The sequence below is a fragment of the Serinus canaria genome, chromosome 13 (assembly GCF_022539315.1).
Source record: "Serinus canaria isolate serCan28SL12 chromosome 13, serCan2020, whole genome shotgun sequence".
NCBI classification, from domain to species: Eukaryota; Metazoa; Chordata; class Aves; order Passeriformes; family Fringillidae; genus Serinus; species Serinus canaria.
This window is the reverse complement of record NC_066327.1, coordinates 7,638,587-7,893,926: the sequence shown is the minus strand read 5'-3', so window position 1 is coordinate 7,893,926 and position 255,340 is coordinate 7,638,587. Positions and strand designations below refer to the sequence as shown.

Here is a 255,340-nt window from a genome sequence, read left to right as displayed (position 1 = left end):
GGGCGGGGCTGTGGCGGGCTCCGCCCCCACGCGCCGCGGAGTTCGCAGGGGGCAGGGCTGGCGGGCGGCGCGGGGCGAAGGCTCGCGAGTGTTGGGAGGGGCCGGGCGCGTGCGCGGTGCGGCCGTGCCGGGCCCTCAAGAGGCCGCGAGTCTCTGGTGAAAGTTGCTTTGTGCTGCCTGGGCACCCGACACGAGGCGTGTTCTTCAGCAATTACAGCCGAAAGCAAGCGTTTTCTGCATCACTTGGGAGCAGAGTGCCCGTGAGCAGGCATCACGCCAGGCATGGTGTCGTGGCATCACTCCCCCGGAGTTTGCGTGCGTTCCCCCTTTCCCTCACGCTGCGGTTCATCGAATGCTGATTCTCCTCCGTGACTCCTGAGCTGCTCCAAACCTTTGCCTTAGGTCGCCTCTGCAGGACCGGCCCCATCCTGGCGGTGCCCAGTGAGGAAGGACTGCAGAGCCCGGCCGGGTTCGATCCCGCTGCCCCGCCCGGCCTCGCGGGAGACAGCTCGGCATTAAATACAAATAAGGAATACGTTAGTAAGGAAAGCGCTACCACAGCTCGGGGGTCCTGTGGGGATTTACAAACTCCTTCCCAGCCCTGCATTGCCTGTCCTGACGGCCGCTCGGGGACAACAGGAAGCAGCCACATACCAAACACGCATCGCAAGATTTTCCTTCCTATTACAAGTCCGATTCTGTAAATTTATGAGATCAAAGCTTTGCAGGCATACAACTTGTGTTTACCCTTTTGCTTTTTCTTCTTTCCTTCCTAATAACCAAGAGTGTTTTTGTTCCTGCCCTTTCTCCAGCTGCCCCTTCCCGTCCTCTTCCACTTGCCCTTTATGGCACAATTACCTTTGTTGTGCTCAAGGACTCGATTGTCCCTTCCACGTTGTTTTATAATATTCCTACTGTTTTCTTCCAAACAAAAATATCTCAGGAAATACAACGTTTCCTCCAGTGTAGACTGTTCTGATGATGTGCCTGGTATCACTGCAGGCTCAACAACCATGGGAGAGACAGCCAGGATCTAAAGAAAAGCTACTCTTAACATCCCAGTCGTTAAACCTCATGCACAACAGAGAGAATATGAGATGCTCCCAAAACTGACAGGAAAGACACAGGTTTCAGTCTCATGAAGTCTATCAAAACTCATTTTCTTTGAGTTTTTTTTTTTTTCTGTTCTCTTTGAACTTCTGTTGTAAATGTAAGACTTCCAAATATCAGGTCTATTATTCTTCCAGAGGTCAGAAGTTTGTACTAGTTATTTGGCAGAACATGTTATCCTCTTTCAACTTTAATACATCAAATACCATTTCCAGTGGTGTGGGAATCTTCAGATTCCCTGCCAGGAACCAAATGGAAAAGATAGAGAGAAAAAGTCATCCTGAGTAACTAAGGAGAAGAAAAGAAGAAAATAACTGAAACATTAATCCTTTTCTGTTAGGAGATTTTTTTAATCAGAGATGTAATAGCAAATCAAGAGCTTTACCAGCTCAGTTCATTTTTAAAGATCATGTAAAAATTAATCAATACTCTCCAGTTGCAGGTGGCTGGAAAAAAAAGCTAATTAACAACTAGCAAGACAATCCCAGATTTTGGTGAGATCTATGCAGTCACAGTTTTCATGGATCTGAAATAATTTAAGCCCTATTAGCTTTTAGAAGGGAACTCATTTTATCACCTATTCCAGCTGTTCAGCATTCCTGCAACAAACATAACACAGAACTGGACACTCACAGTGGAAATAAAGCGAGTAGCCTAAAAATTCCTTTAGCACACAAATTCCCATCCTGAACACCAGCCTCGGCACAGGAGCAGTGAGGGAGCCAGCAGTATTCCATGGGAATCAAAGCTGCCATTCCAATTTAATTGCTTGGCTCACCTGACCTTCCTTCACTCCAAAAGCACCTGAATTTGGGTAGGTAATGGGTCTAATAGCTGCAGTTATTTGGGGAGCTATTTCAACCCATACAGTTTATTTTCCCAGCTATCTGGAGAACAATGGAAACCAGTGTCATGAACCTCACTGCTTAGTGGTGTTGCAGCCAATGTCTCCACGTGGTGAAGCTGACATGGTTAAACACAATTAAAAGGCTTTCACAAGTGAGTAATTTCAGGGCTGGGATTAAGGGAAGTGGCCAAGCAGCACACCTGTTGTCCATGCAGAGGGCAAAATTTGCTTCCTCTTTATCTGGATTGTATCCCTGAACAAGTAAAGCATCAATCACTTACTGCAAAGTTTTAAATTGAAAACTAACAGTATCTGTATCATGTAAGAATCAGAGGTGCTTTGCTATTAATACAGATGAGTTGCAGTCTCAGGAGATTAAATGTTTCTACTTCAAGCATCTGTGAATTTGGGAAGAGCAGCTGAGTTACAGAGTACATCTCCTCCTCCCAGTATGTTCCCTCAATTGTTCTGCTTTGCTGACACTCCCAAAGATGCCTTTTAATGTAATGCCTTTTACCACTGTGTGCACATCCCAGATTCCTCAGGGTAAAACTCAACTTCCTCACCTCTCCCACTGGGAGAGATTCATAATCATCATGCCCTGAAATATTTTAATGTATTCTATGTATTTAGTGTCCTGTGAGTTCTATTACAGCCTGGCAATTTCCTTCCTCTCGTTCTCCAATCCGGCTGTTAGTCTATTGGTTTTAATTTCTTAGCTTTGGGAAAAAAAATCCCTTTGGACATTCATGCACATCTTTGGCAACAACTACTAGCTAAGTACATGGTTAACATACCATGAGGAGGATACACAAATTAATTCCCTGCCTAACTAGAGGAACACAAAATATTCTGGGATGCCCAATGGAAAGAACCTCTTCAGACAGAGGTATCATGTATACTTATTCTGATGATAAACTTCCTGAAAAACTGGGGAGGCAAAGGGATCATTAGGAATTTTCTAAGAGCTCACCTTTTGCAGGAAAGTTACATTTTTGAAAATGGTACAACACTGCTCAGGTAGCTACATAAGAATGTTGACCTCTTGGCTGTGACAGCATTTTGCAGCTCAAAATTTCAATTTCTGAAATTAAAAGTGAAAAACCAAATTATTTTTGAAAAATCAATAGCAAGAATGAAATTATCCAAATACTGGAGCTACTTTTCCCCTCTGTGCATATTTCCAGAGCTTCAGTTCAAAGGATAAAGGTAAAAGTAGAAAAGAAGAAACTGGACTGTGAGATCATTATCTTTCTGGTGTGTTACTGTATTATTAGTTTAACATTCAGTTTTTTAAAACTAAACCCTCATCTTTCTTCTTTTTAACTCAAGACTAACATGACTTTCCTTCTAAAAAAAAAAATCTAGAATAGATTTTTCCTGAAGGGCTTTCGTTCCATATGCAGATTTTTTTCCTGAAGAGTATAAGCCATGTACACATAAGCAATTGCAGATCTCCTTGTGACAAACCCTAATGTTTCAGCCATCAACAATACAGAAACAAATGGGGAGCCTGACACCTTTTAAATGTGAAGATGGAACACCTACCTTACTTATATTTTACCTTCAGTAGCAATTTTCCTTGCTTTTCATGTTCACTGTCACACATCTGTGATGGTCTCCAATGTGCTGAGTGCTGGTGTGAGTGGACTGGAAATTTAGGGAGCCTTAAGATTGAAAGATTTTATTATCATGTAAAGAGAGGGAATGACAAGCCCCAGCTGCTCCCAAGAGCAGCCTGAGCCATAGCTCGGAGGCAGTAACAATTTGTTAAGTCTTAGTCCCAATTGAAGGACACATCTCTCAGCTAAGGGCAATTTGTGGGGTGTCCACAGGAAAGGCTTCATGGACAACAGGTGGAAATTCTGAATTAACAAATATTTGACGCTTGAGGATGCACAGTGTGTTGGGAACATGTCACCCTGGCCTTTGTGTCATGTAATCCTTGGCCAGGGCTTATGGAGTTCTGGTTCCCAAGTCAGGAACAATCTGAAAAGGAAACAGTGAATTGGGTTATTTGCTATTCATTTACTAAGGTTTCTGTGAACACAAAGACAGGCATTGATGCACTCTCTGAAGGTTGCCAGTGAGGACAGTGAAAGCTGTTTGTGTTGAAAGAACACTGGCTGTCCCGTGACACTGACATGTATGTTCTCATCTTTCTCATTTCCCTTCCTTGTCTGTATGGGAAACAGCAGGTATGAAGGAGGGCATTCCTCTCCCATGCCACTGCTGAGTGACTTGCAAGGGTCCCTCCAGGGCCTGCCACCACCCTGATGGAGTTACCAAGCCCTGATGAATGTGAGTGAGTGGGATGAGGAAAAAAAGGACTCCTGCCAAATCACTGGAGCATCCAAACTGCCTCAGGCATGGTGTACTGTACAACATTATCAACAGCAAATAAGAACTGAAAAAAACCCATTCAAAATAGTTACAAAATAACATCTAAACCCCAGCTGCTTTGTTCCAAGCCACAAGTTGGTGGCTTGCTACACACCACACAATGGAACAACTCTGTCTGAAACAGGCCCTGGTATCAATTTTTTGTGTGTTTTTTGCCACTTTATTTTTACTACACACAGCCTACAGATATGTGATTCCAGTCCCAGCACTTTGTTGACAAAACCCAAAAGAGCATATGGACCTGTCTAGATATTGGAGGTATCCAGAAACAGTATACAGATGTCCATGCTCAAGCCTGAAAAAATGAAAGATGGGGGTGGCGGGGGAAAACCTGCCCTGACAGCAGGCAATCTGGAGTCTGGTGACTGCTTCATTTGCATGTTCTTTGTTGCTAAAATCAGGTTATAGCTTCAACTGAAAGATTTTCTTCATTTGTTGTCGGAAACATCATGCCAGAAACCATTACAAAGTGGAAGGTGGGTAAAAGAATGGGCTGGGCACAGATAAAGATGAAGACTTAAGTAACAAAAAGAAAGATCAATCTTGGCATGGGAAACTCCACCAGTAATTTGGTATCAGTTGCCAATTTAGCATATCTTATTCCCATTAATTTTTTAGGGATGTAAAAAGTTGTACAACTATAAGCTGCAAGAAGATTTCACAAACAGTGAGGATTTTGTGTCTGTGACCTGTTATAACCCAGAGAGAACATGCAGTGGGATTTGTATTTTTCTACTGAGTAGCTATTTTCAAAGGCAAAAAGCCAAGCACTTGCATAACTCAATGTGACCATTCTGTGTATCTGTGGCATTTGTTAGTGGACAACACTTTGACCAACAATGTTGAGCTGGTAAAAGAATGGGGCATGCCTACAGAGAGCAGCCAGTTTAAATATGATAAAAATAGAGTAAATAGGATCTCAGTCCTTCCCCATTTTTAAGTAAATTGAGTAATTCTCTGAGCATGTGAAAAAATAATAAAAAATTTCTCTTCTGCCAAAGAACAAGCCAACGGTCTAGACTTTCCCTTAACTGGAAATCATCTGGATTAAGAAACTGTGAATAAACGCCTGACAGGCAATTTCACTGCTTTATGCAATCAAATACACTCTACTTATTTGTGAAATCCTTCGAGAAACATTACAGCATTTGAGTCAAAACCAGGGCTGGGGAAGACTTTCATTTCTTACCGTTCTCTTGCTGCTGGTGTTAAGGTTCTTTGAAACCACAGGCTTTGCTATTGTAGTCTAGACCTCACTGACGATTCAGCCAGCATTAGATCAGCTTTCCATTGTTTGCAGACATTTGGTGCATTTGTGGGAAGATACAGGTCTCTTGTGTTTGTGTTTTTGTGCCTGTGTATAAACTATAATTTGATTATGAAGAAATGTTGCACAGTTTAGTAGACTCAGTCCAGGCCTGGGAGCCAGGAATGCTTGGTGAAGTCATTGCAAAGCTATGAAGGCCAAAATTCTCTGTATCATCCTCTGGTTTTAGTCACCTTTTAATGCTGTCAGTCTGATACTTTGATGAGGAGGAGATAAACAGCTCCTGCTGACATGAGTTAGCAAGAGCTCAGTTCCTCCATGCTCTTAAACTGGGCTCTCTTGCCTTGAAGTGCTCACTGTCAGGGGCAGTTGCTTTTATCATCTGTCTTTGCAGGATATCATGCATCCTTATGATTCCTTATGATCTCTTCTTCAACTTTTAGTGACCCTACAGAGCTAATTACATGTTTAGTTCCCCATCCAAGAACAACCATATGGATGAGATGATATCAGGAAACTCACTAAAACCATTACATCTCAGGCGTGCGGAATTTCCAGAAAGTTCCTGTTTTCAGCATTCAGTTTTAGTCTTCAAATGCAGAAGCATACAGCCTGCTCACATGATGACAGCAGCATAGCAGGACAAACTGTCTTCTTCAGACAAAATCCTCACTATTTTTAACTTTAGAAAGATCTGCAGATGACTTCCTCCACTCAATGTGGTTTTCCTCCCTTCCTTCTTGAGACCCTGCCCTTGGTAACATACAGTAATTCTGTGTCATGGGATATTGATTCCTAACAGTGTCCCAAGCCTGTGATGGCCTCTTCTAACCACCCAGAAGCTCTCCTGCCTCAGATAGCTGAGATGCTCCTGCTCAGAGACCACCAGACTCTCTTTTACCTTCATACTTCAGAAAGTTGGGACATCCAGGGAGATGGATGTCATTCCTCACCTGCAAGGGAGACACAGAAGTGTGTACCCAGAGGAACAGCCTCAGCAGGGCAGAGCAGGAGCTGAAGGTACAGCACCAGACAGAGCCAGCAAAGTTAGACTCCTCCTGGAAGACCTGCCGGCTTGTCCATACACTAAACTGGGAGGAACCCTCTTAGCAAACCCCATCATCCCACCCTGAGGGGCTGCAGCATCTCCCAGCTGGGATTTCACCAGGCTGTGTCCAAAGTACAGCAACTTCTGGAGTGTGTGTAGACTGCAGGGGGGTAAATGTGAGGGGAGAGAGACATGATACTTCATCCTGTGCTTTTTCAGTAGATGGCTGTACTGGTTGTCTTTTTAAATGCCAAAAGCACAACCAAACCTTGAATAAAAGGAAGCATTGTGTATGGAGCACAGGAAGAAGTTCCTTTACCATAACTCATAGGGAGAAAAGGAAATAAAAGCAAAGCAGCAGTTAGATGAAGGTCAGATGATTGTATGAATCAGAGGGTGATGCAAGTTATCAAGTGCACAGCTGAGTGCTCTGCCCAATAAAACAGATGTCACCCAAGTACACAAATACCACTTACCTATCACTGCTTACCCCTGTGGAAGTAGTCTTCTTCATCAGAGAGAGAGGACTGAGGGTTTTTAGGAAAATATTTATTAGGAAGGATGTCAGTGATGACATTAAGGCAGATGCAATTTCTTAAGAGTTCTAGGCATTTCACTCCATGTAGCTGAAAGCTGAGACACAAGCACTGCCCAGTCTAAAATACTGAAGAGGTGATAGAGGCTGCTGTTGGGGTATTTCCAGAGCTGTGCCTGGAAATGTATTTGCAATTTCCTTTGAGAAGGGAAACACAAAAATTCCTGCAGTGACCTGCTTGGCCCATAGGCAGCACAGTGACTTCCAGAAAAACCCTGACACCAAAACCAATCTTGTCAAGGAAATATAATTTTCAATAGCTGCATTTGAAGTGACTGCGCAAATGGAACCAGGAACCTTTGACTTTTCTAGAAAGCTGAGTGGAGTTGCCCTCCAAGTGCCCTTACCTCCCCTCTGTGTGTCAGGGATACTCTCAGTGCCATACCAGCACACTAAAAGCCATGGATGGTACCAGCAGATAACTCACTACTTTTTTGATTAAAAAGTGACTTACTTTTTTTTTTCCAGAGCTTTTGTCACTGACAAACATTTTCCATGGCAGTCCATTGCATTGGAACAGTTGGATTTCATTGCTATCTTTATCTAAGGCAAAATTGTCTTTGCAGTAGAAGTGTTTTCTTTTATATAAACTATTGCTGTAGTAGTTGCTACTTTGTGAACCATCCTTTGGTCTCATGCTAGGAGAGTATTACAAAAGTGCTGCACTTTTGAAGAAGGTACCAAGAGAAATGGAAACAGTTTGTGGGTTTGCAGTTAAGGAGACCCTGAGCGGGAACCAGCCCAGAGCTTTTTCCAGTTGTGGTCTCAAGAAGGATGTGCACACACATGGTAAGGAATCTGCAATCAAAATTGGCAAGAAGAGTATTGCAGTAAGAAACTAAGAGAGCAGAGCTCTGCAGCTCCTGGCCTGGGCCAGGGTGGGAATCATCAGTAAAGCCATGTCCTGGGGTATGGCAAGATTGTGAGTGGAGACAAGTGTCAGGGACACCCCAAACCTGGAGGTGCAGTGATGGTGGTCCAGCAGATGAAGCTGTCAGTAACTTATGCAATAACAAAATCACAGAATGGTTTATGTTAGAAGGAACCTTTAGAGGTCATCTTCTTCCAGCCCCCTGCCATGGGCAGGGATACCTTTCACTAGACCAGGTTGCTCAAAGCCCCATCCAACCTCACCTTGAACACTTCCAGGGATGGGGCAGACACAGCTTTTCTGGGCATCCTGTGCCAGGGCCTCACCACCTTCACTGCAGAAAACTTCTTCCTTGTATCTAACATAAATCAACTCTCTTTTCGTTTAAAACCATTTAGTTTAAACACCATGGGCAAGGAGGGGGTGAGGGTTCTGTTGCAGAGTGTTTCCCTTGCTGAAATAATGAGACCACCACATGCTCCAGCAATGCTGCTCTGCTGCCTCTTGAGCTGACAGGAAACAGCCAAATCACACCTAATGAGCTTTCATGCTTTGACTGTAAGTGATAAAGGCAGAGGATAGAACTTCTGATGGAAGACATTTCCTCCAAACCTGCCTCTGTTGTTCACATGCTGAAAAAGTGGGAATTCACCCCATATTTCTGAGACTAATCACTTGCACTGGACAAGCCCTGCATGGGCTCCAGCAGAGCCTGTGATTCCTTCACTGCAAGGATGAGCTGCTGTAGGAGCTTGTAATCCAGTGGGGTCAGCATCTTCCCAGCCAGCCAACTTGGGAAAAAAAACAGACAAGGAGGTGAAGGTCAACCTCAAAATATCTGAAAAGTTGTATTTAGGTTAAGGATTATTTTCCCCTGAAAAATGTGTGTCTGGATTCACAGCTGTGAAGAGCTGCAGTTGCCATGAGCAATGGGGATTCTTACCAGCCCAAGACAGAGCCCTTGATTTTAATACTAAATCAGATCAAGTCTACAGTTCTTAAAAAACTCTGTTTTCATGGGAAGGGCCTGCTTTTCACTAACCTATAATTTAAGAAATAGTTTGGAGAGTTAAGCTGTATTTTGAAAAATAAATTCTCCTTCAGGCTGATGGCTTTTACAGCCTCAGAACAATGTCATGTGAAATGACAGAGATCAAGACCTTTAGTTAAACTGTACAAGAAAAACAGCTTTGGAGAATAAAGTGCATGATCATTAATTATTGCAGCACAAGGAACACAGCTGTAATTTTTTTGTTTGCCCAGAATATCTCCCACAAATTTTATCAGTCTTATTGTTAATACATGAAAACAGGAGTTCTTATTTTTTCATGTCTTTTGGTAGTGATCAAAATTAAACAAGATTTCTAGTTACAGCTGCTATTAATAAATCTGCTCCTTGAAAACGTGGTAGTTAATGTCTTAGGATTCAGTGCACTCAATAAGCTATTGAAAACTATAATTGCTCATGGCTGTAATTTTGAATTAATTCTAGAAATAGCTGTAGAAGAAATGCTGAACATAGTCTTTCTAACACACTGAAGTTCTCCAAAGTGAATAGCATCCCTGTCAGGAAAATCAAGCACATAAACCCACTGGTACCCTCTGCTCTAAAGTCACCGTTTATGGACACCTTTGTAGCATAAGGACTTCTTGACATTGCCACTCCAAAGGCCCCAAATGAGCGTGTTTGCTCAGGAGACATCCCACCAGTGGCCCTGCGTCAGAATTGGGAGCTGGCCAAGGGACAGCTGGGGTCACCCCTACACAGACTTGGGCTTTGCTTCCAGGCGCCCTCACCACTGCACTCTCTGCTGGCTCCAGGCTGTTTATAAACCACTTTTCTTTTGGTGACATTACTGAAAATATTCTAAAAATTCATTTGATTAGTCAAGAAAACTAAATTAATGAGCCTTTGGAAAGTAAGATGCTCATTTCTCAAGGAAATGTTCTCACCCTTCTTCCTCAGCCCAGCTATGTGCACTTCCCTAAGAAACACTGCCTTCATTTTCAATGCCACTTAAGGAAAATACTTGTTTTCCATTAAGAACCTAGGACAAACTCCACCTTCAGCTCTCCCACCTGGCCCCAGCACTGCCAGTGACACATTCATGTGTCCCAGAGCTGCAGCTTCAGCCCATCCTGCTCATGCAGGAAATAACTATGAGAGCAGCATTGGCTGCGATTGCTCCAGCACAGCAGAGCCGCATGTGATCTGCATGACCCCCATCCCTCCTTAGTGCTCTCCCATAAGGAAAAAGCAGGGCCTGTCCAAACAGTGGAATCAAAGCTCATCTTAGGGAGTTAATGGAGAAGGAAAAGCAAGTTCCAGATTAAACAGACATTCTGGTTAGTGCTAGAAACTGAACAATGGAAGCAGGCAAAGGCACGGTCGGACAGAGTTCCACTCCCTCAACATTTCGGAAAGCACAGGAAATCTTTGGTTTGAAATCTTCAAACCAAAAGATACCAGCAATTAAACAATGTCTTTATGGGCTAAAAGGCAGAGTCATGGCCCTGGGATGGCCCTGACCTCTGGCACTGTGGCACCACCAGGCTCTCCCAGCCCGTACTCCCCTGTGACCTGCTCCAGAGGAAGGGGCTCCCTCCCACTCACAAGGTTTTGTTTTTTTAAAGTGAAAAAAGCTGAGCCAGAGTAGGACACTTCCATCCTGCCGCCCATGGCTCGTTCTTCTTTAAGATTTTTCTTGGTCTATAATTTCTTAGAAGCTTTATCCAAAGAAATATTGTTACCAAAGGGGCTGGGTTGCAGGTCCTTAAGGAAGTCAAGCACAAAAACTGAAAGCACGAAGGTGCAGTGAGAGGTGAATCACAGCAGAAGTCCCCACCAGCACTCGAACTGCATGCTCCTCTCGCAGATGGGGGCCTGGCCAAAGCTGGGGCATAGGAGAGCATCTGTGTCATAAAAAAAAGGCATCTGCTTATCGCCTGGGCAGCTTTGGAAATCTGGGACGCGCCTGCGGCCCAAATACTTCCTTTGGGATGTTGCAACAAGGGCTGCTGGCCGGGCCGGAATGGCTCCTCCGTGCGGCCCGGCAGCACAGCTCTGCCCCGCAGTCACGGCCACTCGCCCTCGCTGGTGTCTGGGCACCCAGACAGCTGCCTGGCTGTACTGCAGGGCTCCGAGATGGAGCTCTGGGGAAACCTGGCCTTGAAACAAAGCGAGTTCTACGCCCGAGTCAGTCCCAGCAGGAAGCAACCCCGCGGCCGAACTCGCCCCGCGAACCACCTGGGCCGGTTGTTCCGGCCGCAGCGCATCGCGGCACTCCCTGGCTGCCGATGGGATGCGGGGCACAAACTGCCCTGCCCACACAGCCAGGGCCAGCGCGGGCATTGCCCAACCCACGGGGCTTTGAGCAACAGCAGCGGACAGGGGCAGCGCCCAGCGCTGGCGTGCAGCTGACGTGCGCTGAGGGGAAGGACTCCTGTCACCGCCGCGGCCTCTGAGGTCATGCCGGACGTAGGAGGTGCTGCCTCAACACGAACCACTCCCGAGTGCTTCAGGTGGCCTTTCCTTATCACCGACATCCCAAACCGCCGGACCAGCTACTTGCTGCCACCTGCCTTTACTCCTGCACCTTCTCATACCGTAACCACCAGCGACCGGCGTGAAGGGCTCTCTGGGCCCTGCTGCAGCTGGTTCTCAGGAGCTCAGGCACTGATCCCCACCCTCCAAGCAGATGTCTTAAACTCTAGCTGGGAACAAACAGCTGGAACACACAGAGGTTTGGAGATCAAATTCTGCTGCTGTACAAATATTTTTTGTAATGAAAATAAACAAATACATGGGAGTAACATGCTGCTTCCTGCTACTATGCTGCTTCCAGGAGGAGACAAGCTGCCAGAGAGCCTGAGCAAGACCGGAGTGGGTGACATGTAGGTGATGGCTCACATGAAGCTGCTCCTTTCCAGAGGCCACACAACTGTCCAGCCTTGCAGGCCAGCAGGCATTGCTGTGGCAGAAAACACTGCCCAGCAGCAGCCCTTCAGTGGAAGGAGAATCACAGCACCTCTCCAACACAAAACCCCTCATGCCAGCTCTTCCACCAGGTTCCTGTGGGGACCCCAGCCCCATGGGATGCTCTGTGTTGGCACTTTCCATGCCAGTCAGGGCAGGAGCTCTCACTCCTGTTCCTTGGTGCTGAGCTGCCTGTCCTGTAATGTCTGTTCCTTCCCACTGACCACAGCAATGGGAAAATTAACCACCCCTTTGGGAAAGCTACCAGGCCCATTGGGCACAGATGATTTACCTTCCAGTTCCTCTGCCAGAGGACTCTCTAAGCAAAGCCACTGCTGCTGGGGAATCAGATTCTGCTCCAAAAGCCTGGACAGATCCCATAGGATTTGAACTTGTGGTTCTTTGGCAGTCATAACAGAAAAATGTTCTGTTCCAGTAAAGAAGCATCTCTAGCCAGCACCAGCAACACTTTCTAAAACCCTAAGCACTGGTGTATTTAGATCTGCCTGTAGCAACAGCAAAGATGATCTTGTACAGGGGGAAGACAAAAAGGCTGCAGGGGTGATGTGCAAAGCCTGTAACTGCTCCTGTACCAGAAAATAAATGAGGGGATTGGCTGGAACAGAATGTGCATGCTGCAGCACATAAACAGAAATGTTCCTTGCAGCACAGAGATTCAGAAGTCACGTGTATCTCCAGGCACTCTGCTTACTTTTACCTCCAACTACAAGGCCACTATTTTTTAATAAATGTTTAAGAGAGAAGAAAGCAACAGCAGCTCAGCAAAGAGCTGTTAAGAGCTCTGTGCTTTTGTGCAGCCAACACATCAAGCTGCTTCCCACCCCTGGATCCAGAAATTATCCTGTGGTTACTCTGCTCTAAGCCACACACAGAAAATAATCATATCCTCTTCTGCAGACCCCTGGGAATAATGTGGGAGATGAGAGACGCCATGGTACTCGGGTGCCTGTGGCTTCCTTCCTGTCTTTGCCTCAGCTAAGTGAATTAGCTTTTGCTTTTGTTTCAGGAAAATTAAGGGAATTACAGAAAAGCAGCAACAATACAGTAAAAATAATGCCTAGCAAGTGCTATGTCCCAGTCTAGCTGGAAAGTTTAAAAGGAAATCAATTCTGGGCATTAACATCAGCATTTTCTGGATGCTGCAGTGATTACACTGCTGAATTTACTGCTCACATCATTGCTGCCAAACACCCACACAGACACATGACTCCAGCTACTCTTGCCATCCCCATCAGGAGGACACCTCATGACCATCTACTCTGGTAACACAAAATTCTCTGCCCTCTGTCAGGTGCACTCAGCCCAAGAAGCTCTGCAGGAGGTCTGACAGTGCACAGTGCGCATCTCAGTGTTCCATGGCAGAACTCCCAGCTAAAACCGAGCATCTCCTGCTGCAGACTCTGCTGGAGCTGCTTGCTTGACACCTTCAGTGCTGCTGCAGGACTGCAGGCTCTGCCTTGTGAATCCATCATGGAACAGTACACCAGGCCAGCAAAACCCCCGTGTTATCAGTTTTAAAAGGCAAGGGATCCCATGTTAATTGCTTTTGTTGACTCACCCACACGGAGCACTGAGGCACTGACACAGTGTTACTTGGGATGCCAGCAGAGAAGGCAGGCAGAGCAATTCATCCCTGTGCATAGGGAAACCTCACGGTGGTGTCACAGGACCAGTTTAAGCACCCAAGAGTCAGTTGTTGTGGCCTTCATTCCTCTGAGAGAGGACAAATTCCATTCTTCCAAACACTCCCATCATGGGCATCCTTTTAAATGACTTGGCAGGTGCAAGTGGAAATCCTAGAAGGCTCCTGTGCTGTCTGTCTGTGCTGAATGTGAGACCCACAGTGTTCCCTGCCCCGCAGCTGGTCACTGCAAGACAGGGCTTGGGGACACCGACCTCAGCTCATCCCCTGGCTCATCCTGCACCTTGCATGTGGCAAGGGCACCTGGGGCAGGTATGAACCAGGGCAGGAAAGCATGTAGCATTTATCAAAAATAGAAGATGCAGCTGCTTCGGGCAAAGGTTTCCATCTTCTGCTTGTCCTTTTTCCATTCTTTGGGAACACAGGACCTTATTTAACCCAGATGCTTTAAAGCCTCATTTATTCACTCTGCTACATCTTCCCATTTGTTTTTCCTGTTGTATGATTATTACTTCACTTTTCTTGGCAGCACTGCTATCACAATTTGAAGTTGGATTTAATAAAACCTTACGACGACTCCTCAATAACCATTCCTGTGCAGCAGCCCAGAGAGACAGAGAAGGGATTGTACTCAGGCAGATGGGCACAAATGCAGTGACAAGCACAATGGCAAACACCTCTGTGACAGACTTCCTTGCAGGTCATTTCAGGAATGAATGTATGAACCAGTGGAAGACAATGGCTTTCTGCTTATGTTTGTTCACCTCACACAAAGTCAAGCATCGGTACAGAGCATCAGGACCTCCCTCCCATCTCACTGTTGCCTTCTGGGGGCCAACAACATCCACAGCTGAAGGGACAGCAAGTTCAATCACAAATTCCTATTTGAAACACTTAATTCCTTATAAGATCCCAAATCAAAATGGCTGCAGCACTGACCAAGTGCCAAAATCAATGCCCCAAAAAGGGGAGCTGAAAGGAGACAGGCATCGAATGTAAGATGGTTCACTCACCCACAGACTCATAGCACATGTCAAAAAAGGGACACATAAGGTACCAGAACTAAACTGACATACTGTATTTATTGCACAAATTTCCCCTAAAATTGGGAATGGTTATTATAATACAAGTGCACATCTTGGGAAATATATACAAAAACAGAAGAGATAACAAGTATGTACATTTTACCCAGCATTTTACAAGTACCACCATCTAAATAATTTAGAGAAAGCAAAAAATTGTCATAAAACATTTCTAAGAACTAATAGGGAAAACATATGCAAGGTGTAAAATCTGTTCTTTTAAACAGTTTTTTGTTCTTAGCAGCCCAGTGTTTGCCAATTGCAACAAAATCAAATTTGCTAATTTGTGTGCCTAGTATAATTAGGTTTCAGCCAGAAAATTAAGACATGTTAATAATGGAGATTGGGAGTAGTGGAAAAAAGAAATCAAAAATTAGTTTTCTATTCACACATAAGAATAGTGATATATTTTAAAAAGTCAGTTCTATATCCTGTAAAAATCCCTTTTCATATTTAACAAACAGACATATGTACCACATTGTTCACGTACCCAAAAAAGTTCACTCACAGGAAAACTTCCCATCTCACAAGGGTTTTGGTTGTGTTCTGGCCACAACACTGCTGAGAGGTGGAGAGGCTGCTGCCATGCCAGGAGGGACTGGCACTGTGGGAGGATGATGAGGAAGCTGCAACCGTGGCTGCTCTGTCTGGGACTGACTGAGCACTCCATAAATGCCATTACTGGCTGGTGCTGGGCAGAGGGCAGCAGAGAAGGTGCCACTCAACAGCCACCTCCTTCTCCTCTCACATCACTGCAGGCCGTGCAAGGGCCTTTCTGGAGAGTCAAACCCATTTCAAAGTGACCCCAACAATTTGCACAATAAAGGCTCAAATGAGGACCAGTATTCTCCTGTAAGGATCACTGTGAGCACAGTCCTGGGGGACACCAGGGTGAGGGTGCAGCTACCCAGCTCTATGGGCACATGCTGTGGATGAACTTACCCACAGAACCTCCCAAGGCACAGGAAGGAACCCTTCTCTGCCAGCCCCAGCAGCACAGACACTGCCAGGTCACCGCTGCCAGTCTGTGCACAACAATGGTATCCAACTACTGCCCTTGCCACATATCCTAGCGAAGAGTTAAACATCCACGTTCTGAGTGCAATCCTATATTTCATTAGAAACGTGTTTACACAACTGGGCCCCTGTTTTGTGCTCATTCCAAAAGCCAGATGTAATATAATTGTGTGGCAAGGAAAGAAAAATGGGAGAAACAAATCCTTGGATCACAGATTAAACACAAGGTTTTCCCCTGCAGCAGTCAGCATTAGATTTTATATACAAAAGAGTTTCCAATGACACTGTCTGTATGAATGTTGGGGTCACTTCCTGATGTAGACTCAGTCCTACATGGAAGGGAGGGGTGGGTTTGCCACGCAGATCTCCCTGGAACAGAGTTTTAGGTGACAGATTTTAAGTAGTACTGAAAAACTACTCCAGGTGAATCCTGGCCCCAGAGAAGGAAGGGAGGAGAGTTCTGTCACTGACAGAGGTGGGGCAGGGATCTCTCCTATTGTTTTCAAGTTTATCAAATTGCTAAAATAGATTTGTACTTAAAGTAACTCTGCAAACAACAATAGCAGGCGTGCTGTACTATTGAAAAGATGATTACAGAATGATGTATTTATAGAAATTTTACAGAGTTTAGCGACCAAGTGATTACGTGTCTCCTACTTGTGTGGATAATCCATGAATTTCAATATGCTAAACCTAAGAGATGAAAACAGAAGCTAAAAATCAGCAACATTAATTGGCTGCTAGGACAAATATGGAAAGCAAAGCCTAGAATGAAGTGTCCAGTTAAACTGAGGTAGTAGAGCCTTCGAAAACATAATCCACCTCCCACTGTCTATTTACATTACTTACACCACGTTGGGTCCATCAGCTACTCGTACAGCTATTGTATATACAATGACAAACCAGTGATGGCTGAGTAAAAGAGAAATGCTGAGAATAAAATAAACAACATTTCCTGCTGGTAATTACACAAGTGAGTAGAAAAGGGATTAGAGTCATCTGCAGCAAGGGTATATTTGTCAAAAAATAATTTGGATATTACTACACTATGGTGTAATCAATGTTCATTTTTTTTTTGTAGAACGGTTTTAAAAAATGTATCAATTTGTTACCTGAGCAATTAAGGGTAATAGTCTACTCGTTCTGTCCCCAGTGCTTTGGTACAATTATTTCTAGTTCATTATTTCAATAGCTGACTGCTGTAAAAAGAATATGATGGTCCAAGATTTTATATATCATAAAAAAGTTAGAGGTAATTGTCATGTCATTCTGGGGAACCCATGGGGAAATTTCAGCCAACGTTCTCTTTAGATTATTTTTGTTTTTAACATTTTGATTACGTTGACAAAGAAAAGCATCATTTAGTATAAAGCAACATTTAAACATTATAAACATTTAATACTGGTTACAGCATCCAGCCAAGAACCTCCATCGCTAGTTTGTCTGTTGGCCTCTTCCTCCATTCTCCCTGTCGCCCTCTGTCCCCCACTATTTCCTCTTCCCAGGAGAAAGATCTTACATAAATTCTGTAGCTGACTGTCATTAATAAGCTTCTTACAGAAAAAAAACAGGCCTCTGCCCCGTTCTTCCTCTGGGAAGTATTCAGAATTGGACTATGATGTGAAAAAGTAGAAGTTGTTTACAAATCATTGCAGCTTGAGATTACAGATCCTAATGTGATCCTCATCAGCTGCAGCCTGGCTGAAGGCAGCTGCTCTCTTGTTCAGTTTATAAGGGGTGATGGCATCACGTATTTCTCAGAGCAGTTCTTCCTCCATTCCCCAGTATAAGTCACAGCCAGCTATGTGGCAGAAACTGCTAAAAAAATGCATCTCTTCAGCTTTGCTAAAATCTCCACTTTTCTGTGGTGGAAATCTTGGGCTTACTCAGTCTTCCTTTCTCCTTTCTTTATCCTTTTTTATAAATCGCTAAGTGGGAGAGGAAAAGTCTCCAACTGTTTGCACACCATGCAGTCATATATGGAGGTGCTGCAAGCTCAACAATCAGTTTGTTTTACTTGCTGCAAAGAGAAAGGAGCCAGAACAAGTTGTCTTCCACTTTGTTTCCAGAGAAGCAAAAAGTCAAAGTCTGTGGCCTCTGGCATTTTAAAGTAGGATCTGGGCAACGTACGGAGAGTGAGTGCTCGCTACAGCTGCCAGCAAGGGGAGGTCGCTGGATTCAATCCTGAAAGGAAGCAGAAGAGTCATGTTTAATCCAGCCTGAAATGTCACTGGGCTGAACACGTGTCAGAACCCACACCGCCTGCTCGAGCCCCAGCACTTGCACTTGGGCCATGGGCTACGCACTAGAGCTGCCAGATTGTTCCTCCCACCCCTCCAGATGTGCCTGCTCCCACAGTGTCAGCACTGTCTGAGCTCCCACCTGTCTGGTGGGTTTTTAACAGGGCCAACAAACTGGTGAGGAAGCAGAAGGGGGAAGGAAAATTCCTGCCTAACTTCAGAGTAAAGGGAATAATAGTTAGGGGATACAGTACAGGAGCAGAGGACTGGCTAAAGCTGCCATGTCCAGCCCTACACATGCTCTGTGTGCCTTCCTGCTCATGCTGCACTCCTCTGCAGGAAAACATACTCAGAGCCTTCCTATAAACACTGCTTAAATAGCTCCTCTGCCCATGCCCCACACCCACAGAGAGCTATTATGTGCCTTACATGACACAGAGAGTGTTTCCTGCCATGTAGGGAAAGTCAACCTGGAGGAATCAGCTGCCCCATGCTGTTCAGTGACGACTGACCAACTAAGAAGGGAGTTTGATAAGCTCCGGAGTGCTGAGCCCATCTTCCTGCCCGCAGGGAAGACAGAAAGGCTGGGGGATCCTTGTGATTGAGCAATGCCTAAGGAGAAGCCTGAAGCCATGGGTAACTTAGGAGTTCCAGTCCCATTTAGGAATCCATTTCACCGTGCTTAGGAATAAGCCCAGGTGAAGGGTGTGGCACCAGGACACCCAGGGTAGCACTGCTGGGAGAACTTTGTGACCATACCCCAGCACCACGCCCAGCTCCTTGACATGGACTCTCATCTGGCCCTTGAGATACTCGGACAGCATCTTGCTTTTGAAGTAGAGCTCCTGCAGCCGATCTTCCAGGTGCATCACACACTAAAAAAAGCAAAAGGACTTGTGTCAGGGAGAAGACAGAACCAGACCAGAAAGCACAGATCCCATACCCCTGCTGACTGTTCTGTGGCCGTGTCTAGGTGAGATATTCACTGGCAGGACTTTCATTTTTGAGCAGAAGCCTTTGATTACATCTTAAATCAAAATAAATGAGGCAGCTGTTTTGATTAGAGTGGCATTTCAATAGGCATCACAAACAGCTACACCAGAAGTTGCACTGGCTAGGAATAGAAACACTAGGGAGAGCCTTACGTATCTCTACCCTGAGAAGTTAAAAGGTGCTTCAAAACCATTGTCCTCATGATTTCCATTTAGACTTACAAAGTTTGGAGATAAATTATGCTTGTAAAGCTGAAGAGTGGAATGAAGCAGGTTGGAGACGAGACTGGAGACTAACACTTCTTTTCCTAGTTTATTCTCAATCATTCGCCTCTGGCTACTGGCCACTTGCACCGTCCATTTGTCCGTGTCTGCAATAATGCAGACAGCTTCTGCAATGGGCTCGTCCAGAACAGGGTGCTAGGAACAAAAAATGAAGAGCAGAACCCCAAGAATGACAAATGACAGCAGTCTTTTCACAAAACTTTTCACAGAAATATCCATCCTGGATATTAGGAGAGCATTGCTAGATAGGAGGACAGCATCCCAGACACTGTTTCACCTAAAATACATCTGCCCAGATTGCATGCCATCCATTAAAACCAGCAGGGTTTTGTAAGCAAGGCACAGTGTTAGAAGGATAGTGGCTATTCTATCTTTTCTTACAGGCTTTAAAGCATGTCATTGGCTGACAGTTACATCTTTAGATATGTTAGATTTCTTTTTATCAAATACCAAAGTGTATTTTAAACTCCTAAAACCGAAAGCACCAGAAATCCAACTTGCTGTTTAGTGTGTTAATGAGGTCAGATTATTCCCAGCTGTCACAGGTTTCCCTTCATGGGAGGCCAGCAGAGGGAGTTATGAACCAAGCCTGTGCCTTGCCATTCCCCCCTGCTGGTGTTCCACCTTTCCAAAGCCATGAAAAAGGGTTCAAAAGGGGAGTATCTGGAAACCCACTGTCCTTCCCTAATAAATTTTCTGGGCTGAACTGTTAGCAATTATCTGCCTCCAAGGAGTCAGAAAGGGCATGCAGAGAAGGGCTGCAGGTCTAATGCACACTGTTGAAGTGAGAAGTAGGGGAAAAAGGGATTTTTTGGAAGGTCTCAGGAAAGTGGCTGCTCAGCAGTCTGTTTTTCCTTATTCTCTGGGGAGTAAACTAGATGGGAGCAGATGTCACACTTTCAGTGACAGCCCGCTTTCTAATTCTTTCCTGGTAAAAGAGGGAGGAAATACCACACTTCCTAGTCATGCCCCAGTTCATCTAGGGAAAAACTGCTGTGGAGGAGAGATGATCTCCAACACGTCAGAAACACCAGTTCCCTTCAGATGTTTCTCCTTTTCCAATGAGGACAGTGCTATTGGACACATGGACTACCATCCTAAAGAATGTCTCCAAAATACTGAGCATTTGTGATGGAGAACACATTCTGCTGCACAAGCAGCAGCACATTGGTCAGACGTGCAGGGACAGAGGAGGGAGCAATGAGAGCTTCTGCACCACTGCAGAAGGACTCTGTGCCCAGGGAGAGAGGCACAGCCTCAGAATATGGGCTTGTTTAACATCATTCCATCCTGTGGGGACACAACCATCAGCTGCCAAGCTACAGGAGACAGTGATACAGCTTAGCACTGAGATCCATCTTCCCAGGGCACAAGCCTCCCAAGCTGGTTTCAGTGGGAATCTCATCTTTCATGCTTCAGAATTGCAGTGAAATATCCACGTTTTCCAGATACATTAATTGAGAGAGGAGAAAAATTGGTGACCTGGGACTGGAGAAATCTGACAGGAGCTGTGACAGGAAATATTTCCACTTCCAGCAGGTTTGTACCTTCACAAACATTTATCTTTCCCTACTGTGAGAAATACATTTACCAAATATAGCTTAATTACCTGCACAGCATGAGACAAATCTGACACCAAACAGTGCCTCAGCTTTTCATCACTTCCTATTCCTTGCAAAACAAAGTCAGGGACGTAAGAGGAACAGTAGCCTCCTAGTAAGGATCTTCCAAAATTGGCAATACTGGGCTGGACAGAGTTGACTTCAACTAATTTTGACCTGCAAGAAAGGCATATCAAAGAGATGTACAACAGTAAACAACAAATTCACCTTACATAGGGTGCATTTTTATACTTTTTTCATTTCTCTTCTAACTTGAAGTCAAGCACTTTTAAAAAAGTTTACAGTCAGCTTTTGCAGTCAGCTTATCATGGAAGCAGAGAATACAAGCCAAGATCACAATACACCATTAGTATTTTTTTCCAGACAACTGATCTCTCAAAATTCCTCAACAACCAGCAAGCTCAAGAGACACTTTTCCAAACCCTGATGCCAAGTTAGGCTACAGTCCTCCAAATATGTGACATGAGAAGAGGCTCCATCTTTTTTAGGCTCTGTTAGTGCTGAACAGTACTTACCCAGGGAAGGGAATCTCATATTCCTCTGCCCAGTCTTCTTGCTCTCCTCCATAATAGTTACTGCCCAGTCTAGTTAGATCATGGCCTGTATCCTCACTCTCGCTGTCACCCAGGGCACTGTCTGAACTCTCATTTCTTGGAATGTCCCAATCAATTCCCGGGGCCACTTTTTTCTCTATGTTTTCCCTGTCCCCATGGGGGACACGAATAGAGATTTTCTCTCTTTGGTCCTGCTCATTAAAGCAGTTTTTGTAGGTCTCTTGTCGAACAGAGTCCATAAATTTACAATATTCACTAGGTGGTTTGCAAGTCTTTGTACACAGCTTTTTAGAAAATTCTAAACTACTGTTGTGAGCAAGAAGGTTCGCAGCTGCTTGCCCTGGAATATCATCAGTAGTCTGGGTTTCAACTGAACTGTCATCAGTGAAATATTCATCAAACAGACTCATGCTCTCAGCACTGTATGGGTTTGAGTTCCAGCTCTGATGCTCCCTAGCAACTTGAGGAAAGGGTTCAGCTGTCCCACAGTCTCTATTTTGGTCCTCAACAGTTTGTTTAGCTTCACAGTTCTGATCAGCAGACACTCCTGCCTCCGCTGCTGGCGGGCTGTGATGCCTGGTAATTTGTTCCACTACTGCCTGACTTCTCAGTTCAATGTCTGAGTCAGGTGACATGGAATCTCCGATGAGGAAAGTCACCTTTGTCTGAGCCTCGGCAGCGCTGCATGGGAACGTGTCCCTGAAGAGCTTATCAGGAGGCTTCTTCTCCACAGCAATGCCGGGTGTCCTTGTGCCCCCTCCCGCCTGGCTGCCCGCCTCCAGCGCATCCTCGCTCCTCCACGTGCTGCCTCCTGGCTCCAAACAAGATTCTGTCCCCACACATTTCTCGGGTGAAGCTGACCCCGTGCACACCACAGTCTCTAGTTTGGTATCCAGGCAAGGCCTCGGTTGTGCCGCATCCACGGCATCTTCCTGGCCATCCTCAGGAACGATGGTTCTGTTCTCATCTGAAGAAGATTCCAGCTCTACCTTAGGAGTGCTTTGCATGTCTTCTCTCTCTTGCTGTGCAACACCTTCTATGTTCTGTGCGAGGGAAATGGGACATTTGCAGTATTTACAGCTGCAGTTGGGAGCTCTCATCTCTTCAGACTCAGGGAGCAAGTTGCCCCTGTTCTTGTGCATCGTGACAAGCACGTACTCAGACTCTTCCACTTCTCCTTTCTCCAGCGTGGTAGTGATAACAGTGCCAGGCATTACGATGGCCTCATCTTCCCCGTTTTCCAGAAGGTGTGTCTCTTGGAGTTCAGAGCATCTGATGAAGTAAGTGAGGAAATAAAGCAACCTCTGCACCAGGTCATGTCTTTTGCCAACCACGACTGTTTTCGCTAATCTCACAGGTGATCCTATGGCCCCATACAGGTCACCTAGGACAGGAAATTAAACACACAATTATTTGGCATCTTTGCAATAATTTGTTCTTCTAACAGCCAGCTGTTGGGCTGGTTTTCAAAGAGCAGGTCTATAAGAGAGAAATACTAAAGCAGTAGAGTTAAAACAGCTATGCTGTATTTTGTTTTCAGAAAGAGAATCCCAAAGCTGCTGTTGGTATGATCTGTAAGGTGAGCCACTGGTCAGGGGGACATCTGATCTCACACATCAGGGAGCATTCACACCACCTCCAGCTGAGTCCAGCTGTGGAGGCTCATCTCCTGGGATCCTTATACAGCCATGGGAGAGAGGAAGCATCTCTGCCAAATTACCCTGGAGAGTCTACAAAGTGGGCTGGACTTTTACCCACAAAAGAAAGCTGTAAAAGAAACAAACCTATGCCAGGAATGAGGACAAAAAGTGACCATGACAGGTGCATGGCTGAAGCAAACCTCCTTCTCTTGCCCTCCTTGAGTTCTGCTGTGGTTGGATGGGGTGTTCTGGCTGTACTCGAGTCACCTGGGCAAGTGTGCTCAAGAGGCATTAGGGCACTGCATGACTGCAGGGCTGAGGGGACAAGGTCCCTTGAAGGCCACCCTCACCACAGTGGGTCCCTCAAGCCACATGAGGCCTGAAATCAAGTTTTCTTGCCAAGGCCCTGGCCATTCCTACCTGGACAATAATAGGACAAGCTCACTAAACCTTCCTTACCTTCCCTAATCAAATTCTATGACTGAGTTTTTGTGCAGAGCAGGACAATCTGACCTGCCCTGCTCTTCTCTACTGGGCAATTATCAGACAGCTACACCACTGACTGGGCTCTGAGACCCTCCCTGGGGATTGCCAAGCTTTGACTTCCTGTTCTGCTTCACTCTGTTGTGATCATTTCTGATCAAAAGATGAGATTTCTTGATTTTCTCATTCCAGAATGAGGTTTAGTGATAGGAGCATCCCAAAACATAGGAAAGAAAAGCAGATTTTCCTTACAGGAGGAGGAGGAAGAGGACCAGAGGACGCCTGGAATCCTCCACCAGCACCAGAGCAGGGGACCTTAAGGGACCCAAAACAGAAGACTAAAGAGGACTTTACTTTTTGGCCAACACTTTTTAATGGATAATGCCTTAAAAAGAGAATAAAAAACCACAGTGACCACCTCTAAGCTTGAAACACACTTTTGTCTCATTTTGTATTGAAAATAAATAACCTGGGAGGGGAGTAAGCAGCATCATAAACCCCACCTCATGCACTCCCATTCCTGTAAAGCTGCTGAGGGTTCAGAGATATTTGCCACCTACCAAGCTGAGCCCACAGTGGGTTGTAGGGATGAGTTTTGGCCAGCATGTCCACACTCTGGGAAGAATGCTTCTCCAGGAAGATTCTTATTGGTGGCTGGCCATTGGGCATGACAGTGGGGACCCAGGCCAGGTGGTTAGTCAGCACTGCAGTCAGCAAAGCTGGTAAAAACCTGAAAGCAAAATGTTCAACATGTTTTTTCTTTTTCCAGATATACACTCAAGATGTTAAACTGACAGCAGGTCTAGTCTATATGGATCAAGGAGTAAAGAAACAGCCTGACAAAATCAGCAGAGATCATCCCTTCAGTCTTGGTTCCTTGGGGAGAGAAAGGGTGGCTGGACCCTCCCTCTCAGCCTGGCAAAGCTCTTTTTTAGAACACACATTTGAAATAAAACGAAATATTTTAACTTTGTGGCATCTCACTTACTCTGTTTGGCAATAATTATATGACTTCCTATTTTGCAAGTTTTATGTTTTACAACATCTCAAAACCAATTTATTTCACTCACTGTAAGAAAGCAGTGCACTGTGTGGCCCCTGTACTCCAAGAAGATCCCAAACCCCTAAGCCTTGTGACAGTGGATGAGAAGGAAGACTATTGCCACTAAACCTGTAAAACAGCTGGGTGCTGTGTTCTTTCACCTAACTATTGTGCAATTTCAGCCCATATGGCTGTTCCTTTTCAAAAATAACCCCCACAAAGTTCTGTAGCTCAGCCAGAGAAGCTGTGTTCTTGTGCTGGCAAAGGAGTGTTCATTGGTTAAGCAATTAAGGTGGAAAAACTTCCTGAAAAACATGAACAATCTGATTTACTGCAATGGCAGGGCATGGTTTCTGCTCTGTGGAGTTTTCCCAGTTGGTTTTCCTGGCAGGAGCTTGGTCCAGGAGGCTCCACACACCAACACATGGTGCTGTTGGCCACAGTGGCTCATATGTGGGGAGGAAAAGAGCCAAATGTCTCAAAATAGTGTTATTTGAATAATTTACAAGCATCAGGAACCCTACAGCTTCCATACAGCCATGCTAGAGACAGCCAAAGGAGGAGAGATTTAAAACTAGATTGGGAAGGATAAAGGGCCTAATTTGTCTCTGGTTTCCCTCACTTAAAATCTTCTTATATTTAAAATAAAGAAAACAAACCCAAATAAATGACTACTTAAATGTAACCAACATGTACAGGACTCAGAATGGCAGGGATCAAAGGAGACAATCCCAGCAAAGAGCCTCCACTGAAGCAGGAACTGATCTTAAGAAAATACATCTGCACCCCTCACAACTCCCCGTGGTTTCTCCCATTGCCCTGGGGCAGGAGCAGGCAGACCACAGTGACCACTGTCACAGTGACCACTGTCACCTTCCCCTCAGGGAGAGAAGAGATGACAAGGTGGTGGCAGAGCTGGAGGATGGGAGCAGCAGCCCCTTCCCACCCTGCAGGGAGCAGTGCCCCTGAACAAACATCTGATCTGTTAGTGCCATCCCCACCCAAACTAGGTTTGTGCTCTCTTTAGGACTTTCATGGAGATAAACCCTTTAAAAATTTCCCCTGCTCACACCCTGGGGAAAGAGGATAAAGTACTGACAAAAGAGCACATTTATCAGATTTTTCCCAGTTTATCAGGAACTTTCTTTCTTTCTCGGTTTTCAGTATCTGCTCACAGCTGGGGCCTGAGGCCAGAGAGGTGAGTGAGCACTAAAGAGCACAGCAGTTCTTTAATGGCACTTTAAAAAGATATTTAAGGTTTGTGGTCTGACAGTATTACAGACACAGCTCTTCCTGAATGTATAATCCCTCATCATATGATAACTGATTCTGAAAGATAACTTAATGCATTTTGTAAGGTATCTTCACCCCTTTCCAGACATCCACACACATCACACACTTTCCATGGACATGTTTCAAATGTTCAGCCTCTATCAAGATTTAGAGGACTGTGAGGAAGCAGGAATTTGATGAGATAATTTCTTATTTGTTTCAAAAAGAAGGTATTTATGGATGGCCTTTTGATTCTTTGATTATCAGGATTTTAACAACCGATTTAAAAATTGGTTTGAAATAAAAAGGCACAATCACATATGTAATTTAGAAACTAAAATCCACCATACTGATTTTTAGAAGCATTTTCCATCAAGAAAGTGAACTCCTTCATGAAGCGATGGCACAGCTGGTTCTTCTCTGGTGTCCCTGACATCATGGTGAGCCAGACAGGCTCCCCAATCCGTGGCATTGTGTAGAGATTGCAAATAGTTGTTCTAGAAAACAAAACCAAAAAATCCAGGAGGTTGAAGAAAAAAAAAAAAAACCAAACAAAAAACCCAACAGCCCCCAAAAAACCCAACCAAACAAAAAACCCCAAACAACAACAATGAAAAGTAGAAATCCCAGCTTAAAAGAATTCTGTGCAACATTTAGATCCAGCTCTCATTTCTATCAGAAACAAAATTTCTCTCAGCAACCATTACCCAAACCAGGTTGTTCATTAAATAGCACAAATTCACCCTTTAACTCAGAGCTGAACCTCACAGGTTCCTCCTGCATCCACCTGACCTGATCCCAAACACAGCAACATTCCCTGGCACAAATCAAGAGCTGCCCTGCTCTTAATGAAGAAGGAATGGATCATTTCTTCTTATCTCCCTGCTTGTTCTTCATTTCATTTAAAACAAACTTCTGCTTTATTTATGACTAGGACAAGATTGTATGTATCTGACTTATAAAAATACCTTCACTTCCTCCTTGTTTCAAAAACTTGGTGAATCTCCAGGCCAAACCTATGAAGTGTGGGTGTGTAGAGCAGGGAACCAGTTCACATCTTTATCTTTAAATAGAGAGTATGACAGTAAAGGCACCCTGTGGCTGTACCTATTACACACTCACCACATCCTTTTTGACTCTACAGAGGACAGTAAATGTATGATTAAAAATTTGCTCTGCAGTAAAATACCAGATTAAAATCCCTCAGATTACTGTTGAACTTCTCTAAAATATAAACAAGTTATAGTTTAAAGTACAATGCCTAAATTATGACACTGTGGGAAGCTATATTTTTGACACAGTAAAAATCTAAGTGTGAAAAAACCCAAAAGGACATAGGAAATGACTGATCAATTCAGGTTTCTCCCTGCCTAATGCACTACTTTTTCTAAGCAAAGTATTTTTGTTTTAAAAGGCAAAGATATACATTACCCCATTATCCCTAGCACCACCTCTGATTTATAAGACCTTATATCTTCTTTTTTATAGACATAAAAACTCCTGAACTCCTCTTATATCTTATATATCTTCTCTGGATATCATGGTCTCAGAATTTACAGACACTTTCAGCAGCAAAGCTGTGCACAGCAGGCAGGCAAACACACTGGAGCAGCAGCTGCCAGATCTTCCATGGTTTAGTGGTTAAAGTGAAACTCCCAGGAAGTGAGAGCTGCACGTCAGCAGCAGCAGCTCAGCACATCCCACCCTGGGGAGGAGGGAGGCACCCCCAGTTCCTGGGCACAGAAGCAGCTGGGTGGTGACCCCAGAGCTGCTCCCCAAAGGGCAGCAAAGGTGACTGAGGTCACCAGGGCTGCTCCTGAAGGAAGAAGGTGAGGGGGCAGTGGCTTTCTCTGCTTTACTTTTCCTAACAATTTTCATCAAATACAAAATTCATTCTCTGTGTTCACAACAGCCAAAATCAACTCTGTCTTCTTCAAAGGTTACACCTTCAATCCTCCACTGCCTGATGAGAGTCAGTGTGCTGGAGAGGGCACAGCTGAGTTACCTCTGCACTCCCCAGCCCCCAGAGGCTCTGCTGTCTGCTGGGTCACTTTGGAGCCGCCTCACCAGCTGCTCCATGTTACCCTCTGCTGCTGGTCCCGTCCTGGGAGGGAAGCCCAGCCTGGTGACAGACCTGAGCACAAGTCCTGCTGCCTAGACAGGAGTGGGGCACGCAGCCAGGGACAGCAGCACTGCCTCTGGGGCACCAGAGGGTCTCCAGCAGCACAAACAGTCTTGGGGTACTTGGAGTTCATTCCTCTGCAGGGGCAAGCTGGGACTGGGGGGGTTTATTGGGGGAAAGCTTTCTGTTCACAGCCCATTAACTGGAGCAGATGTTAAAGATGCCAAAAAATAAAAAAGAAACCTCAAGTCCAAGGATCTCAAACTCAAGGAGTTTCAAAGCTCAAAACAAGTATGAAAACTTGCACCCCCCCAGACACAGCTGACCTGAGAAGCTGAAGATAAACAGCACAACTCAACGTAAAACACAGCTTATTTCTCCATCCTATGCAAACTAACCCAAGCCAAGCCTCTTGCAGCTTGGCTGTTTTGAAAAAAGAAACTACTTCTATACTAAAACCAACATATTAAAAGACTTGTTTTCGTTAAAAAAATAGCCCGAGTCTTGTGACTCGTTATTTACTATTCTGGTAACCCTGGCTGCATCTGCAGCTGATAGTGTTTCCTCCGAGCCAGATCAGATTGCCCTGGCCCCTGGCCAGCAGGCATGTGACTGCAGTACAGGGAACCCTCCACGCCAGCCAAGGCAGCAATGGCACAGAGACCAAGGGCAAGGATTAACTGCTTCCCAGCTCTTCAAACACCCAGGGAAGCTCTCCTGCCAGACAGCAAAGGGCAAAAATGAAAACAAAACAAAAAAAACGACACGAAGAAACCCTCCTCAAACACTACAGGGAAGTTAACTGGATTTTAAAAATAACAATCATTAAAAACTCACTTGGCCACTTTCCTCTTGGCCATCTGCAGCAGCACCCCCTCCCCTCCCTCCCCACACACACACCAGCATGTGAGGGAAAGCTCAGTTAATGAGAGACTCTGCTCTTTTGAGGGTTCCAGTACATTTAAATTGGTTTATATTTGGAAATGCCTCCAGGAGGCTGAACTCCAGCCTGGAGCTTCCAGGCACCTTGGCCCCAGCAGTGGAGCATCGAGCACAGGGGCCAGAGGAGCCCCTCAGGAAACACCTTCATATCTCACAGGGCTTGAGAGCCAGTGAAGCCCAGCCTGGCCAAGCGAAAAGAAATCCCCGAGCCAAGCCCAGCCCAATTCCTCTGGGGTCTGCCTGCCCTGCAGGTACAGGTGGCACCAAGGTGAGCAGCCCTGTTCCCACAGACACCACAGCACAGCTGCTCCCTGCTCCACCCTCATACACCCCCAACCACCCTCGGTTTCAGTACCAATTTTCAGTACCAATCAGAGACATCTTTGCCTGGTGCTGTACAAACCAAACAAGCCAGACAGCTCCTCATGATAAAAGCATCCTGCTGCAGCCCCCTCCCTCCCCAAGGAAAACACACTGACCCTCAGCACTGTGCCCCCAGAGCAGCTCTGCTATTTAGGAGCCACAACATAATGGCAAAGAAAGAAAATAATCAGTGGTTTATAAAGCTTAATTCACATACATTTGTTTCCTATCCTCATTCCATCCTTCCAAAGGTGATTTTTCCTTAAAAAGGAGCAGCAAAACGAAGGCAATCCCCACTGCAGGGAATGCAGGAGGGGGGCTCCCCCACAATCAGTGCTGGCACCACTGAGCACACTCAGTTCACAGCAGCATAAGCTGCTTAAAAATTACTGGCAGAAAATGGGATCAAATCTGTCTGCCAGAGAGCAGAGAGGTGTTTCCCCAGGCCCTGCACTCAGGGTTTCCTTGCCAGCCAGCATTTGTGCCACACAGGTATTAGTCACATGCATAATCTGTGTTATCAATGTGCTGCGCTGGCCTCAGGGACTGGGGGAGCCAAAATGTTTATGCAAGTACAGTAGCTTATTTCCTAAGTCATGTGTCTGCACAGCTGACAACCACAGAGAGTTCTAAGCCTCTAAGTCAAGTGTTAATAGCTAAACCCATCAGTGCTTTAGAAAATTAAAAATTGCTGTAAAGTGACTAATGATGCAAAGGTAGGCCTGGAGCTGGGCACCAAACTGATGGCAAATTTATCAACAGTCTCCATTTGCAGAAGCAGCCTGGGCCTTTGAGAGAAGGCAGCTTTGTTTTCCAGCTTTGACCCAGGTCCCTTTTTGCAGGCAGTGGAGTGACCTACAGCCACAGCTCCTTCCCTGCAGAGGGGACTCTGGGGTGACATGCTACCTTTCCTGATCAGTAGGGCAGCACACCCCCGTGCCCACTGATCTCAGGTTATTCTGATCACCAGATGAGTGCACATCAGCTACTCTTAAGCACCTCTGAAAATCTGGGGGGTTTAAAGAAAAAAAAAGGAAAAAACAAAAGAAAATTCTCCTTAAAACAACTGGAATGCAATGAGTTAAACCAGCAACAGGATTGCATTTTAGAATCACCAGCCCACTGAAGTCAGCACCCTTCTTCCCTCCAGCACAATTTGCTAAGAGGACAAGAATCAACACAAGTCTCAGGTTCACCAAAGGACTCATCTCCTGACTTCCCCGTGACTTCAGTGGGAAAGCAGACACCTAAAGAGATAATAGTGTCCTAAATGGGCTTGCTGAACCTGGGCCAAAGCATCTTTGCATCCAGCCTTTGGTATTTAAATATACCTCTCTCTTCTTACCAGACACATCCTGCATTGCTTTGAAAAGCAAGGGGGTCTTGCATGTCACAGAAATGAGGATGACATGCATATCACAGGGGCATAAGGACCCTGCCTAGACAGGGAGCACCAGCTGTTGCCCACCTCTGAATGCAATCCCTTAAAAAACCCCAGCAAAACCCAAAATTGCCAGAGGCTGCTGCCCCAGGAAATTCATTTCTATGAAATTAAACTGGATTTAATTAACTTCATTACACTATTAAAGAGCAATATTTATATCACCATGGAAACCTCTGCATAGAACTGGTGGTTCAGCTCCAAGTGCTGGTTATGCAATGGCCATGTCATGGGAATGATCCCAGCTCCTGGTGTGCAGTGAGTGCCAATCTGCCTGTGCCTGCTGGGACAGTGCTTTCTTCCTCAGCCTGACCACAGCAGCCTTCCTCACCCCATCCCAGCTCAGCACTGCTGAGCTCCCTCCAGGAGGAAAAGCCAGCACAGGGGATTTGGTCTGTGTTTTCAGGGCTTTTTTCCTGCTTTTGACTTGGGATAGGTGCCCCTCCCCAGCCCTCTGGAACTGTTTAACTTGGAAGGACAAAGGAGAACGGGCAAAGTCCACTGAGTATATCTTGAGGGGGAATGTTTTGGGGGAAAGGTTTGGAAAACAGCTGGGGAGCTGGTGTTAACAGAGGGTGGGAAGGCACAGAAGTGGCTCAGGGAGAGACCTGGGAGGAGAGACAGGGCAGAGCTGTGGGAGTGGAGGGATCACTGTGGCTGCTCTGAGTTGCTGAACTTGTCTCAGGCCCCTGGGCTGGATCAGTGGCTCCCAGCAGTCATGAGTTCCCTCTGCTCCCTCTCTTGGCACAGCTTATCCTATCCACAGGCCCACGTGCTCCCTCTGTTCTGCCTTCTGTCCCTACAGGACATATCCTCTGCCCTTCCTTGTGACTGCCTGGAGGTGAGCTTCTAAAAAACTTTAAAATACAGTGCGTCTTCGTCCTGCAGCACCACCTAATCTATGGCATTCAGGTAAGAAGTGGAATTGTGGAAAAATAAGTGAGTCCTCAGGATACTTCTCTGTTCAGTAAAATACATCCTGATGTCAGAAATTTCTTTTTATAACATCAGAGAGCTGTCTTCAATAATGTCTCTAAAAAGTAGCTCTACAGTGGTAGTAAAAGGAAGCACCCTGCCACTCCCATCTGAGAGGAGATGAATCACTCCAAACAGATGGATTTCATCTTAACTCCCTCCCCATGACTTCAACTATGGAAAGAAAATACAGCTAAATTCCAGGGATGTGCTTATCTGAGTTACTTTGTATAATAACTGTGGAACAGAGAGGCTCTTCAGGTACCAATAGCCAGAGATTACAGCACTGCATTTGACTATGGGAAAAGACAGCTCTCCCTCTTCCTAGCTGTTTTTCTGAAACACCTTTGGAGCACAGCTTAGAGAGGGGTGAGCTTTGCTCACAAATCACGACAATACACACTAGAGGAGGATTTCCCTAACAGGGCTTTGCAGTACTTTCCCCCCTCTCAACAGGCCACAAAAGACCATTTAAGAGGTCACTGGGAGCTTCCTTATCACCTAAAGCACACAGAACCCTGAACATCTGTGTCTTGTTCACACAGGACTAATGGACACACACACTTGGAAAAATCCAAAACCTCAGACACATTAGGAAGGCTTGGTATCACCAGTTCTTTGCTGTACTGACTTTTGCAGAAGACCTTGGACATTTTAAGTTACTTATCCTGCACTACAAGATCCTTCTAAAACAGGCTCAAGTGCTTTTGAAGAAAGAGCCAGAAAAGACAGAGACATGTGGCTCACCTGAACTCATTTAGGGCATCCACAATTCTGTTATATGCCAAACTCCGCTGGCTGGCATCAGCTGATCTCCGACTCATTTTCATGGCCTTGAAAACAATCATTAAACAGATAAGTAACACACAGCTACAGGAGCACAGAACATGGAAAACCAAGTCATGTGTTTGACTTTATCTTTTGTTCATCTGGTCATGCAAATAATTTTTTTAAGTGATAAAGTGACGGTCCAAGTGCCAACTTTCCCATCTGAGGGAAGACAGGTGAGGCACATTTGCAGCTTTTGCCTCTTTTGTGCTTTTCACTATTCAAAACATAAAAGGGGTCAAAGTTTTAACTGCAGTGATGCAATTCCCACACCCAACATCAAGTTGATCCCACTTTTGTAACTAGCAACAGGAGTTAGAAATTAATCTGACAGGACTGGGAGAACTCACACAAGTGCAAGAAGCCACAGGAACTCTGTTTACCTGTTCTATTGCACTCTTCAGTTTGTTCATGTGACTCTCAAAAAGAGGGAAGTGTGAAAAAAAGAACTCGTTAAATTTGTTGTTTTCATCTTCATCTCTTGAGAGTGAAAAAATAACCCCAATTGCTATCTTTTTCTTCCTAACAATTCCTGGGTTTGGACCAGAGCTGTCATCTGACAAGTTGAAGCTTTCATCCATGGACCTTGGAGCAGAAACAAAAGGGAAAGTTAATGTAATCCACTGCTTAAAGTTGTACCTTGGCTTCCTGTGTGATTCACTTCTTGAACATTTACCTTCAACAAATACCTTTTGCTTGAATATGTTGTCAAATCATCATCTTTGATAACAACCCCTTTGTGATTTTTTACAAACAACTATTAACTGATTCTGCAATCACAAAACTCTGGAACCAGATTCAAAGTGTTCGTAGGATCAGAATATTGGTATTCCAGTTCTCTCCCATTCTTGCCAAGAACTGGTGTTTTGAGTATGATTTTAGGGCTTCTTATCCTCAAAACTACAGCCTACAGATTTACATGTTGCTGAAGGCTTTCCAGTCAGTGAAAAAACAATGAAGGCCATGAGGAACACAGAGAGTATAAAACTTCAGCCTGACTTGCACCTCTGTAAATACCCCACTGAAAGCATCAGCAAGAGCAGATGCACATATGCAAGAGCAGAATCGGGCTGACAACGGTGCATGGGCAGCAGACAGCCCTCCCCTGCCCAGCTCACCATCGAGGGAAGACGCCGTTCTCCAGGCTGGTGGTCTGGCTGCGCCGCCAGCGCCGCTGGTAGCTGCTGGCACAGCTCTTGTTGAACGAGGAGCCCGGGGATGGAAACGGGGTGATGAGCAGACTGCTGAGAGATGCTGCAAGAACAAGAGGAATAAAAACCTCTCCCGAAAAAAGAGAATTCGGAATATAACACCAGCAACTAAACCAAGTCTCTCAAGAGATACCGATGTTGCATCTCAAGTGCCTTCTCTTTTGCTTATCTCTGTTTCTAATATAAAAACAACCAGTTTATAATGACATTAACAAGCCATGCAAGCATGACAAGGGTGGGACAGTCCTGCTGATTTACATAATAGGTAATGCACAGGATGCACCTTGCTCAGCAACCTGAGTATCAGGAAATAAATTCCTTGTGGAAAGGAGTAATGTTGATCACATCCTTTAAAAGCCTTTACAATCCTAGCCCAAGTGTCCAACATTCTGAATTTGGAGGGAGGAAAGGGGGGCTGTTGAGGCCAATTCATGTTCTAACATTACCATCTTAGGAACACAGAATCACAGAATGATTTGGGTTGGAAGGGATCTGAAAGCTCATCTCATTCCATCCCCTGCCATGGGCAGGGACACCTTTCACTAGACCAGATTGTTCCAAGCCCCATCCAACCTGGCCTCCTGGATTTGGAAAGGAGATTAACAGCAAGTATTGTTTAGAAATGCTGCAAGCTCATTTCAATATTAAATCTGCCTTGCTTGTTTGCAGCTTGTTTAATAAAAGATACTGCTGTCAGGTTACTGTGAGGTGCCCAACACACACCCTCAACACCAGCACCATCTGGACCTGTACAGAGAGGTGCCATTAATGTCACAGAGCAAACCAGAACAATCCCATTTCAGCACTACTTCATGATGTGCAGAGATCCCAAGACAAATGAATACTTTTGGAGTTTACAGGGTTAACAGATGGAACTGCCATTACCAGATCTCGCTATACCGCTGTCTCTGTCCTCATTCTGTTCCCTCCCAGGCATATCCATAGGGTTGCTGTGAACTGTAAAACAAGGAATACCAATTAGCAGGGGAATGTACAGTTCCTTTCTTGTTTGCAGATCTCCATGTAATTAATGAAACAAAAACATGCTCATTAATTCAGATCAACAGCACTGTACAAGGCCATCACCAAGAAAGGCTGCTTAGCTGAACAAACCAAAACACTTACCTGAGAAGCCTGTGTGTGTTTTTCTCAAGTCCATACACCTATTTTAGGACAAACTAAAACCAGGACTTTGTTACTGTCCACTGATAATTTTCAATAAAATTTTATTGTACCAAGAGGATGTTGGTCACATTTGTAGTACTCAATGTATAGGCAAAACCCAAAACTCAAAATAAACACAACTTCATTCTTATAACAGCTTTCTCAGGTATTAGGTATGTATTTTTAAAGGAATTTTGAATGCTGTCTTTAAGAAATTGAAACTTTTAAGTTGTGAGCAGTGCATTGGTTGTTCAACTAAGCTGTAAGCTGTCCAGATTCACAGTCTGCATATAGATCAAAGGTGTGTCAGGCTCAACAGTCTTTAAATGTGATATATTTTACAAATATTGTGTGAAATAAAGCTACTCAGCCATGGAAATAAGATCCACTAAAAGCAAGAAATGTCCATTTTGAATTAATCTAATTTAGCTCTAATTTTTACAGTTTGGTTGAAACCAATCCAGATCAAAATAGCTTGACCTCATTGTGAAATATTATCCCCATAAATATTAATTCCAAATTTAAATATTTAAGTTTCCAAAACAGAACAACACAGACAATCCCAAAGTGGACTATTAAATGCCTGCTGTCCTCTGGGGATTTAAGGAAAGTGTCCAGAAAGGTAAGAGAGCAAACACCACTGTCCTTTTTTTTTTTTTAAATATGAGATCTTATTTGCAGGGCTAAACTACAAATCCACAGAGTTTGTCACCCCAGCTAGACTAGCCCCACAGCACAGCACACAGCACACAGCAAACCTGCAAAGAAAGAGGCGCTCCGGATGAGGCGGAGCGGACCTTGCTCTGAGAATGCCCGCCTGGGGCTGCAAAGCTGGGAAAGACCTACATGGCAAAACGTAAAATACACATCAGAGAATGAGGTTAGTAAAGCAGAACAGTCCATAGGGAGGGGGCCAGGGCAGGGAGAGGTTTGAGCCAACATAAATGCAGAGTAACGCAGGCAGGAGAACAGCTCTGAGGCTTTACCAGAATGCTGATGTGAGGATGAGTCTCACAGCTGGGCTATACAGTATTTATAGATTACAATAATAGACCCAGCTTTCCACTGTCTCCCATACAAGGATGGGGTTTTTCAAAAGAGCTTTTTCTTTTTTTTAATTTTAAGGTTGAAAAATGATTAATTTATGCAGGCTCAAAGCCTAACTTGACCACAAACAGGAGATTCATCACAGAGAATAATGTTTGTTTTAACATCCACACTGGTGGGGTGCCTGGGAACACTGCTTCTGAAGACAAGGAGGAAGGAGGAGAGAGAAGGCAGGAATTCATCTTAGTAGAACCAACAGAAAATTATAGGCTGAAGTAGTTCTGAGAATAGTCAGTACATAAGTTGAGTGAAATGATCACATACAAAATAAACGTTAGCAGTCTCAGTAGTTAATTTTAAAAGTAATACTGGATTATAGCTATACCAGGAAAACAATGTATTTACTGTATACAAAGCCAGAAAAAACACATAAGTATTTTCAAAGACTTAATTGCCAGTCCCCCTCCTATATTTGAAGCCAATGCTCACTCAAAGTTTTCTGATTATACAAAACACAAAGGCTGCACCTCAAAGCTCCCCTCCATTCTCTTAGGCCTCCAGTCATTAAAGGGAACACATAACCAGGGCTGCTTTGTTTTTTTTAACCAGCACATGTGAAAAAAGCACCTTGTAAGTAGTTCCCAGCCAAAACACATAAACCCTCCTCCTGTCACAGGTGAGTCAGGAGCAGTCTCTGCTGCTGAGCAGAGTTGTTAGAAATGCTGCAGTTACAGATTAACTCCTCTCCCTGCTTTACCTAGGGTTCCCTCTGTGCTCAAACGGGAACTGTAAACAAACACTGTTGAAAACTTGTGCAGCTCAATCACAAAGAAAACTTCAGCATCCTCTTCTTGCTGGCACCCTTGTGCCTCTTGCCACACACCCTTGCCCCGAGGTGTCCATACCTCCTGCTCAGTTCTTGGGGCGGTCACCAGAGTCACCCCACAGCTGGACACAGGGAAACAGGTGGCACTGGCTACACCTGAATCACTCCATGCCTAAGATTTGCCTTATCTGAACTGGAACTTGCAGTTTAGATCACTCTAATGCTACAGCAAATTTCTGCCAGGCACAAGCCACAGCAAACCCTAACAGTAGATAATGGTGATCTGTCTCTCAGATCAGGCACCACATTCATGCAAAAATTTCAACTGAAGCCTGAAAGGACTGTGGGAAATGAATTTGTAGGTTGCAAGGTTCTTACAACCTTAACTGGTTTCCCTTACAAATGGACTACTGCAAATTATTTTAATGAGGTATACAGCTCATGAGCTTGAGAAGCAGTTAAGCCCATGCTTAGGCTCAGCCTTAGCAAAGTCAATGTGAAGGAAAGCAGTAAACACCCCTAAAATCTGGAACCACATCAAAGTCAGAAACCCATTTAAGAGTAACACAGTCATCAAAATACTCCTTACTTACAACCCTATAAAAGCACATTTTACACACAGCAATATCCTGGAAAGCAATTGTGAAAATAACCCCCTTATTCCACTTACAACAGACATTTGTTTGGAAAGTCAACAATCAAAATGAACAGAAAGGGGAGAGAGAGCCACGGATCAGGCTGCTACACTGGACAACCAAGCACTGAAGCCCAGTTTTATCAGCTCAACTGTTCCCAAGAGGAAAAGCCAAGACCTTGTTATCTAATGTTCATGGAGCCTCCACCCACAGCTCCTCCAGGGAAGCTGAGAACTGAGGACACCAGATGGTTTCTCAAGACTGCTTAGCTGCCATGGTCAGCCAGAGGAGAGAACACAAAGACTCTGTCTAATCTGATCCAAAGCTCCAGCACAGCTGTGCAAGGTTAACTGAGACTCATACAGGACACACAGCCACAAGTGCTCAGGTGGGCAGAGTACAGAGCAGAACAGGAATTATTAATGACAATAAAACCAGGGAACTGAGCCAGGCAGAATCAGTCCTGCCTGATCAGAGATATGCTGTTCAGGAATTTCTACAGAATTATTTTCCAACATTTTCTGTATTTGAACTTAAGTACATATAAATATTTCTATTATGTACTTTCTATACACATATGCAGCTGTGTATACTGAATGACTGCTAATTCCCTGAACAGTCCAAGTTATTCTCCTCCAAGCTCCATCAGCATTAATTTTCTGTTACATCTTTAGCTTTTTAAAAATTTGATTCTGTTTAAAATATTTGCATATTCTAGAATCTATGATTACTCAATTAAAGATATCAGCAAATAATATCTGTTTGCAATTACCTATATTCCCAAGAAGTCCATTCATAATTGTACTGTGGTCAGGCTTTAATGTATTGCTGTCTTGATTAATGAACTCAAGACTGTCCTGCAACCTATAACAAACATAAAACATATTAAAAAACCAGTGATTTGCATTTCAGTAGAATAGAGAGATAGTTCATTATAGCCAAAATGGAGCAGACAAGGTAAGAAAAAAGGCTTCTACCAGAAAAACCTTTCATAGCCTAAGCCACATCTTCAGGTGGGTCACCTAATAACAGAAAACAGATATTTTTGTAATATATTTTTATAATATTTTTGTATTTTGATATTTTTGTAGTTTTCTTCATCTTGGACTGAATCCCCAAGGTTGCAGGTAGGTACTTTTGTATCTTACAACATCAAGCTTCACCCTATCAGCATGGAAGGAATGGTTCACTCATTCCCTTAGAGCCAGCTGAGGTGGGAAGACAACTGTGAGGGAAAGATGAGGACACCACTGACAGGAGGTAGCAAGGAGTTATTTTTTCAGAGAAAGAATCTGGAGGGTCCAAAGAAAGTCCTGTGTGTCCTTACATTCACCTGCTTCTGTGCAACAGCTACAAAGGGCAGGGCACTCACGTGTTCAGGCTGCCGTAGATGCTGCTTCCCGTGCGAGCTGTGAACACCTTGCTGAGCATGAGCTGGGGAGGGGAGCTGGGGAAGAGGAGGGAAGATGTCAGTCACAAACAGGGCCAAGACAGGCTTTGCCTTCCATTTCACAGCCCTACACATTTTATTGACCTTAAGACGACACAACAGCCTTTTATTTCATAAATGACATCAGACTGACTTTGAAGCAAACACAGAGATCCATTTTACTCTGCACTGGTGCCATTCAATTCACTGGTTATCAGCACTGAGGAGTGAGTTTTCTGAAAACACCTGCAGCAAAACGTTATTCTTACCGGATCTGATGAATTTTCAATGTGGAGCCCTTGTAGCTCATGGCCACAGAGCCAAACATCATCTCTCCAAGCATGTTGGCATCTGAGGAGCACCGAGAACCCTGCAAAAAAATCAAACCCACCAACGTTCGGTTTTAAGAATTTTAGAGGCACATTTCTACTAAAGCAACACACAAGAGAAAAAATATTCCTTATTTAAAAGATAAATATGCAAAATATCTTGCTGGAACACTGTTGAACATGCAAAGTTGAACAGTTTAATCAAGATAATGCTAACAGAGAAAGTGATCTTCACAATGGCTATGAGCTCAACCACTAAAACCATACAACAAACCAAATCCACCTAGGTGAGAGGAAGCAGATTCCAACAGCACTGAGCCAGGGGACTGAACTTTTAAGAATGTGTTAACACACCTCACTGAATTAAGCCTAAACCTTGTTCCTGCTTGACAAGAAGAATCAGCAGTTCACTGGAGATGTTAGGCTGTGCAATAGAGCCAAAGGGACCAATGTTTACTTGACAAAGACTGATTCATAACAAATCCATGGATGATATTTTATATGGGATTAATCTCTCCCTGGTGCATCTGTGATGGCACCAGGAAAGAGATGCAGCATCATGATGCTGCACCTGATGCCAGGTGCAATTCCTGCTTCTCTGGTGGCAGGAGCTTGCTGTAAAAGGCACACAGGCTAAATACCAAGGAGCAAAGTCATTTTGCTGCATCACTAGCTAGGGCAAATTCTGCAAACAAAACCCTAAAATTAAAAAATTACTCAGGGCAATCAACTGGAGACAACTGCTCTGCAGACAGACTTCTTATTTGTTATGTTTTCAATGACTGTGATTACTGTCCCTTTGTCCAGGGCTGTTTCACCTCCAGGCCAGCAGAGTGTAAGTGCTGGGTCTCTACTTGTGCCTTGCCCTGAATAATTTAGAATGTGGTGATCACTCACTAACACAGCTCAGCCAGCTCTCAGGTGAGGAGGTTTGGCACTGGGCAAAAGAGCAACACGTTTCCTTCAAAGTGTGTGATAGTATGTAATTACTCCATTCCCTGGAGCAATCCTTCCAAAAGATCCCTTAAACCCCTCACAGAAACAACTCTGCTGGAAGATGCTCAGTGCATCTCCATATTCCTCATGCAAGCTCTGAACAACCAGAATCCTGCATAGCCATGTATTCTACACAGGACTGAAATACAGAATGTTAGAATGGTTTGGGCTGGAAGAGACCCTGAAGCTCTCTAGTCCCAGCCCCTGCCATAGGCAGGGACACCTCCCACTAGCCCAGGCTGCTCCAAGCCCAGTCCAGCCTGGCCTTGAACATTTCCAGGGGTAGGGCAGCCACAGCTTCTCTGGGCAACCTGTGCCAGTGTCAGACAGTGAGCCTGGAGCACAACCAAGGACAGGGTGTCCCCACCACAGACCCCTACAGGCAGCAAGAATAGCTGTGAACATCCCACTCAGTGTTCCTGCTCACACCAGCCCACAGAACAAGAGCAGGAACAAGGAAATCAGCCAAAAGGCAGCACACTTACAACATTTCTCAATTTTTAGTTCTTTTCAAGCACTCTCAATTAAGCTGATGACATTTTTAACAGCCATACTTTTAACCTCTGAAATCTATCCCTGCAAGGAGAGGGGATGACTGAAAGCAGAAACCACAGCTGTAAAAATGAAGGTACAACTCCAGGGTTTGTAAGTGTTCAGTGTCAGGAAAAAAGCTGATCATTAGCTGGGCCTCAGTGAAATTTGCATCTCTGCCTCCCAGGACATCCCACTGCTCAGGTGCACTGTAGGCAGTACTGGAAAAACTAGAATTGAAAACCAGTCAGTATGAACCAGCAGCTCCAAGGAAATCTCAGCATAGATGTTAAAGACTCCAGGAAATAACAGGTTTGCCAGCATCACAAAACCCTGTCTTAGGAACACAGCAAATTACTACAGCCTCACACTATGATTGTTATTTTTAAATCTGTTGCAGATCTCCAAATGAGGGACACAATTCTGATTAAATGTCAAGCCCTTGATGGTGGGTTTTGATTTCAACTTTCTGCTGTTGTGAAAATATCATTCTAAAGCTCAGTAAAAATACTTAAACTGAAAGTATCGATTTTCTTTATCATTCAGCCAAATTAAAGTGAAAATCAGCTGCTTTCAAATTTAATTATAGGGGTTTCCTTTTCCTCTGAAAGACAGACAAGCCCTGCTGAAGGCAAAGAGTGTGATAAGATGAGCCCATGGCCTGTTCAGTCTGGCATTTTCTCTACAATTAATAACAGTCATTTTACCATGCATAACCAAAGACACATATTTCATGCATTTAGTATGGAAACATCGTTACAGCTCAACTCTCTGGGCCTCTAATGCTGCAAAATACAGGTCACTCAAGACCAAAGCAGAGTACAACCAACTGGGGAAAGGGGTTAAACATTAAAAACTCAAACAAAAAGTAGCCAAGGAGCATCTGGCAAAAAGGGCACAGCCTGGGGCACTGACAGCCTGGACACAAACCAACTCCTCAGGTCACAGTTTAGAGCTCCCATAGAAACTGATCATAAAATACCCACAAGTGTTTGTGATTGCACATTAGCACATTAGAGGTAGTGACATTTGCATGATTTGGAAATTACATTTCTGAACATATTTACAGCTTTTAATACTCCCTTTACTGTACATATTGTCCTGTCAATAACTAAGTATATCTGTAAAATAAGAAGGCAATAAGGAAATAAGTGTTAAATGTGGGACATAATTACAAATATGGAACCCTGGAACAAATCCTATTTCACCTTGCAATTATAATTGCTCACATATAATCAAAGTGTATTTAAACAAGAAAACATAAAGCAGTATTTTTAAAATCCCAGAGTATTACATTATTTGAACTTCTATTTTATAGCCTTACAAAAAACAAACAGGAGAATTTATAAATACTGCAAATCCAGTAAGTAACCTCTGAGGCTACAGACACAGCAGTTAGAACATAGGAAATGCCAGGCTGAGTGAAGTCTGGACAAACTTACTCTGGCCCTTCTGCATACTCAATACTAAATTTTATTGCACATTAAAGAATTCTTAGATTTTTGTCCTTCTGCTCACTTGCTAGGGAAGCCTGGAAGGAGTGTGATGAATGCAGTAGATAGTTCACTATAAATATGCTGTGGAAGACCAACTTCAGCTGAAAGTGTGTGGCACAGTCACACAGCCACTGAGATTTCAGCTCAACTCAGAAACATTTTGAGAGAGTGATACACATGAGGAAATGGGAACTTCAAAAGGAAAACTTTCCACATCTTTAAAATACACCCTCATGCCAAACACTAAAATTCATTTTCTTTAGTAACATTGAGCATTGTTTGCAGAGAGCCTGCTCTGGAGCAGAGCCAGGCTCTGGGTAGTGGGGGGCATGGTTTTTCTTGGGCACACAGTGCACAAAGGAGGTTGCTTTGTGCTGGAAGGGAGCTGCTGACAGAAACATCTCTTCCTTTCATAACCACAGTAAATGCCCTGCCAGGAAGGGAGGAACGGAAAACAGATCTTCAGCCACCTTACCCAAGCTGTGGAAAAGAGTGTGATGAGACAGAGAAAACAAGAATACACAGCTTGCCAAATATAGCAGGAGTTAACGTGACAGTAGGAAAGTCAGTGCTGGAAGCTTCTTCATTTCTATCTACAGGAGATTAAGACATCAGTAGTATTGTACTCCAGAGCAGGTTGTGGAGATAGCAGCTTCCCTCAAACACACAATTACTTCATTACAAAGAGTGAAAAGGGCTTAGTTCTATTTTAGGGTGGCTTAATATAAAACACTTGTGATCTGTGGAAGGAGAGATGACAAAAATATATCCGTGTCAGATGACTCTAGCTACTCTCATGGCCAAAATCTCTTATATAAAATGGAACTCAAGTGCACCAAATCCCTTAAAAAGCTGTTACACAGACCATCCCTACAGACAATGTGCCTCTCCCTTATTTCCCTGGCATTTGACAATGAGATAGACTACTTCATCTACACCAAGATATTTGTGCCTAGCCTGATCACATCAAATGAGTGTTATCACCTGGGTCACAAAATGGAACAAATGCCCTGGAGAAGTTGCTGCCATTCAAGACATCCCAAGAGAACCAGCTGGTTGGTTTTAGACGTGGTAATACCCAAAGCTACAGTGCTAAACATTCCTGAGTCATACCCAAGGTCTTGGTTCTGACTGAAACCTGCTCTCCACTGCCAGCCTCTCATTTCAAGTACTTTATAACAGTTGTGCCTCACCTGCTGTTAGCATTTGACATGTGTTATAGAGGGGGAAAAAAGTGACTCACCTGGTATTTTGGGCATTGCTCTTTTGGATCAGAGAACGAGGAGGATGAATTGATGGAACTATCCAAGGAAGAAGAGCTGTCTCCTCCAGGCTTTAACTGGCAACATTTCCCAAAAACTCTCACCTGAGCATCACTGCAGAGTTTCTGAAATAAAGACAACACATGTGTGACACACTAAGCCCCACGACCTGAAACCACTGTTAATATCATTGCACTTACCTGTTTAAGTAAGATATTTAGCAGCTGAAAGGCTCATGCCCCAGGAAAAAGGTAATATACATATGTAACAAATTACATATATAACATTATAACATATAACCATATCTCCTGCAGCCTGGCTGTCCAAAGGAAAGCTGAGCTCTCTTACTGCCAATTAGCCAGAAGCCAACAGGTCACTACAACTCCATCTTCCTAAGTAGACTTTTTTAGACCCAGGATTAGGAGAGAGGATGGTACCAAAGCATTTAAAGGAAGGATGGCAATGTCCACCTTACTCCCTGTGCCTGTCAGAGTGGAGATGACACAGGAGTGTAAGCAGCAGCTCACCATTAATTATCAAGCAAGAATAACACAGAATTCAGGAGATTCATGTTACAAAGGCAAGTGGAGAGAAAAGATCCTGTTTTTCAGAGATCTCTCCCTAGCTGTGTCTAAGCCCCCTGGTCTTTCTCAAGAGTGGCACAGAGGTGACACATTCCTTACATTTTCTGTCTGAGGGAATTGTGAGGCTGAAATGCTAAAAAACACAGTGCTACAGAGAAGGCAGAAAAGATTTGCAAAATTATGCAGAATCAATCCAAAAGGTAAATTCTGATAGAGATTCAGACAGAAAGCAGAGCAGAGAGTTCAGAGGGCCCAGATGGAGCTGGAACTGATGTACAGGATGGGCAGGATCTGTGTTCACTCTACACACAGAGAATTATCAATCACTGGCATGGGAGATGCTTCACTATGTTTCATTCACTATTTAAAAGCATTTGTGATTTCCCTGGAGAATCCCAGCATCCCAAGCACAATCAGCATCCACCAAGTTAATGCAGTTTACACAGCACTGGCATTGTCAACCCTCTTCACCTAAAGATCTCAATGTATTTTTCACACACTCGTTACACTTCAGCACACCCCCGTAAGGTTGGCATTATTTACATCTGCTGGTAGGCAGCACTAGGAGACAGAAATAGTCTACACTGCTCAAAATTCCACACTAACTCTGCCCTAAGACTTCCTTAATTACCATTTCCTACACAATTACCAAACCAGTAAGAGCAAGCTGGAAGCAAACCCTGCTGAAAGCAAGGTTTAAGGACAGATGGGAACACAGAAATGCTGTTATGTGTCACAGCTTCATCTCTGGACTCATAGCTCCCTGCCACAAGCTTCCTCTTCATGCAAAAACATGGCCATGTCTCAACTTTTAAGGAAAAGGCACAAAGAAAAGTGTGAAATAGCCAGGGCACACATTAGTTACTCCATGACTGCTCAATAATCAGCAACAGCTGCTTGAAAAGATGACTGGCCTTACTGCTGTGGAGAGATGGGAGTCCCATGCCTCTGTCCTAGGTTGCCCAGGTTATTTTTTTAGGGACAGGTGACTTAAATTTGGCCTTAACTGTGGGTGAGGTTCAGCAAAGCAGCAGAAAATGGCCAGGATTATAAAACCCCACGTGGCAGCCTTCACTGCTGCTCCCTTAGAGAGCTGCTGCCACAGAAAGCCTCAAGGAAAAATGTGCAGAGGAGTTAGTAATTCTGTGGCAGAGGGGAGGGAAGTGTTCCCCCAGCCCTGTCAGCTCTCCTGACACAAAGCAGTGTCCTCTCCTTTCCACACAGTGGAGAGCTGGTTGAAATCCTGCAATATGTAGATTTGCTAATGGCTACTGAGGATCTGTGGCTTGAGCACAGTGCACAATGGCTGGAACATGTGAACCATCATCATATGACTTCAGTAGGAGCTCGTGAACTAGAATTGCATTTTATCTCTGACACAAACAACAATGTCCTAGGCTAGGCAAGCATCATGTGATAAAACCACATACAATCCACAGGGTTACAGCAGCTTTTGCAGGCAAACCACATTTCAGCTTGCATTTTCCATCAGATGTTGAAAGTTCCTTCTAAAATGTTACAATTATAACTAAGCTTCCTTGAGACTGTAGAAATGCATTTACTGACTTTACAAGAGAAAATAAAATTCTGTGCATTAAAAAGAACAGGCTGAGTTTGCAAATCAATTCCTTTTACATAATTTCTTCTCATTGTCACTGCATTTTTCTGCACAGCAGCTTTTCCCAGATCCACTGGGTGGTCAGGTAACTTGCAGTAATAGTTGCCTAATTTAAATAGCAAACCAGGAAAATGGCTGTTTGGTCCTTGCAGCAGAGTTTAATGAACCAAAACTCCTGCAAGGAGTCTTTAAATGAGGTCAGAATCTTTCAGCTCCCACTTTTCAGACTCTTGTGAACAGTAAATCCCTCCTAAAATGCAGACCACTGATGAATTTCAGTGTTTGCTCTTTCACAAACGTAGCATGTGTTTAAGATGAACTCCCTGCACAATGAAATCAAGTACTTGCAGTGACCCTCTCCTCTGCAATTTCTGACTTCAAATGTCAATGAAATTTTAGATGCTACAAATCTCAAGATATTATCCATCAAAGGAGTAGGATTACTTGCATTCTCACATAATATTCCAAAGAAATTCAAGCCAGGCTTCCAAAAATAAAAAAATAACCTCATTATTTAAGAACTATACAAGGGAATGTTTCAAAGCTGTGAATTTTCTTCCCAATTAGAGCGAGTTGCATCAAATCTGATCCCTGGGCAGGGTGGTGCTGGAGTGCTCTGAAATGCCCATTTTTGCTGGAGAGCAGAACATCTGCTGGAAGGATGCCTCTGCTCCTGGCTGCCACCCTGCTCTCCCTGCTGGGGTCACACTCTGTTCTCTCCCTGCCAGCTCACTGCAGATACCACCCAGCTCCAAAGACTTCTGGCAGTCCCAGTTCTGACATTAGAGGTCATCGTTGGCTGAAAGTCTTGGAGACCTATCAGGTAGATCTGAAGAAAACTTAAAGTAAAATGTCTTTATAGGGTACAGGGTACAAAGTCATTTTCTTCCTCAGTTCCTCCTCTGGAGTCTCTCTTCTCCACATCTGTCAGCAAAGCCTTTTAACTCTTTGACACAGACTCTCTATTCTCCTCAGCAAGTGGGAAAAACATGCCCAGTGCTGTGAATAGGAAGAGGAATTTCTGCTGGGCAGGTTTTGGTTTGGGGATAACAAGAAAGTTGAAAGGAGCCTGGTGTGTTGAACTAAATCAGAGTCTGTGTAGGTGTGTTAGGGCTGTGACTGAGTGACAGAAGGGAAAAGAAATGTCATCATATGCTTTACTCTTTTTTACCTCTCTGCAACAGCAGGTGCTCAAATACCACTGTGATGGCAGTGATAGAGAAATCTCTATTACCAAGCAAAGTTGCTACTCTTCAAGAGCTCTGTTCCTCGTTGTCAAAACAGGCTTTCCAGAATAAAAAATATTTCAAAACAGATAAATTAACTCTTTTGCTGTATTAATATGAGTTGGTCTGTATGTGTAATGAAATGTATGTATCCACCTAACACATGGGAATAACCTGAACAGGCACTCATTCCTCCCCTTCAAGTGCTCATGTAAAAATCCAGGTATCTTTCTTAAAATGCAGCTGCCAAGTGCCGCAATTTTCCTTTATTTCCAGAGTTGTTGAGTTCCTCTGTTACTCAGAGGTCAGTGACAGAAGTCAAGACAACCCTGTGCTCCCTTACTCCGCTAGTATTTTTCCATGTCTGTTTAGAGAGAACAGGCTGAGCTAAGAAGGTGGGACTTGATCTCTGTGCTTACAGCTTCATCCATCTGCTCCACTCTGCTCAGACAGAGTCCAGAGTCTCCATTTCACACAACTCACCTAAAAGCAAAAGGCTCACTATCCAATTACTAATCCCTCAAAGCAATTTGCTGTTCAACATTTATCCAGTGCTGAAGTCTATCACAACACGTGGCTAATCCTGGCTTGTTTCAAGCAGCGTGCCATTTCTCTACTTTGGGATAAATATGACATTCAGAGTAAAAGAAATTGACACTGAAAGAGATCAAGTATCATATGACCTTTTAGTGAAATTATTCAAAAATAAAGACAACTAGTGGAAAAGGTGAACTTTCCATTCTCCAAATTGAACTAAGGCACCTCTACATCTCAAATTCTGTACCCCAGGTTTCTCGTTTTTTCAGAAAACCAAAACAAATGCTATTTCTGAAAACCTTCTTCTGCCTCTGGGTCCTGGCAACAAGTCACTGTCCTTCTCTGATTCCTTGTCTTTCCCCCTTTCCTACCACATGCCCAAAACTCTAGATCTCTGCTCAGCACAGTGCAGTTTGGGTCCTTCCTTTTTTTTCCTCCCTTCTCTTCCTCATGGTCCCTTGACATCCCCCCTTCCTCCCTGTACTTCAAACCTTCCTCTAGGTTGATCTTCAAACTTAGGAGATCTTTTAACTCTTACCTATTCCATCAGCACCTCTCTCCAGCCAGATCCTCAATGTTAACCCCTCTACTGTCATAAATCCCCACTGGACAAAACAGAAAGGAAAATGAGCATTAGAATGAGACAGTTCATCCTGGTCTCATTTTGCCTGCTCCAAGGGAAGCTATGATCCAAGGGTCCCCTTTTCAGCTTCTTCTTTACCTCACTCCCCACTCCTCCCTCCTAGCACCATTCCTGTGGCATCCTTATCCCAATCAATTACCAGCCCTTGGAGACAAACTCCTGTGTTTCAGCTGGCCTTTGCACACTGGCACTTATGGGCCATAATTCCTGCACCACACAGTAAAACACAAGCCAGCCTTAGCAGGAGCTGAGTATGGGTACAGCGTCAAGGTTGGGAAGCCAACCAAGCACAGGGAAAGGCAGAGCTGAGGCTGACAGCCCAGCACTGCCTGGGCCACCTGGCTGCTGCACCTTAAGCAGGAGAAGGAGCTGCTTATGCTTATTTGAAATTCAAAGGAGGCCTGGTGCCACAGTTTTTTGAGGAGCACACCCGTGTTCACACACAGCTCCTGGCTCAGAAACTCAGTACATCCCAGGGCACAGGGAGGAGAGCAGGGCTGATGGCACCTGGGAGCAGAGAGCAGGAGAGGAGGTGTCAGAGCAAGAGGAGCAGATGAGCACAGAACAGAGTCTAACAGCAGAAACCAGTCATAGGTTGTAACATTATCACCTGCACATCAAGTAACACAGTCTCATTAGAAATGAGATACTTACTGCTATAAGGAACAAAAAAAGAAAACAAACTCTCAGAGGAGACAGTGGCTCAAACCCACAAGCTTGCCCATAGAAGTTCTCTGATGCCCAAAAATCCAAGGGATGTGGATGCTTGGGTGGGGACAGAGGCTGTTCAGCAAAGCCATCAGTAATGCCTCTTCCTCATACCACAGGCTGCCCTGGTACAGTCAGGGTGTAAATGGCTGTTCTGATGCATTTACTCATGACCTCGTGCCACAGGGCTGGAAGGGGCAGCCACTCTCTGTCTGGGATACCCTGGCAGAACTCACACACACAATTTTCTGATGCTCAGGAGACAGCAGCCTTTCCCCTCTGCTTCCAGAGCCCAGCTGGTCAATAGCCCATCCCCTGGAAAGCTGGGGAAGGACCTCTCCTGCTTAGCACCAAAAAAGGTATAGCACTCACAAAGGGGATCTCTCTGCCTCCCACTTGCAAAGTGCCCACAGCTGCCTGAGGCAGATCTGTGCCTGGCACAGCCTTGGGCCAACATTCCCGGTGTGGGGAATGGCCTCCAGCCCTCCTCCCTCACCAGGCTGCTGCTCAGCCTCCCTGGCACCTTTAACTCTAGCAAGGCTGGGGGAATCATCACTTCTCCTGAGCAATCAGAATATTGTAATGGCCAGTGCAAACTCCTGACTGCCTTCAGTGTCCTGCTGTGCAAAACCCTCCCCAAATTCTTGTCTACTTAATATTTACCTTTACTGAAGACATGAAGAGGCTGAATTAATATCCAATGAAAACAAGAGGGCCTTATTTGTGTTATAGCCACATTTCCCTCACAGGTAAGATGAACCTAGTAATGCTTTACTAAGGAGAGCCCAGCTTGGTGTGAGCACAAACTCAGCAGTTTTCACTGATCAAAAATCCAGAGCTTACCGTCTCATTTCTTGAAACATCTGTGTCTGCAAAGACTTTCTCTGATGCTCCTTAAATTTTATGACCACACCGTCCCTTACAGAATTCAAACACCTGAGCCACATTCAGCCTTGGCCCCCCACACACAACTTTTAACCTAAGTAGGGATTATACATATAAACCAGACCAAAATACATCTCACCTTGCAGGCATACAACTCTTAAATTATAATTGCTCTCATGTCTGATAAACAACAGAAAATGGGAACTGAAGAGCACAGCACCATAAAGCAAAGTGATTTTCTGTGCTGATTTTTCTGCTTTGACTTGAACCAGAACACTCTGGCCACTGCCAGGCACTCCTCCAAATGTCTCCCCCATGTTATTTGTAGATCCAGAGGTATAAGTCACATTAGAAAATGGGGGGTGAGGGGGAAGAGATGCAGAAAGCCTTGCACAAAAAGTGGGGTGCTGAACAGATACCCTTTTCAGAACAAAGAGTGCCCAGCCCACACATGGCTGGCTGCAAAAGGGCAAGAGTGCCTTGGAATGTGCTTAGAGCCAAGATCTGGCTTTGTATAGGCAGGGTGTGTCTTTGCTAGTGAAAATCATGATAAAGAGCAGAGAAAGAAACAATGCCATTCCTTGAAAATGGCCAGTACATCCTGCTCACTGCACAAACCCACACTGAGCTCACATCAAGCCCAGCTGAAGACTCTCCTGCATGTTTTTACCTGCAAACTTTTGTTTTATGAGAAAAGTTTTGCCTGAGATGACATTATCTGAATGCTGGAGAAAGCAGATATGTGCCAAGCAAATGTTTCAATATATCTAATACTATGAAAGACAAATGTATAAAGTTCCTAGAGATGACTTCTGGGTATTTCAAATGCCCTGGAAAGAGTTTTCCTCCACTAGTCTCATGTGGAGATGGTGAATACAGCTGTTTCCCTCCCCCTTAGCCAAAAAAAAAAAAAAAAAAAAAAAAAGGAACATTAATATGGAACTTTATCAGCTCCATTATCAGGCATTTATCCTGTGGCTGTTGAGATGCCACAGTCAATGAGCTTTCTGAAGTAACCCTAAGTGAAGTTTGCAAGTTCAGTGGGCAAGTACACATCTATCTTAAAGAGGTTTTAGACTCTCAAGAAATTAATTTAAATCTGGCAAGAGGATTTATACTGTAAGTTACTTTTATTAATGAAGTAATAGTGGTAAGTACAGCCAGCAATTCATACCAATAAACCACTTCTAAAGATCTCCTGTCTTTAAAAACCTGTTTTGCTGGCAAGAACATCAGGAAGAACAGGAACTAGTAGAACCATTCTTTCAAGTTTAAATAAAAAAGAAAGATGCTTTTTAACATTTTATGAAACTTAATTTATTTCACAAATTCTCTATAAAAATTAGGAAACTGGGATCTTGATTCATGGCTATAAAAGCACTGGAGTAAGCAATGGAGAAACCTGAAGTTTGTGCCTGGCAAGACACAAATTTCAGAGGTTTGGATATTGGACACAGCATTTGAGACCAGGGTTAAGAGCATCAGGCTGGCAACAGGCTGGAAGAGTTTGGAAAGCTGGATGAAAAATCTTCTTGCTCTTGAGCACTCCCATAGCCAGCAGGAAAACCAGGCCTGGGGGTAATGTGTTATTTTGTGTACTCCTGCTTACAGAAGGACCTCTGTAAGTCCTACAGGTAAAAGCAGCTGGAATCATTAATTTCAATTCACACCATGTTTTCTGATTGCAGAGCTTGAAATGATTTGGGAATGTTTTTAGAAATGGGGAAAAGGAAGTTCAAAGCAGCAAAGTAAGTTGTCCAGCCTCATACCACCACTTTCAACAGCACTGTGGCCAGAAATTAATCTTCTGTCCAGAGCCCTTAGAAGGAAGTATCCTCATTTGACCACATCCATTTCAGTTTCAATTAATAGATTACCGTGCAAATCATGGAAAAGGAAAAACAGAGTTTTCAAGTAAATTTGTGTGAAAAAACTGTCAGCAAAGCATACAAACAACAATTGATAGAAGTTAACCAAACAGCACCCCAGAGGACACAGGGCTGGGGGGACCTTCTGATTAAGAATGCAGACCCCACCATGGCACAAAACTAGATCAATAAATCCAAGTTCAGGCCCTGTCTCAACCCCCAGCACTGCTTACTGCAGCCCCAGGAAGAAATCCTTCTCACTGAAAGAGCAGTAAGTACATAAATACCAGAATAAAGAGCTCCCTATAGTATTTAAAGCTGGTAAGAGTGAAACCACTGAAGCCTGAATAATTTGCAACTTAACAGGCATTTAAATATAGCCCTGCATATAACCAACATTTAAATGTCAATGTGCATAAAGCAGAACATATGCAATTGATCAATTTGGCCATTTGAAAAAATACAACTATAAACATGTAAATCAGCAAAATACTCACCGACACTGAAACATCCTCTATTCTTCTTTTAGCACTGGAATCAAATAAAACATTCCGTCCTCTTCTTTCACAGTCCTGATACACGATCAGTCGGATCTGACTTGGGTCAAACTCCGGCAAAGGCCAGCTTTAATTGAAAAAGAAAAGAGCAGAAGGATCAATTACCACAACTCTTTATTACACTGCTCTTTTTACATTATCTGTATATACAACTTGATTAAAACACAGTCCAGAAAAGTCAATGCAATTTCATCAAACCCTTTGATCCTGTAGCCAGAACTACGTCCTTTGTTTTCTTTTCTTTCCTCTACATGTGCCAAATTACACTGTCATAAACTGCACCAATCCTCTACAACTGCACAAAATGATGTGTGCAGCATTAATAGATCTTGTGCTCTGTCTTGTGATGTTTTCTTCAAGTTCCAGCTATCTAGAATCAACGTCATAGAACTTAGCTCTTGTTTTTAAAGACACAAAAAACCCCAAGATGAATAATCACAGGGTGCTTTTAGAGAACCACTTTGCTCTCTTCACATAAGCCACTGTGACTCAAGGGCATGGTCAGCAAACCACACAAAGCAGTCCTAACACAACTATTCCCAAACTGGTTTCCAGGAGAAGGAGCTTTCCTGGTTCCTGGTTTCCTCAGAACCTTCCCTAGCACCACTACTCCAGAGGAGGTCTCAAAGGGAGAACGTGCAGGGATCTGGCTTGGAAACCATTCCATAATCTTCTCTTTAATGGTGCTTTGTAGTCACCACCTTAAATTTTCATTTTAAAAAGCCAGCCATCACTTTAAAGCCCAGCAAGCATTGTCATCCATTGGCTTGGGAATCCATTTTCACTGACATCATCTCAATTCTTGGAAGATCAGAAACAAGATACCTGCTGTATCCATGAAACCACCAGGGATCATCTTTCAGCTAGTTTACAAGCCATTTCCTAGATCAAGTGAAATTCTGTCTTCCTTATTCTTGGCTTTTAGACAAGCAGTGTTAGCATGAACTTCAAGAAGCCAAAAACAAGGCACTGGAACTTTCCAGCCATTAATGAAGGATAGAGATTCCCAATTTGCATGAAGCTGAACATGTATTTCTGCAAAAAGACACCCATAACATGGGTTAAACCTGGCACAATAGACTCCAAGACAGCAGTAAAACTTCCTCTAACTCAGCACCCAAAGGATTGCCTGCTCTGGACCCATGCTTTAGGTGACCAACAAGTTCTGTAACAGCAGAAAATCCATTTGATCACCAAAGCCATCATCACCTATCAGAAGCTTTTAAGGATGCTCCAGTATAGGTACACAAGTTTTACAGCTAGTGTAGTCTCAATGAGGTGAAACAGCATCAAGACATACAGTTAGACACTCTCCTGAGATGGAATCTATTTCCTAATCTGCCCATCCCCACCATTTAGCAACAAGAGAGAAAAACAGAAGCTGCAGAGAAGATGGTGTGCAACAAATGTCCAAATCAACTTATTACAAGAAAGAAAACCTTGAGCAACTTGAGCTGAAATAACTTCATGTCCAGATTTGGGGGCAAAGAGCCATGCCTACCCTCTCATTTGGGCACCTAAAGCCAAGTGTTACCCACAGCATGAAATGCCCACATGAAGTGCAGACTGAGCAAACTGTACCAAAACCCAAGCACAGTGACAAACTCAGAGCCAAGCTTACACTTACTGGAGGCTCTCCTGATTAACCCCATCTTGCATTTCAGAAAATGTAAGAAAACAAAGCCCCTACTTTGGCACATGCCTGGGGTGTTACCAACTGAGAGGCACAAAAGGCACTAGAACTGGGGACGATAAGTGCTAAGAGCATGACTTTGGCTAGAAGGGAGGAGGACCACTGGATAAACTGGCTTCCTGGAAGAACAACTCCATATATTAAAGTGGAATCAGTGGAAGTCCAGAAACAAACACTTCTTCCTGATAGGCCCCTGTGGTTCCTATAAAGAAACTGTGTGGCAATAACAATGAATTGCTTGCCAAAACGGTGCTATTGCTTGTTCCACCCTTGCAACGCGTTTGAATTTCCTTCACACTCAGACAAAAGCATGTCTTCCATTACCTAGTACTTTTGATATTTGACTTTGAAATTACTGGCAAAGAAGGCAGTAGCTGTTCCAGATCTTAGGAAAGTCTACTTATAAAAAGCTCTAAGAGCAGATTACACACTAAGAGGAGAGAAAGCTAAATATAAAACTCTTGCTGTATTCAGAAACATATCTGATGAAAGTAACAAGAGCTTGTTTACTTCTCAGCTTCTTCACATGACATTTTAACTTTCTCTAGACAAGCTTTTAGTAGCTATTATCCATCATAATTTGTGATAATTCCAAAGAAGCGCTATCTCTGTTACATAATAGCATCCTTAAGCACATTTCAGCCTTGCAAAAACATTCCCTGGCAATAGCAGGCCACTTCCCAAACCAGAAGAGCCTTTCAGAGAGCTGGGGGAAAGTTCATTCAGACAGACAGTAAACAGAAGGCAGCCTGGCACCTCCAACTCACCCCCACCAGTGAGGGGGAAGCAGGACACAGAGCTTTGCTTTTGTTGTTAGCAGATTTAAAATACCGTTAAGCTTGATATCTGAATAGATTATCCCCAGAAACATAAAATTCCTGCATGCAAGAGGCATTCTCAAAACAAACATAACAGGGCAGCACTCCAGCGCTCCTCTTCAGCAGATGAAAACTGACCTAGATCTTCTGAATATAATTAGTTCTGTTTATAAATGGAAACTAACTTTGACATTTAGCTGATGTTTTCTTGAGATTCCTACAGGAAAACCAGGAGATGTAGAATGAAATGTTCTAGCAATGATAAAGAAAGGTGAGCCTCCATTTCCCACACTGCTCTGGAAATGACAGTTTCTTAACAAGGACTTTTTCCTGCACGAACTATCTGCCACTCTTTGATCTTTCCTTGAAACTTAGTAGATCTAAAGAAAAAGAGCAAAACTAACTAGGGGGAAAAAAACCCATAAGAACCACTACCAAGAAAACCCCAAATACCATTCACCAGTAGAAGTGTTTGCAACTTTGCCACACAGTGCTGTGACTTCGGGCATGGAGCAAGAGAAAAAATTGGTGACAAACAAATTCCTTCTGAGTAGGACACTGCTCCTGTGGAGATCTCCACTGCACAAGTGGGGATTCCTCTAGAATGAGAAGTTCAAAAATACCTATATGGAGTGGAAATCCGTTGATGTATAAATGCCGTATGGGATGTTTTAGAAACAGTTCTCACACCATGACAGACTGGTTGAGGTTGGAAGGGTCTTCTGGGGGGCATCTGATCCAATGCCCCTGCACAGACACTTGTGCAAGTACAGAGTGCAAAAGAAAAGGAATTATTTGGGAGAGAATGGGAAAATCCCATATTATTAATGATGGAATTATTAGAAACTAGCAACAATGAGACCAAGATCTGAAAACTACTATTTTAATGCATATTCACACTTAAGCCCGACTGCTGTTCAGATCTTCCCTTTTTTCATCCTTTATGGTTTTCTGCCTTTTTTACCTTCAATCACAAGGAGTATCACCTGTAGCTTACACTTACAAATCCATTTCATGCTTCCTGACACCTCTACTATAGAGATTCATAGCAATCCAGAATTCCAGCTGCTCTCTAAGGATGAATTTTCTTGTGTTCCTGGAGTTTATTACCACCATCAACGTTTCTCAGCAAGAACTGAATGGCTGTAAATTGGTATTATTTCACTCTGTGCAAGTTTTAATAGATGACAAAACAGACACAAAAATCCTTTGTTACCACTCCAACAATTAAAATACAGGATTTTCCCCTGTAATTGAATCCCAGTACATTCCTTCCTCCTCATTCCCACCTAGAACATGAACACCACTTCTTCAATACATTAAAGGTTTAGCTTAGTATTATCTTCCCTCCTGGCTGAGACTACTTTTAAAACTGTTTATATTAACATGGCTTAGATTGTTTCTGGTTACTTTTAAATAAAAACAGATACTTTAGAAATCTTAAAGTAAAGCAACTGAAGCAAAATGATCAAGATATTAAGCAGGTAGGAACTGGAAAAGAGTTTTCTAAAAAGTAAGGTGGCTCAAAACCAGAATAGGGCTAAACATGTAAAAAGTAACTTGCAACTATCAGTCAAACTATTGTTTTCCTACATCATGTTACCCATAGTTATAAAAATTGCCTGGTGATGAATCACTTGGAACTATTTTTAAATGCATCTACGCAAATGATATTTATAGTTTATGCCAGCTTATCTGTTCTGCATGGTTTACATGTTAGCACCTTTTTAAAGGGTGACAGGAACAGCCCAGCAGAGCAGACAGGCCCACCTTGTCCCGTGCTCCCCTCACAGGCTCTGGCAGAAGGAAACATCTTCCTTCACTCCTGCTAGGTGAGCATCAGAACAGAGGCACAGGGATTTCAGAGCTTATCTCCAGCACCTGCAGATGATTCTCCAGGTATTATCCTTGTTGCAGTGGTGCTTAGACCCAGCCAACTTCTACTACACAAGCCTTTGACAGAGGCTGCACCTGTCATGAAGAGCTAACATTGTAAATATGAGACTGTTCCACTGAGTGCACTGGGATTTCAGATTATATCTGAAAATTTCTGATTATATCTGAATCTCACATTCCATGGAGATGTACATCCACATCAAAGCACATTCACCTGTACCTATACAGCCCAGCCTGCAGTTACTTTGCTACAGAGAAGAGTGATCAAGCCCAGAAGGAAAGATCCTTGCCTAGTCCAACCATCCTATCATACTCATTCAGCCCTGAGATGTCTTTTCCAACCAGGAATTGCCTTCTCCTGCCCACACACCTCTGCAGATTTCTACTGTCTGTTATTAGATTTTTTTCTTTTGGCTTTGAGAAGATACAACAAAAGTTCATTATACAGGATTAATGGGGAAGGTCTTCTAAATACTTTAATACATTCTTACTGTATTTCAGTAATTCACTTGTTATTTGACCATTATTGCACAAAACAGCTGCACAGACCATTCTGAAAGATCACAATTAATTTGGAAACAATGAAAATAGAACTGCAATGTGTATTAATGATGCTTGCAGCTTTGGAAGACCATCTCCTCTTAGAGGCATGGGCAGGTTATTTATTTCTTTACAACAGCACCTGAAACATAAATGAACTTTCTCAGGATTCAGAAGACAAGGATGATCCAGGCTGCTTGGCTGATTTGCAAAGCTGGCATTTCAAGAGAGAGATTCCGTTTAAGTGCTGGTGACATAACACAACCATAAGGCTGCAAGGAGGAAGAAAGTTCCCTGAAGGAGAGAAACTATGGGGCCTATACTTAGAAAAAATTTTGCAAGACATTTGTCTTTACAAGAGCTGAGGTCATGTCAGGGCTGTGTGACTGTGGTGGAGAGCACTTGCTGATTCTGCCCAGAAAAGCAGCGCTGGTGCCTCGGCCAGGGCAGGCAGGGAGCCCTGGAGGCTGGATTGCGAAGGAGCTCACCCACCCTGGGTGACTCTGCCCTCTGCCACGGTGACCTCAGCTGAGCTTTTACAGAAGTCACAGGACCTGGGTTCTGGGTAGCATGGAAGCATAGACAGATGGTGGATCATCTCAGGGACAGGCACCCTTGACTGCTTGCAGTGGTGACATGGGTTTATCCCATGGAAATAATGTTTCTTTAAAATACAAAAAAAGAAATCCAAGGCCCCTGCTTTTAATCTCTTGAAAGAGGGTGGCATGTCCAAAGGCACTCACTGCAGCACAGTGGAGGTCAGGTCCCTGCTCCATCTCTAAGTCAGTCTCATTATTTACCAGCTTAGCAATCCTCACCTGGAATAGATGCACTTCTTGAGCTCCACGAAACTCATGCTGCTTATACTAAGTACATATTGTACAGCAGGAACAAAGTACATCAGCCAGGTATTTCACAGGTACAACAAACTTGGACCTGAATATCAACTGCCTGCCAAGCTATTTGGCTCTGTCCAATTCTTTATCTGTATATGAAGTTGACTTTAGTTTGTTTTGATTTTTTTTCCCTTCTAATGAGAGTCACTTGACTCTCATTAAGATACCTAATTTATACTCTAAAGTCTAATACATGAGCCAGATGCTTTTCCACAGGCAAAAAGATGTAACATTGTCAGGTTAGGTGCAGCCTAGTCAACACAGTAATCATAATCTGGAGTGTTATACTGAAAATAAATTGGTGGGAAGATTTTGCTAAAGCTGTGTAATATGTTGAATAATCTAGCAATCCACATATCTTGCAAAATTTACAGTCAGTCTTAATAATTTCATAAAATATTTTTGGGACTACTTCACTTATGCCATTTCAAAAAGTACCTGTTCAGGTTTTAGCTGATTTAGGTACATGTATGCATGCAAAATATATGCACATGAGTTTCATGCTCTCTTGAGATATGTTTTAATTAAAACCACACACAAATGAGAAACAGCTCCTTTCAGGTAAATTCGCTAGCACTGAACAAAATTACATTATTCAAGCAGATTGCACTTCCATTTGCAAAGTTACAAGATAGAATCAATTCAGGCAAAAAAAAATTCATGTCCTTTAGCATAAAATTATAGTAAGAATCATAAAAAAATAAGTCTCTAGAAGATTCATATCTCTGGAAAATAAGTATTTTCATCACAGGGAAAATAATAAGCTTTCAAATAATTTAAATCATCTCAAGAACTGTGCAGTGACCATACCTGGGAAGCATCTTTGTCCCCCGAGCAGCTCCACTTTTGAAAATCCTTATAAACTCCTGTTGTGCCTGGCTGCCAACTCAGGTTAATAATAGCAATGAGCCATATTCATCCAAAACCACAAGACTGTCAGGTGACATATCAAGAGGTCTGAATTTAACTCAAACAAAAGACTCTCCATGCTGCAACGCAAAGCCTTAATCCTAGCAACAGGAGCACAGAAACCACCTTAAGGACAGCAGCGTCGGGGTTTGCACCCGCCTGCGTTTGCATTGCCCAGCAGTTTCATAACCCAAATCCTGCCCCGCAATTCTGCACAGCCTGGGATTTCTGCTCGAGGAAAGAGCGCCCGTCTTCTCCGCTCGTCCGTCTCTTCCAGGGCTTGCTGCAGAGAAAATCAGCGTAATTCAGGGGGAAGCCAAGCGCTGCCCTGGCAGCGCCGGCCCGGACCTGTCAGTGCCATCCATCCACCCGCCGTCCGCCGCCGCGCTCCCGGCTCCGTCTCATGACCGAGTCCCGGGCACCGGCGGGCACTCAGCCCGCTCGGCCAGGAACGGGGGGGCGCGGCACGGCGGCCTCCTGGCAGGCGGCACCCCCGGCCCGCACATTCCCGGCAGCGGCGGGACGCTCCCGGCGCAGGCCGGCCGCGCGGGTGGCCGAGCCCGCGCTGACAGCCATCATGTGACACGGCTGTCACCGCGGGCCACCTGCGGCCGCCAGCCCTCCCTGCACGGCGGCTTTGGAGCGCTGCTCCAGGCAGGGGCTCGGCGGGGAAGGGCAACGAGGACCCCGCGGCCGCCCCCGCTCGCTGCTGCCTCTGCGGCGCGACTCCCGCATCCCGCCCGGTGCCGCTCCCCCTCCCCGCTCCGAACAAAGAGCGCTCTGTGTGCTCAGCGAGGGCTCATTAATATTACACGGGGAGAAACGGACATATGCAAGACAATTGGATGGCTATAGACAGGAAAAAAATTAAATACGCAAAATAATGCGCTGAGAGAAAGCCCGACCGAGCCGGGTGGCTGTAAACAAGGTTTCCCGATTGTGCTCCGGGTCGTGCGAGGAAGGGTACCCAGACATCACAACTGCAAAGCGCGTTCTAACACACATTAAATAGCAAAGAACTATTTAACAAACTTTAACTCTAAACTGTGGGGGAGGAACGAGACAGATAGACGGGGAAGTGAAGAAGGAATTGGGCGTTCAAATATGCAATGCACATACATTAAAAGCCACCTAGTCTTGTGATAGGCGGGGCTAATCACTCATACTCTTAATTCTTTATGATCTTTGGATAACACTCAAGTAATACATGAAGGCAGAAGGCTACAGCATCATAGTTCCTACTTTATTTTTTTCTCCCAGTGTCTGAAAACCTACAGGTTTTGCCAATATTTTAAATACATAAGCAGCAAAAATAGATTTATCATCAGGATTTCCTGTTCCTTTGCATCCCACAACCCAATGCTGTTGATGGTTCCCCTGCATCACAGAGTGGGTGAACTGGTGCACCTGTTCATGGACTTTGGTTACAAGACCATACAATCCCAAGAGGTCAGATGTTGCTTGTCCTCTGAAATGGATTCCAAAGCAGAACACGTACCTCCCTGCTCTGCTACACATCTCATGGGTTAAGTTCAGGGAGAAATCCTTTACCTCTTGCCACTGCAATGGTTTTGTTGCTGTTTTATAGGATGGTAATATTTTTATATTTTATGCTGGACAAGTGTTTTGACACAAAAGCAGCAAAACTAAAGAGAGATAAAACCATTATCTTTTGTTACCACGCTTCACAGGAAGTTTCTCATTTGGAAATGAAGAATTGAGGCCCTGATGCCACAAACACATACATTACAGACTTGGCTTTTCATATAACTAGTGCGAGGGAATTTAATGGAATTACTCATATAAGCAAAACTGGGCATTTGCTGGTTATATAGGACCCATGCCTTAACCCCAAATCTTGCTTTTAAAGCTTAAAATGCCAAACTTTAGGAGACAAAAGCAGTAACATCTGACTACTCCTAGCTACCTTCTTGATCTAGTGAAGGAATGTGCAGTGCACAGTAACTTCCTTTACCTGTGTAGCAAAGGTATCACTCTCTAAAGGTTACTGATGTCAAAAGTGACCTTTTTTCTTAGACATGCAATGCTGAGAAGTGCCTCGTATTATGTAAACATTTATTTACAGGAGTAACATCTAAGGTTTCCATTTTACCTCAGGGAAACCTGATGCGTATCAAAAGAAGTGCTTTGAAAGCTGACCCAGCCTCCATCCAACAACTGACCAGGAAAAATACTGGAAGGAATTTCTCTGCAAATAGAGACAGACTTAAATTGTACAGAGAGTAAACAGTGCTTTAGCCAGATCAGTGAATATTTATTGCTTGAGGAAGGAATTCAGATATTCAATGTTTGTTTATACACACTGTCACCACTCCCATATCCAAGAAAACACTGGAGCATCTTTAACATGAGATATGCACCATCCTCTTCTCTAGGTGTATATCCAGGCCTCTCTTTGAAAGGGTGAAGGCTGTCCTTTTTTTTGTGTCTAAAATTTGAGCTTGAAAAACAAAGCTGGTAATATTACCCTGCTTTAGAAAAACATTCAAGTTCAAAAAAATTAAGCTATCAAAATCTCCTGTGATAGCCCATCACCTGCCAGGGAGATATTTCAGTATTCATGTGCACCCAGCCAGCTGCAGATGGGAAAGATGTGGGTGATGGTGTTCAACCACATCCAGCAGCCCAGAGCCCCATGGGCCCTCTGCAGACCCCCATGCCCAACTGGGGCTGGGGCATGTTCTGAAACAGACAGAACCCAAAACAACCATCCAAACCAAACAGCACCAAAAAAAACCACTTTCTTCACTCCAGCCAAAAGCATTTCTGAAAACACTTAAAACTAATGCAAAGGCTCATCTGCACCTTTTGGGTATAAATCATCTGATTTTAAACCAAACAGACAACAGAGTTTGCTCCAACCACAGGCTAAAGAGTAATGAAATAATTAATTTTTGGTCTTCACTGCCTTAACAAGTTTTTTCAGTCTTCCTTCTAAAGGGAGGCTTCCCTCACACACGTTGTAAACACACACAACAAAGAGCCAGTGAGTGAGCCAAGAAATATTTATTGCTTAGTAATGCACAAAGGTAGAAGCTGGAAGCCACACTAGACGAAAAGAGAGAAAACCAATTAGGATTTTATTTGAAATCTGCCTAGAAATACTTGGATACCATTCCTCAACAAAACACTTGCCTCACTAGGATTACCACTGAGTTAGACTTCTAAACAAATGTGCTTTCTGTGCATTTTTGTATCCCTCAAAAAAAAAAAAATTCTCACTGCTGGAGTAGAAAATTTGAGATGTTAAAGTGTGAACCTTCCATATATACTTGGAGCATACTCAAAGCTGCACACACAAATACAAGCCCAGCCAAAGGTCAGCAAGAGCCCAAGCAATAAGATCACTGCAAACAGCCCTCAGGAGTTTCAAAACTTGGGCCCTCAATTCTTTAAAGGAAAATAGATTGTTAAATGCTGAAAAGAGTGCTTTTGATATGAGATTAAAAAAAAAAAAAACAAAAAAAACAAGTTTATAAAGTCTCCATACACAGGCTTCTCACTACCAGCACAAGGTCTCATGACTGGAATAAACTGTCTCTACCAGCATTGTAAAGGAGCATCAGCAACTACAAATCTGCCTATGAGCATTCTTGGAGGGTAGGACATGAAACAATTATCTCTCTTTTAAGAACATGGAGACCTCAGCAGATTGACTATCCACTGCTGTAATTTTTCATGTCATGATAAAAATGCTGAAAATAAAAATAACTATCAAAGTAAAAATCTGATGCATGGTTAGGCTACTGAAACATTCTGGTGTTCATTTTGTATCACATTTCCAGTTGCAATCTACTATAAGACACCAAACAAACCTCCATAATACCAACTGGTACTGCAAGACAACAGGGCATTTTCCCCCTGCCAAACAGTTATTTAATTGTGCACACTGGGGTGTGCAGAGCAGACTCTTCTGCTGTAGCAAGGAAAAATGAAGTGTAAATAGCTCAGTGTTGTGTGCATTTAATGAAAAGTTGGGGAGAAAAAAGTTCCAATACAAATTGCTTTTGATGAACATAGTTGGAAATAGCATAGTTGTTGGAAATAAAGACTTTCCTAAATCACCCAGAATTATGTAATGCAGCACAGAAGGGCTCTGGGGGGCAGTCTGTGCTCCCTGCTTTGTGCTGTGCAGTTCTGGAGATGTCACAAGAGGTTCAACAACCCTTAAATCCACACACAAAACTAACTTGACAAAACAAAATCATGCTTACAAGCTTGGATTTATCAACTGCAAAGTTTGCTTACGGAACTTAATGGTGAATTGCTGCTTTTTATTTTGGAAACTGTGAATATTAATAGATGAGACAATGAAGAGAAAAGACAAATGAGAGTTGAGGTTGACTGCAAGACCTCTCCTGTCATGAAAATGAAGACATCTCAGAGGAATCACTAAGGCTCCACTATTGTTATCAACACCAATATTAATAACAATAATAAACTCTTGAAAGATTCCTGATGGAATAAGGGTACTTTGGCTCAATACTCCTAACATTTTCCTAAATTTTTAATAGACAAATATTGAATTCCCTGTATTTATCTTCAGCTTACAGTGTCTTTAAGGCTTTTATTTTCAAGTACTTGTCAGAAACCGTAAGGACTATGGCAGTTTTATTCTTTTTGCACTGCTGAAAACTGAGATTTTTAATATATTACTTCAGGAGACATTAAAAGAAAAGCTGCAAGGTGCATAACCAAACTGCCAGTGTGCTCTAGCTATGCCTGACATGTCAGCTGATTCTTGCAACAAGCAAACACATCTAAATAAGCTTTTTTTTTTTTAATCAGAGAGATACATCTAAAAATAAATACATTTTTAAAGCCTAAAAGACTAGAATGTAAACAGCTGCAATTTTTTAATGTCATGCTTTTTAACCTGTGAGCTGTACCAGGGTGGGTGATCCTGTGCCAAGGGTGCCAGGATATAGTGGGTCCCTGCCAGGGCTCCTGCCCAGAGCCTGCTTTTTCCACCTTGAAACCCCCTGGCTGCCTGGAGATTCCACTCCATGGAGTGCCCAAACCACTGGTACCTCCAGTGCCAGCCCATGACAGCCACCAAACCTCTGGCTGCAGCCACTGCACCTGCTGCACAGCCCTGCAGCGACCCACGAGCCTCTGCTGCGTCAGGGTGCAGGGAGACATCTGCTTCTGCTGATTAAAACATCCTGCAATACTTGTTTTGTGAGTTTTATAAGGGGAAAAAATATGGCCTTGGTGGTGAAAGTCATCCAGCACAGGCAAGGCAGCATGGGGCTTGGAGCATTCCTTGGCTGTAAGCCACGGTCCTGTAATTGATTAAGGTGGCTGTGCTTGTGACCAAGTGATAATTGAGAGCCTAATAAATCTCCACACAAGTATTTGTCACTCAGAATGGAAAGCAATTGTTATGGACCTTCATAACGAGCCACAAGTGGTAAAACTGCAGCTAATATTAAAAATACCAAGAAAGCCCACAGATCACTCCCAACTTCTTGCCCAGTGTTCACATTCTGTTAAATTTCCAGGAGTGTCAAATGCACAAGGACTATACTTTCAGGCTTTCAGCTAAATCATCCCCAGCACAAACTCAAATCCTTCAAATTCCTCAAGATTATGTTGAGAACTCCCTGGTCTTCCTTCCCCCTACCCCAGATCTCATTTATCTGCATATGCAGCATTGCTTTAGCTGAGGTCTACGTGCTATTCTTTTCTCTGGGCAAAAAAGAAAAAAGAAAAAAGGCTGAGCCACAGCTGTTCAGGGTTGCTTGGAAAAGGAGGAAGACAGAGGTAAGTAGTTATTCTCCAAAGATTCACAGGGATCAGTGCCTGCACAGCATTTTACTCTGTCCCTCATGTGACTTTAATTAGGTGTTGATTCACTCAGTCATGAGACACAAGGAAACAGGGCTGCAAGCCCCAACGTCAAAGTAATGCCTGTTCTGCCAGTTTCTGTATTAGCAAAGCACAAAGGGGACATCCAGTTCTGAGAAGCAAAACTTGTGTTTTCTTGCCCATAAACCAATCCATCACATCATTTCAACCTTTCCATATTGAAAAAAAAAGTAAAAAAAGACATATGAATTATTTCAGAGAAAGCTGCTTGTAGATTCCCTGATTATTCTTGCCTGTAAGAGCCAGGAGCAGCGCGAGTGTCCACAGGGTGAGCTCCCTGGCCAGGCTCTGAAGCCCTGAGAGCAGAGTGTCCCCTTCCATCTGGTAATCCAGGCCCAAGCTGCTTCAGGATATCAGGGTTTCTTCTGGGGTTTGTTTGTTTGCTTTTGGAAAAAGAATACAAGCTCTTTTTCCGTGGCTTTATTCCTGTTGTTAAGTGAATTTCTTGGCTCCTTAGCACCAAAAAGCTTTTCTGTTATGGGGTCTGGTTCCCATAGCAACAGGCTTTAAAAATATCAAAGAAATTTTCAGGACATGGTAAACCAATTTCACAAACTGTGTATATGTTTGTAATAGGAAAAGCTGGCGGACAATTATTTGTATGTACTCAGTTCAAACAAGGTTTGACGTAGGGATAATCCCAAGATGCTCTCAGCCCAAAGCCTGGGGTTGTAGAGGACTACAGTGAACTTTAGCTTGCAATGTTACCAGGTCATTTATCAAGACAGTCACATAAAACTAATAGATGACAGTCATTTTTCTGATGCAGGTGACATTTAAGCTCAGTATATCACTGGAAAGTATTAAATGCCAAAAGCTTTCTTCCTGAAGAATACAAGCCTCTAAACCTTTGATTTTAAACATTGTGTGTTTGTAGTCTCACCCTCCTCATTTGTGTAATTTTACAACTTATTTAAAACACATGCCTAGTGCTAAGCACATCAGTGGGTTCACTGGGAGCAGTCAAACTACATCCAGGCTTAGAGCACATGCCTAAAGCACAGTGCTGACTCAGCCTTATTGCCCCCACCAGCTTTCACCAAAACCCCATCTCAGTTACACAGGAACAACTGCAAACTGAAGACAGAGGATAATTATACAAGCAAGTAAAAGAAATTCATATCTATGGAATGAAATCCCAGGCTGCCCTATTTGTATGTGATGCTCATTAATTTCAACACCCCACAAGTCCTAATGATAGATACTCCCCAGGAATCAACAACTGCCTGACATGAGTGTTGATCACTGGCTATCTAAGCATCCTCCAACACCTTCAAATGTCTGATGTGGCTCAATTCTGCAACCTTTCTGCACACAGAGTGGTTACCTGCTGCCAGAAGACTTTAACGCATCCTTTTAGTTAACCCTCAAAACCCCTAAATGTCAAGTACATTGCATTTCAAAACTACTGCCAGGCTCTGAACCAGAAACAATAAGGAATGATTTCATAGATCTGTCAAATAACACTATTGAATATTTCAAATAACACTACTGAATATTTAGGTGGACTGGATCTATCCTACAGCTGCTTTTCAGGAGGGAAGACTTTTATAACTTGGCTCCAACCCGTGCACTGAACATCCCTCCCTTACTGGCTCTACGAGTCAAACAGGCCCCTGCTTAACTTGCAGAAGGGATGAGATCTTGATTTGTGCAGATATTGCAAGAGCCCCAAGACTACTGTGAGGAGCCCAGACTGCTTAATTCTCCAAGGCAAGAGTCATGCTGCTCAACTGTTTTCCAAATTAAGCATGTAAAGGTGACCTGAAACTATTTCAGGTAGGTTTATATAGAGCAGACACTAAAGACATTGGTTGACTTCACTTTTATGTAACTCATAAGGACATGAGGACAAATAAAAATCAGATGTTTGAACAAGCCACAACTTCATTCATATTAGAAAAAAAATAGAGACTATCAGAATATTGGAGCAGCCTGGCACCTTCAAACAAATGCACCTTAAGTGTGAGGTCCTAAATGCTTTGGTTCCCCAAAGCAGAAGAACATGTAAAAATGCACATGTAAAAAGGCCCATTCAACCTTTAAACCAAGCTTAACAAAGTGCTCTACTGGGTTTGCTCCATTGTGCTTTGCTCACTGCTGCAAGGAGCTCCCTCAGGCTTTCTGCCATCCCCTTCAGTGTTCTAAGTCTCACTACATGCTCACGGTTTTGGGTTTCCAAGAATGGTAGGAATGGAAAATACAGGGAAGGACTGGCCATTGGCCAAGCTCTCCAATACAACTATCCATCTAGAGGGATTTTCCACAGCAGAAAGACTGAGCTGGTCAAGTATTACTGAGAACCCCACATGACAGATACATGGCAGCTTCAAGCACCAGCTGAATGTAGCCCTTACATGCCCCAGAGCTTCTCTTACTGCTAAAATCTGTCTGTGATAAAGAAAACTGCAGGTTCAGCTCAACATGCCCTCCCTGGGTATCAGCACTGAAACTCACTCCAAACACACACCTTCCTTATCACAGAACTGAACTGGAACACACAGTCCAAACCAGCTCTGCCTGACAGAATCAACAGAATCCCTTGATAAAACCTACGTCGTTCTACTGGGAGAGGCTGTACTTAATCAAGATATATATGTATATTTAGTGTATGTTCAATAAACCCCTCTCTGCTAGTAGTAACCAAATTGATGCAAACATAATTCCAGACACTCCCAGCCACCACAGCTTGCCAGCAGAGCAGATTTCAGTCTGCCCACATGAGCATCCTTAAAATGTGGAACCCGAAGAAGCCTAGTGCTGCACATAACGTGCTGTGAACCAGCCACAGCAACACACAAAGCTATTTATTCCACTGCATCAAGAGAAAAGAAAGGTTCTCATGCTGGACAATAGCTGTCAAAGCCACCAGGACATTTTGGACTGGCTTGTTTTATCATGGTCTTTCTGAAGGAGCTGTTCAAAGTAATTGCTCCCTTTTCCTTTTTGTTTCCCTTTCTCCTTTTCCTGCTCATGCACATCAGTTGATGTGACACAACAGTAACCCCAAACAGGATGCATGCCACTGCTTGTGGAAGAGGAGGAAGGGACAGCACAGCACCCAGGGGAACACTTCAGAGAGGAGAGGCAGCACTTCAGGCCTCAGAAGACGCTAAGAAGAGAGCAGAAGAATAGAAGGGAAAGCAAGATGGGATTTAATTCTCTTCTTCTGTGTATGAGTGCATGTGAGTAAATACAAGTTCCCAAGGCAGAGCAGCTAACAGGGACAGTGAAAATGAGGGAGAACACTAGAAGGACAAAAAATCCTAAGCAAAATGAATCACAGTATCACTAAAGTAGGAGAAGTCCTCCAAGATCATCAAGTCCAACCTTTGGCCAAATACCACCATGCTGACAAAACCACTATATCCTGTAAATGGTATGTATGTAATCACAGCAGCATCACGCAACTGCTTCCAACTGCACTTGCACGTGTAACTTTATAACCTCCTGAACACAGGGCAACTCCAAAATGCTTATATTTATACAGCATCTATCAGCCCCCCAAAACACAAAAATCTTAGCACTGTGGTTCTGATCATGCAAAGGAGTCTGTCTGCCCAGTGTTACATTACAGCAATTTAGGCTTGTCTACACAGTGCACACAGGGAATGAATTTACCTGTCTCACTACTGGGGGAAACACCAAAGTCCTTCTCTCACAGAGAGCAGCTGAGCAAGGCAGGCAGGTTCCTGCTCTGTGGTATCCTGATTACTGTGAGCTGAGACAGGTGCTCGCACACTCAGAGCCATGATACCAAATGAAGACACCTGGGTGTATTTTCAAATGCACAGATATGTGTGTTCTGTCTGACACAGACAGATATATACAAACATGACACAGATCTAACAGGGAGGTCTTTCCTGCTCTTCTGATCTCTTTTCTCTCACCACGACTATCCTTCAGCAAAGCTCACGGCTTTGGCACTGAAAGCCTTCAAACCCTCGTGAGGATGCTGAGCAATTCACAGAACTGGGCCATTTGGTATTTGCTTTAATGTTTAAGTTTCTTTTTATTTTAATTTTTATATAAAAAACAATTTCTTGTCAAATGCCCCACTCCCTCTATATTTTCTTATCCTCCATCTTCTCTATCTATACAGATGAGAACAATTGCCATTATTGAATCTTACATTATCTTGCATGGGTTTTTTCTCCAGCATGGGCACAGACTAATGTCACCTCCTGAGTGCAATTCAGCTTATTTGTCCTGCTAGTTACTAATAGAAAAGACCAGTATTTAAATGAGCATATACTACACCCAGGTGGGGAAAACCCAACAAAATCCCAAACAAACAAACACACACGAACCCACAATACCTGGTGTCTTATCTCCTGACCCTAATGTGAGAAAAAACCTTACAAAAAACCACAAACATAAGCTACCTAGCAGTTTCTGAGCATGCTTCAATTGAAAAAGAAAATCTGATGACACATTTTAAAGTAGCTACATGTTCAGGCTAACCAAAATTATTCATTTGCTGATAACTGCAGAAAAGATACTATGGGAAAAAAAAAATACTAAATTTAAAGAAAGTGAAATAAATTAGTCTTATTACAAAGTGATATTTTTGCTTATCTGTTATAGTCTCAAAAGAAGTTAAAGTTGGTTTTTTTTTTTTTTTTTTACTTCTACACTTTTTAATTATGTCTGTTTTGGGAAAAAAAAAAAAAAAAAAAAAAAAGAGGTCAGCAGTTCATGATTAGCATCTCTTGTATGACCAGTAAATATACCCAGTTAAGAACCATCATGCTCCTTTTCAGAGTTTCTTAGTACTCCATGCTGTCAGTAGAACAATTTCCTTTTCTACTGAGCAAGTAGAGTAATTTCCAGTAACTCACAGCAGCTGAAATACGTTTAAGTACTGAAAAAACCAACCACTTTTTTCTGTCTGACTATTTAAGTTCTATGTCAGTTTGGGCTGCCTTTAAATAGAAACACAGTACTGTAAGCCAATTCACTGTCCTGACATTTGAGGCATTTCTTTAACTCTGTCTTAAGGGGTAATGCTGTTATTTTTCCTGTAGGAACAAGAAAATTCTGGCAGACTTCTTCCCTAGCAGCTTCTCAGATGTTCAGATAATGTCATTCAACTAGAACAAGCTTCTGAGAAGGAGCACATGCTCCCCCCAAGTTCCACAGCCTGTTCCCTGCACAGCCAACCACACAGCTTATCATCTGCACCCATTCTTCATTAACACCTGAACTAACACAGTTTTTCACTACAAATTTCTGGTATCAAGTTTCATAAAAAGGAGTAAACAAAGCATTCAGCCAACTCTCCAAATGGCAAGAACATTTTCTAGGTAAGGCTTCACGGGGGCAGAGCAGGTAGAGTGCAAAAATACTCGACAAGAATCTCATTCATTTCCCACTGAACTGCTCACACGTGATGTGCTTCCTTCTGCCCAACTGGAGTCTTCCACAATTACCCACAAACATGACAAACTAAGTGCTGAGCACACAGGCTTGAGAAGTCTGATTTTAACTTTGGACATGCATGAGACAAGAGAAACCTGGGTATGTAGCAGGCAGTGTGTACTTTAATACTCATCAGAAAACAAAATAATTTCGAGAACAGACGTTTTGATATTCTGGTATCCACAGTAGTCCAGGGCTGGCCTTTCTTGAGGTCACACTACAGCTGTTCCCTGCAAACTATGCAGGGCAAACTATGGAAGCACATGACTCCTGTCTTCCTCCAACATGCCCATACTCTGGCTGTCCCCAGGACACAGCCATTGGAAACTGGAATGGACAAAGTGCAGCCAGCTCAGAGCTGCACAGGTCCTCGCAGGCAGGAGACACCCAACAGCAGCCACAGCATTTTCATTGAAATTAGACAATCTCAACTCACTCAAACTGCTGTTCTCACATTCTCCACCAGACACGACAGAAATCAATCAAAAGGTTTAGAAATTACTGAGGGGAGTGCAAGGCCAAGCACTGCAATGTGTGAACCACCATCTCCACAGCTCCTGAGGCTAAAATAAAACAAAATAAGAAGGCATCTAGCAAAGTAACAGTTCCTTTGGGCAATGCTCAGACTATTTACCTTCTCCCTCTTTGAATGGGAAATGACACAAGAACTGTGGTGAAGATACTGCTATGGCTTAAACAGGCACAAGGCCAGGATCTAAAGTCAGTGCTGAACTGCATTCAAAGCTTCTTCATTTATCAACTAAAACAGATGGAAGAAAACTGTAATTTGGCTCCTGTTTCTTCCCAGCTCTATATCACACAACCGAAAGAGTAGAAGGTTTCTGGTACTATTACAAATTTTATGTTTTGCTGACATTTTAGCTGGAGAAAGGAGAAAAAAAACATTTGAAGGTGCTGAGAGTGAGGCACACACAGATCTGGAGGGGCATGAACACCATGAATGTGCAGGGCATGATCAATGCCCAGAGTAAAGGAAATGTGACTGTTTCTGTGATGCATTTTACTCATTTTAGACAAAAAAACTATGGGATGTTGTGGAACTATCCTGGAGAAATAGAGCAGGATCAGTGCTGTATGATGGATCACTCCCATGCCAGAAGCTCACTGCTGTCAGCAGGGGCTGTTGCAGATCCACACTTGGGTAGAGCCAACCACAGGGCACCATTGGGCTGTTGATGTGGGCAGGGGTACCTACAGCCAGGATTGCTGCTACTGACACTGGCACCAATGCAGAATCCTCCACCTGTATAACATGGGTTCCTTCAAGGCCAAAGTTCCAAAGACAGATAATATACAAGAGCTGGAAGATACCCTGATTATCAACATAAAAGCATCAGACAAGACTGTTAAAAATTTTTTACATACAGTTAAACTGTGTAAGTCCAAAGGCCTAATTGCTTGGTAAGAGCTATGAAATTAGAAAAGGCAAAAAACTTTATTACAAGGACATTTTACTTGCAGATGCATCTCCCATACATGCACTGTTAATACTCCATATGTAGTTCATGGAGTATCTAATGCTGCAATTCACAGGTTTGAACAAGTTTCTCTGCAATGCATTGTGTTCTGAATAATAGTATCTCCAGAAGCTATCAGTTTCAGAGAAGAAAAAGATTGTTTAGGCAAATGTGCAGAATCAACAAGTAAAAGCTTCAGTTGAGCACTAAGCAACATTGTTAACCATGCATTGTTGTAAAAATAAATAAATCCTTTTCAATACAAAGACTACATAATAACCACTCACATGTCTGTGAAGCAGAACATAATTGTATTGTGTGTATTGGGCAGGTATTGTTAGAAATTAATGATTGAACATAGTGCTTATGGTCACATTCCTTAGGCACAAAAGAATCACATGAATTTTGTGCAAATATATTTCCCATATTTGAATATTTCCCATATATGAATTCTGCTAATACTCACTGTAAGGTGGAACAGCCAGTGCATTAGCTAACTGATTACTGATTAATAAAATTATTTCCTGTTTTTAATGGGCATAACTTTTTTTCTCCAGCAGATATTTTACAGATTAGGGTTCTCTGTCTAACACCACAAATGCAAAATGTTTCAAGCACTCAGAGACAAATTCTGCTCTTGGCTGATTCTGGAAGCACAGCACAACCACACTGTGGATTCAGTGCTGCAACTGAGCTTTGCATTTTTCCTAACATTACTCACAAACATGTGATCCTGCAGACATCCAGCTCCAGATGTAGCACTGGGAGGGAACACAACCACTGAGCATGAAACCACTGCATGCATTAGCTTCCCCTTGTAAAACACACTGCTGAAGTGGTCACCTAGAGCATTCAGCCAAAATTACAAAACAAGTTGCAGGCTCCAAGTCACACTGGTCCAGTTTATTCCAGAACAGAAGCTTGGATTCATCCAAGCTGTCACCATGAGCATACGCTAACTCGAAGCATAACAGAGCATACACAGAGCAAGGGATAAGGCCCTTTGAAAATACAAGGACAATCTATCAATCAACCAGATGGGCTAATCATCCCAAGCCAGCAAGGTTTGGAACATGAGACACGTAAACACACCCTCAGCCACCTGAAAACAAATGGTGGAATTGTTTCAGAAGAGGAGAAGACATCACAGTGCACAAGCAGGTACATACACCCCATGCTCTTGGTACATCCTCATGCCTCGTGACCTCACCTGGAGTAGGAGAGTGAAGAAACAGAACCCAAGGGTTTGTAGAAACACCTTCTTACAGCACTTGCCAGTGTAACCCAAGTGTGAGGCACTTCCACTCATGTATATCTATATGTACATGATTCACCCACCCCAACCTCTCCTGAGAGATTTCTAATTTAGAGGAAGGAGTTGAAATGCAGGAAGGGGAACCAAGAAAGTGACTGTTCCAAGGGCTGCTCAGGGAGGCAGGAGACTGCAGCTATCCCCAGACAAGGCAGGCCATCCCACAGGGAGGAAGCGACAGGCTGGGAGGAAGCCGAGTGCGCGCTGACAGTGCTGACCTCGTGATGGCCAGGACAGGCAGGGCGGCCTCGTGATGCCAAATTCTCAAGACACCACGAGTTTTCCCAGCCACCACAGCATATGCCAGGAGGAAAGGCAATAAGGGTGACCCTTCACCTGTTAGCTACTTTTTTAATGTGCTTTACCTCCTTCTAACAAATGAGAGAAAAAACGAGCAGAGGCTTTTTCACTCCACCATTCCTGTTCCCCATTCCACTGGTGATGGGATGAAGCCAAGGTGAAGCAAGGGCTAGGCAGAGGTCCCACCAGGGCAGGGAAAAACTTTCCAAGGCACGAAGCCAGGCAGACACAGGCACCCCAACAGTTTTCAAATTATTTCATTTTTCTCTGCGCTCACATGCACCTAGCATGCTGGGAACATCAATCCAAGTTAATTCCTTCAGATCTGATGATGATATAAGTAAATAATCACTGGATGGACTGCCAACCCTCTGATTATCAGCTCCTTCAGTCACTGTACAGACCCAGCTTGCGGCATTGCTTTATTCAGAGCCAGCACCTAATTTTCAAGGACATGCTGGGTGTTTTAGGGGCATCACACTCCCACCTGGAGAAGCATTGAGAGACCTACAGAATGGTGGCAAGGAAGGCTTGCAGAGTGGATCTTTCAGAAGAAATTAACAAAACTATCTCCAAGATCCAGAGGTGCTCAGTGGAATCTTGTCGTTTGTATGTCTCTGTTTCCAAGATGAAAATTGACTTTAAGCACTGGAAGGTACATAAAAACTTACATGACAGGAAATGCAAAACAGATTTTGGCGAAAAGAAGTACTTTAGAAAACAATAATATATTTCAAAACACAAGCCAAAGTCATCATAGCATAGAGAAAACGGTACATAAATCAAAGTGAAGTATTTATTAAAACTTGGTGCACTCAAACTAATGAATGCAACCAAAAAGCCAAAGCCATACTCTTCCAGAGATTACAGAAGAGATGGATTTCGATAAAAAAGCAAAACCTAAAAGGACATTAAAGGGCAGAATTAGCTCAATAAAAGCACAGTAACATTGGAGATGGTTAAGAATTCAAGTAGTCTTAAAAATCATGGCAGGAAAGCTTTTTAAATTCATCTGATAACTGGAAAAGATAAAAAGCTGGATCTATTACAAAATGAGGTCCAGCTAATGCTCTTTTGGAACAAAGACTTTGAGGTGGTGAAATTCCAGGAGTTTTACAAATATTGACAAAAAACCTCGCAGAATGCCAGAAATGAACAAACATCAAAACATGCTGTTTCATTAACAACAGGTTTTAGTCAGGCTGGCCTGATGCACTGCTGAGGAACAACTTTAAAAAGCCTTGTGCAGAACTCCTAGGATCAGGAATTTGCTGGTTGTGTTGCTCCCAAGAACTGACACAATTTGGCAAGAGATCTGCTTTCCTGGGCTCAGCCAAGTTGTACACAAAGCTACCTGCTCCTGAGAAAGAAGTTCTCTGGGTAAAACTTTTGACTGGAAATACCAATATTAAGACAACTTTCATGTTCCTCCTTCACTGTACTCCAGCCTCCACTTTAAAAAGCTGCAGTAGTCTCTGGCTACACATTAATAAAAGTCTCTGAGTCTCTTTGCACTTTTTTCAAGAAATTAGCCTCTGGTTCAAGAAGCAATTATGCTTTTGTAAGAAAGCACGTACAGTTTTACTGTGCGAGAACAATAGCTCTGCAGAAGAACTGGCTCATGAAGCATCTTTGTATCAAGCTACCCATTTACAACTCTAGGTTTATTGTAATTCCCTTGATGAATGCCACTGCCAAAAATTATGTGAAAGGAAACAAATCTCAGGATACCATTTAAAGTCACTGCCACAGAGAACAGAAAGAGTCTGGGCTGATGGGGAATGCTTGCCTAGACAGATTTCAGGCTACTTTGCAGTCAGCCTGAGGCCAGTCCTATCTCAGGAACCTGGCAAACTATTCTCTCAATAAAGGAGCAGCACATATTACTAGAAGACCCCAAGAAAGCACATATTCAGGACAACAAAAAATGGCTTTCTCTATCCTAAAGAACTTTTAAAATTCTTTATTCCTGTATCTCCCAGCTTGAAAAACAGCACTCCTTCTCAAAAATACCTAGATAACCAAAGCAAAGCCCTGAAGGAAGAATGTACCCAAAGACACCCCACACCATTGGTAAGACCTGAAACTGGAAGGGGTTCTGTCAAGCTTGAACAATCTCCACACAGCTGTACCTCTACAACAGGTGCTTTAACAAGAGCAAAACAGAGTTTGCAAACATCAGTGGAATGCCCCTCGGGGTGAGATGGTTCTTTAGAGTTCCCTAGATTAAAATAAAAAAAGAGACACTGAAGCTTTTATTGAGTTGCAGTGTAAAAAGAACTCCTGATTAATAATCCCTCTATCCTCGAGCTAGGCAGGCTGGATGTCTAGAGACAGAAGGGAACAAGTATTTGAACTTTACACATGAGGTGGAAAAAATCCCCACTGAGCTCCCTCCTACATGGAGCCCCAACAAGACCCTTAGCTCAGTGTTACAAGCCAATCCCTCTCTCTCTGCCACATGCTAACAGTGCCCCAAATCCAATCAGGATCCCAGCACACTCTCCTGCAGAAACCCAGCTGCAGTCCTTGCAGCTGTATTTACCATTGGAAATACTGCCCACACATCCTGACAAGGATATAAAGCCTCAGCCCTCTTGGTAATTTACTGAGCTTTGGGCTCAATCTACTGAGCCCATCCTGAAGAACAAAAAGCTGGTTGAGTTTTCAGTGACTTACCAGCTTCCTTTTCTCTGGAGGGCTGAAGTGGATCCCTGGAAAGCCAGGAAAGACAAAGCAGATGAAATCACTGTCTATAGCAGTCAGTAATGTAAACGTGCAGTGGAATGTTTTGTGTGCCTATATAATATACAGCAGAAATGCATGGCTTCTTCTGCTTAATTTAAGGAAGTTTTTGTAAGATTATTTCCATCTTACTGGAGCAGGGTTCATTTATTTACTATTTTAAAGTGTATCTTCATTTTAGATACATACAGCTTACAGCTCATGTGAACACCTTTATGTATTTTTACAAAAGGAATGCTTTGATCATAAAATTCTAGAAAACTGATTACCTGAAATTTTATTTTCCTAATAACTGTAACAGCCCGAACCTGGGCTGAGCTCTCCTGTCACCAGCAGCAGTCTGTGCCAGATGCTACAATATGGCCAAGAGATCCTATTTATAGTAAGAATTACCCTCAGGGAAAATCCACTCACATGAGTATTATTTGCAGTAGACAGCAGGTACTCTACATCTTGGAATATAAGGGCTTAATTTTTTCCTTCTGGAATACTTGCAGGTGTTTCTGTGTTTCTTGTAAACAGATTTTACCACTAAAATTTGAATATTCTTGCTCACCATGTGAATGTCAAGCTGTAGCAAGAGATTTCAGTCTGAGGGCCAAATTGCCCTGAATTAAATGGAAGAGCTAAAAAACTAACAAGCAGTGGATCTACGGTGACTTCCTAAAGTTTCTTCTGTAAAATAAACTGCATATATATATATATTAAAAAATTATATACATGGCAAACTGGCACCTCAGCAGATATTTTACAGTTGCTACCTTACTGTTCCCATTACTAAACCTCTTAACTTCTCCAGCACCTAGTCCCAAAGGGTTTTACAGAGTTTGGCTAGACTAAGGCTCACAAAATTTCACACACCCACAGCACAGAGAAAGATTCTAGGCAGGAAATTTTAAAAAATTAAAAAAAAAAAAGGAAAAAAATTTAAAGCCCACCACAAACAAATCAACAACTAAACCAAACGTTTCCCCTGAAAAATGTTATTTTGTAAACAGTGTAAGGTCAGATAAATAGAAATGGTGAATTTTCACAATAAGCCTGATGGAAATGTAAAATATATTGATAGTAAAAAAAAATAAAAAAAATTGGCAAAATCATCCTTAAATGTTCTGCCGTAATAATGTCATTGCCAGAGTAATTGGGCTCTTCTCTCCAAATACATATTATTCACAAAATATAGTAAGAGAATTTATGCATTTTGATGGTTGTTCTACACAGATAGATACCTGTGTTTTCAAAGTGAAGACAGACAGAAATAACAGTGCTCAGAATATCTGGGAAATGCTCTGTTATTTAGACTGTAAACAGATATAATGTATCAATCCATAAAACATCACCTTGTCCCAATGGAATTGATGAGGTTGTTGCATGCAGGTTCGCTGGAACCAGCAACAGTCAGAAGTGCTTATTTCCAGTCTCCAAAGATTCAGCTGTCATAAATATCAGTCCTTACTTTGTGTATTATCTGAAAGTTTCACCAGGAATTGATTATCCTGACAAGTTGTGATCTTAGCTATAAACTTAGCCTCACTTGGAAAATGAATGCAGCCATCAGGTAATGTGCCTAGAGAGCATCTGTATTAATCTTCAAAAATACTACCTGGCTCTCCTAAGTCAGAGCTGGATCTCCCGCCCTCCCCAGAGCCTCATCAGCCTTTCCCTGCAAATTTTTACCTGTGGGTCCACCAAAAAAAAAAAAACCCAACTGCAAATTCACCAGTTACCAGTTGACAATTCTTATCACAAAGTGAAACAGCACTATCAGTTTCAGACCCAGTTTGGCACAGAATGATACAGGTGACGAGGAAAGCACAGTACTCACTCTCCTCCTTTCAACACGAGTGTGATTCCCACATTTCTGCCCCAGGTCTGCACTGCAGCTGTTGTCTGAACCACCAGTCTCTAGACAAACCCATCACAAGGCAGGGCAAAAGGCATGACAACAATACAGAGCAGTCCTAGTACCCCTTCCCCTCCTCACCAAGGGCTCTGGTCCAGTATTATTATATCATCCATTTTCCAGAGGATTTGGAAAATAAGATGACATTGACATCATTAAAACATTTTGTTTCTTAGAAAAGATCATTTAAAAAAAAGGACTCATTCCACAGTGAGTATCAGAGAGGTGTGAAAGCAGTTACGGATCAGTGTCTTCAAAAGTTTTGTGAGCTCCAGATAATGTCCAGGAGCATGTCTTGACTTCTTGAGGGCTCATACAGTCCAATCAATGTATTTTGAAAAACCTTATGCTTAGATAACTGCAGATACACTGTTATCCACTTAAACTGCTAAATACTGCAGCTAAAAGGAGTATCCCACCACAGAAAATTAAGCCCATCAGTCAGAGATGTCCCTTTACAGAGGAACCCAAGGGCCGATCATTTGTAGGCAGTGAATTTCAAGGCAGCGAGTGGGAGAGAGCTTCACCACACTGTTAGAAGTGCTTTAAGAAGCCCGTAACTCTTACTAATGAAGCAGATTTTATTTCCATCCAGGTAGCAAACCGCACTTTAAAACGATAGCGAAGGTTCTCTCTTTGCCAGGACGCAGACACGGCATCGCTTTCGAGCCTGACCATTATTCACGCGTGGAACAGCACAAAAGCTACCTGTTTCCAAGCAAACCAGCCCGGGGAAGCCCCGGGCCCCGCAGAGCACCGAACGCAGCCTCTGCCCGCCCCGGCCCACCGGCCCCGGCCCTGCCCGTGCGAGCCCCCCCGGCCCCTCGGGCTGCCCTGGGGCCCCTGCCCTGCTCCCCGCGCTGAGCTTGGCCCCGCTCGGCCGCTCCAGTGCTGCTGCTGCTGCGGTCAGAGCATGACGAATTTCGCTACAAGCCCCAGTCCTCTCTTCGCTAAAACTTCACGTTTTCTCCCCGTTCCTGGGGCTGCTCCCTGGGGACCTGCCCGCCTGTCGCCCTCCCCCGGCCCGCAGCATCCCCGGAGGGGCCCGCGAGGAGCGGGGCCTCATACACGCCGGGGAAGGGGAGGCAGCCGCGGGCCGGGGGCGAGGCACGGCCCGGCGCTGGGAGCGGCGGCCCCGGTGGGGAGGCAGCCGAGCGGAGGCACCGCAGCGGCCCCGACGTGGCGGTCCCGGGGGGCTCCCGCCCCGCGCCCGCCGGAGGGGCCCGGCCGGGGCGGCCCCGGGGCTCCCGCGGAGGACGGGGGACCGATCCCCCGGGGCTGGGGGGAGCGGGACACGTCGCCGAGGAGCTGCCGATGGGGCAGGGAAGGGTCTGCCAGCCCCCGCGTCCTCCGGGCGGCGGAGGGAGCGAGGAACTCGGAGCAGAAGTTTGGGGTATGGGAGGAGCGCGACCCCGTCCCGGTTACCTGAAGACACAGTCGTCGCGGGCGTCCCTGGCCGGGGAGATCAGGCCGTGCTTCTTGTTGAAGAGCTTCTGGAAGAGGGTGGGCGGCATTTTGGGGCGCTGCCGCTGCCCCCGCCGCCGAGGCGCTGGGCTCCGTGCAGCGCCGTCCCTTCGCCGCGGCTAGTTCCGCCCGCCCCGCTCCATTCGGTGTCACAGTCATATGACAGAAATTAGTCACCCGGCGCTGCCAGGAGGGGAGGAGGGAGCGAGGGGAGGGACGCAGGGAGCGGGGGCCGGCCGGCAGGCGGGGCAGGCCCCGTGGGGCGGCCCCAAGTGAACAGCGGAGCCCCGCAGAGCCCGCGGGAAGAGCCGAGCCTGGGAGGAATTCGGAGTTGCTCCCTTTCACCCGCCTCGGCCTTTCACGCTCCTCCGGCCGCAGCGTGTGCGTGTGCCCCCAGCCGGGGGCAGGGCCGAGGAATGCCCCGGGGGAGGCGATAACGCGCCGCTGTTGTGTTTTCCTTCTTCGGACGGAAGTTAAAGGCAGGAGGCCCAGGAAGGCGAGAAGAGGTCACGATCGAGGCATCAGATCCTTCCCGTGGCTGTACCCAGCGCCCTCGGGACCCAGCAGGGGTGTACCAGACAAAGGTCTTTTGCCCCAAACCTCGAAAAACCCAGCTCCTTCCCGCTCTCTTTCCAGGTACAAGAAGCACTTCTCCCACTGCTGTAGCAGAACAGCTCAGCTCAGATGCACTGGAGGTAAAACCTACAGGGAAGGTGGAACGCGTGTAGTTGATGGCAGAGGAAGCTATCATTACAGGTAAAAAAAAAAATCCATCCACAAAAAAAATATTTAGGACATAAAGCCCAGCAACTGACTCCAAAACAAATTCAAAATAATAAAAAAACCCTGTGTGATAGTTTTTTCAAAATCAAAAAGATCCATGCCTTTTTACAAAACTCTTTATTAGTAATACCTAAGTGAAATAGAAACACTGGTAACAGCAGTCTCCTTCAATGTCTCACTGTTCAGATACAACCCTGCTAGGAAGTTTAATTAAGGACTGACAAAACTGACTGACTCATCTGCTTTCCCTGGAAAATGGAATTAAACTAAAACAACGTATGATGTAAGATTAAATTAAGCATTATTGTTTTTAAGGCATAATTTAGCACATGTGTAATGTATCTACAGAATGATTCTTCACAATCACCCATCTGTAGGAACTTCGTTTGCCACCTACCAGAAGCTGTAGGCAATTCTGACACAAAACAGGAATTAATGTTTAGATGCATAATTTCCCCCTTGTTCTGTACAGAAGACACACGTGGCTGCCACACATTTACACATGACCAATCTTTACATCCTTTCACCATGTGGAAGCCTCCTGGCTTCAAGGGGAGCACATAAATACAGTCTCAAAGATAAAACGTCCTTAGGGAACAAAACAAAATGATAGAATTTTGGCCAGAGTGTGTAACTCAGCTTTCAGTAGTGTCACAACTTAAAGCAATGAAGATTTAGCTAAGTTCAAGTGCATTGCAATTCAAGCTGATGGAGTCCCTTTAAATATAAGTGAACTTACATGTACATTCAGCATATTTTGATCTGGACCCCAGACATCTCTTCTGTGTCTGAAGTTTATGAACCAAACCAGAACCATTTTCATGTAGGGCTTTACCCTCCAGTGAGCTGTACATGTACCCTTGTAGTGCTCCTGTACAAGACACATTTCCCACCATCTCTGAGTACTTGGAGTCAAAGTCTCCTAAAAGTGCACTTCAGATAACAAAGAATAACTGAACAGTGTTAATGAAAAACCTCTTACAGATTTATGTACAATACATTTACTCAACATGCATCTGCCATGCACAATTCCTGCTGATAAAGGATTATCAGAGTTCTTGCATGGACTGACTCGCTGGAAGCAATTCCATTCAAGCCATTAAGACTTCATCATGTCTGGGATGTGACAGAGCAGCCCTGGTGACACTGAACAGATTCTTCTCCTGAATCACTGCACAAATAACCTCCTCAGTCCTACCCATTAACTGGCCATGACCCATAACCTTTATCTACCAATATGGAAGAGCCAGTTTCCACTCTGAATGAAATTTTATGTAGTAATTTTTCAGCTGAAAACCAAACTATGGGAAAATGCCTTTCCTTTGAGAACAGCAGAACAAGAGTAGGGATTGTTGAAGCCTCAAAATGAATTTCCTTCCCTGGGGCAAAGAGCTGGCCTGGTAATTAATTACACTTTCTCTAAGAGTCAGACAAAAGATGATAAGAAGCAGTGCTTTCATAACTGAAGGGAAGGACAAGAGATTGTGGTTCATGATATTTGTCCTCCTAGACAGCCTCATCACATCAAGAAAAACAAAGACAAACCCCAGCAATATTCAGGCTGCTACAGCCAATTCCACAGTTACAGACCATGTTTTCCTCTCTTGTACTTTCCAATTAGTTTGCCAATATAAGTCTCTTTGTGTAACACTAACAAATGGCCTGGGGCAAAATAAGTGTTTTTTCCTATGACTTCCAGAATACCCTTACGATAAACATATCTTTATTGTGGACCATCCTTTACTTGAATAATCATCATAAGCATTATGATGATTAGTCAAATAAACTTACTAAATATGTAATTTTCAATTTTGCTTAAAGCTACAGCAAGGAGCTCACCTCTGTCTTCTAGGGGCTCTAGATTCTTGCATAATTACTAGTGACTTAGTGTTTGCAAGAACAAGGATATTGATAATTAGAAGCATACCCGACAGGACTCCAAGGATTTATTGGCAGAACTTGTTCTAGTAATGCTTAAAAGAAAAATAGCTTAATGGCATAATTTTTAACCTTGAGCCATTCAGAATGTTTATATAATACTTGTTCACAGACTAATGCAGCAGCAATTATTTGCACTTCCTTCTACCCCAGAGCAATAGGGAAAAGATCAGGGTTTGAACTTTTACAGGTATTTTCAAATGCAGTCAAACTACAGTTATGGATTTTGTATGTCTTGTTTTAATGCTCTTTTAGGAAATAGAGAACTATTTTCCAGGGTGATAACACTGGGAAACAAACTTGGACTTTTGAAAGCCATACTAGCATTTTTAAACACTGAAAAATTTCCTTTTTGTCCAGATAAAGTCTGAGTAAAGGATATTGTAGTGAGAACACTCTAGGGGTCCAAATTACTTTAATGCAATGAATTCAAGTGGAAAAAATTTGTTCTTGACAGTGTTTTCTGAGACATTCAGCACATTAAGAACAACATTTATTAATTAACAATCCACAACCTGAACTGGAAGCGCTGGGAATTCAACTTATGTGGGTACAGTGTGAGCAGTAACCTGAAAATCCAGAATGTCAATATCCATCTCTTCAAACAGTTTAGATATAAAAGGGTTCTTCCCACCATTGTGTTCATGTAAGGCATTTACTTTCTCTAAGTCTGAAGCCACTAGAAGAAACAATGACTGAGAGATGTGATATTACAAAATACCTGAGTCGAAGCAAGAAGGACTCTGAGATGGCAGTGGCTGGGCAGTGGATGTGCCCAGAATGGTGACAGTGCTGATCATTAAGAGCCAATTCTCAGTGATGATGGGGTGAAGATGACCTGTAGTCATGATCAGAAATCAAATTACAGCAGAACTCACAGTTCTGTACCTCCAAAGTTCTGAAGACCTAAGCATTCAAGGAGTTTATTGGTGGCATACTATTGACTTCTGGGTCTCCAAGAGTACATGAATGCTTTCATGGCCACTCCCAGGACATGCAGTTACCTTCACAGTCAATGTTAACACTTAAACAGAGGTCCCATCTTTAGATGCTAATGCAGCTAGAAAAAACTACAAATCTTGGCAGAGAGAGAGCCAAAAGTAATTCTATTAAAGGAATTGGTCTGCTGTTCTTCAGTCAAACTTTTTAAAAATCTAAACAAACTGAAGAATCATCTTTATGGAATCCTTACAGAATAATGCCCAAAACAGGATCTAGCTGCTGTACAAAATAATTTATTATAAAGTATTTGAGAATTTACTAGCTTACTGAAACATGTAATATTATTTCAAACAGCGTACAACCATTATTTACTACTTTGAAATTTACAAATTTCAAACAGCATACAACCATTATTAACTACTTAGGAGTTCTGTTTTACCACCCTGTCACAGCAGCAAGATGGTCATTTCTTCTGTTAACTCCTCTTGAGAGCCAAAAATCTCATCTCTGTTTACAGTAGTCCCAAATTTTGGTACTTGTTATAGTATCTGGGAGAAAAAAAAAAGTGATAATTATCAATAAAGTGGTATATTCTCACATGTAAAAGAAAGCTCAATTATCTGACCAGCTGTTCAGATGTTCACTAGATATATCCAATGCTAGCATTTGTCTGGAAAAATCTGGATCTTGCAGGTCTCATTTACCAGTGAGAAGAGAACAATGATTTTGAGTATATGTACATTCCTAATGGATACCAGCATCATCTGAAAGACTCCTTGAGCAGAGAATAAAACATCCATCAGAAAACCCCCACCACAGTGGGGTCTAATTCCTGACACCCTCTAGAAAAGGAGTAAGAAAACGAAACTTTTTTTCTGACAGCACTACTTGCTGATTTCTGATTCACTTGCCCACCAAGTACAACCTGTGTTCTGTATTACCACAACTGGCCTGGGCACATGAGCTAGCACAGTCCCAGTTCTTTGATCTGTACAGAAGCGTCAGATGAGTGTCATTAATTAATACATAATTAATACATACACACACACTTACAAGCACTTCCCTGCATTCTAGGTGCTGCATATAACTGGTAATAAAGTAGGAAGACATTTAAACCTAAGAGAGTGTAAATGAATATTTTTGTGTATTCAGTATTTTTGAAAGCTGCCGCATTAAGAAGTATAAAGTGTGGCAGTATTGAATTAAACCAGAATAAATGACAAACAACTTGCAGGAAACTTGGAGAAGAATTACTTTAAACTTTGGAAGACACGTGCCATCCAGTGGCACACCGAGAAACTTCATGAGAGATGGGAAAGGGAGAGGCTTTTAGCTCTGTGTTAAGTGATGAGACAGTTTTGTTCACAGTTCTCATTTTTGTTCAACAAAAACCAAGGAAGTGAATAAAGGAGCTTTCCCTATGTTAAGGGTCACAGGAAAAAAGAACAGAAACCTTATGAGAAACTGGTAATTTTTGAAGAAAAATATTACTGATAACTTGAATTACTTTGGTGGAGGGGTGGTGGTGAATACCAAAGTTCAACTCAGGCTTACTCTACCTAGAAATAAAGCACAGAATAATAGGAAGGCCCTTATTCTGAAGTAGCCCATGATTGTATTAATTCCTATGTTAAAGATGCTTGGAGGAGAAAACATTAATGCAATTTTAATAAAGTACTGTTGCACAAGAACACTATTAAGCTAGAGAGTTGAAGTTTTCTGCATCTTCCCCTCTTTTTAGCCTTATGATTTTTCCAAATATTCAGACTTAAAGAAAAAGCCCAACAACCCTTAAACACTCAACTAACCAGGCAGCACCTGCGCAGTATATATATATACAATATGTACTACATATACAGGAGAATAGAACCAAGTCTATACCACTTTACCTTCAGGCAGTCTTTTGGGAAGGCAGAACTTTTTGGAGTTAACTGGAACTTGAAGCAGCTGGGAAGGCCTCAGCTCTGGTGACATTCTAACAATGGAGCAGATCTCTCGTCTGTCACACAGAGGCTGAAAAGATTAATGACATTTCATTCACACAACTATTCCCACTGAAGAAATGTTCTTTTAGCTTTCTTCTAGGGAATTCAGAGATTACATGCAGATTTCAAGCATGTCACTAGGAAACATTTAAGACTACTTGTGTACACTCAACATGCTATTGGAAAGGGTGATAGAAAGCTTCAAAGCTTTAAATATTCTCTTTAGCAGTTTTGATACTGTAAGGATTAAATACACAGTACAGTAGAAATTAGCATGACAAAACTGGATTTAAGAAGTGGAATAAAATCAGAACCTTTAAAATATTTTTTTCTTCTGGACTTTGAGGAATCATTTCTTTTTCTGAGCTCAGAGATGCAGGAACAATTTCTTCTGAGTTAACAAACGGACCTGTGGTATTCAGGAACAGGTCTTCCCCAGGTGAGGCTTTACACACTGGCGACAGGCTAAGCTACAGTTCCATCAAAATACAAAATATACAGGAATAACTGCCCAGTTAAATATCAGACAACAATTCAGATTGGCTAATGCTTGTTGGCTCATGCAGAAGATACTCTATTGCTTAAATAAAAATTTTTTAGGGATTCACCAAGACTCTGATGTTCCCTATTTATTAATCTAGTATGCACTTGCTCAAGTGTGAAGAGACAAGTGGCAGTACTGTACTACCTGTATAGCCAAAGAATTGAAACTGGTATTTAAATAGCAATTTTGAATCAAAGAGTTTATGTAAATAAGGATACCAGTGCTGGTTTTACATTGCATTTGTAAAAATATGAAAAAAAAAATCCAAGCTTGGATTGTTTGGGTTTTTAAGTGTCCAAAATTATCACTTTGTTGCGCAATTTGCACTATAACATAAATATAGGCAAAAATGGAATGTGCCACAAGGAATGATTTCTTGGTTTTAACAATTTAAAAAAAAAAAAAATCAGGTATGCACTCACATCTAGCTCTAGAGGCTGAGCATTACCAGGATTTTTTAGCACTTTATTTTCCTCCATGATTAGCATGGTGGAAGTCATTTGCTAAACAAAAACAAAGAACTCAGTATCAGTTTCGAAGGCTTTGTTGTTTATTATTACTCTTACAGTATTCTCCTAGTACACAATACTTTAAGAACTCCATTTAGAATTACTACTAGTTCTTCAGTTTTAAGTACTGAATTCCTGTAATTCAGGGTTATTTTTTGGTCTTATGCTCTCCAAAATTAAGACAAAAAATTAGTTTACTGCAATTCAGACATTTCAGATGTGGCACTTCCTGCCACTTCTCCTATTTAATTGTAACTTCAGTCAAGATTCACAACTCCCATTTCTATTCCATGCCAGTGTTAATCAGTTGGGTACAATGGGAACACTTACCACCACAGCATCTGTGGGTTTGGTTGGCAGAACTTCTGCTGTCAACCCCTTTGATCGGGCTGACGTGTTTTCTGGGGCATCAAGCTGCCTAAATGATGATGAACGTTCTTCAAAGGGATTAAAACTGCTTTCTTTTTTCTTCAGCCTTTTGGCTTTAGCTGCTTGATTATCATACTAAATAGTAAAACAAATACATTTTGTGTTACAAAGTGAATCTCTATAGCCTGGTAAAAAACCTGGTATAGCCACTAAAAAAAGTGTCCCCCTATCATAGCCAAGCTCTACACAACCCATTTCAGTACCACTGACACAGCCAGTCTGAAAAACAGTGAGCCTGGGGACATCATGATTACTGCTCTCTCTCGAGGGAGAGGCAAGCTACATCTTCACTCTGCCCTGGCTGCAAACACCACTTTACAAGTGTAGCAGGAACTACTATTCCTCTAGGTGGAGTTTTCTACCCATACAAGGAGGAAGTCATTTGTGCTACAACCTTGCTGATTTATTAAGAATCTTTCACCTTGCTTTCCGGTCCTAATGGTGAAGAACAGCGCATACCACTTTTTAGGTCTGGAGTTCTCTCTCTTGCAGCTGTTATTTTACAGAGTTTTTTTCCTGTGACAGATTTCCAACACGTTAATTAACTTTGAGACAAAGACTGCTACAGCTACTCACCCCATGTCTTACAGGATGGTTTTTAAAGAGGAATAATTCCGAAGCCACTCCTGTAAACACAATTCTTCCCTCCAATATAATCCTTGTCTCCTTCTCCCCACCATCAGGGGACTGCTTTACTCCTCTCCCATTCTGTACACAAGGCTGCTTATTAAAATGTTCACCTGGCTATTTACAGCTGGGTAAATACTGTGGGACCAGAGACCCACATAATCACAGCAGTCTTTACCAGTGGCAACTTCTGATGCTATTACCCTCCAAATTAAGCAGGAGGAAATTATGTGGTACCTGGGCTGCAGACAGAATTGTATGGGTCACAGATCAGAACTGCAGTTACATCAGGGACTCAATGCATTTGTGAAGCTGACATGAAATAAGCTCAAATAAAGAGCATGACACAAACAGTTGTTCTCCTGGGTAAGGTAAATAAGAAATGTCAATTTTCACTGAGCATCATGGATGATTAAATGGAAAAATGCAGGGTCTGAGACTTTAGTTGGTTGGTTGTTTTTGTTTTCTTCTCCTAACACATTAATTAGAACAAAGTCTTATTTGCTGGGACAATTTTTCAATTTACACTTTCCCTTCTAGACACAACTGAGTTTAGTCTGTGCTGGAAGACAAATGGCATAGTAGAAGCCTGGTTTACATACTGTGCAACCATTTAAGTTTGGGTAGAATATTCTGTTCTCACAGCTAGTACAACTGCTTCAGGTCATGTTTTACCTGCCAGCGTAGCTGAAATGCTTAATGCTGAAGAACTGTTATAGCAACTTGATCGTCTCTTTCTAGAAGAGGAGAAAAAGAAAAGAACTACTATTTTGAATGAACATTAACATTAAAAAAACCTATTAATAAAAAAATCCTAGGAAAATATAGGTTGAGTGAAACGGGATAAATCTTATTTTAAAAAATATTGTTAAGGAGTTGCTTGATCACCCTTTACAGTTATTTGATAGTTTATCAAGTCACACACCTATTCTGAGGACTGTTGCAATTCAAGACCCACAGAATATTCACTAAATACTCAGCACTTCAGCATTCTAGGACAGAACACATTTAAGGAGGATGCAAGGGAAATTAGGTTTCCAAGAAAATTCATAATCAATTGTGTTGAGATCTGTAACAGTAAGATTGATATGTGTTATGAATGAAAATGTCTGAAAATACAAGACTGGAAGGAGAAGCACAAGGGTTAAAAGAAATTATGCTGTTCCCAGAAAAACACTCATGTTCCTCAGGGTTTTATGTCAGTACCTGAAGGCATCTCTGTGAGAAAGCCAAGCATAGAAGACCCTTCCCTGTGATAAAACTTCACCACAGACAACTTGTCAGAGGAAACCCAGCACCCAACACCCAACACCCAACAACAGGGTGCCAGCACAGCACACACACACACATTCTGAGTAAAGAAACACTATAAACAGGCAGTAACCTGGCCCAAGATTATAGTATAAAGTCAGCAGGATTCCAAAGCAAAGGCTGCTCCACTTGATTCCTAAAGAACATAAAAGACCTGCCCAAAACCGGATTTTTCTCTGGGCAAGCACAGAACGTCAGACTTAATGAAGACTTGACAACAGGTACCCTTCCCACTCTACTGCACAGACAGGCCTGGCCAGCCCACCTGAGCACACCCCTCTTGCTGTGACTGAATGACATCTGACAGAATTAGTGCAATTGCATAAAAGCAACTTATTTAGGGATTTTGTAAATAAATGCCATCTCCTTCCATAAAATCCTTCACTGAGTTCTCTTACACTGACTTCCCTACAGCTGCAAGGCCAAACTAGAAATCTATAAGGCAAACTCTTCCCTGACCAGTTTCAAATTCCACCAATATCAAAGTTAGTGAGGACACAGGTAGCTGAAACTCCACAGAAGTGTCTGCATGAGCAGAGGCTTATTTGTACTGGCCTGTCTTTTAAATACCTCTCAAAAGAGAAAAGTCTGAACATTTGGGTGCATCAGAATCTGCTGTAGCCATTACCTTTTAGTGCGTCGGTCTGGAAAATCCTCTGGTACAGGTTCTAAAAAAAACCCCAAAACATGAAAGCTAAACTTTAAATGAAAAAGCTATGCCAGCTTAGACCAGACAATATTTTAGTGCAAATTAACTTATACAGCACAATATTAAAAGCAAACACAAACCACTAGCAGGGAGCTGCTCTCCATTATGCTAACAGACCTTACACAAGATGATCATTACATATTTTATACAGGTTTCTCACACCAAAGTGAAATTTGTTTATGTTTATATCCTGAAGTATTGTAGAAAAGAATTACCTAATATTGCTGAAAGATTTGACATCTGTGGTATCTTATCAATGGTCACTGCTTTGCTGGAGTCCAGGAGAGTAGAGTTCTTGTACTTGCCAAGGTCCACAGAGTAAAAATTGCATCTTTCTGGAAATAAAAAATATAAGTGCAGATTTCTTATGCTAAAATTCATTGAGTTATAAAATTTGTGAGCAAATTGAAAGCAATCACAATTGCAGGACAGGAACTAAAAAAGCAAAATTAAAGCACTGTCTTGGCTCAAACAGCTGCAGAAAAGTTTGGAAGGAATTTGACTGAACACACATTTGTTGGGTCATTCCCAATAAACAGCTTGTGTCAACAGTGAATACTTTAGGTTTAAAGTAGGATTCAAATTACATAAGGACCTGATTCACACCAGATTAGAGGACAGATACACTGATTCCATGTTAAGCACAGGTTTATAGCAAAGATGTGACTTGGTGAGTCACACCAAGGGAGGCCTCTAGTCTTTCTGTTGTAGAAAGTCTCCCCACATTTTCTACATTAAGTAAAACTGAAAGAAGTCACCCAAAAGTCTCACCCAAATCATCATCATCATCATCTCTGAACGTTTCAGGGGATGAGTAAGTTTTCAGACTGTCGCTAGCAGTGCTAAAATCTGGAGCTGAATCTTCATCTAAACACTCTATGAGAAAGGTGGAAACACCTGTGGGAAGAGTAATTTCTGTACCTAGAGAAAGAGACAAAAAATGTGGCTAAAAAATCTGTCATCTTGTACAAACCATCAGGATTTCCTTATCTGAGTTTCATTCCTGTAATGAGCTAAATATTGTCATTCATCATATAATAAGTCATAATACAGTTAAAGGGCATCCTTTGTTTATTTCCATACACTACCATAAGCCAAGAGAAGATACCTTCTTTGCCCAAGGCTCACAAGACACAGCTGAAGAATATAGCCTCTAATAAGGCAAACCTTAAATACATCACAAGCTTTTAGAAATGCAGGTTTGAGAAAACTGAAGAACTCATTCCCACACTAGTTGTGTCATTGATAAAACCAAGATCATATGGTTTGCAGCAGGCTGGGCTCAGGACTGTCTCAGGTGCTGTGGGTCTGTCTGTGCTGCCTACAACCAATTCATGTGAGTCCAGCCACAGGCTGCAGTGAGGCACAAGTCCAGCCAGTGGTATCAGAACCTGCACTTTCTAATATCACACTGTCAGAACCTGTACAACAACAGCACAGTACATGACCAGTACTTTAAAATAAATAAAATTATATCAGGAATTTTACATTTAGTTTATTATCAGTATTAAATATACTTAATAATATAATGTATAGCCATTATACTCACTGGAAGTCACTTCAGCATTTTTCAAACTTCCTTTATTTTCAAAGTTGATTTTTTTGGAATTCTAAAATTAAAAGACCAATACAAACAACCTAAGAAAACTGAATGTAGACACAGAAAGGCATTTAAATATCATCCTACATTAGCAGATGCTGAGAAAACTCACTGTCTGGTACTTCACTACTTAAGCCTGCTATTCACAGTGTAATTTGTAGCAGGATTTTTCATGTACATTAACAAATCTGCACACTTACAGCTCTAAAATTCATGACAAATATCCCACCACTGGATCCTGCAATCTGTGCTGAATGAGACTGCCACTGAATGCATACTGACATGAATTGAACTTAGGCACAACAGAGGTAGAGTAATGAATTTCACTGTCTTTTGATTTTATTTTTTTTCAGACACCTCACTCTCAGAATTTCAGAATCCTACACCATTTCTGTAAATACAAACATCTACAATGTGTAGGCAGTAGATTCTACAAAACTAGGCATTTTGTAGAAAATGTAAATAATTGGTAAACTCTACAGAAGAGCTAACATATTTAAGAAAAATAGTTTTATACCAGTATCACCTGTGCTCTTTGCTGCAGCAGATTTCAGTTCAAACACACCTGGTTCACTATTCTCTTGCCACTGCAGTATTAACTGTCCTGTAACACTTCTGCACCATCACCTCCAATCACTTTGTTCCAGTTTTAACAAGAAAAAGCATCAGTGACGTGTCAAAGGTCTGTGCCTGACCTAGAAGTGAGCAATTCTCTGGAATCACAACCTACTGAGATCTCTTCAACACAACACAATCCTACAGCCTTGCCTCATCCAAGATAATTAGTATTGATGTTTTCTCATGCTACCAGTAGCTCCAGCAGCTTTTATTCTGTCCAAAGACACATAAAATGTAATCCAAAATACAGGATCAAGTTCAGCCTGAAAAATGTCGGGGCTCACACAGACATAACTCATAGGAAATTTTACCTGAATACGAGAATTTAATGTGTCACATTTCTCTGATTAATCCTCCATCACTAGTAGATAAAAAGCAAGACAGCATTCTCACCTTCAATGGCACACTGCTTTCTTCTGGTTCCTCTTCTTTCATCTTGAAGTCCATTGTTTCGTCTCCAGTCACTTGATTGCTGCAGTTGAAGAACAGAACCAAGTTCAATCACAGAGCTACACTGCTTTAGACAAAAGCAACAACTCCGAAATGTCTTTATGGGGTGACAGTAAATAATTTGACAAACATCAGTGCACTGAAAATTCAGACTGCATTGCTCCAATTGCCATCTCACAAAACAAACAATATAATTTACTAGCAAGTCTTAACAATGGTGAGTTTGAATGAGTTCTAGCTGACCTTTGGTTGCATGAGGAGCTCTCTTCAGTATATTCAACATTTTCTTTAATCTTTGCTAAGTTTTTCCCACTGAACTTTTTCTTCAGGCCTAGAGAATAAATATTTAGGTCAGTAATAATAATTTCAACATTAGAATTTAGATTATTATTTCTAATTTAACTGTTCCCACCTTCTACACTCATAAACACTTTTTGACCCTATTATCACAAACTATGTAAAATCTGAATTTGCTTTCTTTAGCAGTATATCAAGAAAAAACTAAAAGCAGACTTAAAGAAATACTTCTCATGTTTTAGAAACCTGCTGATTAAAAGGAAAAAAACCCACCACCTTGGAAGCAACCTTTACCTTGATTCAAAGTAGTTTGAGTACAAATCAGTTTTAAATGGTGTTTCTTAGGAGTATCAAGGATTTCTACATTAACTGGTCCTCACTGTATATAATCCCAAATGACGTTAACAACACAATTAATCAGTAACCAGCAAATTTCAGAGACATATTTTGTTATCCTAAAACTAATTTTATGAGTCATTTAGCTTTGTGCTTTGCTTTCATTATCTAAGAGCTAGAGACAGTCAAACTTTCTAGAGTTACACTTCTATGACTGCAAAGGGTCATAAAACTTGGGTCTGAGTCACTGCACTTCCCCAGGGCCACACAGAGTCCTTAGGCTGAAGCTTCCTGGGAATTCAGGACAGGATGATATATGGACAGGATTCATCCTTTTCATTCTTTTTTTGCAAGCATATGCAAGACCTCCAGGCAGCTGGTCGCTCCTGTGCACAGGAGCACTAAATACATTGAAGAGCAGGAGCCAGCAGAGCAGGAACAAGGCAATAGCAAGTGTTTGCTGTACTCTTCCTCTCACAGCAAAGCTTAATTTTTAAATTACCAAGATCAGCTCACGGTCAAGCCCTTCCACGGTGGTGGTTCCCCATAGTCTGTCAGGCTTCACTTATTTTCCATCCCTTCCCTTGAAATGAATTTTTTTCTTAACAGGTCTCAAATGCTTAGCTTGGTATCTGCTGCACTGCGTTCAACGACAAGGCAGCTCCTTTTGAGTAACGACTTCAAGCAATTCTTAAGGTAACCAGCAAATTCTCTCCAAGGCAAGTAAGGCTTTTGTCTTGTCATTTCTCGATGCTCCCTTCCAACTCGATTAAATGGAGGGGAAGCACTTCACAGAAGGAAAAATCCTTCCTATCGCTAACGAGCGGCTAAAATAGAAGTAACACTCCTGTTTCCAGAAGAGCGGTCCGCTTTCTCCGAGAGGTGACGGACATGGATAAGAAGAAATCACCTCCCAGCCTCACAGAGGAGCCGCTGCCCTGAGTACCTGTGCGAGGAACAAACCTTTAGGAGCCACCGAGGACGCTGCTGGTAAAAATCTTGGCCTCGTGACCCTGCCCAGCATCTTTTCCCAAGAGAACACACCGCGCGAAGCACAGCGCAGGTCCTTTCCCCCCCACCCTTTCCCGCCAGTCCGGGCCCAGCCTCCTGCACGCCAAGCCCCGCCGCCGCCCCGGAGAGGCGCTTACAGGCGGGCTCGGGCCCGCGAGGCCCCGCGCTGGCGAACAGGCGCCGCCGGCACATCTGGAAGCCGCCGGCCCGGCTGTCCGGGAGAGCGACCGCTCCCGGTAGAGGGGACGAGCGGCGCTTCTTCCTCGGCGCCTTCCCGGCGCAGGGAGCGCGGAGCCGGCGCTCCCGCTCCATGGCAACCCGGGCCGCTACAGCGTCCGCCACCCGCGGCCTCTTCGGGGACGCCGCCCCCGCGGGGCTCCAGCCCGCATGCGCGGGGCGGCCGCGAGCGCCCCGTTTGAGGGAGCGGCCCTCGTGAGGGAGCCGCTGTGGGCAGGGACGCGGCACGTGGGGCACCGGACACTTTCAGCGGCTCCGGCGGCTCCGGGCCCTGTCCGACCGCATATGCCTCGCCGTCCTCTCAGGGAAAAACTCCCGCATGAAAATGGAGTAAATAAATCGTGTGTGTCTGATAATCCCTGTACTGCTCCGACCCCGTGTTTCAGCTTCAGGTTATGGGGAGGAGGAATCTCATTGCATCGTTACCTGAAAAAATAGAGCGTATAGAATCAGAATGGTTTGGGTTAAAGGGACCCCAGATATATTCCTGTTCCCCTTGCCATGGGCAGGGACGCTTTCTGCCACACCAGGATGTTCCAAGCCCCATCCAACCTGGCTCTGGGCACTCCAGGCGTTTCTGGATTTCCAGGTGAAAGGAGATAAAGTGCACACAAAAAGCGGAATAGAGCCCATATGCTTTGAAACTTTATTGGTTTAGACACAATCTGAAAAAATACTATGCATTCCCAATTGCAATTCATAATAAACAAGCATATACATGTAGTTACATTATTATTGATTTAAAATTAAAATTGAAACCATTACAGAAAGACTGCTGCATCTTCAGAGAACTTTGCAACAATTAGTTTTCATAGGAGATTGCTAAAATCAATCTCATGTCCCAGTATGCTTTTGGTCATTATTTTATTTTACATAATTTCTTATTTTTACAACATGTTTAGTTTAGCCACACATTCTAAATGACTTCATACCAATGGTGAGGACAAAGTGCTGGAGGAACAACGTATTTTATAAAAGAGCTTTTATTGTATGTCAGTCCATGAGAAAATCTTATGGGCAGTTTTGAGAAAGGTGAGAATTTAGTTCTTTACAAAAGTTTCCATAGATGATTCTTTGATATACATGCTATACCAAAACTGAAAGATTTTTAATAACAGTTAGGATTTTTTTTCACAAATGTATATGTTAAATTTTACCCCCCTTCACTTTCAGTTGAAAATACAATAGGCAACACTTACCAAAATGCCTCATTTGCTGGCTGCTTTTACTTTGCTAAAGTACATAACAAAAAGCTGCAATGAAAGGCTTAAAGGGACTCCAGATGCCTCAGAAAACAGTTTGCTTTGGAAGAATTCAAGGGATCTAAAAATTTTTCACTTCTGGGCTACAGGCATCCAGATTTTTTCTCTGAAAAGCTTCATTGTTTCACAGGCGCAAAGGTGGTGTAGAATCCACCAAATGTGTAAAATACTGAAGAACATCAATTCCAAGAAGAAACAATGATTAATTCTTATTCCCCCCCAGAGAATACCAAAGTGAACTAAAGATACAAAAGGCAAGCCAATAGAATTGCCTTTAAATAAAATTATTTTCCAATTTTTTTCTAAGGCATCAAGAGGTCTTTAAGTCACCTATTACCATGCAAAAATAGTATATTCTTTCCCATTTTACATTCATCTTGTAGCATTTATTTACATATAAATCAGCAGTTTGTGCTTTCAACACATGTAAAACTAAAAAAAAAAAAAAAAAACTAAATTATTTTTTTTCATTCCAGAGGTTAAGGTCAGATTATTTTGTTACACATGAGAATTTTATATTCATGGTAACAATGAGACTGGACTTTACTGGTACTGACAGATACTGACTAACAGATTGCAAAACAGTATTTTATAATTAAAAACTCCCATCTCTGTCTCACCTGACGTGCATCAAGCATTTTACCTTGCAAATGTGCCTTTCAGGACAGAATTATTCCATGTATTCCCTGCCCACATGGGGTTAAAGACTCTGGTCTGGTTTCTGCTCACACTTTGTGCATTTTGGCAGAACAGATTTTTTTCTCTGTGCAATATATCAAGCAAAGAACATACAAAATATATAACTAAGCAAGAGCCTCTTCCTGAAAAATGTATTTTATTATGTTTTTTTATATATAAGACGTTCTTCCAGTGATTCCATAGGCATAGCACCAGGCCCAGGAAGAACTAACTATGCAGTGCTGCAACTGTAAAACTGACTGCAAAAAGAGCTGCTGCCTTTTAAGATGAATAATAGAAACAAATTTTGTAATAGTTATCTTAAGGGGAAAATAAAAGCCCAAAACCAAAACTAAACTGGTTATTGGACAGCCCTGGAGATTTTTCCTTGGTGGTCACAAGAAGTGTTTCAGTTTAAGACAGCTCAATATAAAATAAATATGCCTGGAATTTGAAGAGAAGCAGGATTGAGCCTAGCTCATACCTTATGCATGTTTCTTTTTCAGGTGCTAACCTCTTACATCCTTATGATTGTGGCTAGAGAGTGACCTGCAGAGGAAAATCGGATTACACAAGTATAAAAGAGAGCTTTTAGTTTATTTATATATTTTTTCGCAAGTTCTGAAAGCATTCCCACTTATGGTGTGACAAAAACCAACACAGATTTTACATTGTCCAAGTGTGGCAAATTCTGCATTTTTTCTTTCTTATTCTTTTGGTGTTCATATATTTGGCTCTAGTGCATCTGATATTTTGCATCAAATACCAAAAGAAGAATATAGATATATTATTCAGGGTCATATATGTAAAAATAACAGCCATCTAAGCTGTAAATGAACTCATATTGGAATCTTCTGTACTTATACAGAGTTTAGTTGTCTCAAAAAGCCTGAAACCACCTTAAGAGAAAAGTATATAAAATTCAAATGGCAAAAAAAAAAAATCAGTGAAAAATAGCTTTTCTCTACTTTCTTAGATGACTAGGTTTTGAGGGTTTTATTTTAAAACAGTTGCATTAAAACCGACAGGAAATTGTACTGAATTTAATTCTCTATTGCTTTGAAGGTTGTGTATGTAATAACTGTCTTTTGGCTGATACAAAAAGGATATTAACTCAACTTCACTAAGATAAAAATCCTTTATGACTTGACCTAAAGAGACAGATTTTATGCAATAATCCCTATCCTCCATTGACGTGGCAAATTCCCCAGGGATGCTATTGCTGCATACATCGTTGAAAAATGATGATCCCATTAGATCTCAGATATTTCTTTATTTGTTTTGGACTGAAATGAGTCACTGCACTGAAATCAAATGAGGAATCAGATGCATAAAGGGATTCAAACAAACGCACATTTGATAAATCAAACTGCCACAATCTTTGAGTCATTATGTTACTGATACGCTTTCCTATGTATCATTTTATTCTGAAATCACTACAATAAATCAGTCTTCGTAAAACACTAACTTATTAATTCAATTTATTTTATTTGGAAGCATGCAACAGAAGTTTGGAGAGAAAATAAGATACTGTTTAGATTAAAAATTTAAACTTTGAGCTTCAGACGTCTACAGTGGATTCCACTATAAGAGAGAGAAAATAAGTGTGCTTCCACTGTCCTAGCAAAGATCTAGCAGGCACAGCTCCACGCTAGCATATACTGGTGCAACAAACATCAGCTAGTAAAAGACACAGATATTTAGGACCCTGTTTAGCAGAAAGAAGCTATCAACAGTCCAAGTATTCAAGCAACTTGACATAACAGTTTTCTCTTTGCCTTTTACCGTGCTTTGTACCAAGAGAAAGCTCTAGAGTCTGTTCCTACTCCTTGTGAGACTTATACCCTTTCTGATGACCACAGAAATGTAAGGTTTTATCCAGACAACTTGCTGGTTATCCCAGAGAAGCCATTAGAGGTGATGCCAATGGGATTTGATGCTTCCAGATGTCTAACCATAAAGATGTTCCCATAACAGGCCATTCTGCCACCACATCCACTGTTCTGCCATACGATGACACCTTGCACAGCAATGGCCAACACAGCCTTTAGCCCACCCCCATGAGTCTTTTGGGGCAGTATTCCTTCCCCTTCCATGGCCAGATAAAGGATGCCCTCTACTGCTGCATCTCAGGCTGGCCTTTTCCCAAACCTTTTCATTTTGCTAAGCCCCATCCAGAATCACAGCTTTTTCCTTGTGCTCCATTTCTTTAGCGCTGTTTCTGAAGGGAGTTAGTCCAGCTGGACTACGCAGTATTAGCAGCATGTGAAGTAATAAATTAGGGACTGGGAGCATGTGGATTGTCATGAACTCCCACCTAAAGCCACCACAGAGCCAGCGATGCTTTTGCAACCTTCTCCGTTTGGGCAGTTCAGATGTCCGTGAGTGCACTGGACTGAAGGAGCCCTAATGCAGAATCTGCATACCATGGATAAACTGTGTTTGGATGAAAAGGAAATAGAGGGAATTCTGTGCTATTGCTTCCTACCCTGTTCTTGTCATTTCCAGGTAACATGAATCCATTAGATGTAATATACTAATAGGTCTATTAAGTACAAATAGTGGGAAATTCCTTCCTATTTCTGTTCTGGTTGTTAAGTCATTGATGATTAAATCAAATCAAATCAATGTCATTTATGTCCTGAAAATATAAAAACTATCACTTACTATATAAACCAATATCCAGCTTGAAGTTCCAAATCAGAGAAAATAGACTTTTACTTTCACCACCAGTCACTGATTATTTGAGGTAGACCACATTATTGAATTACTTATTATTTTAGTTTCTAATGTATTAGGTTGTATACAATCAAATATCAACAGACATACCTGAAATTTTCCCTATTTTAACTAGAAATTTTTGTAGTTATTTAAAAGATATGCTTCCATAATTTAGTTGGTCTTAGATTGAAATTTCTGCATATTTTGTGGCAATTTAGCATAACTTTTAGTAGTACCTTACTGTATACCTAGAGTAAAAAAGAAATTGTATCACACCTGATGGCAAAAAGAAGGGAAAATATGGTTAGTGATGAAATCCTAGAAAAATGAAAGGCTCAAATGTAAGATTCAGATGCTTATCCATTTCAGCAGTGTCATTCTGGCTCTGTAGTTTTTGAGTATTATTCTAATATTGCTATGAAGTCCATTACTCAGAAGATTCTTCCCGTGATTTCAGATGGAGATGCTTGAATATAGCTCTTCTATTTGTTTTTTGAAGTAATCTCTCAGTTCTGGTCTCTTAGCCTTTAATGTTGGTGTCAACAAACCGTTTTGCACCGAGAACATATCAGAGTGAATATAAATGGCTTTGACCTAAATTAAAAGAGGAATATATTTATAGCAAAGGTTACAGGCATCACACTGAATAAACATTAACTTTTTTTGCTGTGCTTCCCTCTGGTGGCGCCTCAAATCCCAGAGCACTCTTCTGCTAAGTCCCCAGGATTTCCATCCCCTGCCCACAGAAGGGAGCTCTTCAAGAGAATGAGCACATAAATTGCTTTTCTGTATGAAAGCAAGGCCAGAGCACAGCGAGGCAGCACACAAAGGACAGTGTGAGATCATCACTGCAGTTTCACACAGCTGAAAGGCAGTGGGGGAGAGGGCAAGGGCAGGGAGCTGTGCTAGGAAACTTTCATTTAACCCCACTGTAAAAGCAATCAAAACTGATATTGCAGAATTATCATGAAGCTTTTCAAGCACAAAGTATGTACACGATGATCATCTTTAGCTAATTAAAGTGATACAAATTTTTTAGCCCGTGAAAATGGCATTTCACAAGGCTGCCCTTGTTGGAGGCAGTGGCTGTGAGCACAGTGGGGAGCCTGGCAGCACAGATGGGAGGGAGCTTTTCCTTCCCGTGCTGGTGTGGGAGAAAGCAGAAAACTGCTGCGTGACTGGTCAGAGCCCACTGATTAAAGACAAAATTCCCCAGCCATCTGCTGCTTTTGTGATTCCTCAATCCAGACTGCTTTACAGTTTGTTTGACTGGGAGCTGCAGTGATAAAGGCGCAAATCCATTTTCTATTCCTTAGCTATGTGATTCATCTTTCCCTGCAAGCATCGTGGTCCAGGCCCTGCCCCCATGCAATCTTTCATAAATCAGTGTTCACGCTATTAATGCTCCCCCGTTTGCTGCACTAGCTTTCAGGTCCTGGACGCTGATGGTTATAGAAGTCACACCTGGCATTCCCAAGACAGAAATCCAAGCTGCAGACAAGGATGGGGATGATAAAGAGGATTCCTATAAACAGGGGATCCTATTCCATGTGAATATTAGCCCCAGTATATAGCTCAAAATTTGGTTTTAAGATTACATATTGCAACAAAGATGAAGTTTTGAAGCCCTTTTGTTTTGAAAATGGTATCATTTTTTATTCTATTCTCTTATTATTTTATTCCAATTTTTAGAAAGATGACAAGGCTTTCCTCCTTACTTTATACTTTATTAATTGTAAACTGCTGATGGAATCAATTACTTGAGGATATTTCATACTGTGAAGACCATGGCAGAGGCAAACAAGACTTATTGGCACAGACAATTATGTGCATTAAAAATTATGCTTTATACTGAATTATTTTTAAATAAATTTCTTTTTGCTGCCATTTCATTTGCATAGGTAACTGAGAAATTAAGAATAATAGGGTTATGTTTAATGATGCCTCTGCTCTACTCCAATATGGTGAATTACTCATTAGAATTATCACCCAAAAACAGTCTAAACAAAAGCAAAAAAGCCCTTGCTAATTATGTGTAATGATTAAGATGTTCAGTTTTTTCAACAGAAATAAGCATTTGACATTTTAAAATGGGGTGGATAATTTTTCTGTGTTTTTAATGCTATGTAGAACATGGTTGATTTCAGATCTCCCCTTCTGAAGTGTTTGTAGCTCCATTGCAGAAATATTTACACAAGCAGGAAAGAACTAGTGCTCGGATTAAAGATAAAGAAACCAGGAGCATTTCAAGGTCAGGTATAAGAGTAGTAATTAGTGACCCAATTTCTAACAGAGCTTTCAGTGGCAAAAGAGTCAGACTCCTACAGATGTTTATCTTGACCTCTGGTTGTCAGTCTGGAGATTAACCCTGTCCCTGATTAAGATTTTGACCTCTGCACCCAAAACTTTCACTAAATTTAATTCAAATTTCAAACATGGGTGGGAAGCAGAATCACAGCAAATACATTTTTCCAGAGGAATAAATACACCTTGCCAGGAATAAAACTCTTTCCAAAAACATCACGTACAGCTGCAGCAAAGATTTGTAGTAACATGATAAATGCTGACAAATCCCTCTTCTATACAGACAAATGGCCTGTCTGAACACACTGAATGATGTATTTTACCTGCTCAAAGGAGTGAAGCCCACTCTCCTTCCCTAACCGTACCATGTCTTCCATTATCGCTTGCTGCAGTTCCTGCATCAGAACACAGAAATTCCTCATGAGCTACCACAGTCAACCTTACATGCAATAAATGCTCACTGTTCACCAAAAAAAGTGTTTCTCAGCAAAGTTTAAGTGCCTTACTAACAGTTAGTATGTAATGAGCAAAATTCTGTTGTAATGTATAAGCATTACACTTAAGTGTGGTGATGTTAAGTGTCTCCTTGGTATGAAAAGAAAGGTTCTAGTTTTAAACCAGCAATGTGACATAGCTGTTAAATTTACAGTCCTTCAGCCATCTGCCAGACTTCAATGCAGAATCACTGCCCACAGAGAGCAGCGGAATGGTTCAGTGGCATCAGCATTTAGTGATGTGATCCAATGCAGTTCCTCAGTATTAAAGAGCATGTGTTTAAGACTGAGGTCCTTTTTATAGAATCATGGAATGCCCTGAGCTGGAAGAGACCCACAAGGACCACAGAATCCAACTCCCAGCCCTGCACAGAGCAGCCCCAAGAGACATACCATGGGCCTGAGTGTTATCCAATTGCTCCTTGAGCTCTGTCAAAATTGATGGTGTGACCAGTCCCCTTGGAAGCCTGTTCCAGCCCCCAGCCACCCTCTCTGGGAAAATCCTTTTCCTAATATCCAACCTAAACCTCCTCTGGCACAACTTCAGGCCCTTCCCTCTGGTCCTGTTGCTGGTCACCACAGAGAAGACCAGTGATAAATCTTGTTTAGTTGTCTTATTTAAGAAATCTAAGCAAACACAACCTCTCCTCCTGCTGTACTGTTGTTGTCTGCAAGAGAAACTCTTGCCCTACCCCACCAGTGCTTGCAGAGGTTGGTACCACCAGTCAACACATATCACTGGATCCAGGTCAACCCTGCTGAATATTCAGTGAGGACATAATTCTTGTCACTGAAATTGTCATTCCAAGACACAATATTGTGCACACATAATGCTACAGAAAAAAAAAAAAAGTCTCTACTAAGGCTGTACTGCAGATACAAACCTTATTTTTACAGAGTTCTGCATATGTTCCTTCAAACCCTCTTTTCTTTGCCCATCCTGGCATAACTTCAGAATCGGGCACCACAATTCCCACCAGGAAGGCCTGTAGGTAAAGGAAAAGGAGAGCTGCAGGTGAAAGCTGAACCACATTCTAGGCTCTACATTGAAGTGAATACACAAGTCAGCTGAATTTCTGCATGTTTCCCACTTCTTGTTTAATTATGTCAATAATTTGCTAACATATCATCATGAAGTACATTCTGATGTCTGTGCCTTTTTCTCAGATAAAAGGCTGTCTGTGACTGCATTACCAGCAGTTTTAATACCCTCAGTTTGGTTTGTTCTCCTCCTGAACATTAATAACTCACATGGCCCTGCAAATCCCAGGCAAACTCTGATACCAAGGGAAGGCTCATGCTTGTGAGCCTTGTATGCAGAGGATGAATTGCCATGGCTTCAAAAGCTGTAGGTGTGTGTATAAATGTGCAAATTAACAGAACAGGATTGGTCAGAATGGGCAGGCAGTGTCGGGGGCAGCAGTGGCTTTGCCTTTTCTTGGCTTACCACAGGCTTGGTGGCAAAGGACAGCATTGGAGACCCAAAGAGTGACACCAAAGCCAACTTAAAAGCTTGATCTTTGGTCACAGCATTCTCTAAGCTGCTCAGGGTCATACCAGCAGTTCAGTTCCTGCCTGGCTGTCCAAAGCACAAGGGAGACAGTGTGGCATGATCCACTCCCATTTTCCCTTCCTTCAAGCCCAGCTCTGTCTTCTAACTACTAAGAGTAAAGCAAGATTTTCTAAAAGCTTGGTTTGTACCTGCAGGCTGTCTCCATGGACATAGATCTGAGCAACAGGGTCACTGCGGATGTAGATATTCTCTATCTTCTCCGGTGCAATGTATTCTCCCTGAGCAAGTTTAAAAATGTGCTTTTTCCGGTCAATAATTTTAAGGGTCCCATTCTGTTAGGAGAAAGAAATGAGAATTCCCAGAGAAGTTACTTAACCACAGAAACTCAGCAAGCAGTCTGCCTTTAACAGAGCCTTCAATTGCCTGTTGTGCTTTCAAATGCTTATTCTGCCAAATATAAACTCAATCCTTTGTAAAGATAGAGCTGCTTGGAGACCTAAGTCCAGTCCTTGAACATTTACTTGGGATAATACAATTGCCATAAGAACTCTGAGTGTGTCCAGTACGCACAGGTAACCATTTTCCAATGTCTCCTGTGTGAAGCCAGCCCTCCTGGTCCAGTGCCTCAGCTGTCCTCTCTTCATCTTTCAAGTAACCTTTAAACACATTGGGTCCTTTCACACAGATCTGCAAAACAGCCAGGGGTGATGATGAATTATTTTCTTATTCTACTATAAATACAAGTTAAGTAGTAACTCACTAAATTAGAAATATTTTAATGTCTGTGCTTCATGAAAATAAAATAGATTAGGTTATTAAACTAACTATGGATTTTTTTCAAGCTAATGGAAATATGAAGCAGGGTTTGCAAAACTGATTTGTTTGAAGTTGATTTGCATTCCATTTGCAGTTAAAAATAAAGTTATTGAAATAAGTTTAATATTTGCCTAGTATAGAAATCAGCAATGTAGAGATTATAGCAATGTAGAAATCATAGCAATTCAGCTCTTAGCTGAACTAATTAATTCAGTCTTAGCAGTTCAAGGAATCAGACTAGAAATACTGCCACAGCTCCTTTTTCTTTAATTCTTTGTTGTTCTATTGTTAAACTTCCATTTTCCTTTCCTGATTGCGCGATGTAACACATCAGCAACCATGCACACTACAAAGGTAAAATGCTTCTATAAACTACTTCATACAGTGTTAACTAGTGAGAATTTGATATAAAAATGTGATTTGCTACCTCTCCTTCTCCTTTGGAAGCAAAATAATTCAGTTCTTCCACATCCTTCAATCTGATTAAGTTACAGGGCAAAGGGGCTCCTACATGACCTGGAAATCAAAGTTATCAAGTCACTTGTCATCTCTCCTATAAACAATAATTAGCATTTTATCATTAGTTACTTGCATAGTTAGAGATACACTGGATGTTCTTGCAGGAGCTGTGTCTGTGTGCAGAAATAATTCCCTTAATTAAGGTTTTGCACTATTAAAACTAAATACCGACACCTCCTTTTTGGATATAAAACCTATTCTGAAATAGCATAGAGTGGTTTAGGTTGGAAGGGACCTTAAAACTCATCTCATTCCAACCCCCTGCCGTGGGCAGGAACACCTTCCACTAGATCAGGTTGCTCCAAGCCCCATCCAAACTGGCCTTGATGTTACAGTCCATAATCTCCTAAAGGAATGTGCATTTATTTTATTTCTTCAAATGGTGGAAGAAAATAATTACCTGATGTCCAGTCACCTGGAGTTGTAAAGGTGCATCCAGCTGTGCATTCTGTTTGGCCATAGCCTTCATAAACCTGTCAAAGAGACAGGTATTTTTAATGGATGCTTAAAGATTTTGCTATTACAAACTGAAATCCCAAGCATTGCCCTGTTGCACAGTCCTGTGAGCTGAGGCTGCAGCTGCAATGTGTGGGTGCCCATTTGCCATGGGGACACTGCTCCTGGCTTCTACTGTGTACAAATTCCATTTACATGGCTCTATATCATTGAAAATAGGGAGATGATGAGTTGAGCACTTAGCCTTTGATTCAGGACATATGCTACACTATGAAAGGAACTTATTAGTGGGAAAAGGGCATTTTTGTGGGACATTTTGAAAACCCACCCTTTTTTTTTTTCCGGACTAATTTTAGGCTCTCAGATGAGACCTTTCAGTTCCCTGGGAATCCTCTCACAGAGAAATAATGCAGGGACATCTCAGGTGGGTTAGGCTGATGTCTGAGGATTAGCTCTCTCCATTTATATGTAGAATAAAACTCATGTAATGAAGTTCCCAGCACTTGGATGAGCACATTTAATTGCATATACTCATTTTGGTGCTGAAAGGTGGGCGGGATGAGCCTGTGGGGTTTTTATGGGAGATGCCCAAAGTGAAAACATCTCTTGCCTGTTACTGCCATCCCAGAGCTGTTCCCACCCCACTGAGCCCCAGGTGTACCAGGACTTTGTGGCTGCCTGAAGCCCTGCTGTTCGATCCATCCTGGTACAGCTGTCCTAAATGCAGTTCTGAGGGTCTAACCCATCTCCTTTCTTAAACACCATGTGTTCTCTTGCTGGCAGTGGATGAATATCCCTGAGCAGGCACACAAACCCACCTGGCATCCGAGGGCGGCGCGGAGGAAGCCCAGGACAGTCGGGGACGCGGGGGCAGCGCCTGTCACTATCATACGGACACAACCCCCAAGACTTGCCTGGTTGGTAGCAGGAGGAAACAAAAGAAAGCATCAGAAGCTACTGCAGATGGCAAAACCATGAACTTGCAAAAAATGCTCTCTCTAGGATAGATGTGCAGGATTTCCTGCCCATGGCATGGAGTCAGAATTAGATGAACTTCAAGGAGTCTTCCAACCCAGCCATTCTGTGGTTCTGTGGTGTGGCCACGTATGGAAATATGAACTAGCTCTGAAGCTTTCCTGAGGGATAAAACCCCATTCAGTGTACAGAGACAGGAGTGCTCATGTCCCTGGCAGGACAAGTTGCTCATCCTGGGCTCCTGCAACTGCTGTGCCTGGGCAGGCTGCAGACCTGGCTCTGGGAACTGCTGGGAAAAACAGACTCTTCCCCATCCAGTCTTCTTTGCTTATTTACACCTCACTGGTTTTAATGAATTGCCTCCCAAGCCCTCTAAAATAATGTTGTCCCTTTTTTAAGGCAGATGACCTTCAAATATTTCTGGAGGGTATTACATCAATTCCTGTGTCCTATTTCACTTCTCTCTCCTCCCCCTTCATTTCCTTTTCTTTATTCTAGAAGTAAAAAAGAAAACCCAGCACAAAAGAAAACAACTGCTGACTGAGTCTGCCCGTCTCGCCAGCCCTTGCATCAATATGCAGCTTGGCTCGCTCCCGGCTGGGTGAACTCTGCTATCTTTGCACACTGAGGACAACTAATCCACAGACCACAAGTACAGTCAGTTTCTTTAGTTAAAAATAAAGTGGCATGTCTCCAGATAAGTCATCCGATTAAAAAAATGAAGTAATTAGAGCCTCCTGGAGTAGTACAGAGCCCAAAAAAACCTGGTTTAAAGCCAATTTATTCTCTTTTTTTACTGAGATGTGTGGGAAGCAGAAGGGCATTCTGATTTCTTTCTTCATGGTTGCTAAACCATGATTCATGTGTGTATTTTTCTTTACAACCTTATTCTTTTCCTAGGAGGAAAAGCGGGTTTGAATATGCCCAACTGAAACCCAACCCTAAATCAAATCCCATTTGTTGAGATTTTGCAGAAAACTTTGGAGCAGCATCTTTTTGATCAGTGACTCCTTTCCATTACCACCTTCCTGAATTTCATTCCTTGATACCTTTCCTCCTCTATGTCCCTTCTGTCTGAGAGCTGCAAAAAATTTTTGGCACTATTCCACAGATTAGTGATTTCTTGGTGCTGCTGAAGAGGGTTGTGGCAAATGTCATCTTATTTTGCCTTGTGTTTCTCCATTTCCTTCTGTAAAGTTATCCCTGAGAGAATTGAAATTTTGACATTATGCATGGTGCTTAAAAACTAAAACAAACAAACTGTGCTCAGTTTCCTTCTTCTATTCCATTTTCCAGTCTGTTGTTCCCTAGTGGGTAGTGACTGCCCACAGTTCATCTTCAGGCCAGCGGAATACACTGGCTTTAAGGAATCATAGAATCATTTAATTGTTAAGGCTGGAAAAGACCTCTAAGATCATCAACTCCCACCATCAACACAGCACCATCTTCACAACTAAACCATGTCCTCAAGTGCCACATCCGCCCCCTTTTTTAACACTTCCATCACTCCCCTGGGCAGGCGTTTCCAATACTTGACAACCCTATCCATGAAGAAATTTTTCCTACTGTCTGAAACTGCCTTGTCAGAAAACCAGTCATTGCTAGAAGAAACAAGAGTTCTTTGACTTCAGACTCACTTCTTGAATCACTTACCTGTATTTTATTAAAGAAAAGTTTATCCCACAAACTGTCGTTTCTAATGATGCCGTTTCGAACTTCGGCCTTTTTCCGTCTGGCCGCAAATTCCAGGATCCAGCGCTTGAGGGATGTGTCAGCCTGGCTGAAGATCTGTAGGAGCATGGGATGGCAGATGAGGTGCACAGAGGATAGAGAGCACATCAACACCTGTTCTCCCCATGACACCCACACAGCCAGGTGGGCACAGTTACATTTGCAGCACAGGTAAACAAGGCTACACTGGGGTTTGTTAGTGGGGAAAAAGGAATGATGTGTTTCGCTCCATTCCCTATTGCACACGTGGTTCCTTTGGGGGGAAAAGACAGGATGGTGGTGCAGGCTTCAACTGGATTGACAGGGCTGCTCTTAATATGTCATTCCTGTGATAGGGTTCTGTGAAGTTCATGCAACCTGAGCAACAGGGAATGGGCATCATGAACAGGTATCGGTGGTGGCTCAGGGGCTGCATTTACCTGAGCTTAATCAGGCACCAGCACAAATTCCACCTTAACAAATGAGAAACCCCCAGTGCCTGTCCCTTAATAAAGCACAGAAGCCCTGACCTTTGGAAAAAATTACATCAGTAGCTTGTACTTAAGCTTGTCTTTAGCAGATAAGTCTTCTGAGGAATAAATATTCCCAGCTAGTCAAACAGATTTAACATGATGACCAGACGTGCCTGTCTTGAATACCCTGCAATACTTTTACCTTAGTTTTAAAGATTTCTAAATGCAAAAACCACTGTCACGTTTACACTGCCTAAATCCTCAAAGACTTTTTGAAATTTCTGATTTCCAGCTGTTGTTGCCACCAGAACAAGAGATTTGAGTTTCAAATCTGGATGAAGGGCACAAAAAGTCCTTGTACAGCCAGGTTTGACTGATGTTTCTGTGATGAAAAAAAATCCTGTATATGCAGAAATGTCTCTGGTAATCTTAGAATAGGGTAGGAGGCTAGTAAAGAGGGATTTCATATTCATAGGTGATAGCTGTGTCTGGAGTTTGTGTAAGTCATAATACAGACTTTTCACACTGAAGGAGCTGTATCCATTACACAGGGTGAGACTATGTCTGCAGCAAGACAGAAATAGTTTAATCTGCTTGAGAAATCTCCATGACTAAGGGAATTTTCCCACATGAGTAGTAAAGGGATAAACTCCATTGTTCCAAAAAGAGTGAAATCCAACTCCAGCTCACCTTGTCATACATTCTGTTCAGCAGCCGTGGCACGACGGGGAAGATGGTTGGCCGCAGTGCCTTCATATCGTCAGACAGGAGGCGAATGTCGCCTTGGAAGAAGCCAATTCGCCCTCCGTGGCAGTACACTACAGACTGATGGGGAGAAAGAGGAACATATGTAACCCCTTGGCTTTCCATTCCCAAAGCAGAGCATTCCTCCCAAGCACAGAAGCTCCTTTTCTGAATTTCTGCTCTGCGATCTGGCAAAAATGGGATTTTGGAAATACAATAAAGTAACAATAAATTTTGTGCTGAATATAAATATCCAAACTGTTCTGGGCATTTTTCAGTACAAGCAATTCAGCATCCACCAAATTTACCACTTGTTCTGGAAGAACAAGGAATCAAAATTTTCAGAAGGGATTTCCCTTCCCCGCTGCATATGGGGATGGAGAAGTCCCAGTTAGGGCCAGAGTCTGGATCAGAACTTTCCTAAAGCCCAGCACTCCCATAGCAGCTCACAGAATGAGGATCTATCATCAATACAGAAATGCAAAGTAAGAAAGAAACATCATAAAACACGGAGCAGCAGCCAATTTTTAGATGTTAATACTTTAGTTTTGTTTAAATAAAACAATATAAACTACGTTAGCAATACAGTGCCTATCCTGTATCCCAGAAATAGAAGCCCACTTCATGAAAGGTGCTTGACTTGTATGGAAACTACAAATCCAGAAGCCTTGTACTTGAAAACAAAGCAGGGTGTTTTCCTCATCAGCAGAATGGAGCTCAATATGGGAGATGGGGCAGAGGGGCTGCTGGCCATGAGCCAGCTGGTAGCTGGTAACCAGTAACCCTGCCAAGGAGCCATCACAGACTGGGTCAATCTGGCATTCTGTCACTGAAGAACATTTGGAGACCAGCACTTCTCCCATGGTTTTACAGTGCATGGAGGAGAAAGTATCCTCAGCAAGTGCCTGTGATGCCAGAGCTGAGCTCAGCCTTCCTGAGTAGACTGAAAACTTCAGCTCCCTTTTGTGGGCTTGTCTTCCACAAACAAGTTGAAAATTCCTTAAGAGATATCTACATCTTTTGTGCAGCTCCTAAAAATCTGCAGTACTAACCAATTTGCTCTCACTGCTCTGTCAGGCAGTTAGACTGTCTCCATCAGCTGAAACCACAGGAATTTTACACATGTGATGTGGGTTTAATGAAAATCACACTGCTGAATCTGTGCTTTGCACTGCACATGAATTAAAAAAAAAAAAAAGTAACCAGTGTGCTCATTGGGAATTGAAAATAACTAGAAGTTTTTAGCTTTAAAGAATGTATCTGTATGATTTTAATTGTAAATGACAAGAATGAATAATGTTGGCTAAAACTAGGGACATTGATGCAGTGCTTGCTGTTCAAAATCCTTTTGAAAATTACTTTTTAGCCCTTTTGAAAAAATCTTTATATTAAGCTGTTTCAGATGGGAGGATAAACCTGGACATCATTTGGAGGCCTTTCAGTACAGCAACATCCTGTGAACTGAAAGCATTTTCATTGTTTCTAATTTCTTTCTCCCACCTATCAGATGAATTTAGAATAATTATTTGTTTGCCTGAACAGTGCTGGCACACTGACCAACTTGCCTTGCAGGTGGAGAAAGGCTGGGCTCTAATTCTCTAAATCTTTCATGGTTTTTACTTTCAATTTGTGAGAGTTTTAACAGGGAAAAATATATTATTTCTGGCATAGATGTTACTAAGAAGTGGGAGGTTTATATTCAGATGCTTGTCAGACTCAGAAAGTGTGCTTTCAGCCTGAAACTGGCCTCCCTGAGAAAGTACAGAGCTGCAACTGGATCCAGATCCAACCTTCACATACTGGATCTATTTTAAGTTTGCAGCTTCTCAGGCCAGGAGACCTGATGTGGCTGTCTCACCTGACTTGCCTAACTCACCAATTGCAGCACAAGTCATCACCCATTTTTTTCCCCCCAAAGAGACATGGAGTCAGTTCTGTGGGCTGGCAAGAGCTTGAATCTGCCATAATTCCCAGGGGACACAGGCTCCAGTGAATGACCACCACGTGCTGCCGTACCAGGAGGATCATGTGTCTCACCATGATCTCAGTTTCTTCTTTTTCAGTGTCTGCCAGGTTGGTTTTTCTGGGTTTTTTGTTGTTGTTGTTTTTTTTTTTTTTTTGTTTTTTTTTTTAGATCATGTTATTTATGCAAAAAAATCATTTTAGGTGATGTAGAAAATGGCATGGAATTATCTTGACTCTCATAACACCTCATCCTAGAGTGCTTTGAAAATCTGTCCCACAAATTGCTCAGGTAGCAGTAGCTATGAGCTGAATGAGCCATGAGTTTGGCTCATTGTTAAAGGGCTGTTTTTCAATCCCTGAGCCAGGTGTAAGCTGCAGAACTTGGGAAACTCTCCTGGCCTCACTCAGGACTCACAGCCATGTCACTGAGACCACGGCTCTGGTGTTATGCACATGGCACTTCTGGAGTACAAGCCTTTTTAGTGCTACAAGATATGGCTGGTTATTTAGTACTTTATTCATTTTATTTAATTTTTTTGTTGTTGGCGTGGAAAAAAGACGATTTCCACTGACACCATGACCTTACCTGTACCATTCTCTCAAACATGTGTGCTAAAGGCAAATAGGAAATGTGTACATCCTCACAAGTAGGAGACCACTGACTCTGGAAGAAAACACAAGGAGCCCCACGAGGCCTCGTCAGTTCAGGCAGGTTTCTTACCTGTATAACTCTTTCAAACATGTGAGCCAGAGGCAGGAAGGAGATGAGCACATCGTCCTGTCTCGGAAAGATCACTTTCTGCAGGTGGAGGGCATGGGAGACAGAAAGGAAAGAAACACTGACAGGAAGACAACAAGAAAGTCATAAAATAATAAAAAGAAAAATGGCACCAGAGGAGCAAAAGGGTAAAGATTGTCAAGAGAGGAGGGAACGGCGGACACAGGGAAGCGTTAAAGCCACAGCATCATGGAGCTCTGTTAGCAGGAGGAGTAAAGAGCACAGAGATGTACACACAGGGCAATGCAGAGGGCTCTCCTGGGCAGAAGGCAGATTGTACCCACGCAGCTCTCGCTGGGAATGGAGGCTCACCCTGATGGAGAATCCCATTTTTATTCACTGCTTTCTACCAGGAGGTGCCGAGACCCTGATCTGTGCTCTCAGCTGTGCGCAGGCAGCAGGATCCTGGTGCAAACCTGCAGGAGCCCCCAGGATCCCGGTGCCAACCTGCAGGACCCCCTGGATGCCAGCAGGGCTCTGCAGGAGCAGCACTTTCCCACATTGCATACAGCCCATTCAAAAATCACAGCGGTACTAGAGTCAAAATTAGCCATTTTTTTTCTTTTCCTAGGTTAATCATTGGTTTGAATCAATGTGTTGTAAAACTAATGATTTAATCTTAGGCTTCAAAAACTAATTACTTCTGTTAGTGTTTCTCGTCATTTTAAGTGATTAAAATATGATTTTAAGGGCATTATGACTGTCCCACAGACAGGGGAAAGAAGGGAAGAAAAGTGGCCAAAGTCTTGATTTTGCCAAGTTTTTAACTCTCTCTTGAAGGCTGGAATAAACAAAGGGCCCAGGAGCCTTACCTAACCCATTCCCCAAAAGAAAATAACCTTTATACCTGCATTTCCTAGGGTACAGCTAGCTGTAATATTATGGATTAGATAAACTGAAAGTTTGCCTACCCAATAATTTGCATCAAGGCCAGTGGTTAGTGGAAAATGGGTATAAAAATCTATCAGGTCACAGTACTAACAGTTTATACCCACTTGCACCTCCACTGCTCAGAAGGAATCAATAGCTCATGACCTGGGATACAGTGGAGGCAGACACAGAAGTTCATCCCTCAGGGGATATTTTATTGAAGTTAAATCTGGGCTGGTCAGATTTGGGTATGGCCCACCAGCCATCACCTACCAAAGTCAAACATCATTGACCATGGGGGTGTTCTCAACATCCCATTTCATATTATTGTGTCTGTCAGCCTGAATGAAGCCATTAAGGCCTGCAGATCTAGTTCTGCAAGCACAGTAATGCAAAACCTTTAATATCAACCAGGGTTTTTTTTTTTTTTATTACTGCTGTAAGAGCCCAGACAAAATAATCTGATCTTAATCAGACCAAAATTATGCCATTGAATAGCATTTCACAGTTGGCCAGTTAAAGGTAAAAATGCAAACAGCTTCTTGGTATTTGAGAAGAACCTTATAATAAAGCTCTGGACTTGCTTAAAAATACATTTGGTTAGTAAAAATCACTGAACTAAGCAAAAATGCCACAAGAACTTGTAAACAACAAACCCACAGAACTTCTCATTTTGTTTCTTTAATTTATACTACTTTCAAATGTTTCACACTTTCCTCTATTTCATAACTATGGTCAGACATTACCCAAATCTTGTGGATCAGCTACAGGCATTTACCCTCTGCTAGCATTGCTCTGGTGGCTGGAGATAAATTTACAATCACACCAGACTTGGGTCTCAATCTGATATCTTTAAGATTAATCAGGGCCCCACTCCATCAGCAAACACTAAATCCATTTTAGTGGACCAGTTCTGGAAAATGCCAAGTTCCCTCAGGTCTAAATTAGTGCTGTTTCAAAATAAATGCCTGCTCTTAGAAGCTCAGGCCTCTCCACACCTCAGCTTTCATTTGTGCCTCTTGCTGCCACTGAAACTCCATGCTGAGGAGCCCTCACTGGCATTTTGTCCTGCACACTGTGGAGGCACAGTCCTGCAAACATTGGAACATGGGAGTTCAGTGGGATTTCTTACATCACATGGCTGAGTTTCTTTACACCGGTGGTCCGGAAATCTCAGAAAATTCCAGGATTAAAGCAAAAAACTTCAGTAATTTCAACATCAACAATAAGACCAGTAAGGGGTATGAGGTAACCAATTGTCCATCCTATGTGCATGTAAGTACTTTATAGAATTCCTGTTCACTACCAGAAATTAGATTATTTAGATTTGTTTTATACAGGATGTCTAAAATCCTAACTATGTCATGGTCAACTGATTTTGCTTCCTATATTGTTTCTAAACATGAGTTTGCAGTTGTGTGAAACAGATTATAAAGGCACTTGGCCAGCACTCTGCTATGCTCTATTAGAAATATGTCTAACAAAAACTGAAATATACTGGAATGTAAAAAAATCACTTATGTTCTTGTATATCTATATACACACACTTTTGTATGCAGAGAGGTTTCAAATAAATGGTGACATTTTTGGGCACAATGGGACACACAGAGCACAAGACGAGCTTGAACTCCTCTTCAAGCACCAATAGGGCTTGTGTGCTCTCCTAATTCTTCAAAAAGAGTTAATGAACTGATTAATGAAAGAGTTAATGAACAAAAGTCAGCATTGTTTCTCAGAAGCCCTTAGTGCCCTACAGAGCCTGGGAGCCAGAGCTGCAAAGAGGATTTAATGCCCTCCAGTACTGTAGATTCAGCCTTGCTCCATTCCCATGGATTTAGCCCTCTGAGCAGGGAAAATGTCATCTTTTATCTGCAAGAGCATCCTTCCAGCCCATGCAGGGCCCACAGTTAACCCACACCCCCTGCACATGGCAATGTTTTCTAGCTCAGGGTAATCACCTCCGTCACTTTCAAAAAGCCTGAAAAATCCGCCACCACGTTTCCATGGGTCAGCATAGCACCCTTGGGATTTCCTGAAAGGAAGCAGAGGGAGAGTTTAAAAGATAAGCCAGAAGGTAACTTTCAAAAACTAAACAAAATACCCAAAACAATAAATGGTTAAAATATTATGTTCGTTTCTTCAATTTTAAAACAGTAATTTTCACCATCATTTCTGTGTACTACTATGCACCAAAAACACTTCAATACTCAAAACTTCATAAAGTGATACTGCAAACAGAAATATTTCTCTTGGAGACTCTGGAAAACAGGTTCCAGCAGAAATAGCCCAACTGCAATTTCTGAGAGGGCTCAGATGGAGCCACACAATGAGCACAGCCATCAGACTTGGCTGGCTGTTCCAGCCTCTCTTGGGAGGACTTATTTCATCCAGATTTTGATTAAGAATGATTTTGAACACCAAGAAACACTGTTTAAAAGGCTGTTATACTCTTACTTAACCAGTACTCTGGATAACATGAGAAATGCAGAGAGCAGTGCAGGTCAAAATTAGGCTACAAGAAGACCCTTTGAGACTACAATTAAGGGAAGTAATGAATATTATCAGCAGCACAGGTGTCTTGAAGACAGCCCTAAACCCATTAGGGAGCCAGCAGAGCCCCTGTGCTGTGTTCCAGAGCTGGGCACTGCCCCTGCAGTATTTTATCCACCACCAGCAAGCACCTCAGCACCACCAATATTTGCCTTTTTACACTCCTTTTACACCATGGTCAGCTGACCATGGTACACCTCTTGCACTTCATATCTTTTGGACACCAAAACAGAGTGTTTGTTAAGCAAATACACAGGCTGAGACCTCCATGTTCACAAAAAAGTGGCTTGGAGGGCTCTGCATGCCCTCTTGTCACAGCACAGTCCCTTTTCATCACCCTGCAAGGCTTTACTTGTGAAAATAAAGTGTAGCTCAGCTCAAATAAAGATTATGGGGCCAGCCTCTTTCTCTCCAACATGTTTTTAAGCAGATTGTTTTAATTCCATCACACCACTGCCACGTAGTTCCTGCTGCTCTGTGTGAAGGCAGATCAGGGGAGCTTTACCTGCAGGTGCCCAGTGTGTCCCCAGAACAGTGGGCACGAGCAGCCTGGCAAAGCTCCTTCAGTTAATGTAACAAAATGGTACACCAGCCAGAATTCCTTTCTGCCTTCCTCAGATTAGGAGGAGACTGTGCTGCTTTGTGAATATGTTTCAGCACAGGAAAGTATGTTTAATCCTCTCATTTCAGAACAGTTTGAGGGCTGTGTTGCTAGCAGCCCTCCAGTGTGGGCATGGGCACACTCAGCACTGAGCCCTTTGCCCTGCCAGCTCCACCACCATCACTCTTACTCAGCCTCCCAGATAATTAAAGGCAGGCACAAACAGCAGTAGCAATTGTTGCATACATTTATTGCAATAGAGCAGGATATTTTTAACACAATATATTGTACTGAAAATCCCTATTTGCAGCTCCAAGTGCCTTGACTAATTTAGTTCCAAACGCTTGCAGATGAAGTTGGGGCACAGGAGCCTGGTTTGGTCCCATCTGAAGCTCAGGGGTGAAGCTGACAGCTTTGCCAGCCATGGCTGCTCCCATGCTAACATATTGTACCAGCAGGCTCACACACAGGTGCCAAACCAGCCCGGCAGGTTATTTTCACAGCTGGGTGCACACATGGATCCAGGCTCCATGAAGCATCCATGAGCAGGTGTCAGTTGTGCACACACACCACGACTCCAAAACCACTTGTGTTACTGAGCTGTGGCCAGCCAAACACTGGTGCTCAGCCCCTGCAGTTCTAGAAGCAGCTGTGCTCCTGCAGTGTCACAGTGGAGAGGATGTGCTCAGTACTGGTTTGGAAACTCAAAACTCTGCCCTCTGGCACACATCTGGTCCCTGCACCTTGACAAAATTCTTCAGATGTTTTTTTAGAGGATTCCAAGTGTTCAGCGCCAGACTGGGTGGGGCTTGGAGCAAACAGGTCTAGGTGAACATGTCCCTTGCTGTGGCTGGGAATTGGAACTAGACATGCTTTGAAGGTCTCTTCCAAGCCAAACTATCCATGATTCTATGAGATTTCTCAGATGTTTGATTAATTTGCTCACTCCACCTCTGACCTGAATGCAGATCAGCATCTCTGCCATGCCTGAAAGCAGTGTTAACATCCTGACTCCTTCTGCATTCCTCTTCTCACACAGGCTCAACACCCTGGACAGACTGCAGTGATGATGGGGTCTAAGCAGAGCAGCAGCATTGGAGCCAGGAGAGCCTCCATCAGGAGAAATCCAGAACAAACCATGCTGTTATGGGACAGCTGAAGCTTTTTGGGTTGGGGGACTCCTGCAAGGTCCTGCTCCTTCCTTAGTAGCTCTAAGAGTTAACGTAGCAAAAATAGGAGCCCCTTTCTATGACCCCTTTCTCAGAATTACCACTTTGAGAGAAGAGGGTTGGCAGGGATGCTGCTTTTCTATTTTAAAAAATCAATGCAATTTCTGTAACACTGTTCTTGTTTGAATTTCCTCACAAAGACAGGCCCAGTGGGTGTCCTGTTACAGAATGGATACCTTGCAATCCATTAATAACCCAGGAATGTCAAGTCCTCCTTGGTGCCAGGCTTGTTTGATAGTTCTTATAAGCAGTAATAGAACCTTTAAAAGAATAGAAGAACCTTTTCCACATTGCCAAAAGGATCTTTCAAGTGCTCCAGCACAAATTTGATGGTGTGATCCATCAGTATTCTGGGATGTCAGCACTTTCCTCCACTGGGGAGCTCTGGCAAAAAGGAACATGCGCTGCCAGGCTGGGAGAAACCACTGGGAAGCAATTTTTATCCCCCTGGAGCAGTGGATCCTTGAGGGAATGACAGTTGATTGATTTCTTAGGAGTAGCCAACATGAAAAATTGTATCCTGACAGTTTGGGGATATCTATGTATCTTTGGCCCATTTCCAAGTGCTGATGGCTTCTTGGCACAACCATGGAAGTTGCTCTTGTCATCCAAGATCAGCAACCTCAGCCTCTCTTCTATCCCTGAGGAGGCATTTGGGCATCTGGTCCTGTCAAAGAAAAGCAAGTGTTAAAGTCTGCTCCTGGGGAATTCTTTGCAATTCTACAGTTTCCAGGTGACAAATTCTAGAGCAGAGCTTTTTTTCACACCATACAAAAATATTTAAAGCCCTTTGAAACTGGAAAAGCCCTAGAGAACATATCCTTTGAAGAACATTCTAAATTTAGTCACTAAAAATTACATGGGCTATATAAAACTCTTACATCAAAGCACAATGTAGAAAACAGACCAGAGTGTTGATGCAACCTCTGGAAAAGGCAGAGAGTGATGTGCAAAGTCCTGCACCAGTAGAGGATGGGCTCATGCATCACAAATCATTGTTATGAGAGGGTTCAGTTTGAGATGATTTGCAAAATTGGAAATCTCTGATTTGGATGGGAGAAGGGAAATGAACTTCCTGGTTGTCCTATTTCTGTAACTGGGCATGTTTCTAAGAAAAGCACAAAATCGGAAACTGGCCCATGATTGCATCTGCAAATAAAAAAGAAAATCAAAAGAAACCTTCTCTATGCAGAATTTCTTATTTAGAAATAAAAATATCAACAATAACGTGACTTGAAAAATAATTGCCCTGCACTTGAACATGCACAGAAACACACTGTGCCCTGCTGTATCCACAGCATGGCTCCTTCCATTTCCACTGCTCCCATTTGTGCCCAGCCACTTTGCACTCACTCTGTACATGGCTGTGATGTTCATGTCCAGCACTGAGTTCAGTCTTTCCCATTTAGGAATTCCCAGTGCTGGAATAGAACAGAGTCACAGGCTCCTTTCCCTCAGTGCTCTGCCCTGGGCAGTCTGAAGTGCAGATATCAAGACTAAGGACCATACACAAAGGTAAAACACCCAAACCCTTTTAATACATCTTGAGCTTGTACTTGGAGCTGATAAAGCAGTTGCCTACCTGGTGTGAAGCACAGGTCTCTTCTGGGAGATGGAGGATGAAGGTGTTCCCTCGTGCTCAGCCTGACCCACCATCTGAGGAGCACCAGCAGCTCCCAGCAGCTTCTGCTGAGACCAAACTGAGGATGCTTTGGCATAGCACCAAGCATTAGGCAATCCCAAAAACACAGGTGGATCTGGAAGAGCTGCTCCAGCAGTGCCTGGAGCATGGACCTTCTCTGCAGGCAAGTGTAAAATCAGTGTCCCAAGCAGTGATGCCTTGTGCATCTGCTCATACAGCTTTCAGGGAGATGTTAGAGAAGCTGAGCTCCCAAGCGTAGGAAATTCCTGCAAGCTGATGAAGACCAGGATCTGAAGAGAGGAGAAAGAACTGCCTCTGCTAAGAACAGGCAGGAAAATGATGCTGCCCTTCTCTCCAAGAAAAAGAGGCCAGCAGCACATGAGTACCAGCACCATGGGCTGCCCAGGCTCATCCCAAACCTCTCCAGCACTCGGTGTCATGAGCAACACACAAGAAGAGGAGGTGACAAGGACCTTGGTGAGGCTGGAGACATCAATGTGCTTAGGATACAAAGAATGTAAAGCTCTGGAACCACATTTTTTGTTTGTTTGTTTTTTTAACATTTGCAAAAGATAAATACCAATCAATCAAGTGCTTCACAACTACACAACAAAATGGGAAGCAGACACACTGGTGGATTTTCAGACAACTGGAAAATCATACTGGCAAAGTGTATGTCAGAGAATTCAACTGACAAATAAATATATTATTATTTTTAATTTGCAATCTACAGAAGTATATAAACCTAGTCTTAAATATATTAAAATGCCTAGAGATATCATTACCATATCAGTATAACAGCAAGTTTGTATATATAGAGATTGGATTAATAATTAATTTCATAAGATATTCTAACATTTCTAGATTAAAATGCCTCTTTTACCTGTAGTGCCACTAGTAAAACAGACAATTGACAGATCTTCTGGTCGGGGAGGCTAGAAATACAAAAGGAGATTAAGAAAATCACATCAGTCAAATGCAGATGTGTCAGTGGTAGAGACTGTTGACATTGTAGAAACCTAAAGATCAAACCAATTATGTTTTTGCTCTGACATAAAAAGCAATAATTCTCCTCAGCATATATAACCAGGTTTCTTCAGCTGATGCAGGCTCTATTCCTCCCTTTATGCTGTGCTCCAGTTGCACTAAGGGCATGCTTAAGTGTTTGTCTCACAGTTAGTATTTTCCAAGCCACCACCTATATCTTTAGACATGTGGGACAACTTGAGATAATTCATCAACTTCCAGGTCAATTCTGGAAAGAGCTCCACAACAGGGGACAAGATTCCAAAGCTGCTGACTGTTCCCATTTCCAGCAGCATCTCTGTATTCTCAGCATCACCCCATATGTGCACTATTTTGGGTCATGAATGATTAAAGACAGAAGCTGCTTTTGAGAGTTTTGTATGAATATGAGCAGCCAGTGAAAAATATCAAAGCAATTTTCCCAAAATATCCCAAATAAATACTGCCAAGTAGTGTTTCTGAACTATAGGAACCCCAGCAGAAAGTGAAGGGTAGAGAGACATTCCCCTGGTGCCACCAGGGTAAGGTAGTGGAATTAGGGTAGCTTAACAATGGCATTTAATTACTGTCCCATTAACACATTCATAGCAGGATGAGCTATCTCAATTAAGTGTTCCAGGCAGAGGGAATAAAGCAAATACTGCACATTGTTCCCTATGGGGCTGGGGAAGCCCTGGTACAGGTTGCCCAGGGAAGCTGTGGCTGTCCCATTCCTGAAAATGTTCAAGGCCATATTGGACAGGACTTGGAGCAACCAAGCACCCATGGAAGGTGTCCCTGCCCATGGCAGGGGGTTGGAACAAGAGCTTTAAGGTCTTCTTCCCTTCTGCTGCAGTTGTAAGTGGGAAAAGCAACAAGCCAGCACTCACCACAGGCACATGTCGACACTCACGGCCACAGTCCTGGAAGAGATGAAAGTAACAAAAGTGATTTCCACCTTAATTCCTGCAGTGTAACCCACTTGCTAATAATCTGCCATCCACTGAGGGAGTGTGAGCTAAAGCAGACAAATTCCTAGCTGGCACTGAGGACATCTTCATTATCCTTAGTTTCTTGCCTTAACTGCAGTGCCTCCCTTGGATTTCAAGTAGTGTTTGGATTGGTTGAGCTGCATCCAGGATGTTTCAAACAAGTGTGAGGCTGTAGGCTTACATGTAGTGTGGATGAGGGTCCATAGCAATGCAGAGTCCCCAGGCAGGAGCAAAGGAGAGCTGCTTTATTGCAAAAAACCAGGCCTTTTCAAAGCAGTTAGCCCATCATCAGTTACATAGTTTAAAGCACAACAAACATAACTCAACCAACCACCATACACCACAATGTGAACACACAGTGGTTTATAACTTGTTTTCATACCCCTGATTCAGCTGAATCTCTTTCCCACAGCCCATTTCTGCTTAGCCAAAGTAAATGAGCCATGATTTTACGAGGCCTTTCTTTTGTAAAGTTTTACTTATTGGTACACTGTATGAGGACAATGTCTCAAATAACAACCCCCTTCCCATGCCTAAATAGAGGCTGATAGCATATTTGAGGATAAAGAATTGAAATGTTGGCTCTGCTACCAACAAGGAATAACACCAAGAGGCAAGTGCACCAAGCATCAGCATTATCAGCCACAAGCTGCTCTTTTGTGCTCTCCAGACACTGAACCTGGCACACAATTCACAAGTTCCTGTGCATTGCACTGTCTTTTTACAGATAGTACAAAAAATAGTAAAAGGGGAGAGAGAGAGCAAACTCACCTCCACCTCCTGCATGGTCTGGATACGAACCCCACAGCTCCTCCCTCTCTCTCTCAGCTCCTTCTCAAATGGGTCCATCAGGATGATAGACCTCAGGCCTGGTGTTTCTTTCCTCTCCACATGGTCAAGGAGTATCCTGGCTTTTTCAGGCTTGTCACAAATGACCGTGGAAATGTCAGCTGCAAGAAAAACAGCCAAACAAGCTGTTTGCAGTAAATCTTCTTTAATGCAAGACTAGCTCATAGCTAACCCTGTATCAGTTCTGATAGTCACTCCAGGCTATACCAGAAATCCCAGCATACAACACATGCTTCTCTTGAAAAATGAGGAAAAAATGCAGTCTTAGCTAACCTAAGTCAATGTCAAAGCTGTAGCTGACATTTACGATTATTCTGGAAGTCAGTTCAAAACATTAAAATTGGCCCCCACATGCATTAAAAAAATCTAGGAGGCAAAATATCAAGCAACACAGGAGTGGGTGGGCATGGAGGAATTCCCACATCCAGAATCCATGGCTGTGCACCACTGGGCATGTGGAAAATGCAACAGAGGCAGCACAGGGACACATGGTTTCTCAGGAACCTCTCTAAGTGAATTCAAGACACTCAACAAGTATAATGCCCCACCCCTGGAAGTGTTCATGGCCAGGCTGGATGAGGCTTGGAGCAACCTGGTCTAGTGTAATGTGTCCCTGCCAATGAAGAGGGAGCTGGAACAAGATGAGTTTTAAGGTCCCTTCCAATCCAAACCATTCTGGGATTCTGTGATTATCTGTCTTTTAGAAGCAGAAAATGAACCATTTTGAGCAACAGAACTGAGATCACATCAGTTTTGATTTTACCTGTGTTGACAATGTACCGAATGGCTCCAGGGCCTAAGGTGTCATACAGGGGAACAACCACCATGGAATAGGTGTAGCAAGCCAGCTCAGAGATGATCCACTGAAGGAGAACATGGAAGCACAAAGGTGAGAAGAGGCCATGAGAGCAGATATAACTTGAGAACAAGCTGACAGGTCAGGAACATTATTAATACAATATCAAGTTGGATATAAAATCTCACCTCTGGGCGGTTTTGAGCGAAGACGCCAATGAACTGCTTAGTGGATGGCTTGCAGCCCTGCTGCAAAAGGCCTGAACCCAGAGCTTCTGCTCTTTCAGCCACCTGGAATTTGGAGAGAAAAAAAATACATTAAAAAAGAGAAATAGAAACAATAACAAATTAAGCAAAGACTTACAGGGAGGCTCTCAAATTATTCTATTTCCTGTCTAAAAGTCCAATTTTTATGTTATCATGAACCATCATTAGCTGACTAGCAGTTGATGAGGTCAGCAATGCCCCATAGCTCCAGAGTGCCTCAGTGCTGCTTTCAGGAGTGGGCTCATGGCATGGAGCCAGCCCCTGAAATCTGACACACCCATGTAACACCTGGATGTGCCAGGGTGGGGAGAGCAGGAAGCATCACACAGTGCATGAGCAACCCCCTGGGCTAACACCCCTTCTTGTGTTGGGGAGGAGAAGAGGATGCACAGCAGGTCTCACATCCAGCTCACCTCCTTGTAGGACAGCCACTGGTAGGGCTGCTTGGGCTTTCTGAAGCCCAGGCAGGGGCCATTCTCTGAAAGACACAAGCAGAGATGATGAGTTATAGGGAGGCAGTGCCAGGAGTTAACACACAGGGCCACGATGTGGGGGAGCCCTCCAGGAGTAAATCCATAGTTAATGGGTTGGTTCTCAAAGCAATCTCCAGCAAATTACACACACAAGTGCATCTGATGGGAGACAAGCTGCTGGGATCCCCCAAAAAGGCCTCAGTTCTCCCCACTGCCAGCAGCAGTTTGCCCCAGACAGCCTCATTAAATGACACTTCTCCAAAGGTCACATGAGCATTAGTGTCTGATAAGGGCACTCATCCCACTACTTGTGCTGCCTTTTGATTAAAAAAGGTGAAAACTACTATATTTAGCCCAGCCTACTCTGGAGGAAGGTAAAACAACACACAGCAGTGTGTGACCAGATGAAAATTTGAAAAGTTTGAATTATTTGCTAATGGTATCTACTTGCAGAAATACATTCCTCCATACACCTACCAAGTCCTTTATCTACCCCTGTCTTGTGGGGCAGAATATGTGCAGATCTTCTGGGGTTTTTTATGGTACCAAAAATACTAATCTGACCATGACATTGTTGCATCCAATGAGGCAGGACACCATAAACAGCAGAAGACTTGGAAATAGTTATGGTAGAGTAGTGGGAAGTGATGCGTCTCAAGAGTGTGAGAGCTCTGTGACAATACCAGAACATCTGCATGGGCTGGTCCCCACCTCTCCCAGCTTCTGCTCCTAGACCTCCCCACCACTGTGCTCTCACCAGAGATGCTGAATCCCCTCCTGAAGACCTCGTACATGGTCCTGGCATCATCGTAGTAGTGCGTCAGCAGCTGCGGGCTGTCCCCGATCACCGAGCGGCGCGCCCCGGCCAGGCCCTGCGTGAGATGAGGTGACATGAGATGACACAGCCAGCAGCACTGCTCAAGGGGTGGGAGATGGGGAAACCCCCAAGCAGCACACTTCCCAAATGCCAGCAACACTTGTGTGACCACCACCTGACCCAAGACCCAAAGGGATGTAAGAGCGGGGGGACATTGACCTCAGCACCTCAGGGATAGGGAGAGCCCTCTGGTCACAGAGGAACACTTGATACAGCTCATTGTCACTGAGATCATTGATATTTCCCTAGGGAATTTAACAAGGAATATGGATCTGGAAGTAATGGAGTGGGGATGTGCTGGGGGATGCAACTGCTTGGGGTTCCACAGGCCTCCAGGACTAGCACCATGAGCACTTCCACAAGGACATCCATGCCAACATGAAGGACAGATCAAGGCAGAGGCCAGCCCCAGTGCCATGACCTCAGCAGAGGTGTTTTAAGAGTGGGCACCCAGGGTGAGAATGACCAAACCAGGACTGCACTGGGAGCCAAAAAAACCCCAACAACTAAAGACCTAATCACAGGAAAAAACTATCCTGAAAAATGCAAATTCTTCCCACCCTTTTAAAAAGCTGCTGGAATTAAAGACAATGACATCTTAAAGGGAATATCACAAAAGGCTTTAAAAATTCTCGTCCCACTTTCAGATATTAAAATAAGCGGAGACAATATTCAGAAACATTTCTGTTTAAAACAGAGCCACATCATTAAAGCCTTTTGCAAGGATAACAATTAGTAACTCCTCAGCCTCTAAGCATGGATTCAGGTTTAATTTTTCTTACTATTACCTAGTTTGCAGCACCAAACTCGGCAGTGGGCACACATGAAGAGTGCCAGGTGATCTTGTTTCATCAGCTATTGCCTTTCAGTTGTTTCTCCCATGCAATGGCAGTGCCTCTAATTTTTGGCCATGGATGGTTGAACAAAGCTAAGATCAAAATTTTACTGAAAATCTAAGAGAATAACATGTATTCTGTATTCTAGTTTTTTAGTTTACAGAAAAAGGTGAATTAAGGGGTGAAGTGATCCCTGGCACAGTGCATTACATGGCTGATTTCAGGATGAGTTTTGGGGAACTACCAAAACAACAACAAAAAAGCCTTTCTGGCATGACCTGTGGACATAGATCTGTAGGAACAAGTTCAGAGGAGCCATGAAGGTGATTAGAGGGATAGGACACCTACCCCATGAGGAAATGCTGAGAGAGTTAGGGTTGTTCAGCCTGAAGAAGAGAAGGCTCCAGGGAGACCTTAATGAAAGGGGCCTACAAGAGAGCTGGAAAGGAACTTTTTGCAAGGGCACATAGTGACAGAACAAGAGGTAGTGGCTTCACATGGAAATAAAGTGGGTTTAAATTAAATGTTGGAAATAAATTCTTTCCTTTGAGGATGGTGGGGCCCTGGCACAGGTTGCAAGTGTTAAAGGCCAGGCTGGATGGGGCTTGAAACAGCCTGGCCTAGTGCCCATGGCAGGAGGTTGGAATGAGATCATCTTTAAGGTCCCTTGTAACCCAATCCATCCTATGACTTCCAGGCATGCAGATCTTGGGGAAAGCCAGCCGGGGTTGCCCTTACCTCGACTTCTTCCGACTGCATGCGCAGGTCGCAGGGCGGCTTCACGGCCCGGGGCCGGCTGGCGAACCAGTAGGCGACGACGGCCGCGAAGGCACCGATGCCCACCAGCGCCGTGGCCGGCAGGTTGCGGAAGAACTGGCTGAGGTCATCGAACTCGGGGAGCCGCAGGCTCCGCAGGATCTCCTGAGCCTGCATCTTCTCCACCAGCGAAACTGTGAACTCTGCAAGAGCCAGAAGGATGGGTCAGGTCGGGTGAGGTCAGGATGCGGAGGGGCAGAGGCAGCACGGGGCTCTGGGAAGGGGAGAACATGCTTTGCCTCATCAGCCATCACAGACACCCTGCTCTGCTGAGCCAGGGGCTGCCTGCCAGTGGCCACCCTAACTGAGAAAAACTGCATCTATGGGAGAGACAGAAGAGAGGAGGAAGCATCCATAGCAGAGTGAGCTGGAACAGACAGCTCACTCCCTAAGGACAGCTGAGCACCAATGTACAAGAAGTGATGCAGCTGCAGTTATCTGGAGTGAGAGGTGCTGGGACAGGCTCTAGGATCCAGCTAGGACCCCTCAGGGCTGCCAGGAGCTTTCTCTGCCTTCCCTGAGCAGGACTGCACCGACAGTTGTGCTGGGCTCACAGAGTGGGAGCTGCTCCTGGGAAAGGCAAGGTCACGCTGTGGACTGGGCATTGATCTAGACTCTGACACAGCAAGATGCCTTGCTTTTCCCTTTTGCACAAACAGAAACAGCCACCAGAGAGAAGGAGCCAAGCAGGTGGCCCGCTGCTCCAGGGACTCATGTTTGGGTGTTGAGTGCACAAGGAACATTTTAAATAACTCCTGTTCACACTGACAGCCCTCAGCTCCTCACTGAGGAGTCCCCAGTATCAGCCAGCCCTCTGAGGAATGAGCCAAGCAGGTGCTGCCCAGGGAGAATCCAAACAGTTCAGGTTTCCCACAGCTCTGTTTATGACTTTACAAGAGTCAAGGTCTTAAAAAAGTTTTTCAGCAACATGAGCCCAAGCAGCCCTTTCCCTTTTGCCCTCTGGCCTTGCTCCAGCTTGTGGAGTTCCATGGCTTCACTTCGATGAGGAGGCCAGGACTTCCCACACAACAGCACCACTAACACAAACCTGCTTTTTCCCTCCTGGCAGCAGTGTCTGGGCTGCACTACCCTGAAAGTCCTGAGGGTCAGGACTATCCTCTAGTAGCCTTCTCCTGTCTTTGTACCAAGTGAGCATTGGGGCTGGCACAGGCCAGGTGGTGAAGACAGGGGCACTCTTCACACAAGGCTCTGGAGAAGATTGGTAAGTTTGCAGAAGAGAAAAACCAACATAACAAACAATTAACCTCACTCACTTTTGGTCTTTGAAATGGTGAGGGCAGCAGCAAGGGGACAGCAACAGAGAGCCCATATTCAGGGTCATCCATCTGCCATGACAGCTCTGGCCCAAATGTCCCTCTGACTCCATGCTGCTTCATGATGCTGGCCAACATCCCACAGCCACCTCTGCTCCCAGAGAATTCCTGACTCTGAAAACCCTCTGGGACACAACCAGCCTCTTCAAGAATGGTTAAACCCTTCCAATTATCACACCCAGATGATGTTACTGGGAGATACCCACCATCCTCCTGAGATTTGAGGACCTTTTCAGAAATGCCCACATGTTATAAAATACAGACTATGCAACTGCAATAATGTTAGTATGAACTGTGAGGGTGGTGAGGCCCTGGCACAGCTTGCCCAGAGAAGCTGTGGATGCCCCATCCCTAGAAGTGTTCAAAGACAGGCTGGATGGAGCTTGGAGGAACCTGATATAATGTAAGGAGTCCGTGGTCATTACAGAGCAGTTGGAACTGGATGAGTTTTAGGGTCCCTTTCAATCCAAACCATTCTGGGATAGAATGATTTTATGAACTGAGACAGAGTGCTGATTTCTCCCCTCAATATTTCTCAACACCAGACCATGAAAAGTAGCCTGACAAACACACTTTTACTACAAAAACTAGGAGAGCTTAGCAAGGGAGCTATTAATTTACTGATGAATTGCCTATTTGTGCAAAAGCATTTCAGCAAGTCCCAATTAAGACTGTCTGCTCCCAGAAACAGCCTGTCCCACCAAAAGCAGCCACCCAGCTTGCTGGTTTCACTGAAATCCTGGGAATTACTCCCTCAACAGCAGCCTGTAAATGCTGTTTTGTATCCATCTGTGCAGTTAAGCTGAAAATGGAAAGCTGGGAAGGTGCCTGTGGGAACAGCACTGCCATGGGGGGGTGCTTGGCTACGGCCATATGTTTCTGTCCTGCTTCTGCCCTGCTCAGCTGCAGGGATTGCCTAGGTAGAAGCAGGACCAGGCCTTTACACCCACCTGGGTTGAGGGCATCCATGGACATCTAGAGCTCATAGCATCAACAGAAGGGTCATGAGAATCAGGGCTGCAATTTCTGTTCACATTCAATTTTGGCACTGCAGAGTTCACACAAGTTGCCTTTCACAAGAGTTAATCCTGTGTTTTGCATCCCCAAGTGATTCATGATAAGTCCATACTTGATCTGCTCAGAGCAGACAACCTGCCCTGGGATGGTGGCCAGGAAAGGGGCCCAAGTGTGTTTTGGATGATCAGAGGGAACTGCCTTACCTCCTCCCTAGAGAAAGAGGGGTCAGGGGTGCCTGGATCACAGCCTCCTCTGACGAGTCATGACAAGCAGGTAAGCACCTCATGGTTCACATGCTCTGGGAATACATTTCTCATGTGATCAGGAAAATAAATCATAGTAATTGAAACCCAGCACAGTTGGGCTGGGTTACCCATCATCAAGGCAGTTTTGCACTCCAGGCTGCACAACAAGCAGCTGCTGCTGTCAGCTCAGGCTCAGGATCAGCAGCAGGATGCTCTCCACACCCCTACTCTACATTTCTGTTACCTTTGTGCCCCATTTTTGCTACCTCTGGCCCCATTTCTGTTCCCAGAAGTGGATCTACCAGCCTGCTGCAATTCATGTTCCCCAAAAGCCAGCAGCCCTGGGTGCCAGCAAGCAGAGCATGGCACCCATGCATGTGGCACATGGAAACACTGACATTTCAATTTATTCCAAATGGTACTTCACATCACTGGATTTCTAAAATATTCCCATGGCAAAGAAAAGAGAAACAAATATGCAAGGAAGGACAGAAAAAAGTGGTTGGAGGGAGGGAGGGAGGGAGGCTGGAGGGAGGGAGGGAGGGAGGACAGGGAGGGAGGGAGCGAGGAGGCAGGAAGGAAGGAAGGGAGGGAGGAAGGAAGGAAGGAAGGGAGGAAGGAAGGAAGGAAGGGAGGGAGGAAGGGAGGGAGGGACGGGAGGGAGGGAGGGAGGGACGGAGGGAGGGACGGGAGGGAGGGAGAAGGGAAGGAAGGAAGGAAGGAAGGAGAGGAAGGAATGGAAGGAAGGGAAGGAAGGAAGGAAGGAACAGGAGAGGAAGGAAGGAAGGCAAGGACAGGCATAGGAAGTGACGGACAGGAGCAGGAAGGAAGGAAGGATAGGAAGGCAGGGAGGAAGGAAGGAAGGAAGGAAGGAACGGAAGGACGGACAGGAAGGAACCGGAAGGACAGGCCGCGAAGGAAGGACAGGAAGGAAGGAAGGCAGGAAGGAAGGAAGGAGGACGGAAGGCATAGAGACGGAAGGACGGAAGGAGGAAGGAAGGGAAGGAAGGAAGTGCCGGAACGGCAGGGAGGAAGAAGGACAGTGCAGGAAGGAAGGACAGGAAGGCCGGAAGGAAGGAAGGCGGACGGAAGGACCGGACGGCAGGGACAGGAAGGCAGGAAGCCGGTACGGAAGGAAGGAAGGAAGGAAGGAAGGAAGGACGGAAGGAAGGAAGGAGAGGAAGAAGGAAGGGAACGGAGAGCGAAGGACGGAAAGGAAGGGAAGGAAGGAAGGTAAGAAAGGAAGGAAGGAAGGTCAAGGAAGGAAGGAAGGAAGGAAGGACGGAAGGAGGAAGGAAGGAAGGAACGGAAGGAAGGAAGGAAGGACGGAAGTGACGGAAGGAAGGAAGGAAGGAAGGAAGGAATCGGAAGGAAGGAAGGAAGGACGGACGGAAGGAAAGGAAGGCAGAGGACAGGAAGGAAGGAAGGAAGGAGGAAGGAAGGAAGGAAGGAAGGAAGGACGGAAGGAGAAGGAAGGAAGGAAGGAAGGAAGGAAGGAAGGAAGGAAGGAAGGAAGGACGGAAGGAAGAAGAGGAAGGAAGGAAGGAAGGAAGGAAGGAAGGAAGGAAGGAAGGAAGGAAGGAAGGAAGGAAGGAAGGAAGGAAGGAAGGGAGTGCTGGAGAAGTGCCAAGAGAGCACAGCCATGGGTAAGGGCTGGGGGTGCCTGGCACAGGGGAACTTCCCAGTCTGGGTCTGGGCTGAGCAGGGCTCCTGCAGCCTTGGGGCAGCCAGCAGTGACACAGGGCTCCAGCTCACCCACCAGCCTGTGTTCACAGCAATCACCCCCAGAACAGGGCTTATTTATTTATTTTGGCAACAAAAGGCTGTCTTGTACAAATTAGTTTTCATCTTTTTCTCCTGGAAGTGATTCTGTAACTCCAGTTGATGGAGATCAGTGACATAAGCCAGTGTTGGAACAGCCTCAGACTACTGGTGTATGCCTAATGCAATTAAAATTTTATTGGTCCTGTGTAATCACATCCTCTCTACCACTCCATCAATGCCTGCTTGGGAAGAACAACTCCTATTGGGGGAATCCATATCCTCCAGCCCCCCTGCACTCACAGTGGGGTGGAGAAGAGGCAGGTGATCCATTTTATCCTGGAAAATGGGTAAAGTGTCCCCCAAAAAAGGCTATTTACATTAGACTTCATAGCACAAAACCAAAGCCAAATAAGCAGCTTTTCAATATGTCTGAGAGAATTACCAGTTTGCAGTGGGGAACTACAGTGCCATGCAGTGGTTTAGAGCACAGAGACCCTCTGCTTCTCCCAGAGCAAGCTGGAATACCCTGTCAGCCAGCAGTCACCATGGATCCGTGTCCTTGGCTACGGCAATGGCTGCTCACTCATTTCACTGAGGAAACAGAATTTCCAGGATCTAAAACATCTCAATCTAGACAGGCTGATTTAGAGGGATTTCACGCCAGTGAAACACTACAAGCTTTTTGAACTCTTTTCTCATGTTCAGCTCTGCAGAGCCCAGACCTGAGATTTATAGTTGTTTTACTGAAATGGGGTCAGTTACAGAAGATTTGCACAAAGAAGCATCCAGCAAAACTTGAACCACTCTCCTTCACCTTCCTGTGCAGAACAAAAAACATGCCTGTGCTCTGTACAGAGGCTTGGGGGACTTTGCAGTAGGGATTCAAATCACGAATGGCACTCAAATTATGACTATGTCACGACAAGAGAGTTTCCATTTGCCAAGGGGAAAGGGAAAATCAGCATTCCCAGGGACACATAAAGCTATTAGTCAGACTGCATCACTGGAAACCATTTGTTTATTTAAATGGAAGCTCTTGCAGTAATTAACATCTTCGTGAAAACATGCACAGAGGCTGTCACAGCCATGCAGGCAGAGGCATTTGGGGATGTTGTGTATTGCTTGCAGAGTATAATCATCCTTATTTTTCCTTTTTCCTCTAACTCCATGTAGGATCCTGGGAGAAGCCCCTGCCATTAAATGCAGCTCAATACTTCTGACCTTCTCCAGCTTGGCCAGGGAGCTCCTAGGACACCACAGGCTGTGAATTCCTAATCACTGCTGTAATTAAAACCAGAGAGGTGATGCCAACTCAGCCTCTGCTCTGCAGCTCCACAAGTTTACCCTGTGTGGGCACAGAGGATGAGAACCTGGATAAGCCTTCAGTCCTCATCCTGAAACCAGTGTGGGTTGGGGCTGGGCTCTGGTGAGGAAGGGGGACACCAACCACTCTGCAGAAGGAGGCTGGACTTATATTTCTCTAGATTTTATGGTATTAAGTGACCTAATGAGATCTCCTACTACAGGCTGTGCTGTGCCTCAGCCACAACCAAAACACACAGTTTAATTCAAACCTGCAGATTTTTTCTCATTTGTTTTACTTAAACATGAAAATTTGGAAAACTCATGGCATTTGGCTACCTTTCTATTTTCAACTAGAGAACAGGTCAATTTATTCTGTTTTAATGATTTTACACCATAGTGTTTATGGAAATGGCAATACCACGCTTTACAGCAGAACAAAACCAGTGTTAATTACAGAGAGAAAATGCCATTATGTATTTGTTGGGCATTACAGAGAGCTACTGAAAACCTTACAGAATAATTCCCTGCTGTGAGACAGGAAGCCAGGCACTCTGCAAGCTTGCAAACTGCTTGAGAAACAGTAAAGGGTGTGATAAATGTAAAGGGGAAAATAAAAACCAGAAGTGGGGAAAATAGGAACACCAGAAGTATCTGAAACTATGAAAGAATCACTATGTGGAAATCCAGTATGCAGCCCCAAAATGAAGCAGGACACAAGCAATACTTGGCCCACATAGTTTTGCAGGACATCTAACAGCTTCTCTCCCACGTGCAATTGTGCTATAAACACATGACAACAGTGACCCAAAATACTTCACTGCTTGTCCTACCTCCCTCCAGAGCAGCCTGGGCAGGGGTGACCCCACAGCCCTGACCCACCACATGTACTTGGATGCATGTACAGGGACCCTCTCTACTCTGCAAGGGTCAATCAGTCACACATGCAATTCAGCAATTACTAGGATTATTGATCCAACCAAGGCTAATACTACTTAAAACTTTCTGAACCTGCTTTTGCTCCTCTAAAGTGGCCTATCTCACTATAGCCCATTTCTCCATTTAATGTCTCTCACCTTCAGACACATCACCTTAAGCCAAATCTCTCACAGCCTCCACATGATGTATCACTGCTTTGATTTTTGGGACAGCACATTTTCATAAAAATTATGCTTTCCATTAAAAAAATGCCCCCAAAACCAGACCAAACTGAGCTCTTACAGGTGCCTAATTTTACCCACTGAGCAAATACTTGCCTCTCCAGTGAACAACCACAATTACTGTGTTTTACTTAGATCATGCAATTCTTTGCAGGGTCAAATAATAATAGAGGACTCAAAGCCAAGGCATTTGGCCTCATTGACTGTGGTTCCACTACATCTCAATGAGTTATAATTGGGAAGAGGAAAAAAAAAGAGGGGAAAGAAAAGGAACTAGTTTTGAGATAAAATTTCTTTTTTTGGATTATTATGCTGGTGCTCAGACAACATAAGAGAGGGTGAGAAGCAAGGGATAGCAAACAAGGGAGGACAGGCCCACAGTGCCTGTGAGTCTGTGGGACTTCTTTGGGGAGCAGATGCTAGAGAAGCAGCCCAGGATCAAGAAATGTTATAAACACAGTTTATAACTTTTATATTCTATTTTTACTAACAAAGAATATCCTTCTCCCTTTCCTTTGAGAATCAGACACATCCAATCTGTGAAACTGGCCTTTTGCCAGCATGACTATTAAAGAGCAGGGTTTCAATAGTACCCAAGCCTCTTTAGCTCTAATTGCTTTTGTGCTGGCAGAGCTGCCTGGGGGCTCAGTGCCCCCCAAACTCAGGGTCTGGGGCATGGGAGCACACATGGGGCTGCAACAACACCACCAGGGACTGTCCCCGTGCCCCTGCCTCCCACTCACCCTCTCCCAGTGCCCTCCCTCCCATCCAGCAAGGCAGAGTTATCCACAATGGAAAAATGATTTGCATCCAGGTCAAGCCTGGGATCTGTAGGAGAATAAGGCAAATAAATTTTATAGCAAGGAGGCCAGCAGTGCTTTCCTGTGCATTAACAGCCTGGGTGTGACCATGGCACCACATTTCCCTGTGGTTCCTGGGGACAGAGCTAATGGCAGACCACAGCACTGGGCTCAGGGGCTTTGCTGACCCTCCAGCTTCTATCCACCTTCTGACATCCCCAACCCCAAAGGCAGGGCCCAGACAAAGGATGGGAATCTCCAACCAGAGGAGCAGCACTGGCCTCTGCTCCCTCCTGCTGGGAAATGAATTTGCAAAACAGAAGATCTTTGCAAGCATCCACTAAAAAGGGAAAAATGCTAACAAGGAGCTCAATGTCCTGAAAGAGACCAGTAATCACACATAAATAGAAGTATTTAAAGTATCTGAAATATCTACAGCGTATTGGTCCCTTGCCTAGAGAAATTATTCAATAAATAATTCAGTGCTATGCAGAGATCTTACTTTAGATATTTGAGATCTTTCAGAGAGCAAAAGCCAGCCCCCAGCAGTCTGGAAATACTCCTTGCTCAGAGCCATGCATGGACCACCAACTCATCCTCATCTCTCTGCACTGTGTCCCTCTTCATCCACTGATACCAAATCCTCATGGAAAACTGTCCACCATCCCACACCTTCTCACCCACTCAGCACAGCTCAAATGTGTGGACCAACATAAAAATACCTTTTGCACCCTGAGCAGAGTGGTGTAGTAGCCCTCAGAAGCCACTATGACTTACACATATGGAAAAGCCATGACTGGGAATCTGGCCCAAATCTGCCACTGCTCTGGATAACAAAGTATCAGGAAGCCAGTGCAAGCATTTCAAGTTTCATACCAAAAGGGAAAAGCTCAACAACTCTGCTGTCTCTGAAGTCTATTAGTTGCCTAAGGCACAGTAACAGAAAAGCTCCTCGAACTGCTAAAACATCCTGAAAAGGTTACCTAGCACCAGCACAAGCCAGAGTCATGAGATTTCACTGACCAGGCTAAAACCCTCAGCCTGTGGTTGCAGAGGATGAAGTTCAGATGGAAAACCTAAATGGGATATTTTTGCACTCAATATCCTCCCCATCATATTCCTCTTGTTTCCCTTATGCCAGTGTAGCTGCTGTGTGCTCACCTCAAGTGAGCTCAAGCCATTCCTCCAAGCTAAAGCATAACCCAGCCAGAAGGAAAAGCAAACCACCAAAGTTGTGGGGCTTTCAGGCTGTCTTCAGCTCTCTGGAGCCTGCTCACACAACTGTGTCAAAATCAGCACAGGGGCTGCAAAGTTCCATCTGGGGAAACCAGAGCCTGATCCCTCCCTCTTGGCCTCCCTGGCTCACAGGCAGCATAGTCCACAGGAGCATCCCACTGAGGTGACTAAAGCAGGAGAGAGCTTGCCACTCAGCCTTATGGCAAAGCTTGCAGGTGGCAGTGAACCCTGCAAATGTTTTCTGGGCTCGTGCTGAAGTGCCACGTGCTGCTGGCATTGTCACACAGGGCTGGATCGTGACAGTGCATCGTGGGGCTGCTTTTGGTAGGGCTGGGGATTCGTTCTGCACACTGCCCACAGAACATCTGCAAAGCTCCCCCCTTCCTAGAAGTACACATAATTAATTGTCAACTTCAGTTCTTGTGAAGAATGAGGTTTGTTGGGTTGGGTTTTGGCTTTTTTAAATTTTTTACTGACACTGATGGTTGATTGTCCCATATACTATATGATTCCTGAATACTCTGTGTCAGGCAGCAAACAAACAACTTAAAGAATGGCATTAAAATAGTTATCTGGGGCAGAGTACAAAGAGAAGCACTGAATGGAAAGGGAGAAAGGAGCTGTACCCCTGACAGCTGGCTTGGCAGAGCAGAGATGTGAAGGTGCTTTGCAAAGAGCTGGATGGCTTGTTGCCAGGGAAAGTTTTGATGTTTGCCTTTCAATACTGAATTTAAATGAACCTTAGTATTGTCTGTAGAGGCCCTGGTCCAGCTAAGAGCCCCAGTCACCTGAAGGCTCTGCAGCAGTGTCAAGTGCTGGGCAGTGCAGAGGTGCAGGGACCACAAGGGGCCTTACCCTTCCATGCACCCAGGAGGGATGTACTCCCCTCCTCAGCTCACTGCCTGGCTCATTTTCAGTCTCTCCACATGAACATGCCATAGCCAGGCTCTCTGTGGCCATCTCACTCTACAAAGCCCCTAGCCCATGGCTGGGTGGAGACATTTGGGCACAATGCCAGGCAGGGAAGAAGCTGATACCACAAGCATGCATTGCCCTGGCTGTTGAGGGCTGGCTCTGCTGTGACCACAGCAGGTCACTGCCAGACAAGGACACACATGCAGGCAAATTCCTACTGCCAGCTCCCAGTGCTCCATGACCATTCACACTCTGCCCTTGGCTGCACCTGGAGGGTCACTGGGTGACACTCATGACAGTGATATAGGGACAGTTGAAGGGAGAGCCCTGGCTGCTCTCCTGCTGCACACACAAACTGCAGCGGTCTAATTCCTGCTGGCTTCTGGCAGGGTAGGATGGATGACCCCACCTCACACCACTGCTGGACTGGGCCATGAAGGGCCCCTCACCTTATGCCCTCACTGGGGCACATGGCTGTTGGCACAGAAATAACTGTCCTGCTATAGTGTCAGAAAAACTGGTTAGCTTACAAGCAAATCCCCACCTGGCATGGTCAGATGGCATCCTGGTGCCAGGGTGGGGTCCTGTCCTCCCTGCATGGCTCCCTGACCCACCATACACCCACCTCCAGCCCTGCCTGGAGCACAGCTTGACAGAGCCCACACAGCCTGGGATACCCCACCACATTCCAGGCCTGCCAGAGTAAGGAGTCCTCCTGACCATCTTCCCCTTCCATCACTGCCACACCCACCCTGCCTTTCCCAGGCACCAGCACAAATATTTGTGCACCAGTCCAGGGGTACTGATCCAGCTGCAAACCTTTTTGGATTCATTGCTGCCGTTTCTTTTGGCAGCAGTACCAGAATAATAAATGGTTTCTGAATAACACTGTGAGGATCCTGCCAGCCAACATTCAGGCAAGCATAGGAATCCTTCATTTAAAGTGGCACAGAAAATTAAACAAGCTCATAATAGAAAATCTTCCATAATGCTTAGGACATGACACAGTGGCATGCCCAGAGTTAATCCTGCAGAAGATAGGGAAGAACAGGAATGTTTTGAATACCACTTCCAAGCCAGGTGTTAACCTGCCTTGTCTCTCTGACAGCTCAGACTGACCTAATAAGTGTTCTGGTCCAAACTTCAACTTTGTGTTGCCTTCTACAATATCAACAATTGTGTAGCAAGTGTTCACACCAGGGTTAAGCAGGCCAGACTGCAGCTGGCATTGCCTCCAGCCATGAAGATCCTGGAAATTTGGCCTGTTGCTGTCTGCAGGAGGTTGCCTGTGCATTATCACACTACAGATTTTCATCTTCTGCTGCAGATGTAGAGAGATGCCTCACAGTTTGGGCCGTATCACAGCTAAACACTGACTTTATTTTTAGAAGGAGCAATTCTCTTTATGCCAATCCTACAGCTTGAAGAGCTTCAATACTTACTGACCTGCCACTGCAGTTAAAGCAAAGCCATATGAAAAAGGAGAGGGCTGAAAGGCTCTGCCAGCTCTGTGTCAAACACTTGCCCATGAAGACAGTATTACAACTGTCACACTGGAAAGTGAAACGTGAAAATGACATCAAAATGGGACCTCACACAAAAGTAACAGCGGTGTCACTAACTATAACAAATACAGTTGTATCCCTTTCTTAGAGTAATCTGACTGTAATTAGACCTGGTTAGTTAACAGGAAAGTGCCCTGCAAGTTCATGGGATCATAAATGGGTTGGAAGAGACATTGAAGATCACCCAGCCATCCCCCACACAATGGGCAGAGATGCCCCTCACTAGGGCACATTGCTCAGGGCTCCATCCAACCTGGCCCTGTAGTGCTTTTCTAAAGGACCCTGTCTGCACAGAGGGGAAGGAGTGAGGGGGGCACCAAAGGTTAAGTACACATGGAGAGAGCAGTTTTATCCAGACCCTGTGCACACAGAACTGTGACTGTCTGAATCTGCTCCAAGTTTTATCCCCAAACAAACCAGAAACCGAAGGCAGCTTTGAAAGCTGTTCAAGGCTTATTTGGCAACCTTGCAGTGCAGTAAGGGCAAGAAAATAAAGAGGCAGGCCGTGTGCCAAAAACCCAAAGGAAGGCAACTGCCCCCTCCCCCTGCAGGTGGGGGACAGCAGCAGGGACAGCAGGCGGGGCAGGAGCAGCGCGCTGCATCAGCCTTGCCCTGCACAGACCTGCCGGCTCCTGCCGTGCCCTCTGCCTGCCTGGGCCCTGTGCCAGTAGCCTCCAGTCAGAACTCAAACACACTGCCTGCAAGAGCCAGAGCTTCTCAAAATAATCTCTTCTGTGCTCAGGAGTACCACCATGCTTTTAAAGGAACACAACTTCTCTCTCGCATGACATCAGTAAAAGCGGAGTGGTTACTGCAGAAAGAGTCCTGGCATTAGGGACACACACTGCCCAGGTGCAGAAGATTTTCCCAGGAAGCCCCACAGAGCACACAGCTGTACCCAGGGCCATGCCTGACCCACCACATGGTACAGCTCCAGGAGCAGGCAGGGACCCTCCACCTTCCAGGAGGCTCTCTGAAACTGCTGAAAGCATCATCCTCCCATTCTCTTCACATCCCCAACCTGCTCTGTCCCCAGCATGCCAAAGGATGGGATGCACCAGCAACAGGCACATACTCAACACAGCAAGCCAGAAACCACACTATCTCCAGATAGGGCATTTCATGGCTACAAATAAGGTTTTCATGTTCTGTCCCAGACACCAAGGTGCAACCCCATGAGCTCTCACACCCCACACAGCAGCAGGCTCTTCCCATGTGGATGGACCGTGCTCATGGTTCTATGCTTGAGGAAAGTGGGAATGCACAGCATGGAATCGGGAGCATCACACAGTACACTGAATGCTTGCAAACTACCACTGCTGCATAGCTTTGGCAAAGGTGAGTTTTGTCACCAGCTCCGGAAGATCCCTCAGGCAGAGACATGCACTGAAGTCTGGGTGGCTGAAAGTTGAGACAGAGAAAACGTAGAAACCAGCAGGATGTCACAGAATTCCAGAGTCATTTAGGTTGGAAAAGCCCTCTAAGATTATCGAGTCTAACCATTTCCCCAGCACTGCCAGGCTTGCCACTAAACCATGTCTTAAAATGCCATATCTAAACGTTTGTTAAATCCCTCCATGGATGGCAACACCATTCTCCTGGACAGCCTCTTCCAGAGCTGAAAAATTCTTCTGGTGAAGGAATTGTTCTTAATATCCAACCTAAAGTTCCTCTAGCACACCTTGAGGTCACTTAATCTTGTTCCACCATTTGCTACTTGGGCGGAGATGAACCTCTCCACCAACTTCAACCTCCTTTGTAGAGTGATAAGGTCCCTTCTGAACCTCCTTTTCTTCAGGCTGAGCTCCCCCAGCTGCTCCTTATCCGGCTTGTGCTCCACACCCTTCCTCAGCTCTGTTGCCCTTCTCTAAACACACTCCAGTACCTCAATGTCTTTCTTGGAGTGAGGGGCCCAAAACTCAACACAGGATTTGAGGTCAACCACAACTAAACAGGTGTGCCGTGCTACACAGCGCTCCCGCTGTGGGAAACAAGCCCCGATACGTAGGGTCAAGGGTTTGGGGCAACAAACTAAGAGGGGCAGAGTCCTCCAGGAAAGCCCCAGTCGCCAGGCTCCGTCTGTGCATCCCAGTGAAGTTGCCCCCACGCAGGTAGAGCTGCCCTCCCCGCTGATCCCAGGGCTGCCGAGGAGGTCTCCAGCCCCCAGGGCTGCGACCCCGCAGCCCACGCGGCACCTACGGGGCAGTTGCCTCCAGCGCTGGGAGCTCCAGCCAGAGCCGGGCAGGAGCTTTCCCCCTCTAAGGCTGCTGGAAACACGCGAACAACGGGAAACTGCCAAAGCCAAGTGCCAATGTCCCCCCAGGAGCTGTCCCGCATCGCCCCTGCGGAACGAGCCCACTCACCCAGCAGCACCGGGTCCCTCTGCACCGCAGCTCTCCCGCCGCCCGCCCTGCTTTTTGCGCCTTGGCTTTGCTCGGCATCCCGGAGCGCGGCTCCGGTGGAGCCTACGGGGCCCCGGGAGCCGCCGGGAGGCCCCTGCGATGGGGGTCCCGTCTGGAGCCCCCCGGACTCTCCCAGACCCACCCAAGCCTTGCTCAGACGCAGCTCCCGGATCCCGCTCGGATGCCCCCGGCTCCTCGGAGGCGCTGCGATAACAACAATGAAACCCCCGCCGGGACTCACCATCCGCCGGTGCCCCGGTCCCTCTGCTGCCCGGTCAGCTCATGGCCGGGGCTCTGCCCTCCCGATCCCCGCACAGAACTGCTGACTCCAGGGCGTCCCTCCCCCCCCCATCTGCAAACGGCTGAAAGAAGTTAAGCTTGGCTAATATCGGCTTAGGCTGTATTAGCGCAGCAGCAGCAGCGATGCCCGCTGTAACCCTTGAGCTTCCACGCCCGGCGATGGGAGCCGCCTCCCAGAGGAAAAACCCACCCTCTCCGCTCCTGAATATTGCAATATTTTCGCACATCTCTGCCATACCGGAGTATTTACAGGCTCGAAGCAACGCTTTTGGGTGTAAAACTGTAAAACCTTTCTGCAACTGCGCAGTTTAAAATTAGAAACGGCTTTTTTTTTTTTTTTTTCTTACTTTAGGAAAAGTCATCATAAAAGAAAGTTTCTGACACTGTGAAAGTTTGTGCCACTAGTTCAGGTCTGCTGAACTAGAAACTTCATGGTTCGGATATCGACAGATATTTAAATGGGCAGATGGTGAGAGGACAAAGGGTAATGGCTTCACACTGACAGAGAGCGGGCTTAGATGAGATATTGGAAAGAAATTCTTCCCTGTAGGGTGGTGAGACACTGGAGCAGGCTGTCCTGAGAAGCTGGGGACGTCCCACCCCTGGATGTCCAAGGCCAGACTGTACAGGACTTGGAGCAACTTGGTCTAGTGGAAGGTGTCCCTGCCCATGCAGAGGGATTGGAACTGGATGACCTTAAAGGACCCTTCCAACCCGAAACATTCTGTGATGATCGAGTAGAATAAATACAAATCCCCTGAATCAATAAAATACTAAGAGAGTAACTATTGCCAACATCCTCCTTATACCGCTATATATATTAAAAGAAAAAACCCAACCCCCTGGTATTCCAGGCCAAACCAGGTTTTGTTAATTTACACTCAAAATAACAAGACCAGAACTTTGAAATTCATTTGCCATGGTAAATTACTAACATTTACATTTGAGAGATCTGGCTGAGATAATCTCAACTACAAGAACATCCCTTTCAACTGGAAACCAACATACCAACAGTGTCTGATAGCTTCCAGCTGCCCCCTCCTGAGCAAAGATAACATGGGTGTGCCACCCCTGGGCCCCCGGGAGCCCTTGCGCCATATCATCACTCTTTTTACTATTTACTGCTCATTTTTTACTGTTCAATTCCTGCTTAGGACTCTGGCTGTTAGGAGGGCATTTGAGGGGTCCTCCCTTCTAGAAGCTGAATATCTGACATTATTAACACTGAAATTATTGTTTTCTTCAACTCCTTTTTTTCCTGGCTGGCTCTCCATAACCACTTGGCAGAAAAGTGGGGAACAGAGGGTGAGAAGCTGTGTGAACACTTACTATTACCATAGTTAATAATGTTTCTGTCTGACCTGTCCTAAATTTTTCTTGTGATGTTGGAGTTTGCAATGGAGAATTCTCAAAGAACACTTAATACCCATGAATGAAGAGACTATTTAATGAGATTTCAGGCAAGCTTGTCAAATATCGCTCCTTTGGGTCACATGGGGAGTGTTCTGCAATCAGGCTTAATTCATCAAAGTGCCAGAGTAGGGCAGGGAGTACTAGACTGAATGGTCTGCAGGTGCAAATCAGCATCACAGTGCTGGCTTAATGGGACCTCAGCAATATTCACCAGCTCAGATTCCTGCCCCTTTGTTCTTTATGAGCCACAGCTTGGCAGAATCTTTGTAGTCAGGAAAATATTTCAGGTGTGTGAACAGCCCTGGGCAGCCTGGGTGCTTCAGTGCCAGTAGCCCACAGTCTCAGCATATCTGTGTTCATGCTGAAATGCCCTAAAGAGGAGGTGGGAATCCTGATTTCAAATGAATATTGGATTAAAACCAACATACTGTGCTATGGAGCTCTTCTTTCAAGCTCCTGCTGGTAAGGGCTTGTCTTGCCTACCAAGATGAAGCTCACCATGGGCAATATGCCCTCAGTATAAGTGGTGAGATTGAGTAAAACACGTGTTTCAGGGTAGAGTCTGACCCTTTTGCCCCCTCTGTAAATACCCTGAGCAGTAATTCCCTTTCTCTGGTTTTGCTTTCATTGCAGTACATACACATATGGACTCACTCTCTGAAACAACCATTGCAGGTATCTGAGGGAGAACAAAGAGAGGAAGCTGAATGTGGGCTGCCTACCTTAAGGGAAAAACGATGCAAGCATACTCTAAAGTAATAAACTGAATAAAAGCTTTCACTCTCCCCCGAATTTTCTGTCAGGTAATTTGCAGGGCAGAGTGAAGGGGACAGGGCTTTATGGGAAGACAATCTAATTTTTTGGACTCATAGCCAAGAGAAAGCATTGAGTAGCTGGGGTATTTATACTAGTACAAAGGAAATTAGACTTCACCTTTTGTGCTCAGTCTAAAGCCCAGTAAGACTCACCTACCAGCAAAATCAGTGGAAAGACTTCAAAGAACTTCTCTGGGATTTGGCTGAGACCTGACCCATCCAGGAAAAAAACCCAAAAAGATGTATCAGTAAATCACAGTACATTTAATGCTCCCAGCCAAAGTTAAAGAGTCCTATAAAAGAGAGTAACCTATGGAATCTCTCTATGCTTTTCTACTTTATCAAAATAAATGAGAAATGCAGATTAAGACTGAATTTTAAACATTGCTGCTTTTAGCCAGGAGAATACAGGATAGGACATGGTATAATGGTTTTAAACTAAAAGATGGCCAATTCAGACTAGATATAAGGAACGATTTTTTTACAGGGAAGGTGGTGACACACTGGCACAGGTTGCCCAGAGCAGCTATGGATGCCTCAGCCCTGAAAATAGTCAAGGTGAGGCTGGACAGGGCTTGGTACAACCTGGTCTAGTTGAAGATGTCTGCTCATTGCAGGGGGGGTAAACTAGATGAACTTAAAAGGTCCTTTCCAACACAAACTATTCTATGACTTTACACAGAGTCATCAGAGCAGCTAAATGAGGCTGTACCACCAGGAAACCACACAGAGCTGAGATAGCCTGGGAGCTTCCATTGCTCTGTGGAAGAGTTCCACTTCAAAGTTCTGAGTATAACTCAAAAAACCCCAGTGGCTGCTATGGTTTTCAGGACATCCCCATAAACCAGAGTGATAGCTTCAGTTACAGAACAGAAATCAGCCAACAGTATCTCTACATTCCTGAAGGCCCATCCATGGAAAATTGTGCCTCAAGTAGAATTAAAAAAACGCTACTAATTCAAATAATGTGTAAGAAAGGGGGACTTCACTGCTTTGTGTGTCTTTTTAGTGGTCTCCTTTTCTTTTCTATATCCTCTGGTCAGATATTATGCTTTTATGTTTATACAGCCTATATTTTTGACCACTTCCAAAGAGCAGCAGGAAGGAAGCACAAACAGAGGATTAATTGAATAATTAGGAACATTAATATTATGTTACTGGGCAAGTGTCCCTGCCTTCTCTCCCTCTAGCCCTCAATTTCCTTACACCATAGGGATGCCAACTGATGGCAAGGTAACAAAAATAAACCCAGGATGATGAATTCATTGCTTATGCATCTCTTCCCAGCTGTCATCCTCAGAACACTTTACAGGCATCCAGAAGCACAGACTCCACATTGCAGCTGAGCGTGGTAGGTGCAGCACACAGTGAGGTGCAGGGGCTGTGTCCTGGCCCAGTCCAAGGGGGTCTCTCCTCTACCCTGGCATGTCAGCAGGGCTGGCATCCACCACCCAGAGACCCCAGCCACATCCCACACCCAGCTTCTGTTCCCCTGGCAGCAAGGGCCTGGCACTGTGCTGGAGAATGAGGGAAAAGGGGGGATTTGGCATCATCTCATGGAGGGTTTTTGAGAAATCTGTGGTTGGGCTGTGATTTGAGATGTCCTTAAATAGTCCAAACTAAATACTTTACTGAAGTATTTTTTTTCTTCTGACACTAATAACAAGCATTTACATTGTTTGAATGATTTTTAAACACATGGTTTATGTTTCAGGATCTTTGTTGCCACTTTAGAGTTTTTTATTTATTTTGTTAACTAAAGCAGCAATTAGGTGATTTCTATTTTTGTTTCTAGAAAGTTCCCTTTGCTGCTGTCACATCCTGAAGCACCCTGCACCTTTCTGTCCCTGACACTGCTGTAACTTGCTTTTGCTCTCCTGTTTTCACAAGTACTTTCAAGTCACCCTGAAGACATTTCTGTCCGTGCTAAATTTTGCAAACTCTCTGCAAGTCAGTCTGTGGCTGTATTCACAGAAGTGAATTTTCAGTTCAAATGTAAATGGCACATTTTTGCTGACTTCTGTCAGGGCTTTCCCTGTCTCCAGCCTCCTCCTCATACCTGCTGCAAAAACAACCTTAAAATCTCTTTTTCTGAATATTTTAAGCCTCCAAGATGCTGGAACATGGTTCTAAAGGGTTAAGATGGAGGAGGCCCCCAGACGGCTCATTCTGTGGTCTCAGTGACACGGAGCTTTTGCCTTTTCAAATATAGTTAACCAAATAAAGTGAATAGAGGATATGCAAATGCCTTTCCCGAAAGGAAACACAGCCCTGAATTGTTGTTGGCAGGTCAGAGCATCACACCACCCTCAGCAGCCTCTCAGCTGCCGGAGATTCAGGCTGGAGGAGGTGGCGGCACAAAAAGACCCTTTTCAGGCAGAAAAAAAGCAGGACTCGGTTATTCCAAGGAGACAGAGGGAGGAGATCACTGGGGATGGCTCCCCCAGCATCTCAAACCCTGGTTCCCTGTGAGGGTGGTGAGGCCCTGGCACAGGCTGCCCAGAGAAGCAGGGGCTGTCCCATCCCTGGAAGTGTCCCTGGAAGGACCAGGTGGGACAGGGCTTGCAGCAGCCTGGTTTAGTGGCAGGTGTCCCTGCCCTGTAGCAACACAAGCAGGTGTGCAAGGCAGACCCACAGTGAACAAAGGTTCAGAGGACGTCAGGACGATGTCACAACTTGGATGACCTTTTACAAGCTGGTGCTCACAGGCTAGCCACAAGCTGCTCTCAGCTCCAAGGAGCGATTTGAACATTGGGCTGAAGAAAAGATAATTCTGAATGAGATTGCCTGGAGTTATGGAGAAGGGTTTTACCTAAAACTGAGCTGTATTGGTATCTTGGTTTGAAAGACAGGTGTCTGCCAAGGAACGCAGGAACCTCCCTTGAAATGGAAAATGTGACTCCCTTCCCTCCAAATTATTATAACACCTTGAAATTACAGGGCTTTCAAGCAAATACAGCAATAACAGTTCTTTGCTAGTGTGTGTGTGTGTAAGAAGGCAAACCAAGGGCAGCAGCAGCAGCAGCAGCCCCAGCCAAGAGCAGGAGCCCGAGCGCGGCCTCCCCTGGGCCCAGGGCTGTCCCTGCTCTGCGGTTCCGGGCACGGCCAGCAGGGGCGCTGCTGGCTCCCAGCCAGGCAGGGTGGCTGCAGTGACTCCCCCGAGCCTGCAGGGGGCGCTGTGGCATGGGTTCAGCCCTGCTCTGCATGGGGGTGATGGTGGAGAGAGGGAAAAGGGGCTTCCTTGGCAACCGCCCAGGGGCAGCTGGGCCCGGTGCCCTCCTGATGGCGAAATGTCACTGTGATATTTTATGAAAAATCCCTTCACCAGGATTTTTTCTCCTGGGAAGCTGGGAAGCTTCAGCTTCTCTCCGTTTTGCTGCTTTGGAATGTGATTTGGAGAATTGTTTATCCCAGCATATGAATTGTCTTTACTTAATGACCAGTCCCATTCCAGCTGTGTCTGACTCTCTGGTCAGTCATGGGTTTTTATTATCCATTCTTGTCTAGCCTTCGGATGTATCCTTTCTTCTATTCTTTAGTATAGTTTTAGTATATAATTTCATTTAATATAATATAATATCATAAATCAGCCATCTGAGAACTTGCAGTCAAATTCTCATCTGTCACCTCGTCCTGGGGACCCTCACAACACCACAAGAGCAGAACCTCAGAGCAGCACTGGAAAGGCAGAGCCCAGCACACCCACGCTGGCAAACAAAATACAGCACTAAGCCCTAAGCCGTGGCAGAAGCAGAACAGCAGGGTGTCCTGGCAGGTGCTGGGTGTCCAGCTGAAGTGTGGCAAAAAACCTGAAATAATGGCAAAGAAATGGCTGGGGCTGTGCAGGAGCAGCTAGGCTCCCGCAAGCAGCTGGGAGAGGCTCCCTCAGGGGCGCTCAGGACCCGGGGTTCTCCATCACCAGTGGATAGTGAGGGCCCTTCTCCAGCGAGGTCAGGGGTTGATAAGGTCCAACAGCTGCTCTTAGAAGCAAAGGCTCACCCATGCTAGGAGAAGCAGTAAAAGACTGAACTGTTGGAAACAATATAACTTTTAAATTTTTACTTTGTCTCTCTAGTTACGCTTGACTTTACTTTGCCTCCCAGAAAGAAAATTTTCTTTAGGTTTTTTTAGGAGATGTAACATCACTCTAAGGAGATGGGCTTAACATACAAACAGACTGGGAGCAGCCCAAAGATTCCCAGAAAGATAAAAGGCCATCAACAGAACATCAGCGGCCACCTACCAACATCTACCTCACAGGAACATCTACCACCCTCACAGGCCGCCTCTGCTCCGGAAAGGACTGATAAGAAAATCGAAGAATTGAGATTTAATTAATATCAGAGGCAAAGAAATTTAGATCCAATGGAAAACTGAACACTAGGGGTTGCTCAACTCTAGACCAACGTACTTTGAAACAGTGCATCTCCATGGGTTTTGACTGCATAAAGTTTGGGGGGAAATCCTGCAAAAACATGTGTCATGGAATGATTCTCTCTGCACACCCGGGCTATGTGTGGATGAGATTATTTCTGTGGTACATCCTGGCCAGATCAACATCCTGGCCAGAGTAAATTCCCTCCTCCTCCTCTCATCCATATATTTTGTTCTCTTAAGTACCAGTCATTATCATCTCTTGGGCAGCCAATGGAAAAAATTCTCGGAGAGAAAGAAAAAAAAAAAGGAAAAAATCCCAATCTCCAGCAATTGGAGATACTAAATAAAGTGTATTTAACATTTCAAAAGGGGTTCCAATATATTTGTCTTTTTTTGTCCATCATTGTGAAGAATCTTACAACAAACTAAACAATATCCTCTCCACTTCTTATAACTAAGTACTGTTTTCTGCAGAAAAGACATTAAGTCTGCATCATTCCTGCCTTCTGTAATTTGACTGCTTAGATCACCTCCAACTCACTTCAATCAACAGCAGAATGATTGACTGTTTCCTAGATAATTTTTCAAAGAGGAAAAAAAAAAAAGTTAAATCAGTTTGGCAATCTGCATGCTGGTTCCTGTGCCGAACAGCTCATACTTGCCCTTGGAGATGGGGGAAAAAATAAAAAGAATGCCAACTTAGCGAATGTCTCAGTGCTTTGCCTGCTGTAGCTTTTGGCTGGGGCCATCTAGCAGCGAGTGGGACACCCCAGAGGTCACAGCGATGCCAGTATGGCTCCTGAAGCTGATTTTAGGGATTTCATAGCCCTTGGAAAGGAGTTGCTTGTTGCTCTGGAGGCAAAGAGGAGCGGGGCTCTGACCCTTACAATGTGCAGGGCCTTCCCAAAGGAGGCTGTTCCTGAGCCCCGTCCCTCCTGGGCACCGTCATTGGCCCATGTATGTCAGCACAGCCCAGGGGCTGCTCTGCCTTGTGCATGGGGGCAGCTCAGCCCCAATTTCCTAAGGACTGGTGGGAGAAGGAAAGGTCATTTCAGCCAGCCCCTGTGATTCTCAGCCATGAACAAGCACAGTGGCTTGCCCAGAAAAGGCAGTGAAGGCTGTGCAATTTTCCATCAAGCAGCAGCCCAAAGTGAGCTGTGGTGCCTTCTGCACCTATCCATGCACTGCCCATGCTCTCAGCAGCAGGGAAAAGCCATCCTTTCCAGAGGCAAAAGACGCCAGGCTGAATAGGGGGCACAGCCCCAGGAGCAGAACAGGACAGGGCAGAGATCTGCCCCATGGGCAACTGTCCCAGAGAGGAGGCTGTGCCATTGGCTGGAGTGAAAACACAGGGGAAAAATAAATAGCATGGCTGAGACATCATGTTGGCATCCAAATAAGCAGGATCTGCATTAGTCATAAGCAAATATGAGAGGAAACTTGGAAGATTTTCTAGTAGTTTCTAGAACTTTCCAAAATGAATGTATGTTCACAGCAGGGACAGTCACACTTGTGTGGAAGGATCAGCTTACATGGCACCACACACCAAGTCCCTGCCACCTCAGCACTTCTGCTTCTTAACCCAAAGTTGTACTTTAATAATTACAGAATCATTATGGTTGGAAAAGCCCTCAAAGGTCATTGAGTCCAATGGCCAATCCAGTACTGCCAAACCCACCACTAAATTAAATCCCCTAGCACCACATCTATATTTTTGAACACTTTCAGGGATGACAACTCCAGTATGTCCCTGGGCAACCTGTTCCAATGTCTGACCACCCCTTCCATGAAGAAATTTTTCCTAATATCTAACTTAAACCTCCTCTGGCAGAGCAAAGAGTCCCATTGCAGTGACTGATCTGGCTGACAGCTTTGGCATGGCTGTCGTTCCTCTGTGGTCAAAACACAAACTCAGGCGGCCAAGTGGAGCATCCAAGCGTCTGTTCCCAGGTGTGGGACTGATGCTCCCCTCCTTGCCATCATCAAAGCCCTCACCAGTGAAAGCAGTGAGAAGTCTCCTAGAATCTGGCCACTAAAAGATGGATTTACACAGGTAACCCTCCACCTCTGCCACAGGCAACAGTGGGCAAAAGACCCTTTGCTGAGGTTGTTTTTTCAAAGAACCTAGCATTTTGAATTTCTGCTCTTGGACCAAGCAACACACTTGGCCTCAGTGGGAAAAGTCACCCAAAAACCCCCAGGTCCTTTGGAGCTGTTAGTCTCAAAGAGGTCAACTCATCCAGCACGGATTTTGCAGCATGACTGCACAGTGCTTAGTGGAAACTCCTCACTGCAGTTCACATGCGGCGTCGTCTCTGAGATTTTATCTACACAACCAAAGCCACTTTGTTGAGCAAATGGAAATGTGAGCTGCAGTCTTGCAAAACCATGGCACACAGGTCTCAATAAAAAGACTTTTCTTCCCTGACTGGGGCTTTCCTAGAGAAACCATGATTTCCATTGAATGACACACTTTTTTTTGTCAAGTGACATTTTCTTCCTGTGGTGTGGAAGAAAATGATTTGGACAGGTTGGTTGGATTTAGCTTCTTTCCATGTTCATGGGATTGGAATATCCCACACAACACAGAAGACAGAAAAACCCCCTGTGTGGCTGACTAATCCGGGGGTTGTGGGGGAATCACCATGGGGTCTTGCCAAAATCTTGCTGTGGACTCAGCCCAGAACAAGAAGGGGCTTGCAAATGCCCCAGCAGTGAGTAAAGGATGCTGAAGAATGGCTGCAGCAAGAAGCTGGAGACCAGCTCGCAGGTGCTGAACTACCCCTGTGGCTTTGACACTCTTTCCTGACTGAAAATCCCCACTCATCCCAGTGTATTACTTTCTCACCACCAGCTACCATGTTATCCATAGTGCAGTCTTCAGTAGGATGGAAAATATTTATAATTCTACCTATGTACTGAGCATAGGAAGAAGCAAAATGAGGCAAAGACCCTGGTCTGCTTCCTCACCCACCTTCCCACCAACCTCAGGTCACCTTGGAGGCTCTGTGACAATGTTTATGGTGCAAGGAGGCTTTGATACAGCAAATGACTTGTCATCATTAAATCCTGGTGGCACTCTACAATAAATCCAAGCCCAGCAGAACATTTCCCTGTATCATGCTGTACAGAATCATCGCTCAGTTCCTTGAAGTCTCCAAAAAGACTCTGAATCAGCATATCTGGGAAGAAAAGCTCTTGGAGAGCCTATCATAGCTCACAGCAAAATGGAGGAGAGTGTGGAAAGGAGTGTGAGGGTCCCTGCTGGGGATTCAAGGATTTTACATGTATATTTCAAGCATATTTATTTATATTTTTATGGTCACATGCTTTCTGATACACCGTTCTCCACTCTATTTGAGTGGTTTCACAGGGTAAGAGGGTATCTGGGTTCCCAAGCTCTATAAACCCTCCTGCACAGTGGGAGAAGAGGTGAGAGGATGGAGCAGTTTGGACCAGCAGTACCTTCTCCAGACGGGACAAGACCAATGAGCTGCAGGAGCAGAGGTCTGCACTGTCCCTCCTCTGAGCTGTCCCTGCTCCTGGCACCCACAGCCCTGCAGGGACAGATGGGTCCCCAGTGCCAAGGACCTGCAGGGCTTTGGCTTCACACAGTAGCACAGGAGATAGAAATAGCAGTGAAGGAAAAAACCTCATTACTTGTACTGGCCTACCCCCAAAGAATGTATGCAGAGCACTTAAAAGTAAAAGTATAAATTAACAGATGCTTTTCTTTCATGTTGATTTCTGATCAGAAAGAGGGTGAGTAAGTTAATTTATTTGGGTCTATATGAAGAAATAATGTAGCAAAGTTAAGAACAAAGTCATGGGAAAAGCGTTGTCCTGAATGCCTGTGAACCCACCAAAGGATAACTGCCTGCATCACGTTACCCACCATCTCTTTCCATCTCATCCAGACTTGCCTCCAGTTACCTTTAAGATGTCCAGGTGCTGACTGCAACTGTGTAGTGATGAAGGAAGAACAAGGTATTTATCTCAAAGTTCTCTCAGAAATGTACTCACAATGAAACATTTAAACCCTCTGGTGCTCTGCAGTGTTTGGTGACATCAAAAGGGCAATTATACCCTTACTGATGTAATGTTGTATTTCTTTGTTTCTGGCTCACTCCCAAGTCAGCTTTCCTATTTCTGAGGGTATCCAGTTAATTCCATTTACCATCTGTCTTCAAAGCTTCCCTCCTATTTTTATTACTTGAATGTAATTGTAATATCCATAGTTCTATTGTGGAGACAAGAATCAAATAAATATCCAGATTAGTCAGGAGCAGCAGAGAAAAATTGCTATGTCCTATCTTTTTCTGTGAGGGAGCAGAGAAATCCAAATGTATCTAATCTTTCCTTTTGATAGTATCTAGCAAATGTTCAAATGGAGCAGTAATAGAGGGATGGAGAATAAAAGCAACTAAATATACCTCAGCCAACACCATGAGCTTTGCCTCCAGTGCAGCACCTGGCACTCCACAGGATAGGCTGAGCAGCCTTGGGCATCTCCTCTGTACACAAAGCATCACCAAGGACTCCTGTGTCACTGCACAAGAGCCAGGATCAGGAGTGGGATTGTACAGGTCTACTGTAACCTCAGATGAACCTCCCAGCCCTTTGCAAACATGCACTGAGAAATGTTTGGAGATGCATTGGTGCTGGTGAGAAGGGACACTGTGATGGCAGATTTCCCTCATTGTGCCTCCACACATGAATGCAGCTGCCTGCCTGGCCTCCAGCTGCTGCCAGGAGGCAAGAGAACAAAGACTTCCTTTCTGTAAGGCATGGCTGATAGGGCAGGCAAGAGGTTCATGGGTGCAGCCACATGAAAGAGAAGAGCAGAGGAGTAAAAGTAGGAAATCCCAGATGCTCAAGAGGTAAGTGAATTCTTGGAAAATTTCAACCAAACCGGCAATGTTCAAATCCCTAGGGGAATTTGCCATTGAGTTTGTGTTTTGTTTACTCTACCACTCTCTGCATCCATCAGACCATCCAAGACTGCACAGTAGGAGATGTTGGCTTTGTCTTTCACTGATTTCTACCATTATTTCATTGAGATGAACATTATAGACCTGTTCTCAACTTGTTAAAACTTTCCTAATGGCACCAGAAATGAATTTGAATTAAAGAAGCATGCTTCACTGGGCTGTGATGGCCAAGGAGCCCCTTGTTCAGTAAATCAGCACAGCTACTCCTTTGCAACATGACTGATGGGATGGGGCCATCAGAAAGCCAAAACCAGACATGAGAGCAACAGCTGCTGCTCTAGGGCTGAGCAGGTGCCACACTGCCAGGTCAGGCAGAGCCATTGGCTCTGGTGGGATCCATCTCTCAGAGATCACCTGTGGTGGCATACATCTCAGTGCCACTGCAAGAGGCAATAACAGCACACCTCTATTCTGAGGGCACCTATTCTGCAGACAGAAAGGTTGGGCTAAAGTCATGTCCACGCTAAAATAAAGAGAGCACAGCATTAAGTGAAGCCCCAGACACACACTTTGGGATAGCCAGATGCACAAGAGAGGAGCTGAGACACTGAGATGTGAAGCACAGAAATCAATACCTCAGGGCAGATGTGGAGGACTGAGGGTAGGAGCTTACACAAGAGATCTGTTCCCAGTGGGTCCTGTTCTCCTGCTGTTGTCATAAACAAGCCTGGTGCAACCAGTAATGTGGCTCAGAGCATTCCCTGGGGCCTTGGGGCCCAAAACACAGTAACAAACACTTGCCCACAGCTTCCCAGCCAAGTCCTCCTTTCTGTTTCACCCATGTAATTCCCTCTGGGCCATATTTCACTGCATGACTTTTGCTACAGTTCTGAAGAAGCTGATTTAAGCTGCTGATATAAGCAGCTGTAAGGCCACTGCCTTTAATGAGAGCTAGCAGGATATTTTCAGAGGCAAAATTCAGGCTAGCAATTTTAGGTTCCCTTTTTTTTCAGTGTGAAACATCATTTTTCATAATCAAAAATAGCAAGTAGGCATGAACATAAATAATTACAATCTTTTCCATTATCAACACTCCCCTCAGAACATCTACCTAATGATGCTAAGGTATTGTCTTTTAAAATAATTTTCCCCTTTGTACTTCTTCTCCTTGGAAGTCTGCCTGTCTAGAGGGAAGCTCTTTGATACATAAAGGGGGAAATTGCACAGACATTGAACATTACCTTTCTTTAGAAAAGGCACTTCAAACAGATTCAAAGGAGTCAATTTCAAATCAGCACAGCAGATCAATTCAAGATGAACCTTTAAATACCTCACAGAAATCCTCCTGTTTCAGACTCGCAAGAATTTCCTAACGCAGACCCACTTGGAATCGTCACTGCCTGCCCACAAAACAATGGGAGCCAGCATCACCCTCTGCCCATCAGCTCTTAACACGCACACACCCCTCCAAGCGCGCCGCCCTATTTCACATACCCACTATAGACAAAGTGCCCCAACAAATTTACCAGAGATGGACTGGTGGAACAAACCAGTAGGACAATTTGAGAGATATTATGTAATGCATCCCGCCGAACTCTCTGCACCACTGCCATAGCGGCTCATGGTGCCGGCTCCGCCGCATGCATCACGCCGAGCATCATGCCATCCCCATGCAGAGCGCCGCTCCCGCCTGCCTCCTCCCTTTAAAGAGCTTGGAATACCCTTTATCCCGGAGCAGGGACGGCCATGGGAAGCCGGACCGCGGGCCCAGAGGCCGCTTCGGAGGGTTCAGGCCGGTACCACCGTGCCAAGGCGGGGAGCGCGTTCCCACCCGCTGCGGAGAAAGAAAGGAGCCGGGAACCAGGGAGAGGGGCGGGGAGAAGGACAAACCCCGCAGCCGAGGCGGGCTGGGGGAGCACTCACCCAGCAGCAGCCAGCCGGAGCCCGCGGAGCCCAGGAGCGGGGCAAGCATCCCTGCGGCGCGGCCCCTGCGCCCCGCTCCGCGCACTGCGGCGCGCACTGCGCACCCCGCCGGCCCGGCCCGCTCCGCCGCGCCCCGCACACTCCCCGCCGCTCCCCCGGCGGAGGGCGGTGTTTTTAGCAGCCCTCCTCCTCTCCCCATCCAGCCGAGCCCTCCAGATCCCTCCTAAAAGGGGCTATGCTGCCGGCGGTGCGCGGATGCTCATCAGAACATCCCTGCCCCCTGCGATCCATGAGCGGCGTGGGGAGCGAGGGCGAGAAACTTACTCCTTTATAGCTTTATTTTCACCTTTGGCCGATGAAATTGCAGCTGGGCAGTGACCTGCACAACAGCGGTACTAAAGCTCATCAGAGATGCTGAAACACAGCCAGCTTCATCAGCAGAGACAGCTCGGCATTGCCTCCAGACATCTCATCATCATACAGCTCGTGGCTACTTAAATTAAAAAAAACCTGAAAAACGCAATCTGTGCGTGATACTAAATACATGGAGAGAGCAGAGAAGAGCAGATTTGTACTCTTGACTGTTCCCTAAACAATCTAGTTGTAAAAAACTGATGTCCCAGCTCCATGGCTCATGAAGGGCTTTGCAGAAGGTGTTAAAAGGGCTGCACCAGTGGTGAGAAGATGTCTTGCATCCCTCTGGGAATCAGAGTGCCAGTGGAGCAAACAGGATGGGAGTGCCAAAGGGTAGAAGAGGTGCTGTCTTTTTATTCAGCCCTTTGAGTCAATAACATGGCAGGTCTGCACAGCAGGCAAAACTGCCTGTTCCAAGCTGTGATATGCAGCTGTTTAACTCTTTGGGAACATAGGCCAAGATACACCAATACAATTCCCTGCTTGTACCAGAAATTAGCACTAGTTCAGGTATGATTACAGCTGTGAAGGATACATATTTCCTTTGTAGTTAAAAGTTTTTGGTTTTCTCAAAGGTGAAAATGAAGCATATGAAAATTAAGAATTTCTATTCTATGGCAAAAAAAAATTCACCATGTGGTTTCCTTCTGATTCAATATGGGAAGGATCTAAAAGAACTTCCTGTGTACAGAAGCCCAGAAGCTGATTAAACCTGATGTAATTTGTATTAGAGCCATCACTGCCCACTCCTGAAATCTGTTATAAAATTGTCATGTCCCTTTTAATCAACGGCTCTTTGTCTTTCAACACTCACAATTTCAAGGCAGAAAACCATGACCAAGCACTCTAACAAGTGAGCTGGAAACCAGAGAGAACTGCATCTGCTTCCTCAGGCTGCAATTCTCATAGTAAATGCCTCTAAAGTAATTGGGACTTCAGCTACACCTTCAAGTGTCATCAAATCAAATATAGCAGCTATAAACTAGGACTTGGCAAAATAATTTCTACTGTCATCTGTTTTGCTTGAGAGTGAGATAGATTATAGATTAAATATTGCACAATCTAATTTACTTAAGAACAATTGTAACCTATTCCTACAGCCTTCTCTTTCTTGAAAACAAAAAAACAGTTTCTATGCCAATTTTTACCTGCCTCTCTGTGGCAATTTTTATGTTGCAAGGCTGTTAGCATGTCTCATTTTCTGCAGGCTACCTGGATCCTACAGTTTCTGTGTCTAAGCAAGCCCAGACTTCTCCCTGAACCACCAGTGTCCTTAACTGAGCCTTGCTTCTGGACTCCTGGAATCTGTTAGCTGGAAATTTCAATACTGAAGCTAACAGATACAACAAAACAAATTGTCCAAGAAATATTCAAGGCCAGGTGGGACAGGGCTCTGAGCAACATGATCTAGTTGAAGATGTCCCTGCTCATAGCTGAGGAGTTGTACTGGATGACCTTTAAAGATCCCTTCCAACCCAAAATGTTCTATGATTCAGGATGTCTTGATCTCTGAGGAGACAAGTATTTTTAAATAATACTTCCTTAGGGAAGTTGAGGGGTCAGAGGAAACTGGCTGAAAAGTACCAGCTCCCAAAACTTCACTGAGATTGATGCAAAAGATCTGAGTAGGTGGTTGCACAATGAGTCCTGGAAACACCTTTTGTTCATCTACCATGGGAGGGAAGATCATTGGCACAACAAATCCCACCTGGACCTCCATGCCCTTTCTTTGGGGAGCCACAAGGTGTCTGCCTATGCTCTGCAAAGCAGAGCTTTCCTGACTTCAGCACCTCCTGCAGCAGCTCCTCCAAGCCCTACACAGATTAAAAAAAGACAAGTGACTTCCTGTGTTTCACCACAAACTTCCTGCCTCTCTGCAGAGTTCTCATAAACCTTTCTCTAATTCTTGACTTTAAAACCTTCGCTAGCTTTCTACTTCTCTGTAAGTCCTAGGCAAACTTGGCCAAACTGATTATCAAAAGGCCCACCTATGGTTTTCTGAAATTGTCCACACCTCAACAGCAGTTTAAGTGCTCTCACTTACTGGTATAATAGTAATGGATGTTCTGCCTTTGGAGGTGTCACAGTGACAGACAACTGTCATAATGATGCTGAAATTTTCCATGCTAGGAAACCACCCAGAATCTTATGATTCACAGAAGTGCCCCAAATCACTACTACACCAGAGCTAGCTCTCCTGCAGGGGACCTTCAGCCACCAAGATATTAAAGCCACCACCAGCATGACCTTCCTAATAGTCAGAGCAGAGGGCAACATCAGGAAAAACTGGCCAAGGAATCTGAGCTTACATCTCTCTGAACTGAGTTACGTTTTCCAATCCACCCCAGAAGCTGTTACTACCAGAACTCTCATCTTTTCTGTTTGCATCACAGCCTAGGCTGGGTTGTAGAGAACAGGCACTCTATCACCTCCCCATGAATACAAAGCAGCTCCTACTTGCTCTCACAATTAGATACAGTAACATTAGCCTAGCTGGGAAGAAATTAGTTTATTTCTTGCTTGAATACATTTATGTGTCTATTCAGTAGTCCAATATAATCTGTTTGACCCAAGTAACACTAATATAAAAACCTTCAGAAGTATTCCATTCTGTTAAATATTTTTAAAAAGCATATGAAATGTATTTCAAGCCGGGATTTACATTATTTTTATTTCAAGTTTTTCAGTTTGTCCTCATTCCCAACCAGCTGGTAAATAGTTACTATGGCAGCACCTAATACAGAGTGACTCAGCACTCCCTCACATTCCAGTAGCAGAGCTGTCTACCATTCTGGTTTCTTATGATTATAACCTTGTCTTCTCCTTATTGTTTCATTGCAGAATTATGATGTTTTAAACATCATTCTTTCCTTGTGAAACTCAGAATGTATTGGTGGAATCAATGCAAGAATCTGCTAAATAAAGATCATACCTATTCAGGATGCTATTTCAGCTTTCCTTTTGTGTTGATCACAAAGATGTTTGAATTGTTTCCATAATTTCTCAGTGTTTCTTTGGAGCTTTATATTGCTAAGTGAGTTTGTCTCCTATCAAACCACAACACACCCAGCTCCAAAATATCCCTGTCTGATTGTGAGTAGAAGCTCCCCTTCCCTTTGTTAATGTTGAAAGCTCCTTGCTCTCTGTTCCTGTGGTTTGTTTTTTTTTATTTACTTTGATTTGAAGGTTGTATTCACACCTTGAGTCTTCTCCTATATCTTTTCTTTGGGTTTCATTTCAACCCAGAGGTGACTGGCCAGCCAATTACCATTGCTACCAAAACTCTTTGAGTGCGACCATCAGCCAATTCTTTATCTACTACAGTCATCCAATTTATCAAGTCTAAGAGCATGAAAAGGCCACAAGTCATCAATTGGCAAGTCATCAAAAATTTAGATGAATCTTTTTTTTATAACAGTGAAACTTGTGAAGTCTGTGGTTTCCCAGCTCATGGCTGGATTTCCCCAGAGCTAGAAGGGTGTGAACTCTCCCATCATGGAGTTTTCTGTCATTGAGGTAGTTGTTTTACTGTATTATGACATTCTGGAAGAAAGTGCCTTTTAAGTGGCTGGCCGGGGATCTCAGCTGAGTTAGTTTCTCAACTTTAATTTTCTAAAATTGAAGCTGACAGATTTATGACAAATAATATAGAAAGAGTTAAGGTATTTTTTCAGTACACTTTATGAACATTAAGATAGTTATTTTAGACCTGGAATGCAAAAACATGTCTGAGGAAGAATAATTAATTTTTCTCTCTAGCCCTGCAGGCATCTTTCACTTTTTCTCAGCTGTTCCAAGCCCTCCCAATCCTGACGCCACGCAGGAAGCTCGAGGCCCTTCCCACCGGGTGTGCCCCTGCTCGGGTGCTTGCAAAGACCAGAGAAATGAGGCGATCGTGGTTGGGGCACGGCTGGTCCCCGGGGACTCGGGCGACACCTCCAGCACCACGGACAGCGGCAGCTCAGTAATTATCCCGTTCATTAACAAACCCTTTCTTTGCCCCGTTAAATCACTGGCGGTTCTCAGGGACTCCCTGCTGTGTTCCACATTGCTCCGAACATTAGAGATAGCAAGAAGGATTAATGTGTTACCCTGGAAGTTGCAGTTGCTCCTTCTTTGTCTTCTTCTTCATCACCAGCCTCGTCTTCTGCCATTTTATTTTTTTCCTACCTGTGGAAGAGAAGGCATTTAAGTCTATTCTGCACCAGACTAATAGAACCCTTTAAGTTAGTAAATGCTTTTGAGACAGTCAAGCCCACCACTAAGCCATGCCCCCAGGATGTGCCACAGCTACACCTTTCAAATCTCTCCAGGGATGGTGACTCCACCACTGCCCTGGGCAGCTTCTGTCAGTGTCTGAAGAAATGTTTCCTGATAACCAATCTAAGCCTCCCCTGGTAAAACTTGAGGCCATTTCCTCTTGTCCTGCTACTTGTTCTGTGGGAGAAAAGACCAACCCCACCTGGCTCCAAGCTCCTTTTTGGGAATTGGAGAGAGAAAAAGTCCCTTCTGAGATGCCTTTTCTCCAGGCTGAGCCCCTCTAGCTGCTCCTCATACTCCCCATTGCCATCTCATATAGAGGACTGTGGGCCTCTGCCTAAGGGCTGAGGCAGCAAGTGTGCTCAGCATGGGCATGGATTTATTTACCAGAGGGACAGCACACAGATCAGTGCTATCTCACAGCCCAAATCCAGATGAAGAGCTAGGACTGCCATTACAATAAATCTGTTTTGCATCTCATAGCCAAGAGAATGGTTCCAATTGCTGCTGAAAGCTACACAAATATGGCAATATGGTGCCAGCTCTCTAAATCTTCTTGACCTTGAAGATTTAGTTAAGTGTATTGTGGCTAAATGAAGGAAACGAAGGTGAATCAATTTACCAAGGGCAAATTTTTGTACGTCTCATTAATTTCATAAAATGTCACCTATGCATCACTGTTAGCTGAGGTCAATGACCTTAGTGCCAAAATCTTCATGGCTGTAAGGAACAAGCTAGAGACAAGACCTCTATTCAACTATTCACAGGAAAACTCAGTTGATTGACTGTGAAAAAACAAAGGAAAATAGAACATTTCATTTTGAGGATACAGAAATACCAACAAGCATTAGATAAGAAGTGGTATGATGACCTAGTTTATTCTCTTGGTTTCTGTTTACATCCGTTCATTACCATTAACTCTCTGAACTACTTCTGGTGGGTTTATGCAAGGAGTGCACAGGTGCTTCTGCTGCTCTGCTGCTGCCCCAGCTGCAAAGTCAAAGCAAAAAGAAGGGTTTTTTTAAAAAACTAGATCCCAGACCCACTCCCTCTACATTACAGTAAGAAGGGAGAAAACAAGTAGTTCTATGGTTGTTATGCAACAAATGAAAATATCAGAGTTTGACAGAAGTAATTTAATCCCATAACCCTTCATGCCTGCTATGCTGAAATCACATTAGGAAAATAAGTGATATTCACTTAACCTCTTCTGGCTTAGAGGACATACTCACAGCTCAAATCCAAAAAGATCCTGTCAATAAAGCAGAGCAAGCTCTGGTCACACTTCTACTGTTGCCAGAAGAGCTTAATGCTGCTGCAGGAAATTATGTTACACCTCCATCAGACTGGAAGCAAAGTTTCAATCTCTTTATATAGATATAAACATACACTGTAATGACCTTTGAGCTTTCGTTAGACAAAAGCTCTTCTCTTTGGATTTAGATAGTGAACAAATGCAGGTATTGTGGTTCAGCTTGCAGCTCATGAGCCACACCTCTAAAGTAAGTAAAGGGCAAAGCCAAGACCTGTGAATATCCAAAAGCTCAGAACTCCTCAACTTTAGGTGGAGTTTTAAGTGATATCTAATGTATATAAAATAATTTTGCCACAGATTTTGACTGGAGGCAGCTGAATGCTGACCTGTTCATGGCAGAGTTGTGTGGGCAGTGAGGTTGTGCAGTGGTGTAAAGAAACTGTTCCTGCTGAAGAGCCATGTAAGTGTCAACCCTATTATTCAAAAAGCATCCAGGCTCTTTCAAGCTGTAAGTGCTCCAATAAAACATTGTGCTTCACCAGCCTGTGTGAGCATAGGCATAGAGAGTGAGCACAGGCACAGCACAGAGAGCCCTCATGGCCACATTTTGCTGTTGATCCATGATGTGACCTTATCAATAGCAGCAGACTGGCAGAGCAGGGTAATGAGCTTTCCACCTTGTTTTCTCCTGTAGCAATCCCTTTTTGATTTCTGGTTTTGAGGAAGATGCCATCTGCTGTCAGTAGCTTATTCAGACAACTGGGAGAGCGTCAACTCCACTAAAAGCATCAGAAGTCAAAGAGCTGCAGAAGTATCCCCACTGAGAGTGTAGGCTGAAATGCCTTTAATAAAATTTTTTATTCCTATCAATTATCTCACATATTCATTCATGATTTTCTATTAGCTTGTACTCAAATGGAACATCTTTTAAACAAGCATTTGTGTTGCAGACAAAAAGCCCTTTAGCCCAGTCTATCAGGGCTTTTGATGTCATTTGCCTTCTTGCCATGATCATCTGCCAGCTGCCTATTTGTGCTGGTTTAATTAAAAGATATAATTGATTGGTCATTAAACTTTTATAATAGCAAGGTTAAGAATTTAGAAAACCATTCAAAAACAAAGATAAAAGAGGTATGGATATCAGAGCTGAACCTTTATATGGTCTTTTAAAATATTGTAGAAGTATCAGCAATGAGTTTGTTGCACAGGGAAAACTCACTGTTTACCAAGGTAACAGCAAAAGTAGCTGTTACCTAAGAGAAATAGTAGATTTTTCTAAATAGTAGATTTTTCATTAATATTTTGAATCAAATATTATTTCTTGAAAGGGAGTAAAATAGACTGTATGGTCTAATAAAATGGATGTAAGGGAAACAAATCCCAGTCTCAATGAATGGATGCAGGACTCAATGTGCAAAAAGGGGCATAAATTAAACCCAAAGTGATGAGGGGTTTGGATCACTTCAGTCAAAGGGAAAAGTCATTGCATGAAACAATTAATTACTCACAAGACCATGTTTCAGCAGCAGCATTTAAAGCCAGAATTAACAAAGTAGCAAAGACCTTCATTGCTTAATATCCTCTGCAAAAGGAGATGAGTGGAATCTTAGGAGTGGAGTGATGCCAAGTACTCTCTGAATGTGAGTATGAGGCATCAATTTAGGATCTCACAATGATGAGTGATTGGGCAAGAAGATGGCACAAAACCCCAGTGCTGGTAAGCAAAGACACACATGCAGGAAATATAACCCAACTGGGTACAACAAAGAGTGAGTTGGCATTTTTATTGACTTGAGGACTGTTTCTGTTGAGCAAAACTCTTTTCACCCTGGAGTGGTAACTCTCCCAGGTCACTGCTGCACGCAGGCACATGATGCTCTCCATAGCAAAGTCTTTTATTTTCCATTTATGTCAGTATTTTGAAAACATTGCTTGAATGTTAAAGCAGCTGCCTTTAAGCACTCAAGAGAACTCAAGATCTTTTCCTAATACAGATCAAGCCATTCCTTGGAGAGCAATGTTTCCTTCTGCCTTCCAGAGGAGCAGAGTGGGAAGTGCCAGCCAGCAGCACTGAAGCAAAAGGCACATTGTGCTGCCTGTGGCACTCCTGGATAATGATGGTAAAGACACTGTCTGCTGGTTGTTTTAAAGCAGCACACTTACCCCCAGAACCTACTTCTCTTTTCCCAAGGGTAAGAGGTATTGGAATTCAGTAGTTCATTAGACAATCAAATGAGATCTAGAAACCTATTTCTCAGTACTCAGATGTGGAAAACCGGACTGAAATCCTCACAGCAACCTGAAAATTCCCCCTTTTTTTTCCTAATCAGAGCAAACTGACATTGATCCATATTTGATTTCTCACCTCTGTGTTGTCACATCAGTTTTCTTGCAGCCATGGGAATGCTGCCATGGGCCTTGGCCTGCTCAGTGTGCCCTGATGGGTATGAGCTGTGTGCTGCCCTCTCCATAGCTCTGTGGGGAAAACAATCTGGGAGGCACAGAGAAAAAATATCTTGGTTGTTTGAAACGAGTTAGTAAATGGCCTCTCTTCTTGTTTGTTTAAAACTAGCATAGCAATTCTAAACATTGATGTTCCTCTCAGCCGATCTGGAGATGTTAGAAACTTCCAAAGGATGTGATTAATCTCCCAAGCAGGGTTTCTTGCAGCTGCTGGGGAGCCACAAAGTGCCTTGAGATAATTTGCTCCACAAATTCCATATTTAACCTCTGGCTCTTTAACCTCTGACTCTCTGCATTTTTGCCATTGAGGAGCTGGGGTGCATCAGCAGCTCCCACACAGCTGCAGGTATTTTTCCATCTCACTGAATCCCACTGGTTGTACCAAGCTGGAGGTGATGCTCTTTCCTAGTGCACTTCCAAAAGATCCATCTTTTGCCTTTTGTGGGAAGCCTCATGTGTTAGCTGTCATTTTCTTTTCTCAACAGACATATCAATGTTTAATCACCAGGACAACATTTTCCATGTTGACTGGGATGCTGACTCATCTTGAAGATGTCAGTAGGTTCTAAAAATAGGACCTAGTATAAAAAGATATTTACTAAGACTGAGAATATGAAATTACTTTTTGTTTGAAATCTCTATGGCCTTATACAGTGCAGTTCATGGAGCTCTTGACCATGCTGGTGTCACTGTGACTGCACAAGTTACATTGCCTGGGATTTTGGGGTTTGGTTTACTTGGTAAAACAAACCCCAAAATTACATGGGAAAAAATTACTTAAAGGGATGATTAAGCTTGCAAAAAATCGACTTAAAATTTAGAAAAACTGCCACCCAAGAGAGATCCACCCTGAGCAAAACAGGTTCCATAAATTTTTCATGGGAAAAAATAGGCAAAATACAACAAAGAAAGTTTGAAAGCACGATGTAAGGAGACTAATATATGAACACATAAGCAAATTACATTTTAGGATTCCATTTCTTAGGAATTATAGAATAATTTAGTTTGTAAAGGACCCTTAAGATAAGCTTCTCAGTGTTCAAATTTGGTTTTATTTGCAATAAGGTATAAAAAGTGGTCAAAGAATTCACTACACAGACAATAAATTGGATTTGTGAAATCTTTTACCAGGTCAATTTTATGCCAGATAAACCTGTAAAAAATTCCCAGGTAAAACTTTGGCTACAAGGATCCTATAAACAGCTGTGGCTTTGTGATGATAATTTCTTTCCTGAAGTTTAAAAGTCCATTTAATGGAAAATATTCATATAAAAATTCACAACTACTTGTAAAAATTTATTTTTGTTTGTCTTTACAGTTACTGTGCATGGGTGGAATTTTTCCTCTGAAACAGAAAATACCACATGACTTGTGAGCACCATCAGCTCACCATATCTGGGAAGAGGAGTTTCCAGTCCTGCCCACTGCCACCTGGGTCCCAGCATGCCTAAGGCTGCCTGCCACATCAGAAGGAGCTTGGAAGAAAATTATCTGATTTTTACCCTCATCGTTGGCAGTAGTCTGATGACCATCAGATTGTCATAATAATTTCAATTCTGTTTTGCATTTTTAATGCAAAACATCCCAAACTTCTTGCTCGACTTAAATCATTCTTGTCTGCCAGGTAACTTCATGGACCTCCCCTGATTTTTCTTTGGATGTATGGTTTCTGGCTTGTGTTCCTCCCTTCATGCTATTAATAAAGTTTCTCATTCACATAGTGCTGCTACAGCCATCTCAAGCTGATGTCATGAAAGTATTTATAAATGTAAACACCCACTGTACTTCCCATTTTGTCAGAGCCACTACCAAATGCACCAAATTCATTGTGAGTTTGAAAATAAGAAAAGAAAAAAAAAGCAAAACCAGAAAAGCAGTGATAATAAATAGCTCTTCTACTAACTGCATAGATTATCACAAAATGTCTTGAGTTACTTCTTGGCCACATGGGAGCAAATAGCAGAAGAATCACGAATGCCTATTTTGGGCTCTGTTCTGGAGCAGTGGGATCCCAAAGGGGTAGGAGGTTATGTACACTGGAGGACACACTTCCTTTGGGAAGATAAGACTGATCCATCCAATACACCTGATGTTATGGCTTTTGTTGTTACTGGCTAAATGAATCTGCCTAGACATGTCTGAATGCAGTAGATGGTTGGATGGAAAACAGAGGGAGCAGCCAGGCTGTAGCCCATCAGGAGACCCCCTTTTTGCATTTTCATATCAGCCTGATCAACCCCAAGACCCCTTCTAAAATCTAGAATTCTTCACATGACTCTGAGCAACTTTTGCAGAGCTACATTTCATAGCAGTGAGAATTTGCATGTAGATCAGAATTGAAAGTTAAAGCTCTCATATCACTGCTTCTCTGGTGTCCTCATTTGATCTCACAAAGGGTTTACTAATGACACAAGAAAGCACTTGCTATCTGCACTTGTGATTTTTATGAAAAAAAAAAAATCTGTAAATCTTCCACGAGAAACTGGAAATAAAACCTAGGTGAGATACATTAACTTTCTGACACAAATATTTCTCTTATTCTGCTCATGGTTCCCTGCCCATGGAGAAGTGAGAGGATCCTAAGGTCCCTGCCAACCCAAACCATTCAATGATTCTATGATTCTACTCCTTTGTTCCCTCAGGAATTTGGTTGAGTAAATGCAATTAACTTAATTATTTAATTAAGATCACAAAATAATTGGTATTGATAGTTCCAGGAGAAAGTTTTATATGTTTGCAAATATATACATATTTCAAAATAAGCAATTGGAAGAAGAGTAAATAAATCGAGATTACTGAGCATGGAAGAAATGCACCATTTCGCACAAGCTCATTCCAAAGTGAGCATCCCAAAAATAACTACATTTTCAGCTCAGTTTAGTGGGAAGCTGAGTATGAGAGTAATTTAGTGTCTTGAAGTACAGCAGTTGATTCACCCATGTTTCACCACCTGGTTTCCAGTAATCTCATCACTACTGAGAAATCAAACACTTCTCTATGTGACTATGTAATGCACAGCAAAGAAGGCTGTGGGTGTGGGCTCACTTGCCACTTGGATTATGGCCTGAAACATACAGAAATTAAATCCATCTCATTAACATGAGATGCTGTTTGGAGCCAGAACAGAGGACATCCTTCCTCCCACTGTGTCTTCCAGCACTGTTCTCCATGACCAAGAGAACTTGGGCTTTGGACACCTTCAGGCACCTCTAAGCATACAGAAATAGCTCATGGGCTGGTGAAATTGGCACTGATGACTGTACATAAATCTTCCTCTACTCCACTCTCCAATATAGGTCAACACAGCTAACTTGCCAGAGGTACCCTGCTTCCTAGAAAGGGCTTTTGCTGGTTTCTTAGAACAGACTTGTACCTTATTTGGAAGGAATTTGTTGTTTCACAGATTGACAAGACTGTCACAGCGATTCAGTGCTAATGATTTTGCAAAATGCTCTTCCAGTTTGAAGTTTAAGGCTTTGGAGAGACTTTAAGTACAGATAGAGAATATAGAATGGGCCAGACTCTGAGATGTCTCTGTAGAGGATAACCTGTTTCCTGACGATGGAGCCCTCTGTAACTGGGTTGTCTTTTTGAGAGCCTTCCTTTGCCACAAACACACAGCTGTTATTACTCATCGATTGCAGAAATTTGGAGCAAAGATTCTGTAAACCGGATGTATGTAAGAGAGTTGGTCAACAAAACACAAGAGCTGTCTTCATAAAAATATCCCCTCACAGAAATTATTTAAGTGAACTAACCATAGCCAAGTCTGCAGGGCATGCAATTAATTTTTTAGCTTCTAAGACTCTCTGCAGTGTGACTGTGGATGACTGCTGCCAATCCTGGAAAATCCAGAGTACTGTGGGAATTTCTGGGAGTGGAGGAAGATAAAAACAGCCTGGGACTTGTAGAAAGCTGAGGAGCTGCTTATAGAGCAATCAGTTCATCCTGAGCTGTGGGAGGATCTGGAAACCAGTTCTCTATCAGTCTTTTCTACTAAAAATAAGGTGATTGATGAGCTTTCATATAATCATAGAATAATTTGTGTTGGAAGGGACCTTTAAAGCTCATCTATTTCAAACCCCCTGCAATGGGTGGGGACATCTTCAGACCAGGTAGCTCAGCACCTGGCTCAGCCTGGCCCTGGATGTTTCTCGAAATGGAGCATTTTAAAGTAGTCAGTATGGAGCTGGGGTGACACTGCTGCTCACAGTTAAATTGTTCCTTGATGTGGGTGAGGGTGAAGGGACTGCTGGGCTCCTGGCATTACAGGCTGGGGACTAAAATGTTGAAATGTTTGAAGACATTTTTTTTCAGAGGGTGAAACATTTTATCATTGTGGGTTATTTCCTACCAAATGGAGGCAGAACAATGGAGTTTTCACAGGCAGTTTCCTGACCCAGATATAATAATAATAAAAGTAATAATGAACTTTTTGCATCATAAACTAGGGACAATCCTTATCAGAATTGAGTGTGATGGGCTCTTGGGAGGACAAGGCATAAAGTGCCATCATTAGGGAGGCTAATGGCCAAAACATACACACACAGAGTGGCCAAGCATCACTGAAGGATCACAAACATCAGCTGGGTTGGCCTGCTGCAGATTTTTGTCTTTTTTTTTCTTCTAATTTATTTTCTTCCTGCCTCCCATTTTATAAATGTGCACACTCCCTGCAGGATGTACAAGCAAACTGTGGAGATGTAATGCATGACATCTTATTCTGTCCTGCACATCACTGCAAACATAACAAAGTGTCTTGTAAAAGCCTTTACCCAAATAATACTCCCTCAGAGTGATGATGCTGGCCCCAGACAGCTACGCTGTTTTTCCACAGTCTCCTCAGCACAGCTATGTACATACTCTAATGCTCTAGACTGAATCCAATAAAGTAATTGTAAAAGTCATAGTCCTGGCATTTATCTCAGATTATCACTTCAGATTTTAACACTGGATTCTGTTGTTTTTGGCAAGTGCCCTGATGGTAGGATGTAACCAATTGCATGAGTAACTCCTTTGTACTCACAGCCTGTTGTAAATCACTTGCTGTATCTGAAGTTTTCTTACTAATACATTTTACACTTGTTAGCTGATTTTCAGCCAACCTCCAGCCCTTGCCTGCACATCATGTCCCCTGCCTGGGGATGAAAGTATGTCCAGGATGGTAAAAAGTTAATCCTGAAATATGCATGACCCTGACAGCTGTACTAAATAATTTCTCTGGGAATTACCAGAGAAATGTCATAGATTATTGATGGAATGTGGAAGGAATTATTAAGCACAGCTGAAAAACTAGTAAAATTATGAGGAAACTATGGGTCACTGCTGGAAACTACTCCTGAGATGAACCATATAGATATGGAGAAACGGAGGTAGCTGGCAGAAAGCCTGCTGATGATGTGATCTGATATAACACTGACGTGTGAGATAGGCTTTCTCCTTTCGCCTCTTACTTCACATCTTTTAAAGACTATCCAAATTCACAGTGTCATCTGTGTTTGTCATGGTGCAAGGGCTCTCATAATACAACTGGAAAAAAGAGAATTTTTATCATAGGGCTGACTTTTCAGGAGAGGAATGTACTCAGTGAATTTAACAAAAAGCATATGAAAAATGGAAAAATGCAAAATTGTGCATGATCTGAACATATCTGACCATACAGGAATGAAAGCAAAAGGGAGATCCAGTTCCCTGAGCTGAAGGTGATAAAGCACCTGCAGGTAGGGTGAGCTCCCTCCTTGTTGCCTTCCCTGAAGATCACTCAGCGTGGTCTATCCAGAATAATGGCACAGCATGCTCAAGGGACAGTCTGATTTTAAAATTTCTTTCATTCCTAGAGAGCAATAACAAACACAAAGAGGGCAAAGCAGATTGTGTCATACATAACATTTGTTAAAAGTAATTTGCTCCTTGGACTTCTGCTTTGGTTAGTAGAAAAATATTCATTGACATTTTCTGTCCAAGCATGTTTTCATAAGCAAGCTAGGTGAAAAGAACAGAAATTTCTGCATTAAATATATCACTGTACAAGCAATTCATCATCAGCTTGGAAGGTCATACCTCTCCTTGGCTGTAAGGATCTGGTCTGGGTCCAGTATTAGTCAGGATTTTCATCAGAAATATTGTATTAAAGAGAAAAGTACAGTCTAACAAAATTTCTGGATGACAGAGTGGGTACTTCTACTACTGGTTCTGGAAGTGTGTTAGGTATGGGGAAAATACTGAGTAGCAGGTTCCCTTCCCAGGATATGGCTACAATCTCACCCAGCACCCACAAGTGCATCCTCAATAATTCAGGAGTGAATAAATATCCTGGTAACACTCTGATTTGGAAACCTTTTTTCATGTGTTAAATAGAACATGGAAAACTACAGCTTGGTTCCAATCCTCACTTGTAGCCCCAGGCTAAGTCAGTGAGAGATGACACAGCCATTCTGTCCAGGGAATAGTTGATCTAACCTCTCTTTGCCAGGGCTGCAGCATCCATGGAGATCTTCCTCTAATGCAACCCAAGGGACAGCTGTTCTTATGAAATCTGATTTTTTTTTTTAATAATCACAGGTCAGCAGACTTCTGAATCATTCTTTACTGAATTTCCCCGCTTGATATTCATAATTAGCTAGTCCCGTGCAGCCCTACCCATATTAAATGAAGCTTGATTGCAAAATTTCTCAGTTACTGTTCAGTTTATTTTCTCCATAGACAGCTGAAAAACCTATCCTGAGGCCACAGTGCCTTTCTTAAGAACATCAACACCTTGAGGTCTTGGTCCTGACTCAGTCAAGTTGTAATAGATTTCCTGAATTAGACAGAATTCCCTGCAAAAACTCTACTCAATAATTTTGGTCATTTCATTTTAAATCTTAAAAAACATAAATCTACTGATATTGAGAACTAGAACCCTAGTTTTCAGAGGAAACGTGTACATTTTCTTCAAATTACCTCCAAATTTTTGGAAGTGCTGAGAAACTAATATAAAGCAATAATTTAGTTTTCCAGCATCCACAATTGCATGCATATTTGTCTATATGTGTGTGTATAGTCTACATATACATGCTCTAATAACTTCAGATAGATCCAGATATCTGTCTACACTTTATCCACACTAAAGGGTTGTACAGTTTGCCTTGGAAATACATATTGCAAAGGGGCTCAAGTAGATAGTCTATAAAATTGATGCACCAAGTACATAGACTCTTACTCATTTGAATAAAATTCCATTCTTCAGGTAACTCTTCCCCGCCTCCCCTTTAGCAAGAGCATGTTTGTGGTGAGATATTAATCATTTCCTGCAGCACTGTGTATATAAAAGGAGCCCAAGGCAGAGCCACACACAGTTCACCCAGCTGAGGAGCAGAGTTGGCTCTCAAAATGCTGGTCCAAGTTGTGGCTCTGCTGGGTCTAGGGGTGCTGGGCAGCTCAGCACCACTGCAGGAGGAGGACTCCAGGAGTTTCGTGGGACTTATCATTCGAGAACTTCTCCAAGATATGAAGAAACTAAATTTAAATGCAGTAAGTTCCTTAAATCTGAACAATTTTTCCCTAGCTGCCCTTCTATTCCAGGGTCTATTCTGAAGTTACTGACTTCATTTTCTCTTGAGCAGGTTCCCAGCCTTGTAACTGTGAATGCTACGGTAAGCAACCACATACTTCTATTTAAAATTATTGTCTAAATCCCCCACATTTCTTTCCCAATTCAGAATTCTAATAGTAGTAAGATAGCTTTACAAATCTAGGGAAATGAAAAGTTTTTGCAAGAAGAGATTCTTGCAAAATTCCTGCTTGTAGCAAGCAGCTACAGAAAGCTGTTGCCAGCGCTAAAATGCTTCAGTACTTCTCTCAATAGGCAAGGGTCTTAGATGTTCACCAGCATCTTCTTGAAAACCTCACAAACTCACTCTGATCCCTTAGTTTTAGAACAGTGTTTAATCCACATCCCACACAGACCCACTTATTTCACTGACCTGTACTTTCCTGAAATCCAGTGGAAAAATGAGTTTTTATGGAGGCCACGAGGAGTACCAATGAGAAACAGCTGCCCATCTCCTATTAAAAGTGAACAGAAGACAAATGGCATCAGTCTCTCTTAGTTTCAGGGAGAAAAGCTGAAAATTCACACCAGCAGCAATAATTACTTTTATTTCATTAAGACAATTCTGACCCAGTTTCAAGAGAGAAACAAAGGCAAGACATGATGACCTAATGCAGGGTTGGCCCTCTTTTTCCTCAAGACACAAATATCTCCAGAATTGAAGACATCCAAATTTTATATGTCCAGTTTCTAGAGGCATCTGCAACTTAGTTGAGGCAGTTGGGAGTTTTTGGACCCTGGCATGTTCTTATATGAAAATGATAAATTGTACTATGATCTCCTAAATTTGGTGTCCAGTAAATGGCTGAATACAGAATCAGGGCTAGTGCTGAAAACACAGCTCTTCATTCCTGTAGGTAATTATTTTCATGGGTATTTAAATTCCTGGGATACAATGTTTTATTTTTATGCTACCAATTATTACTGTTGAAATAACTCTTCCCTATCCCTGCAGATGGAGAGATGCATGTACAGCCACCTGAAAACCTTTACTAGCACCTTGACAGCTCTTGACACTTACAGCAAATTCATTGCCAGAAAACTGAGCAGAATTGACACCTACAGAAACATCCTCCCCAAAGTAAGTTTGGCTTTGTGGTACTTAATAGCAAAATAATCAGCAAAGGCTGTTCAGTGATGGGTGTGGCAGCTGGGATGGCACTGAGCTGGCTGTAGTGGACACTAGAAATTTCTTCTGAAAATGATATGATTAGAAAGGGTGTAAATACATCGACCTTCTCCCTTAGATCACACTCTGACATCTTTTCCTGTGGTAATTCCAATTGCAAGGAAGATAATAATATGAAAAAAACCTCAAATGAGAGTAGAAGCTGGGACAGCTGGGGCTCAGAGCAGCTGTGCGTGCTGCCAGGTGATGAGCTGCCACCCACACATCAGCATCCTGCCTTGGAGCCTCCAGGGCAGCTCACCCAGCTCTCCAAAACACTCTGTGGGCTCTTACAGCCCACTTGTCAGTTCAGGTATCAAATACCATAGACTTCAATGTGATATCCAAGTTACATGGCTGAATTATGGCGTCTTTTTTTTTAAAGGATCTGGATAAAGAATGTCAGACTGCACAAGTAACATGGGATGACTTCCTGGACACACTAGACAAGTTCTTGAGATTGCTCTCTGAGAAAATTCAAAATGCCTAAAGAGAGCAGTTAGTCCAAAGCTGAGAAGAAAAGGAGAACGCAAACTCTGTTGCAACCAGACTGTGACTCAACTAACTTATCCTCAGGAATGTGGTAGAAAAATATTTATATATAGAGAGATACATTGTATATATAAATATAAGTATAAAAAGTGATGTTAGAACAGCAGTCATGTTCACTATAATGATTGAAACATGCTGATTTTTTGAAAGACAGGCACTTAAATATTTAAATATTTTATATAATTTTAATATTTTAATTTATGCCTTTTTCATCATGAAAGGGCAATTTTTATTATTTATTTATTTATTTATGGAGACTTTGAGATATTTATTGTGATGCTGCTGTACTTAGGTATTTTCCTTAGGAAACTGCTGTGTGATGGTGTGTGTGGAGGAGCTCTGGGGATCTGCTTTGGGATTGGCTGCCACAATATTTCTCTCACAGTGTCCCAAGCCACAGCCCCAGGGCTCTCAGAGCTGGGTCAAAGTCAGTCTGTGGGACAGGGAAAAGGCCACTGGTGCCAGCCAGCCCATTCACTTCCCCATGGCTCCTGAACTAGCACCAGGACTGGAGAAGATTCACTTCAGCTGTGTACTCCCACCTCCACTCCCTCCCTGAGAATTCAGATCCAAGGGGTAACTTCAACCACTACATGTTTTATTGTTGGTAAAGCAGAGCCATATCATTCAGCCAAACAGGGTAACACAAAAGCAAAGAGGTCTTGTTTGTTTTTCCTTCAGTTCACTCAGCTGATACAAGGTGTTTCCCACATCTCATGTGAGCTGAATTCTACTGAACTGAATCAGACAATACTTGTTTTCCAAACTGTTTAAATAGCCATAGCTATGGCAGGTACTCACAAAGTGCATAGCCATGTAAAGCTATCAGTTAAGATTCTGGAAGTTAATGTTTAATAAAAAAGCATTGAAGGGGAATGTTCCTGCAAGGACTGTTTCTTAAGGACTCCTGTCATGTGCCGCCTATATTTATGTATCTGTTATTGAATGTTTGCAACCTTCCGTTAATGTAAATGCACCTTTACAAAAATAAACAAAATTCCCTGTGTAATTTAGAGTCCTTTGTTTGTGAAGGGTGAGTGGTTTCAGTGCTGTTCAGGGGAGCTGTTTGATTTCCGAGTGGGATGGGCACAACAGGTGCTGCAGCAATAGGGAAGATGTCCCTGATTAGGGTGAGCACCCCATATCTCACCTAACCCATCACCTTCCCAAGGTCCAGAGCCACCTGCTGCAGCCTGGCCCTGAACTCAGCTTTACTGAGTCATGTTGTGCTTGAACTTTTTAAAAGATATGTCCTCTTGTCCAGGGTAACTCATTCCTGGGTGCACCATGTCCCTGCCATGTCTGCAATGCTGTGAAAGAGGAAGAGCTGTCACTTGTCACAGCTGAGAACCATCCCCTCGCCTTCACTGGTGTGGAGAGCTCCCAGCCCTGAAAAACTGAGAAGTGTCCATGTTCACCAAGAGGATTGGGATGGAGGGAGACAGGAATGGTGAGGCAGGAATGAACACCCGAACAGCCAGAGACATATGGCCACCACAGCAAGCACCCTTGGAGACAGAGAAAGCCTCACAGAAACCTCAAAAAATGTGTTTTTTCCTGCTGGCAGCATGGTGGCCCTGGACAGGGCTTGCTACAGGAGGGGTTGGCTCCTACACATATCACATCCCTTCCATGGTGCAGAGCACATTGCATTTTTCAGATGCACACTTCCAGTGGTTGAAACAAAAGCAGGTGCTTTGCATCCAAACAGCATCTCCCCATGCAAACACTGTATGTGGTAGAGCCCAGACTTCATCTCCTGACACAGGGGAAGTAGCCTCAAAAACCTCCCCAGTGAGGACACAGCCACCAGCTCTGGATGGGGGCAAATGCCCTGACTGTCCCTGGGTACCACAAACTGGCCAGGCTCCATAGGCAAGGTCATTGGGCATTACTTTGTATAGAATTCTTGCAAGAACTGGGGAAAATGGAATCAAACCAAACCCTGAATGTGTTTACCAAGATCAGAGAAATGAATGAATATCCAGCTGAATTCCCTTAGGTTAAACAGTCAGGAAAATCTCTGCTCCTGAGCTCCATCTCATTCAGTGCTGCACTAGTGCAAGGAATATTAAGAACCACCCTGAAGAAATCCTTCCTGAATTTCAAAGTTTTCATTAGCAATGAGGTGTTTAATATTTCAGATATGTTATTTGAAATTACAGTTACATGTTTTACACTAAATTTTAAATTCACCCTTCAGATAAATGGGAAGTCTCAGAATCACAGACAGGAGAAGAATATCAGGATTTTTTATAGAGGAAACATTAATCAGGCTCAGCATTCTTGGCACAGCAGTCCAGGAAATTCTGACAAACAGACAGGAGGGAAAAGCGAAGCATTTAATAACTCCAAGTCAACACTGGGCTGGCCGCAGGAAAACGAGGCTGGAGCTGTTGCCCAGGGCAGCAGACTTCCAGGGAAAGCACCGGTGGTGGGACAGCGCCAGGGCTCTGCAGGATGCAGGCAGGGGGTGCAGGCAGTGGGTGAAGGCAGTGGGTGAAGGCAGTGGGGTGCAGGCAGTGGGTGAAGGCAGTGGGGTGCAGGCAGTGGGTGAAGGCAGTGGGTGAAGGCAGTGGGGTGCAGGCAGTGGGGTGCAGGCAGTGGGGTGCAGGCAGTGGGGTGCAGGCCGTGGGTGCAGGCAGTGGGGTGCAGGCAGTGGGGTGCAGGCAGTGGGTGAAGGCAGTGGGGTGCAGGCAGTGGGGTGCAGGCAGTGGGGTGCAGGCAGTGGGGTCACAGGCCTCCCAGCCATGATGCCAGCAGCTCCCCACTCGAGCATGGCACAGCCCTTCCTCTTAACCACCCTGCCCTGGCAAGGGAGAAATGCATTTGACCAGGGCTTCCAGGGGCCCTGCTGTCATCTCTGATCCCCTGGTGGCTCTGAAATAACCTGATACCACAAAGCCAAGCAGAAACTGTTGTGCAAACAGCAGTGAAGGAAATGTTGGTTTCAGCAGGCGGGACAGTCTGCCCACCAGCATTGACAGCACCAGTGTGCTCAGTACAGCTGCCTGAACATGATAACCCCATCAGCTTCATCACAGCTCTAACAACCCTGATAAGCATCTTACATCATCATAATACAACAAAACACACCTGCCTTGATGTCTCAGTCAAGTGGTGACTTTGACTTTCGAGGGCTGCTGCAGATTGTTTGCATTGGGAGCCGCTTTCCCATTAACAAATGACAGTTGCATTCCTTACACCGAGGCACGAAAAGCAGCTCTGTGAGCCTCAGCAGGGGACAAGATTAGTGAGCTGGTGGCACCGTGGGGGAAGGTGTGCTGCACAGAGCCATGTGCTACTTTTAGAAGCTGTAGGTGTAAGTTATATTTAGCATTCCCCATTTGATAAGCAAGAAGTTATTCATCGTAAAACCCATCTCCCCAACACAGTGACAGGAGCACAGACCCCCTCCAGTCTGCCAAAGTCCTTTGAGGTACATAACCACATGCCTAGACCTGCCTGTCTAGGACCATCCACAGTCTTTTGGATGCTCTCCAAATCTTTAATGGTGGCAGCTGTCCTGTGCCACCACAGCAAGTAAGTCTGGGGGAAGGTTTGCCAAGAGACACTGGATTCTGGGAGCACGTGGGACATACAACACAAAGGCAACAGCTTCACAAGGCCGTGTTTTTCGGCTTCATCCAGGGGTGTCTCTCCACTTTCCAGGCTGTAGATGGTTCTCGAGTAGCTGCATAGGGGAATGAGGCAGGGCAGCCAAGAGGGAGGCAGCTGTACCCCAGCCCACAGGCAAGCTCCCTGCCAGAGGATCACCTTCATTTATGCCAGGGCAGAGCTGACAGAAAGCACCTTGCACATGGAAATGCTTCCCCTGCCATCCCAGCACCACTTCTCTTGCCATCATTTCTTAGCACTAAGGATGAGAGAAATGGAGATCAGCTATGGCATTGCTCCCCTGCTCAGCTGTGTACAGAGGAGGGTGATGCCATCACAGCCAGAGGAATGCAGCCTCAGCTCCATCAAGGAGAAATCAGCAGTCAGATCTGGGCTTACCCTCTACAAGGGTAATTCCCCTGTTTTCTTTTTTTAAACATTTGCCTACTCATTTTCTGTTGATACTTTACTTCCTTTTTCATCTGTAATTCTCATTAGTCACTTTTCAGGATTCACAAACCTTCTATTTTCTGCACAACATGATCCCACAAGATTTGGAAAACCTCTTTTTAATTTCCTCATTCATACATGATGTCTTTGAAACTGAAAAATTAAGTGTCCCTTTCTGGACACCACCTGTCTGGAGACAAATTTCATCAAGTCAATGGGTGAGGCTTGAAAAATACCCATTACAGACTTTTTGGATTGATCATCTGTGTTTCTCTCAGACTCATTTGATTTCAGACAAGTGACTGAGAATGCAATGAATCATCATTAAATACACAGTTGTCCTTCTTTGGGTTCTAATCAAAAAGTGCCAAGGCCACTGACATGGGTGTCAGGCTCCAGCTTAAAGATGCAAGAGGTGCAAGGTGGTGGCTGCTCTCAGGGTGCACATGAGGCCCTGGGAGAACTTGAATGGCTTTTACACCATAAACCAAGTCTAGAGATGTCTTGCAATTTCTTCCTATGTGTGGGAAGATATAAGAAACTGTAGACATTTTTTTTCCAAAAAATAAGGGAAGACTTTTCTATTTTCTCTGGAAGTTGAAGTGTGCATGTAGTAATGTTTGTTGTCCTGTGAGCACCAACCTGACTCACTGGGGCTGGAGAAGTGCCCAGGCTGCCTATGAAATCTTTTCTGATCAAACAGGCATCTCACTTCTTAGAATTTAACACTGAAATCCACAACTTATCTCTAATTTTTCCTGAAAGTTTTCCTGAAAGGTTCCTGAGAATTTGTTGTGCATCTCCAGGACATTTCTCCGAGCAAGGAGGAAGGTTTTCCTTGCTTTTCCAAAGTTGTGTAGTTACAAAAAGTTCTATCTATGAGTCCTAAAACACCCCTTTAACAGGTTAAATGAGACAGAGGGAGCCCTGTTGACCCCCATCAGCTAGGGAGACCTTGGCAGAGCCTCGACAGACTTAGGGATTGCAGCAGAGGGCAGGGATCCAGGGGGTTGAGATGTGATGGATGAGTCATTTTTGGATTAATTTATGATGTACAATTCTCCCACTGCCTCCTGCAAGGGAAGGACAGGCCTCTGTGACTCACAGGCACTTTTTTTGAGTAGCTGCAGAAGTCATACAAACATGGGGAATACCTTCTGATTAAAGAAAAAAATCCTTCTCTCTCCAGAGACTATTTCAAAACATGTAGCCTCAGCTCTCCAATTAGCCTGATTTGGCCCCATGCTCCAAGGGCCCCTTTCCAAGGATGACAGCCCACTGGCCAGACAGCTGGCCACAGAGCAGTGACCACAGCCAGAGCATGAAACACAAAAGGAATGTCCTGGGCTGGGGAGCAGAGCCACACATCTGCTGCAGATGCCCCGACCAAGCACAGTCACCAGTGACAATGATCTCAGTTTGTGCTGCTCTGAACAGCCTGTAAAATCACTCTGTAGGGCAGGGAGAGGCATGGCTTCCTCCTTTCTGCAGGGGCAGACCAGAGAGACTCCTGCTTAACTCCTTCCAGGACCAAGGAGCACAGCACCAATCCGCTGGTGCAAAGGACATTGTAAATAATTTCAGCCTCCCTGTTCAAGATTAATTCAAAGTGAAAGGGCTAAGGAGGGGAAGAGGGAGGTCATCAAGGCTGAGGAGCCTGATGGTTTGGTCTGCTCAGAGGGGTGCAAGTGCAGCTGCCAGCTAGAAACGTGGTAAACATCTGGGAGAAATCAAAACACTTTAAGGTTGTGCAAGAATGCACAGAAATGGACTTGACATGTGTGTGACAGGGATATTCAGAGGAGTGAAAGGAGGTGCTGATCAACCTTTTCACAAAGGAATGGCAGCAAGAAGATAGCTTTGAGATAGAGTGCAACAAATTAGTACTGTCAAAACTGTTTACTTTCTCCCTGATAGGACAGGAAGCCTCACAAGAGTTTGTGTCACCCTGGAGCTGGCTGAACTTTCAGTCTGGTGAGTTACATGGGTGGGACAATTTTATAATAGTCACTTATGTGGTGATGAACCTGAAGTTGTCCAAATCCTTCACAGGGGAAGAATAGTACCATTGGTGAGACTTCTCACCAGGATTTCTACTTGAGTTACATAGAGCCCAGCTCACAAATCCGAAGCTCAACATCAGTCCAGGTTTAGAAAAGTAAACAATTCTGTTAGTTTTCAGTTAATTTTTCTGTTATCTTTTCAGTTTTTTTGGTTAATTTTATGTGCAGTTTTTGGTTAATTCCTAATGGGCTGGGCCATTTTCTGTTCATTGATTTAATTCCATGTCTGACAAGGATTTGGGTATTTCATATGGCTCTGCCTAGGACTGAATGTTCTCTGCCTTGTGGGATGTTTTGGTGGAGGTGGAGGGTGGAGTTGGATGGAGGTACTGCTGCATGAGCTCTGGCTGGAAACTCCCTGCAGCCCTGTCAGATTCCTGCAGCAATCATCCCTCCAGTACAGAACAAGAAAGAAAGGTCAATGCTGATACATCCTTGAGGGGAGCAGGGTGGTCACAGAAGTTTCACCTCTGAGTGAATATTTGGAAGAGTTGGGTGTGTGTGATATTGATGGCTGAATGTGCATACGCAAGGAGACCACAAATTTCATCTTCCGTTCTGGTTTTATCACCTCTTTTTTTTCCACCCTGCAATCTAAGCTGCAATCTAAGAAAGTATTTGCATGTCATTAGTGGTTTTAAAAAGAATAAAGAGAAAAAGGTAGAGTCCCACTTCACAGTTTGTGTTTTTCCAGCAGTAAAAGTCCATCCTGCCCACACCTTTCCCTTCTGCCCTTTCTACCAGAACTCTCATTTCTTTAGATATTTTGGAGATAAAAGCAAAATCCCCAGTGCTCACCAAAGGGTTTAGCTGCAGCCTCATCTCCTACTGCTTTTTCCAAGGGAAGAAATTCCTTGCACTTTGAACCTGGCTAGAATTTATGGTACCAGCAGGTACAGCCATCCAGGCAGGGTGCGGTTAGATGGTGCTCAAGGGGTTGGAACAAACTGACCTTTAAAGGTTCCTTCCAACCCAGCCAATTCTATGGTTCTATGATTCAACACATACAATCCATTCCTTCCCTTTAAACCATGCTGTAATCTGTTTTATCTCCACTGCCACAGCAGTGCCAGGGATAGGCAAAACCCTGAACCACCCAGAGACAGGGGCAAACATTCCAGTGGATGCTGCCCCACTAAGGTAAAACACAGTGGGTTAAGCTCTATTCTGCAGTAAAGCCAATCTTCTGACTACAGGGAAACCTTGGAAATACCAATGGCAAGGCAGGAAAACCAGCCCAGGCCCCACACCTGCATACCCAGGGTACACAGGAAAGGGAGCATGTTCTGTTCCACACTGGCTGCTGCTTTCAGGGTGGCTCATCCAGCAAAGGCTCCTGAAGGGTGAGCTGAAGAGATCAGCAGGGGAGGTGCCTCACTCACCAAACAATGAGCAAAATGACTGAAAACAAAAAACTGGACAAGGTGGCTCCTCAGGGGAGAGAAGTGCATCTCCACAACCTGGTTTGTAGCTAACAAATCTTCTGATTTAATTAATATCATGCAAGGAAACCAATGACAGTATGTGTTCTATGAAACATCAGCTTAGGCACCAGTGGGAAAATGCCATGAGTGTGGAAAAAGCAGCATTTGGACTCTCATCAGCTTGGATGGCACCTGTGTGTGGGAGTCACCTGCCCTTGCCTCTGGGAAAAAGCACAAACAAAGCCATCTCTCTAGCTATGCACCACTTGAGTTTGTTTAAGGGCAAGAAAACCTAATGCACATTAAAGCATGTCAGTTACATAATAAACTCCTGCAGGATTGAAATAGCATAATTTAAATTAAAGCAAAAATATGTAAACATAACATTCTGAGGTTTTGGATAGTAAAGACCTGATGTCCTGCAGATGTAATCCTGGCAAGGTGTTCATTCCTCTTGGGACAAGTGAAGAGGAGCTGTGCAGCAGGGTCAAAGGCAGCCCTGATGGGAGACTGGGGGACAGGAGAGGGCTCTGCACACCCAGGACTTATGGTGGCCACCCCAGAGCACACCTGCAGCTTGAGGAGCAATTCTGTCAGTGTCCTCATCAATCATCAGTGCAATGTACACCATCAGGCAAGCTTCCTGCAGATGAAGTAAAATGAGATACCAGCCAAATGGTTTAAAACTCCTCAAAAGAGCACAGAAACTGGACAAATGCTCCTTGAAAAGAGCAGAGGAGCTGTTTTTCTGTCCCCCCAAACACTGAGCTACCCCAGCAGTCCATGGCTGGTCCCTCTACCCAGCACAGACCCTGCACGGTGTCAGGAGGATTCTTGAAATTGTCATTTATATCTGAGCATAACACTATTCATGGGGTTCTAATGGCAAACATACAGAACAAGGGCAGAGATCCAATTAGTAGAAGTGACAGTATGATTTAATGTAATTGCAATACTAAGTAGGGCAAATATGGATGCAAAGATCCAAGAGACAGTTACTTTGCATCAACCTTTAGGCAATATCAGTTCATAAAGATGCCTCAGCATTTAAAATCAGAATGGCTCAAACATCTGCATTACGTAGCTCCCACTAAACTTCTGGGGGAGTCCTTATTTTAGAAACATGTAGTTTCCTCTATCAGATAAGAAACGAACAGCTTCCATTCTACAGGTGACTACTCGCCTTCAGTTAAAGCATTTTTGTGGTTGGGTATTAATCACTTCCTTGCACCAGAGCACATATAAGAGGCAGCCAGCAGGCAGATTAGCCAGTCCAAGGAGGGGAGCACAGCCCCTTTGCCACCATGCTATGCCTGCTTGGGGTCATGCTGTCAGTACTGTGCCTGGTGTCCCCTGCACCATACAGCACAGGCACAGCCTGCCCAACCAGAGCCCTCTTCAAGGAAACCATCCAAGAACTTCAGAAGATAAGCTCTAAGGTTGGTCCATTTCCCCTGTGCCCCATGTCTGACTTTCTGTATTAGCAAGGAACCTGCTAATGGGATTTCTACCAATCTCTTCCAGGGCAGCAGCAAAATCGTGCCTCTGGTAAGATCTCTCTGTGGTTCACTTTGCAATGCTGTGGGCTCATGGGGTGGCTAGTTGCTTTTTGAGAGGGAGGGGGGAAAGCAGATGTTGTTATAGACCATTCAGGATGCTCTTGTGCTCATAAGTCAGGTCTTAGATGGCAGCCAAGTCATCCTTTTGGATTTTTGGGAGCACCGTAGTGGGGTTATCTGTGCTGAGAGGTCACATGCCAGGCTCTGCTCCCTCCAGAGTTATCAAACAAAGATCTCCCTGAAACACAGTGCTCGGGGCTCTGCCCTCTGTACAGCAGTGCAGAACAGCTGGCTCCCAGACAGCATTGGTTAGCTCTCTTTTCACAGGCAGATAAACAGAACTGACTGTGTTCCAGAGTCAGATGGAGACAGGTACCTCACTGCCATTGGAAAGTGGGAAACAGGCTGTTTCCCTGCCTTTTGGGGAAAAAAATACCCATGTTGTGAGAGAGCAATGCCAGCAGCGGCAGCGTGTTTCCTGGGGAAGCTCAGGAGAGGCAAAGCCCAGGTAGCAAAGCTGGAGGTTTAAGATTCTCCTAAAAACCACTGCCTTCCCATGCCTAGTCAACTAAGGAGGCAATAAAAATACAAAGGATGCCCAGTCTTGCCTAGTTCCACCTCCACAGACTCACTGTGTAACTTGTGAAGGTAACATCAGCCTTCAGCAAAAGGATTTCACAACTGCTTCTTTACTCTATAGATTATATAATTTTATAATAATTATGTAATTTTGGCCTCAAATAATTGTGCAAGATTATTTCTCATGGCAGGCATTTTGATTGCATTAACATGATGTAATCTGTGCCAGGAATACAGTACAGAAAAGACAAAATTACTATCTTTGTTATTCCAGAACAACATGATGGAGGCAGGAGGGAATGCAGCCACCTATCTGGAAGGATTTATTGAAGCCCTAAAAAACAGCAAAGAAAGTGAGGAGGCCCTAATTCTGAAACTGAAGAAGATCCAGGGTTATGGAAAGTCATGCACTGGGTGGACGGTATGTCTGGGCTGATTCCCTGTTCACTATTTCCTCCTCTTTTAGAGGACCATGAAGGATTCTGTAATTTTTCTGGGCCACCCTGGGAACAAGTGTCTGACCAAAGCACCCACTGCCTCCTGGTCTTGTGGCAATGGGAGCAACTTCCAGCCAGCAGCTGAAACGTGGCCCCAGTGCCTCCCCTGCTCTGGTCACCTCTTCCCAACGTCTCCTTGCTAAGACAAAGCCCACCACCAAGTGGAGATGCCCTGGTACAAGTGGGGACTGCAGCCCTGGCTGAGAAACAGCTGCACAAGGTGCAACATGTAAATCATTCCTCGGCCATTCAAATCCCAATATCTTCATAAGTGTCTTTCTGGTCTTAAAATTAATTATTAAGAAAAAAAACCAAAAAAAAACAAAAAACCAACTAGTTAGAGAACAGAATGCAATTTACATGTCCTGATTCTTATCACCTCTCTCCTTTCAGTCTGCCCTCAAGGAACATCACTGGATGGCAGTGGAAGAATATGATTTTTTTGAGAATTTGGAATATTTTTTAAAGTTCCTGGGTCACAATGCCCTTCCAGAGGAAACAAACTAAGCTTCAAAGGAGTTCGAGGCACATGTCCAGACTGCCAGAAGTCCTGAGCTTAGCAGGAGGATACTCCTTCAAGAACTGCAATTGGGAGCTGTTATTTATTTGAATATCTATTATTATTTATTTATTCATTCTATTTATTTAGAGAAACTTCAATTATTTATTTTTACAATGAAGAAATACAATAATTATTTGCCTTAGAAGAGCTGCTCTGGGGATCCAGTTTGGGGGTTGATGTCACACTATTTCTCTTACATGCTGTTCCAAGCCACAGCCCCAGGGCTCAGCTCTGCATCACCCAAGTGCTCTCAGAGGTGGCTCTGAGAGCCAACCTCTGGGACAGAGCCATCCATGTCACTCAGCACCTCCACCTCCCCTCTAGGAGACTGAGGCACTTTCAGTCTTATAAAAGAATGCACTTTTTCAAATTATACCTACATACTTATTTTAACTGAAGACTCTTTCTATGCCACAAATGCAGTGACAATAATTTTAAAATGTTAAACATGAAGTGAAAATTGTGTAAGCATGACTGTTCTCATTACAGCTGTATGCTGCTGGCACAGCACTTGTACAATTTTTTTATGTTTAAGTACTTGGGAAACTTGTATACAGAACTCTATGAAATGTACCCAAACTCTAACAGAATCTAGGCAAAATAAATTTCCTGCACAAAGACAGAACTGGCAGTTTTTCTTTTGCGGCACATATAACACAAGCATAAAGACATTTTTTATATAAAAGTGTATTGCACTATATATAATATAAATAAATTATGTAATATGATATATATGCTTTAGATATGAAATATCTAGATGGCATAATATTCAATATATTATCTGTAGGATACTTGTTATAAACATAAACATATATTTATGGTGATGTAAGGAGGGTTCTATCTAAAAATAATTTTGATTGATTGAATCAATGTCTCCTACCAATGAGGTCTTGACAGTGTCAGCAGGGTATTATATTCAGAAATCTTTAAGTTTACTATTTTGGCTATGATGAATGACAAAAAAATGTGTAGAGAATCATCATCCTTAGATCTAGATACCTAGATAGTGGTATTAGTTTCTAGATCCTTAGATCTAGAACCTAATACCTCTGACTATTTTGGGTGGCAGAGAAACACTAGTGGTATTAGGTTCTTAGATCTAGAACATAATACCTCTAGTGTTTTCAAATTTGGGTAAAAGTAGCACAGAAATAGTGGATCGGGATTTAATTTCTTTCTTTGCTTTCACTTCATGATGGAGATCTCCCTCCAGCATCTCCTCTTTCCCATCCAGTTGGATATTCTGATTTCAGAAAAATTCATCCGTGCAGAAGAAGCAAAATGTAGCTGACAGAAAAAAAAATCCTTTTGGGGCCTCTGATGGGGAAACTAACAGGGACATCAGGGGTTGTTGGACACACACCTTCCCTTCTGAGCAATCCAAACCTAGCCCATCATATCTGGATATTCTGATTTCAGAAAAATTCACCCATGCAGAAGAAGCAAAATGTAGCTGACAGAAAAAAAAATCCTTTGGATATTTTGATTTCAGTTGGATATTCTGATCCAGTTGGATATTTTGATTTCAGAAAAATTCACCCATGCAGAAGAAGCAAAATGTAGCTGACAAAAAAAAATCCTTTTGGGGCCTCTGATGGGGAAACTAACAGGGACATCAGGGGTTGTTGGACACACACCTTCCCTTCTGAGCAATCCAAACCTAGCCCATCATATTTATGTACATTTGCAGGCATCACTGAGCACCTACAAAGAATTTCCCTAAACCACATGATTCATGGAGAATTTAGCAGAGAGTAATGGCTGTGCAAGCCATGGTGTGTCTGTGGGATACCCCAAACACCAGATCATCTGCAGGAAAAGTCAGGTTGAAGAGGCAGGGATATCCATGCTGGAATCTGCAGGGATTCCTTAAGGCAACCCACGTTTGACAAATCAGCCAATTTCTGTAGCAACACCTGAAGGGGAGTTTCTTGAGTGTGGGGGAAGAAAGAAACAGTAGTCACTGTATGAACAGGGGCAAAACCACAACCCCGCAATAGGTTCCGTCATCATCTCTGCCACCCAAAATAGTCAGGACTAAAACATGAACCAATACCTACAAAAATACAGAATGCAGAAAATAAAGGTTGGACATTTTTAGTGGCTTTAGGTGAAAGCAGCTCATCCTGTGAGGGGGCAGGAGGGCAGGAGGAAGGAAAGCCTGGTATGTCAGTGCTTTGGGATGGAGCTTGTAAATCCTGTGAAAGGAACTCATGAGGGACCCAAGGGAACATTCTAGTCCCATCACCCCAGCCTGGCACACAGCCTGCTGAAAAGCTGGTCTGAAAGGGTTGGTGCTGACCTCCAGCTCAAAGGTTGAAAGCTCTTTGGTGAGCAGGAGAACAATCCTACACACTGCATGCAAAGCTGCTCTCTCCCTCGGGACTGGGTGCAAAAGAGAGGAATAATTAATCTTCTAAGGAGGGAAGGGGCCATGATCCTGTGGGATGAGAGAGGAAAGCATAGAAAAAGTTTGCTTCCAAAGGAAGTGTTATGGTTTTTAGCAGAAAACTTCTGAGGGGGAGACAAAGCAATGGGCCATGACTACTGGGAAATGCTGTGGGGACCATTGCTCATGGTGGGGAGGGAAGATCAAACCATGGTGGAACACTGGAGCAGGCTGCCCTGAGAAGATGCAGGTGCTCCATCCCTGGAGGTGCCCAAGGCCAGGCTGGATAGGGCTTGGAGCAACCTGGCATGGTGGAAGGCATCCTGCCCATGGCAGGAGACTGGGACTAAATCAGCTTTACGGTCACTTCTGACCCAAACTATTCTATGGGTCTGTGATCCTACAATAATGTTTCCTTTAGAACCGTCTGGGGAACAGCAGACACACATACTCCCCGAACAATCATTTAATCAAATACAAATAAAATTCTTACCACGATTATTCATCTCCCCCAGGCGACCCCTGAGGCTGGGATAAGTGGCAGAGCAGGCCAGCCCTCAGAGGGCTGTGCAGAGGCTTACCAATGATATTTGCACCCAATGACCGGGAGGAATGATGAGGAGGACTCCATCTTATCAGAAGGCTAATTAATTAGTTTATCATACTATATTATTCTATATTACATTACATTACATCTAAACTGAATCTGCCAAGCACTCAACTGCACTCAGCTGCCCAGCCTCTCGTGACTGTCAGCCGACAGTCCCAACACAGACAGACAGACAGACAGACAGACAGACAGACAGACAGACACAGACACACAGACACAGACACAGACACAGACACAGACACACACACACACACACACACACACACACACACACACACACACACACACACACACACCTGGATTCAATTGGTCAGTGAACCAAAACACACCAGAATCCAATCAATCACCAATTCCCTTCAGGTAAACAATCTTCCACAATGTATTCCACTTGTTCACAAGTGGAGGCGCTGTAAATAACAATTGTTTTCTCTTTCTCTGAGGTTCAGAGAATATGAATCCCAGAATATCCCTGGGAAGTTGTGCCTTGCTTTCCTCTGTGAAGAGTAATGTAGCTACAGAGGCTCAGCAGGGGTTTCTCCCCAGGTGCTGTCCCCAGAGGCTGGCAGGGTTTCTCCCCAGGCACTGTCCCCAGAGCCTGGACAGGGTTTCTCCCCAGGAGCTGTCCCCAAAGGCCTGGCAGGGTTTCTCCCCAGGCACTGTCCCCAAAGGCCTGGCAGGGGTTTCTCCCCAGGAGCTGTCCCCAGAGGCTGGCAGGGTTTCTCCCCAGGAGCTGTCCCCAGAGGCTGGCAGGGGTTTCTCCCCAGGAGCTGTCCCCAGAGGCTGGCAGGGTTTCTCCCCAGGAGCTGTCCCCAGAGGCTGGCAGGGTTTCTCCCCAGGCGCTGTCCCCAGAGCCTGGCAGGATTTCTCCCCAGGAGCTGTCCCCAAAGGCCTGGCAGGGTTTCTCCCCAGGCGCTGTCCCCAAAGGCCTAGCAGGGTTTCTCCCCAGGCGCTGTCCCCAAAGGCCTAGGAGGGTTTCTCCCCAGGAGCTGTCCCCAAAGGCCTGGCAGTGTTTCTCCCCAGGCGCTGTCCCCAGAGGCTGGCAGGGTTTCTCGCCAGGTGCTGTCCCCAGAGGCCTGGCAGTGTTTCTCCCCAGGTGCTGTCCCCAGAGGCTGGCAGGGTTTCTCCCCAGGCGCTGTCCCCAAAGGCCTGGCAGGGTTTCTCCCCAGGCGCTGTCCCCAAAGGCCTGGCAGGGTTTCTCCCCAGGTGCTGTCCCCAGAGGCTGGCAGGGGTTTCTCCCCAGGCGCTGTCCCCAGAGGCCTGGCAGGGTTTCTCGCCAGGAGCTGTCCCCAGAGGCCTGGCAGGGGTTTCTCCCCAGGTGCTGTCCCCAGAGGCTGGCAGGGTTTCTCCCCAGGCGCTGTCCCCAAAGGCCTGGCAGGGGTTTCTCCCCAGGAGCTGTCCCCAGAGGCCTGGCAGGGTTTCTCCCCAGGAGCTGTCCCCAGAGGCCTGGCAGGGTTTCTCCCCAGGCGCTGTCCCCAAAGGCCTGGCAGGGGTTTCTCCCCAGGTGCTGTCCTCAGAGGCTGGCAGGGTTTCTCCCCAGGCGCTGTCCCCAGAGGCCTGGCAGGGGTTTCTCCCCAGGCGCTGTCCCCAGAGGCTGGCAGGGTTTCTCCCCAGGTGCTGTCCCCAGAGGCCTGGCAGGGTTTCTCCCCAGGCGCTGTCCCCAAAGGCCTGGCAGGGTTTCTCCCCAGGAGCTGTCCCCAGAGGCCTGGCAGGGTTTCTCCCCAGGTGCTGTCCCCAGAGGCTGGCAGGGGTTTCTCCCCAGGCGCTGTCCGCAGGCCGCGTATGCCGGTGGCGGTGCTGCTCTCTAGGTGGCAGCCCTGGCCCGTGCTCTGCCGCAGCACAGCCGTGAAAACAAGCGCTGCCTGAGTGCTACTCGCTCAGGCTTTTAATCATCTTTTCTCAGTATTACTCTAAAGAGCTCAGAGGTGTCACAGAAAGGTGAAGGAAGAGTTCAGATGAGCTGTTTTCTGAACGAGCCGGAAAAAGGCTTGAGTGCCTCAGTTCCCCTGCAGTGCTCAAACCCACTGATAAGGCAGCCTCTAGATGTACAGCTGTCAGACTTTAATATCAGATATTTTTCACCACTTTGAGAAATACGGTGTTCTTCTTGTTTATCCCAGCTTATCAAAACTCCCTGTGCCAACAACCTTGAAACTCTTCAGCTGGTAAAAAACATGAGCACTCCTGTTTAGAGTGGTTTTGGTATAAAACATGTCTTTATAAAAACCTAGAGATCAAAAAGGTTTAATAAAGCACAGCAGATTTTCACCTCTCATTACAGAAAGAGTTGAAAGGAAAACAACTCTGTCAGGCCCCACAGCTTCTAAGTGAAGGCTGGCTTTGAGCAGGAGTAGTGCAGGCATGAGGGCTGGGCACGGACACCTGGCCCCTGCAGCATCACAAAAGATTCACCCTGTGCCCAGGGAGCTGTCTCTGAGCAGGAGCCTATTGATAACATCTTGCTGCTTCTCTCTAGCAGCTTCAAAGCTATTTGACACTAAGAGTATGTCTTCCAGGTAGGCGTGTATTAAAAGGAGTGACACTGTTCCAAAAGGTATCTGGTACAAAAATGGTTGGATAAATGGGTTTAGAAGGTGTCAATGTTTGCCTAATGGCTTAGGTGAACATACAGCCCACACAGGGCTTTGTCTTTGTGTCTGGCGGGCCTGGTTATTGAATCCTTATACACAGTAAGGTGGTGGGTGAACCTCTTAGCCACAGCGTCCCCTGGAGCAAACGATCCAGAGAGAAGTGGGAGAAGGTAAAAGAGACTGTCCTTCCCTGACTTCTCCCACCTCCAGAGGTGAAGATCAGAATGGGCTTCCTTGTGTTACCAAGAGATACTGAAACTCACATAGGAGAAAGTGAAAAGGCATTTTAGTTGACTGTTTGCATGTTTTGCATCTTTTGGTGTGCTGGTTTAGCACATTTGAACTTTCATCTTGGTAACTCATTTTAATCTACTCTACCTCAGGTTGTCAGTTGGAAAGACATGCCCAAACCTACTTGGTCTTGCAACAGCCTCATTGGGAAATGAGGGGGCCGGGGCAACAACAGACCAAGAGCAGCTTGATACTGAAATGTTGCCCTTTGAGAGAATGATTCAGGCTTCTCATCTGAGAGCTGAATCAAAGCAGTGCTGGAAAGTACATCCATAACAACCATTTGCCATGTGCTTTTTGCTACAAGAACCTTTCACATAGCAATGTGAATAACTTCTCCAGTTTGCAAAGCAGGTAAATGACTAGTGAATAACATGGCCTTGGTTAACACGTGGATTTGTTTTTATAGTAAGGACAACCCAAAACAAACTCAGACAAAGAATTTAAAACATCACTCAATCTCAAATATTCATATTAGTAGTAGTAGTATTGTTATTATTATTATTTAGAAGACTATCCAGAAGGAAACATATCCATGACTCAACACAAAATATCCCTAATCAAATCTGGAAAAACCCATCAACAAGTCTGTGCTTTGTCAAGCATTTTCTATGAAATTACATATCTAAAAATCAAATATAGACTTCGAATAGAAACTGACCTATACAGGAAATATTTAGGAGAGACCCTAATACCAGCTGGCCTAGGCTGACAGGGACATTGGCAAAGCTTGGTGCTCTAGCTGGGAGCTTGGCTCTTCCCTCACCCTTCCCAAAGAGCATTTGCCAAGCACGTTGCTTCTGGCACTGAACAAGGAGTTCCTCCCAGCTTTCTGCTGGAGCCAGGGCTGTTTCTGAGCACAGAACAAGGTGAGGCAGCCCAGCTGTCCTGGGGAAGGTTACAAAACCTCTCACTGCACTGCCAAGCATGGTTGGCACCAATGCTGATGATGAGTGATTTCCCTTTCTCTGGTGGCCAGAAATGACTTCTCATTCCCTCGATGATGCTTCTTTGATTGGCTGCAACATTAATTGCTACCTAGCACAGAACAAATTGCTCATTTTTGTCTTTAGAGCTGCACTGCCTTCATGTTTGGAAGAGAACTCCCTCATGTGTTCACTCTGCTCTGAGCCGATTGTGCTGGGAGAGCTGCAGTTACTCTGAAAGCTGGAGGAGCCCTGTGGGACACTAGGGTCCCACCCCAAAGCACCCCTGACATGCCACCACACAATGTGGCACTGTCCTTGCAGCCCCTCTTGTCACTTACTAACCACCTCATTACCTTTGGGGAATGTTTCATGAAGAAGCAAAAATTCTCTGTCCCATGAGAAGGAGAAGCTGCAGTTGCCACCTGAGACTGCAGATTTGCACAGTTTTATCATACAAATTAATTATTTCAGGGTAAAATCCAGCTCTCACACTCACAATGAACAAACAGCTTATTGTTTTCAGGTCAAAGAGATGATATTTGCTCTAGAAAAGCAGTCAGATTTGCAAGGGATGTAGATGATTAATTTGGTCCTGTGGGCTCCATCTTTAGCTGATATTAGCTCCAGAGGTGCTGAAGTTGTTGAAGTGCAAAAAGTTACAGCAATATAAGATGTAGTCTTATCTGAGGGGAAGCAATCCCCTTCATGGCTGCATTACTACGAGTTTCCTCAGATATCTTCCTTGATAGGACAAAGGAGAATCGCTTCAAATTGACAGGGCAGGGTTAGATTGGATGTTAGGAAGAAATTCTTCCCTGTGAGGTTGGGGGAGGCCCTGGCACAGGTTGCCCAGAGCAGCTGTGGCTGTCCCATCCCTGGAAGTGTCCAAGTTCAGGCTGGATTGGGCTCTGACCAACCTGGTCTAGTGGAAGGTGTCCCTGGCCATGGTAGGAGGTTGGAACAAGATGAGCTTTAACATCCTTCAAACCCAAATAATTCTACAATTCTATTATTATTCTGTTTTTCTTTTACTATATTCATGCCCTTACACATCACTTTTTCTTGCATTAAAGCATTGCTCTGAAGTTAGAGGCTTTAGGAAATTTACCAGAACTTTATTCACAGAAGTTTCTCAAATCTGATATGCTGATATTTCATCTGCTCAAGCTCTTGTTGTTGTCTGATTTGAATGATTTATGAATGAGATAAGATAGCAATCACATCCTGCATTTACTCATCTTCTCTATATAAGCCAGCTTCCTATCTGCCTAGAGAGAAGAGCTTGAATTCAAAGCCCTTTTCAGATAGAAGGGGTCAAGCTCCCAAATTAACACCTTTAAAATGCATCCTCATGTATTCTTGCTACTGTTGAGTTCTGGGGTGTCCAGTTACTTTCTCACTCATAAGGAGATGCCTCGTCTGTTGAACGCTAGTTACTCACTGGTTGATGAAATGCTTTGTTTGCTGGAAGATGAAAATGAAGGCATAAAAGTAAATAATTTCCCCGCTTCCCTCACACCAGATTTACTTTTGAGATGAGTTCCAGTTTGTGACTAACAGATTTCCATTTTTTCCAGGAGAACTTCTCCACACCGCTCCACGTGAAGGTAAGAATCTGTTGCTTCCCTTCTATTATTTTCAGTAAGAGTCTCCAAAGGGAGCTTGGAGTGTAATCTCTGGCATAGCAAGTCTGAGGACATTTAAAGCAAGCTGTAATTGTTGCAGATATAAGTGGTGTCCCAAAACACTTATGCAATGACCTATTTTTAAAAGATTATGAGAGCCTGGCTACTAACCATTCTAATTGCTCCTAAAGATAATCACGCTGTAACTCAATTTTTATCAGTTCTTTTTGACATTTTTCCAGAGAATTTTCTGCTGGTGATTGCAAAGTCTGGTCTTCAAAGGGCTGGCAATATAAAGAAAATGTTTAAAGTAGCTCCCCCTAAGTGTCCTACTTCCAAAGCAAAGACAAAATTAATCACTGTCTGACTTAGACGGAATCGAATCAAATTCCCAGTGTGGTCAAATCCTCCACTGACAGAAACTGGACCCTTTTTATTTCAAGGTTTCCAGCAATGATAGTTAAGAAAACTGTCCTTATAACACTTCTGACAAGAAGGAAGCAAAGAGGAAATCCTAAAAAGAATGAAAGAAGTTTCAATTTCCAAAGAAAAATGGCATATTCTACATGATTTATTAACAGTTCTTTTAAGAAAGAAGAGCTTTCTTGTTGCACAAGAACTCTATATATTTTCCCTTTTTCTCCTAGAAACCATACTGTGCACATAGCAACACTGAAATATTTATTCATGAACTAAAAAAGATTCAGAATTTGACATGCATGAGAAGAGTGGAGAAAGATATGGAAGAGCTAGAAAAAAAATGCAATGTTTTGAAGGTAAGCTTCTACTATTTGTTTGATTTGAGTTTCAAACTTTTTCTTGATGTTATTCATTTATCCAGGGTTTTTAAAACCAGGTGATTTACCATTCTCATATTTCAAAGAAATGATCACTCATTTTTAATTTTGAACCAGCTACAGCCCTAGGGAAGGAGATCAAGCTTTCTCTCCCATGCACAAATTCATTCTTATAGAGACCATATCAATATGGCTCAGTTAGACCTGCAGTAATGAAGATTATCTATTAGGTGCAATTAATAATGACCTGTACAGCTTGTCCTTCAGGAAGAAAAAGACAATTAATAGCAGAAAAACCATATCAGAAATACTACAGAGAAAGAATTGGATTTTTAATCCAAAAGAGAGAAAAACAGAGAAATTAGGGGATAGAAGATTGGTTTGCATGGACCAGTGGCTAAATTTCCAACAATAACTGTGTTTAGGTAATCCCCTGCAATAGAGAAGCAGGCTTTAGGAAGAAAACCAGATAAGCATCAATTTCCTATCTATTGCAGCTGCAGAATAAGCCGTGTCTAAGTGATCCACACTGCTGCAGCTGGGAGTGTGTGGGGACCTAGCCAGTGTCCCTCACAGTCCCCAGGATCTGGTATTGTGAGAAAAATGTTTTTGACCTTTTTGACTGGCAGATGACTCCTCTGCCCTCCCAAATCAACACAGAAAAGTCTGCTGTACTGTGAAAGTCACAGAGAAATAGCTAATGACTGGTCATCTCTAAGAATTGTGTGAAATGGTTTTGGGGGTGTGAAGGACAACATCCTCCTCCATCCCAGTGACCTGAGGCAGAATGTGCAGCATCTGTAACTCATGCATCAGTATCTCCTTTTTCCTCTTAGAAATCTTCATCCAAGAAGAAGAGCTGCTCAAAGAAGGCAAATACTAATTTCTCAGAATTTAGAGAGAGTCTGGAAGAATTCTTGAGATGGGTCAATGAGAAGCTGGACTGCAGGAGTGTTGGGAGAAGTGAGTTGGATTTGTACCTGGATGGCGCATGCAGATGCCATGACCCCTGGAAATCCCACCGAGCCTTGGGCTAGGGAAGAGCTGCCCAGGCAGTGAGGGGCTGGCTGGGAAGGGGAGGGGACATAGGGCTGTTATAAAGTAGAGCCTTTACTAATTAATGCAAATATTCTGATGATAATTAATTTTCAATTTTGATGGCTAAGGCAATGAGGCAAATTAAAAGGGTACACAGAATTAAAACTTTGTATAACAAGCATGGCCAAGTGTCATCATTTATTTTGTGCAGTTATCAAATGTGAAGTGTCTTCTGCCACTAGAGTTTTAGGTTTAAGGATATACTATAGCCTTATACCACATGTGTGGGGATTGCACAAAAGGAACAGAAAACCAAACACTGACCCACAGACCAGGAGATCCAGCACAACCCCAAGGAGGCTGAAGAGCCCCAACAGCAATCACTCCATGTACTTTTACCCTGAGCACAAAATTCATACTTCTAGTTTCCACTGCTTTACAATGAGCTTTAACATGAGCCTAACTTAATAAACCTTGAGGTTCCATGTGCCACTGTGGCTGCAGTGTCTTGTCTCAGTGCACTAAACAGACTTTGCTTTCAATTTTTCACTTTTTTTACTATACAGAATTGTACAGGTTATGACTAGATCCAAACTGGTGCTGAATATCATGCCTTAAAAAGATACTAAGCATAATATTCCTTTCACAAGATCTCACACAGCTCTGCGTAAGTCAATACAAACTGGATGCCAAATGCTGCTTTTCTGCTTTGAAAGAGTCTTAGGTAGAGACTTAAATGGGAAGAAGTTTTAAAAAATGCAGACTATCTCAAGGTAGTGGTTAAGGCCAATTCTAGTCATGGCAATAGCAGCACTCCTAGTCTGCACTAACAACACCAAGATAACAGATAGAAAAGGCCATGGATGATGGTCTCCCATGGGTTGCTGACATCTGTTCCCATGGGATTCAGAGGCACCACAGATTTAAAGAGTTGCGTCCTCACAGTTAGAAAAGAGAGGGGAACCTAGACTTCTCTAAGTACAGATTGAACTACAATTTGCCATAAAATTGAGCCAAAAGACAATTGGCTTGTATAATAACAAATCCAGCCAACATCAGTTAAAAATCCATAGCTCTTCTAAGCACAGAAGAAGGCTGGACCCAAATTCAAAACTACTGTGATAAAACATAATGGAGTCATTAATTGGTTTTCTAACACTGAAATATGACAGATATCTGTTTGCTAGATGAATCTTACCTTGGAGCTTAGACCTTTGCTACCACTGAACATGCTTCACCCCTACCACTCACAGCCTACCTAAGGTCGGTGAGCTTTGGACAAGGAATGGTCATGATCCAATTGACTAAAGTCACTAACAACCATGGAAATTCCTTGTTATGACAGCACACATCATCACAGATGTAAACCTTGTAATTCATACACACAAGCCAGAAGGTTTGCACCATTTCCCATCATGTCTGGATCACTAACCAATATCCAATCTAGACTGGACCATCAGAACTAATTTTTGCAGCTGATGAAATCGTGGTAAAAGAAAGAGACAGAGCATTTATAAGGCATGTGGAGAAAAATATCTGTCCTATTTTCATGCTTCAGTCCCAACATAAGGAGTTTTCTACCATGCTCAGCAAGCCCTGAGCCATCTGGCATCTCCAAGTTAAAACAGCAGTGGTGCTGGGGTCATACAGGTCTTGCTGTAGCTCTCTGCATATCTTTTTGCATCCTGGCAAGATAACCACTCTGGAAACCCCCACATCACAGAGAACTTTGAAAACTGAAAATGATAAAGCTCAAAGTCTACTAAAACATCTGAGATCCCAACAAGATCTGAATTGCAGCAGTGTTCTGTAGGGCCATACTCATACAGCCTCACAAAGGATGAGTTTCTGTGGTTGTGTGAGAAAGGATGGGACTTACGCAAAGAAACAAATCTGCTGAATTACTGTCCTGAAGTTTCTCACAGCACATACAGTAAATGCAACCAACTCCTGGCCTTCCTCTCAGAGCAGCTGCTGAGTAATCCATGAATTTGCTCATATATTCAGCCTCACCTCAACTGCCAGAGGACCTTGAAAAATATTAGAAGATACCCAGTTTAAAAGTGGTTTGCTTTAAGCCTAGTGTGTTTCTTTCTCAAAGTCACTATTTCATGTTATGTATCTGTGATCTCACCTTTGCCTCAGGGTTTTCCTCAAGGGTATGCAGCTCCTTCCCCTGCCCAACCATTTCAAAGCACAGCTCAGTTTAAAAAACAGAAAGAAATTGAAGAGCACTTCATTCAGTTTCATGAACCCTAGAGATGACCAACCCTATGAGAAATAACAAGTCAGCCCACTGTATTTTCTGGAGCTGGCCTTGTTCAAACACACCCTACGGGTGTCACAAAACCCCACAGAATAAGAGATACTGCATCAGTCAGTGTTTGAACTGGGATGATAAACAGAAGAGCCACATTATCATCAGGAAGGTATTTATTCTGCAGGAGTCCATGATTTTTAGGAGCTCTGGCCAGAGAACATCTTTTTATTACTGCCTGTGGTCAGGTTGGCTGAGATACAGTTGGGTTTTCCCACTGAGCACCTACTCCAGCAGCTCCTCCAAGGTTTAACTTAATATAATTCAGTTTAACTTTTAAAATCCCAAGCATGGCATTTGGGCTTAGTATTCCACTGACCTGATCAGAAAGTCCTGTAGCCCTCCCAGCATGACTCATTTTTGGTTTTTTAAGTCCATAAAGAGAGAGGGAAAAACCCCTACTCACCTACTCACACTCTTACTATACCCACTCTTGAATTCAGGTCACTCCTCCAATATAAATGTTTATTTTTCCATACATCTACTTGCAGCCCTTGCATCAAGGAAATGCAGAAAAGGAAACCAGATTAGAATTAAAATCCAGCCTTTCAAACTGCGTAGGCAGCAGCAGCATTTTCCTTACTACCTTTATGAATGCATTTATCTTGCATGTTTCCTGCACACATGTTGCCCTCTCACATAAAGTCCTCAAGGTAAAAGCTATGCTTAGCTATTCCTCATGTTTTACAATGTGAAGCAACCAAGTAAAGCTTATAAACAAGCATTAAAAATTATACACCAGCACCCTGATACTTTTTTCAGGTATCAGAGTATGCATAATGATAAACTAACCAAACCTGGGCAGAGCTTTTAAAAATACTCTGATGGAGCCTATACTTAATGCAAATGCTTCTATAGAAACAAGAAGACACATAATTTAGAATGATCCTTGATATCACCCATCAATGTGAAGTTATGAGAGGACTCACACAAGTTTAACCCAGAGGATTTGACCCAAATGAAACATGGGCAGATAACTTCAGCACATAAATTCTCCCCATGACTTTATCAGAGTACAGAAATAAACCAGGCACTGAGGCTACAGTACCTGTTTACCATAGCTGAAATATTTGAAACTTTTTCTTGTGTCTTAAGATACACAGAGCTGTTAGCCACATCCTTGAGTCACAAATGCTGTGAGCAGACACAGAATATAATCTTATTAAAAGACAGCAGAACCTTCAATAACAGTAATAACAATAATATAACTAACTACAGGACAGAATGGAAAATAATTTTAAAAGCTCATATTAAAAAAAGTCAGTGGAAGAAATGGCAATTATTAAATAATTTGTTTGAGCTAACAGCACATCAGCAATCCATAGATGATCAGTCTGGTCTGGTTATCATTGGCTGTAACCTTATGTAAAAGGAATAAGAGAATTCATTTCCCAAAGATGTAAGACCTACAGAAACCCCATCTGCTTCTGGTCAGAAACAATCCTGAACCAGCCCTAATTCTCTATATACAATTTCCTAAGTTATTTGAATCTTCATCCAGACTTTGAAACTTCTCAAGTGCAATGCACTAAATACTCTCAAAGGCAATGGAAAAAAAAAAAATCTGGATCTAATGTTCTTGGCAGCAGCACAATCTGTGTTCTAATAACTTCCATAAGGACTGGGCTCGCATGTCTTGAAGCCTTTTTTATGTGATACACTTCACATGCAAGGAGTCTTAATTTTTATTACTTGCAATTAAATGCTTCTTCTCTGCCCTCACAACAGGATCTAAACTGAGAGTGCAGGACAGAATGCTGGAGGGACCTGAGTGCACTTTTAACCACCTCCCATGAGCAAACAACACAAAGAACGGGAAAGCCCCATCCTTGCCTCCCTCTGCTATCTGTAACAGCATCATCCCTGTTCTCTCTCCTGATCTGAGCAATCCTGCTCAGATCTTCTCTTCTTGCAGAGAAGCAGGAGGAACATCCCATCCACCTCCCTACTGAGTCAGCATGGATCCACTCTACAAAAATCCAGACACGTTAGCCTTGAAAAGTCACAGTTCCCCCAGAACCTGCTGGCAAATACAAACATATCACAAAAATGGTTGCTCTTCCTAAGCTTATATGTTACTCTCAAAAAATTGCATATTTCAAATAAACTGTGGAAAAAATACAACAGCTAGAGCCAGAGGAACAAATAATTTTTTCTGGTGGCCAGAAGGCTACTGGATGTGTCTGGTAATTTCCAAAGTACACCACAAGAATAAGCTTACCTTATTGCTCCTTTTTTCTTGCCAAGGTGTTACTCAGAACAGAGTCAGCTGTGATCATTGGCAGTGTGCAATGGAAGAGGTTTAAAAGGAGTTTTAGCTTTAGAAAAGTTATAAGGGAAGGTAGAAAACAAAACAGAAAGAGGTGTGATAGACTGAGACCTCCCTCCCTGAGATGGAGGGGTGAGATAAGGCTGTGGTTGATGTGGTGGGAGCTGAGCACAGGCAGTGGTCATCACTGCACCCCCACTTCCTGCCCCATCCAGAATTCATTCCCCAAAAGCACATAAGCCAAAATTAAACACACACTTACTTCAGTTTTTGACATGAATGGAGTGCTGGTGGAAGGTTGGGGATGGATAACGCTGGATGAAGTACTCAGCATCCCAGGCATGGGTCCTGCCTCCCCACACCACACAGCCGAGAGCAGGAGATCTTTGCTGCAGTATCCACCTGGTTCCTATCCCCTGCCAGGCTGTGAATGCAGGGCAGGCACAGGCCCACAATGCCAGGTCTGGTTTGCAGACTGGAATCCAATCCAGCAGAAAGTAGAACATGATTTCCCGGAGCTCAGAGGAGCTTCTCGTTCTGTGATCTCAACAGGATTCAAATCAATCATCATAAACCTCCTTTATCCAGTTGTTACTCACTGAGCCTCTCAGTTCTAGAGAATACATCCATACCAAGCAGCTCTTCTGCCAGTGTGGCTTTCCAGTTACAGCAGCTCCTCTTCAGTTAAGTGAAAAGGCATTAAAATGTAAAACTGAGCACTGATCAGTAGCCCCAGAACCAAGATTAATTACTTGCAAGACAGTTTAAGCTGTAGTTGATCCATTTAACCATTTAACAATGTCCATGGCAGGTAGTTACACACCTGGAGGTGATGATCAGGTGGAAAGCTTTGCCCAACGATTGATACCTGCAGAATCTGCACAGCTGCTCTCCCTTAAAACATCACCACCACCAGGCCCAGCTTTAACAAGCATCAAGACTGGCTCTGAGCAGTTTGTACAGGTGCTTTTTCACACCTGGTGCAGATCAATATTGTGCTAACAAAACAACAGCTCTTGATAGTAAAATTTCATTTTAATTTCCACCCCATTTTAATGAAATATTAGTTCCAGTTTTTACGTGTAAACCCTGGCCTAGCTTAGAAACAGAGCTACCAGCCTGCAGCAAACAGCAGGACTGGGAAAGGACAGGACCAAGCTCTTGGAGAAGAGCAGAGCTTCCTCTGTCAGCCCCATGGAAAGCTCCTTTGCACCACACCACTTTGTCTCTGAATTCTTTACTTTTGTTAGAAGGGTTAAAAATTGTTTTGTTGGTAACAAACCAAGCCAACCACAAGGTCCAAAGGCAGGTGAGCAGTGCTCTCAAAGTAGACTCCTTAGGTACCACTCTGCCTTGCTTTGATGTGCTGAATAACAGAGGTGCCAGGTGTGCTTCCACTGCAAGGTGCCTCAGATCCCACCCACACCCTCTTCAGCTCAAGGAAACCCCCTGTGAGTTATAAAAGCTTCTGGAAGTGTAAAATATCCTGTATTTACTCCAGGTAACATGTTAAGGAAACAAGGGCATTGTTTTCTTCTGCCCCTCTCCAAAGGATATTGCATCAACTTACTGTGTAGACTGAGCACAACTATTTGATAGTTTATCTTGTTCTGTGGAAAATGACTTTTTTTCAGTTTTGGAATCCACAACAATCACTTTGTCCTTTCACCCAGCTGTGGCTCAGGGCCACCACAACAAGCTGCCCACTGCTCCCACTGCCAAGCACTGCACAGGCTCCTCAAAGCACTTAAGGGATAAGCATCACTCACAAGTGAGAATTCAGCATTTTATTAAAAAGGAGTTTGTTTTAATAACACTTGGCATATTTTTAAACTGTTTTTTGGTTTCTTGGTTTTTTGATTTTGTTTGGGGATTTTTTAAACAAATATGCTTTTAATAAAGGAAAGTTGGTTTCTAGGAAACAACTCAGTCCTGGACTGGCCAAGCAGTTGGCCTAGATAATTGCTGCAGGTCCCTTCCAGCCAAATGATTCCATTAATTTCTCCCTCCCAAGCTCCAAATGCTCCTTCTCACACGATTCTGGTGGCTCTGGCCAGCAGCTGGCCCAGCTGCCAGGATCAGCCTCCCAGTTCCCCACACGGCTCTCCAGCCACGCCTGCAGCTACGTGGCAGCCTGAGCACGAGGTGGTGGCACATCCAGAGGACAAGCAGGGGACACCTCAGGGGTGGCTTCAGAGCCAGCCATGGTCCAGCCTGGTCGAAGGAAAATGTTCATCACTGCTGTCTTTGAAAAATTTCCCGAGTTATTATTTCCCTAGGATTAAACCCAAACTGCAAACTCACTGTAATTTTACAAACAGAATTTGGATAGCTCAAGTGTCCTGCTAAAGGGGGGCTGTTATGCATCAATAGCTCAGGAAGTTTTTCTGATAACACAAGCTTGGCTGGGTAAATCCTTTCATTGAGAAAAGGATTTCTTGGCCATCCCTGCAAAAGGTTCCATTAGCTCTGATTCCACTCCTGGGAGTGCTGCCATCTGGGGTTCTGGTCAATCCTCAGCACATTAGACTGACATTCTGATCAGTCCTTGGGCAATCACACACTGCTGTAATGTAACTTGGTGCTACAAGATGTGGTTCTGCTCACCAAGGCTGCAGTCCATGGCTGCTCCCCATGCTCACCCAAAGCTCTACAAATGTTTCCTCTGTACTGCTTCAAAACCAACTCCAGCTTGCCATTTCCTCTTTCCTGTGTGTAAACCCAGGCTAATTGTCTTGAAAATCCAAGCTATCATTTACTCAGAGCAAAACACAGAGATGAAAACCACAGCAATGCAGCCTGTGCAAAGCTTCTGACTCAAAGGGCTTTTTTGTCAGTGCTCTTCTTTCCTGGGCAGTGCAGTCACAGGGAAGCTCTTGTGGGAAGGAAGATTCAAAGCTGGGAGCATATAACAACTCAGATGCTCATCTTACTGAGCTACAAACCTGAGTTTGAGAGGAGAGCATGACTAAATTAACATTTGTTAGGAAGTGACAGCCTAAGGCCACAGATGGTACTAAGGCTCACAGATTCCCAAACCTCACTGAGTCAGAAACATTTCACTTGTCTGTGCCTACTCAAAGCGGAGGAAATCAGTGCACAGACAAGGAAAACCATACTGTAGCAGGAGGAGGTGAGCTTTCACTGCCAGTCTGCCCAGGGTGCAGCAGCAGTGGCTGCACCCTTCACAGAGGGCTCAGTGATGCCACTGGGGCTGCTGCACACCTGGAATGCAGGTGGATAATGCTCACAGCTGACTGCAGCTGCCACTCTTGTATCAAATTCCACACATCTGCTCCAGGGAAGGAGCCTCATGGATGCAATCCATCTTCTGCAGAGGATGGGATAAGTGCCAGGATCAGGCAGCTCCTCTTCCAGGCGATGAATCACTTGGAGACTTCATCCAGGTCTACAAATGGATGTGGTCACAGGATTGCTGAACCTCGGTGGGTGAGTCACTCTACCCCAGCCCAGACAAGCAGAGAAAACGTAGAAAGTTCATTAGGTCTCATCAGGTCTGAATGTGCAATGGGATACATCAATCTTCCATCACCGTTGCAAATATGGACTCTGACAGCAATATCCTCTGAAGCCATAATTAGTGATGGAGTACCCAATGTCCTGAACAACCAGCAATCACACAGGGCCATGCTGGTGTTCCCCCAGCTCACTCCTGCATCATTTCACGCCTTGCTCAGGCCTCAGCAGCTGCAGCGCGGGGGAATCACTGCCCCGGCTGGGAGCCAGCAGCGCCCCTGCTGGCCGTGCCCGGAACTGCAGTGCGGGACAGCCCTAGGCCCAGAGGAAGCCGCGGGCTCCTGCTCTTGTCTAGGGCGGCTGCGGCTGCCGCCCTTGGTTTGCCTTCTTATACACACACACTAGCAAAGAGCTGTTATTGCTTTCCCATAGCTTTGCCTGAAAGCCCCTTAACTTCAAAGTTATAATAACTTAGAGGGAAGAGTGTCACATTTTCTATTCCAACAGAGGTTCCTGCCTTCCTTAGCAGACACCTGTCCTTTAAATCAGGACAAGAGGCCTGCTTTTTTTGACCCAAATCTTGATGCAAAACATCTGATAAAGTATATTTCTAGCTCAAAACAACACACCACCAAATAGCTTCACCCATACTCTTCTTGGCCAGCAATCACCAGCTACACTGATGCTGCTCATCATCACCTGCTTTTGGTAGCCGGGCTGCACAAAGATCCACAGCAGAACACACTGCGGGGGGGAATTTAATGTGAGCTACAAGCTGCAGCCATGGGGCTGCCCACCAGCACACCACATCCCTGCAGGTGCCACTGCCCATCTGCCCCAGCAGCTGGAAACTCAAATTGCTGCTCCTTTCTCTCCATGCCCCCAGCATGGATCACACTCTGCTTACACGTGCCCTTACACAGCAAGGTGCTGTCAGAACTCAGGGCACCATGACCCCCACTTCCCTACATATTGCTGATACAGCTGAGAGGCCTTAGAGCATGAGAGAAAAACAGATTCCAAGGAAAAATAATTCTTACTCTGTGTGAGTTTTGACCCAGCTGATCCTAACATTAAGCAGTTTGGTTTTATCCTTGACGTTCTCTCAAGGCCTCATCAGGAATTTCAGAAGAAGCATCCTGATGTGCAATGCTCCAGCTAAGGGCTTCTCTGAAAGCTGGAGAATACCTGGGGGGCATTTCTCCCAGGGCTTTGCAAACAAAGTCTGTCCTTGGGGAAATCCTTACCAAGCAGAGGTAAGTTTTGGGCATGAACTGCCTGCCTTTAGTGACAGGTCACCTGCTGTGCTGAGCTACCCCAGCACCATCTCAGGGTGCAGGAAGAACAGAAAGAAGGGGCTTGGAGGACAGCTAGATCCTAGGAGGCCTTTTACACATGCACCACCCTCACCTCAAAGACAACTTAGCATCACTGAAAAAGGACCCTTCCTCTTCCTGAATTAGACAGTTCACAGCTCAGCCAAGGTACAGAACTGTCTTGTATAACACAAATGTGGTTCCCCTCTGAGCAGAGTATGCCAACTGCTCTTTGCCAGGGCTTGCACAGCTTCCCATGTCGATCCCAGCCAGACCCTTTCAAAACTCCCACTACACATTTGACCCTGGATTCCAGCTTTTCCATCTAAGATGATTCATGGTTTTCACATGCTGTTCTACTGTAACAGGAAAGACAAGTAATTTCTAATGCAAACAAAAAAATGATAAGCAGTTCACTGAGTCTGTTCAGCTGAACATGAATATTTGGGGTCATTTCCCAACCAAGCTGAAGGGCTGCACAACTGCTCAGTGATGCAGTTTATATCCACCTAACCAGCACTCAGGCCAGAATGCGGACTACTAGCATGGGCTGGGGGTGGTTGTTCTTCCTATGACTACAACATCTACAGAAGATAAGAAACCACCTTTCCATAAGAACTCATATGGTGTCTGCCTTCACCAGTATCTGTCATGCAGAGCAGCACTCTGCAGACCTCATTTCCAGCTAATTCCACTAGATATGTCCAGAAAAGTTCCAAAGCACTTGAAAGTGACTGGTAGCCACTGGTCCAGAGTCAGCCTCTGCAGTGTCTGTGCTAAGTACTTAAACCCTGTGAAATAAAGAAGAGCATACATGATGTCAGGAGAAAAAACACTGCAGTCTCAACAAGAGAGCCCTAAGTACTTCCCTCACTAGTAATCTGCTGTCAGGAACTCCCTGTGCCTATATGCAGAAAGGCTGATTTGCTCCCGCATTTGAAACTTCTTTGTTTTAGGTCTAAGAACGATCCCTTAAATAAATTCAGGCTTAAATTTAAGCTGACTGCCATATGCTGTTCATCTTCTGCAATGATATTTGTGTAGCCTGTCACATTATACTCCCTATAATTCACATTATAGGGAGTATAATGTGACAGGCTACACAAATATGCTTGGGAAGGTATTGAATCTCAAAAGCCACATATGCTCTTTTCTCTCAAATGATAATATTTATTATCTATTACTCTTCAGATCAGATTAGCAGTAAGCAAATCCTGCATAAAGCACCAAAAGCAGCTGGGCATTCAAACAGTTCAGCATCCACACTCATTGCCTCCTACTTTAGGTGCGAGAAAGGTTAAAAACAACTGAGGAGACACAATAGGGTTTGTGTGAGAGAAAACAAGCAAGTAAAATTATCTTTACAAGTTCAGTATGATAACACACAGTTAACAATGGTATTTCCCAGCCAACTATGCTATTTCAGAAGTGGGATGTGCAGTTTTTGGCCAGAGTCCTGATGTGAACTTTATCTGTCAACATACCACGTCGACAAAGTCTAAGTAGGCTCCTCTTCCTTCCCCTGAAACCCAGAGTGCTCCAACCAGAGACTGTGGCTTTGGCTCATCATCACTTCACATCTGCAAGACTGTCATACATTGAATACTTTGTTATAAAGCAAAACTCCTTATTTCCCAAGTTTATGTTATGCTGAGGCATTTACTAAGAAAACTGGAGGTCAACAATGAGATATTCTGAACAGACAGCCAGCAACCACAAAATTCATGGCAAGCAAAGGAGGGAGGGCCCTGGGAGATTAGAGAGCAGCTATTGAGCTCTGCTGTGCTGGGTCTACAAAGCTTTTAGGAAAAAAATATTGCAGTTTCTATAGCTACCTGCACTAAGTATTCACACAAAGCTTAGTCACAGGTCTAGATTCTCATTTCAGTATTATTAACAACTTGAGCTCAGCAAGTCTCTGTCTGGACAATGCAAGGCCTCTTTTTTCAATCAGTTGTGAATGTTTAACAGAAAAATTAAAGCTCTAGCAAGTATAGGTGCATGCTGCATCTAAATGAAGCAATAACCCTCAAATTCATCAGTTCTTTACATATAAAATACAAGAGCACATAAAGATGCATTGCTGAGGCACACTGCTTCAATACTGACAGAATAAATTGATGACACATATTATATATAATAGGTAAAATTCTCTCATACTACAAGTCTCTCCCAAGAAGAGCAGCAGGGTGTCAATTCAGCCACATATTGGTATAAAAGCCCAGTACTAACACCAAGCACCCACATTTCTGAAACATTTGCCTGTTTCTCCATAACTTTTGGGGTTTTTTTTTTCAGCAATTAACTCTAATTTCTTTGTAAATAATTCAGGAATGGGACTTCATTCCAGTCCTCCATGTGTTGGCTTGGGGCCAATACTCACATGTTTAGAGAGCAAAAAGGGCAAAGGAGAATCACAGGGAATGGTTATATCCAGCCTCCCTGAAGGGCATGACAAAACCCTCCTCCACTCTACAGAAGTAGATTGAGATTTGCTTGCAAAACATCCTACTGATTTCCATAGGTGCTGAGACAGAACACTGTCCAAAATCATCATGTATTTTCTACAGGAAAAGGGCAACAAGGCAACAGGCCTTCAGAGAAAAAGTAAAAGCCCACTGTTCCCTAAAACCAAACACTGATACACCAGTCAAGGACTCCAAATAGAGAATTACTTTATGGAAAGAACATTTATTTTTGCTTTAAAAGTTGTGATCCATAGAAATACAATAAAATCAACATGTACACAAAACTTTTTCTTAAAAAAACTTTGGTTCAAAGAAATATTTAACATCTAAATCTGAGGTACAAAAGGCACAAGACCAAGCACCCAAACAAACAGAATTGCTCACAGCACTGTTTGCACCACTACTACAGAGGGAGACTGTAGGGAGGAAGGCAGGGAAAATGTGGAAATAACTGCAACCAAAACACAAGAATGTGTACAATGCCATTTACTTTCTTTCACAGGTGTTACATATTTTATTGTTCTTTTGTAGTAAAGTGCCAGGACTCTTGGAGAAAAAGATGGATCATTTCTTAGAAATGAACTGGAACAAACAACAGTAGAAAAGGAGACAGAAACAAAGGTCCACAGCAGGCTGGAGTTCAGTCAACCTCTGTTCTCCCACAAGGTCTTAAGAACTCATTTCCTCTTTCATGAAACCATTTGTTTGAAACTGTGGAAACAGGGAACTGGAATTAGTTATCACCATGTACCCAGCGTGGGGTATTATCACAACCTAGATGGATACTTCAGGTAAAATCTTTCAGTTTGGGCATCCATGCTTATACTTCTCTACTCACCCAAGGGAAAACACCTGGAAAGATGCAAAAGGCTGGGGAAGAAAGGATGTTCCCCAATGCACAATTCTGGAGCCAACACTATCAGAGCAGTGTATTCTGGGGCTTGTATCACTGAGAGTCAGCATGCTCTGGCACTCCAGGGGCATACCCTGGAGGCCAGGGTATACAGGTATGGGAATAGATAATATGAAGCTTGGTAAGCTTTCAGCAGGAAGCAGAAACTCCTGATGTCCAGACACTCCCATTTACCTTACAAGAAGCTCTCATTCCTTTGCAGCTCAAACTATGGGCAGATCTTTGTAGCAATAGACCTGATTCTAGCCAAGTGACAATCCAAGTAATTCTGATGCTGACACTTTACACAAACACAGTGACATAAAAACTCACTAAAAAAGCTATAACTGTACAATGCAGCTGCTTAATATTTCATGAGATCAATGGCAGGAAATTTCATTATGGCCAAATGACTCCAGTAGTTGAAGGGGTACCCAGGTTGTTAAATGCTTTCATAAGAGATCAGTGTATCACCAGCTTTACATACATGAGCCTTCCTTCAGGATTTGTTTCCAAAGAAGAATTACTTACCCCATTTACACCCTACTAGTACTGGACAAGCTGCATGTCTTGTTCTATAATCCCCCTCACCACTTCTGAAGAGATTGTACCAAAACACTGCTGTTCCCTGTAAATTGAGATAAGATATGGATTAGTCAGAACCTAGTCAACATAACCAGGTTAAAATAAGGGGAGGGGGATGCCCATGGATTCCGCTGGAAGCACTTTAACAGGTCACCATCAACAGCACATGAAAAACTCTTAACCCTGTTCTAGTACAGCCATGTTCAGAGTACAGAGGAATTCTAGTGAAGACAAGTTTACTTTGTTAAAAACAGCTGTACAGAGAAACTGGTCACTTCACATATTACCAACAAAGGGAGATGCCCTTTAGCCTGCAAGATCACTACAGCTGCAATGAACTGCACTTGTCACATCAGCTGACTTACAGGGACTGTGCTGAGGGAGAGACAGTAAGTGGAGAGAGAAGGAATAAACCCAAAGACATAGAGAGACTTTACCTTCTTGGGCCATATTGCTGCCCCAAAATCTGGGAAAACCGTAGCTCCTCCAGCTTCTACATCACTCATCTGAGAAAACAAGTCCACAAACTGTACATTTACAAGGCCTTTTGTACAGTCCCACAAGCTATAAATGTCCCAAGGCCTGATATTTCAACTTGCACTTCTACAAGCAGCACTGATAAGGAGGGTGCACTTTAACCAGCACAAACTGCAGAAGCAGCAGTACCTGCTGTTGAAGCATTTTATTTCAGCTGAAGGCTTTTTTCCAGAATTTGTATATCTAGATATCTATTTGCTAGATGATGTATCCTCTACTTCAAATAGCCACTAGAAGTTGTATACCTGCAATATTAATAAGCTAATACTCTAGAACAAGAGAGAGGATTTCAGAATAAGCTGGGTTCAAGAATTTCATTCCACTTTATGATCCAATTAGGAAAACAAGTGTCTGTTAAACCACATATTTCCTCATAAATTGAAACCATGCCTTTGGAACTCATTTTCATAATTTAGTTTATGCATCTTGGTCAACCACTTCAAAAACTACACAAACTATTAGAAAGCCTCTCTTTCTGCACTGTTTCTGTGCTGTTCACCAACAGTCAAATGCAATTTCAAGTGCTTTAGGCAGCTCAAGCTTCAACAACTACAGCTATGTGACTCTAAACATTACCATGTATCTTTATGCTTTTATACTACTACACTGGAATAAAATTAACCCTATTGTATTCATCAGTAACAATGGATATATTGTAAATTCTAGACTTGACTCAAAGCCCAAAGTTTCTAGAACTGCTCCCACTAAAAACAGAATGTCTTTACAGTAAGCTTTGGGTCAGATTCTAATTAAAAGAAACAAATCAGTCAGATCCAACTCCCACCAAATTTAAAAACTACTATTAATACACTCCCCAAGTCCCCACAATCCCTATTGCAACTTGGATTTCTGTTTAAAGCAGATGTTATTACCACTCTGGTGTCCTCCTGCTTGGTACAATAAAAAGGCATCAGATGCCAAGCAGCACAGGTTTTTGCCCCTTCCAGCTAGAAAGCATGTGCATGCAGCCTTGCAAGTTAATACACATCTTAGCCACACAACTTATTCTTTTTAGTAAGGCTGGTGGTACATGTATGATGTGTTATGAGTTCTATATTGGACAAACAAGGGCAAAGTGCATTTGACCATGTACAACTGGCAGAGATGTGTATTGTTCCTTCAAAATCAAAGCTCATCCAAATTTTGAGAAGCAAACAAAGATTGACTCAATTTAAAATTAAAACTTCTTTGCAGCAGAATATTTCACAGCTACCCATCTTACTCCAATTCTTGTTTTGAAGATTATATCCCTCCCTGCCACATCAAGTTAAAAGTGTTTCTGGTTCTGTTTTGAGCTGCATTTCACTCTCAAAATATGATGTCAGCCAACAAATTTTAAATTATGTGATAAAATATTTAAGCTATATCACTAAAATCTTTAACACAGAAGATGAGGTGGTCCTAAAGTGATAGTGGGTACAGGTTGATAGATAAAATAGTGTCAGAAGACTACTGTGAAAACAAGGCCACTATTGCCAGTGTACATGGTCTGTGGGCTGTATAATGCATGCAACTAATTAATCTTTCAAATCTGCACTGTAACCTAGTTGCACCAAGTTTATCAGCTCTGCCTCCTTTTGTTTGTTGAAGCAGCACCTGTGCTGAGCAACTGAGCAACTCTGGCTTTGCTACACAGCTGAGGAAGAGGATCACAGACCACAACATCACATGCTGTCAAACAGTGGTGGAAAAATATGACTGTCTCACATTAAGTGGCTGCTAGTCAAGTTCTCCAAAAGCATACCACATGAGTGCCCCACGTATTTCCCTCTGAGAATTAAGCCAAAGTCTCCTTTCCCCCACGGAATCCACTTAAGTAAAAGATTCCACAGCAGAGTGACCAAAAGAAGATGGGTCCTATATTCAAATTTTCTGCTCTGACATTAAATACCACCAAAATTCTATCAATTCAGATGGGACAGCACCTGATGCTTGCAGGAATAATGAAATGCATACTGCCAGATGCCAGGAAATCTCTACAAATAACCAACTGCACAAGCTGTAAAAAGATGCTGCTTAAGTTACACTCAATGCATAAAGGATCATCATACTTACATAGTTTAAAAAAGTGGCCACACGATTTCCAGTCCCTAACCGCTTGAAAGCATCTGGCTCATCTTTCTATAAAATTAAATGAGAATAACTGCAAATTTCCAGCTCCCAGACAGCAGACAGACAGAGGTACTTACATAGTTAAGAAACGTCGCTAGCCTATTTCCTTCCGATTTGAGAGTGCTGTCAAAGGGTCGCTGCAACAGACAACAACTTTAACCAGGGCTCCCAAAAGGCTCTCACCAGAGCTACCTACGTGCAGCTCTGCAGAGATCCTCAAGCCCAATTTAAAGAGTTGGAATAGAAAGGGGACAAGTGATACAGGGCAATGTTAAAGCCATCACAAGTTGCAGCCAGGGTGCACAGCTGCATGCACAGAGCACTTGGACGCGACTAGGAGAAGTTGCACTGAACAGATCTGGAGGGAGAATAGAAGCACTGCTTTTAGGGCCTGTGGCACAGATGTTATCCAAGTGAGGTCAACAACAGGCCATTATTGTTCTGGGCACTGATCCAAAGTCAACAACTGACATGAATACAAAAAATTAATCTTCAGTGGGCTTTATTTACAAGATAACAGTCTTGTAAATGTAACAACTCAAAGAAATGCTGTCATAAGAAGAGCAAATGCATGTTTTGACAGCAGACAAAACTATAGAGTAGTTTCAGGTGGTTGCCTGTCTAAGACTAAAGACCACATCAAAAAGATCAAATTGTCTTTAGTCTGTAAAAAACACTGAGTTTCATTTGCTGAAGGTGAGATCACACTGGTGCCAGTGCAGAAGCAGAAAGAACATGTAGAATACCAGTGTCTTTCCTTCAAAAAATTAAATTAGACATTTATTTACATTGCTAATAGTCAGGAAGTCATTCCAGTCAGGAGACATCAAGCTGCATTTTTACACACAAAAGCAGTAATGCTCAATATTTAAAGAAAACAATAAATCAGTATTGAAAAAGACAAACAGCAGGGAAAACCACAGTGACCATGTCTAAGATGTTGCAGTTCAGTTCGCTTGAAGCATGTTTTAATAAACAAGTGGTCTTTCTTAAAATGTGTTCATAAAAACCCTGAGACTTGCATATGCAAATCCAATCCAAAAAAGCTAAGATAACACTGAGATACAGAGGATTCCCTGGTTCCTGCCACTGCTGTGAAACCCAGGTCCAGCTATGGATTTCTGAAATTCAACAGCAAAAATCTAACTTGAACAATCAATAAAATGTCCAAGTTGTAATAGGCAGCCACTGAAGTGCCTCTATTTGAGAACTGAAAGGGAATAAAAAGCTTCAAGGCTGATCAGAAGCTGGAGAAACACAGCAGCACCTCTACTTCAGCACAAAGTCTGTGATCCACAGAGAGCCTGCAGGACCAGACCAGAACTGTGGCAACCTTTGCAAGTGCCTTGCCTCAGCTGACAAATGCAGCCAAGGTTATGTTCCAAGTAGAGCTCTGCTTCAGCTCCTAATCCAAAAGTAAAGTCCACAGTGGCCAATTTGATGCCTGAGGTCCTTGAGTTCAAAGGATTTGAAGAGAATTTAAGAACACTTGCTCAACTCAGGAAACTAAGCAGACTTGAAGTTAAGAGGAAAATTCTTAGAATGGGCCAAAGCTAATGAATACAAGCTTCCATAGTGTTAAAACTCAGATTTTTTTTTTAAATTTTTTAAACAGTGCTAAGTTGAGAGGCTTCAATTCTGCACTCAATTATTGGATTGTATACTCTGGCTGCAGCAATCCCTCCTACCAGGTAAAACCACTGGGACAATCTAAATTATGCCAGATCCCACTGAAATACCACAGAAACCAAGGCATCACATGGATTTTATATTTGAAGTTACCAGCCACCACAGCTCTTCAGTATGCCTAGAACATCCATGAACTTGTTGAGGGTAATTGTTAAAAATCTGCCTTCTTTTCTCCCACAGCAAACCAGAGCTGTTCTTTGCCAGGCAGAGCCCTCTAGTGCCTCATGAAGACCCAGCACTGCCACCTGTACATGCAACTTGGGCTGGAGCACTGCCCTCAAAACCAACCCAGGGGACTCTTTTCAGACCCCAGTGCTGCAGCCGCTCTCAGGGGTCTTCGAGATGGGCTGTACAACCCACAAGGATTTCCATGTTAACTCTTCAGGAGGAAGGTGGAAGGATATTTCCTCCTCAGTCAGCTCCTGCAAAATGCTTTAAAGCACCCAGCAAAGCAGGGTTTGGACAATATCACTGAACTCAGAAGCCTAATGGAACAAGGCAGACTCATAACCTAGGGCTTGCAGACCTCAGCTTACAAATAAAACAATGCAAAGAGCACATTCAAGTGCTGCATGACTCTTTCAGAGTCTCTGTACTGTGTAAGGAATCAAGGTCCCAAAGTAAGCAGGGATATTTGTTCATTACTCTCTTGAACTTTCAGCATCAGAGAAGGCAGTGCAAAGGCTTTCCAGAATTCATAATCCATCCATTCAACAGGGCTACATATTAAATGCTCTAACAGAAAACACCTTCAAGAGTTCTCTCAGACCAAACTGTTCCCTCCTCCCCACCCCATCCCACTAAGAAATAATTGCAAGTGTGATCTTACCCTAGAAAAATCAAAGTGTGGCTCGTACTGCCCTCCCATTCCATAGTTGGCAACCTACAGCATGGAAGAAGGAAGCACATAAATATGTACAGCAGGTGACTGCTGCAGAACAGCACTTGCTCTCAGAAATCCAAAGCAGGCTCTGAGAAACAGCACTTTGTGGCAAGATGATTATCTATAGTACACTTAATTTATTTTTAAATTGCCGGAACTGAGGTACACAGATGAGAAACAACTTGAGTGCTTTTTCCCTTTTGTAGCTTGAGGGTTTGCACTTATCACTACAACAGCCTGTTTAACATTCAGCAGCAATAGTTTCACCACATTTTTGCTTCCTTCCTCTGAAGGAAAGGCAGATGAAAGTGTGCAACTCCTTGTGAGTTCAGCCTAGGAGACAGAACTGGACTCTGTGCCACTCATGTATGATCTGCTACATATAAACGCCTCTCCAGATTCACAGAAAATTAACTTAAAAGCACCTCTTCACTTACTTTATAATCACATAACATGCTTTAGCTACTCTGAGGCTGTACTTAATGTTTATCTCCCAGATCACTACACAATTACCTGGTTTCTATGGATAGCATGTAATCAAGAATATTTCTATCAAACTCTAAAACAGGAATTCAAGGAGCATGGAGGAAGAGAAAGAGTGAATGGACTAACATACAGCTATTCTGGCAGTGCTATACTACTGGCACTCTCCTTCCCAACAGCCATCCAAAGACCAGAATTCATATGAGACTATAGCAAAAAATACTCGGGTCTTAGAAATATTGAACTAGGAAAATAAGCTTTTGCAGACTTGAAAAATAAGCAGCAGGCATTTCCCTCAGAACAAACTGATAAATATCAGATTCCTGCATGAAATTATCTTACATTGCTTTGCTATCTCCACCCTTCTCTGCCTGGCACACACAGGGAAAACATCTGTCTGCACCAGACCACCCTAACCAGCAGCTAATTCCTCCAGGATGAAGCCAGTGCACCAACCTGCAAGAGCTCAGCTGTTTTCACTGTTAACCCTGTGATCTGCTGCATTCGCTGGTTCACCTTGGCCACAACAGGATCATCATCCTCCTCCAACCACGAGCTAAGGGAAGGACAGCAACACATTATTTTACAATACCAATCACCACATCACATTTCCCAAGGCAGAAAGATTCTCCTGCCCTTTGTCAGATGGCTCAAAGAGTCATTTTCCATGCATTCGTTGGGGAAGCTTTGGTTACATGCAAAGCAGTTCAGGTTTTCAGACATAGGAGGTAACAAACAACAGCTGTTAAGCACAAAAACCTTGAAGTTCAGCCCTTCCCTCTGCTTACCTCTTGGATACCCTGTAGCTGGCCACTGTAAGGACACCAGTTTTGGGATCACGTACTGTGGCTCGTGCCAGCTGTGCCAAAAAAAGAATCCCAAGGGGGAAGAAACACATCAGCTACAGGACAGAAAATTCCTCACATCTTACCAAAAACAACACCTGATTTGTCCAACTTCAGTAACTCACTGGATGAAAGAGCTTCAACCTAGAATATGATCTGATTTCATGCTAAAACCACACATGCAGAAACACAAGTACAATCCATCACCTGCATCTGATCCTGGAAAAAGAGTCTGATGGACTGCACAAGCCATGATACTGATTAAATCCATGAGTTGCTTGCTGAACAGGTTTTGAAGGCACTTTTTTTAAACAGCTGGAGTCAATATTAGCAAGAGGGAACAACAACAAAAGTTAACAACATATGAAGTCCAAGTTCCTTAGTAAAGAGAAAATCACTGGACAGTCCATGAATTTAATCAGCCTGCTCCTCCTATGGACTAAAACCCCAACCTCATTCTCAGATGTAAAATAACAATTGAAAACTTCTACAGAATGAGTTACAAACTATGGGACAATCAAATCCCCAGTAGCAGAAAACTCCCAAAGGCAACTCTCAACATTTCCATGCTCAAATTTTCCAGCTGAGAGATGCCTGGAACATCTAGCTCTGATGAAGGTAACTCTGCAAAAGCACATCACACCATGTGATGATACTCACATTTTAAAAAGTGAGTATCATCACATTTAGGCCATATGACCAGATCTGTAGGAAAAAAAATGGCACTTGGCAAAACTGATAGTTTGCTGTGGTGTCAGAGTGACAGATGACTGCTAACAATATACCAGCTCACTTTGGTTTCATTCTTGCAGCTGAGAACAAGAACTGGGACACTCTCTTTTCTTTGACTGTAAACTCAGACCACATTTAAATTTAACTCCTGCCAACCACACACACTCTAAATCATACCTCTTTTCTTCCACTTAATTATAGGTCAAAGAAGGCCTTTTTATTTGCCTCTTCTTCAGAGAACGCAGTCATTATTTCCTTCATTTTTTCCTCAAATAAGTCTCCAGCCAGCTTTGCACTCCATGTCAGCTGTCTTGTCCCTATACAAGACTTCTTGGCACAGCTGTTGCTGTAATTCTGACTCACTGTTATTTTGTTCCAGATTTCGCCTGTATAAATTATAACAGAAGAGCCAGACTGACTGAATGTTGTTCTTCACTGGTACAGTGAAGCATAGCTTTGGGGATATATATTTTGCTTCCCAGACTTTTCATTCTGCTGCCATTTTCAAGCTTGTACATGCTTGCTTGATTTCTGCACCTAGCATATGATCTAAATAAATCAGAACTCAAATAAGCCTGACTGCTTTGATGTTATTTCCTGTCTGCTCTGACAGGCAGGTTTCTTCATTTAAGACACCCAATCTACGTCCAGTTGGTACAAGCAACTGATAAATGTGAGGCTTCCTCTCTCAGGCTGGAGAAATCAGCCATGTAAGAGGCATTTGCTTTCAAAACTCATCATAACACCCTTCATTGGTCAGAAGCTTCCCTGACTGCTTCAGAGTCTGTTTAGTTTAGCAAACTCTCCATTATTTCCTTCTGAAATCCTGTAGCATGAGCCCAGATATCCATGCCTCCCCACTTCATGCCATATTCTTGCCTGTTCAGAGATTCCTGCCTTGCAGGTAACATTAAGAATTTTGGGAATATGGCTCTCATACTATGATGGACCTGCCTCAATGCTATCCACATCAACAGAGCTAAGAATTTTCTTGACCCTCCCCAGCCACTTCTGATGGATTGCTTGAAAAGCTGGATTGATTTTTTGGAAGTGGAATAACAGTGATTGCATTTTGCAAAACAAGCACAAAAAGCAACTCAACTGCAGCTACTCCCAATCACATACAGATGTTCTTTCTCTACAGAAAGTATTGGCAAGTGTAAACTGCAGATAATGTTGAAGTGCTTGGACTCAAAAGTAAAAATTTCTTGCAAATGCATTTTAGAATAAACAAAGTAGTCACCTTTCTGAGCCTGAAATAAAATAACACTTCACAGTTCTGTCTGAAAGCTTCCATGATTCCTAACTAAAATTTCCAGGCTAAAATTAAGCTGTATTTATTAAGGACCATCTCACCACAGGACTTGCATTTTCCATTATTTCAGTAGTACTGCAGAATTCAAAGTTATTCCTGCAGCTGAGGTTTAGAAAAAACAACTCATAAGGAAATGGTTGCTTTTTTAAAATTGACAATTTTCATCTGAATCTTAAGGCTATAATATTTACCTACTCTTCTAGGGACTGACTGCAGTTTTACACTACACAGATGACATGAAAAATTCCTCTAACATTAGTAATATATGCAAAATTCAGAGACCAAGCATTAAGACTTTCCATAAAACTCTGAATAAAAAGGAAGAACCAAAAAAAAAAAAATAGCAGTCTTTAGACAGTGCTTTATTTGATAAAATAGATTAAGTGATATGCTCCATGTGAATACTTCCATTTTATCTGAAGCTCTTGAAGTTTTCTACTATGATGTAAGAGGAAAAATTCTCCATTTAAGGAGGTGAGATTCCTCACTGAGACAGGAGTGTTCAGCCAACACTTCCCTAGCTGGCTAGCAGTCATAGAAGAGAGCTTCACAAACATCCCAAATTATTAATGATCCTGGGAAGCATCAGTTTCTCAATCTGTTTTTAACTATTTATGCTTATATTTAGAAATACCTACAGAAGGGTAAGTCTTCACTGGAATTTTAGTACCATATTTCATAATGGTAGCCTAAAGAATGCTGAAATGAACCACTCCTCTCTAAGCAAAAATTTGTTCAGTTTTACATTCTGCTCAGATATGACAGAAAAACTGTGGGGGTGTCTACTACTATCACACTGCCATACTACTTTTTGCCAGAAAGGTGACAGTTAGGCAGGAAATTCCACCTCCAGAAAAAACAGAAAATTACTAGCTTTGCATGAGGTGCTATTTTTATTGTGTGCAGAGTCACCAGAACTCATATCATGAGTAACAAGAAAGATCCATGTTTTAGAACAGAGGCAGAGGATTCCAGGATACACAAGCAAAAAAACCCAAACCAAAACAAAAAACAAAACAAAAAACCCCCACAAAAACAAACAAAAAAACCCAAACAAAAAAAATCAAAAACCAAACCCAAACCTCTAGGTTTTATTCTAGCACAACTTACATTTTTTTTTCTTTTCACTTCTCTTAAGATTTGGGGTTTTAAAATTTCATTTAAGTTCGGCTCCAGTTCAAAAGGCAGAGTCAAGACATACCGCACACCTACTCCTATCATTTTAAGTCAGCTATTTATCTTTTCAAGTCCAGTCTCTAACTTCTTAAGGCTTTCTAAGCCATTTACTGAGAACTTTGCATAATTAAGTGCAACAATACATAAATACCTTTGGGAGCCTGGGCTTTATGGTCCTACATCGCCAGGCAGTTTCAAAAGCTTTCCCTTTAGGATTACAGCTGCAGTGTATCATCATTCAGTGTATGAAACCAGATCTTTCAAATCCTTTGCTTAGTCCTTGCTAACAGAGACTGAAGCATGGAATTGGCAGTTATTAGTGAGATGGAAAAAGGGAGACTTACCCTTGGCTTAGCTAGTTGTTTAATCTTCTCAATTTCTTCATCAGACATGACATCATAGTATCGCACAATATGAGGACTGTCCCATTCATCTTCTTCTTTAAAGGGAGCTATCAGCAGATGAGGGTTTCTGTTTCCATCATGGTACCTACAAAACAGCCTTTTTTGTCTTCGAGGTGTCTGAAACAAAATGCCAAACAACGCATTGTTTGCTCAAACACTTTTCTTGAACTTCAAGCAGGCAAGGCAAGAAGATGAGCTTCATTCCACACACATGTTAAAGCCATCAGGTGACAAGAAGCTACAAGAGGTAAACAAGAGTGATTCTGCAATTCACTGCAATTAAAAACAAGATATCCTGCTCCAAATACCACTGAGCAGCATCTGAAATACTAACCTTTAGGGGAATTAAACCAGAATAGGTTACAGATTAAGAACTACACAAGCAGTGAGCTGTAAAAAAAGAGTCTGGTTTTCATAATTAAAACTATACGATGAAATAAATTGGTTCTTTTCCCTGGACTAAGAATTGAAGCAGTATTTGTTGAGAGGTACTGAAAATCACTTGGTCAAAACAGTCACTTCAGAGAACATGTCTAAGATGCAAAAGGGACGGAATATTGTGACTCCCTGACTGTGGTAAAGCATAATCAGCTCTCAAGAGAAAAAGCCTCCTTTTGTATCTGCACAGTTGACTTTGAAAAAGCTGAGTAGACAGACTGAGGAGAATCAATTTTCAACAACCCTTAAGAGGTACAGCTAAGAGTTGTTTGTGTGTAACAGCTAAAGATTGAGAAGTCAAGATACAAGATACAAATCTCAGCCTGGACAGAACCAAACTTAAATTTTTCTTTAAAAAAGAGCTTTGCAGAAGGAAAAACAACATGTTCCACCAAGCTTGACCACCCTTATGTAAAGGCAGTATAGTCAGGAAATTCTTGTCTCTTACCATTTTCACCCCTTCACCTCGGCAAAGGGCCTCATAGATATCACGCTCTGGCAAGTAGTCAAGAGGCCTCTCATAGGCTCCACTTTGCACCACAGCTTCTGTGGTTGTCACAGTCTTGTTTGTTGAATTTTCTTTCTCCTTCTCCTCTCTTTCCTTCTCCAGCAGCTTCTCGAAGTACCGCAGATTACTGCCTGCTCTCTCATGGGTGCTGTCTGCATTGGGATAAAACCGGACAGAAATGGAGAATTTTGCAAACTGTTAGTACGAACAAGTCCCTGTATCAAGACAGCAACAATTCTTCCCTTCCTAAAGCATTATCTGGTAAACAAAGGCATTGGCTTCAGCCTGCACTGAAAATTCACACTGGGAAGCTTCTGTCTTTGCAAAGGAGAGACGCACTAAGGATACAAAAGAATCCTTTCTGGAAGAACCCATCATAAAACTTGTATTCCAAGAAAACAAATACAAGTTTCTGTTCTTCACATTCCTCCTTTTCTCAACTTTTCTGACCAGTTCTACCCAAGATGAGCAAATCACCAGAGCTCATGAGCAGAGACCAAGGTAGCCTACTTGCTGTACCCCTCCTTTCCAGCATGCTCCTCACCCACACTGCACAAGCACGCTTTAGCCAAGTACTGTGGGGGAGTCCAGCCACAGTCTTCAGTCCCAAAGACTTCTCTCAGGTTGGGAAGCTCTGAGCCCACCTACAGCATCCATCTGTAGCTCTAACAGGGTTATATGGGAGGGAGTCTGGATCACTAGCATCTTTGGACATACTAGTGATTTATTAATGATGTTGGTAAGAATCAATAATTATCATCAATAGACTTTACCCCAGATAACTAAGAAGGAACAATTCCTTGTTCATCTGTGTTTCTGGATGCTACTACCTACAACAGATTCTTTCCCTTCTGGCCTTCCCAACTTTACTGTGTTTATCTCATGGAACCAACCCAAGGGCTCACTCCAGTCACCACTCATTAGAGCACAGGGTAATAGTGGCCAGATAGGGAAGCTGAGCCCAGAGCAGAGGAAGCTGCTGCTTTCAGAAGGGACTGCCAACTGTGTTCCACTGTTTGCTGCTGATAAGGATTTGTATTCTGCTATCAGTGCTAAACCCCTAGAGCTCGATTCAATGCATATTCATATTCTTGTAAATTTTAATTTAAGAATTCCAGCTCTGCAGAAATTAGACTAACAAATATTTTCCAATAGGAAGGCTTGACCCACTTTCAGGATGCTACTAATATCTAAACTAACAACCACAGCTCATTAAAAAACCCATCAAATACCTAACACAGGTAATGCTTACTCTAGATGAAGAGGTACTGCAGGAAGCAGGCAAAGCTGGATAGGAAGCTTATTTGCTTACTCAAAGGAAAGCTAAAAACTATTCAGAAATAAAAGGAGGTTTTTAGGAAACTCAAGTTTGTTCTGAATATTCAGAAATAAATACTGTAAGATCTCAGGCAGTGAGTACCTGCACTGAAGAATAAAGAGGTATATGTAAAGTCAATAGGACTTTACAGAAGGTGCAGCACTGCCTATGTCTGTAGTAGCCTTGAATCTCCACTAGAGACAAGCAAGGCTTTAACCACTGCCAAACACAGCATCTCAGTACATTCCAGCAAAGTCCACAGGCAGTGAGTGCAGTCAGACACACTGGGGCCTTGGGTAACAACAGCATGGACCAGAAGACAGCTTGTTAAAGATACTTCATGCATAAATAGACTTTTTTCCAGGACCCACATTTATTACAAGTGATCTGTCAGGATATCCTTTCCAGTCAGCTCATCAATGTGGATGGGCCATGACTGTTCACAGCTCTGCTGCTGGCAGCACTTCCCAGCTAAAGTAATGCGCTCTTTGCTCTTACCGAGGGATATCAGCCGCCTGGTGAGCTCCATGGCTCTGTGCAAGTCCCCAAACTGGAAAACAGCATAGCTGAGATAATCTAGGATCTCTACTTTGCTGACTGTTGTATCCTCCCCCTCATCATGCTGCTTTAAGGCCTGCTCCATCCAGAGCACAGTGTGATAGTAGTCCCCATCGTTGTAGGCTGTCTTCCCCATGCCAAAGCAGTCACCAACTGTCAGGGAGGATCTATATTTTGTTCCTAAAAACAAAAAGACAGCTTTCAGCAATCCACACAAGCACCTTTGCCTTAAATACATGGGACACATTGAGAAGTATCTGTAAATACACACTTTTGTCATCCAAAAATGTTTCTAAGAAACAATGCTTTGACAGTATTTTAAGTTCAGTACTAAAGTGATCACTATCAGAATTAAAGAGTAAACTATCTTAATTCTATTCTAATTCATTCCTTTGGAAACAAAGGGAAGTTAACAGAAGTTACAGGAGTTAGCTTTTGTTTTCTCTTGTAGACAAAGGAAGAGCAGACTAACATGGTAACAGATGGTAACACCTAACCTACAGATTAACTCTGTTAGATGATCAGAGAAGCCTGACTACATGCTGACAATGTGCACAGCCAGCTTGTCTTCACTGTAAATCTGTATTTGTGCATAAGCAAGCTGATGTTGATTTAAACAAACTGGGTGTCCAGTTGAGTGTGACTGCCCTGATTTCCAGTGCAGAAGATGCATGTGTAAGACTTAAAATTTAATTAATTATAAACGGCTAGTAATACTTACAACAAATAAAAAAATTGTGTCAGCTCATTTACCCACACAGCAATGAAGCTTATTCAGTTAGTAAACACCATGTTGGTAACCACCATAACCTGTTTCAGTAGGTGTCTCATCAGCAGCAGCAGCAAAAGCAAGCATTAACTAGGACTCGTCTAATAATCAGATGTCCCAGTACCTCTTGAAATTTTCTGAAACATATGTGGCAAAACCAGGTAATCCTCATTTTATAAAGGACTTTTGGAGAGAGTTTAAGGATGTTACCACTTCCTTCTGTTAAAGCCAAGGAGACCTTGGTGCACTTACCTGGCAAGTTCCCTCGAGAGAGGGTTTCAGGATCCAGTTTATAGGTGTCCTGCAGGCGCATCAGAGCCTTCGCCGCTCCGGTCTCATCTTCTTCAGTTGGAAAAAACTGACGCTGGATTGTAAGATTTGCAATAAAGCCTTTGCAGTAAAAGGGGAAGATGTTACTTCCAGAGCTTGAATAAATATCAGCACAAGATTGACACAGAAGAGGAAACATCTGCTCTGGCTTGAGAATTAAGTTTCAAATAACCCAGATTTAAAGCCCCTTATTAGGCTCAAAAGTTATAAACACATTGTTTTCTGTCCCTTTTCAAGAAATACAGCTCATGAGTAAAAAAAAAAAAAAAGAATAAATAGCTAAACTCAATTTTCTTGTGCCACAAAATTACTGATGTACAATGTGAATCTAATGATCTTCGTTGTCCTGTAATATCTCTGACATGAAAACAGCTTTCATCAAATCTCCTGCAATATCCATAGAGACAACTGATTTCAGGTTGTTGTACTGGTCAATGATCTCCAACTTGGTATTCCAACCTCTAAAGCCACAAGAGCTTTTCAAGTCTCAGTTCCAGGGACAGAGACCCTGATCCAGGATCCCCTCACTAGCAAAGGGCCTTACTCAGTGAGAGGATTAAACCTGACAAGTAAACCAGGTGATACTCAGAAATAAAATCAGGGTTACACAGCAGGTTGGTTTGGCATAGGAGGAAGCTGAAGGAAAACAGCCCAACCATTTCTAATCATACAGAAAGCCAAATTGGAAAAAGAAACCTTTAGAAAAAATTAGCAACAGACGTATTCAATAGACTGGAGTATTTTATTTCCATTTAGGATAACTATTCCAAAAGCCAATAAAAGCCTTGTCTGGAAAAAAATTTCAAGCACCTAAACTTTAGCATATGCAAAGTAGAAAGGGAAACCATGTGGTGTTCTGCCTGAAAAACACAACCACCTCTTCCTCACTTTCCAAGAGTCCAGTAAAAATAAACCTCCACTTAAAAAAGGTATGCAAGCAAATTCAGGCAGACACTTGAAAAAATGATGGATTAGAACTGGAAACATTTGATTTAGAAGGATAGGTTTAGAGATAGCAATTATATATTATCCTGGTTTTGACAGACTACAGCATCGGCCAACTCTAATGCTGGGGCTGATAAAGCTTCTCCACCAGTTCAATATGGGACTTATTTTGATTCTTAATCTTATTCTCTGATCAACATGGTCAAAAAACAGTGATCATCAAGAGAAGCAACAGACTGGGAAAGCAAACGAAGCAGTTTATATACAAGAGAACAATAACACTCAACTGTTACCAGCACAGCTTTAAGCATGTCCCATTCTCCCTTTTTCCCCAAATAAAACAGTTTGAGTCTTGACTAAGACGTGTTCAGTTGCAAGTTTCACTCACTTGGGTAATCAGTACATACAAGTCAAGTCCTTAGCTGCTTTTTAAACAAACTTGGCAATAATATTTAAACCACAGCCAAGCTTGTGGTTTTCCAGAACACAAGGCTGCCTCCTGACAGCAGTCCCCGGTAACTCCTTACCATTTGTTGTGTCCTGAAGAACCAGGTTTTCCAATTCCAGCCAGTCAGTATTCAAACGCTTGACAAGCTTGTATGCATTTACAGGGTGTGCCAGATACCCTTCTGGATCAGAGGCTGATTTGCTGGTCAGTACATCCATCTTCTCAGCCCAGCTGAAATGACAAGTGTGCACATGATTTAAAAAGGAAGACTTGCATTCATAAATGCCTGAGAACAATTTATGAATGCACATCTTCCTTCCTAAATCATTCAAATTACACATCTAGATCAAATTATTGCTGGTTTTACTGTCAAAACTGGCTTTCAGCCTTTCAAGTTCACAAGGGTAAAGTGGAGGTTTTCTAAATTACTACAGTCTCTTTCAAAGTGAAAGTATTTCCCTGCTTAGTATTTTAAACCTGACTTCAGCAGACATGCATCTCAGTTGTAACAAGCCTTAAAAATACCAGTTCATTCACAGATTGAACAGATATTCCCTTAACCAATACTTGAAAAGGATATTGCTTTGCCTCCAAAGGGCAGCTTTTCAAGACAAGAACATTTTGTGTCTATGTGACCAGAATTCCTACCATTCCACTACTCCATAGCTCTGTTCTCATCCTACACTCCCAAAGGAAAGTCAGATTGACACATACAGCCTCGAGCGTAGAAGTTTTTTGGAAAGCACAACTCCTTCTAGAGGCACTTGGCTCTTCTGAACCTGGACCTCATGTAGCCTATCCTCCTGCCACACCCCGTATATACTGCTTTTGGCTAGAGGAGAATTAGCAATCTTCCTACATGACATGAAGTATCAGTTGTCAGCAAGAGCCTTTCAAGTGATCCAAGCAATCAGGACAACATCAGAGATGTACTGCAGCCATGGTGGCACCTGAAGAGAACAGGGCAGGAGAACTGTCCCTGAGGGCAAAGCCAACACAGGAAGGAACACAGAGGTTTGGTAAATGCCACTGGCACACTTGGCTCTTGTAAGCAGGCTGATGGCATGAAACAACAGGCAGCACAGAGCACTGGCGCACAGAGGCATTCAGCTCTCATGACAAGACTCCTGATATGACTCTGATGTGTCTTCTCTGCAGGAGTCCTGTGATGGTACAAGGACAGGGCAAAGTGGGGAGATCCCACCAGAGCACCATTTCTAAAGAAGTAAGTTCTAAGTGATATCTGAAGCGGGGACCCTTGTAGGTTAATGGAAAAAAATAAAACCAAGTTCGTACCTACCCTCTCCCTGTGATTATTTACTAAGGAAATACCAACAAGATTTAGCATCAGAAAGGGGTGGCAAAGGTGGGGTGTGATTGAACACAAATGAGCCATTTTGTCACCCTTCATTTCACAAATCTCCCCTACCTTTTAATCTGAGAGAGCTTTTTCTCTTCTGCTCGGATATATTCCTGTAAAGACTGTACCAAGTCCTTCTCCGCATAAATCAGATCTGTCATTTGACCTAAAAAGAGCAGGAGCAAATATTCAGCAGTCCTAAAAAAGTAACAATTCCCAAGTGCAGAGAAAACAAACCTTAAATGCTCCAGGGCTATTAAAACCATCACAAACATCAGACAAATTAAGGGTGTGCACATCAATGTGCACTATTGAAGTGTACATTGAAGCTATTGGACACATAGGTCTGGCATTCAAATGCTTCAAGGGGCTTTTAAAGTCCCAGCTTCAACAGTTCATGCAGCTTTGCTCCGACCCTTCCCCTGCCTCTTGAATTACTTTTAGTACTACAAGTGCAAGCAAGACAATTAAAAGAAAGGTTTGACACTCACACAGCTATGGACACAAAGCAACAAAAGATGCAAATGGTTGCCAAAGCATCTGTTCTACATATGGATACAGATTAGGTCACACTAACAAATTACAAGTGTAATCACTAACATCATTTAAAGCTACAGCTTTACAATATGGGTAACCATGGAAACAGCCTAACATCACACAGAGAGGAATTTCAGACTAACGTTCATAGACTCACACACACACACAGATTTGCATTAGTGGAAATTGCCAACATATCAGTCCTAATTGCTATGACAAACTTGGCTTTTCAAAGCCCAAAATGAAAGAACATTATTAGATTCATAAATGCAACCACAGCTCCAGCATTCCAAAGTAATTATGAATGAGGCATGATTAAGCACATAGAAGGCAGCAGGATGTGCTATTTTCAGAGTTAGAAAAGGTTCAGAAATAGGTAAGTGTAAAGAGAAGGTGATCCTTCTGGAAGCTTTGTATAAAAAGGTACTTAGAAAAATCAGAAGCAAATAATACTCATGTAGTTAAATATTGTTCAGGCAGCCACAGGGCACGTGAGGAGCTTGGCAGTAGGACTCTGGCTGAGCAGTTCCACACAGTGGTGCAGAACAACCCACCAGGAGCTCAGAGCTTTGCCATTCAGAAACAGCTCCACTGACTCAAAGGGCATTCTGGAGAACAGCCAGTGGCAGTTAATCAGCCTCTAATGCCCTTATGGAGAAGTCCCCAAACTGCTCGACAGGAAAATGTTAGACCAATTAGCAGCAGAAAACTCAGTTTGTGCTTATTTGAAGCTCTACCACAATCACACATGGTTGGATCCTATTAGAACACAGGAACTAAATTCTCATAAAAATCAAATTATTTTACAGATTTATTACAATGCAAATTCTTTAGGATTTACTCAGGCCTAGCAAAACACGCAATGTAAGTGAGTTACTGATTTTTCCTTCTGACACCTAACATCAGCTTTTTGAGAAGATAGGAGATTTTGGGTGCTGGGAAAAATAAAAACTTCACATATTTACCACTTAAACTATTTAAACTATTTTCATAACTCAAATTCAGGAGACTAAGCTTTCTAGCATAAGATACTGCGCTCTGTTCAGGATGTCAACAGATGCACAAATCCTAAAACACAGAGCCCATCTTATTTTACTGACAGAGGCCCCAGAGAATCTTGAATCATTTTGGTCAGTATTCTAAGTCAACCAACTGCAAACAAATTGCACTGATGCTGCAGAAGAGCAGCTTTTTCTAATAGAGACAGTGCTGGCCAGGGCCACATGAAGAAAACCATATGCCTCAGATGATAACTTTAACAGTTCTAATATTCACAATAACCACATCACAACATCATGCACTGGTTCCTTCCACACCTATGGAGGTGAAGAACTCTGCCTCTGCATGCCAGATCAAGAAAACACAAGGGAAGAACATCAATTGCAGCCAGGGTTTCATCTTCCAGATATCTGTAAAAAATTAAAAGGAAAAGGAGGAATAAAAATACTTATTTGTGAGAAACAAGCTAAAGCATTAACCTTTATCTTCAGTCATTTTAACCTCAAGAAAATTATTTAGATTCTCTGAATTTTAATTTGTAAAGCTTGAAAAAACTCTTAACCAGAGGAGCTGTTACTTAACAGTATCAAATGCTATCTTGCATACTCTTTGGGATTTACATGAAAGACACTGGAAAGCCCATATGAGAAAAGGGAAACTATATATACATATTGTCCACTGAGAAGTGAGAACAAGCTCTTTTGCAAGAGCAGTTCAGCACCTTCCATGTCAGACATAACTAGACCTGGAAAATATGAGACCCACAAATTATATTCCAACAATAATAATAGAAGTCTAAATTAAATGGATTTATAGCATTCTGTAAAACTCAGTTATTTAAAAACTGTCTAGAAACACAAATAGTGAGAAAACCAAATAGAGGAATAGAACATTTTGTAGTGTAGAAGTGGCAGCACCAGTTGGAAAAGTTAGAAGTGAAATTTCCAGTTCTGCTTATTCAAGATGCATTATCTCAGCATATTGGCCTCTGGACACAGCCCTTATAACTTCTGTATTTCAAAGGCTGTGCCAGTTTAGAAACCCAGCCCCAGAGATGGATGTTGAAAGCAGACTGTTCCACTTCCAAAAGCACAGCCTGAGGGGTATGGGAGGAAAGCCAGTCTGAGCAGATGAGGTCAAGTGAAGGAAGGGATGCAAGGGGCATACAGAAGAGCCTCCTGGGAGACCTGATGACCAGAACACCTTCTCCAGGGGGTTTGTGAGGAGCACTGCACTGGGATCAGTCCACAGCTCTCTCCAGAGCTGCCTGTCCACCAAGCAGGAATGGCCACCAGGGCCAGCCTCATGCAGGAGCACTGCTGCTCAAAGATGGAGCTCTTGGCACACCCTTGCACAGTTGTCACAAGGGAGGTGACAACTCTCCACCTCAGCTCAGGAAGCAGATATGACTTTTTCCTGCTCAATGTAACTGGACAAACTCAAACTGGTGGCTCAGAATTACCACATGCAACCCAGTAACTCCAAACACAGTAAAAATGCAACTATATGGGACAAAATGGAATCAACCTGAGAAAGGGGAATGGAAGGGAAAAACTAAAGAAAAATACATGGACCATCCTGAAATTTCAAGCAATGCAGCAAACAGGAAGGAATCAAGATAATTCTGCAGTAACTCTAACTTGTTCCTTTGGGCTCCACACATCTGCCTCCAAAAGATAAAATACCCACAAGACAAAAGATGAAAAATGGATATTTCTTTCAAGCCCACAGCACAACTGAAACTCTCACCCCCAGCTGGGCTCACCAGTGCCACAGAAACAAAGATCAAATACATCGTCAGTGACACCACCACCACGAAAAATATTAGTAATAGCTTTGTCCTCTGTTGTGTATTATCACAAGGCAAGATGATTATTTTTAAATTATTTTTTTGATTGCTTTACAAGACTACACAAAGGATCAGAATCATTTACCACAACAGCTTGCAAGCATGAGTAAGCAGGAAAATGTCTCACAGTATCATAAAAAGTCTTCTCCTTTCTCTCTTTTGTTTCTCACCCTCCTGCAAACCACATATTCCCAAACTGCTTGTTTAAGTTAGTTAAGAACTAGTACATGGGTAATCTGAGAAATGAATAAAGCTGAGTGAATAGTGCCATGCAGAGGTCTGCCAATATTACAAGCCACAATAAGTGATGTAGCAGAAAGCACAGCAAGTCAAGTGCACTTGGGAAGTACATTAATTTGGATATATTAAGCCTCATCTGTCCATTTGAGTAGTCTGCCATCATTTAATGGAGTGGTTTTTTGGATGCACAACATAAAGCCTGGGAGAACAATTACAAGTGAATATTCCAGTTAAAACAACTCTACACTTTCCTGTACCTCCTCACCATGTTCTCTCATGGCTGAGGAAACCTGCCAAGAAGTACTACAGCTACCAGCTTGTCTTTATAGTAGATCTGCAACAGCTTTACCATCCTACTCAGTTTTACTTGAGTCAATAAACAGAGACCTCAGTAAAAAGAGAAAGCAGCTCTTGCTCAAACAAGCAGGACACCTGGCTGCAGGGCTGGCAGATTGTTTGTACATTCTTTTCACAGCTGTTACTGGGAAAAGCAGCACAAATAATGAATTACAGGAGGCTGAGTAACCACAGTCTTGGCTGGCAGGAGCGTGTGTGCACAGCAACACGTACATGTGCCCACCCCATTCAGCTGAAAGGAGGGCAAGAGGGGCAGAAGGGGCATGAGCAGCTTATGCCTCAATAATGGAGACAAATGTTTGTAAAGCAGTGTGTTTTATTCAAACAGAAATGCCAAACACAAGCCTTTGTAGAACAAATTCTGGCTATATTTCTGGCTTCTGGGTTTTCTTGCTTCTTCACAGTATAAGACATCAGTGAATCATTACTCCTATGGAAAGAGTGCTGTCAGGCTCAGAGAACACTGGCAGAAGGAAAAAAGTTCTAGACAAAGTACACAAGGATGGAATTTTTCTCCACAGGTTAGACTGAATTCTTTATTAAATAAGCTTTCTGAAAACCTCATAATCAACAAGATATAAGAAAAAGAGACTTGACCTATAAAAAGGAAGTTGCTTGCACATCTACCACAGTTCTCAGTTTCTCATTCACTCTGAATTTCACACCCAGTCACAGGGAACACAGGCCAGGTCCGAGCCAAAAGGGAGGAGTTTTTTCAGGTCAGAAGAGGAAACAAATGCCTATTACATCCAGTGCCTTTAGCACTCAACTTCTGATCACACTGATATGCTATGGTCTCCTTTATTTAGCACAGTACAAGAAAACTCCACTTGCCTGACAGCCTAACTAAAAACAACGACAAAAAAGTAAGTCCTACATCCAGCTCCAAATTTGCACAGACTCCTCATGCAGGAAAATTAAATTAAGTGGAACCAATATAAGATCATTCTGTACAATATAAAGAATACAAGTCATACCCTTTATTGTGGTAAATTAAACCAGAGTGTTACTTGTACTCATATGTGAACACTTTTTGATTACATGAACTCCAGAAAAAAAAAGTATCTTTCCACTCCTCAATTAAAGGTGACAGCACTCCCTCTGCTATGGGGCTTCCTTAGGGGAGGTGGGGAACTGGGGTGCAATCTAACTGCTCCAAACTGCTCCAAGCAAAATCACCTCTTTTTCCAAAGACTAGGTGGAGGAATTTTTTTTCAGAGGAATGGTTTCTTCTAAGTCATTAAGGCAGAGTGCTTCTCTTGGTTCCATGCTTACAGACCCAGAATTTGATGCAGAGGAATAAAGCTTGTGAGACAAAGTATCATAACCAGATACTGTCAACATCCAAATAAGATATCATTTTCCTGAGTTACTGGAATACAACATGCAAGCTGATGACACAAGGAAGGGTTACAGCCTGTCTCCTCTTCTGGGCTTGTCTGTGCTGTGAAAGACACCTGGGAAATCACTCAAAGCAGCTGCTTGCATTTAAGTATCATGGTGAAATCCAACAAGCAAATCACTAATTCAAGATCACCTCAGGCCACTGATGAGCTCTTGGTGCACACAAAGTTGAGGGTTTGAAATTTGGTCCATCCTCAAACAGCAGTTTGAGGTTGGACTGTTGGATGAGACAGGTCTGTCTGGGGCTCCTCCAAATGCCTCTGTTTTCTAACCTATCCTCTTGCCTGCAGACACACCAAGGAGTACTGAACTGGAGCTGCAGATGGCTTCATCCCTTTCCCCTCCACAAACAGTGGAGCTTCAAAAGTAGGCATTAAGCTGCTATCAGTACTGATGGCTGTAAATAAGGTTAATGATATCTAAGTGGAAAATGGTATAAACCAAAAACCTGCAAGGCTGCTTACTTATTAAGAGCCAAAAGATAGGTTTAATTATAAACAGATTTTCAAGATGATGCCAAGGAGGAGCTTCTCTCAATACCAACAAGAAAGGCAGCCATAAAACCATTCACTTGTAGCAGTATTTCAAGTCTTGCGGATCCACCCAGCACATGATAGCAGCTATAAAACATTTTAAAAGTTATTAAATACTAAGGAAAGAAAACCTACACCATTGGCTGAAGACTTTGAACCAAAGCTGAAATTCATTATCCACATGAACTCGGACGCACCAGTGCTCAACCCAGCCCCTTCCTCCAGAGCACACTTGTTTTACTGCTCAAAGCAGCCTATGCCAACATCACTGCCTTTCTTTACAAAGCATTTTAATATGCATCTAAAACCAATTATAATTACCTAGCAAAACCAGCAATGTGATTGCCTTGTGCTTCTCAAGGCAAGCCAAAAGAAGATGAGGAAAAGCTGTTTATTTGCAAGCATTAACAAGGACACATCACAATCATGCAAACTGCTGGCATTTCTTTTAACACAAAATAAATTATAACCACCTTAGAAGCCATAATCACCTTGATTAGCTCCTAGTATTTTTTAAAGCCATAACAAAACATTTCTTCCACACTCCAGTACTGATGCAAGTCTAAGGCAGAGCAAATCCACTTGAATCTTACTCTGCAAGCCCTGCCTTTATAAAGCAGCCTGAAGTCAAATCCCACAGTGTTGGTGAAGACAAGAAGACTCTGGGCTTTTTCCACTACAGCTTATTTTTTTAGCATTAATAACTAGACTGCATTTTACTGTGCAAAGGCCATAACTTTGGTATATCATCATACTTAACATAACTTGAAATAACTTATCATTTGCCATATAAAGCATTAAAAGTATCTTCCTGTCCAGAAATAAGAGTTCTTTTCATAGTAAAAGGTCTGCTGTCAGTGAACTGTTCCTTTCAATTCAATTTAATTAAAATCAGGCATTATCTCAAAGGTTGATTCTATTCTAACATCACCCTAGAACATGCCTGCTTCCACACTCCATGTTCTCACATCTCTGACATATAGAAAACCATGCACAAAAATCAGAACTAGTCATAGGAAAAATATCTATGTTTACAGCTTGCTTCTTTGGAAGTTTGCCAATGCACACAGCATGGAAATTATAAACAGATTGGATTCCTGACTTAAACCTCCAGTGAAAAATTTCTTATGCTTACTGGTAAACGCTGCTCCCTCTGCTGTTACTCTCTTTGAAGTGTGTAATTCCTGCACTGCTTCCCGAAGTATGATTAGTCACATTAAAAAATTGAATCCCATGAAATTATGGCATTAGCAAGAGGCCACATTCTTCTCTGTTAGTGTCACAGCAGTGCCAATTTACCAATGCAGTATAACGTTCTGCTTGTGAAATATGAATAGCAGTTATTGATTGCTATATATATTCACAACATACCTGTGGGACTATTTCCAAGTCCTTAATGCCAGAAAGATGAAATATTACCCTAGTAAAGATGGCCACAGCAGCCTTCCAGCTCCACTCCACCCTCACAGAGCACCTATAAAACTAAAGAGCAAGAGGTTTCCTTACAAAAATGTCTTCTGGGGAACACTACTTTACTACTGAGGAAAGGGATGATTATTGGCTGGAAACACCAAACATCACAAAGTCAGACAGTCCCAAAAATAGCCTTTATTTACATATCCTCTCTCCTCCTTGCTTCCAGGTTACAAGGACATTCTTTGCTTCCTAAAATAAAATTACTCCTGTCTAGTCAAAGGCATGTTTTGCCATCTTATGACATGCCAGGCTGCTGTGCCCCAGCTGAGCTGTGATAACACTTAGGTAGTGTCTTCAGTTTTCAGCAGCTGCTCTCCCCTGCCTTTGCTCAGCCTTTTCCACCGAGGCTTCGGTGGCTGCATCGCACAGGTCACACACAGCTGCCTGTGCTCTCCTGGCTTGTCCCCAGCTCAGCTGCACAACTGTGCAGGGACAGGCTTTTTTTTTTTTTTTTTGGAAAACAAAGCTCAGAGTAAAATAAAATGAGACAGAAGCAGAACAAATGGGGTTTGAACACCTCTACGAAGCTTAAGCCATGGCTTACTCTGTGCTGAGCCTGTGGCAGGCAGGGAACACGCGCAGCCAGTTAACGCAGCTGGCAAAGTCAGCTGGCAGTGATTTAACCGGGAATGCCAGTCCTATCAAACCCAAACAGCGCGGAGAAGGGCAACAAGCCCTTCCACTGTTTTTGCGGTGACAGCTCTAACACGCTTACAAAGACGTGTGATGTTTTGCGATACCGCCGTGCCCCCGAGCCCGGCCCGCGGGGACCCGCCGGCCCCAGCAGCGGAGCGAGGATCGCGGACAGGGCTGAACCGCCGGCAATGCGCTCGGACCGCGCTCAGGGCTGCCGGCAGCGGGACCCCCGCGAGTCCCGGGGGGTGCGGCAGCGGGCACAGCGTGCTGCGGGCTTCAGCCGTACCTGTGCCCTCACCCTCAGCACGGGCTCCGGCCGTACCTGTGCCCTCAGCCCTGCCCCACTCGCCTCAGCCCTGTGCCCCCAGCCCTGCCCGGCTCGCCTTTACCCTCAGCCGTACCCCACTCCCCCCAGCCCCGCTCACCGTGCGGCCGCCGCTCCCGCCGCCCGTTCTAGAAGCGCCCCGGCCCTTCCAGCCCCACCTCCCGTCGGCCCAGCCCCTCTCGGGCCATCCCCACGCTCGAAGCCCCGCCCCCCGCCGTAATGCCGCGAGTAGCGGCGCACCGGCCCCGCCGCCCGGGCTGTGCCGAGGTCTCGCAGCGGCTGTTCCGCGGTGAAGAGCGCATCCAGAGGGAACCCAAACACACCTGTAGCTCCTGCTCCATCCCTGGAGCAGCCCGCCTGGCTCCGGACGGGCTCTCTGCAGGCCGGCGGCAGCTCTGGCGCTGCTCACAGTAATGCCGAGCCAGCGCGCAGCAGCTCCGGGTGAGCCCCAGGCAGGTGCTGGGCTCGGGGCAGAGGGAAAATGATGGAAATGAAGGAAAACAATCTCAGTGCCGGATCGTGGCACGGCCGTGTGAGCAGGTGATGGGTCCACCTGGCCTGGGCTCCGCCGAGGGCAGCAGCAGCCGGAGCCCCGCTGGGTCTCCCGGGACCACGGCACCGCTTCGGGCGAGGACGGACCCGACACAGGCACGGGTAGAGCTGAAACAAAGAGAAAATCGTTCCCCAGCTCACCAGAACGTCTAATTTACTGCGTTTCCTCTTCAGAAACCAGTATTCACACTAATTCTGAGTGACCATCATCATTGCCAATCATCCTAACTGTCACCTCCACCAAAAATAACATCTTTCCAATATTAAATAGAACCATTAACCTAATTAGACCAAGCAAAACGACATGAACAAGCTACCTCTTGCTTTCCAAATTCACTCCATCACAAGTCCATTTTCTAAAGAGAGATCTAGTGAACTACAACTGCAAAAACAAGGTTTTGGGAGATGACTCACCAAAGCACAATCCATAAGAAAAATAGAAAATAGGGAAATAAATATCTAACATAAGGTGGCAATTTCACTGAGGCTTTCAACAACTGCTAGTATCATAAACCATAATGAAAGGGTCCAGCTGTCTTGTCACCAGAACATATTAACACAGTTCCATATGTTGCACATACATACACTTTGTACATTAACATTTATTGGGTGAATTCAGAAATGATTGCATCGTTATCCATGAGAGAAGCAAGCTGTGAGTCTGTGATGGTATTAAAGATATCAGTACATTTTAGAGACTGTAAAACCACCATTAGTCTTTAGACACAAATCTTTAGACACAATGACATGAGTCAGAGCTAGATTTCTTACTCAGTTCTGATGCTTCTTTTTTAACCTATTTTTACTATAGACTTCTTGCTCTTTTGTTTGGGACAAATGGATTTTTTCCTTCTCTTTTATTAGAAAGAATTTAAAATGTGTTTGTAGAGGTATGTTTGGTTTGTGTGGCAACATTTTGATAGTGGGGGGCTGCAGGTGTGGCATCTATGAGGAGCTGCTGGAAGCTTCCCCCCATGCCTGATGGAGCCAGTTGTCCATTGCTGCTGGACCATGCTGAGCCCATTGGCAAAAGCAGCTGTATTAATGTACTTTAAAAGGGAAAATAACCCTACACAACTGCAGACAGAGAGAGGAGTGAGAATATGTGAGAGGAACAACTGAACCTAGAGAGCTATGACATGGAGATCTGCTTTAAAACCAGGAGAATCAAGCATCCAGTGGGTGTTTAAAGCCCTTATGTTCCTTTAAAGTAAAAATCTCTTTGCAGAGAGCTTGTCTGCAGAAAGTGCACACAAGTATTTTTGGATGCCCCCTTGTCTCTCATATTACAAGGGTTTGGTCAAGACCTAGACAGAGGAAATATTAAGATTAACTGAAGAGTACTTATGTCATGCCATATAGGATTTCCCATAAAACAATGCAGTGAGTCAGAACAGAGGAGGCAGGAATATGCCTGGAAAACAACTCTTTCTGACCTCAGCATAGCTCAGGTTTCTCCCTGAAACTGAGACTAAAACTTACATGTGTAAAAATGCCTTGTACAGGAATGAATTCTAAAATTAGCTGTGTCTGTTGCGCTTCCTTTTTTTTTTTTCATGAATGAAAAAATAATCACACCAGATCCTAGAAAAGCAAGGATGGAAGCCAAAGTCAAGGCATGCCAACATCCAATGTCTGCTGTTCAAAGATCCAGCCAAAAGTCTGAGCAATGTCTTTACATCAGCTGTAGATAAAAGATTGTGCCATGCTATAGAGGTGCTGTCTGCTGAAGTATTATAGGGGGATACAGTATGGGTAAAGGAAGGTGGTATAGAAGGTAATCTTATCCTCCAATGAGTTGCAGCTGGACCAATTACTAAAGATTAGAAGCAGGCCTGATCTTAACAGGCCACACCTGTAGCCAATTAGAACAAGTGGTATAAAAGAGTGGATTGGCGGCATGAGGAGTCAGATGGCTGCTGCAAAGACCAGGAACAGTCAGTCCTTAGAGGACCTGCTAGCGAGAAACACCCAGGAGGTGTGAAGCTCTGGTGATGTGAAATCCTTGCACTATAATGATGTTAGAATTGGTGCTATCTAAGACAACAAAGTATCATCTAACTTTTAGTCTTCCTGTGTATAGGTGGATCTCACAAGCGGAGGATTTGTTGTACTAAAGGAAATACAAACTGTATTGCTGATGATGGGCAAAAACCAGGGGGCTTCTGAGGTGAGGGAAGGGTATATGGACTGGAACAAGCCTCCTGTGCCAGATGTACCTGAGGTCTTGGCACTGTCAGGTACCTGACAGCAAAATCACAGAGCATTTCCAAGCACCAAAATTCCTGAGCATTTGTCAGGAAGCCATCCTGAATCAAACCCTTTGAGCATTGGAGAAATATCCCCCTCACAAGAAGGTGGGACTAAGATGCAAACTCTGGAAAAAGGCAGTGTGGCCAGACACACACCTCACCGTGAACAGACCTGAGTTCATCTTCCTCTTGGAATAACACACTGCACACAGCAACAACAAAAAGCTACATCAGGCTACTTGCACTTCCTCAGCCCACACAGCCCACTCTACATGCCCCCACTGCTCCCCACAGGTCATCTGATGTCTTGATTGCAGGAAATTTTGTCCAGCGGCCAGCTCAGGTGTCTCTGCATGGGGCTGCCTGCACAGGCTAAACAAACCCAGTGTGTGAAGCACAGAGGTATCAACTATACCGTGCTTTGTCTGCTGACAAAACTCAGACCCTGGCTGCAAACAAACTCCTGCTCTGCAGGTTTCCTGAGCAGTCTGACTTGTGCCAGGATTCTCCTGGAATGGGCAGAAGGCTTTATGCTGACAGGCTGTTTTGGGAAGGCAGCCCTGTGAGGCCCTGAGCCACCCCAGCGCTGGTGCAGCTGAGCTGAGCAGACAGGGAGACTGCAGGCAGTCATGAATAACTCAGTGTTATTCAAGGCTGCACCCCTTGGGGACACTGAAGTGCAACAGAGAAAAGTGAAAGGATGGGATTTATGCCTTAAATTCTGCTGCAGATTATCTAGACAAGAGGCGAGATAAACACACAGCGTTCAGATGGAAAGGTCTGGCACACAGAGCAGGACCTCCAGCTGTCCCTGAGCCAGGCTTGGCACACTAAAGCTGGATTCACCAGGATCCTCCCAGGGAGTGACCTGACAGCTCCTGTTCCTGTTCAACATAATTATGGTCTGGTGGAGGCTGGTCTGGCAGGGCTCTGAGTCGTGCCCAGCTGCACATTCACAAGGCCATTTAAACTTCTGCAAACACAGAAAAAACTGGTAATTGCCTGACTGGCTTATTTAAAACTGCACAAGTGCACCCATACAGAATTTGAGGGGTCTGACTGCAGGGATGGAAAAAGACACATATTCTCCCCTTTTTATTTAAAATTGCATTGCCCATGTTTTAATTAGATTTTCCAAATTATCCAGGGATGCCTGAAAGAATCAGGGGATGTAGTGATGCAGACTGCAGTCCTTGCTAAGCATCCAAGGGGCTTGCAGGACATGAGGCAGCTTTTATAAATTATCTTCTGATATTCTGCCTTGAAATCTGTCAGGGAGCGTTTGGGGTAGACAGCTCTGAGGACTGTGACCTCCATCATTTGCATGCAAAAGAGGCAGTGTCCAGGCTGAAACATTTTTTAACCATATCCACATTTCATGGTTTTTAATCAAAACTTGGCCCCTGCCTCAGCAAATGAATAAACTCTTTTGTAAACTTGGCTAGCAGAAATGATGAATCACCCTGTGTTCTCTGTTTGAACTAAGAAGGAAATGCCCTAAGTGGCTGGAGCCTGAGGAAGATGCTGATTTGTGCAGAAAGACACATTCCCATCTCCCTGTGTCACCACAGCTCGGGTGTAAGTGAAGTGGAATGCACCTGGGTGGCTACAAGCAGGCACCTCTGAGCATTGCCCACCCAACCCCTATGTTATCCACAGAGCAGTGATTTTCACTTAAAGAAATGAAGACTTTGAAGTAACACAGAGATGACCCTGCCTGAAGCTCAGAAAGCAAACTGCAAGGGATTTAAGCTTGTGACACATTTAACATAGGGGCTTGTGGAGGAAAAGCACGTTTTCTGCATAATAAATTCTGAGAGGGAATGTGGAAGAGGACTGGGTCATCCCACACTGCACTGGGCAGGCCTCTCTGTGCATGCCCTGGATTTCAACACAGATTCTGTACAAGGCTCAGCCAGTGGAAAGGCTCTGTAAGTCATTCCTTCACAGACTGCAGCATAAATCAAATCCAGAAATAGGAAAGGCCAGCCAGTCACATTATTCCTTTTAGGTTTAGAGAAAGATGTTATTAAGAAATATGGGTAAAAGACATTACAAACCCATGAAAAAAACCCACAAAAATCTCTTTATTTTATTTAGGCTACTAATTAGTGAATGAAAAAGCAGATCTTAAAAAAACGCATATTGAATCAGTCTGAAGTCAGACCAGGATGAAGTATTTCTCTCTGGAGAGATGGTAATTTGCAGTCACTGCACTTTACGTGGCAATCATCTGCTGGGCATAGCTCCTGCTATGTGTGTGGGTTTTCCACATGGAGCTGAGGTATATTTATCCAAAAAAGATTCCTCACATGAGGAAAGGGTCACTGCATCTGGGTTTTTTTGTACTAAAGAGAGCAGCCTGAGCAAATGCCGCTTGCAAGCTCTGTGGTTTCACTTCTGACTGGCTCCAGCACTCTCAGCTCTGTGTTCTTACTCATTCAGCATCAGCCTGTGCTGGCTTTTCACATCCCATCTTTGCACACAAAATAATTTACAGACACCTTGGAAGGGAAACCCAGCTGATGAAAAATGCTTGTGCAGAGGGCTCGTTAGCTTTGTGCTGAGATTCTGAAATCTCAGATCTTAGAACTGAGATCCTAGGGAGGATGACAGCATCCTTCCTAAATTTGATCAGAGATGTAAGTTCCACTCTGACAGACTCATGAACTCCAGTCCTGCCAGTAGCCAGCCAAGCAAAGCAAACATATCTTTCCTCCAAATGCAGAATATTTTGTCTTTTAGTTTCTCATCATTCTCACATAACATCCCTTCATTTGTGTTTTGTATCATTCATGGTTCGTGCACAGCCATGCAGGCCAGAGGGGGACAGGGTCAGTCTTCCTCCCAGAGGTGCCTCTTCTCCTACCTGATCTGGAGCTGCTCCTGCAAAGTGTCTTTTCTGAATGCCCATTTCAGTGCTCAGTCAGGGCAACCCTGGCACCATGAGTCCTGATCCTTCCTCTGAGCAGCAACATCTGCTCAGCAAAATGCAGAGGTGGAATTGCTAACTTCTGGAGTTCCTGAAATCCTTTCTGGCACATGGCTTCATTTTAAAAATATTTGTCTGACTTGAACAGTAGATCTTTATTCCTTCCCAGGCAGAAGAAGAGGCACAGTGTGTGCACTGTATACTCAGCATAAGTAAACAGTGAATACCTGAGCATCAGCATTCATGTAGAGGTATTAAATAAGGCAGTGAACTCCTTTCACTACAGCTGCTGGAAGGGAAAATACATCTTCTGCGTATACCCATGCTACAACTCCATAGGTAAAGTCACACCATTCATTTGCTGGTGTTATTCCAGAGCAAATGCTTTTTCTTGCTCTGCCTGTGATATGATACACAAGACAGTTCATTTCTGACATGAGCTGGGGAAGTGAAGAGGCAGAGGTTTCTCCCACAATGACTGGTTCTATAGTAAATAGTGTGTGGGGAAGCATCTTCAGCTCCACATTTTCTAAGCACATTTAAATAACTCAAAGAGCTTAAATCAGTATTGGCTGTGTTCTTCCCTTACATTAGAAAATCATCAAGAAGAAGAAAAAAAAGAAGTAGAAAGACAATGGATTTAAACTGCCATTGCAGAAAATGCAAAGAAAGAAAGAAAGAAATGAAATGAAAAATAAATGAAATTGCATATCTGTAAAGAGTATAGACATTTATCAATTTCTAACATTTGAACAGATTCCAGTGTTCTTTATAGGCATTTTCATAACTCCTGATATAATTGCAATGATGTAATTGTGTCGTTTTATGTTCTAGTCTGCTCTTTCTTATGTATGTCTTCACTTCAGCTCTTTTGAGCAATTACTGAACTGAGCTATTCTGGTTAATGAAGATTTAAAGCTCCATGGTTAATATAGAAAAGTTAAATGTTTGGAAAACATGTAATGCAACAAAGAGGTTAATAAAAATATTTGCTTTAACATAAAAATGTCCCTTGACTTTTTTAGTTACTGTAAAGCTGGATGGAAATTCAGAAAAAAAAATTAAATTGTATTTTCTCATTTGTAATTCAAGAAACACATCAAAAGATCATAAAATAAATATTAATTTCCAGTCTGCTCAGTCTGGCTTGTACTGAATTGTATGGGTGTGACAGAGGAAATTTATCACAAGGTAAATAATTTTGGCCCTACAAACAAATCCTCAGCTTATACAGATTATAAACCCCTAATAATTTCTGGAGAGAGACCCTAATTAGCAAAGTTTCAGGTCCCAAGAGATGAAGCTATTTTTAATTAATTGTAGATCCAACCCTGACATTGTGCCCTAACTTGCTGTCCCTGTAATGATTTTGGGAAGTAAAAAATGAAATGACTCACCCTGGGCAGAGCTAGTATTTGTGCTCAGTTTTCCTGGAGGGTGTAGCCTGTGGCCCAGCTCTGCTGCTGTGGTTTTACACCCTGCTGCTCACATTTACACATTTACATTTACACCCTGCTGCTCACATTTACACATTTACGTATTTACATTTCCACCCTGCTGCCCATAGGCTGCCAAGGGCAGCCCCGAATGTGACCTCAGCAGAGTCTCATGCCTGGAGCTGCCCTTTCAGCATCATTTTGCTGCAAGAAATTCAAGGACATTCTTGGGCTGCTGGGAAGTTCCCTTGGAATCATAGAATATCCTGACCTGGAAGGGACCCACAAGGATGATGGAGTCCAGCTCCTGACCCTCCACAGGACAACCCCAAAAATCTCATGATGTATCTGAGTATTGCACACTCTTGTTAAAGAGTTGTGTCTTATTAAACCCAGAGCCATGTGGCTGTGCGAGGTGACTTTTGGTGCCTCGGTGTGGCACTGTTTCTTTCCAGGAGCAGTTTCGGTGTGACTTTTGGTGCCTCGGTGTGGCACTGTTTCTTTCCAGGAGGAGTTTCGGTGTGACTTTTGGTGCCTCGGTGTGGCACTGTTTCTTTCCAGGAGCAGTTTCCAGCAGCCATGGGATTCGCACTGTGACTCGGTGGAGCCCTGGCCCCAGCTGCAGCCCAGCTTCCCTGGCATGCAGGGAGCCATCCTCACCTCGTGCTGCTCCAGCTCGGTGGCACCCCGTGTTCTGTCCTCACCAAACGCTTCAGTTGCCATCCCTTCCTGAAGGAAAGCTAGAGCTGCTCTACCCCAGGTCCTGGCTGCTGCCCAGACCGCTCACCCACCCTTCCCACCGGACAGAACACCGCTCTAGGCTTTGTGCATCATCTGTGCGAGCTCGGCTGGTTGTGCCTCGCCATCCCCCCGAGCCCAGCCCAGCCCAGCCGGGCGCTGCGGGCCCCACCGGCTCTGCCCGCACCGGGCACCGACAGCCGGACCCGTGTGCCGGGAGCGGACACCGGCGCTGCCTCCGGCTCGGCCCGGCCCGGGCTGCGATTCCCGGAGCGGCCGGGAGGGAGCACGCCGAGCCCGGCTCCAGGATCGGCCGGGTTCAGGATCGGTCGCATCCAGGACCGGCCGGGTTCAGGATGAGCTGGATCCAGGACCAGCCGGGTTCAGGAGCAGCCGGGTCCAGGCTCAGCCTGGTGCTTCACCCCTGGAGCAGGCTGAGGGGCTGCTTGCCTACTCTAACCCTGCATTCCCGTGCATCCATTTCCAGCCTAAAAGCCTCCACAGCTGAGACTCAACATTGAAATAATAAACACTCCTCTTGCTGTAGGTGCTCAGAATAAATCCATTCCCCCCTGCGGGTAGCTGTACTAACTCCGCATGGCTGTGGTAAAATGGTTATTATCCTTGAAGTGAAGAGTCTTGGCTAGCCAAGGAAGCAGCACGGGGTAATACTGAAGTACTTGTTACCTCACATCAAACTGAAACAAAAACTCACATTTTGCTAACATACTGTGGCTACACATGTTAGCAATATATTTCACTATTTCATTACACAAATCTAACATGATACCAGCATCTGCCACACATAATTGGGTAGCAACAAAGTAACTAGCAAAAAAATCAGAAATTAGATTCAACAGTTCCAACAGTGCTATTAAAACCCAACTGGAAAACAATGGGTATTTCTGTATTTAGGATGTGTGCCATGATTATTTTAAAGTAAAAGAATGGAATTGTGCTCTGCAAAACCCGTGGATCTTGACTTTATCCCTAAAAGCATTAAATATACACAAATACAGACCAGTGACTGACTCAGCAGCTTGACAGTGAAACACAGAATTAGCGAGATTAATAATAGGCTTTCAGCCATCCAGATAGGTAAGGCCATTGTTACTCTCCTTATCTTGACAGAATCATTTTGATTCAGTTCAAAGGGAAATCTGCTGGCCATGAAGAGAGGGTAGTTTGTGACAGCCCCTGTGAATCACTGCGACAAGCAGAATGAGGTCCAGATGGCATCAGTTGCTGTCATAGCTCCTGCTAAATGTAGCCTTTGTTTCTACTTTGACAGGCCAGCCATGAAACAATGAACAGGAAAGAATGAGTTCCCCTTTGGCATCACTCCCTAGAGACCTACAGAAACTGTGTAGCCTGAGAGGACCTTTTTCTAAATTAATTTACTTAAATTGCACAGTCACCTTCTGGGTGGGAATTCAGGTGAGCTGGATGTCAGCAATAGCTGCTCTGTGTCTGACCTCACACCAGTGGGCCAGGAGTTGCATCACAGACTCTGTTGGGTGAAAAGACAATTGAGATACAGCAAGACTATTTATTTTCATAATCTTAGAGACACTTTTTCAAGAAAGGTGAAGTGAGTAGAGACTAAAATTCATCCTATAACTGCCTGGACATTTTCCTGCATCCCAATGCCTCTTTTGACTATGAGCTGACCAGAACCCTCTCCCTCCTCCTCCTCCTGGCCTTGATTTTGAATTGGCTGTGGAAGGAAGGTGTGAAGGAAGCAGGGAGGAATCATGTGGAGAGAGAAGGAATGGGGTCTCCTGCACATCCCACATGTGCATCCTGGAGCATCACTGAGCTGGGAGGATCCACTGCCCCCTGCTCTGGGTCAGACCTTCCCTCCTCTCCCAGATTGTGGTCACCATCAGCCACTTGCTCAGCACAAGCAGAGCCCAAAACACACACCCTGTGTGTAACTCCCATCCCTGGCAGAGAGCAGAGCATCCGAGGCTGAAATCCTTCTTGAGAGACAAATAAAGAAGAAATTTAACACAACTGTTGACAGCTAACACAGGTACCCAGTGCAATGGGCAATGAACAGGTTAAAAATACAGCAGGAATTTAGCTGGTGCTGAGCAGACACTCCTGTCAGCTGGGCAGTGTGTTTAATACAACCTCCCTGCACAATTTTTCGAAAGCATTCTCCAGAGTGCTGTGGAAAGTGGCCAGCAGCTGTGACGATGCCTGGTGCTGGCAGGCGGTGCCGGGAGGCTCTGACAGGCCCATCCATAACATCCCTGAGCTGCTCCCTGCGGCACGGCCCCGCTGATAAGGCTGACTCAGGCGGCCCAGGCCTCGCTCAGCGCCTGTCACAGCCTCGGGCTCCAGGCCGAGGGACTCATGGTGTAATCACCCCACCCTGCCTTGGAAACCTCTCCTGTATGCTGGCACAAGCTCTGTGCTCCTCCTCCTCCACTGCTGCGGTGTTTGGCCGTGTGTTTTGGGGATACATCACAGATGTGCATGCTGTAAGCCAGCAGAAGACCAAACTCCCAGCAGATTTGAAGGAACAGTCCTTTTGAGGGGTCATCATGGGCCTCGTTGGGACCCACTGCTTGCTGGGTGTTTTCTGTGCCTTGCCACAGCTGGGATGGCAGCTGAACTGGAGCATCAAGGCCTTGCACTGACCTGCCTCTCATTTGTGCAGGTGGAAATGCCCCAGTGAAGAAATTATGGGAACTGGCTCCTCGCCATGGCCTGGCTGCAAAGTTGTGGAACTTTGTTCTAAACACATCAAACCAGCTATCCATTAGCAGAGGGTGGCTCCCAGTGGTGGAAAAGGACTCTGGAGACAGAGAATGTTGGGTCTGGAGTTGGGTGTGACACTGAGCTCCAGTCTGTCAGCACTGATGGGAATCAGCCCTGGCTATTTAAAGTACCTCCACGAGCACCAGGGAGCTCAGCAGAGGCCGGCTGTCTGCAGGACATGTGTGGAGCAGTTTGACCTTCCTACTCCTTCATAGCTTGGCTTTTTATAGCTCCAGATGTGCTCATTAACCACTGAATTATTCACCTCCTCTTTGAGTCCTACTCATTCCTAAATAAAAGCAACCCAGTCATAAGACTGAAAGATGAAAAGCCATCACGGCTGACATCTGGGTGCAGACTGCAGATGCTCATGCATTAGTACATTAACACAAGATATTTATCTGGGCTGAGGGCAAATAGTATCTTTCATCTCTCAACAAAGTATTTTAGTCACAGAAGGTCACAGAGAGAGAAGAAGAGGAATACATTATCCCATTTATTAATGCAAGAGCATGAAAAATTATGTACGATATAAGATTGTATCATGAGACAGCCATAAGAGGGACAATTTATAGTTAAAGGTCAAAAGAAGCAGAAAACTAACCCACAGAGCAGTTCTTTGCCTTCTGTGTCTCATTCTTTTTCCATGTCATTGTTTAAAGACAGAATTCTGGGCCTCCTTCACAAAGGGCAACTCCTGTTCCCACAGCAACAAAATTCAACAACATTATTGGTATTTTCCATCTTAACATGCAATTTTCCCTCTGCCCAGGACAGAGGGCTCTCTCTGAGACTGATGAGGGGATCCAAGCATGTGGGCAGGCAAGAATACTGTAAATGTTGGATCAAACAGAGCAACAAATTAAAGGATCAGCTTTACAAAGATCCAGGATATGGTGGTAACATCCTAACACCATGCTGGGCAGACAGACAGAGGCTTCTCATGTTGGTACCGAAACCCAGGCTGCTCAGGCAGCTGAGAACTGCCTGACATCAGGACAGAGCATAGAAAACAATGGATTAAAAGGTGTAAACCAGATGGAAGTGATGGTGGTCGGTTCTGCCCTTGCAGTTCTGTTTCCAATCCATTAATTTACAGCATGAAAAGCGATGAATACCTGTCTTGTTTAGTTCAAGGTGCTCCCTCCTCCACTAAGCTGGGAATGTGTTATTACATGACACATCCCCAGCACAGAACTGTGACCAAGAGGATTAAGCTGTCCTCAGAGTGGTTATAATAAAACTGATTTACACAGAGAGAACTGTAAATGCCACTTTAGCTCCCTAAAGAACAGATTAACAAAAAAAAAAACCAAAAAAAAACCCAAAAGCACAGAGAGGAAAAGCCTGATTTCAAGCACTAGTTACAAACCATAGAAATTGAGAGATCATGCCCAGTGTTTCAAAAAGTGGAATTGTCAATGAAAAACTGTCAAAGTCCATGTAGTTTGTGTCTCTGCCCTAAAAAGGACCAGCTTGCATGACACACATCCTCACCAGCTGGGGCCTCTCCCACAGCAGGCACAGAACAAGGGTTCCTTCAGTCCTCTCACATCCAGCTCTGCTTCTGTTCCAGCACCATGCTGTGTGTCCTGGCAGGACCTGTGCAGATAACTTTTGCTTGCCCCCTGCTTATTCTGTGCCCCTAAAGAGTTAGTCCAGAAAGCCCACACCAAAGCAGCCATGGATGACAGCACTAACCCATAAGTCAGTCTAGCAACTGGCCAAAATTCAGCTGCTGGTCTAACATCTCTCTTGTTCTGAAGGGATTTTTTCCTGGGGGTTTCATACTGAATGAGTCACTTTTCCTTTTAACCTCCCAACTCCAACTGCATGGGTGTATATCTGTCATCCCAGCCACAGCTGGGGTAATGCAGAGGTCAAAGGGATAAATAGCAGAGAGGCTTTATGAACTTTCTCCCCCACAAAAAAATCCCATTTGTAGCCAGGAAATAAAAATCACACAAAATCCATCCAATTGCTTGCTTGCATCATTGCTACTATAAAAAAATATTTAAAATGTATATAAAATACCTTTTGTCTTTCTTTTCTTTTTCTTTTTCACCTTCCTTCCTAAAGTCTGTGGAATAGGATTCCCTATTTTCCATGTTCTCCTGACATGGTGCCAAACAGCAGAGAGCAGCTGAGGCCATATTTTGTCAAACAACCCAAAAGCCAACATACTTGGCAATGAATATGCACAAGATGCTTCTGATACAATGAGTGGATTTCATTCCAGACCAGTCTGTTTTCATTGCTCTTAGAGTTTTCATGGCAATGGTCTGGCAGGGTGATTATTTTTATTCACAATCAAGTTAGCAATTTGGTTCTTGCTAACACTATTATTACACTAAATTATCAGGAGAGCTTGAAGTCCCTGCTCACATCTGCTGTCCACTTCAGAGAGCAGAAATAAGGTCCCAGTGCTCCTAAGTTTGCAAGATATTGTCTGGAGATGGAGTCAAGTGCATTTCTGCCTCTCTTAAGTGTTCCTGACTTTATTAAGGAGCAGTTTGGAAAACAAAGCAGGGAGCTGGGACCCAAGGAGAGCTGCTGGGAATTACTAGGATGCAGAGCTGAGGCAGGGAAAGCCTCGCTCTGCTCCTGCAGAGGATGAAGATGAGAACATAGATGTAGGTCCTTTCAACAAGAAGACATGGATCTGTTAGAGGAGGTCCACAGGAGGTCACAAAGATGCTCTGAGGGCTGGAGTCCCTCTGCTCTCAGGACAGGCTGGGAGAGTAGGGATTGTTCGGCCTGGAGAAAAGCAGGCTCCAGGGAGACCTTAGAGCCCCTTTCAGTGCCTAAAGGGGTTCCAGGAGAGCTGGAGAGGGGCTTTGGACTAAGGCCTGGAGTGACAGAACAAGGGGGAATGGCTTCAAACTGATGAAGGAGGTTGGCTTTAGATTGGATATTAGGAAGAAATTCCTCCCTGTGAGGATGTTGAAGCACTGGCACAGGTCACCCAGAGAAGCTGTGGCTGTCCCATCCCTGGAAATGTTCTAGGCCAAGTTGGACAGGGCTTGGAGCAACCTGGAGTAGTGGAAGGTGTCCCTGCCCATGGCAGGGGGCTTGGATTGAAATGATCTCTAAGGTCTCTTCAACTCATTCCTTGACTCTGTCAGGAGGAAGCCACGTGTCCCACAGGGACAGGGAAGAGTCAGGGCAAAGGGCAGTGACCTGCCTCAGCCCTGCACAACCACCCTGCACTGGGCACAACACAGAGCAGCCTGACTGTGTGGAGCTCTTTACACAAGGGGGTGTTTGCAGCAGAGCCAGAAAACTCCCTTTGACAAGGATGCTAACTCTAGAGAGCAGTAGTGACAAGTGAGGACATGCTCCCTGCTCTGTCATGGCAAGCAGCTGGGGCCCCCTGCACCTCTGCCCTCCTCAATCTGTCCTGTCCCCACTGGTACACCCACTGGGCTGCTTTTAGGAACCTGCTTGTTTCCCATGCAGATGGACACCCTCCTTGATTGGGGTCCCTGTCTGGGCCTGTCCCCTCTGCCATGTCTGGGTTCCTGGGTGAAATGGAATCCAGACTCCTGTGATGTCTGTGCCAGTAAATATTCACATGTCAGAACCACTTCTGATTTCTCAGAGAAATAATTAGCAGCGAGTCACTGCGTGGGGCCAGCAGTGAGCTGAGACAAACTGGCAAAGCTTCATTAACTGAGGTACTCTCCAGACGAAAGCAAGCAAAGAGGCTGAGTGAGCTGCTCCCAGGAGCTGTGGGAGTGACTAACTCCACGGGCACTTTCCAGCCACAGGGAAGGGCAGTGAAGGAGCTGCTCCCTGCACTGCTCCTCAGGATTCAGCAGCCGAGGTCAGCACTGCTGGCTCCAGCCTCTCAGCGTTGTTCTTCCAAGCCAGGACTCACAGCTGCCACCACCGTGAAGGTGGTGACAGGAATTTGGGGGTTCTGGCTAAAATGCCTCCAAGCATTTCACGCTGGGGCACAGCAATTCAAACAGCTGGAAGGGGAGGAGAGGGCAGCAGCTGAAAATAAACAGTGTTTAGCCAGGGTGAGCACAGCCCAGTACAACCAAGTGATGTAAACACGAAGCATATCTTCAGCATTTAATTGGCAGGATTGCTAATAAACAACTCTGATGGCAACCTGAACTTGTTCTCTGCTGTAAAAACAGCCTCTGATACCCAAAATGCTGCAGTCTGAGACTTATAACGTCCCTTTTGGCTACTGTCACACACAAAAAAGGCAAACATTTTGCTGGTTAGGCTCAATGAATGAATAAATAAAGAGCAAATCCTTACAATGCTCTAAGTCTATTTCAAAAGTAAAAAAAATACATCCAAGCTGAAGATGCATTCCTTTAAATGAAATATTTCTATGAATTTAGTAGGACATTGCTGTTGTCCTGAATTTAATTCCAGCTGCAGATTTAGTAGTCAAACACAAATTAATCAAGATTGGTTTGGTTCAACTCAAGATACACAGAATACACTGAGAATTATGTAACACATTTCTTAACAGGATCAGATTATTTTTTTCTGGCCAGGTTGTTGTTAATAGTAGCACTATACCAACAGAGTAGACCAGCCTACATGCATTTGTGAGCACCTGGTCCAACAGCAAAAAAAGCAAAAAGCCTCAAGCTAAAGAATAAAAAAATAACTAATATTTTTCCTTGGCAACCACAGCAAGTGGAATATATGATGCTTTCCACATTGAAAAAAAAAAAAAAAAAAAAAAAAAGAAAGGTTTCCTCAGGGTTATCCTGAAGTGAACTCCATTTAGGGCCCCAGCACAGCCTCAGCAAGTTAAAAGCCATCTTTCCACTAACTTTGGTGGGAACCAAGGATTTGTGAATAAAATGTTGGCACATCTTTAACAACACAGGAATTCTGTACTGGGTCCTTTAGGAAATAATCTCCTCGTTTAATGCAGCAAAATATAGGATTGTGTGTTACTTATTGTCCATGAAGAGGAGCAGGTGCTCCTAACGTGACTTCCAGACACTGAAGGAAATGGAAACCCTGCACAGCCTGTAAATTCTGCAAGCAGGATTTGTGTGGAAAACATCCACCACAGCATGCTTGATTCTCTGTGTGCTTTGGAAATACCCAACTGGAAGATCAGGGAGCACTGAGAGGAGCTGCCAACCTCTCCAGGCACATTTCCTCTGGGCTGACTCCTGCTGCTCCTCCCAAAGGCTCCACTAGCGCTGGACCAGGGAGCAGGAAGGATGGGTTTCTATGAATTCACAGGACTGCAATTGGAAAGACATGGACCATGCTTTTGTCCCCAAAGGCCTCTGTCAGGTGACTTCATTTCTACGTGTCTCAGCTTTGCAACCTGGAAAATAGTTCTTCCCTCTCTCCACCTCACAAGTTTTCCAGTCTCCATCTGTTGGCCCTGGAGTCACCAGGAAGAGGGACATACCAGTTCCATACCAGATCTGTCATCTGTCCTGGGTTGAATTACTTCCAGGAGTGCAGGAAGAAAAGCCAGGACTGCAGCTGTTGATACCAGGGTCGACAGAGCTGCCCCAGTGACAAAACACTCCACCATCAGCCCCGCAGATGGACAATCATTGAATGATAGAATGGTTTGGGATGGAAGAGACATTAAAGATCATGTAGTTCTAATTCTCTGCCATGGGCAGGTTGCTCTAAACGCCACCCAACTAGCCTTAAACAGTTCCAGCAATGGAGAAGCCACAGCTTCTCTGGGCAACCTGTACCAGTGCTTCACCCCTATCACAGGGAAGAATTTCTTCTTAATGTCAATCCTAAAACCTTCCTCTTTTATTTTTAACAACTTCCTCTTTTCCTATCACTATCTGCCTCTGTAAAATGTCATTCTCCCTTTTATTAATGGACATCTTTTAAGTACTGTAAGGCTGCAATGAGTTTCCCTAGAACCTCTTCTTCTCCAAGTGAACAACCCTGACTCTCTCAGCTATAGAAAGAGGAACTACTGCCACAAAAAAATCTCCTTACACTAAAAGCCCCATTCTGGGATATGACACTCACACCCACCATATGATTTTATTCACCATGTGATTTATTATTTATTATGATCACTGTTTATGATATAGTTGTGTTTTGTTTCTGGATGAGATATTCTATTCTCAACAAAGCACATGCATTTTTACTCACCCAGAATGTTATAGACATTTTCACATCCAGCTGTACTGTGGGATAGAGCATGGGGCATATCTGGCTGAAAAAGGCCCATGGAAATTAGGAGTAAACATGTGCTGTGGCATGAGAGTGACACATTCCTGACAGAACTGGGGTCTGCTGCCTGTATGGGATACACCATTACACCATGCCAGGCAGTGTGTGCTGTGCCTGCACGGGGTGGACACTGCATGAACACACCAGCATCACCCAGCTACTAATGCCCTGCAGCCAGATAAGCCAGGGCTGGGGGTCCAGGGAGACAGGAATGTGGGAGTGGGGCTGGCCTCTGTGATAATATCTGCTCAGTGGTGGTCTTAGGGGGGAATTTATTTCCAGTCAATGCAAAACAAATGGGGTGGTTTTATATGTCACGTAATGCTGGGCTACAAAAAGCAAAACAAGGGCAGGAACTTCATTATGCTGAGAAACATCCCTGTTTCATTAGAAACCAAATACACTTTGTCTTCAGTGACTATAAAGCAAATGCCTGGGAAATATCGCAAGCAATCCATTACTGCTCCTGGCTGCTCCAAAAGCCACGCTGACGGGAATGCTCACATGGCTTGGACTGGAGCCAATACAAAGTCTTTAGGGGCCCCTCAGAGCATTCAGCAAAAGTAAACCCCATTTAGGCTCCAGCCTCACTCAGAAACTTCATTCTCAGGCACTTCCAATGGGCCAGAAAGGTTTTTTTCTACACCTCAAAATTATTTGGGGGCATCTTTGCAGGATGTATCACCTGGAACTCGTGTCTGTCTGTGAACATCCACCTAAAATGTTGCTTTTAGTGAGTGGGTCAGCAGAGAAGGGACCATGTGTCCAACAAGAAAGACCAAGTTTTATACAAAGCATCATAGAGGTGTCCCCGTGCATGACAGGGCACAGCAGCCATTTGTAAAAAGTCCTAAGGTTGATGCTGGCTCACAGCACATCAGGAACTGACCCTCTATGTTTTATACATCAATAGGAAACCTTTTTTTTATTTTTAAAAGGGTGCTTAGCATCTATAAAATTAGAAGCTGCAAGCTTTTCATGCTGGGGAGATTTAATAAACCATTGGGCTGACTATTCTAGGCACTCAATTACACACTTTCATTCTCCTGTGGTGATGGTTGCCAGCAGCCAAAGGTTGAGGCACCTGCATTTCCTACTGACACACACCCAGGAATGCAAAGGAAGTGCCTGGGAAGGGCGATGGAAGAGAACGAGATTTCTTTATAAACTAACACGCCTCGAATGAATGCCCAAAGGAAATTACTTTAATTTCTTGCAAAGAATGCTTTAGGTGAGTGTGATTTGGTTGCCTATGAGAGGAAAAAACATAAGACAGAAAAAAACCTTCTTAATAACACTTAATAGTGGAGTTACACAGTGCTGGGAATGGGAACTGGGAGAAGGGGAGATTTCTAGATTTCTACCTACAAAGAATCACAGAGTCATGGAATGGTTTGGGTGGGAAGGAACATTAATGCTTGTCTCAATCCAACATCTTCCACTAAACCAGGTTGTTCCAAGCTCCATCCAACACTAGAACATGAAAATACATGGAGCAAATTGTTAGCTAGAACAAATCAGCAGAGATGAGTACACTGGACACAGGCTGACACCAGCCAGGGATCCAGCCTCGCCAATCAGCCGCCCATGAGAAGGATTACAGAAAAAAGGCCTTTGAAAACATGAACAATAAATTTGCCACCTGGGTATAATTTGTGGAATTTGGTATTTGTTTAGGTCATCACATATTTCCTCTCAAATGAAGTGGCCCTAAAGTAGCTTCATATTTTGTCTAACATCAAACAATTCCATAAATAGAGACACATTAGCAAGACTTCAGTTCAAACCAGAATCAGACTTCGTGGTTTGTTTGGGTTCTGTGTCCTGCCTTCTCCTGCACTTGGGTGTGATTGATTCAGCAGCCAAAAGTCTCTTCTTGACATTGAGCCGAGGCTCAGACATGATGGGGAGTTCAATTTTATCTCTTTTTGGCTTTTTATATTGGGCAACCAAATCTGATGAGCTAACAGGAACCTTACATCATTACAGAGGAGAAAACTCTCTATGGGGCTAGGCTAAAAATACCACATTTGGTTGTCCAAAACTGTGCTTCCCTCAGCATGTTGTAACTGTTGAGTTGGACACCAGCTGTAAGGGCCTCTTACTCATTAATTCTGTCTTCATAGTTACAAAAATACAGAAAAGACCTAAAAAGCTGCGCTACTCATTCAGTGAAGAATATTTTCCTGACAGCACTGTCCAATTTTTTTTTGCCAAGTCCAGTGAAGGGACTTCCCCTGTTTCCATTGTCAAAGCCCTCCCAGAGCAGAAACTCTTGGGGATTTTCTCCTGTGGTATCTATTGTTGTCCGCTGGACTCATCCCTGCCTGAACCACAGAGACGGCGGCATGTGCAGCCAGGGGGGCAGTGGGAGTGGTGGGATGGAGGCTTTGTGCTGCCTGGGGACAAGCTGCCAGCAAAGCATTTCCAAGTGACTCATCAGCAGTTGAGCTCAGTGGCTGCAGAGGCAAACAAACCTCTGCTGTTAACTCAGCTATGTGCTTGCTCCATCCCAGCTTCAGTTTACAAACCACCAAGACGCTTGAGCTTTCTGTGGCATTTCAAGAGCACTATACATCTCTCCCTCATAGAATCATGGAATATTTTGGGTGGGAAGGCACATTTAAAGCTTGTCTAGTCCAACCCCCTGCCATGTGCAGGGATACCTTCTATCAGACCAGCTTATTCCAAGCCCCATCCCACCTGGCCTGGAACACTTTCAGGGATCAGGCATCCACAGCTTCTTTGGGCGATCTGTGTCAGGACCTCAGCACCCTCCTGGGGAAGAATTTCTGCCTAATATCTAATCTAAACTGACCTTGTCTTGGGATGATTCGTGTGGCTGCAGTATGGCTGGCCTGTGGCTTCTTGGGGAGCCAGGAGGGTGAGGGGCTGGAGCCATGCTGGGCTGCCTCAAGCACTAACTCAGCAATTTCACTTCCTCTGCAAAGTGTGCTCTCAAGGATATTCCTTCTGCCCTCAATTATTTTTTCAGTCTCCTTTAGAAGAACAATAGTATACCTATTTGAAAAATTTTACCAAAGCACTACTTGGAATAATACCTGGGGACCCATAAACTAAAAATCTTCCTTGAACACATGTTTAAACTATTCATGCTTCTCCTGAGACATTCTGAACAGGCACAATTGACTCCACATCCATGAAAACAGAAAAGTAAATGTCCACCTGTGCCAAGTATTTGTATTCTCTCTCCCTCGGCAGTGACACTGATGGTTTTAAAAGTAGTGCTGAAATTAAGATACGGAGGGAAGCAGTGAAAGACTTTGGGGTGAACTAAACAAAACAATGGATCTTGGGCCAGGTAAGATTTTACTGGGAACAGGCAAGCTGGGGCCATGGCACAGGGCTGCACAGCAGGGCACCCTCTGGCTAAGCTCAGCAGAAGCATCCACAGATTGATGTTGGGGTTGCTGAGAATAAATAAAGAGTTTTAGAGCACTGTGAAGATTTAAAGCCAACTTAAAAAAACAAAACCAAAAAAATCGCATATTAAATCTTTAAATTAGAGTCATGGAAGAATTTAAAAAGCTGAGTGATTCACCCTTCCTGCTAATTTTATGAGCATCAGAATTGCTAGGTTCTGTTTGATCTTGTGACACCTCACCTTGCATGCCTAAACACTCATAAAATATCCTATTCTTTGGCAACCAAGTGTTATTTTCTGTGGTACCTTTAACAGATGAAATGCCTTTGGTGGAACATCATTAGCTCTTTCTGCTAACTGGTTGTATATCCAGTTGGACCTCAGGACAATTGATGGGACAGAAGAGGACCCTCAGTCCCTAGGGGGTTTTTCAGACACATCCATCATTGGCTTAAACCGCAGTAGAGTGAACTAGGAGATTTGGTACAATTTCTGATTGTTTGTCTTGGAACTGGTTATTTAACCATTTGATGTCACAGTCTCATTTATTTTTTAAATATAATTTATTGTATATGTGAGGACAAATTTGGGGCTAATGTTTGCAGAAGGCTCTTAAGTGTCTTGGTTAGAGAAGCAGATGGTGCTATTTTCTTAATAATAAATTAAAGTACAGACCTATATTCATTACCAGAGTGTAATACTATGCTTGAAGCAGACAAACAGTTCAATGTTAATAACATTTGCTTTTCATGCTCATTGGATTTTAAGTGATTTTTATTATTTTGTCAGACATAAGGCATTTTATTCCATAGTCAGGTCATAGCCTTTCCTAAGAAAAGGAGAAATAGGCTAAAGAACATAAGGGGCAGCATGTGTTAAAAAAGAAACAGCGAGATCTGACCCTTTTTTAGGTGGAATCCCTGGTGATCCTAATGCCCACTGGACACTTGGGATAATGGCCAAAGTGCTCCTTGAATTAACCTTCCCCCATCACTGGTGGGATCTTTTCTATTGACATCACTGAATCTTGGATCAAAGTATGCAGTGCTGCTAGGTAAGGTTTTGTATAGTATCACCAAACAGCCTTGCAGGTTCTTAAATATCATTCAGGTTCTTTAAGCTCCAAGGGCAAATCCTCCTCCAAATCATGTGACACAGCTCTCTCAGCCTAAATGAGTTGCCCAGATGGAGCCCAAGGCAGAGCTTTGGCCTGGCTGAGGCAGCTTCTGAGGAACCCATTTTGTTCCCTCCACTTCCTTGCACTCAAGTGAATGTCAGACCTATTTCTCTGAGTAATGACAAATCCTTCAAAATACTTTAAAGGTTTATTTCAGGCTCAACTTTTCCACAACCCAGTAACTGGATACTTGGAATGAGGGGTAAAAGAAAATTAAATAAGCATTTGTGCAGCATCCGTTTCTTCAAGGAACATGCTCCAGAAGATATCCTGGGGCAATGTTCTGGAAAGAGCAGAGGAGCATCTTCAGCAGCAGGATCCTGCAGTTGATCAGCCACAAGACTAATGTGCTAAGAACCTAATAATAGCACAGGAAAGATGTGCTTGAACTTCTCTGAACAGGGATATTGATGCATGTTGTCCTCTGACTGCAGCCACCACGCTCTCAGTCTCAGCCTAGACTGTGTCCATTTAACCATCATTTCAGCCCCCAGTGAAATGGGGGGCTGAGCCCCTGTGACAAAACCTGCCAAATCTAATCTTGCTTGACTGAACCCAATCCATGCAACTGGCTGAGCAGCTACAGGAGGGGTGCTGAGGAACCTGAGCAGTCCTTTCATTGCCCACACAGCTCCAGCTGCAAAGGGCGAGCATCTACACCCTGAAACAGCAAACATGGGGGAAATCCAGACAGCTCAGACCTGGGGAAACAGGTATGGAGCTGTGGGCGGGTGGCTGGAGGCCTGACAGATGAAAGGAGCAGTGATGGATGGTGTTGTAGCAACAGTCACTGCAAAGGCAGCAAAGGAAACAAAAGAAACAGGATATGGCTGTTTAAGGAGGCTGATATGTTACATTCCTGCAAGCATTTATGAATTCCTACTTATGTGGTAGAACATAAATATTGGCAATTGCTTTGATTTTTTTTTTTTTTTGCCTATTCAATAAAGTCACTGCCTGTGTTCAGAGTATGGAATTTGTGTTGTATTTGTGAAATCTGGGTGCACAAATGCAAACTTGGGGAATATTAAGAGAGAACTAAGACAAGACATACTAGTTCAGAAAACTAATCTTGAATTTTTATAGAAATATTTAAAATTCTATTGGCATGTTATTTCCCTGCTTTTGGTCTCAGCTGGTGCCCAGGAGATTTTCTCCCAGACATGACAGGATTTGGACACCAAAGCATCTTAATTCTGGCCTGCAAGGCCCTAGTAGTGAGATGAAGACTTAGTCTTTACAGCAACCAAAAAAAAAAAATAAGGAGCAAGCTAAAGCCTATGAAATCAGGGAGGAGTTTCTTCATTTTGTATTACTGAGTTTCTTAATTTCTTGCTCGTGGATGATAAATGTTTCATCTTTTGTTCACCTCATAGCACCTCATAGCATTTCATCTCAAAGTTCAAGCTCAATATTCTTCAAAAGATTCTTGGAAATCCTCCTCTGATGAACCAATGAATTCAGGAAATTGGGAGAGTTCAAACTGTTAAACATCTCTCCTCCAGGATAAACACCCCCAATTCTGCACTGCATTTTCCATGTCCTTCTAGGGGATGTTTCCTTCCCTAAGATGTGACATAAACGTGAATTAGTGAGTAGAACCTTGGTGTGAGGAGATGCCTTGGGCCTCTATAGACACTTCTGCAAAAGTGCTAGAAGTGATGAAGCACAGCCTGAGTGGAGGGAGAAAGCATCTGCTCTGGGAGCTGAGCAGAGTTGTGTCCTGTCCTCACACCCTGAGCTATTCTACCAGCATTGCTTTGCCCCTACCATGCAGTTTACACTTTGCAGAGCACAGCCTCTTAAACTAGATGAGGACTGATCCCTCTGGATCCTCCCCAGGGAGCATATGGAACCCCCTCAGCACAGCAGGAATGCTTTACATGGGGTGAGACAGCAGCTGATGGACTGGACTAAATGAATTCCAGCAGAACATACTGGGATAAGATATCACAAACCTTGTTCCCTCTTTATTAGCCTACTGTTTGTCCCTCTGTCCCTATCAGTTTAAGGCTGAAATGAATGGGAAAACTCCTGTGAAATCCATCTACAGGAACCTTTGTGATCACTGAATCTTAATGCTGGCATCTGTGGAACTCAGCCTTTCAAAAACAGTTAGTTTGCTGTACTTATCACTGAAGGATAAAAGGCAAACTCTCCTTGACCTGTATAAATTGGGAACATTCAGCTTAATTCTCTCCAGTTGTCTGCATTCTGGAGCTGTACAACACCCAAAAAAGGATGCATCATTGTAAACAGAGTCGAGAGAGGGTGATAAATGTTGAGATCCCCAGGAAAGGCTGGGGAGCTCTTCTGCTGGATAGGTACAGTCACTTGGATTCTACTGTGTGAAAGAAAAATGTGCCAAATTTGTTTGCAGAATATAGCAACAGCTGACATCTGTCATGATTTCACAAGAGAAAAACCAACAAAATCTCAGTGTTTAGCTGCTCAGTGAAGTGACTCACATTAGACCAGAGGTTTTGACTTTGTTCTTCCAGGCACCGTTTCTGATGGGAAATCAATCAGTTTAATCCCATAATGGGAACAATTATCCTTGCAGAAAAAGCAAATCACTTGTAATCTCATCTTCTGCTTGCAATAATATGCCAAAATTTCTTTTGATTTTCTCAACTGCCATTCTCTGGTCACAGTGGCATGGCTGTGAAAAGGTTACAGCTCTTGCAGTGCGAGAGCCAGGGTTAATCCTGCCCTTGTTGTCAACAGCAGCTGAACCCGCCAGGAGGAGGTCATGCCCCCTCCAAGCAAACAGACCAGCTCCTTCCATCTGCTCCCTATATTCCAGGCTTGCAGCTACGCAGGTGAGGTGAAAAATACCCAAGGATCTGCTTTGGTGTGACAGCAGTGAGTGTGGCAGGGCAGCAGGACAGTCCCCTGCCTGCTCTGTGCTGCCCGGATCGTCTCAGTCTGGGGATTAAGGTGAGAAAGGTCAGATGTGACCTAACAGGCACTTGCTCATCTGTTTGCTCTGACTTCTGAGATGGAAAGTGAGACTGAGAATAGGGTGAACATGAAAACAATTCATTTTCCAGCAAAATTGGTAAGAAGGGGATATATATATATATATTTTTTTTTAAGTGGTTTGTTTGTAACATTTTGAATGTATTGTGACCTTTCTTTGAGTCCTGATGTCAGCCTTGTCCTTGTCCACAGCCTTCTGCAGAGCTGCCATTATCAAGGACAGGCTGCTGTTGGGCTCTGATGTGAGCTGGCCACACTGTGTCATTGCTTCCTGGTGTTCCCCTTGGGAAATCCATCACAAGCTCTTATCTTGTGTTTAGTCTGCAGGGTTTGGGAGGTAGGGACTTGTCCTTGCTGCTTAGCAGGTCACAAAACCCCAGCACATGAAGTTCTGGTAGATGACTGGCAGCCTGATGAGCAAGACTTAGAACATTGTCTCATAAATATTAGCCAGAATAGAAGAATAAACTGCATTTTGTGTCAGACCTTGCTGCATTTTACCCTCTGAACACATCTTACAAAGGACTTGCCTTTGTCCCTTTAGTGACTCTGCTCCTGCTGCACAGTTTTGCAAATCAAAGCTTAATCTGACCATGTACAGTGAAGTGTCTTAGTTTTATAGACTCACAGAATGTTTTGGGTTGGAAAAGACCTTAAAGATCATCTTGATCCAACACCCTGCCAGGGCAGGGATGCCTTCCACTAGACCAGGCTGCTTCAATCCCTTAAATCTCCAAAGCCTTGGGAGGCAGCTGGCTTCTTCACCTGAACATGATTACAGAGAAGAAACTCTACTGGAGGAATGAGGTTTCTTTCATTACCCTAATGGTTTCTATCACAGCTGGGTTTTTCTCTGTGGGATGCTTAGATCCCTGAGACAAACTTCTTAGAAATTATTTAGACAAACAAATGAATTAAACAGAATTCAGAATGACAGTTCCCAACACTTGGGCATCTGCCAAGGAACTTTCAAAAGCCAAAATAATAACTCAGATCTGAGAGATCCTGCAAAGACTATAAATTAAGTAATCCTTTGGAAACCTGCAGTTAAATCTGCCATAGGGTTAAGATTTGCCTGTATTTAATCCAAGTAAGGAGTTTCAAATTTAATTGTTCACAGGATGTTG

At 43.7% G+C, this 255,340-nt stretch overlaps 4 protein-coding genes and 2 long non-coding RNA genes across 18 annotated transcripts; 1 reads left to right on the top strand and 5 right to left on the bottom strand.

Annotated features, from left to right (window-relative positions):
• Positions 1 to 14,843: 14,843 nt before the first annotated feature.
• FNIP1 (folliculin interacting protein 1) lies at positions 14,844 to 79,665 on the bottom strand. Of its 2 annotated transcripts, XM_009091364.4 has the most exons (18): positions 79,461 to 79,665; positions 52,173 to 52,299; positions 43,588 to 43,731; positions 39,262 to 39,362; positions 38,936 to 39,010; positions 38,336 to 38,427; positions 35,814 to 35,897; positions 34,777 to 34,848; positions 33,799 to 33,934; positions 33,064 to 33,265; positions 32,600 to 32,685; positions 26,360 to 26,506; positions 24,256 to 24,425; positions 21,534 to 22,956; positions 21,006 to 21,174; positions 19,334 to 19,531; positions 18,879 to 18,994; positions 14,844 to 18,063 (listed from the first exon to the last, which is right to left on the bottom strand). In XM_009091364.4, exons 1-18 carry the CDS (start codon positions 79,547 to 79,549, stop codon positions 17,985 to 17,987), a joined length of 3,510 nt encoding a protein of 1,169 aa, XP_009089612.1. In that variant the 5' UTR covers positions 79,550 to 79,665; the 3' UTR covers positions 14,844 to 17,984. The 2 variants fall into 2 exon arrangements, with proteins under 2 accessions (XP_009089612.1, XP_009089613.1); XM_009091365.4 differs by lacking the exon at positions 35,814 to 35,897.
• Positions 79,666 to 79,805: 140 nt separating this feature from the next.
• Positions 79,806 to 93,534, top strand: LOC127060121 (uncharacterized). Its single transcript, XR_007778765.1, has 3 exons — positions 79,806 to 80,005; positions 80,136 to 80,255; positions 93,187 to 93,534. It is a non-coding gene; the product is annotated as an uncharacterized LOC127060121 (long non-coding RNA).
• MEIKIN (meiotic kinetochore factor) lies at positions 82,696 to 94,019 on the bottom strand. Of its 4 annotated transcripts, none has more exons than XM_030229351.2 (14): positions 93,726 to 94,019; positions 92,188 to 92,275; positions 91,888 to 91,966; positions 90,826 to 90,886; positions 90,048 to 90,197; positions 89,492 to 89,611; positions 89,196 to 89,235; positions 87,932 to 87,993; positions 87,051 to 87,145; positions 86,531 to 86,704; positions 86,114 to 86,194; positions 85,462 to 85,617; positions 85,052 to 85,175; positions 82,696 to 83,710 (listed from the first exon to the last, which is right to left on the bottom strand). In XM_030229351.2, the coding sequence occupies exons 1-14, from the start codon at positions 93,898 to 93,900 to the stop codon at positions 83,664 to 83,666; spliced, it is 1,452 nt and encodes a 483-aa protein (XP_030085211.2). In that variant the 5' UTR covers positions 93,901 to 94,019; the 3' UTR covers positions 82,696 to 83,663. The 4 variants fall into 4 exon arrangements, with proteins under 4 accessions (XP_030085211.2, XP_018770913.3, XP_030085212.2 ...); XM_018915368.3 differs by lacking the exon at positions 93,726 to 94,019 and adding an exon at positions 93,541 to 93,694; XM_030229352.2 differs by lacking the exon at positions 86,114 to 86,194 and having other exon boundaries at positions 93,726 to 94,014.
• A 431-nt stretch (positions 94,020 to 94,450) lies between these two features.
• On the bottom strand, positions 94,451 to 139,225 carry ACSL6 (acyl-CoA synthetase long chain family member 6). Of its 5 annotated transcripts, none has more exons than XM_030229148.2 (21): positions 139,017 to 139,225; positions 124,958 to 125,178; positions 123,264 to 123,378; positions 122,447 to 122,511; positions 121,956 to 122,057; positions 121,735 to 121,834; positions 120,894 to 121,072; positions 120,021 to 120,053; positions 119,009 to 119,060; positions 114,062 to 114,135; positions 111,177 to 111,254; positions 108,437 to 108,571; positions 107,217 to 107,351; positions 105,407 to 105,502; positions 104,533 to 104,605; positions 104,041 to 104,129; positions 103,368 to 103,484; positions 102,986 to 103,129; positions 102,169 to 102,270; positions 101,114 to 101,185; positions 94,451 to 99,080 (listed from the first exon to the last, which is right to left on the bottom strand). In XM_030229148.2, the coding sequence occupies exons 2-21, from the start codon at positions 125,150 to 125,152 to the stop codon at positions 98,940 to 98,942; spliced, it is 2,097 nt and encodes a 698-aa protein (XP_030085008.1). In that variant the 5' UTR covers positions 125,153 to 125,178; positions 139,017 to 139,225; the 3' UTR covers positions 94,451 to 98,939. The 5 variants fall into 5 exon arrangements, with proteins under 5 accessions (XP_030085008.1, XP_030085009.1, XP_050835732.1 ...); XM_030229149.2 differs by lacking the exon at positions 111,177 to 111,254 and adding an exon at positions 111,042 to 111,119; XM_050979775.1 differs by lacking the exon at positions 139,017 to 139,225 and adding an exon at positions 138,737 to 138,932 and having other exon boundaries at positions 111,042 to 111,254.
• Positions 139,226 to 157,039: 17,814 nt separating this feature from the next.
• Positions 157,040 to 195,881, bottom strand: LOC127060107 (uncharacterized). Its single transcript, XR_007778739.1, has 3 exons — positions 195,795 to 195,881; positions 168,891 to 168,972; positions 157,040 to 157,118 (listed from the first exon to the last, which is right to left on the bottom strand). It is a non-coding gene; the product is annotated as an uncharacterized LOC127060107 (long non-coding RNA).
• Positions 195,882 to 203,574: 7,693 nt separating this feature from the next.
• P4HA2 (prolyl 4-hydroxylase subunit alpha 2) lies at positions 203,575 to 229,972 on the bottom strand. Of its 5 annotated transcripts, XM_018915359.3 has the most exons (17): positions 229,887 to 229,961; positions 228,721 to 228,831; positions 223,284 to 223,376; positions 221,500 to 221,596; positions 220,150 to 220,301; positions 218,600 to 218,737; positions 217,519 to 217,758; positions 215,643 to 215,854; positions 214,697 to 214,873; positions 211,073 to 211,143; positions 210,741 to 210,840; positions 209,748 to 209,801; positions 207,307 to 207,366; positions 207,173 to 207,238; positions 205,018 to 205,086; positions 204,527 to 204,623; positions 203,575 to 203,814 (listed from the first exon to the last, which is right to left on the bottom strand). In XM_018915359.3, exons 3-17 carry the CDS (start codon positions 223,363 to 223,365, stop codon positions 203,744 to 203,746), a joined length of 1,686 nt encoding a protein of 561 aa, XP_018770904.3. In that variant the 5' UTR covers positions 223,366 to 223,376; positions 228,721 to 228,831; positions 229,887 to 229,961; the 3' UTR covers positions 203,575 to 203,743. The 5 variants fall into 5 exon arrangements, with proteins under 5 accessions (XP_018770904.3, XP_009089605.3, XP_018770901.3 ...); XM_009091357.4 differs by lacking the exon at positions 207,173 to 207,238; XM_018915356.3 differs by lacking the exon at positions 207,307 to 207,366.
• Between the last annotated feature and the right edge of the window lie 25,368 nt (positions 229,973 to 255,340).

Coding starts and splice junctions, on each gene's coding strand:
- ACSL6 (XM_050979775.1), bottom strand. CDS start 125,152: ATGCAGGCTCAGGAGATCCTGCGGAGCCTGCGGCTCCCCGAGTTCGAT. Junction 114,136..119,008: donor TTTTACTAGTGGCACTACAG/GTAAAAGAGGCA, acceptor GCTTCCTTTCAG/GAAATCCCAAGGGTGCTATG. Junction 102,271..102,985: donor TCCATGGAGACAGCCTGCAG/GTACAAACCAAG, acceptor CTTTACCTACAG/GCCTTCCTGGTGGGAATTGT.
- P4HA2 (XM_018915359.3), bottom strand. CDS start 223,365: ATGAAACCCTGGCTGCAATTGATGTTCTTCCCTTGTGTTTTCTTGATC. Junction 221,597..223,283: donor AGAGTTCTTCACCTCCATAG/GTGTGGAAGGAA, acceptor TGCTCTTTTTAG/GTCAAATGACAGATCTGATT. Junction 220,302..221,499: donor AAGCTCTCTCAGATTAAAAG/GTAGGGGAGATT, acceptor TTGTCATTTCAG/CTGGGCTGAGAAGATGGATG.
- MEIKIN (XM_030229351.2), bottom strand. CDS start 93,900: ATGGAGCGGGAGCGCCGGCTCCGCGCTCCCTGCGCCGGGAAGGCGCCG. Junction 92,276..93,725: donor TCGCGGGCCCGAGCCCGCCT/GTAAGCGCCTCT, acceptor TTTATTCTCTAG/GCCTGAAGAAAAAGTTCAGT. Junction 87,994..89,195: donor CCAGACCGACGCACTAAAAG/GTAATGGCTACA, acceptor CTCCTCTTCTAG/AAAGAGACGATCAAGTTGCT.
- FNIP1 (XM_009091364.4), bottom strand. CDS start 79,549: ATGCCGCCCACCCTCTTCCAGAAGCTCTTCAACAAGAAGCACGGCCTG. Junction 39,011..39,261: donor TTGAAAATTCATCAGATCCG/GTAAGAATAACG, acceptor CCTCTTCCCCAG/CTCCCCTCCCCAGCTCATGC. Junction 38,428..38,935: donor ATCTACGGCAGCCTGAACAC/GTGAGTGCCCTG, acceptor TGTTTGTTATAG/GTTGCAGGACAGTCTTGAGT.